The 288,358-nt window shown below is 42.5% G+C and overlaps 4 protein-coding genes and 1 long non-coding RNA gene across 36 annotated transcripts in view; 2 read left to right on the top strand and 3 right to left on the bottom strand.

Moving 5' to 3' along the window:
* Window positions 1-14,214: 14,214 nt before the first annotated feature.
* LOC135195907 (uncharacterized) lies at window positions 14,215-16,630 on the top strand. Its single transcript, XM_064222414.1, has 3 exons — window positions 14,215-14,467; window positions 14,557-15,693; window positions 16,263-16,630. Exons 1-3 carry the CDS (start codon window positions 14,215-14,217, stop codon window positions 16,628-16,630), a joined length of 1,758 nt encoding a protein of 585 aa, XP_064078484.1.
* Window positions 16,631-18,350: 1,720 nt separating this feature from the next.
* Window positions 18,351-19,522, bottom strand: LOC135196030 (uncharacterized). Its single transcript, XR_010310288.1, has 3 exons — window positions 19,385-19,522; window positions 18,814-19,174; window positions 18,351-18,630 (listed from the first exon to the last, which is right to left on the bottom strand). It is a non-coding gene; the product is annotated as an uncharacterized LOC135196030 (long non-coding RNA).
* Window positions 19,523-20,217: 695 nt separating this feature from the next.
* On the top strand, window positions 20,218-172,871 carry LOC135196233 (uncharacterized). 32 transcript variants are annotated; one of them, XM_064222907.1, is made up of 5 exons: window positions 21,841-21,925; window positions 75,995-76,102; window positions 76,730-76,789; window positions 166,628-166,731; window positions 166,885-172,871. In XM_064222907.1, exon 5 carries the CDS (start codon window positions 166,995-166,997, stop codon window positions 168,918-168,920), a length of 1,926 nt encoding a protein of 641 aa, XP_064078977.1. In that variant the 5' UTR covers window positions 21,841-21,925; window positions 75,995-76,102; window positions 76,730-76,789; window positions 166,628-166,731; window positions 166,885-166,994; the 3' UTR covers window positions 168,921-172,871. The 32 variants fall into 32 exon arrangements, with proteins under 32 accessions (XP_064078981.1, XP_064078961.1, XP_064078970.1 ...); XM_064222911.1 differs by lacking the exons at window positions 21,841-21,925; window positions 75,995-76,102 and adding an exon at window positions 20,218-20,485; XM_064222909.1 differs by lacking the exons at window positions 21,841-21,925; window positions 75,995-76,102 and adding an exon at window positions 20,532-20,693 and having other exon boundaries at window positions 76,730-76,829.
* A 47,838-nt stretch (window positions 172,872-220,709) lies between these two features.
* On the bottom strand, window positions 220,710-221,201 carry LOC135195908 (general transcription factor II-I repeat domain-containing protein 2A-like). Its single transcript, XM_064222415.1, has one exon. The coding sequence runs from the start codon at window positions 221,199-221,201 to the stop codon at window positions 220,710-220,712; it is 492 nt and encodes a 163-aa protein (XP_064078485.1).
* Window positions 221,202-249,881: 28,680 nt separating this feature from the next.
* The window catches only part of LOC135195909 (G kinase-anchoring protein 1-like), a 230,113-nt gene continuing 191,636 nt past the window's right edge, over window positions 249,882-288,358 (bottom strand). The window contains exons 6-8 of the mRNA XM_064222416.1: window positions 269,216-269,356; window positions 268,914-269,081; window positions 249,882-250,005 (exon numbers count right to left, since the gene is read on the bottom strand). Of these exons, the coding sequence (XP_064078486.1) occupies window positions 249,964-250,005; window positions 268,914-269,081; window positions 269,216-269,356 (351 nt within the window). The 3' untranslated portion in view covers window positions 249,882-249,963. The remainder of the gene's footprint in view (window positions 250,006-268,913; window positions 269,082-269,215; window positions 269,357-288,358) is intronic.

Consider the following 288,358-nt stretch of genomic DNA (forward strand, 5'->3'; position numbering starts at 1 on the left):
TCTTCGCACTCCAAAGGGTCTAGGGGCAAGTCCTCTAAAGAGAAGGTCCGCGCTTCCGCCGAGCCAGTACCGTCTATGTCCACCGGAGCTCGTCCGAAGACCCCTGCTGTGACCAGTACCTCTGGCCCCTTCGATCCCGACTCCTTTATAGCAGGGGTCATGCAACAGGTGGGGAACATGGTGGGGGCAATAGTGAACGATAGGCTTGACCAGCTGCTTGCCCAGATCACCTCGTTCGCGCAGTCCGGTCAGTCGATCCAGAACATCTCGGATCAGCTGACGAACCAGGAGAACTTGTTGGGGGGTCTTAGCCAGATTCCCCCAGCAGTTCTTCCTCTGGCAGGCACCGGAGTGACTCCAATGCCCGATTACGACTCTCTCCCCGCATTCACCATGAGTAATCCTTGGAGGGTAGCAGCCTTCGCACCCTCCAAGGATGGAATGATCTCAATCCCGGACTGTGGAACTCGTCGTATTGAGGACTTCGAGTTCCACCCCGCCAATCTTCAACCACCTTTCATGGGGTATGCTAGATTGACGGAGGCAGCCCTAAATAGAGAAGATAAGATCCCGAAAGAAACTGTAATTTACAGTCGGGAACAAGCTCAGAGGGAATGGGTGAGGTGTCTGGAAGATTGGGACTGCACCAATACTAGGCTTCGGGCATTCAAGAGCCCATTCACAATCTTTGTGACGGAGGAGGAGGCACCACTCCCCTTCACCACAAAAATTGTGGAAGTTACCATCCAGGCCGCCATGAAAGAGGAGCCTCTCCCTCAACTGAGAGAGTCGGACCCGACGTCCCCACTCTTCCCAGCTTCTGAGGACCTCTGGGCTGACCTTCCGGCGTCTTTTACAGTTGGGAAACTCAAACCGGACTGTGCTATCGAACAGTTCGGGGAGAGACTCCTGAGACTGCCGGACAACTTGATCCAAGCGGAATTCGACGCAAGGACCAGGTTAGGAAGGACACTTAACACCTTAGTGATGACAGAGGTTGCCGCCATGACATATGGTACGGAGCCTCTGTTTAAGCTCCTGGCTAAGGCACAGACGCAAACTGTACAGTTGGATCTGTACGACTTTGTAGTGGCAAGACGAAACTGCAGGAAACATGTCCTGCAGGAAGCGACTATAAGGCATGAACCGAATAAGTTGCTGTTGTCTTCGATCTGGGGAGCTGACCTCTTCCCTGCAGCTGCTGTAAATGAAGTTCATCATGAAGTGACCAGGCTCAACCAGAGCCTTAGGGTCCGCTGGGGTCTTTCTAGCAAAAGGAAGTCAGAAAGCACCCTCTCTGGTTCTAAGAAATGGAAGAAGCCCAGGAAGTTCCCGACCTTCCAGGCACAGCAGCAGCAACAATTCGTTCAGGCAGTCCCGGTTTCACAACCCGTGGAACCGTCGACTTCCAAGACCCAGAACCAGCCCATCCTCCTGTTGACACCTCAAAACCAGCCCTCGACCTCCTACACTGTTTCCCCAGCTTTCAATCCGGTATTCGAAAACCAGGCGTTCCAAGCCATCAATAGGTTTGGAAGGGGAAGCAGAGCTAGGGGTGCATTTCGACAGAGGGGGAGACACTTCCGTGGAGGGCACGGAGCACGTCTTGCACAGTCCCAGTGAGAACCCTCAGGTAGGAGGGAGGCTGTTCCTCTTCCGACACAGGTGGGGATTCAGCAATTGGGCACAAAGTATTGTGTCCAAAGGGCTGGGATGGAGTTGGATCAAAGGTCCTCCTCCATCCAAAACATTCCTTCAAATACCAACGAAGGAATTGACAGAGTATGCGCAAGAGCTCCTTCAGAGAGGGGTAGTATCAAGAGTCAAACATTTAAAGTTTCAAGGATGCTTGTTCAGCGTGCCAAAGAAAGGCTCAACAAAACGAAGAATAATCTTAGACTTTTCCCATCTAAACTTATTCATTCGTTGCGACAAGTTCAAAATGCTGACTGTCTCACAGGTGCGGACCTTACTTCCCCGTGGGGCCATCACCACCTCTATTGATCTTACAGACGCATACTATCATATCTCAGTCGCGAGACACTTCCGCCCATACCTAGGCTTCAAGCTAAGAGACCAGGCATTCTCCTTCAAAGTGATGCCCTTCGGGCTGAATGTAGCCCCCAGGGTGTTCACGAAAATAGCGGAATCAGTGGTCCATCAACTGAGGTCGCAAGGGATAATGGTAGTAGCGTACCTCGACGATTGGCTCATTTGGGCAACAACCATCGAGGAATGCCTCAAAGCCACAGACAAAGTAATTCAATTTCTGGAACATCTGGGGTTCCAAATAAGACCAAATCCAGGCTAACGCCGGAGTCTCATTTCCAGTGGCTCGGCATTCAATGGGACCTGAACTCCCACACTCTGTCAATTCCGTTGGCCAAAAGGAAAGAAATATCCAAGTTAATAAGACAATTCCTCAAATGCAAACAGACGTCAAGGAGAAACCAGGAAAGGATCCTAGGTTCCCTTCAGTTTGCATCAGTCACAGACGTTCTGTTGAAAGCAAAATTGAAGGATATAAATCGAGTTTGGCGCTCAAGGGCAAATGTCAAATCTCGAGACAAGTTGTCAGTAATTCCACCGGTTCTTCGCAAACGTCTCCGCCCCTGGGCGGAGTCCAAGAATCTGTCCAAATCAGTTCCTCTCCAGTTCCCTCCTCCGGCGTTGGTTATCCATACGGACGCCTCTCTAAGCGGGTGGGGAAGATACTCCCAATTCAAGAAAGTTCAAGGGACTTGGTCGCCTCAGTTCCGCCACCTTCACATAAATGTATTGGAAGCCATGGCAGTATTCCTCACTCTGAAGAGGCTTCTACCAGCCAAGAATTCCCATATAAAGCTGGTTTTGGACAGCGCAGTAGTGGTACACTGCATCAACAGGGGAGGATCAAAGTCAAAACATGTGAACCATGTCATGATAGCCATTTTCTCTCTAGCAACCAAGTACAAATGGCATCTATCCTCCACCCATCTGGCGGGAGTAAGGAACGTGATAGCAGACGCCCTGTCTCGTTCAGTTCCTCTAGAATCAGAGTGGTCCCTGGACAAGCGCTCATTCCAGTGGATATGCCAAAGGGTCCCAGGTCTCCAGGTGGATCTTTTCGCATCTCAAGTGAACCACAAGCTCCCTTGCTATGTGGCCCCCAACCTGGACCCTCTGGCTTATGCCATAGACGCCAAGTCCATAGATTGGAATCAGTGGAGGAAGATTTACATCTTTCCTCCAGTGAATCTTCTATTGAAAGTCCTGAGAAAACTCAGGATGTTCAAGGGACAAGTAGCTCTAGTAGCCCCGGATTGGCCCAAGAGCAACTGGTATCCTCTTCTCCTGGAATTGGGTCTCCGACCTCGACGGATTCCCAATCCCAGGCTATCTCAGTCAGTACAAATGAGGACTGTGTTCGCTTCCTCAGGAATTCTCAAAACCCTAACTTTATGGACTTCATGAAGTTTGCGGCTAAGAAAGATGCAAATATCGATCCCCAGAATATCCTTTTCTTAGAATCGGATAAGAGGGAATCAACTTTACGTCAGTACGATGCTGCTGTAAAGAAATTGGCAAATTTCCTGAAGAAAACAAACACCCGAACCATGACAGTTAATTTAGCTATATCCTTTTTCAGATCCCTGTTTGAAAAAGGTCTAGGGGCTAGTACTATTACCACTAATAAGTCAGCTTTAAAGAAAATCTTCCAGTTTGGCTTTAAGATAGACTTATCAGACTCCTATTTTACGTCTATTCCTAAAGCCTGTGCTAGGCTCAGACCTTCAGAAAGGCCTAGTTCAGTTTCATGGTTCTTGAATGACGTTCTCAAACTGGCTTCAGATACTGACAACGTTTCAAGTAACTATTTAATGTTATTAAGAAAAACATTATTCTTACTAAGTTTGGCCCCAGGAGCCAGAATATCAGAACTGTCGGCCCTTTCCAGAGATGCTGGACATGTAGAATTCCTCCCCTCAGGAGAAGTCTTACTATCTCCAGATCGTAGCTTTCTGGCAAAGAATGAGGACCCCTTAATGAGATGGGCCCCTTGGAAGGTCCTCCCTCTTCCACAAGACCCTTCTCTTTGTCCGGTGACGACCTTACGAGCCTATCTGTCCAGGACATCTTCTAGATCCTCAGGCCCCCTCTTTATGAGGAAAAAAGGTGGCACTATTTCAATAAAAGGGATTAGACAACAAATCCTCTATTTTATCAAACAAGCTAACCCTGACTCATTCCCTAAAGCCCATGACATCAGGGCAGTAGCCACCTCTATCAATTATTTCCAATATGAATTTCGATGAATTGAAGAAGTATACAGGCTGGAAATTGCCGATAGTTTTTAAACGGCACTACTTAAAATCCTTGGAATCTCTTAAATTTCCGGCAGTGGCAGCAGGAAACATAGTTTCTCCTGACACTGTTCAGTAGTTGTAGTCGAAGATCCAGATCTCCTTTCTACCTGCCTCACTAACAATTCACCTAACCTTACCGTCATGTTCAATTGGGTCCTTCAGCCTTAGCTGCCTAAAAAGGCTACTTATGGTGATGTGCCCCTTATTTTTTTGCTGGGGGGACTCACAATTGTAAATATTGATTACTGACTGTAACCATTTAGTGTCATTTTCCCTTATTTTTTTGCTAGGGAAACACACTTATATGTATGTTAAGATATTTAATCATATTGTTTCATAAAATCTAGTTTTAAGTTATCATAAGTTAGTTTAAGTTTAATTTTAAGTCCAATTATATGTCTTAAGCTGGCATTTATTATATTAGGTTAAGTTAACCTTAGTTATGATAACTTGTAAAATTTTTCAACTAGATTATATTCATTTATTTTATTTCTTTCGTTTTATTGAGACCTTATTTTATTTTCCAACCTTGTGCTAATTCTCTGGTACTATTTCACAAAGCGACATGAACTGAACCCAGAAAAGGGATTTTGACGAAGGAAAAATCTTTTTCTGGGCAAGGGTTTGTGTCGCCCAGTGAAATCCCACCATGTTCTCCCACCCTTGCGCCCAAGATTGGCATCTAACTTTAAGGATGGCCATGAGAGGCGCTGTGGGAGGATGTGTAGTAGTAGTTGCTGGCGCTGGCCGTGTGTCAGCTCTCTCAGGGAGGGGGATTTTGATGAAGGAGAATTCTAAATGACAAGAGGTTCGTGGTAGTGGTCTCACTCGCCCCAGCACCATACCGACACCCTCTTTTTATTTAGGGTGAGCGAGTCAGTTACTCTGACATCCCCGTATTTTTATTTTTTCCCTGGTAATGTTAGTGTCATTTACCTAGAAATAATGAACTTAAGGGATTATTTCATTGGGCGACACGAACCCTTGCCCAGAAATAGATTTTTCCTTCGTCAAAATCCCTTTATTATTATTATTTTTTTTTTTTTTACAAAATCAAGAGAATGGTAATTATTTTTAAAGGATTATTGATAATCTATACTTAATTTCTCATATTCATGTATATATTCAAAATTTTGTGCATATATAATTATTATGAAATCTATAGGGGGTGCTGCTGTGGCGAAAAGGGATGGACTTATAGTGGACTGTATTATATACTTAACGTTGTTACTTGGTCAAAAACCGCTAAAAGCCTTACGTAACAACACAAAACTCCCTTTGCGGTTTCTAAATTACGGGGAGATATCTCTCAACCCAATTCATTATTAACGAGGATAACACACCAATATCATTAATGAATAGTACCATAATTAAGTACTTTCACTTACTGAGCAGTCCTTGTAGACATGAACTCAGATCATAAATCGCTATACGAGAGGTACGCGCCTCTCTCTCTCTCAAAATGTTGCAAGTACTCACAGGTTGATTTTCAGACCTTAGAGGACCGCTGTGTTATCTCGTTTCTAAAAGTTATTTGCATAACCTTAAAGTACGAACACAATAAAGGTTTATCAGATCAATTTATATTCACCATCCACAAAACTGAAACATAGGAAAAATTAAATAAAATCGAGGGACATTGAAACACATTTGATAAATGTAAAGTTAAAATTAATTTAATAACTAAAAGTTAAACATATCAAAGACTAATAACATATAAGTGACAAATGAAATTAATCACTCGAGGGGAATTGTAAATCAATGGCACTCAAATGAAACAAATTACGACAAAATTCAAAGAATCAGGGCAATTGCCCTTTCTTAATCCACACACACAACACTAGATAACAGGTCACCTCAAAAGTTGAGCCAAGAAGCTGTTCGTTCCGTCCTGCATTCGGGTTTTGTTGAGGAAAAAGAGACAAGTTATACAATTACCACGAATGTAGAACTGACGTACAAGGTTTTCATGAAAATAAAAAACTCTACAATAATTATCAAGTTCGTTGTCAAACATAAATTCCAAATATAATAGTGTGCGACTTCAACATATTTATTAAATGTAGTGAATTAATTGGTGGTGTGTGTCAATACAATACATATCTTTACAAAATATATGGGCATGTGAATATATTTGGTTTTCACATGAATATAAATACAGTAACATAGTTCCTGTCTGTCGATTACCTGACAGACAGCAATACACAGTGAAAATCAATCAATAACTTCTTATGAGACAGACAATAATAACTATAATAAGAGAAAAATAGCATGGAAACAAGTGAATACACAAAAATATTAGAAAATAAAATCGTTGTGAGAGGAATTCCTCACAGCTGCAGTTCATACAGTGCTTGCTGACGAGCCGCCACTGCTAGTATGTATTTACATATGTAACATATATGACTTTGTTTTATAATATTGTTTCAATGTTTGTAATCCATAATCAATCCAAAGTCTGTTATGAAAATATATTGGGTTAGCAATGGAAATCCACTCCTCTCACGTTTCTAGGACCATTTATTTCGTACAGTTACATATTGCTCTAATTTTTAGAATAATTCATGTAAAAATAAAGCCCAAATTAACCCAGATTCACCCGAAATAGCTCCTTGGTTTACACTGGAGCATAGTATATATGTGCACATTTCTTCAGTAGCTGACCAGTTATTTTCCTTCCATTATAGTCCTCCCACAGTTTCATGACACGCCCTTGTAGTTCCTTGACCTGCTTTCTCTGATGTCTCTTTAATTTGCCCTCTTTGACAAGCTTAATTCACCCGATACGGTATTTCCTTTGCCTCTAAATATATTAAAGATATAAGTGAATAAGATGCGAGGTTACTTTCGTGGCTTTTTTGTTCAGCTTATGATGCCACCCGTCCACTTCGTTGTTTGTCCTAATACTGCACCCAAACACTCACCAGTTCTCCCTTTTCCACACCTGACTCTGTAACCACGTTTGGTCAACATAATCCATAAACTCTAACTGACCCAATGACACCCACCTTGCCTGAAAGTTTATCAAAGGCTTCCCTAATATTACTGCTATATAAAATTATTTGTATGGGTCCGAATCACCCAAAACAAAGGTCCGAAACAGCCGAGCAAATGGTTCGAAATAGCTTAAACAATTGTCCGAATCTGCCTAGTAAATGGTCCGAATCAGCCAAGACTTAGGTCCGAATCTGATCCAAATCAGCCATGGTCCGAATAAGCCTGCATCCATTTTCACGTAGGTCTGTTTTACTTTTTTCATAGTTTTTCAGTTTTTCATGTTCAGTTCCTCAAGCTCATTGATTTTGCCTTTTCTCATCATGATGACTGAAAGATCAGAAGGGGACGTCCTTTTCTAAACTATGACAGATTCTTTCAATGATTTCTTAAAAGTAGTTAACAAACTTATCAGCCAGGTTCTTGTGGTAATTATTGCATCTGGTAGAACTTACTTTTTTGTATCCTAATATTCCCACTAAATGGTCAAGGATTTATTTTTTAGGAATTTTCTCTTTGCTATAACATTTTATTGTATTATATTTTATTGGTTTTCATAATCAAGTCGTTGCATTGATTTCTGGCTGTTTTATACGGTGACCAATTTTCATTACTTCTTGATCCTTTTGATCTTCCATTTTTTCTTTTTCTCAGCTTCACGCATCCCTGGTTGCCTGCCAAGCTACTATTTCTCAAATTAGGTACACTTGCACTCCTGACTAGTTTCTCTCATTTTCTTTAAGCTCTTAACAATATACTTATCAGCTATAGAGTTGGTTTTGCTTCTGTAACCAGTTTTTTATTGCATAGCCTTTCCATATATTTATACTAAATGTAACTAATTTGTGTATAGGGGATATCACCAACGCCATCTTGAAGTGAGTCCTAAGAGAACTTTATGAAAACTTATGAGAAATGTGAAGATTTAGAACTCATTACTCAAGAGTAATAAGGTAAACCAAATTATGTTGGAAGCTAATATGCCTTTGGGAGAATGGGCTAGCAACTTGAGTTCATTTAATGATAAACATAGCCCAGATACTGTCAACTTGAATGCAGTAAAACTACTCGGTCTCCTGTGGGGTACCTGTAATGCCTTCTCAGATTGTTACATATTTGAATAATCCAGGAAATGTTTCTTTGTTCCGATACGTAATACAAACCCTCGGTCCTTTAACAATAGGAAGGTAACTAGCGGCAGCTGGGACGGTTGTAAGCTTCGAACAAGGGGAGAACGGTAGTTAACTGCTTGTCCGATCGTGCGCGCGCCTGAGAGGTGAAGAATCACTTTTGCTTTCGGCCGCGGGTGTGAAGGACGTGTTCGTCATCGCTCTCTGCCCGCTTCATCGTCGTATGCTTTGTTTATATTATGTTTTCTACTAACGGTTTGTTTGAGTTGAAAATGAAACTGTAAGTACTCTGTTTTCATTTCATTACTTAATTATGAGCCAAAATGGAGCTATCGCCGTAGAGACGGCGGTTTCCGCTCTTTTCATGAATTGATACCCTTGAATTATGTCTCGGTGCCGAGGGCGGGCGCGCTCGCGCCGAGTCATTTATTTTGGGCGAAAGTGTGTAATTGAAAAAATGTAAGTACTCTTTTCATTATATTTATGCCCTGTGTGTTCGTTGCCGAGAGCGTGAATGCGCTCGTCACGAGCCTCTTATTTTGTATGAATAGAATGCAATGAAAGTGGATTCGCAATTGCAGTATTCTTTTTCATTTTCATTTATTTAATTGCATCAATTTTAATTTTAGGTCAATTTCCGCTCTTACCTGGGAATTGATCCTTACGATTTTATTTTCTGTGAAAGTGAAATCGCAAGTGCAGTATTCTGTTTCATTTTCATATATATTTTATGATAGCATCATATTATTATGGATCAAGTTTCCGCTCTTACCCGGGAATTGATCCTTCCCCCCTTATGTTCTATGAAGTGAATCGCAAGTGCAGTATTCTGTTTCATTTTCATATTACTTTTCACTGCTGTGAGGGGTAGCGGAAGCGAAGGTCTGCCAAGAAGTCGTCGGAAAGCTCTCCCGCGACTCCCTTGGTATCCGATTCTTCGTCTTCTTTCCTGCCCCCCCGCTCAGCTTCCTCGTTGTATTTGTATTTGGGGTCTTCCTTGCGTTCGGGGTGGGGCATGTCTCCACCCCGTGCGTGAGGGAACCCCTCTTACTAATCTGTCTGTGCTACCGCAGGTGCTACATCCGTGGGAGACGACCTTGGTCAGGTATGGACCACTGCGGCTGCAGGGCGTGCCTAGCATCCATGGGCTGCTGCAGCGTCTAGCGAGGTCTGGGGCTGTGAACCATGAAGCGGTCTCCACTACAACCTCCACGGCCGCTTATGCTGCTCCCCCCTGCCTGGTCTACACTCCCCATGCTGTGTCGGTGACGCCGTCTGCCGCTACTAGGGCTGGTCGCCGCCGTACCGAGGGGGGGTATGCCGCCGCCGCCTGTGTTCTTCGTGTTGCCTGCCCCAGACTTCTGCTGTTCCAGGAGCTCGCCCCTGGCCCGGCCGCCAGTACCCAGGTTCCCGCTGGCTGCCGATGATTCTAAGAGGCGATGGCTGGGCCTGCCTTACCTGCCGCTGATGTGGTTCCCTCTGCTGGCTTGGCTGTCCCTTCTGTGTCTACCGCTGCCGCTGTTCCTGCCGCTCCTGAGCTGGTTGCTGTACCTGTCGCTCCTGGATCCTGTGCCTGTCCATGCTGGTCCTGCCCACGATGTGTCTTCCCCAGTCCCAGGTCCTTCTGGACAGGTGCAGTCGGGCTGTGTTGCTTCGGCAATAGCCCCGGCTCCGGCCTGGATGGAGGACCTGACGACTGTCCTGCGTGAGCTGACGAGGAAGAGGAGAGAAGAGGAAGGTGTCATCTTCGTCTTCATCGTCTGCTGCTGCCTCTTCCCCTTCGACTTCTAAGGCCCATAAGCCGAAGAAGAAGAAGGATGCCTCCCCCCCTAAGAAGTCTCCTTCGGGAACTCTTAAGGGCCTGTCCCACCCCGATGGGACGGGGGTGGTCCTCTGCTCCGTCTTGGGAGCGGGGCCCATCTCCCCTTCCGCAAGGAAGAGATAGACAGGGACCAGAGGAGTACCGGTTAGCACTGGTACTTCCTCGCCTGGTGCTAGCGGCGATGCCGCTACGCCAGGTTCCGGCTCGGTCTCGGGAGATCCCGAGTGTACGCTCTCCCTCGGGAGACCGTGCAGCCAAAGTTTAGGCGCCAGAGTTCGCTCGGTGCCAAGACCGTGGCACGGAGCAGAAAGCTGGTGAGAGCCGCTCAGGTGACTCTCGCCAGGCCAGCGGCCGCTCTCGCAGCGACCAGCTGGTAACCCAGGTTTTCCCCCCTAAGAAGGCTCCTTCAGGAACTTCTAAGGGCTCGTTCCACTCCCGTGGGATGGGGGGGTTCTTCTGCCGGTCCTCCTGCTCTTTCGGGAACAGGGTCCGTCTACCCTTCCGCAAGGAAGAAGAAGAAGGGGACCAGAGGCGTACCAACTACCATCGGTACTTCCTCGCCTGGTGCTTGCTGCGCTGCCGCTACGCCAGGTTCCGGCTCGGTCTCTCGTTGGCGAGAAGTTCCGAGTATACGATCTCCCGCGGGAGAGCGTATAGCCAAATTTTTGGCGCCAGAGTTCGCTCAGCGCCAGGACCGCGGCACGGAGCAGAAGCTGGTGAGAGCCGCTCATGTGACTCTCGCCAGGCCAGCGGCTGCTCTCGCAGCAACCAGCTGGTAACCCTGGTAGACGTGACGGTCTCTGACCAGCCACGGGCTGAGGCTGGGAAGAGGTCCCCCCGACCGTCGGTACCAGCCTTGGCTGGTACCAGCGGTTTGACGCGCCGTGAGGACGCTCACCGGTCTCACTGCGAAAGCGAGCTCTGCAAGTCACCTGACTGCCACTCCCACAGGGACCGGGCGGAGAGAGCGACTAGCAGCAGTTTGTCTGACGCACAGGACCGGGGTCAACGTGCTCAGTCGAGCCGCTTGCCACAGGTGAGCGGCACGGCCAGGCATGCAGATCGATCCCCACCACGGGTTGGTGATCGGCTGCAGACCCCCATGCACGCTGGTCCTGCCAGCGAGCGGGGGGTTAGCGTCAGGTCTGTCTCTCCAATACCTTCAACTTCCTCGGGATACGCCGGGAAGAGCGAGGTATCTAGGAGCGATTGTGAGAGGTGTGCCGTTCACGATCCCGTCACGACGCCGCACGTGCCAGGTATGGTATTAGGACCAGCCAGGACGTACGCGCAAGTGATTGGAGGCGACCGTCAGGGGTCTGTTGCTGGTCCTCCTTCTGAAGGAGGAAGGTCTCGGAAGCTGCTCTTGTTCTTGTTGGAGGGACTGGACGGTCCTACTCCTCAAGACGCTGTAACTCCCGAGATCCAGAGGAACTTTGCCCAGGTTATTGTGCTGATTCGTCAGCACAACGACCTGGGGGAAGGATCGCCGTTCCCACCAGAAGAGCCACGTCACGGCTCAAGTCGCTCTGGAGCCCGAAGTAGGGAACCAGACTGACGGTGGGCTTGCCGCGATAAGAGCTTCTCGACTCTGTTCTGAACCAGGAGAGCCTCTCGTCTCCGGACGAGAAGGCTCGCTCAGGTCTAGCCGGTCGAGCAAGCTACTTCCTCCTCCTCTGCCGCGACAGCGGCGTTTTTTCGGAGTATTGCAGCTCTTCTTCCCCCTCCTTCGGTCCTCCTGAGAGGTTTCGATCTCGACGAGGACTGCTGCATCGCACTGCGATAATGCGAATGATTTTTGCGGAATCTGAGTTTGTCCTCAAAATATCTCTTATTCGGAGGTGTGCAATTGTTCATTGTTCACCGCGGTTTAGCAGATGTATTGAAGACATCGTCTCCTCCCAGACCTGCCAGCTCTACTTCCAAACGTTCAGCCCATGAGAAGCAGTTCTTCAGGAAGTGCTTTCATTACTGAGAATGCCCCGCTTTCATTGCAACTACGACTCCTCACTGGACAGCAATGAAATAGGGGTTAGAGTTCTCAGTCATTTGTAAGCACAGCTTCAGAATCTTGAGATTCCTTCTCTCGATTCAGCATGAAGACGTAGGTTGTATTCAATGTCTACCTTCGTCTTCAACAGCACATAGTGTTGTTTCTCCTTAGCTGAGATTCAACGTCTATGAGAGTGTCTTGCCGTCAGGGACCTCGGTCTTTAGAAGGCAATTGACTTTCGCCTTTTGAGCACATGCATTAAGAGAATCATCACCGCGCCGTCCGGCATCGGTGACAAACAAATACATTATTTGTTTGGTCTCTCGGCATAACCCTTTAAAGGGCGAAGGTCACGTGAGTTACCCGGATGCTTGGACAACTTGCCTCACTACTGATTCCGAATCAGTCTGTCGGCAGCGGTCAGAGCGCCTGAGTCAGTTACGAACTACGCTGTGGACTTAGTTCGGTTGTTCCAGAGCAATCATTACTTCGTCTTAATAGCTTGTCAGTATGGGTACTGGACATCACCAAAGTCGAGAAGAGGGATAGGTCATACGACTACTCCCTTCTTTTCGTCTGAGGTAACTGCATGACTTTTCCTGCGAAGTCAAGCATACAGGGGATGGGGATTTGTGACGCTCGATTTCGTACCGATCTTCGTAGCGAAGACTCAGAACCCTTCGGTCCCTGACGATTGGTTCGAGTCCTTCACAATACCCTCCCTAATGGACTTCACCACCTCCGATACGAAGGCTATGCTGCTTTGTCCTGTGAAGGCGCGACGGAGCTGTCTGAAGAAACTCGACACCCAGGATGAGTGTGGACGCCTCTTCGTCATTCTCTCGCGTTCCGCAAGAACTTCTCCGTGGCGCAGGTAGTGAAGGCAGGGGCCTGGTCCAACTGGACCACATGCACCTCCTTCTACCTTTGGGATATTGCCCACAGGTCCTTGGATCTTTTTCCTTGGGACCCGTGGTGGTTGCTCAACACGTTGTGTAGTTAACCCAGACCCTCGCAGGCTGAACAGCATCGAGTCCTGGTGTGACTGTAAGAATGGATGAGTGAATGAGAGTGTGACTGGCTCCTCTTCCCATCTTTTTCTCCCCTCTACCTCTGGGTAGAGGGATACGGTCGTCACCCTGCTGGGTAAGGACGAGATGCAGGTGAGCTACTCAATAGAGCACCATCCTATCCCTTTCAGTAGGGATAGGAGTAAATATCCACCACTTCCTCCAACAAGGGGGAGGAAGTGGATGCCAACTTGAGACAAACCCATAATTTTATGATTGTCTCTTGCAAACAGGAACAAGTTCTTGCTTGCTGGTATGAAGAGATACGCTTGCCTCTCTCTTAGTACTTGGCCCAGAGGTCTGACCATTGATCCTGCAGTGCACACCCCGATCAATCTGACAGAGGCTTGGATCCCTCCCTCGCTCTTACGACAAGGGAGGCATTCCAGGGTTGGACGAACACCAGTCTGTTCACCAAAAAGACTCAGATTCCTCCCACCAATAAGTGAGTCTTCCTATTGTTAAAGGACCGAGGGTTTGTATTACGTATCGGAACAAATGACAATTTGTTGAAAATTGCATTTTTCCTAACTATACAAACCTGAGGTCATTTACATATAGTCCCACCTCATGCCACCCCTCACTCTGCAACTTTTTGCATGGGCCTAAAGCAAAAGTGATTCTTCACCTCTCAGGCGCGCGCACGATCGGACAAGCAGTTAACTACCGTTCTCCCCTTGTTCGAATCTTACGACCGTCCCAGCTGCCGCTAGTTACCTTCCTATTGTTAAAGGACCTCAGGTTTGTATAGTTAGGAAAAATGCAATTTTCGACAAATTGTCATATTTTGACCAAGAGAAAGGTTGTGTCTCTCCTTTCAACCATCTTTGATCCTATGGGAATATTAACGCCTGTAACAATGAAGGGAAAACTATTTGTGAAGAAATTGTGGGGACTGAAAACTGACTGGGATGACGAACTGATGATGGATTTAAAGAAAGAGTTCGATGAATTGTTAAACCAACTGAATTCTATTGAGGAGATCAAAGTCCCTAGATTTTGTTTTAATGAAGGAACTTGTAGCTTACATGTATTTGTTGATGCCTCTCATGTGGCTTATGGAGCCTGTGCGTATGTTGTTAGTAGTAAGCACACAAGTCACTTGCTATTTAGTAAGTCTCGTGTAGCCCCGATCCCCTCACTCACTATTCCCCGTCAAGAATTACTTGCTTTGACTATAGGCATGCGCCTAAATTTTCAGATTGTACTGTTTGGAGTGACTCCCAAGTAGCTTTGAGTTGGGTATTTTATGAAAGATCTAAAGAAGTGTTTGTAATCAACAGAGTAAAGGAAATCAAGGACTTGAAGTCCAGTCATAACATCAGGTTGTTATATGTTAAGAGCGAGGATAATCCTGCTGATTTAGTTACGCGAGGTATTTCAATGTCTCTTTTGAGTAAGTCAGGTTTGTGGTTTCATGGCCCGACCTGGATTATTGACAAAAATAAGTTTCCAGAACAAGAGGATGTAGTTTACATAGAGCCTGTTAATGTAAATGAAATTATTGTAGAACCAGTTTTGAGAAACCCTGATGATGATGTACTTGTATTCAAATGTTCTGAGTTCTCCTTATTGAAACACGCATTAAGGATTGTAGGTAGATTGATCTTGTTTGGGAGAAGAATATTTCCTGATAAATTCAGGGAAAGTAATAATTTACTTGTTTTAATCAGAATCATGCAGCGTCAAGCTTTTCCAACGCTATATGTTGACTACGGGTTACAAACGAGTTCTAGTGTTCCCTCTGAGTTAAGGAATCTTATCAGACAATTAGGACTTTATGTTGATAAAAGTGGTGTCATTCGGTGCCAAGGAAGACTTCATAATGCAGAATTGCCAGAATTCGCTAAGCATCCAGTATTCGTCGCCAGCCGACACCCCTTATGGCAACTTATAGTGTCTCATTATCACATACTCAACTTGCACTGCAACACGAATACACTTGTGGTTATATTGAGACAACAGCTTTGGGTTGGAAAAATGAGACAGTCCGTTAAGAAGATCCTGAAAGAGTGCTTATCGTGTAAGAACGCACAAAATCAACCTCTAAGTCTGCCTGGATTTCCCCCATTACCACCCGAACGAGTTAAGCATCAAGTCCCTTTTTCCTGTGTTGGCGTCGACTATACGGGAAACATTCATGTGTCTGAAAATGAAGCTGAGAACGAGAAGGCGTATGTCTTGTTGTTTACATGCGCTACGTCAAGAGCAGTTGCCCTGTATGTGTGCAAATCCATGAATGCACAAGAATTCCACTTTGTTTTTAGACAATTCGCGGCAAGACACGGACTTCTGAAAGTTTTAATAAGTGATAATGCGCCAAACTTCATTGCAGGCAGTAAGTTTCTAAGAGATATCAGCGAAGAACCCGAAGTAAGAAATTATCTGATGGATCATAATTTAGAATGGAAGTTCATAACACCCCGATCACCATGGAAGGGCGGCTTTTACGAGAGACTGGTCGGAGTGGTGAAATCGTGCTTACAAAGGGCCCTGTACAGAAAAAGTTTCGTTTATAGAACTCAATACCATCGTCGCCGAAGCCGAGAACATCATCAATAACAGGCCACTAAGTACTAACATATGTCAACGAAGATAACGCCGACTTCGCGCTCACCCCGGCCAGACTTATATGGCAGAACTATTACAATGGCTCCTCTTGAACAAATTCGTCGAACGTACCTTTCAATGAGAACGTCGAATTGAGGGAGAACTATGCAAGACTGTGTGAGACAATAAGAAAGTTTGAGAAATTGTGGCTACTTGACTATTTGTCTTCTCTTAGAGAGAGGCACAGAAACATCGAGTCTTTAACCATCTGTCCATTAAGCATAGGAGATTTGGTCCTTATAGTAAAAGATAATTGACACAAGTACCCTTTGAGAATCATCGAGAAACTCCACGCAGGTCCTGATAATGTTATAAGGACAGTCGAGATAAAAACAGCAAGTGGAAATTTTACGAGACCATTGAATCAAGTCATTCCACTCGAATGTAATGTCAGAGAGGAATCAACAACAGAAAGCGGACAGAATGAAGTAGGCGAGACCAGCGAAGCCTTAAACGAGGCTAGCCATATAAACAAAACAACAAAGACGATTGAGAGGGCCAAAACCAAGGACGTCGGAGACGGCCTAGAGAGTGTTCCGGAGGATGACCCTACGACCTCAACAGGTTCCCCACCACCAGTGATGTCCAATCGTCGGCCCATGAGAAGTACAGCTGCTAAGGCCGACGAACAAAGAAAACAGTTGATTCGAGAAGGAGCTTTATAAGGACACTATACATATACATGTGTTGTATGAATTTTTGGTGGGGGAGGGTGTGAGGAATTCCTCTCACAACGATTTTATTTTCTAATGTTTTTGTGTATTCATTTGTTTCCATGCTATCGCATGCCCATATATTTTATAAAGATATGCATGACATAATAAGGGTGAAAGAACCACATCTATTCGAGAGTGACACTCTTAACATTATATTATCTGATTTGCTATGTTCTAGTACGTAGTATCTGTGGTGCGGTTAGCACTGAAAAGATGGTTTTACACAAAGAAGAAGTCTTTTGGCATAAACGTCAGTAGACGTTTTAGTAACGAAGTATAATTACTGTTTTAGGTATGATAATTCATTTGTCCTTATATATATGAAATTGCTCTTGGTGAATGTATTGTGCATATATTACGTATGGTAAGAGTTGGTGTCATTGGGTCTTGTTTGTGCCTCTCGCCAGAGAGGCCATTAGGAGAGGTCAAAAGATCATGAGGGGAAGGGAAGGGTAGTAGTTCGTCCCTCTGATCGCTCCTTTGCATGCCCCTCTAGGGGTGTGTATGCGTATGTGCGTAGTGCACTGTATGGGCATGATACCGCCCAAAATTGTATTGACACACACCACCAATTAATAAATATGTTGAAGTTGCACACTATTATATTTGGAATTTATTTTTGACAACGAACTTGATATTTATTGTAAAGTTTTTTATGTTCATGAAAACCTTGTACGTCAGTTCTACATTCGTGGTAATTGAATAACTTTTCTCTTTTCCCCAACAAAACCCGAATGCAGGACGGAACGAACAACTTCTTGGGTCAACTTTTGAGGTGACGGTGACCTGTTATCTAGTGTTGTGTAGTAGTGATGTGTGTGTGTGGAATGTGGATTTAGAAAGGGCGATTGCCCTGATTCTTTGAATTTTGTCGTAATTTGTTTCATTTGAGTGCCATTGATTTGCAATTCCCCTTGAGTGATTAATTTCATTTGTCACTTATATATTACTCTTTGATATGTTTAACTTTTAGTTATTACATTAATTTTAACTGTAAATTTATCAAATGCGTTTCAATATCCCTCGATTTTATTTCATTTTTCCTATGTTTCAGTTTTGTGGATGGTGAATATAAATTGATCTGATAAACCTTTATTGTGTTCATACTTTAAGGTTATGCAAATAACTTTTAGAAACGAAATAACACAGTGGTCCTCTAAGGTCTGAAAATCAACCCGTGAGTACTCTCAACATTTAGAGAGAGAGAGAGAGGCGCGTACCTCGTATAGCGATTTATGATCTGAGTTCATGTCTACAAGGACTGCTCAGTAAGTGAAAGTACTTAATTGTGGTACTATTCATTAACGATATTGGTGTGTTATCCTCGTTAATAATGAATTGGGTTGAGAGATATATCCCCGTAATTTAGAAACCGCAAAGGGAGTTTTGTAGAGTTGTTACGTAAGGCTTTTAGCGGTTTTTGACCAAGTAACAACGTTAAGCATATAAGTCCATCTTTTTCGCCACATCATCTAATGGCTTCTCTGGCGAGAGGCACACACAAGACCCAATATGACACCTTCAACTCTTACCATACATACGTGATATGCACAATACATTCACCAAGAGCAATTATATATATATCCCTAGATAGGAAATCGTACCTGCGCGTAACGCTATAGGAAATCCTGTATCCATATGGAATCATTGTAGGAAAAAATTAAAAAAAAAAATGCAAACATGCTTTATTTTACCAAAACTATACAAAAGTAAAAAAATAATATTCATGAACAAATATCACCCTCAATTATGACAATTAAACTAAACAGAATATATTTTTGATTTATTAGAAAAAAACTTTGATATAAAAAAGATCTTATCAATTGAGGTACTGTAATGATATAAAGACACGTCATTCAGCAAAAAAGATTTTCGAATATATGAACTAGGAACTATAAAGAATCCCCTAGGCATCTTGTTCATCCTGGGAACCACTGAAAACATCGGTCCTGGAATAAATAAAAATGGACATATTATTATTTACACTCCAGCAGCAAACACTTGAGTTTTCAGCTATGATGATATGTTCTGGTGAATTTTATGCTTGTATATGCAATAAAAAAATTTTTTTCTAATAACTTTGTTTCTAGTATATTTTCAATGTGTGAATGCAATATGAAACAAATAGTTACCTGCTACTTGATGTCCTCATCATCATCTCCACATTTGTTGCAAATGATCAGTATTACACTCAATAATTGTCAATTTCATCACTGTCAGTCTGTAGAGGGTCTTTGTGAGGTGTTATCACTGCTTGCATGGAACCTGAAGTACCAATCTCACACTCAATTGTGAGGGCAAGGCACAGGAGGTGGACGGGCCAGCCCTAGGGGAGGGATGGGGAGACTCAGTAATCCCATAATGAGAAATGTCACTGTCCATTCCTTCATCATGGGTAGTGTACAATACCCTATCAAAAGCTGAGGTATTCACCAAGGCATCTAAGTCGACCCTGGACAGTGTTCTCTTACGTTTCCTGGGCATTTTATCATACTAAAAAAAAAAAAAAAAAATCAATAATACTATAATGGAATAATGTAAGTCATGTTTCACTATGTACAAGATCTAATAAGGATATTACACTCTCAAAACATAGTCATTATGTTATTTACATGCGGTAATGGCCTTTTCTGAAAAATATATTTTTCACCATATACTATCATATTAGGAAATGCTGTGCCATTTGGATACATGAGTACTCACCAAGAGTGAATGAAGAGGAGCAGCAAGTTACACACCTTACAGTATGAAGAACTTGTGTTGAAATGCCCGCCAAAGCACCAACTGAGCCAAGGAAGTATGAATTGTGGGAAAAATTTGGCGGGAAATACAAAAGTACAGGGGGAGCTGTGCCATTTGGCACGGGATTTCCTATCTAGGGATATATATATATATATATATATATATATATATATATATATATATTATATATATATATTATATATTATATATATATAAAAGACAAATGAATTATCGTAACTAAAACAGTAATTATACTTCATGTTTACCTAAAACGTCAACTGACAGTTTATTATTGTCCAAAAGACTTCGTCTTTGTGTAAAACTATCTTTTCGGTGCTAACCGCACCACAGATACTACGTACTAGAACATAGCAAAATCAGATGAAATAATGTTAAGAGTGTCATTCTCGAGTAGATGTGTTTTTTTTTTCACCTTATTATGTCATGCAATATAGACGTACATATCTTTACAAAATATATGGGCATGTGAATATATTTGGTTTTCAGAAGAATACAAATACAGTAACAGTTCCTGTCTGTCGGTTACCTGACAGACGGTAATACGCAGTGAAAATCAATCAATAATCTCTTATGAGACTGACACTAATAACTATAATAAAAGACAAATAGCATGGAAACAAGTGAATACACAAAAACATTAGAAGATAAAATCGTTGTGAGAGGAATTCCTCACGGTCAGTAGTTCAACCATAGATATAAAGTTCAACTACCGAACTACCTTGCTATAAAAGTCTAGCGGCCTGATGGTAAATCCTAATGTAAAGGAGGACCTCAGGTTTGTATAGTTAGGAAAAATGCAATTTACCTTAAAAAAAAAAGTGCTATTTGAACCTAGAACAAATTGGACAAACCTGCAGGGCCTTTACACATTAGGCCCACTGCATGCCGCCCCTCTTTCTGTTATTCCTGGGCCAAAAGCAAAGTGATTTGCGTAAACCCGGACAGTAGTTCAACCATATATATAAAGTAACAAAGTTCAACTACCGAACTGCCTTGGTATAAAAGTCTAGCGGCCGTTTCCAGCTTCGCTGAATCCTGAAGGTAACTCCTAATGTAAAGGACCTCAGTTTTGTATAGTTAGGAAAAATACAATTTACTTTTTAAAAAATGTGATTTGTTATCTTTCCTTAATGAATATTCTTGTTCCTTTTGTAGTTGTAATGAAATGTAAAATGCATGGAAAGGCAATAAGCAGGGTCGGTAGCGTCTACTAGCGTGGCACAGAACCAGAAATAACTGTAAAGTGCAGGTAAGCATTACTGAACCCAGGATTTATCCTGACATCAGCAGAGTGCATTCCCAGGAAGCTGAAAAAAAAAAAAAAAGACAGGCAACGCTTGTAACTTGTAAGACCACAACAGGTTGCAAGATCTGGGATGGGACTAGGGTTCCCAGATGTACGATAATTATCGTACAAGTACGATAATTTGACCCTCTGTACGATAAACGATAACGAGCGTACGATATACGATAATTCGCGATATATGTAAGATAATTACTGGAAATGTACGATAATTTGAACCTTTTCGTCAACTTATAGTAATTTAGAAGATTCAAGGCTATAAGGCACCCAAAGGTCATTCGCCGCCTGAAAATAAGTAAAGCTTAAAAGGAGCAGAAGGCAAAAAAGAAGATATGGAAAGGTAACAGACAAATATGTACCTCTCTCTCTCCTTTGATGGTGATGATAAGGATGATGAATAAGGAAGTCAGTGAAGTCATTTTTTCCTGTATACATATTTTTCGTTTTTATTGTTATTACAGTGTGATGATAAAGAACAATTAGCGAGTCCTTCATAAACAGTATAGTACTGATCTTTTAGCTTCGTTTTCATTGATGATAATACTGATGATTATTAACAGTGATCTTTTTGTCGTATTTTTCCATTTCATTTTCATTGATGTAATACTGATGATTAGTAATGGCTATCAGTGAAGAATTGAAAGTAAACAATTATATGATTTTGCTGCATGTTTTATTTTATTTTATTTTTTATTTTATTTTTTTTTTGTAATGGGATTGTAATGTGATGTTTAAGAACAATTGACAATTTTCTTAAAGCAATACTCATGTTAGTTGTGATTTTTTTCTTTTTTAAAGTTTACATTGGTGATATAGAATGACAATAACAATCACTGAAGTACTAAATAGGCTACTTTGTACAGCCTACAGAAAAGTTATCTTTTTGTTCTATTTTTTTTTGTCATTATTAGCAATAAATAGAAATGACATCACAATTTTTCTATTTAGCCTTACATTAATAGATATAAAGATATATTGCTGTAGATGAAATACAGCTATATTATAATATGAAAATGTACGATAATTCTAATCAAAATACGATAATTTGAAGAGGTTTGGTACGATAATTTGGTCTGATACACCTGGGAACCCTGGATGGGACTTATCGTAACTGGCGGTGTAAACATGGTACGAGTCAAACAAACACTGGGATAAACTAGAAAAGTTTTTCAAATGCAGTAAGCAAACCAAATTTGTTTTGTGATACCAAACCAGCAACAGCAAGAAGAAACCCCTTCTCTATTTTATTCCCTTGCACTTTCCCTATTCTTACTTTTTATAAATGAACGTTCTTGTTTGTTTTGTTATTATGATTTAGCCTAGCTAACGAGCTGCAGTCTTGGTGCTGCAAAGGAGACAAAGTTGGCAAGAAGCGACCCAGAACGAGAGGTAGCTATTACTACCTACCTATAACTCTTAAGTTTTGAAGAATGAAAATAGAAAAGCGTCGGTACGTAGGTGGAAGTACTAATACTACCTACAAACTTGACCGTTAGTCTTAGATTATTTGAAGGCCGTAGACTGCCTGCTTTTTGGTAAATGGAAGAGGTAAGCAACTTCAAACCAGGAATCCAGTATGAATAGAATTACTAGGCTAGCTAGGTACTACTACTACCCTACCTAATGGTTAATCTAAGTATAGTAATCGAAGCATGGCTGATATTTCCAGTTTCATAAAGCAAATACTACTTAGCTAAGCTTGGTCTAGTGTAGCCTACTAGGTAGGCCTATGTATAGGCTAGTTAATTTCCGTAGGGGCCTCTAGTGTCGTCAGTACACCTCATGCAATGCAATGTAGGTAGGCATTACCTACTAAACGTTCTTTGGAGCGTCCCTTCGGGCGCAAGCTGCAACCCCTTCCATTCCTCTTATTAGGCTATAGGTACCTAGTACTGTACTGCCATTCATATTACTACCTACTAGGTACTACCTAGGTATCCTATCTTTCTTTCATCTTGCTACCTAGCTATTCACCCAATTAACAAATGTGGTACTAGCCTAGCTAGCTATTTCATAGCCAGTGCAGCTGGGCGGTTTCCCTCTTGTTAGCTAGTACTACCTAGCCTAGTACTTACACTTTTCAAACCTAGGTATCCGCTAGGTATCAATTTTCTGTCCAGCACTGAATGACCTCATAGTATAGTAGGTAGTTTGGTAAATAGCTTAATAACTCCGTGTCGGGTATTTCTTTGTAAATTACAGTTTCCTACAGTATTCGGGTTGCTTATTAACAATTTACCGTTATTTTTGGGTGGTCGACTGTAATTAACCCCCAGGGGCCAGTACTAAACACAGCGAAATACATTGGACGCCCCAATCCCTAGTGGACGTCGTATTCGCAGTTACGATCAGTGCAGTCCGTACGGAGTTATTCTTTAGAATTACCGGTAGTTCTCAGTGCGTGGCCTTTGGGCTATTCCATTCCATTCCTATAGGTATACCTACTAGCTTACCTAGATAATTGTATGTTAAAGTAGGGCCAGGTTAAGCTATGGTTGTCTTTTGATCAAATTATGAACCCAATTTATTAGCATAGGTAGTGTTCTAGGCTATTCTTGCCAGTAGCTATTATTTACTAACTTTTAACAGTTAGCTTATTGGATTTTGCATTTAGTAGCTGAGTATACTAGGGTGAATGTCATTCTTGTATTTTATTGACATACCTACTAGGTATAGTATAAAAAAAGATGGGTTAATTAGCAAATGAGGCTCTTGGGTTGATTAGCCTGATGGATCCTAACATTTTGGGGTCCACGGTGGGAAAGTGGAGATTTTGGGTGGGGGACAAGACAAAAAGTTACTTACAAGAATGTTAATGCCAGTGATAGACTAGTAATTCCCAATCAAGTTAAGGTAAGTTTATGGAATGTTTTCAACTACCTGATAGGTATCATGCAGTTGGTAGGGTAGGACCTGGTGCCTAGGTTACGATGGGTTATACTATTTGGATTGTTATGGGTCATTTGCTAGGGAAGTAAATATCAGAAACTTTCATTGCGCACATTAAAACATAAGAAAATTATACTACTCCAAAATGTGACGTTAAATGTCTTGGGAGTAGACCCTCTTTCAAACAAGTCTTGTTAAAAAGGATTGCTGCATCAGCTCCATTAATTTTGCATAGTCTTTTCTCTATTTTCCTTATCAATGATTTCTCAATGTTGCTAAAACTGGCAAGCAATGTGCCAAAGGGGATCGTCAAATCCATTATAGTCATATTGAATTATATATTTTGTTCATGAAGGCTTACCTGTCAGATATATATATATAGCTGTATTCTCCGAAGTCCGACAGAATTTCAAAACTTACGACACACATAGTGGGAGTCAGGTGGTTAGTACCCATTCCCGCCGCTGGGAGGCGGGTATCAGGAACCATTCCCATTTTCTATTCAGATTTTCTCTGTCGCCGGTACTGTAAACATCTGTTTTCAGTACCTCCGTCTTAGGATTTTGGAAACTTCTCGGCTACTTAAGTATCCTGATTGACTTTTGGTTTTTGAATTTGGATCTGTGGCTAGGCACGTTATTTGTGGACTGTTTTGGATATTGCCCTACCTCCGTCAAGACTTAGCGGCAAGGCAGGTATTTGGTACGAGACAGGAGAGGACGTCGGACTGAGAGTTCCCTCTTCTGCTCAGGGGGACTTCGCCAGCCTGGTGGATGCACCGAGGAGGTCGCTTTTCTCATCCACGAAAGTGACATGGACACCTTCGGAATTAGACCACCATCTGAAGGGCCTCTTTTGTACTTTAGAGGTGTTTAATTTCTTGGACTGGTGCTTGGGGGTACTGGATACCCAGTCGCGTAGTCCGGACTCTATTAGCCTGGGGGAACTGTCCAGCGTCATGGCGTGTATGGACAAGGCTGTCAGGGATGGTTCGGAGGCGCTGGCTTCGCACTTTTGCACAGGGCTTTTGAAAAAGAGAGCGCTGTTTTGTGACTATGGCGAAGTCTGTTTCTCCCTCGCAGAGGGCGGAATTGTTGTTTGCCCCTCTTTCGAGCCATCTCTTTCCCAGGCTATGGTCAAAGATCTTGCCGTCAGCTTGCAAGAGAAGGCGACACAGGACCTGCTTGCTTAATCTTCTCGACGTCCTGCAGTCCCTTTGACGTCTTCGGGAGTACAAGCTTCAAAGAAGCAGAAGCCCTTTCGAGGCGGAGCCCCCTCGAGACTGTCTCCTCGAGGAAGAGGCCTTCCCAGAGGCAGAGCCCCTTCGAAGCTCAGGGGCAAGAAATGAGAACGTAGTCCTTCAGTCACCGGTAGGAGCCAGGCTTCGTTTATTCGCGGAAGCCTGGAGAGAGAGAGATGCGGACAGCTGGTTGCTCAACGTCATCGAGAAAGGTTACAAGATCCCTTTCCTGAAACCGCCCCCGCTGTGCATGACACCTAGGGATCTGCCGCCCTCTTACCATCGGGAGAAGCAACAGATTCTTTACGATCTGCTCGAGCAGATGCTCGTAAAGAGAGCGGTAGAACAGGTCTTGGACCTAGAATCCCCGGGCTTTTACAACAGGTTGTTCCTGGTGCCGAAACAGTCGGGAGGTTGGCGACCGGTGTCAAGACGTAAGCAGTCTGAACCTCTCTGTGGAGAAACAGAGGTTCAAGATGGAGACACCTCAGTCAGTTCTTGGGGCCTTAAGACCGGATGATTGGATGGTGTCATTAGATCTTCAGGACGCCTATTTTCACTTCCCGATCCATCCCCAGTCGATGAAGTACCTGCGGTTTGTCCTGAAAGGGAAGGTATTCCAATTCAGGGCTCTTTGCTTCGGGTTGAGCACGGCCCCGATGGTCTTCACCATTTTAATGAAGAACGTGGCGAGGTGGCTTCATCTGACAAACGTCAGGATCTCTCTTTACCTAGACGACTGGCTCATTCGAGCCTCTTCGGAAGCCTGGTGTCTGGAGGACCTGCACACTACTTTAACGTTAGCGAAGTCCCTGGGACTTTTGGTGAATTTCGAAAAGTCACATCTGACCCCAATGCAGTCCATTGTGTATCTGGGGATTCAGTGGCTTTTCGAGCTTTTCCGTCCCAGGGACGTCAGCAGCAAGGCTTAAGCAAAGTGTCAGCTTTTCTAGGGAAAGAATCATGCTCGGTGAGGGAATGGATGAGTCTGCTGGGGACCATTTCCTCGCTGGAGAAGTTTGTTTCCCTGGGGAGACTGCACCTCAGACCTCTTCAGTTTTTCCTGACAGACAACTGAAAAGACAAGGACAATCTAGAGATGATTTTGAAGATCTTGGAAGAGGTAAAAAGTCACCTAAGGTGGTGGCTCGATCCTGTGAAGCTGTCGGAGGGATTTTCCCTCAAGCTTCAGAGCCCCGACCTAGTGTTGTTCTACGACGAGTCTACCACGGGGTGGGGAGCAACACTAGGGGGGGAAGAAGTGTCAGGCACCTGGAGAGGGGAACAGGTGTCTTGGCACATAAACCTCAAAGAGCTGGCAGCCATCCATTTAGCGCTCCAGTTCTTCCAAGACAAAGTCTCTCGTCGGATAGTACAAATCAACTCGGACAACACCACAGCTCTGGCCTACATCAAGAATCAGGGAGGAACACACTCTCGGTCCCTGTTCACTCTAGTGAAGGAGATCTTGTTGTGGGCGAAAGCACGGGACGTCACGATCCTTACGAGGTTCGTCGCAGGCGTCGAGAACGTCCGTGCAGACCTCCTCAGTCGGCAAGGTCAACTGCTGCTGACCGAATGGACCCTTCACCAAGATGTATGCCAGGAGCTGTGGAGTTTATGGGGACGTCCTCTCGTAGACATCTTCGCGACGTCGAGGACGAAGAGACTTCCACTTTTCTGCTCCCCGGTTCTGGATCCAGGAGCAGTGGTGATAGATGCCCTTCTCTGGGACTGGATGGGGCTGGATCTTTATGCCTTTCCCCCGTTCAAGATCCTAGGGGAAGTTCTAAGAAAGTTTGCAGCTTCGGAAGGGATGAGGATGACGCTGGTTGCCCCATTCTGGCCTGCGACAGACTGGTTCACAGAGGTCTTGTCCTTCGTAGTAGACGTCCCGAGGACGCTTCCGTCAAGGATAGATCTACTCAGACAGCCCCACTTCGAGAGGTACCACAAAAACCTCCCCGCTCTGAGTCTGACTGCGTTCAGACTATCCAAAAGCTGGCCAGAGCGAGAGGCTTTTCAAGACCTGTGGCAAGAGCTATTGCCAATGTAAGGAGAGCTTCCTCTCGTACAGTGTACCAATCGAAGTGGGCCGTTTTCAGGAGTTGGTGCAAGAAGAAGGGCATTTACTCCACCACGACCTCGGTGAACCAAATCGCTGACTTCCTACTTCACCTGAAGCTGGCAATCCCGACGATCAAAGGCTACAGAAGTGTGCTGTCTGTAGTCTTTCGACACAGAGGCCTGGACTTGGCAAACGACAAAGACCTTCACGATTTCGTAAGATCATTCGAGACCACGAAGGTGCCTCAACCTAAGTTGCCGTCATGGAACTTGGATGTGGTTCTAAAGTTCCTCATGTCCAGTCGTTTTGAACCGCTTCACGTTGCATCACTGAGAGACGTGACTAGAAAGACTGTTTTCCTAACTGCTCCGGCGACGGCGAAGAGAGTTAGCGAGATTCAAGCTATGAGCAAGCACGTTGGTTTTAATGGGTATAATGCCATTTGCTCTTTGAGCCCGACGTTTCTGGCAAAGAACGAGAATCTGTCCAACCCTTGGCCCAAGACTTTTGAAATTAAGGGTTTGGCTGAAATCATTGGTCGGGAGCCAGAGAGAGTCCTGTGCCCTGTCTGGGCTCTCAAATTCTACTTGCGGAGAACAAAGGAATGTAGAGGTCCTTCCAGTAACTTGTGGTGTTCGGTCAAGAGACCACACCTGCCAATGTCTAAGAATGCTCTGGCATTCTTCTTGAGGGACACCATCAAGGAAGCGCATTGATCTTGTAGTGACAGTGACATGAAGCTGTTGAAAGTGAACGCTCAAGAAGTGAGGGCTATCTCTACCTCGGTAGCCTTCCAAAAGAACATGGCACTCAGTGACATTTTGAGTGCCACCTTTTGGCGTAGCAACTGGTGTTCGCTTCACACTACCTGCGGGAGGTGAAGACCACATACGAGAACTGCTATTCGCTAGGGCCATACGTCACCGCAGACACTATTTTGGGGGCAGGAAGTAGCACTCATCCTTTCCTGTAGAGAATGGTTAGGTGAACTTTTAATTATTGTATTGTTTATGGTTGTAGGGTCGACCGCCTAAGGCGGACTTCCCTTCCTTTAGCCTAGATATGTTGGATTTAACTTTTGATAGGCTAGGTCAGGTGGTGGTTTTTTGCTTCGTTGTCCTCATAGTACTATGGTCAAATGGTCTAGTCGCATTGTGGTCACGCCCCCGTTGACAGATCATCTAGAACGCACCAGCTACATAGGTCACTACCTTGCTGGAGACTCTAGTAAAGGAGAAGCAGACGGGTGACAGTAATCACGAAGTCAACTATGCTAACAGGTAAGGAACCAAGATGTCAATCATCTGCATGTATATGTTTCCTAAAATCCTATTCTGTCTCTCCCCACCCCCAAAAGTGGGATTCAGCTATACCTATATATATCTGACAGGTAAGCTTCATGAACAAAATGATATTGTTATGATACAATGAAGTTTGTTCATACTTACCTGGCAGATATATATAATCAAAGTGCCCACCCACCTTCCTTCAGGAGACATTGGGAATAGAAAATCTGAATAGAAAATGGGAATGGTTCCTGATACCCGCCTCCTAGCGGCAGGAATGGGTGCTAACCACCTGACTCCCACTACGTGTGTCGTAAGTTTTTAAATTCTGTCAGACTTCGGAGAATACAGCTATATATATATATCTGCCAGGTAAGTATGAACAAACTTTATTGTATTATAACAATATATTTTTTCATACAATCAACTTACCTGTCAGATATATACATAGCTAAGACTCCGTTGTCCCCGACAGAAATTAAAATTTCGCGCCACTCGCTACAGGTAGGTCAGGTGATCTACCGGCCTGCCCTGGGCGGCAGGACTAGGAACCATTCCTGTTTTCTATCATATTTTCTCTGTTGCCGGTGGTATCAACATTGTTGTTATTACCTCCTGACTTAGATTCTTATTTCAACCTTTGATCATCGTTTCTCGGCTTTTTGGTGATGTATCTGGATCGTGGTTTTTGGCATTCGCTACTGTGGACTGATTTTGGACTTGCTTTTTGATTTTTCTCAGTATGTCTGACTCAAATGTGAGTGTGAGAATGTGTGTGAATGTAGGCTGCAGGGTGAGGATACTGAAGGCTTCGGTTGATCCTCACACTGTATGTCGTAAATGTAGGGGGTTTCAGTGTTCTTCTACTAATACCTGTCATGAATGTGAGGGATTGAATGCAGAAGAATGGAAGACTTTAACTTCTTATTTGAAGAAGTTAGAGAGGGATAGGGTTAGACGTTTGAAAGGTGTGAGTACAAGGCCTATTGAGCCTTTGATTGACCCTATATCTAATCCTGATGAGTTGGATTCTCCCTATATGTCGACTTCACAAGCTTTACTTTCAGAATCGTCCTCTGATATCGCCGATCTGAAAGCTACTATTCATAAGATGAAGTCCAAAATGGCGGACTTACAAGGTAAGGGTAGTGAAAGTGAAATGTTCAGTGAAGTGAGTTCTCCCAGTGTTGTGGAGGGGGCGTTTGATCGTCCCTGCGACGCTCCCAGGCCTAGACCTCTTCCAAGCTCCCATGCCCAGAGGAGAAGGAAAGTCGAAAGCCTTAAGGAGGTTGTGGGGAATCCCCAACGGTCAGACGTCCCTTCAGCAGGCTCTGTTTCGATTCAGGCTGCTCAGGGCCGCTATAGAAAAAGCGTCCTGCGAGAGTGTTTCTCCTCCTCTCCCTCACCTAAACGAGGGTGGAAGGATTTGGACCTTTCTAGGCCTCTGAAACAGCATTTGAGGGAACCTGAATTGGATTCAAGCCCGGAGCGCTTCTCAGATGAAGCTCCCTCGTCTATTAAAAAGGCAAAGGTGGCGTCAGCGTCACCTTACATGGACGTAGCAGAATGCTTGCCTTCTACTTCTCCCCCGATTGAAGATGATGTGGGAGAAGCTTCAAGGAAAATTCTCCTGGCTGTACAAGAACAGCTAGCCTCTTTGGTGGGAGTGTTAGCGAGAGATCCTCCTCGTAAGAAGGACGCTTCGCTTCCAATCAAAAAGACTCGTCCTCTCTCTCCTGCAAAACGAGAGGCGTCTTGCAGACGTGAAGCTTCGTCTTCCAAACATACTGCAGAAGTTTCGGTTTCTAGATCGAGATCTAGGGAACCTTATGGCAGAGACGTGACGCCAGATAGACGTGAGGCGTCTTACAGGCGCGAGACGTCATACAGAGCGTCATATAAGCGCGAGGCGCCAGCCAAGGTTTTGGTGCCAGTCAGGACGCCAGTTGAGAGCGAGACGTCTTCCAGGCGCGAGGCGTCATCCAGACGTCAGCAGTCAGACAAACGCGAGGCGTCAGCCAGGACGCTTGGCGGACGAGAAGCGTCATCCAAGCGTGAGGCGTCATCCGTTTATGGAGAGAAGCCTAGGCTTTTGGCGCCTACCAAGAAGGAAGCTTCTCTTAAAGCTCAGACTTTGAAGAGGAAGGAATATCATTCCCTCAGTCCCTCTCCTATCAGGAGTTTGTCTCCCCCAGAGGAAAGACGTCCTGATTTATCTTCAGAGACTCCTCTAGACCCCGAGTTGGAGGAAAACTCGGAAGACGAGTATCAGGGAAGAGAAGGACTTTCTAACTATAAAGTTTTAACAGCCCTGCTTCTGGAAGAGTATGGAGACGATTTGACCCCTGCCGCTCCTCCTTCTCCGCGCTCTCTGTTCTCGAGCGCAAAGGCGAAGAAGTCTTCGTCTTTTCTTCGAATGAAGCCCGCCATTTCGATGAGGAGGGCTCTTCATTCCTTAAATTCTTGGATGGAGTCAAAGAAGGAGTTGGTCAGAACGGTCTTCTGCATGCCCCCAGCGAGACTCGCTGGTAAATGGGGCATTTGGTATCAGACGGGAGAGAATATGGGCATTTCTCTTCTGTCCTTCGGCAGAAGCGTACTTTTCAAACCTTAGTCGATGCATCTCGAAAGGCAAGGTTTGAACTCTGCCCGTGTGACTTGGGGCATTTCAGAGCTGGATCATCTCCTCAAGGGACTCTTCCATGTATTAGAAGTTTTCAACTTCTTAGATTGGCCCCTCCCTTGGGGTGATGTCCAAGAAGGCCCATGATTCGGAAGGACTCGACCCAGAAGTCCTTCTATGTATTCTGTCTTGTATTGACAAAGCGGTACAGGATGGTTCGTTTCAGATCTCCTTTTTATTTGGAGCAGGTCTTCTTAAGAAGAGGACAGTCTTTAGTGCCTTTTTGACGAAAGCTGTCTCCCACTCTCAAAGGGCAGCACTACTGTACTCTCCATTATCGGACTTTTTGGTTCCTTCTCAGTTAGTGAAGGACATTTCTCGTTCATTAACTGAGAAGGCGACTCAAGACCTTCTTACCCAGTCAGCTAGGAAGAAGAAACCTGCTACTGCGGCGGAAAAGAAAGGACTGAGTACATCGGTTCAGCCCTTTCGAGGTGGCCCGACCTCCAGAGCTCCCTCAAGAAGGAAGGCTCCTGAGAAGAGAGGTAGGTCTGCCTTTTGTCCCTTTAAAAAGGGAAAGTGATGCTTCTCTCCTCCAAGCACCAGTAGGTGCCAGGCTCCTGGGATTTGTGGAGTCCTGGGCACGTATCAACACAGACGCTTCATCAATGTCTGTAATAAGGAAAGGATATCTTATCCCTTTCTAGACAGTCCTCCCTGACTTCAACACCGCGGGAACTGTCAGCCAAGTACAAGGATCCTGTGCTGAGGGATACTCTTCGATTGATGGTGGATCAGATGTGGGACAAGAGAGCGACAGAACTAGTACTGGATCAAAACTCCCCGGGGTTTTACAATCGCCTTTTTCTGGTTGCGAAGGCCTCGGGAGGCTGGAGACCAGTACTAGACGTCAGCTCTCTGAACAAATTTGTTCAGAAGGAGAAGTTCTCGATGGGGACTTCTGCCTCAGTCCTTGCGGCCATGCGACAAGGAGATTGGATGGTGTCTCTGGATCTCCAGGACGCCTATTTTCACGTCCCGATCCACCCTTCATCGAAGAAGTACCTCCGTTTCATGACGGGGGGAAGGATCTTTCAGTTCAGAGCCTTGTGTTTCGGCCTTTCCACAGCTCCTCAGGTCTTCACAAGCCTGATGAAGAATGTGGCGAGGTTTCTTCACCTCAAAGGTGTAAATATCTCTCTGTATCTGGATGACTGGCTCATCAGGGCCAGATCAGAGAGACAGTGCTTGGAGGACCTTACGTTGACATTAAACCTGATCAGATCGTTGGGATTACTCGTAAACCTCGAGAAGTCACAGCTGACCCCCAGACAGAACTTAGTTTATCTGGGGATTCAGATGGATTCTCGGGGTTTTCGAGTATTTCCTTCGCAAGAGAGAATCGCAAAAGGTTTGCAGAAAGTCTCTCTCTTCTTAGGGAAGGAACAGACGTCGGCGAGGGAATGGCTGAGCCTTCTAGGGACCCTTTCCTCGCTCGAACAGTTCTTCCCACTAGGAAGACTTCATTTACGTCCGCTTCAATTCTTCCTCAAGAGGTCTTGGAGTTGGAAGACCGGACATCTTTCAGACGCCTTTCCCATTCCAGTGGAGATGAGACCGCACTTGGAATGGTGGTTGCCCCCTCTGAAGGAGAACTAAGGAATCTCTCTGAAAATCCAGAACCCAGACTTAGTGTTGTACTCCGACGCGTCGGAGAAAGGTTGGGGAGCAACATTAGGCTCGAAGGAAGTGTCAGGCACCTGGGAAGCAGCACAGGTGTCTTGGCACATAAACTGCAAAGAGCTCTTCGCCGTACACCTGGCTCTGAAGAGTCTAGAACCTCTTGTTTCGGTCTAACAAAATTAGTTCAAGTAAATGTGGACACACCACAGCACTTGCCTACATTCGGAAACAAGGAGGGACTCACTCCTTGTTGTTCCTTTACGAACTTGCAAAAGATCTTCTACTTTGGACGTCTCAGAGGAACATCTCCCTGCTTACAAGGTTCGTTCAGGGAGAAAGGAATGTGAGGGCGGACAGGCTCAGCAGGAGGAACCAGGTCCTTCACACAGAGTGGACCCTACACGAAGATGTGTGTCAAGATCTCTGGTCTCTTTGGGGGACTCCTCATGTGGATCTCTTCGCCACGTTCATCTCCAAAAGGCTGGCAGTATTTTGCTCGGTCGTGGAAGACCCCAGAGCTCTGATAGTAGACGCCTTCCTGCTAGACTGGTCTCACGTAGACGTCTACGCTTTTCCTCCGTTCAAAATCCTGGGACTAGTGCTGAAAAAGTTTGTGGCTTCAAAGACTGGTTCACGGAGGTGGTGGAGTGGATGGTAGATTTTCCCAGATCCCTCCCAAGAAGGATGGATCTTCTCAAACAGCCACACTTCCAGAGGTCATCATCAAACCTCCCCGCTCTCGCTCTGACTGCCTTTCGACTATCGAAAGACTCGTCAGAGCGAGAGGGTTTTCTCGTAAAGTTGCAAGCGCGATCGTGAGAGCCCGCAGAACCTCCACTAGACAAGTATATCAGTCCAAGTGGGAGGTTTTTAGAAGGTGGTGCAGAACTAAGAAGTTGTCCTCCTCCACTACCTCTGTAGCGGAAATTGCGGATTTTCTTCTATTCCTGAGAGAAGAATCTCATCTAGCTCTATCCACAATAAAGGGATACAGAAGTATGCTTTCGGCAGTCTTCAGGAATAGAGGATTAGATCTGGCAGATAACAAGGATCTCCACGATCTCATAAGGTCCTTTGAGACTACGAAGTCTAAGGAACCGGTCCCTCCTAACTGGAACCTAGACGTGGTACTCAAGTTCCTGTCATCCGAAAGGTTCGAACCTCCTCATCTGGCGTCGTTTCGAGACATCACTAGGAAATGCCTATTCCTATTATCTTTAGCTACGGCAAAGAGAATTAGTGAATTACATGCTCTGGAGGATAAAGTAGGATTCAAGGGAGACTCAGCTATTTGCTCGTTTAAAACCCTGTTTTTAGCTAAAAACGAGAATTCCACGAATCCCTGGCCTAAGTCATTCGAGGTTAAAGGCTTATCGAGTCTCGTAGACAGAGAAGCAGAGAGGTCTCTATGTCCTGTAAGAGCTTTAAAATTCTACCTTCAGAGAAAACACCAGATGGGAGGCTCTAGACAAGGTCTTTGGTGCGTGGTAAAAGACCCCACAAGACTGATGTCCAAAAATGCTCTTGCATTCTTTGTGAGAAACGTCATTACAGACGCGCATAAGATCTGTCCTGACGAAGAGTTCCGACTGTTGAGAGTGAAAGCTCATGAAGTGAGAGCAGTAGCGACGTCTCTCTCGTTTCAAAAGAATATGTCACTTAAAAACATCATAGATACGACATTTTGGAGATGCAACTCGTATTTGCATCTCATTACTTGAGAGACGTTCGTGTGACCTATGAGAAATGTTTTTCTCTGGGTCCTTTCGTATCGGCGGATACGATCCTGGGTATGGGAGCCAACACCAATCCTTAAGTATATACTTACCTTCTTTTTAGATATGTTCTAGAATCTCTTCTAACAAAAAGGACTTGGTGCTGCATGGGCGGCCGTCTCTGTTGTTCAGTAGGAAACTCTTGTGATATCTAATTAGATGAGTATAAAATTTTTTTTTTTTAAATTTATGTATGTGTGCGTATTGTGCTTTTTGAGTTATGGTTGTTGTGAAGAGTTCGGGGGATAACTCGGAACAATCTTTATTTCTAACATGTGGTTAGGATCAGGTGGTCGGGACTGGTTGTATGCTCCTTCATAAGGTGTATTGTCATATAAGTGGATCAGCACCCATTGACAAAGTCCTTTCAGGCTCTGCTGAGTAAGCGGATAAGACCCCATTGGCAGACCCACAAGAACTCTTGGCCATAGATCATATATCTCGCTAAAGTTTCTTGAGGTGATGCAGACTACTGGGCAAACACCCACGAAGTCTACCACCTATCAGGTAGGAACCAAGGTTTTATTTATACCTACAACATGATGTTGTTTACCTGTCTATTCCATAAGTAGCTGTCTCTTACCCTCCACCAAAGGGTGCCAATCAGCTATGTATATATCTGACAGGTAAGTTGATAGTATGAAAATGATATTGTTATGATACAATAAAGTTTCATACATATTTACCTGGCAGATATATACGATTAATGGCCCACCCAGCCTCCCCGCAGGAGACAGGTGGAAGAGAGAAAATATGATAGAAAACGGGAATGGTTCCTAGTCCTGCCGCCCAGGGCAGGCTGGTAGATCACCTGACCTACCTGTAGCGAGTGGCGCGAAATTTGAATTTCTGTCGGGGACGACGGAGTCTTAGCTATGTATATATCTGCCAGGTAAGTATGTATGAAACTTTATTGTATCATAACTACTGCTACTACAATATGTTTCTCTCTCTCTCTCTCTCTCTCTCTCTCTCTCTCTCTCTCTCTCTCTCTCTCTCTCTCTCTCTCTCTCTCTCTCTCCACAACGTTTCGCCCAGATCTGCCAGGGCATTATCACAGCGATGGTTGGTGGAGGACTGAATCTTGGTGGCGAGTCCTTCTCTAGGTGCATTGACCATCTCAGGTGTGTGATGTAACCTGGAGCTGGGTTTTCATTGGCTGCGACCGTGGTGACGCCACTCCTGGTATTACTGCCATCTTCTTCAATATCGGTCCCGTCCTGGGCGTTGTTGTTATCCTCTGGAGCGGGTGGCTGGGCCTTCCTTACACAGGTGGGCATCAGGAAGGGTTCCTGTGTCGTATTTAGGAGGGGTTTTTGATCTAGGATTGAATTCAGCAGTGAAGATCGGCTCCCGTTCCTTGACGTCCTAATTACAAAGACTAACCTGAAGGTGACCACTACCATCTACACCAAATCTACCAACTTGGGAATTTGCCTTAACGTAGAGAGTGAGTGTCCTGCGAGGTTCAAGACCAACACTATCAGGGCTTTCATGAGGAGGTCCTTAACTTAACTTAAGCATTGTTCAGTGTGGCAGGACACCCATGCAGAACTGGATCGAGCTTCACAAATGATGGTTAACAATGGTTTACTCCAGCAAGCTGATCAACAGAGAGAGAAAGACAGCTTTGAACAAGTGGTACATGGAGGACGAAGAGATGGAAGAGAATCCCCCTCCGAGGATGTACGCAATTTTTACAAGTCCTTCATGCACCATGGATACAAAGAAGAGGAAAGATGTATCAAGAAGATTGTGCAAGAGAACGTCACCCCCATAGAGGAAGGGAAGAGGTTCCCTCTTATAATCTATTTTAAGAACCGAAGGACAAGAGACCAGGTTATGAGGAATAACCCCACCCTGCATGCAGGACACCCCTTGAAACAGAATAACGTTGTCTACTGGTACACATGCCATATCCAAGGATGTCCCGGAGTCTATATTGGATTGACGACGTTATGACTGTCCAAGAGGATCTCATGTCATGCCCAGAACAGCGCCATCAAACACCACGCCCTCACCACCCACCAACAGCACATCGCTCTAGAGGACATCGTAAAAAACAGAGATAATCATAAGAGCCCCCAATCAGCGTTGCCCATGCCTCCTTGAGGCGTTATTCATCCTAGATTAAAAACCTCTCCTAAATACGACAGAGGAACCCTTCCTGCCGCCCACCAGTGTAAGAAAGGCCCAGCCATCAGAGGATAACACCAGCGCCCAGGACGGGACCAATATTGGAGATGGCAGTAATACCAGGAGTGACGTCACCACAGTCGCAGCCAATGAAAACCCGGCTGCAGGTGACACCACACACCTGAGAAGGTCAACGGGCCTAGAGCGTTTCGGATGCCTGGCTGCCAGCCAATGAAAAGTTGAATATCCCCGGGTCCTGCAGGAGGAAGCATCCGTGAGCGCCCGCACGACCCTGATGTAAAGATGAATCACCACCAAGATTCAGTCCTCCAGCAACCATCGCTTTGATAATGCCCTGGCAGATCTGGGCGAAACGTTGCATCGAGAGAGAGAGAACAAATTGTAGTAGCAGTGATAAAAAAAAATATATAATTCAATATGACTATACTGGATTTGATGATCCCCTTTGGCACGTTGCTTGCCAGTTTTAGCAACATTGAGAAATCCTCGACAAGGAAAATGGATAGGACTATACAAAATTAATGGAGCTGATGTAGCAATCCTTTTTAACCAAAGGTAAATGATAATTTGTTCATGAAACTTACCTGTCAGATATATATATAGCTGTATTTTTCCGAATCCGACAGAAATTTAAACACTTACGACACACGCAGTGGGAGTCAGGTGGTTAGTACCCATTCCTGCCGCTGGGAGGTGGGTATCAGGAACCATTCCCATTTTCTATTCATAATTTTTTTGTCACCGGTGCTGTAAACAACGTTTGCAGCACCTCCGTCCAGATTTTGGAAACTTACTGGCTACTTGAGTATCCCTTTAGGTTTTTTACTTTGGTATCTGAATTGGATCGGTGGCTTGGCACACGTTGGACTTTGGGGATTGAATTTGATTTGATTTTTGGTAGTTGATTTTCTTTGATCAAGATGTCAGGGTCTAGTTCAGCTAGTGCTAGATTTTGTTCTATGTCTGAATGTAGAGGTAGGCTACTGAAAGCTTCAGTAGACCCACATTCTGTTTGTAAGGTTTGCAGGGGGAATGAATGTACATTTGAAAGTCATTGTAAGGAGTGTGAAAGATTAACAGAGTCTGAGTGGAAGGCGTATGAAACCTATCTTAAGAAACTTGAGCGAGATAGGTTAAGGAGGTCTTCCTCCAGGAGTGTTTCAGGTAGGCAAGATTTTAATGATTCTCCTGCTAACCCTCCTTCTGTAGTTTATGCTCCTACCCCTGTAGTGTTGCCTCCGGCCCCTGAAGCAGTGTCGGTAGAAGGTAATACTTTATCGCTAATTCTTGAATCGATTCGTAACTTAGAATCAAAAGTGTTAGCTCTGGAGAGCAAAAGTGAAGAAAAGTGCAGTGAAAGTGCCCCTTGTGTAGTGGAGGGTGCGTCAGATCGGCCTCATTCCGCCTCTAGACCTAGACCTCTGCTTGACTCCCAGGTTACGGGGAGAGAGCATGTCGAAAGTCGAGTTACGAGGAACCCCCACCGATCTGGCGTGCCTTCGGCAGCTTCTGACGAACCTACCCAGACTGCCAAGGAGCGTGCGCGTGCACGTCTTCTCAAGGAGTGCTTTTCCTCTTCGGAAGCTTCCTCCCCGCGCAAGGGGTGGAGCTCTCTTGCCGCATCATGTCCGCTGAAAAGGACGGCTCGTGTTCGGGACGCTTCACGTCCAAGTTGTTCTCCGGAACTTTGCTCTTCGCCTGATAGTGCGTTTGCTGCTTTTCCTCCTCAGAAGAAGCGTAAGGATTCTTCGGAGGCGGAGTCTTTCCTAGATGATTCTTTCGAGCGCCGCAGTCGCTCTAAGGTGCGTGAAGTGGCGGTTCCTGGGAGTAGGAAGAAGGGGTCCCCTTGCCACTCACCTGCTCACAGGATCAGCCCCTCCCCAGAAAAGGAGGCTTCACCTACAAGCAAGATTCTCCAGTCGCTTCAGCAACAACTTCGAGATGTTATTTCTTCGAGAGAGACTGTTCCACGTCGCCATAGAAAGGATGACAATCTTCCTGTGAAGAGGTCGAGGCGTTCTCCCTCTCCCTCTCCTCGCTCGTCTCTCTCTCCGTTTGAGTCTCCCTCTAGAGTTCGTTCCGCTCCCCAGCAACACTCTAGAGGAGGTGAGAAATTCGTTTCTCGCTCTTGAGAAGCGGTTTTTTCCGCTACTACGAAACCTGTTGATAGGAAGTGCGTTTCTTTAGATGCCGAGCGCGCTTCTGTGAAAGTCAAGCGCAATTCAGTGGACGCCGAGCGTGATTCGGTGCAAGTTAGGCGCGTGCCAGTGGACGCTAAGCGCGCGCCAGTGGACGCCAGGTGTGCACCTGTAGCTCTCGAGCGCGCTTCAGTCGGCGCCAGAAGATTGGCATCGGACGCCAAGCGCGCGCCTACGGACGTCAGTTTTCCACCACCGCAAGCGCAAGTGGAAGCGGGAACTCTTCCTGTTCGCCGCTCTTTCTCTTTTGAGAAAGCTCGTGACTCTTCCTTACTTCCTCCGACTTCTCCAGTGTCTGAAGAGGAAATTAGTGACGCTTTTGTCTAAGTGGACGAAGAACAGCAGTTGGCTCCAGTCTCGACGGACTACAAGGTTTTAACTCGTCTGCTACAGTCAGTCTTTGCAGACACTTTTCAACCTGAAGCTCCACGTACTCCTCCCTCTCAGTTTTCGTCATCCAAAGCTACTAAGATCTCGGGCTTTGTGAAAATGAAGAAGTCGCTTTCCACGAAGCAAGCTTTTCACAAGGTCCACGATTGGATGGAAAAGAGGAAAGCTTCAGGCAAGACTTCTTTCGCTTTACCACCTTCAAGACTGTGGCAAAGCTGGTATGTGGTACGAGACGGGAGAAAACGTCGGAGTTAAGCTTCCAGCCTCGGCTCAAGGAGACTTCGGTAGTATTGTGGATGCCGCCAGAAGATCTTTTCTGTCTTCATCCAAAGTCTCTTGGACACATAGTGAGCTAGATTTTCACCTTAAAGGCCTCTTCAGGACTCTAGAGGTCTTTAATTTTCTTGACTGGTGCCTAGGAGTTTTGGATGCCAGGTCCAGGAGTTCTGATTCCATCAGTCTGGGGGAGCTGTCCAGTGTATTGTCTTGCATGGACAAGGCCGTCAGGGATGGTTCTGAGGAATTGGCTGCTCATTTCAGCACGGGACTGCTTAAGAAGAGAGCACTCTTTTGCAATTTTACTGCAAAGTCGGCCTCGCCAGCGCAAAAGGCGGATCTTCTTTTCGCTCCTTTCTCAGAACATCTCTTCCCCCAGTCTGTGGTAAAGGACATTGCTGCCAGTCTCCAGGAGAAAGCAACCCAAGACCTTCTGGCGCAGTCTTCTACAACTATTTCGTCTTCTGGGTCCTCTGCTTTGAAGAAATCGAAGCCCTTTCGATCTGCTTCTTCCTCGAAGCCAGCCCCTCGAGGAAGAGGCTCTTTCAGAGACAAGACCCCCGCTCCTTCTAAGAGCAAGAAGTGAGAGGGAAGTCCTTCAGCCACCGGTAGGAGCCAGACTTCTACATTTCGCGAGAGCCTGGGAAGAGAGAGGTGCCGACGCTTGGTCTCTGGACATCGTCAAGAAGGGGTACAGAATTCCTTTCCTGAAGTTGCCCCCGCTGTCTTCGACACCAAGGGATTTGTCTCCTTCGTATCAAGGAGAAAAACGGAAAGTGCTTCATGATCTACTAGATCAAATGATCGAGAAGCAGGCGGTGGAGCAGGTCTTCGACCGCAGTTCTCCACGGTTTTACAACCGTCTGTTCCTAGTGCCGAAGCAGTCAGGGGGGTGGCGTCCCGTTCTGGATGTCAGCAGTCTAAATCGCTTCGTTACCAAGCAGAAGTTCAAGATGGAGACACCTCAATCCGTGCTAGCAGCCTTAAGACCGGGGGATTGGATGGTCTCATCCATCCCCGATCAAGAAAATACCTGCGGTTTGTCCTGAAAGGGAAGGTATTCCAGTTCAGGGCACTCTGCTTCGGTCTCAGCACGGTGCCGATGGTGTTCACCATTCTTATGAAGAACGTTGCGAGGTGGCTCCATCTTGCGGAAATAAGGATCTCTCTCTACCTAGACGACTGGCTTATTCGAGCCCCATCGCAAGTCCGGTGTCTGAAGGACCTTCACACGACTTTGTCGTTAGCGAGGTCCCTGGGACTTCTGGTGAACCTCGAAAAGTCGCATCTGACTCCTTCTCAATCCTTAGTCTATCTGGGGATTCAGATGGACTCAGGGCTTTTTCGGCTTTTTCCGTCCCAGGGGCGACAACTTCAATGCCTAGACAAAGTGTCAGCCTTTCTAGGGAAGGAAACATGCTCGGTGAGGGAATGGATGAGTCTGCTGGGGACCATTTCCTCACTGGAGATGTTTGTTTCTCTGGGAAGGTTGCACCTTCGACCACTTCAGTTCTTCCTCTCAAGCAATTGGTCACGCAAACAGGATCTAGAAGAGGTCTTGTTTTTGACGGAAGAAGTGAAAAAGCACCTCAAATGGTGGTCGGATCCAAAGAAGCTTGCGGAAGGACTTTCGCTCAAGCTTCGGAACCCCGACCTAGTGTTGTTCTCCGACGCGTCCTCCACGGGTTGGGGAGCAACACTAGGAGGGAGAGAAGTGTCAGGCACCTGGAGAGGGGAACAGGTGTCCTGGCACATCAATCTAAAAGAACTTTCAGCGATTTACCTTGCTCTAAGGTTCTTCCAAGAGGAAGTCTCCAACAAAGTGGTTCAGATAAACTCGGACAACACCACAGCCCTGGCATACCTCAGGAAACAGGGGGGAACTCACTCTCCTTCTCTGTTCGCCATCGCGAGAATATCCTGATATGGGCGAAGTCGCAAAACTTCACGATCCTGACAAGATTCGTGTCAGGCGTGGAAAATGTGCGAGCGGACCTTCTCAGTCGGCAAGGACAGCTTCTGCCGACGGAATGGACCCATCATCAGGAGGTATGCCAGGCGTTATGGAAGCTGTGGGGAACATAGGTCCTCAATGTGGACGTTTTCGCAACTTCCCGAACGAAGAGACTTCCGCTTTATTGCTCCCCAGTTCTGGACCCGGGAGCAGTGGCAGTAGATGCCCTACTGTGGAATTGGTCGGGACTAGACATTTACGCTTTTCCCCCATTCAAGATCCTCGGGGAAGTAATGAGGAAGTTCACTGCATCAGAGGGAGCGAGGATGACCCTCATCGCCCCCTTCTGGCCAGCAGTCGACTGATTCACGGAGGTGGTGTCCTTCCTGGTAGACTTTCCAAGGACTCTGCCCCTAAGGAAAGATCTACTCAGACAGCCCCACTTCGAGAGGTACCACAAAAACCTCCCCGCTCTGAGTCTGACTGCGTTCAGACTATCAAGAAGTTGGCTAGAGTGAGGGGTTTTTCAAGACCTGTGGCTACGGCGATTGCCACTGCAAGGAGGCCCTCCTCAATCGCAGTTTACCAATCGAAGTGGGCCGTCTTTAGAAGTTGATGCAGAAAGAAAGGCATTTCCTCCACCTCAACCTCTGTGAGCCAGATAGCAGATTTCCTTCTTCACCTTAGGAAAGAAGTGAAACTAGCCGTTCCCATGATTAAAGGCTACAGAAGCGTGCTTTCTGTAGTCTTCAGGCATAGAGGACTCGACTTAGCGAATGACAGAGACATTCATGATCTCATTAGATCCTTTGAGACTGTGAAAGCTCCAACCGAAAGTACCATCATGGAACTTAGACGTGGTACTTAAGTTTCTCATGTCGAGTCAATTTGAACCGCTCCATTTAGCTTCGCTTAGGAATCTTACTAAGAAGACCATTTTCCTAACCGCTCTGGCGACGGCGAAGAGGGTTAGCGAAATACAGGTCATAAGCAAGCACATTGGGTTCAAGGATCATAGTACAGTTTGTTCCTTAAGCCCTACGTTCTTAGCAAAGAACGAGAACCCTTCCAACCCTTGGCCGAGGAAGTTTGAGATCAAAGGGTTGTCGGAACTAGTGGGACCTGAACCTGAGAGAGTCCTGTGTCCTGTCAGGGCTCTCAAGTTTTATTTGCAGAAAACCAGAGCATGCAGAGGCTCTTCGGAGAACTTGTGGTGCTCTGTGAAAAAAAACAGATCTTCCGATGTCGAAGAACACACTGGCGTTCTCCTTAAGAAGTACGGTTAAGGAAGCCCATGAAAATTGTAGTGAAAGTGATATGGAGCTTCTAAAAGTGAAAGCCCATGAGTTGAGGGCTATTGCTAATTCGGTGGCTTTTCACAAGAATATGGCAATCAAAGACATTTTGGGCGCCACTTATTGGCGAAGCAATTCGGTGTTTGCTTCACACTACCTGCGGGAGGTGAAAGCAACATACAAGAATTGTTACTCGCTCGGACCATACGTCGCTGCAGACACTGTTTTGGGGGCAGGAGGTAGCGCTCATCCTATCCTTTAATGGTTAGGGGAGTTTTTAACTTGTGTTATGGTTGTGGGGTTGACCGCCTGCGGCGGATCTCCCTTCCATTAGTTTAGTCTAAGTGGGATACCTTTGGTAGGCTAAGCCAGGTGGTTTTGTTTTACTTCATTGCCCTCATTGTATGGTCAATGGTCTAGTCACGTTGTGGTCTCGCCCCTGTTGACAGATCATCTGGAGTGCACCAGCTTTATAGGTCTCTACCTCGCTGGCAACTCTAGTAGCACAAGCAGACTTACGCGGCAGTAACCACGAAGTCAGCTATGCTAACAGGTAAGGAACCAAGATATCAATTATCTGCATATATATGTTTCCTAAAATCTATTCTGTCTACTCCCACCACCAAAGGTGGGATTCAGCTATATATATATCTGACAGGTAAGTTTCATGAACAAAATGATATTGTAATGATAAAATTAAGTTTGTTCATACTTACCTGGCAGATATATATAATCAAGTATCCACCCACCTCCCCTCAGGAGACAGTGGAAATAAAAATTATGAATAGAAAATGGGAATGGTTCCTGATACCCGCCTCCCAGCGGCGGGAATGGGTACTAACCACCTGATTCCCACTGCGTGTGTCGTAAGTGTTTAAATTTCTGTCGGATTCGGAAAAATACAGCTATATATATATCTGCCAGGTAAGTATGAACAAACTTAATTGTATCATTACAATATCATTTTTATTCTCTTTCCTTTTCAATGTGATGGCGTTAGGAGAAATAACTGAATGGTAATGGGCTAGTAAGTTGTGTTAATATCAGTTTCTTGCTAAAGCCGTGAACCACAGCTTATACAACTTTGTTCCTACATATTATAAAAACCCTCGGTCTTTTCCATTAGGAGTTACTTTCAGCCAAGTTGGAAAACGGCTACTAGACTTTTAAACAAGGTGGCTAGTTAGTTTAATTACCGTTCAGTTGGCGGGAGTCCCTCCCAACTAAATGTAAACATTCCAAATTGCTTTTGGTCATTGTCTGATGCAGATGTGTACTCTCCATTCTCTGCCCGAATGTCGCTAGCAATTTTTTCCCTTTATGATTTTTTTGGTTTTGTGTGCTATACAGTGGTTCACATGTATTTGCAGTGGCAATGTTCCAGACCCCCCCCAGCAAATAATGAGAACTTGCAAATATTTAGAGCCCCCTTCTAAAAATTCTTATAACTGCCCATCTTGAATGTGTAAACACCACAGTATCCCTAAAAATTCCATCCTACATTAAATATACATTAAAATATCATCCCATTACAATACATTTTATACATTCAACTTACCTTACTTAATTATTTGACTCCGTCGTCTGACAGAATTTCGAATTTCGCGCACACGCTACCGATAGGTCAGGTGATCTTACCGCTCTGCCGCTGGGTGGCAGGAAGAGGAACCATTCCCGTTTTCTATCAGATTTTCTCTGTCGGCGCTACTAGCAACATCGTTGTTGGTTTCTCCGGCTGGATTTCGTTTTTTGCATTACAATTGATCTTCGTTTTGGACCTTTGGTGACGTATTTGGATTGTTGTACTGGCATACGCTTTTGTGGACCATTGTTTGGAATTGGATTGGATTTTTCTTCATGATGTCTGATTCTGGAAGTGTTGTGAGAATGTGTGTGAATGAGGGTTGCAAGGTGAGAATGCCGAAAGCTTCGGTTGATCCTCACACTGTATGTAAAGTGTGTAGGAAGTATGAATGTTCTTTCGATAATACATGTCACGAATGCGAGAGTCGAGTGCTGAAGGGTGGAAGTCTCTAACTTCTTACTTGAAGAAGTTAGAAAGAGACCGGTTGAGGAAGTCTTCTTCCAAAACCAGGCCTAGCTCTCTTTCTAGTGATGTGGTAAGTAATTTTGTACCCTCTTCTTCTATGATGAATGCTCCTTCTAATTTTTCATTACCTTGACCGAAGGCAGATCCTACGGATTCTGCTTTAGAAATTGCAAATCTGAAAGCCGCCCTTAAGAAAATGGAGCTTAAAATGGTGGCTATAGAAGGTAAGAATAGTGAGTGTAATAGTGCTGTGGATAGTGATTTGAGTGTCCCCAGTGCAGTGGAGGGGGCGTCTGATCAGCTCCACAACGCTCCCAGGCCTAGACCTCTTTCAAGCTCCCAAGCCCAGAGGAGAAGGAATGTCAAAAGCCGTACGGAGGTTGTGGAGAATCCCTACCAGTCAGACATCTCCTCGGCAGATTCTGTTACATCTCAGACTGCCAGAGATCGCTACAGGAAAAGCGTTCTCCGTGAATGTTTCTCGTCATCGGAAAATTCATCTCCCAAGAGAGGATGGAGATCTGCGGACCTTTCCCGTCCCCTGAAGAGGAGCTGGAAAGAAACTCGATTAAACTCTAGTCCTGAGCAGTTTCCTGAGGATTTGCCATCAGAAAGTAAGAAAGCAAGAAGTCGATTGCATTCTCCTGCGGGGTCGTGGGAACATGAGAAAGATCGTTCTCCTTCCCCTCCTTTAGACCCAAATACAGACACTACGAGAATCTTAAAAAACATGCAGGAATCGATTGCTTCTCTCGTCGGAGTCCTATCGAGAGATCCTCCCAGAAGAAAGGATTCTCGTCTTCCAGTGAAGAAATCTAGAACTCCGTTGTACGAGATTCCCAGGAAAGAAGTTTCGTCATCAGATGATGGTTCATCAGTCTCGTCAGTCTTACATAGACCTGCGATGAGTCGGACTCAAGAGCGCCAACCAAGCGCGAAGCGCCAGCCAGGCGCCAGACAGGCGCAAAACGCCAACCAGACATGAGGCTCCAGCTGGACGACTTACTTCAGACGAAAATGAGGATTCTGTCAGCCGTAAAAAGGTTACCAAAGCACTAACTAAGCGCGAGACATTCAGGCGAGAAGCGCCAGCCAGGAGTGAGGAGTCCTTCAGACATGAGGTGCTAGATGTGCGAGAAGAACCATCGAAGCAAAAAGAGCCGGCCAGGCGCCAGGCGTCCGAGAAACGCTCAGAAATAGGATTAGAAGAAGCTACATCTAGGCGTGTGGCGCCATCCAGGCGCCAGGCGCCTGTCAGACACAATATGTCAACCAATAGTGATTCTTCTTGTGGGAGTAGATCTCCTTCCAAGGCTAACACTAGTCGAACTCCTGAGAAAGTGATTGGATCTTCAAAAGTGACGGTTTCTACTTCCACTTCTCGAAAGAATTCAGTAGAAGGACAAGAAAAGGCTTCTAGGTCTATTAGTCTATCTCCTTCCAGGAGTATTTCGCCCCGGGAAACAAGCTCCCCGGATAGAGATTCTTCTAAAAGAACTTGTTCCCCTACGAATGTGGAATTGGAAGACGTGTCGGAAGAAGAAATTTCAACCAATGAAGGCCTTTCTAATTATAAGGTGCTAGCTTCACTTCTCCTGCAAGAGTTTGGAGATTCTTTAAGCCCTGCAGCTCCTCCTTCTCTGAGATCACTATTTTTGAGTACCAAAACACCGAAGTCCTCTACATTTTTAAAGATGAAGCCAGCGATATCAATGAAGAAGGCTCTTCAGTCTATGAATACATGGATGAACTCTAAGAAAGAGGCTTTGAAGACAGTTTATTGCTCTCCCCCCTGCAAATTGGGGGGTAGGAGAGGGATCTGGTACAGAACGGAGGAAGCTATGGGGCTTATGCTCCCTTCGTCTGCAAAAGCTGATTTCTGTAACGCATGTGAGCGTCTGACTCCGTCCGAAGTTACGCTATCCGAAGAGGACTGATGATCTTCCCGGAAAAACTGGTCCGGTGCGAAACTCCAGTAAGGTTGTGGACTCCAATGCTTCTTGGTTTTATACATTCAACTTACCTGCCAGATATATACTTAGCTTTAGACTCCGTTGTCCCGACAGAAATTCAAATTTCGCGGCACACGCTACAGGTAGGTCAGGTGATCTACCGTCCCGCCGCTGGGTGGCAGGAATAGGAACCATTCCCGTTTTCTATCAGAATTTTTCTGTCGCCCGTATTGTAAACAACGTTTGCGGTACCTCCTGACTTGATTTTCGTTTCTCATCGCCATCGATCTTCTGGGCTGTCTTTTGCAGGGAAGTACTGGGTCTTTGGTTTGGCATACGCTTTTAGTAACTTTTTAATGTTTTTAGCTTCGAGTTTTCGAAGAAAAAATTTACGTGAAACTACCGAATTTGTTGGTAGACACTCACATATTTTGCAATAAAGGGAAACTTTAATATCTTTTCACTAATATGTGTAAGAAGTGTTAAAAAAGCTTGATTGAGGAATTTAAACACTCTAACTTCCTATTCAAGGAAGTCAGAAAGCATATTCCTAAAAACGCTTCCTTTAGAAGCGTTAATATGTCTCGTATTAACGAGCAATTAGAGTATTAACAATGCTAGTAGTTGTTGCATCCTCATCACCTTCTTACCTCACAGAAACTACAATTTGTTCATGAGACTTACTTGGCAGATATATATATAGCTGTATTCTCCGAAGTCCAACAGAATTTCAAAACTCGCGGCACACGGGCGCATGGGCGGCCAGGGGTTGGTAGTACCCATTCCGCCGCTGGGAGGCGGATATCAGGAACCATTCCCATTTTCTATTCATATTTTTTTCTGTCGCCGGCGTCGGGTAAACACCTGTTTACAGACCTCCGCCAGGATTTTTGGATTTAACTCGTTATAAGTATCTGGATTGTCTTTTGGTTTTGACTCTGGATTGTTGGATTGGCATACGCGATAGTGGACTGTTTTTGGATTTTTGGATTGGCTTTTATATGAACGTGATGTCGGGATCAAGTTCAGTGAGCTTCAGAGTGTGTGTGAGGAGTGATTGCAAGGTGAGGCTACCGAAAGCATCGGTAGACCCCCACACAGTATGTATGGGGTGTAGGGGCATGTCTGTTTGCTGGTTGATCGTTGCATTGAATGCAAAAGTTTGACTGAGGATGAATGGAAGGTGTATGAATCCTATCGGTAAGTTGGAGCGCGATAGATCAGGAGGTCTTCCTCTAAAAGCGGTTCTACGAAAGGTAAGGGAAGTAACATTTCTCCTATATTAACACCAGTAGAATTTGCTTCACCTAATCCTGTGTTGTTGCCTGAGGGCCCTAGTTCTGTGTCTGGAGAAGGTAATGCCCTTTCTCTGATTCTAGAGTCATTGCGCACTCTAGAGTCCAAAGTGTTGGCCCTTGAAAACGGCTCGATTAAAGTTGTGTGATCGTGCCCCTAGTGTTGTGGAGGGGGCGTCAGATCGGCCCCATAATGCCTCTAGGTCTAGACCTCTGTCGGACTCCCAGACCTCACGGGAGTGGGCATTGTCGAAAGCCGCAAGAGGGTTACGGGGGCCTCCCCACCGGATCTTGGCGTTCCCTTCGGCAGGACCTGTTGCTACTTCCCAGGCTGGCCAAGGAGCGTGCTCAGGTTCGCATCCTAAAGGACTGTTTTTCGGTCCTCCGAGGCGCCCTCCCCGCGCAAGGGGTGGAGCTCTCGGAGTGACTCGCGTCCGTTGAAAAGGACTTTTCCTAGGGAGGACGCTTTGCGTCCCCTCTCTCCGCTCTCGTTGCGGTCTTCGCCTGCGTCGTATGACGCGTTTCCTCCACAGAAGAGAGGTAGGACGTCGTCCGAGGACGACGCTGAGAAGCGCTTCTCTCGCGCCTCGGAGAGGCAGGTTGCTGTTCCTGTGAGAAGGAAGGAGGCGTCCCCCGCCCCTCGTCTTCTCGCAAGCGCAGCCCTTCACCTCCTCTCGGTTCTTCACCTACGAAGAGTATTCTTGCATCGCTTCAAGACCAATTGTCGACCTTAATGGCTCGGAAGACTCGCCCAGCAGCAGTTGAGCCTAAGCGAATAAGGAAGGACGCTAGACTGCCTGTCAAGAGGGACGAGGCAGTCTCCTTCTCTGTCTCCTCGTTCGTCGCTGTCTCCGCCAGCACGTCGGGACGCTTTTGAGGACGCTCGACAGGACGCCTTGGAGGACGCGTTTGAGGACGCTCGGCAGGACGCTTTTGAAGACGCTCGTCGGGTTGCTTTGTTTGACGCTTTGCCTGTGGAGAAGGCTTTTGAGAGCGCTCAGAAGGACGCTTTGAAAGCGAAAGCTGGACGCTTGAGCGCCAAACGTAAGGACGCTCCTCGAGAGAGACTTGGAGTTTCCTCTCTTGACGCGCAGCGAGGTCAGGACGCTCTTCGTGGTTCGAGCTCTAAAGATCGACGGAAGGTCGGTCGCCTTGAAGAGGCGGATGTTAGATCTTCCTCGAAAGCCTTTGTTGAAGGCTAGACCCGTGGGGCGCACGCCCTCTCCAGAGGTTCGATCTCCTTTGCCTCTTCGGGAGGAAGGAGAACATAGTAGTCCGGCTGACTCAGTGGACGAAGATCAGCCGTCAGTTTCGTCGGTTTCCGACTACAAGGTGCTGGTACGACTTTTACGTTCCTTGTTTGGGGAGAAGTTCCAGCCTGCAGCTCCTAAGTCTCCGCCCTCTCAGTTTTCGTCTTCGAAGTCGGGCAAGGTTTCGGAAGTAGTGGAGATGAAGACTTCCTTGTCCACTAAGAGAGCATTCAAGAAATTGCAGGACTGGATGGAACGTCGGAAGGATCAGGGCAAGTCGACTTTTCGCCCTGCCTCCCTCTAGACTTAGTGGGAGAGGCGGCATTTGGTATGAGACCAAATCGGAAGTAGGAATTAAGATCCCGTCTTCTTCCCAAGGGGACTTTGCTAGTCTGGTAGACGCCCAGAAAAGATCCCTTTTGTCGTCCGCGAAGATTTCTTGGACACCAACGGAGATCGACCATCACATGAAAGGTCTGTTAAAGACTCTGGAAGTCTTTAACTTCCTAGACTGGTGCCTAGGAGTCCTGGATCTTCAATCTAGGAGTCCTGATTCTTTGAGTCTGGGGGAGCTGTCCAATGTGTTGTCATGCATGGACAAGGCCGTCAGGGATGGTTCGGAAGAGTTAGTGTTCTCATTTCGGCACTGCTTTCCTCAAGAAGAGAGCGCTCTTATGCAATTTCACAGCGAAGTCTGTTTCTGCATCGCAGAAAGCAGAGCTTCTCTTTGAATCACCTCTTTCGAGCCATCTCTTCCCCCAGGCTATGGTAAGGGACCTGGCAAGTGAGCCTACAAGAGAAGGCTACCAGGATCTCTTGGCCCAGTCTTCTAGACGTCCTGCAGTCCCGATCACGTCGTCGTCTGGACGACCTCCTAGGAAGGTTAAACCCTTTCGTAGCGCTCCTCCCTGAGAGCTGCTCCTCGAGGGAGAGGACTTGCAAGAGGAAGAGGTTCCTTCAAACCTAAATCCTCTAAATGAGACGAAAGTCCTTCAGATGCCTGTCGGAGCCAGGCTAAAGTTCTTTGCGGGGGCGTGGAGAGAGAGAGTACAGATGCGTGGTCCCTCAAGATAGTAGAACAGGGGTACAAGATCCCCTTTGTAGACCCTCCTCCTCTTTTCAACGACTCCCAGAGATCTTTCCCCGTCGTATCAAGGGGAGAAACAGCAGGTCTTTTAGATCTTTTGGAACAAATGATCACGAAAAGAGCGGTGGAGCAGGTCTTAGACCTGGGGTCACCAGGATACTACAACAGACTTTTCCTGGTACCAAAACAGTCGTCGGGGTGGGGTAGCGTCCAGTCTTGGACGTAAGCAGCCTGAATCTTTTCGTAGAAAAGAAAAAATTCAAGATGGAAACACCTCAGTCGGTTTCTAGGAGCCCTAAGATTTCGGGCGACTGGATGGTGTCCTTGGACCTACAGGACGCATACTTTCACGTGCCTATCCACCCTCTTTCAAGAAGTTTCTGAGGTTTATGCTAAGGGACAAAGTTTGGCAATTCCGAGCCCTTTGTTTCGGTTTAAGCACGGCTCCGATGGTATTTACCATGCTCATGAAGAACGTAGCGAGATGGTTACATTCTGCAGGAATAAGATTGTCCCTGTATCTCGACGATTGGCTTATCAGAGCATCGTCAGAAGAAAGGTGTCTGAAGGACCTTCACTTCACGTTGGCCTTGGCGAAGTCCCTGGGACTTCTAGTCAACCTCGAAAAGTCGCATCTGACCCCAACACAGTCCATCGTGTATCTGGGGATTCAGATGGATTCAGTGGCTTTTCGAGCGTTTCCGTCCCAGGAACGACAGCTGCAAGGCTTAGAGAAAGTCTCGGCATTCCTGGGGAAGGAAGCTTGCTCGGCGAGGGAATGGATGAGTCTGCTGGGAACCATTTCCTCGCTGGAAAAGTTTGTTTTTCCCTGGGAAGACACAACCTCAGACCTCTCCAGTTTTTCTTAGCAGACGAATGGAGAGTCAGAGAGGATCTGGATGCGACCCTTTTTCATCACCAAATCGGTGAAGAACCATCTAAGATGGTGGTTAGATCCTCGGAAGTTTCGAGAGGGGTTGTCCCTAAAGCTTCTGAGCCCAGACCTAGTGTTGTTTTCCGACGCTTCGGTGTCGGGATGGGTGGAGCAACACTAGGAGGGGAGGAAGTGTCAGGCACCTGGAGGGGGGAACAGGAGTGTCCTGGCACATCAATGTAAAGGAACTAGCGGCGGTTTTTCTGGCGCTACAGTTCTTCCAACAAAAGGTTGCAGAGAAAGTAGTCCAAGTCAACTCGGACAACACCACAGCCCTGGCGTACCTAAAGAAGCAGGGAGGTACACACTCACGTCCTCTGTTTTATTTAGCGAGGGAGATTCTGCTGTGGGCAGATGCGAGACGGATAAGGATCCTGACGAGGTTTATCGCAGGAGTCCAGAACGTCAGAGCAGACCTTCTCAGCCGACAAGATCAGATCCTGCCGACGGAATGGACGTTGCACCAGGACGTCTGTCGAGAGCTCTGGAGACTGTGGGGGTGTCCGTCAGTCGACCTATTTGCGACTTCGAGAACAAAGAGGTTGCCTCTTTATTGCTCTCCTGTGCTGGATCCGGGAGCAGTCGCGATAGACGCTCTGCTCTGGGACTGGACGAACCTGGACTTATATGCCTTCCTGCCATTCAAGATCATGGGGGAAGTAGTAAGGAAGTTCGCGGCATCGGAGGGGACGAGGTTGACCCTGATCGCCCCGATGTGGCCCGCGAAAGAATGGTTCACAGAGGTAATGTCATTCATCATAGACTTTCCGAGGACATTGCCCTGGAGGAAAGATCTACTCAGACAGCCCCACTTCGCAAGATATCACCGAAACCTCTCCGCTCTGGGTCCTGACTGCGTTCAGACTATCGAAAAAACTGGCCAGAGCGAGAGGTTTTTCTAAAGCAGCTGCAAAGGCGATCGCCAACGCTAGGAGAACGTCCTCGAGAGCTGTTTACCAGTCGAAGTGGGCTTCCTTCAGGGCATGGTGTAGAAAGGAGGGAATTCCTCTTCCTCTACCTCTGTGAGCCAGATAGCCGATTTCCTGCTATTTTTAAGAAATGTGCAGAAGCTGGCGGTCCCGACCATCAAGGGATATAAGAGCATGCTGTCGGCAGTCTTCCGACACAGAGGACTAGACCTGTCTGATAACAGGGATCTTCACGATCTCCTGAGATCCTTTGAGACATCCAAGATACCTCAGGCGAGGCCTCCTTCTTGGAACTGGATTTAGTCCTTAGACTGTTAATGTCGAGTCCTTTCGAACCGCTACATGAAGCGTCTCTTAGGAACTTGACTAAGAAGGCTCTTTTCCTAACTGCTCTGGCGACGGCGAAGAGAGTTAGCGAAATTCAAGCCATTTGTAAGAGAGTGGGCTTCAAAGGGGACAATGCTGTCTGCTCTTTGAGTCCCACTTTCTTAGCAAAGAATGAAAACCCTTCGAACCCTTGGCCAAGGAGCTTCGAAATCAAGGGTATGACAAGTCTTGTGGGCCAAGAACCTGAGAGAGTCCTGTGCCCTGTCAGGGCTCTAAAGTTTTATGTCCACAAGACTAAAGAAGTACGAGGTCCCTCAGATAATCTCTGGTGTTCGGTTAAACGACCCGATATACCGTTATCCAAGAACGCTTTGGCGTTCTTTCTGAGGGACGCGTCATTAAAGAGGCTCATTCGTCTTACACACAGATTCGATTTGAGCCTCTTGCGAGTGAAAGCTCACGAGGTCAGAGCTGTTGCAACCTCGCTTGCCTTCCAAAGGAACATGTTCGATCAAGGACATCCTTGACGCCACTTTTTGGAGGAGCAATTCAGTATTCGCCTCACACTACTTGAGAGATGTGAGAACGATATACGAGGACTGTTGTTCTCTTGGGCCATACGTTTCTGCAGACACAGTCTTGGGGGCTGAAGGTAGCTCTCTCCCTATCCCTTAGTTAGGTTTAGGTTAGTTTTAGTGATGTGTTTTTTGGTTGTGAGGCTTTGGTGAAGACCTCCCATCTTTTAGCTTAGTGTTCAGGGGGTCTTTGTTAGTTGGTCAGGTGGTGGTCAGTTGCTTCGTTGCCCTCATTTGTATGGCTCTATGCTCTTGTCACATTGAGGTCACGTCCCCGTTGACAGAGCATTCAGAGCGCACCAGCACTACAGGTCTCCACCTGGCTGGCAACTCTGATTAAGCACAAGCAGGCTGTAGTGACAGTAATCACAGAAGTCTACTTTGCTAACAGGTGAGGAACCAAGGTGTATATCATCTACTTAAGTTAAGTTTCCTACAAATCCTATTCTGTCTCCCTTCCCACCATCCGAAGGTGGGATTCAGCTATATATATATCTGCCAAGTAAGTCTCATGAACAAAATGTTATTGTTATAATACAATTAAGTTTGTTCATACTTACCTGGCAGATATATATAATTAAGTGCCCACCCACCTCCCCTCAGGAGACAGTGGCACTGATAAAATATGAATAGAAAATGGGAATGGTTCCTGATATCCGCCTCCCAGCGGCGGGAATGGGTACTCCACCACCTGGCCCGCCACTGCGTGTGCCGGGAATTTTGAAATTCTGTCGGACTTCGGAGAATACAGCTATATATATATCTGCCAGGTAAGTATGAACAAACTTAATTGTATTATAACAATATCATATTCATCTTGTGAAAATTTGAAGAATAAATCTAGAGAGCTCATAATGCGAGCTCTTAAAAAAGGTAAGAAGTGAATATAGTGTTTCCAGTGCAGTGGAGGGTGCGTTCTGTTCGGCTCCATCTCGCTCCCAGGCTTAGTCCTCTTCCAAGCTCCCAAGCCCAGAGGAGAAGGAATGTCGAAAGCCTTACGTAGGTTACGGAGAATCCCCACCGATCAGGCTTCCCCTCGGCAGGATCTGGAGCATCCCAGACTGCCAAGGAGGGCCATTGCAAAGGCATCCTTAAAAAATGTGCGTCTATTCATTCGATTCTTCATCTTACATCCGAAAAGACAAAGAATGGACATGTTTGGAGTTCGGACGATCTAGCGTGTTCTCGGAAAGTTAAGAGAACACTAAGTGCCATCTGGGCTAGAAGCGGGAGCCGCGTTCCAGCAGTCTAGCGCGAGCCACGTTCCAGCAGCCAGCAGCGAGCCGCATTCCAACAGTCCAAGCGAGAGCCGCGTTCCTCCCTCCAAGCGAGAACCAGAGTCTGATCTCCTGTTTCGCTTTCTTCCATGAAGCGTGGAGTTGTGTCCGAGCTTCCTGAGAATGTTCCGCCTTCTCCCAAGCAACTAGCTCCTATAGATGAGTGATTTTCTTCAGCCCTAGAAGAACCATCTTGGCGAGGAGCGCCAGGCAGGACAGAAGCCCTTTCCAGGCAGGAGGAACTTTCCGGGATAGGAGATTAACAGAGAGGAGCTTTCTAGGCGCAAGGCGCCTTCAAACCGAAAACAAATGTCCAAGAGCGAAGAGCCTTAGAATCAAGTGGACAAACAGAAGGATCTCTCCATGGATTGTTCCGAGCAAGAGGCACCTTCCAAGAGTGAAGAGCCTATTAGGCGCTCGGAACTATCCAGACGCACGGAACCTTCCACAATAATGGAACGTTCCAAGCGCGAGTTTCCTTCCAGGCGCTCGGAACATTCCAAACGTTCCAGACAAGCGGAAGAATTTTCCAATCAGGAATCTTTTTACAGACGCACGGAACCTTCCACAAGAATGGAACGTTCCAGGCGCGAGTTTCCTTCCAAGAGAACGGAACCTTCCAGACGCGCGGAAGCTTCCAGATACGAATCGCCTTCCAGGCGCTCGGAATTTTCCAAGCAGGAATTTTCTTCCAAACGCGCAGAACATTCCACACAAGCGGAATTTTGCAAGCGCTCGGAACCTTCCGCACAAGCGGAAACTTCCAGACGCAACATTCCAAACGCGGAACTTTCCAGGCGCGCGGAACCTTCCGCACAAGAGAAACTTTCCAAGCGCGAAGAACTTTCCACCAAAGCGGAACGTTCCAGACATGCGGAATCCTCCAGGCTGGGGTCGCCTTCCAACAGTTCTTCTCCTCGGAAACGATCCTCCTCTTCGGGACTTCAGAAATCGGAAAGATCTGTTGTATCGTGCAAGAGAATAGAAAAGACTTCTAGTTCTCTTCCAAAGGAACAGAGAGAGTCTTTTTCTGCCAGTCTTTCACCGAATTGGGGCTCTTCTACTTCAGTATGTGAGTGACCTACAAAGGCGCAAGATGTCGCACAGGCGACCGTCGCTTTTGTCAGAATGATTCTTATACTGAGAGAAGCCCTTCTCCAATATTCAGAAGACTGCTGTAACAGGCAGTTCCTCTCAATGTGGTCTCTCTCCTTCATTCATACTCATCGGCGTTAGGGAATGACTGCGGAAAGGGAACATCAATTTTTCCTTTCGTAAACCCTAGATCTGAACTGGAATCCTGTCCCTTCCGCGATTTCTTTTGAAATCATGAAGACTTAACGAGTGCCTGGATTAAATTCCCTATACTCTTTGTATCTTAATGGGTTAGTTCTCATTCACAAAGATCTCAATACTTAGCATATAGCTCTCTTGGACAAGATTCGGAGGAGCTCTCATTCATTGATTAGAGGCTCTTCCAAGTAGTAGATGCGTAGAATATGTCCATTTAGTCTTATGTCCAAGAGAATAGAAAGCTTAAGAGATTCTCTTCGATACTCGGTTCTCACTTGAGATCTCCTTTGGATAATACTAGTTCATTCTATTAACCCTTAAACGCCGACTGGACGTATTTTACGTCGACATTTTTTGTCTCTCGGGTGCCGACTGGACGTATTTTACGTCGACATACAAAAGTTTTTTTAAAAATTCGCGGAAAAATACTTTTAGGCCTACCAGCCAAAAACTCTTGAATCACGCTCCTTGGGGGATGCTGGGAGTTCACAGATCAAGGTGTTGTTTTGTTTACAATCGTTACGCAGGCGCGCAAGCGCGAATTTCTTTCTTGCCGCACTAAAAAGTATCTGTGACACATCTCGGAAATTATTTCGTCACTTTGACATAATTTTTGTACCATTTTAAATTAGCCGTTACATGGAGTATTATATATGAAAATGTGCGCATTTTTATGAAGAATACAACAAAAAAATACTCATGATTGTAGCTTTTATCAGTTTTGAGATATTTTCATATAAATAATGATAAGTGCCAAAATTTCAACCTTCGGTCAACTTTGACTCTATCGAAATGGTCGAAAAACGCAATTGTAAGCTAAAACTCTAATATTTTTATGCATTCAACTTACCTGTCAGATATATACTTAGCTATAGACTCCGTTGTCCCCGATAGAAATTCGAATTTCGCGGCACACTCTACAGGTAGGTCAGGTGATCTACCGCCCCGCCGCTGGTGGCGGGAATAGGAATCATTCCCGTTTTCTAAGTCAGATTTTCTCTATCGGCCGTGACAGCAACATTGCTGTTGTTACTCCTGATTTGATTTTCGTGTTTTTTCATCGCTATTGATCTTCTAAGCCGGTTATTTTGGTGACGTATTGGATCTTTGGTTTGGCATACTCTTTCGTGGACTGTTTTTTGGACTTGGTTTTGGATATTTCTCATGATGTCGGATTCTAGCTTTACGGTTAGAAGACAGTGTGTAAATGAGGGATGCATGGTGAGGCTACCGAAAGCTTCGGTAGACCCTCACACAGTTTGTAAGGGGTGTAGAAGGAATGAATGTTCAATTTCTAACACCTGTGATGAATGTGTAAATATGAATGAGGAAGAATGGAAGAATTTAAATTCATATTTAAGGAAATTAGATATGGATAGGGCTAGGAAGGCTTCCTCCAGAAGCGTAAGTAGGTCTCGCTCTAACGAGCCTATTAAATTAACACCTAACCCTAAACCTCTATCTTCTTCCTCTAGTACTAAGACTGCAAATCCGGCAACGGAAATTGCAGATCTTAAAGCTGCGCTACAAAGGATGGAACGTCAAATGCTGACGTTGAAAGGTAAGCACAGTGATAGTGAATTAAGTGTCCCTAGTGCAGTGGAGGGTGCGTCTGATCGGCTCTGTCTCGCTCCCAGGCCTAGACCTCTTCCAAGCTCACAGGCCCAGAGGAGAAGGAATGTCGAAAGCCTTACGGAGGTTACGGAGAATCCCCACCGATCAGGCGTCCCCTCGGCAGATTCTGTGACGACCCGAACTGCCAAGGATCGCTATCGAAAAAGCATCCTAAAGAAGTGTTTTTCTTCGTCAGATTCTTCACCGAATGTAAGGGGATGGAGTTCTGATGAACTGTCACGCCCCTTAAAGAGAAGTTGGAAGGCTCCAACTTTGGATTCAAGCCCTGAGCTTTTCTCCGATCTATCACCTTGTGAAAGAGAAAAGGAGATTGGTTCCTAAACGGAAATCGGAGTTTCCTTCCGCTTCTAGACATCCCTCACCTGAATCAGGGAAGGAAAAAGAGAATCCGGCTGCGAAAATTATCCTAAATGTGCAGGAGCAACTTTCGGCCTTAGTAGGAGTTTTTACTAAGGAAACTTCCAGGAGAAAGGACTCTTTCCTTCCTATAAAGAAGACGAAGGGAAGGAAAGAAGAAACGGAAGTTTCGGCTTATACTCAGAGGAGTATGAAGAATGCGCCAAAAACGCCAACCTGGCGCAATGCGCCAGATGCGTTTGAGACTCCATACGAGTCAGAAGAGCCAGAAGCGCCAGATGCGCCATATGCGCCAGAAGCGCCAGCCTGGCGAAATGCGCCAGAAGCGCCAGAGGCGCCAGAAGCGCCACCCTGCCGAAATGCGCCAGAAGCGCCACCCTGCCGAAATGCGCCAGAAGCGCCAGCTTGGCGCAAGGAATCACGAGCGCCAACCCGGCGCAATGAGCCACAAGTGACAAATAAGAGACGGACTTCTTCCAAAAGACAATTAAGCCAAGAGGATTTGTTTAGCTTTCGGAAGGATAAACCTTTACCTGACAAGGACTTTAGTTGTTGCACAAGCGGCCGTATTCCTTGTCAGGACATAGGTGGTTCCGGAGAAAGCGATAGGAGAGGACATCCTTCGTCTGACAGGAGAGAAAGGTGTCGCACAAGCGGCCATCGCTCTTGCCAGGAGAAGGATAAGGTCGTTTTGCAGGATCAACCTATCTCTTGTAGGGACGCAAGTTATCGCACAGGCGGTCGTCGTTCTTGCGAGAGTGGGGTGGATGTTGCAAGAGGCCAGTCTCCTGCTGGAAATAAACAATCCTCTTCGGAATTGGATTTGGAAGAGATTTCGGACTCTGAAGATCACTCGGCTCCGGGTTTGTCAGATTACAAGACGCTGGCAGCCCTCTTACTTCAAGAGTTTGGGGACTTTAAGCCCGACTGCTCCTCCTTCTCCAAGGTCCTTATTTACAAGCACGAAGGTCCCGAAACAATCATCTTTTATTAAAATGAACCCAACCATTTCCATGAACAAGGCTCTCCGATTCGTAGGAAATTGGTTGGAATCCAAGGAGAAGGCGGGGAAGACAGTCTTTACCTGCCCTCCTTCCAGACTATCAGGAAAGAAGGGAATTTGGTACGAGACGGGCAAACCACGGGGTCTAGCTCTCCCGTCTACTGCCGAAGCAGATTTTTCGAATCTGGTAGATTCGTCTAGGAGACAAGCCTTGTCATCAGCAAAGATCACATGGGGGACTTCTGAGATGGACCATCTCCTCAAGGGATTGTTTAATGTCTTAGAAGTTTTTAACTTCTTAGACTGGTCCCTTGGGGTGTTGGCCAAAAAGCACAAGAGAAGAATCTCTTAGTCCAGAAGTCCTTCATAGTGTTCTTTCCTGTATGGACAAGGCGGTTCAGGATGGATCAGGAGAGGTGGCCTCTCTGTTTGGAACTGGTATTCTGAAGAAGAGAGTCTTATTTAGCTTTTTTCTGACGAAAGCAGTTACTCCTACTCAGAGGTCATCTCTTCTGTATGCTCCTCTGTCGGACGAATTGTTTCCTTCAAATCTAGTAAAAGATATTTCTCATTCTTTGACAGAAAAGGCCACACAAGATCTCTTGGCCCAATCTGAAACAAAGAAATCGGGAGGCTTCGGGTCCTATTAAGAGAGAGACTCGGGCTCCTCAACAGCCCTTTCGAGGGGTAGTACCTCGGCCAGACCCTCTTTTAAGAAGAGAGGAGTGCAGAAGAGAGGTAGGTCTTCCTTCAGACCTATCAAGAGAGCGAAATGAGACAACAGTCCTTCAAGCACCGGTAGGAGCCAGACTTCGGAAATTTTCCGAAGAATGGCTCGAGACAGGCAGAAATTTGGTCCCTTTCTGTGGTAATAAAGGGATATATGATCCCCTTTCGAGACAGACCTCCCTTGACTACGAACCCGAGGGAACTGTCAGCTCAATACAGGGACCCTGCCAAGAAAGAAGCATTATTGCAACTGGTAGAACAGATGTTGCAAAAGGAGGCCATCGAAGTGGTTTGGGATCCGCATTCCCGAGGATTCTACAACCGTCTTTTTCTGGTTCCGAAATCCTCGGGAGGGTGGAGACCGGTCCTGGATGTGAGCGCATTGAACCGATTTGTGGAGAACACAAAGTTCTCTATGGAAACATCAAAATCGGTTCTTGCGGCTCTTCGTCCAGGAGATTGGATGGTCTCCTTAGATCTACAAGATGCATACTTTCATGTCCCCCTGCATCCATCATCGAAGAAATATCTCCGATTCATGATGCAGGGGAAAGTATACCAATTCAGAGCCCTATGCTTCAGCCTTTCAACGGCCCCCTCAAGTGTTCACGAGGCTAATGATGAATGTTGCGAGATGGCTACATCTAGAGGGGATAAATATATCCCTTTATCTGGACGATTGGCTAATAAGAGCAAAATCGGAAATTCAGTGATTGAAGGACTTGGAGAAGACTTTGAACTTGACAAAATCTCTGGGACTGCTCGTGAACCTCGAGAAATCACAATTGATCCCCAGACAGAACATAGTCTATCTGGGATACAGATGGATTCTCGGGGTTTTCGGGCGTTTCCATCTCAAGACAGAATTACTCGAGGCTTAGAAAAGATCTCGAACTTCTTAGGGAAAGAACGGACCTCGGCGAGGGAATGGCTCAGTCTGCTGGGCACCCTTTCCTCGTTAGAGCAGTTCATTTCCCTGGGAAGATTAAATCTCAGACCTCTGCAATTTTATCTAAAGAGGATGTGGAGTCAAAAGACAGGAGACTTGTCAGACGTTTTTCCCATCCAACAGGGGATAAAATCCGACCTAAAGTGGTGGTTAACCCCATTAACAAGGAACGAAGGGGTGTCCCTCTTGATTCGGAACCCTCACCGAGTGTTGTTTTCCGATGCTCGGAAACAGGTTGGGGAGCAACACCTGGGTCCAAAAAGAAGTAGCAGGTATTTGGACCAGACAACAAAACTACTCTGCACATCAATGCGAAGGAACTCCTGGCAATTCATCTAGCCCTGGAATACTTCGAAGCGGAAGTCAGAGGGGTGGTAGTTCAAGTTAATTCCGACAACACCACAGCTCTGGCTTACATCCGGAATCAAGGGGGCACTCACTCTTTCTCTCTGAACGAAATAGCGAGAGCTCTATTAACCTGGACAGAGGAACGGGGCATTATTCTGCGTACAAGGTTTGTCCAAGGAGTAAAAACCATAAGGGCAGCAGGTTGAGCAGAAAGAACCAGGTTCTCCCGACAGAGTGGATGCTCCACTCAGGAGTCTGCAGACAAATATGGTCACTCTGGGGGAGACCCCAGATCGACCTGTTTGCCACGTTCCTCTCCAGGAAAATAGACAACTTCTGCTCGCTAGAAGAAGATCCCAGAGCCACAGCGATCGATGCCTTCCTCATGGACTGGTCAGGCATAGATGCATACGCCTTTCCCCCATTCAAATTGCTGGGGGAAGTAGTAAGGAAATTTGTGGCATCGGAAGGAATGAGAATGACTCTAATTGCTCCCTTTTGGCTTCCCGAATCTGGTTCACAGAGGTACTGGAATGGACGGTGGACTTCCCCAGATCCTCTACCAAGACAGGACAGATCTGCTCAGACAACCCCACTTCGAGAGGTTCCACAAAAACATCCAAAGTCTCTCCCTGACTGCCTTTCGGGACTATCGAAAGACTGGTCAGAGCGAGAGGCTTTTCAAAGAAAGTGGCAACTTCAATTGCTAGAGCCCGCAGAGCCTCTACCCTGCGGGTCTACCAATCGAAGTGGGAAGTTTTCCGTAGATGGTGTAGGTCGAAGAAGCTGTCCTCTTCCAATACCTCTGTAACCGAAATCGCGGATTTTCTCCTCTTCTTAAGAGAAGAATCCAAATTGGCCGTATCAATTATCAAGGGATATAGGAGCATGCTCTCAGCTGTTTTTAGAAACAGAGGGCTGAATCTCGAGAATAATAAGGATCTTCATGATCTCATCAGGTCTTTTCGAGACTAAGAAATTGAGATCGTCGATTCCCCCGAGTTGGAACCTGGACGTTGTCCTAAAGTTCTTGATGTCGGACAGGTTCGAACCTATAGATAAAATCGCATTCAGAGATCTTACTAGCAAATGCATATTCCTGTTGGCTCTAGCAACTGCTAAGAGGATCAGTGAATTGCATGCTTTGGACTCTCGGGTGGGATTTAGAAAAGACTCGGCTGTCATTTCTTTCCAGGATCTTTTCCTAGCAAAGAATGAGAACCCTTCTAAACCTTGGCCTAGAAGTTTCGAAGTCAAGGGACTCTCTTCTCTGGTAGGAAGAGAGTTGGATCGGTCCCTTTGCCCAGTCAGGACCTTAAAATTTTATTTAGAAAAGAAGACACAGCTTCAGGGATGTCGACAAGGTCTTTGGTGTTCGGTAAGAAACCCCAAGAGACCTATGTCAAAGAACGCACTGGCATTCTTTGTCAGAAATGTAATTACTGAAGCTCATAGGAATTGCCAAGAGAACTCTTTAAAGCTGCTGAGAGTGAAAGCTCACGAAGTCCGGGCTGTGGCAACTTCCCTTTCTTTTACGAAGAATATGTCCATGAGAAACATTTTAGCAGCAACTTATTGGAGGTGCAATTCAGTATTTGCATCCCACTATTTAAAGGATGTTAGAATAACATACGATAAATGTTTCGCTCTTGGACCTTATGTATCAGCGGATACTATGCTGGGAAATGGAGCAGACGCTGATCCTTAAATTTGTTTTTAATATTTTAATAATTAGTTTTAATATTGTTGTTGAGTTGTGGGTTGCTTGAAAGGATGCTCGGGGATGACTCCTTTCAATCGTAGTACTACCCCAATGAGGATCAGGTGATCGGGATTAGTGTCGTGCTCTATGATCATGCCAATAGGCAAGGTGTTTTGTCATGTAAGTGGATAGGACCCCATTGACAAAGATCCTAAGGTTCTGAAGCGTAAGTGGGTAAGACCCCTGTAACAGACCATCAAGAACTCTTAGCATGAGGTCACTACCTCGCTGAGGCTCTTGAAGCGATACGGGCTCCTAGGCAGTAGCCATGAAGTCTTTTGCTAACACAGGTAGGAATCAAGGTTTTTAATTTTATTACCTACAACATATGTTGTTTCCTGTCTATTTCAGTAGATTAGCTGTCTCTTACCCTCCGCCAAAGGTGCCAATCAGCTAAGTATATATCTGACAGGTAAGTTGAATGCATAAAAATGTTATTGTCATGATACAATAAAGTTTTATGCATACTTACCTGGCAGATATATACGGTGTATGGCCCACCCGACCTCCCCTCAGGAGACAGGTGGAAGAGAAAATCTGTCTTAGAAAACGGGAATGATTCCTATTCCCGCCACCAGCGGCGGGGCGGTAGATCACCTGACCTACCTGTAGAGTGTGCCGCGAAATTCGAATTTCTATCGGGGACGACGGAGTCTATAGCTAAGTATATATCTGCCAGGTAAGTATGCATAAAACTTTATTGTATCATGACAATAACATTTTAGTAATATTCAATCATTTAACTTAATTTTGCAACTAATTGGAAGTCTCTAGCACAATATTTCGATTTATGGTGAATTTATGAAAAAACTTTTTCCTTACGTCCGCGCGGTATCTCTTCCGAAAAAATCATACATGCGATTGTGGTAATGTTTGCACCATTTTAAATTAGCCGTTACATAAAGTTTTATATATGAAAATGTGCGCAATTTCATGCACAATACAACTAAAAACAACCCATGGTTGTAGCTTTTATCAGTTTTGAAATATTTTCATATTAAAAATGATAAGTGACAAATTTTCAACCTTCGGTTCAACTTTTGACCTCTACGAAATGGTCGAAAAAACGCAATTGTAAGCTAAACCGCTTATATTCTAGTAATATTCAAGCATTTACCTTCAGTTTGCATCAAATTGGAAGTCTCTAGCACAATATTTCGATTTATGGTGAATTTATGAAAAAAATAACATTTTCTTTACGTCCGCGCGGTAACTCTTCCGAAAAAATCATACGTGCAATTGTGGTAATGTTTGCACCATTTTAAATTAGCCGTTACATAAAGTTTTATATATGAAAATGTGCGCAATTTCATGTAGAATACAACAAAAAATAATTGAAGGTTGTAGCTTTTCTCATTTTTGAAATATTTGCATATAAATCACAATAAATAGAAAAAAAACCACGTTCGGTCAACTTTGACTCTACCGAAATGGTCGAAAAACGCAATTGTAAGCTAAAACTCTTACAGTCTAGTAATATTCAGTCATTTATCTTCATCTTGAAACAAATTCGAAGTCTCTAGCACAATATTTAGATTTATGGCGAATTTTAAAAAAATCTTTCCTTCCCTCCGTGCGCGGATTCTCCGCCACAAATCTCCGAAATGCGTACGTTCCATTCTCGGAATATTTGCTCCGTTTCATATTAGGCATTTCATAGAGTTTTATATATGAAAATGTGCGCAATTTCATGTAGAATAAAACGAAAAATATTTGAAGGTTGTAGCTTTTCTTATTTCCGAAATAATTGCATATAAAAAATATATATATAAAAAATTCGACATTCGGTCAACTTTACCTAGTCAGATATGGTCGAAAACTGCATTTGTAAGCTAATATTCTTACTGTATAGTAATATTCAATCATTTGTCTTCATTTTGAAAGAAATTGGAAGTCTCTAGGACAATATTTAGATTTATGGTGAATTTTTGAAAAAAATATTTGTTTACTTCTGTGCGTATCGAATTCATGCATTATTTTGTGATAATATTTTCTCTGTGTTGCTTTTATTGTTTTACAATGTGTTATATACCAAAATGATTGCAATTTAGTGTACATTACAACGAAAAAAGAAGTAACTCGTTACCTTTAACCGTTTTGCGCACAGCGCGATTTGAATACAATTATATATGAAATTTCGTTTTTGCGCTATCATATATCGCATTATTTATATATGATAATGATAATTTTTTTTTCATTTCTGATGGTTGCATACTAAACTTCAGCCAATGACAAAAAAAGGAGCCAAAAATGAACTTTTAATCTTGAAAACTAAGCGCGCAGTGATTTTTTGAAAAAAATATTTTTTCCGCTTCCGTGCTCACTCTGAAACACTTCCGGCACACGGGAGACATTTTTTTTTACCGCTTCGGCGTTTAAGGGTTAACAAAAAGAACGAAGATAGTAAAATTTTCCATTCTCCCCTTGCCTCGGCAAGGAAAGAATGGAGTAGAGAATTTTCTGTATAGGAATACTGTATGGTCGAGTCATATGCGCATACCGTAATTACTCTATGGTTGCCAACTGAATTCCGTGTGTCCTTCCAGGGATTTCCTAGGTAAGGATTACACTTAAAGGGTTTCTTATGACAACACCGACTCAGCTTCTGTATTTAAAGAAGGATGTTTTGCTTAAATATGCATTATTGGATACTTCCTTAAGCTCGAGAATAATTTTACCATATTCCTTCATTGAATGGAATAACTGGCAACTCAGGAAGAATGTACTGAGACAGCGAGAGAAGACTGCTGTCTCTGTAAGCCAATACAGTAACATCTGGTGCTCGGTAATGGGTGGTTGGTTACATCTCTCTCTCTCCTTCGGCATTGACTGACTGTACGTTTCTCTCCCTTATAATCACGGACTTAGCCTCGAATTGAGGGGATTTGTAGGCAAGCATGAATAACATTGTCTGAGTTTTTGCTAAGAAGCTTTCAATAGAAAGATCTCTTACAACCTTTCAATGCTGTTTACCGCAATGTAACAGAATTATAGATTATTCTACTGAGGTAGAGCACTATATTATATAATGCTTTCATGCCTACGAAAGCGTAGCCTTATTAGAGAACGGAGCATGCTCAGTGAGGAGATGGATGAGTCTAATGGGAACCGTTTTCTTCGTGGCAGAAGTTTGTTTCCCTGAATGGACTATTTTACGACTATAGAGTTTTTTCCTACCAAGAAACGGAAATAACACATAAGATGGCGCCGGGTACCATGACAGAGGTACAGATGTTCTGGCACATTGTCTAAAAGAATTGCAAGCATTTTAGTGGACTTGATATTTTCTCGATATAGCGAGTTGTTAACCAAAGGGTTCAGTAGCCTCTCTGACAGCAGGCTAAGTAAAGTCACGATTCGTTCCCGATTTCGTTCCCCGTCTAATTGAAAGGGGGTTCGATCCCAGGGAAGGACGAAAGGATTTTTTTTTTTTTTTTAAATCAATTAGGCCAATTCCACAGCTCTCATATCTCAAGGAGAATCGGGAATCTCTCTTTCGCCACTGTTCGCATTAACAAGAGAGAACCTGTTGTGAAAACTTGCGATACGTCTTCCTCATACATCTCTTCGCAATGTTGAAGACGAAGAAGCTTCCTCTAGAATGCTTCCTTATTCTCAAACCAAGAAAGGTAGCAATATACGCCATCCAGTTTGAAAGGGGAATAAACATTAGTCTTTTTTCCCCTATATGTATATATATGTGTATGTATGTACCGTTTATATATATATATATTATATATATATATTACATATATATATTACATATATATTATACATATATATATATATATATATATATATATATATATATATATATATATATATATATATATATATATATATATATATAAATATATAATATATAATAAACTTATAATATATATATATATAATATATTAATTATATATATATATATATAGATATATATATATATATATATATATATATATACATATATTATAATATATATATATATATATATATGATATATATATATATATATATATATATATATATATCATATATATATACATATATATATATATATATATATATATATATCTATATATATATATATATTATATATATATATATAATATATATATATATATATATAATATGACTGGTAAAAGTGTTCTGTAACAACAGAATTCCATCTAATAAAAGGAGCCCATAAAAACACCAAAATGTAGAGAGAAAAGTACTATATTTCAGAGACTGCTGTCTCTCTCTTCAGGTATATGAATGAGAAAAGTTTACAGAAAAGGTGGTATTTATACCAAGAGATTCGTCCACAAGTAAGCCAATTTAGGTCACCCCCGCTGATAATCTTCCTTTAATCTTCTTAAGCGTTGGTTGAATGAACACTGCGTCGACAATGTCGGATGTGCCAATTCCCTTTTGAGATGTTCATTACCTGCTTCTGTTTTATTAAGGCCGATTCCATCATTTGGCTTACTTGTGGACGAATCTCTTGGTATAAATAACACATGTTTTCTGTAAACTTTTCTCATTCATATACCTGAAGAGAGAGACAGCAGTCTCTGAAATATAGTACTTTTCTCTCTACATTTTGGTGTTTTTATGGGCTCCTTTTATTAGATATATAATATATATTTATATATACTATATATATATATATATATATATATATATATAGATACTATGTCAATATATACCATTATATGGAACCCTAACAGATATTTTAAGATAATTAATGGAGTCAGAGGAAGAGAGGATGATGCTTTTCGCCCCATGTTGGCCTTCGAGAGGTTGGATTCACGGAGGTCACGTTCTTCTCACAGCATGTTTCGGAAGGCTTTTCCAAGAGTCTGGATATTCTATCAGTATCTATTATAAATGGACCTTAACAACCTCTCCACTCTGAGTCTGTCTACGTGCAGACTGACCGGAAGTGGACATGAATGAGAGGATTTTTTCAAGGTAAATGACATGAGTCATAGCCAAGAAATAGAATTGCTGCAGATCGTGCTAGATGGAATGAGGAAGCTGGCCTCTTCCGATACCTCTGTGAACCTCATAGCGGTTTTTCTTCCCTTTCAGAGGGAGGAATCTCCTCTATATATCTGCTATCAAAGAACGCAGTAAAAGGCTATACTCTGTCTCTACAAGGGGAATTAGAGATAGCAGAGGATTAAGATCTTTGGGATCTTATACGATACCTCAATACGACAAGAGTAGGATATCATGTACTTCGAATGGGATTTTTTCGTGGCCACAGATTCCATTTTCCGACAAGATGGAACTGCTCCTCATCAAACTTCTTTAAGAAATTTTATGAAGGAATTCTTTGTTTCTCTGGGCCCTAAACTACCAAGAAGACAAGTGAATTTTTTGTGCATTGGAATCTCGCATCAGATTCAATGGAGACTCGGCAATGGGTTCTTGCCAGCATAGTATGTCTGGCAAAAGAACTAAAACCCTCTATTCCTGACTCAACGCTTTCAGATAGTTTTCTCGTTGTCCAGACAGGGTACTTACATTTTCATCTACAGAAGAAGAGATGGTTTAAACGTTTGCCTACAGAGTCTTTGGGGTGCGATGAGGGCTCGAAATGCTTCCCAGAAGGTATTTAGAGGGATATAATAAAAGCTAAGAAATCAGGGGTCCGCCCAATTTCAGCTCGGAGTCTCCTTCGACTTCCAGGCTCCTTCCCTTCCTTCGGGCAAGGAGAGGGAAGATTCTGCAACGAGAAACTTCATCAACATGTAAGAAGAGATCTTGTTAGCAACGGAAGTACTCATGAAGGATCCTCCTCAGAGGAAGACTCTTCTCTCTCGTACTGTTAGATATCCTATCGTCTACTGGATGTAGCTGACTACAATCACCTCCCCTGGCTAGAGGCCAAAAGCTCAAAGTGGAAGAATTTCTTCCACCCTTCTCCAGTCTCCTAATAAACTATTGTGGTTGTTCAGGACTTTCGGATAGAGTAGCGCCAGCCAGGCGCCAAATGCCAAAACAGGCGAAAAAACGCCAGAGGCAGACAGTTCAAAGGGACACTGTCATTGTCTGATGCGGAGAAGGAGAGGGCCTCCAACCTGGCGCAAATGCGCCAGAGGCGAGCAATTCAGACAGATAAGATTTTCCGAGATGGACATCGCCAAACAGCCTCGAGACTCTACCAAGCTCGAAGCTCCAGCAAGTGGGGAGGAGCCAGCCAGGCACCAGGCACCAAAAAAGCGCCAGCCTAGTACAGTGCGCCAGAAGCGCCAGCCTGGCGCAATGCGCCAAAAGCTCCATAAGAACTAGCCTGGCGCAATGCACCAGAAGCGCCAGCCTGGCTTAATGCGAAGGAAGAGCTAGAAGCGCCAGACAGGCTTCAGGCTTCATCCAGAAGAGATCCATGTCAAAGAACACCCTGGTCTTCTTTGAGACAAGTGCGATCTCTAAAGCACTTCATAAGTGACTTGATGATTCCTTCAAACAGCTGAGAATTAAAGCGCATGAAGTGCGAGCTTTTGCGAATTCTTGTTCTTTCCATAACAATATGTCATGAAGGACATATTAGCTGTCACATACGGGAGATGCAACTCTGTGTTGACTTCCCATTACACGAAGGATGTCAAGTTAACCTAAGAGAGATCCTTCTCTCTTGGTTTATACGTGTCTGCGGATACGTTGCTGGGAGAGGGAGCCGACACTGATCCTTAACTAGTGAGTTAATTTTATTTAACGTAATGTTTTTTCTTGGGGTTGTTTGAAAGGAGTTTGGGGATAACTCTTTTCAAATTAAGCACTAACCCTCGTGTTAGGATCAGGTGATTGGGATCGGTGTTGTGCTCCTTAATTATGCCACTAGGCATAGGTGTATTGTCATATAAGTGGACCCCATTGACAAAGGCCATTAGGTTCTGTTGAGTAAGTGGATAAGACCCCATTGACAGACCTACAAGAACTCTTAGCCATAGGTCACATCCTCGCTGAGGCTCTTGAGACGGAGTAGACTCCTAAGCAATAGCTAGGTAGTCAACCCTCCGTCTAAACAGATAGGAACCAAGGTTTTATTTATTTATTACCTACAACGTATGTTGTTTACCTGTCTACTCAGTATTTAGCTGTCTCTTACCCACCACCGAGGGTGCCAATCAGCTAAGTATATATCTGGCAGGTAAGTTGAATGTATAAAAATGATATTGTTATGATACAATAAAGTTTTATACATACTTACCTGCAGATATATACGATTAATGGCCCACCCAGCCTCTCCGCAGGAGACAGGTGGTAGAGAAAAAATTCTGATAGAAAACGGGAATGGTTCCTATTCCTGCCACCCAGCGGCGGGACGGTAGATCACCTGACCTACCTGTAGTGTGTGCCGCGAAATTTGAATTTCTGTCGGGACGACGGAGTCTAAAGCTAAGTATATATCTGCAGGTAAGTATGTACGTATAAAACTTTATTGTATCATAACAATATCATATTTCTTAACAGGTGGCGACATCCCTCTCGTACGCTGGGCATGTCTCTTCAACGGACGCGACACTAAATCACTCCACACAATCGACTGCACTTCCGAGTCAGACGACAACTGCGCGTCACTGATAACTACGCCTCTCCAGCAACGTTTTCTGGACACTCGCGAGTTGACTACGTCGACGGAGTCGGCGACTGACCGTGGGCAAACTCCCCCAGTCTCCCTTCGACCTCCGGTATGTCTTCTCCCTGGAGCTGGGGAGTATGACAGTGACCTTCGTCTAGGAGAATGGGGGAACGGACAGCCACCTCCTCGGACACAACACTGACACTGACACTTGGCCTAACACTGGCCTTTTCACTTGACTTCTCTACGAACGCACGAAACGACATACCCAAATCCATAACGGATTTTGCCAAGAGCTCAAATTTCTTGTCCATATCGGTATTGAAGTTGGAGGACTATCAATAGGAGAAATATTCAATAAAAGTGGAGAAGATAGTGACGGTTTGTTTGCCTCTGAAGGCACGGGAGTTGTCTCTACTCTAGTTTTACTACCCGCTCTAAGAGCTGCTTTCCTTTTCCTATCTTTGTCCATCTTATCCAAACGAGCTTGAAAAGTCTTCCAACCTTGTTCATCTAAACTACAGCACTGACCCCTACAACCACTGCTGCAAAACCTAACTGAAGAAGAACTAGCATCAGACATCTTCGTAATAAATCATTAATAACTAGGTAGCTAACTGATGAAGCAAAAAAAGCCAACCAAGAAATTGTACATCACCAAAAAGAAAAAATCCACAATGGCGACGAAAGTCGACTGCACAACAAACCACCGGTGTTACCCTGTGGCTGGCAGAAAACGAATTGAAGTCTTAAGCTCAGCAGTACCAGGTATTCCCGAAAGTGGGCGGGATCTGTATCACCTACACGAACAATGGCAGCGCTGCCAGGTAAGAAAGCGTACAGCTTACAGCTAATGTAATTGTTTGGTAAGTCACTTATGTGAAAATATTCTTTACATCACCCAAATTGGACCATTTGGTAAAGAATATCTTCAAGATTCTGGAGATTATGAGCTTCTTGGACTGGACAATCTGAGCCCTCGCTACAAAAATAGAGGACTGCCCTACTCTCCAGGAGGACCTGGCATTGGACTGGCTTGGGGTTTTGTCATGTGCTGACAAATCAGTTCGGGATGGTTGCGATGAGCTGGCCTCTCTCTTTGCATTTGGGACTCTCAAGAAAAGGCAGCTCTGGTGTTCTTTGTTTCGAGAGGAGTCGCTTCACCTCCGAACTCCGCCCTTTTGTTTTCTCGACAAGAATCATCTGTTCCCTGAAGAAACAGTGGCCAAGACACTTTCCGCACTGGAAAAGAAGTCTACTAATGACTTACTTGCTTAGTCTTCTAAGCCAGTTAAACCCTCGACTCTGACGCCTACCATCTCGGAATCGCCCTTGCAGAAGAAACCCTTTCGAGGGGGCAGGTCTAGACCGTTCGTCAGGCCTCGGTCGAATTTACGACACCCGACCAAATTCTCTACCAAACCCGTCACTAAATCTAGTGATCCTTCAATCCTTCATGCTCCGGTAGGGGGCAGACAAAGCCTCTTCTGGGAGGAATGGAGTCGCAGAGGGGCAGAGCCCTGGATGTCCCAAGTTCTCTGGTTCGGTTACTCCATTCCTTTCAAAGACACTCCGCCTCTATCCAATGTTCCCATCGCATTGCCCACCTACTCTCCAGGCTCGGAGAAGTTTGTAGCCTTAACTCGAGAAATAGAGACTCTTGTGCAGAAGGCGGTCATAGAGGAGATAAGCGACAGACCATCCCCGGGGTTTTACAACTGTATGTTCGTAGTCCCCAAGTCATCGGGGCTGGAGGCCCAAACTGGATGTAAGCGCACTGAACTTGTTCATTCAGAAGACCAAATTCAATATGGAAACGACTCGTTTGGTGTTGGAATCTCTTCGCCAAGGGGACTGGATTGTATCCCTTGAAATGCAGGACGCATACTTCCACATCTTAATTTACCAGGACTTCAGGAAATACCTTTGGTTTGTGTTCATGGGCAAGACCTACCAGTTTCAAGCTCTTTACTTCGGCCTCTCAACAGCACCGCAAGTATTTACGTGGGTGCTGACTCCGCTGGGAAAGTGGTTACACCTCCTGAGCATCAGTGTCGCTCTACTTAGATAACTGGCTACTCTGCTCCTCTACGGAAAGTCAGTGTATGAAGGATTTCAAGAGGACTCTTTCATTAATTCACTCATTAGGTCTTCTTATAAACGAGGAGAAATCTCAGCTAATTCCGACTCAGAGCACTCTCTATTTGGGGATGACTCTGAACTCTCGAGTTTTTCGGGTTTTTCTTTTACCAAAGAGAGTCCAGTCGTGTCTGGAAGTAGTACAGGACCTCCTGGACTGCAAGTCCTCTTCCGCCAACCATTGGACCAGTCTGTTAGGAACACTAGCTTCGGTGGAACAGTTTGTCAAACTCGGAAGACTGCACATGAGGCCCCTACAATTCTTCCTGAAGGCATCATGGTGCAGGAAGACTCAACCGGACTCGACAGTATTCTCGATTTCAGATGAAATCAAGGAGGACTTAGCGTGGTGGCTTTCAAAACCAAGACTGGTAGAGGGTCTTTCGCTTCGTCCGCTCCACCCAACCCTTCAGTTCTTTTCAGACGCCTCCGACACAGGTTGGGGAGCCCTGTTGGGGAAGAACGAAGCGTCAGGGGAATGGTCGGAAACTCAACACTCTCTTCATATCAACGAGAGTGAGCTATTAGCTGTGTACCTGGGACTTTAGGCATTCTCTCATCTTGTGACGGGACAGGTGGTAGCAGTTCACGGAGACAACTCCACAGCACTTTCCTACATCAGGAAACAAGGGGGAATGCGCTCCTTCACCCTCTACAACCTTGCAAAAGATCTGCTTCTGTGGGCAGAAAAATTTCAAGTTTCGCTGATCCCTCAATTTGTTCAAGGGAAAATGAACGTGTTGGCGGACGAACTAAGTTGCTGTCACCAAGTACTGCCGTTGGAATGGACTCTCGATGCGAAGGTCTGCCTAGACCTATGGAAAATCTGGGGAAAGCTGATGATAGACTTATTTGCAACTTCGAGGAACAACCGCCTGCTGCTGTTTTGCTCTCCAGTCCCGGACCCTCTTGCATGGTCAGTCGACGCAATGTTACTAGACTGGTCGGGCCTGGAACTATGCGCCTTTCCCCCGTTCGGCCTAATAAGACAGGTGCTGAACAAAGTGTCATTTCACGAAAAAGTTTCCCTGACACTAGTCGCTCCATTCTGGCCAAGGAAAGAATGGTTCCCGGATCTCCTCAACTTGCTCGTAGATTTCCCCAGACTTCTTTGTTAAAGAGATGTCTACTCAGACAACCGCACTTTGCAAGATCCACCAAGGATTATCCGCTCTGGCACTGACAGGATTCAGACTGTCAGGAGTCTCGTCAGAGTGAAAGGTTTTTCGAGACGAGCTGCAGAAGCTATCGCGAACTGCAGAAGAGATTCTTATAACAGACTATACCAGTCTAAATGGGGGTGTTTCAAAAATGGTGTAGACAAACTAAAGTCTCTTCTTCTGAAACATCTGTGAACAAAATAGCTGATTTCCTTCTATTCTTAAGGGATGTTAAGCGTTTAGTGCCTTCGACTATTAGGGGATACAGAGCGATGCTGGCTTCAGTTTTCAAACAGAGGACTAGACCTATCCACGAATAGTGATCTTTCCGATCTAATTAAATCGTTCGAGACTTCCAAATCGCCAAAGGGCTCGATAGCATGTAATCTCGATATAGTTCTTAAACGGCTTTCGGGTCCTCCCTTGGAACCGCTACTTTCTTCGTCTATGAGGAATCTCACCCATAAGACATTATTTTTAGTTGCTTTGGCATCAGCTAGACGAGTTAGCGAGTTACATGCGATGGACAAAGAGGGGGGATTTTCTCAAGGCGACGCAGTTTGCTCCGTGGAGCTCAATTTTCTCGCGAAAAATGAGAACCCTTCTAATCCTTGGCCACGTAACTTCGTTCTCAAGAACCTGACAGACTTGATAGGCTAGGAAGAAGAAGAACGGCTCTTATGTCCCGTGCGGGCATTAAGATATTACCTCCGCAGAACGGAGAAAATTAGAGGTCAATCAAATCGTTTGTGGTGTTCTCTCTCATAAAACGCTATCTCCTTTTTTCTGAGAGAATTAATTGTCGAAGCACACACTCAAGCTAACGACGCAGTGTTTCCTTTACTGAGAGTGAAAGCGCACGAAGTTCGAGCAGTAGCGACTTCCCTCGCTTTTCGACACAACTTGTCGCTATCCGCTATCCTCCATCCTCCTCCAAAGTACCTTTTGGAGGTCTAAATCTGTGTTCGCTACGCATTATTTGAAAGAAATCGAGACAGTGTTCGAAGATTGTAAGTCTCTCGGTCCACTTTCGGTAGCTGGCTTGGTGTTGGGAGAAACGACATAGGGGTTGCTCCCTCTGTTACCCTATGTTTCGCCTTGTATTAAGGTTGACGAGTTAAAGGGAAGTCCGGGGGTACAGTGTACCTGGAGTACCCACCAGTCATTTTCATTTTGGTTTTGGTGGGTAAAGGTTTTTATTTTGGTGTAGGTGACAGTTGTTTTCATGTTGGTTATTTCTGGTCTTAGCCCAGGGCAAGGGCAATATTTTGTTGTATCTTCATTGAGTCAGCGGTGAACACCATGACTACGAGGATCTTCCACTCCATGTAGAGGCACCCATTGGTCATATCCTCCACTGGTTATGGAAACTACATTTTCTAAATTCCCTCCTTGTTGTAGACCTCCTTTAAATATTTGCCAAGTTAGAGACAAGAAAAAAATCAGCTCAAGTGTTCAGCTTAAAAGTAGCTTCTTGGCCCATGTTTCTGAGCTTAGGAACTCGATTGCTGTATATACAGATGGGTCAAAATCAGCAAATGGAGTTGGATGTTTTGTCATCGTCGGTGAGAGAACAATTAAAAAAAGCCTCCCTATTAAGTTCTCAATTTTTAATGCTGAGATCTATGCTATTTTTAGCGTTTTGAAATGTATTTTTAGTACAGGTAGCACTGGGGACTCATATATTATTTATTGTGATTCCCAGAGTTCCCTAGCTGCACTCCAGAAGTTGATGCCATCTAATCAACTTGTTCAAGAGGTGCAGGATTAGCTGGTCCTCCTGCATTCTCGAAAACACATCAGTGTGAAGTTTTGTTGGGTTCCCTCGCATGTGGGAATTCGTGGTAACGATCTGGCTGATACAGCCGCTAAGCAGGCAACTTCCTCCTGGGCTTCCCACTCTGTGAGGGTTCCCTGTGAAGATTTTAAAATTTTTATTAAATCATTTTGTAGGACTAAGTGGCAGAATCACTGGTCCAACTTAAATAGTAATTTAAAGCTGAAATCGATCAGACCTTCTGTTCATCCCTGGTCACCTTCTGTTGGGATGGATAGAAGATCTAGTATAGTTTTAACACGCCTGCGTATAGGGCATACGTTTTTAACACACAGGTATCTTTTAACTAGTGGAGCAGAGAAGCAGGTTCCTCAATGCTCCAATTGTAATGTTGGCATTACAGTGAGGCATATGTGTTGACTGTCCCCTTTTTATTTTAATCATAGACGTCGGTTTGGTTTCACCAACAAACCTTTGTCAGATATTTTAGGAGAGGGTGCTCCCACAGAGGAGATTTTTAAATTTCTTAAGGAAATCCATTTGTTTTATGATATTTAATTGAGTATTTTAATATGAATTTGATTTTAATAATTTGATTTAATTATATAAGTGTATCTTGTATTAGTAAATATATCCCGTCGATATATATGTGCTGAATGGCCTTTGGCTCCGGCGCATGGCAAATGGCCACAAATATTATAAATTCATTCATTCATTCCCATTGGTCATACTCCAAACCTTCTACTACGTAAGATGAACACCGACCAGAGGCAGTATTCTCCTGCAGCAGCTCTCTTACAAGGTAAGGTACAACAGGCACTAACAGTGCTTTTGGCTATTTTTTCAAGAATTATGTTATTTTTTAATTAAAACTTACATCCACAGCCCCCCATCCTTGCAATGGATAATCAGCTGTATAATTGTTTGGTAAGACTGCAATAAAATGGAATTTTCATTATAAAATAAAATTTTATTGCATACTTACCAAACTATTATTAATCAAAGCCCTCCCTCCTCCCCACAGGTGGATGGCTGGGCAGAACAAATTGATGTTACCTGGGCAGTTGTACCTGTAGCTCCCTTGAGTGGAGGGAGACGACGTCACCTACATCAGCGATGGTGGCGGCACCACGTAAGTTTTGAATCTATTGTCTGCCATTTGTAGGGAACCTACAGCTGTATAATTGTTTGGTAAGTATGCAATAAAATTTTATTTTATAATGAAAATTCCATTTTTCATCTTAATCTCACTTCAACCATTCTCTCTCTCTCTCTCTCTCTCTCTCTCTCTCTCTCTCTCTCTCTCTCTCTCTCTCTCTCTCTCTCTCTCTCTCTCTCTCTCTCTCTCATTTCCTTGTTAGCAAATTTTGACAGCCAATTCCAGCTTGCTCTGAGGAATACTTCTGCATACCAAGCTCTACTTTTTATACTAAGAAAAATACAAATGGTTTGGAAAAAGTTATGAAGAAAAATACAAATTGCTTGGAAAAAGTTGTGATTTCAAAAACTAAGTCTATTGAGTTATTCAGGTCTCTTTCATTTGAACCCTTATATATTTGTAAATATCTCTGGTTAGTAGGAAAACATGTTGAAAGGTTTGGCAATTAAGGGCTTCCCATAGAAATACTGCTTTGCACATTTCAGTCGTGAATTGGCATTGGATTGTTAGCATAACGTCCTTTTACAAGCATCTTGCATTAAAGAAGTAAGAACATTTGAATATTATTTTATAATTATATATATTTTTTTCTTATTTCAGAGAATCGAGTTTTCCATGTGAAAGACAGTGAAACGAGACCTGAAAAGAAAGGCATGCAAGGTGAGGCAAAATCAGATAAGGCAGCAAGGTCTAACCCAAAGTAGGTAACAAGCCTTTCTGTTGAGTGAGGGTTACAAGGCAAGGATTTGATTCTAAAACCTTAATTTGGAGTACACTATATTGTTCAGTATGTGGTTGCTTATCCCATTTTAGAATTTACACCTTATTTACCAAAATATTTATATTCTTTCCAGGAATTGAGAGACATAACAACCAGCATTGTCTTCCCAAATGAAGATACTTTAAATGTATAACTAAGATTTGCTCAGTGAAACATCATTACCATTTTAGTGCATTCAGTATAATGACTGACAAAGGAACTGTTGTGTTAGATAGTGATGATGATATAAATATTGGACTGGTCATATCAGATGTCAAATCATTGGCAGATGAGGTACATTTAGATGATCAAAGTAGTAGTTTTAAATCAAATTTATCCTTGGTACAAGTGAATCTAGAAAATGAAAGTAATATACCTTTTATGCAGAATTCTGAGTTGGTTTCATCCCATAACAAATCTCCATCCTCTTTGTTTCATCTTCCAAAGGGGAATGGGAACAGCACAGAAGTTAGTATTGATGTTATCCCAGACATCCAGGAGTGTCTTTCAAGCTGGAAAACTGTTTTTCCTTGGGTACAATATAAGAAATCAAACAAGCTTATATGTGAACTTTGCCAGTGGGGTTTTAATTTCCAAGAGTATCATGAAGTACTTCAGTTCCACAATGTAAATGATAAATTCAGTGTTGCTGCTAAACTGAGGTTACACGCTAAAAAAAAGTTCCATATTATAGCAAAGGAAGAACAAGCATTGACATTAAAAGTTTGTGAAGAATTTTACTGCCTTATAAAAAATGAAATATTCAAGATTAAAAGTATAGAGGATTTTTTCCACTGGGTATCTGTTTTTTCCAGTGATCAAATACCTCAAAATACATCATTAATCCCTCTTTTTGTGCAGAACCTTGCTGTGGTAATAGAAGAAGAGAATCTGGAGTCTTTATTTGCAAGTCCATATTTTTCTGTAATTGCATTTGGTAAAATGAACTTCATGATACTGAGGTGGTTAACCCCACAAAATGAAGTAGTTGAACATTATTTCAGTAATTTTATACAAAAAACTGAAGAGAAATTGCCCATTTTGGCATATTTGCAGTATAGAGGCCTTGATATGTCACGTATGGTTTCCTTCTCAGATGTAATAGATCCACCCAAGGAATTCATAAAAAAAGCAATTCTTGCAGTCAATGTTGCAAACCGTTTATGTTCAGTGGATACCCTCCTCATGTGGTTGAGTAAAACAGAATGCTTGCAGGATATATTTCTGCATCTAGAAGCTGTTTTAACACTTTGTCACTTGACAGCATTTCCACCCAGAATGAAACAACTCCATTTAATGGAAAGCTTTGGTGTTTCTGAAGTATACAAGGCTTTGAGAGTGGAAGGTCTGTTGTATAACATATTAACTAATGTAGTTTATCTTGATAGAATGTTACACCAGTTTTCTAGTATTCATGGTTTTCAAGGATTAGACTTCCAAAGATTAAGCATGAGGAAGGACAGCCCATTGATTGAAACACTTTTTTTTCTCCCAAAGTTGAGTGAAATTGTTGAAGATGTTGACTCTCCATATTGTCTTGAAGATCTTAGAAAACTTCGAACTACTATAGTTACTAACAAAAGAGTTAAAAAGAAAGGGGCCAAAGGAATACATGATGAGAAAGAGAATTTAGTTGTAACTGTTATAGATATGTTTATTTGCCAAGCAATTTTAACAAAACAGTCACAGACATTGACAAAATTTCCATACATTGACATCTTGTCAAAAGAGATGAGAGACATTTCTGTCAAAGAATTTGAGTCAGTTTTTTCAGCATTTATGCCTAGCCTTGGAAATGGCAAGGGCTTAGAACAGTTGCAGCAGTTACAGAATTTATTTCATGAAAATGAAAATGATTCTCCACTTAAAATTCTATCCATGCTGCAAAGCTGTCCAGCATATCATCAAAAGTATGGCGAGTTACTGAGGTTAGGACAGATGATTATGGTTATTCCAGCTTTGAATGCACATGTGGAACGGTATGCTTTTGAAATCACTGCCACAGAGTTTTTTTTGTCACAAAAATTTCCAAAAGAACTGGAACCTTTGATAACGTATTTGAACATAGAGGGACAGCATGAGTTCAGTGGTTTAAACAGAGGGAAAATATTCAAAGTGTTCTCTGGAGAATAAGTTTGACTTGGATGTATGTTGAATTATTATGAATATTTTTAATTGTGTATTGCTGCTGGGATTCCAGTTTCTTATTATTTTTTTCGAAGCATGTGAAGTAAAAGTCAAACCTCACCTTTAATTTTTTTTATAATAAAAGACAATTATAAATTGTAAATAAAAGAGAATTTTGTTACTCAGATATTCAGTGAATCTAAAGCCAATAAATGTTGAATGAAAATAGTTTTTTTTTATATAGATATGTTTCCATGTGAATTAAAAAAAAAAAAATTTTTGCTCATACCCAATGCCTGGTTAAAGGCTGTGTAAGCTGAGTGGAAAATACTCTATATACAGTAGTTGATTCAAATGCTTCCATTCCATTAATGATTTTGCCATGGAAGATGAATGTGCACATAAACAATTTGTTCATGTGCGGAACAAACCCTTGGTCTTAACAATAAGATAAATCTTCTTGTGCCAGCTGGAAACTGGTTTAAACAATCAAAGATTGTACAGCAAGGAATCTGTGAGATCTGGCAACTCATGTATACGAAGTGGAAGCTGGTCGTCGACTAAGCACAGAAGCTTGTGATGCGTTAGTCTTTCTCTGACTGCCTTGGAGAGTAGACACTTTTGCTTTCCTTCCAAGCCTGTTGCATTGTTTTCCTGAGATTCTTTGCATTGTCAGTTGTGTCTGTATGTGTGTTTGTGCTTTGTCATGGAGTTTTCAGAGTCTTCACAGCCTTGTCAACATGTGCCCTGGTGTTCATGGTTTTCCATGCTCCAGGATTTTGGCTGCTACAATTACAGATCCCCATATGACATGCAGTAGGTGCTGATCTAATTTTTGTACTGTTACTAATCCCTGCCCAGAATGTTGTGCCTGGCCTAAGTTTTGGTGGAAGATGTTTTACAAGAAGAGGGAGCATTGCAGAATTTCTACTCTTTCGTCTACTCTTCCTTCTTTGGAGGGCTTGTCTTATCTGGTTAAGACGATTCGGCTTTCCCTTCTTACAGTAGTGCTCCCCATGCTGGAATTGTACCTCTGTCTCCTTCCCTTTCTTCCATTGATTTGTTGTTGGAAGTATCAGGAGTTGCACAGGATGATATTATGTTTAATGTAGCCCCCTCTCCCACAGGATCTAATGTCCTGTTTCTTTAATTTTGGAATGAAGCAAGATGGTGGTTGTTTGGGAGTCGCTAGGCCTACGGGGTCCCCTCCCTCCTTGGATGGCCTGCTGCCTCATTTCTTGAAGGCACACACCACTCCCCCTCACAACCCCAATGGCAATCCTGCCTCCTCTAGGACTACATTATTTTGGATCTCGTGTGGTGCCTCCTAGCGGGATGCCAGTGTCAACGTCGATGCTTACTGGGTCGCCTATTATCGCTCCACCAGTAAGGCCATCGACCAACACTGCCTTTAGAGATGTCATGACGTCACCCCCCCAGCATCCTCTCAGCCTATGACGTCAGCTGTGGTGGCATCTCTTCCTCCTGTTGTTGTGACGTCATCCCATTCTACTATGACGTCATTGCTTTCTGTCGCTGAGCCATCGGAGGCGTTATTTCAAGCTGTATTTGAGAGGTTGGACTCTGTTTTTCGGGAGAGGTATTCTGCTCTTTCGGGAAGAAGTGTGTAAACGGAGTGATTCTTCCCCTCCACTCCTCCACCTGTTTCTTCACCTCCTTCTCCCCTCGCCTTTGAGTCAGACGTTGGAGAGTTAAAAACTTTGTGGTGTCATCTTCTGCGAGCGAGAGGCTTCTCAACACGGCTGTGTTTCTTCCTTACACGTAGTATTCGTTTGTGAGGTTGGAAGTGAGGTACGAGGAAGGATGGCATCGCCAACTTTCCTTACATGTACATGGGTGTGGTAACAGTAGTGCTAGCCTATTATCCCCTGTTCCTGTTACAGTCCGTCGGAAGGATGATAAGGTGAGGATTAAGAAGTCGAAGGTATCTGCTGCGAAGGTGTCTCATGCACCTTCCAAGGATAAGGATTCTTCTCTCTGCAAGGTTGCAGTTGATGGTCAAGAACGTGAAGCGTCCTTAGTCCACGGACGTGTTTCTCGCTCCTACTAGAGACCGGAACTTTAGAGTCGGTCTCCGTCGGCAGTTCGTTTTGGCTTTTAACTGTCTTCAGGCTAGTAGTATTGTGTACTTTTGTGTTCAGCATTATGAGGTTAAATCAGTTGCCATACTGTGTATGTCTACAGTTGTCTTAAGTGATCCCCAAGTTCAATAGTCTTTTGTATAGCACATCATCATCTGGACCTTCAGTTATCCTTCCTTTTTTGTAAACCTTTGTTGTTAACAGCAGTTTCCCAGTTCACTCGGTATAGTCGACCCCCGCCTATGCAATCGTCAGGATCCGCGGCTTCACCTATTCATGGATTTTTTTGTGGAACTTATCTCCAAATTAATCTAGAAAAATTTGGTAATTTTTCAGTTTTTTTTTGTCAAGAAATAGTCACTAATTACTGTATTTTCATGTTATTTTTGTAACTACATTATTGTTTATAAAAAAATTATTAATTTTCAAATGTTAGTATGTGTTAATGTACGTAAACACAGCAGACTATCAATAAATTTTTTTTTCCAATGCATGTTGAATATTAAGGTACAGTACATAGTAGTTAACTTCCCAGTGTTTCCCCAAGTAGGTAAAAAGAAAATGGGACTGTATCAATACTGTATGAGAGAAAATGGATATACTACTTGAAAGTAGGGGAACGTGAATATTTTTCGCACTTAATTCTAAGCCATATATTTGTAAGGGTAATGTTATAATATGACTTTTGAACGATAATGAACTATTTTGGTTAATAATTTAGGGTATATTCTAAGTAGGATGATAGTTTAAGGTATACATTTGGTGTCTGAACAATCAAAATATGCAGTTATAAACATTTGTAGAGGGGTTCTTTGTTATTTGAACTATTTAAATAGCCGGTTATAAGCATTTTAGAGCCGTATGCCAAGTTTTCACAGGTTTTAGCTGTTCGCCGGTGGCTGTAGTCGTTATCCCCCTGTGAATACCAGGGGTTCTATTTATATATCCTCATTATCCTCATCTAGTCAACTTTTATTCCGGCCCTTTCTCACTTTCATGCTCTTTGTAAGTGATGGGCAAGTAAGTACGACATTTACTTAGTGTTGATCAATTGTCATCATAATCTGACATTGCTAGCTATAAGTTTTGGCTAACTTTAGGTAATTATGGACATTTGAAGAATTTAACTGTTTTGCAGTGCTTGCTTTATTTCAGTCCAGCATTTCATAATTTTTACTGTTTTTGGTGAAGGTATTCCAAGTTTGGAGTACATACTAGAATTCTAATGTAATGTGTCTTTTCAGGTTGTTTCATATTTTTTTTATCTTTCTAGTATCATATGATGGTACCTTAGTACTCAGACGTAATCCATTCCAGAAGGCTGTTTGAATGCTGACTCATCCAAGTAGTGAAACAAATTTTCCTATAAAGAACAATCAATGTACAGTAAATTGGATTGATTTGAGACCCATGAAGAATGAAAACTATATTTTCATGTATGGACACTTACCTGGCAGGTATATATATAGCTATATTCTCTGTTCGCACTGGCAGAATTTTCAAAACTCGCGGCAACCGCTAGATCACTGGTAGTTCAGGTGATCGCCACCCCGCTCCCGTGGCGCTGGTGCTCGGAATCATTCCCATTTTCGTCAGATTTTTTTCTGCCACTGAACCGGCAACATCGTTGTTGGTTCCCTGCTAGAATTCGAAACTCGTTAGCTGACTTTCGCTGTACTTGGATGGTTTATTGGGTATCGTATTGGAAAGTTGGATTGGCAATCGCGATTGGAAGTTATTATAATGTCTGATTCTGGTATAGTATTTCGAGTGTGTATGAAAGAAGGGTGTAAGGTGAGACTACCGAAAGCTTCGGTAGACCCTCACACAGTATGTAAGAAGTGTAGAGAGGTTTTGTGTACTTGGGACAATAGATGTAATGAGTGTGAAAGTTTAAATGAGAAAGAATGGAAGACTTTCACCAAATATGTTGAGAGACTTGAAAAGGATAGAGTAAGAAGATCGGTGTCTCGGAGTGAGAGGTCAGGTTCTTCTAGTAAGGCCTTGAATAATTCTGTTATTTCTCCCCTTCTTCCCAAGTAGAAGTTGTTAATCTTTCCTCAGGTCTCTCCTGCGCCCGCTGCTGTTTCTGAGGATACTAATATTGTGAAAGTGTTTGCCGCCCTTGCGTCAATGGGCGATCAGATTCAGCGTCTTACAGACAAAGTGGGTACGATTGAAAGTGTCAGTGTAGTGGAGGGGGCGGCTGATCGTCTCACTCGTGCTCCTAGACCTAGACCTCTGCCAAGCTCCCAGACCCAAGGGAGAAGGCATGTCGACAGTTGAAGGGAGGCGAGAGGGGTTCCCTTACGATCAGTCGTCCCTTCAGGCAGTCCTGTTGCGTCCCAGGCTGCAGCAGTGCGCCATAGAAAAGGCGACACTGGGAAGTGTCTTTCCTCGACAGATAGTGCTGCGTCAGGCAGGTATGGACGTTATGCGGAAGTTTCGCGTCCTCTGAAGAGGACGCATAGACCTACGTCTTCTCAAGATGAGCGTTACCCGCAAGAACGGTGGAGTAGTCCCGAGATTTTCTCTTCTAGTGATGAGGAAGAGGTGGTTCCGATTAAAAGGAGGAGATCCTTTAAGTCAAGACAAGACGCAAGACCTCATGTGTACGACGGTTCTCGGGATAGGAGCTCTCCTTCTGAATACGGAGCAGTCTCTCCGATATCTTCCCCTTATCGTAGAACTCAAGATCGAGTTTCTCGTGTTGATGATCCGTCTCGTCTTTGTTCTCCGCTTGCTCAGACTTCACGCCAGGAAGCAGAGACTAGGAACTTCCTTGAAGAGATGCAAGGAAGGTTAGCCGATTTGGTTATATCGTGGGGAACATCGGAACTTCCTCCTACAAGGCGTAAGGACGCATCTCTCCCAGTCAAGTCGTCTAAGAGGACGCATGATGGTTGGCCTCCTTCTCGTCAGGCTTCGGAGTCTCGGGTAGGACGCAAGTTACGGGAGCAGGGCGCAGGACGCAAGTTACGAGAACAGGAAGCAGGACGCAAGTTTTCGGAGCAGGACGCAGGACGCAAGCTTCCGGAACAGGACGCAGGACGCAACCTCGGAGCTCAGAAGGACGCAGGCGGCAGGAGCAGGTTTCTTCACGCGAGGTTGGAGAAGATTTTCTGCAGCAAGACCTGGGTTTACAGGATGTGTCTTCGGCAGAAGAGGAAATAGAAGACTTAGAATCTGAGGAAGAAAAAGAAGGTGAAGCACCTTCTTCAGATTATAAGAAATTGACGAATTGCCTTCTTTCACTTTTTGGAGGGGATTTTCAGCCTGCAGCTCCGACATCACCCCTTTCTCAATTCTCCAAGAATAAAACTCCGAAGAAGTCCTCGTTTTTGAAGATGAAGTTTTCGATTACGGCTAAGAAGGCTCTTCAAAGAATTGATACGTGGTTGAAGGAAAAGAGGGAAGCGGGCAAGACTGTGTTCTCTTTCCCTCCTGCCAAATTGGCATCGAAGTCCGGAATTTGGTATGCGACAGGGGAAAATCTCGGCCTGGGAGTGCCTGCCTCCTCCCAGGGGGATTTTTCCAACATTGTGGACAGTTCCCGCAGACATGCCTTGAATTCGGCCAAAGTGTGGTGGTCTCCATCAGAATTAGATCATCTCTTGAAAGGGATTTTCCGGACCTTCGTGGTTTTTAATTTTCTGGATTGGTCCTTGGGAGCTCTGGGACGAACAGTGGAAGATAATGAAGCAACGGCTTCTCAACTCCCAAGCAGTATTATGTCCTGCATGGACAAAGCCTTAAGGGATGGAGCGAATGAATTGGCATCTCTTTTCACCGCAGGAGTTTTAAAGAAAAGGTCACTCCTATGCTCTTTTGCTGCTAAGGGCGTTTTCTAACGCCCAGAAATCCGAATTGCTTTTTTCCCCACTTTCGGAGCAATTGTTTCCTGCGGATATTATCAAGGATATTTCGCTTTCCCTAACTCAGAAGGCGACGCAGGATCTGTTAACTTCCTCGGTAAGGAAATTTTTACCCAACAAGGTAGTTAAGAAGACCCCTAAGGAATCAAGGCAAGCTAGTCAGCCCTTTCGAGGCAAGTCCTTTTCTCGTCCGGCCTTCAGAGCAAGAAGAGCTCCGTCCAAGAGGGGTTCGAAACCCAGTACTAAACAATGAACAGCAAGTCCTTCAGACATCAGTAGGTGCCAGACTCCAGAAGTTTTGGGAGATTTGGCAAGAAAAGGGAGCAGATCCTTGGGTAGTCAAGGTGGCCAAAGAAGGTTACAAGATCCCTTTTCTAAAGAGACCGCCTCTTGCGACATCGTGTGTGGTTCAGGTGGTCTAACTTATCCTAGCATGAATGCCCGTGGTAAGAGAGGGCTAGGGTTTCCTGTCAACAAATTGGTCCCGTCCAGTTGTCAGACCCTTGTATTTAGCTTCATCAACTAATAGGTCACGTCCTAGTTGGAAGCTACTAAGGCTTAGCAGGCTAAGAGGCAGGAATGCTGAAGTCAGCTACCTTAGCAGGTAAGGGGAATCTAAGAGTATTTTAAATTTTTTTTAAAACTCTTACAATGTTGCTGTCTTTGACCCACCTCCAAATGTGTCAATCAGCTATATATATACCTGCCAGGTAAGTGTCATACATGAAAATGATGTTATTATGATATAACAAAGTTTCATGTATACTTACCTGGCAGGTATATATAATTAAATTCCCACCCACCTCCCCTCAGGAGACAGGGTTCAGAGAGAAAAATCTGACGAAAATGGGAATGATTCCGAGCACCAGCGCCACGGGAGCGGGGTGGCGATCACCTGAACTACCAGTGATCTAGCGGTTGCCGCGAGTTTTGAAATTCTGCCAGTGCGAACAGAGAATATAGCTATATATATACCTGCCAGGTAAGTATACATGAAACTTTGTTATATCATAATAACATCATTTTTAATTTAGAAAACCTAACAAGCAAAACTCAATAATATATATGTGTATATATATATATATATATATATATAGATATATATATATATATATATATATAACTATTAATATATATATATATACTAATAAAAGGAGCCCATAAAAACACCAAAATATAGAGAGAAAAGTACTATATTTCAGAGACTGCTGTCTCTCTCTTCAGGTATATAAATGAGAAAGGTTTACAGAAAAGGTGGTATTTATACTAAGAGAGCCTTCCACAGGTAAGCCAATTCATGTCACCCCCGCTGATAATCTTCCTTTAATCTTCTTCAGCGTTGGTTGAATGGAAACTTCGTCGATCACATCTGAAATCCATGCTCCTTTTGAGATGTTCATTACCTGCCTCTCTTTTATTAAGGAAGGCCGATTCCATCATTTGAGAGGCAGGTAATGAACATCTCAAAAGGAGCGTGGATTTCAGATGTGATCGACGAAGTTTTCATTCAACCAACGCTGAAGAAGATTAAAGGAAGATTATCAGCGGGGGTGACATAAATTGGCTTACCTGTGGAAGGATCTTTTGGTATAAATACCACCTTTTCTGTAAACCTTTCTCATTTATATCCTGAAGAGAGAGACAGCAGTCTCTTGAGATATAGTACTTTTCTCTCTATATTTTGGTGTTTTTATGGGCTCCTTTTATTAGATGGAATTCTGTTGTAACAGAACATTTTTTACCAGTCATATATATATATATATATATATATATATATATATATATATATATATATATATATATATATATATATATATACACACACATATATATATATATATATATATATATATATATTCATAGACATATAGTACATAAACATATATATATATATATATATATATATATATATATATATATATATATATATATATTATATATATTGTATATATATATATATATATATATATATATATATATATATATATATATATATATATATATATATATATATATATATATATATATATATATATTATATATATATATATATTGTATATATGTATATATATATTGTATATATGTATATATATATATATATATATATATATATATATATATATATATATATATATATATATATATATATATATATATATATATATATATATATATATATATATATATATATATATATATATTATATATCACATTACCTGTACTTAAAAGTTGATGGCATATTGTGGAAGGTAGTGAGGAAGATGAAAAGGAAAGATGCTATTTGGATAGTGAGCCCATTGACCAGAAAGATGATTCCAGGTGTGATGAACTCCAATCAGGTCAGAGACTCTCTCAGATTCCTCCCGCCAACGATTGAATCTGCCTAATGTAAAGGACCGATGGTTTATATTTTGTGTAGGAACAAATCACAGATTTTTAAAGTAATTTGTATTTATCCTAAATATTCAAACCTGAGATCCTTTACATTACATTTCATGCCCACCTCATGCCTCCCCTCAATTGGTACCTGGGCCGAAAGGCATATTGGAATTGTTTACGTCCTGGGTGGACAGGATTCCCACCAACCATATGGTAGTTAACTTCCTAACCACCGAGTTTGAAAGTTTAGTAGCTGTTTCCAGCTTTGCTGTAAGTATTTCAGAATGTAAAGGACCTCGGGTTTGTATAGTTAGGATGAATACAAATTACTACTTTAAAGATTTGTGATTTTGTAAGAAAAGGTTCAGGGGATAAGTATCACTGTAACCAATCTACCATCATCTGTTGGTAGTAGTGGAACTGAAGACGAACTTGACCCAAAGATAGATGATGCCAGCTTGGTCCACCACAGATGAGACTTAATTCCTTCAAGTTTCCTCATCAAGGAATTATTGTAATTTCTCTCAACTGTATGATAAATTCTATTCGCAGCACGAAACTGGACAAAAACTCTCATTTTTGTGTTGAATTTGGTTTGTTTGTCATGGTAAGCTCATCTACATGTATACTATCATCAAATTATGGCTGGTCATTTGTCCTGAATGTGATGACCTTTTTAGGGACATTAAAAATAGCCATCAGCATTTCATTTAACCTCTTCGTAGGATCAGGATCTAATACGGCTTTTGAAATATTAAGTGCTTGACAAGCTTTAATAATACCCAACTTGTTCTAGATTTCAGTCAGACTGCTTTTCCAATGGTGGCATTAGGAATATACTGATTGGCAGTTATTGCCATTTCATTTGTGCAATAATCAGATGTGCCTATATGTTTGCAGACCTTAGACTTGACAATAGCTGGAAAATCTTTGAATGTGAGGTCTAACCTATTACAAGAAATATGTATGGGTCCCTAAATTAGGTGAACAAAATCAGATGATACACAGAACTTTAGCAGACCGGCCATGCTTATCTGTGGAATTTGAATTTAGCCACACACTGCTTTGCATTCCGTTCTCCACAAATAATGAAAAAAGCTTTTGGATCCTGTGAATGAGCCATACTAATCATTTCCAAGAGCTGGTTATATATAGAATCATCAATGTTTAGGCTGCAGTAAACAGCAAATTTGTAAACATTGTAGTAAGAACTTACTAAAAAGTTTTTGAAAATGAACTTCAAGGCCACTACATTCCTCTGATGATTATTTTTTAGTTGCTAAAAGAAACAAATGTATTAATGGAATTATCATCTTTAATTTTCTACATAGTAGTAAAATTGGTATGCAAAGGTAAACTAACGTACTTTATGATATAACACTAAAACTCAAGGTCTTCATGATGCATTTGAATGAGTACATCCAGACGTAATAAAGGGATTTTGACAAAGGAAAAATCTGTTTCTGGGTGAAGACCTGTGTCGCCCAGTGAAATGTACCTATAGCACTCATTTCTAGGTATAAATAGATGCTAAATATACCAGAGAAAAAAGCCATATGGAATGCCAGAGTTACTACCTCTGGATCGATCACCCTCATAGGGTGTCGGTATAGCATCAGTGGCGAGTGGAAGCCACTATCACAGATACTTTGCCAATTAGGGGTCTCCTCTCTCAAAATCCCCTGCTAGAGAGGTGTCGTTACAACGGCTACCTTCCCCTCGTCACCACTACCTTTGCCAAGAACCCTCATTCCTGAAATACGCACCCAAGCTTGGGCCAGCTAAAGGGTGGGGAAAGGAAAAGAGAGGGATGGGTTCACTGGGCAACACAGGTCTTCACCCAGAAATAGATTTTTCCTTTGTCAAAATCCCTTTTCTGGGATCGATCTGCGTCCCCCAGTGAAATAGTAACAATATGACCAAATTCATACCATCACCAGGAAAAATAAGGACAGGTAATGAATATAATAACACATGAAATAATGAACTATGTACAAGTACAGGAGTGGGTTGATAAGCAATCCAATCCGTAACAAAAAGGCAAAAAGGCAGGGAATACAAGCGAGGCAGGTAGGTGAGAGGGAGTACCAAAAGGTAATTAGCCCTCTTACGCCAAAGGGGTATAATAAAAATTGTCTCCCGTATGCCGGTGAGTGAGCACGGAATTAGAAAAAATATTTTTTTCAAAAAATCACACTGCGCTTAGTTTTCAAGATTAAGAGTTCATTTTTGGCTCCTTTTTTTGTCATTGCCAGAAGTTTAGTATGCAACCATCAGAAATGAAAAAAAATATCATCATATATAAATAATGCGATATATGATAGCGCAAAAACAAAATTTCATATATGTAGAATTGTATTCAAATCGCTCTGTGAGCAAAACGGTTAAAGCTAACGAGTTAATTTAAAAATTCACCGTAAATCTAAATATTGTTCTAGAGACTTCCAATTTGTTTCAAAATGAAGATAAATGATTGAATATTACTATACTGTAAGAGTTTTAGCTTACAATTGTAGTTTTCGACCATTTCGGATGAGTTAAAGTTGATCGAATGTCAAATTTTTATATATATATTTATTTATATGCAAATATTTCAAAAATGAGAAAAGCTACAACCTTCAATTAATTTTGTTGTATTCTACATAAAATTGCGCACATTTTCATATATAAAACTCTATGAAACACCTAATATGAAACTGAGCAAATATTCCGAGAATGGAACGTACGCATTTTGGAGATTTGCGGCAGAGAATCCGTGCGCGAAGGGAAGGATTTTTTTTTTTTTTTTAATTTACCATAAATCTAAATATTGTGCTAGAGACTTCGAATTTGTTTCAAAATGAAGATAAATGACTGAATATTACTAGACTGTAAGAGTTTTAGCTTACAATTGCGTTTTTCGACTATTTCGGTAGGGTCAAAGTTGACCGAACGTGGTTTTTTCTATTTATCATGATTTATATGCAAATATTTCGAAAATGAGAAAAGCTACAACCTTCAATAATTTTTTTTTGTATTCTACATGAAAGTGTACACATTTTCATATATAAAACTTTATGTAACGGCTAATTTAAAATGGTGCAAACGTTACGACAATCGCACAAAAATTTTTTTTATTTTTTCGGAAGAGTTACTGCGCTGGCGTAAGGAAATTTTTTTTTTTTTTCATAAATTCACCATAAATCGAAATATTTTCTATGTCGACGTACGATACGTCCAATCGGCACCCGACAGACAATTTATCTCAACGTATAATACGTCCAATTGGCGTAAGAGGGCTAATAGCAAAATCAATGATTAATAATATACAAAATTACAAAATACATAATTAGGCTGTATCAGGGGAGACAATGTTCCCTGCAGCCACTGCAGAATATTTAAGGGCCTCTAGAGACTTTAAATAGTGGCGTTTAAATACTTACTGTCGGGGATTTCCAACCCGTATACTTTTTAAGATCATCGAAGTTCATATGATGAAAATAATTAACTGAGGTAGCCACTGCTTGGATATCATGGACCTGAGGAACTGGATCCAGATGAGCTTGTTTAATAAAATAAAAAATTTGTTGTCTGATGGCCTTCAAGGAAATGGTTCCACCATTCTCTCTAATAAAAAGAGGACCTGAAGACCTATGAGAAGTTCTGTCAAGATAAGACTTTAATGTAATAGCTGGACATAATGATGGGTCCTTTGGAAGAGGGACAATCTTCCACAGAGACCATCTGTTCTATGGGTCATCATTCTTTGCCAGGAATTTCAGATCCGGAGAAAGCAGAACTTCTCCTGACGGGAGGAAATCAACATGATTTGGTTCTCTAGAGAGAGCTGACAGTTCAGATATTTTGGCATCTGAGGCCAGGCTCATTAAAAATAATGTTTTCCTGAGAAGTGTTATATATGAGCATGATTCATTATCAGTATCTGAAGCTAACTTGAGTACGTCATTTAAAAACCAGGAGACCGTATGAGGCCGGATTACTGGCCTCAGACGTAAATCTAAATATTGTTCTAGACTTTCAATTTGTTTCAAAATGAAGATAAATGATTGAATATTACTATACTGTAAGAGTTTTAGCTTACAATTGTAGTTTTCGAATGTCCAATTTTTATATATATATTTATTTATATGCAAATATTTCAAAAATGAGAAAAGCTACAACCTTCAATTAATTTTGTTGTATTCTACATAAAATTGCACACATTTTCATATATAAAACTCTATGAAACGCCTAATATGAAACTGAGCAAATATTCCGAGAATGGGACGTACGCATTTCAGAGATTTGCGGCGGAGAATCCGTGCGCGAAGGGAAGGATTTTTTTTTTTTTAAATTCACCATAAATCTAAATATTGTGCTAGAGACTTCGAATTTGTTTCAAAATGAAGATAAATGACTGAATATTACTAGACTGTAAGAGTTTTAGCTTACAATTGCGTTTTTCGACTATTTCGGTAGAGTCAAAGTTGACCGAACGTGGTTTTTTTCTATTTATCATGATTTATATGCAAATATTTCGAAAATAAGAAAAGCTACAACCTTCAATAATTTTTTTGTATTCTACATGAAAGTGTACACATTTTCATATATAAAACTTTGTTACGGCTAATTTAAAATGGTGCAAACATTACGACAATCGCACGAAAATTTTTTTATTTTTTTGGAAGAGTTACTGCGCTGGCGTAAGGAAAATGTTTTTTTTTTTCATAAATTCACCATAAATAGAAATATTTTCTATGTCGACGTACGATACGTCCAATCGGCACCCGACAGACAATTTATCTCAATGTATAATACGTCCAATTGGCGTAAGAGGGCTAATAGCAAAATCAATGATAATTAATAATATACAAAATTACAAAATACATAATTAGGCTGTATCAGGTGAGACAATGTTCCCTGCAGCCACTGCAGAATATTTAAGGGCCTCTAGAGACTTTAAATAGTGGCGTTTAAATACTTACTGTCGGGGATTCCAACCCGTATACTTTTTAAGATCATCGAAGTTCATATGATGAAAATAATTAACTGAGGTAGCCACTGCTTGGATATCATGGACCTGAGGAACTGGATCCGGATGAACTTGTTTAATAAAATAAAAAATTTGTTGTCTGATGGCCTTCAAGGAAATGGTTCCACCATTCTCTCTAATAAAAAGAGGACCTGAAGACCTATGAGAAGTTCTGTCAAGATAAGACTTTAATGTAATAACAGGACATAATGATGGGTCCTGTGGAAGAGGGACAATCTTCCACGGAGACCATCTGTTCTGTGGGTCATCATTCTTTGCCAAGAATTTCATCCGGAGAAAGCAGAACTTCTCCTGACGGGAGGAAATCAACATGATTTGGTTCTCTAGAGAGAGCTGACAGTTCAGATATTTTGGCATCTGAGGCCAGGCTCATTAAAAATAATGTTTTCCTGAGAAGTGTTATATATGAGCATGATTCATTATCAGTATCTGAAGCTAACTTGAGTACGTCATTTAAAAACCAGGAGACCGTATGAGGCCGGATTACTGGTCTCAGAAGTAAATCTAAATATTGTTCTAGAGACTTCCAATTTGTTTCAAAATGAAGATGAATGATTGAATATTACTATACTGTAAGAGTTTTAGCTTACAATTGTAGTTTTCGACCATTCCGGATGAGTTAAAGTTGATCGAATGTCAAATTTTTATATATATATTTATATGCTAATATTTCAAAAATGAGAAAAGCTACAATCTTCAATTAATTTTGTTGTATTCTACATAAAATTGCGCACATTTTCATATATAAAACTCTATGAAATGCCTAATATGAAACTGAGCAAATATTCCGAGAATGGGACGTACGCATTTCAGAGATTTGCGGCGGAGAATCCGTGCGCGAAGGGAAGGATTTTTTTTTTTTTAAATTTACCATAAATCTAAATATTGTGCTAGAGACTTCGAATTTGTTTCAAAATGAAGATAAATGACTGAATATTACTAGACTGTAAGAGTTTTAGCTTACAATTGCGTTTTTCAACTATTTCGGTAGAGTCAAAGTTGACCGAACGTGGTTTTTTTCTATTTATCATGATTTATATGCAAATATTTCGAAAATGAGAAAAGCTACAACCTTCAATAATTTTTTTTTGTATTCTACATGAAAGTGTACATATTTTCATATATAAAACTTTGTTACGGCTAATTTAAAATGGTGCAAACATTACGACAATCGCACGAAAAAATTTTGATTTTTTTGGAAGAGTTACTGCGCTGACGTAAGGAAAATGTTTTTTTTTTTATATAAATTCACCATAAATCGAAATATTTTCTATGTCGACGTATGATACGTCCAATCGGCACCCGACAGACAATATATCTCAACGTATAATACGTCCAATTGGCGTAAGAGGGCTAATAGCAAAATCAATGATAATTAATAATATACAAAATTACAAAATACATAATTAGGCTGTATCAGGGGAGACAATGTTCCCTGCAGCCACTGCAGAATATTTAAGGGCCTCTAGAGACTTTAAATAGTGGCGTTTAAATACTTACTGTCGGGGATTTCCAACCCGTATACTTTTTAAGATCATCGAAGTTCATATGATGAAAATAATTAACTGAGGTAGCCACTGCTTGGATATCATGGACCTGAGGAACTGAATCCGGATGAGCTTGTTTAATAAAATAAAAAATTTGTTGTCTGATGGCCTTCAAGGAAATGGTTCCACCATTCTCTCTAATAAAAAGAGGACCTGAAGACCTATGAGAAGTTCTGTCAAGATAAGACTTTAATGTAATAACTGGACATAATGATGGGTCCTGTGGAAGAGGGACAATCTTCCACGGAGACCATCTGTTCTGTGGGTCATCATTCTTTGCCAAGAATTTCAGATCCGGAGAAAGCAGAACTTCTCCTGACGGGAGGAAATCAACATGATTTGGTTCTCTAGAGAGAGCTGACAGTTCAGATATTTTGGCATCTGAGGCCAGGCTCATTAAAAATAATGTTTTCCTGAGAAGTGTTATATATGAGCATGATTCATTATCAGTATCTGAAGCTAACTTGAGTACGTCATTTAAAAACCAGGAGACCGTATGAGGCCGGATTACTGGTCTGAGACGAGCACATGCTCCAGGGATAGACAAGAAGTACGAATCTATTAAATCAATATTAAAGCCAAACTGAAATATCTTTCTCAAGGCGGATTTAGTTGTAGTAATGGTACTAGCAGCTAGGCCTTTTTCGAACAGTTCTAAAAAATGAAATTGCCAGATTTGTTGTCATTGTCTGAACATCTGATTCTTTTAGAAAAATGGCTAACTTCCTCACTGCCGAATCATACTGCCTGAGTGTCGATTCTCTTTTGTCTGATTCCACGAACAATGTGTTTAGCGGATCAATATTAGTCCATAAAGTTAGGGCATTCAGAATTCTTGAGGAAGCTGACACAGTCAGTCTGAGTTTGTACCACCTGAGTCAACTTTGGGTTGGTAATCCGTCTGGGATGGAGTTTCAACTCTAGTAGAAGAGGAAACCAATTGCTCTTCGGCTAGTTGGGTGCTATCTGTCCTCTGAAAGATCTGAGTTTGTGTAGAACTTTCATCAAAAGGTTTATTGGCGGAAATAGGTAAATCTTCTGCCAATTGTTCCAGTCTATGGACATCGCATCCGTGGCGTGAGCCAGAGGATCCAAATTGGGAGCCACATAACATGGAAGTTTGTGATTGGACTCCGTGACGAACAGGTCTATCTGAAGGCCTGGTATTTGTAGGCAAATCCAATTGAATGATTTTGCGTCCAAGGACCACTACGATTCAAGCGGAGTTGTCCTGGACAGTGAATCCGCAATGACATTCCGTCCTCCTGCCAGGTGAGTAGCTGACAACTGCCAATGATGTTTCATTGCCAACGAGAAGATTGCTATTATCACCTGATTTATGTAGCTCGACTCGGAGCCTCCTCTGTTTAGGCAATGAACTATCACTGCACTGTCCAAGACTAGTCTGATATGAATATTCCTGGCCGGAGTTAGTCGTTTCAGGGTCAGGAAAATGGCCATTGCTTCTAAGGTGTTGATATGGAACTGGCGGAATACTGTCGACCATGTTCCTTGAACCTTGTACTGAGAATAGCTCCCCCATCCGCTCAGAGAGGCGTCCGTGTGGACTACTAGAGACGGCCGGGGAAATTGGAGTGGCACTGACTTGGAAAGACTCTTGACTGTTGTCCATGGATGAAGTCTTTTCCTTAGTATCAGCGGAATCAAGGAGATTTTGTCTCTGAGTCTGCTGTTGGCTCTTCTCCGCCATACCCGATTGATGTCCTTCAGTCTGGCTTTCAACAAAATATCTGTTATTAAAGCAAACTGAAGTGAACCTAAGACTCTTTCTTGGGTACGACAAGAAGCCTGTCTGTTCTTGAGAAATTTTCTCGTAGCTTTCGCTATCTCTTTGCACTTGATTGGCGGAAGAGATAGTTAGTGCACGGTTAGATCCCATTGAATTCCTAACCATTGAAAGCGAGACACTGGAATGAGACAGGACTTTTTCTTGTTTATCTGGAATCCCAGATACTCTAGAAATTTGATTACTTTGGCTGTTGCCCTGCGACATTCCTTGTCGTTGGGTGCCCAAATGAGCCAGTTGTCTAGGTAAGCTACTAGCGTAACCCCCTGAGCTCTTAGTTCCTGAACTACTGTCTCTCCTAGTTTGGTGAATATTCTGGGCGCTATATTGAGCCCGAATGGCATGACTCTGAACGAGTAAGCCTTTCTTCCTAGTTTGAAGCCTAGGTAGGGAGAAAAGTTTTTTGCTATCGGGACATGATAGTAAGATCGATAGAGGTGGTGACGACCCCACGGGGAAGTAAAGTCTGCACCTGCGAGACGGTTAGCATGCAGAACTTGTCGCATTCAATGTATGAGTTGTGACGGGACAAGTCCAGAATCACTCTTCGTTTGTCCGTGTCCTTCTTTGGCATGCTGAACAAACGTCCTTGAAATTTCAGGTGTCTGACTTTCTTTATTGCCTTCTTTTGAAGAAGGTCTTTGGCATAGTCTAGAAGGTCTGTCGTTGGAATTTGGTGGAATCTGACTGGTGGAGGAGGCCCTTTTATCCATCTCCACCCTAGACCTTTTGATACGATACAGTGTTCCCCCTGTATTCGCGTTCTCCGGATTCGTGGACTCACACATTCGCGGATTTTTCTTTGGAACCTATCTAGAAATTATTTGCGGACGGACTTGCCCATTCGCGGAATTTTCCGACGAAAATAATCACTAATTAGTGTATTTTGATGTTTATTTTCATGACTAAATACATTTTTATTATACAAAAATGATTTACTAATTTTCAAATATTAATTTTGATTAATACTGTATTAGTAAGTTTAATAAGTTTTAATGATATCACATAATAAAAATAATAATTCTCTCTCTCTCTCTCTCTCTCTCTCTCTCTCTACTACAAAGATGTATGTTTTTTTGTATGATAAATAAATGATTTACTATTTTCAAATATTAATATTAATTTATACAGCAATAATATCAATTCATTAAAGAAAATACCATAGTGAATTAGTAAGATTTTAGCTTATAAATTTAAAAAATTATGGAAGAATGAAGGAAATCCCAGTCAGATTCTTTCTCCAACTCCAGGTACTAAAACTCAGATATAGTATCAAGTTAAGTGACCGGAGGGGGGGAAGGAGCTGTTTTGTTGCTGCCATCAAGTGCTCATGAAATTTCCACCCTCTCTCTCTCTCTCTCTCTCTCTCTCTCTCTCTCTCTCTCTCTCTCTCTCTCTCTCTCTCTCTCTCATTTACTGAGACTAGAGATTTTTTTATAGTACTTTTACTATTTGTTTTTAATACTTTCAAATGATGATGATAATAATAATAATAATAATAACTATACTTTATTAAAAGTAATGGCTACTTCAGCAGCGTTACACTTGTAGAGATTCTTCTCTATTTTGCGAATAGCGGCTTTTTCGGTGCTACTTAAACAGGCTAGTAGCGCGCCTATAGAGGTCATGGTAAAATACAGGGTCAAAATAGGTGTATATATTTGAATTTTACAGATAAACTATGATACCATAGTCATCAAAGTCATTAATGATTTTCTCTCTCTCTCTCTCTCTCTCTCTCTTTCTTAAAGCGAGCTTTCGTCTGGAGCTGCCAGACATCCTCGGGCTGGGAAGCTGAGGGTGGACTGATCTTGGTGCGGTTTCCATCATCCTTATATCTGTGGTTGACAGCAGGGGGTCTGCCCCATGCTTGTCTCCTATTGGCTGGTGGCGGAGACAAGCATGGGGCAGACCCCCTGCTGTCAACCACAGATATAAGGAGGACGGACACCGCACCAAGATCAGTCCACCCTCAGCTTCCCAGCCCGAGGATGTCTGGCAGCTCCAGACGAAAGCTCGCTTTAAGAAAGAGAGAGAGAAAATCGTTAATGACTTTGATGACTATGGTATCATAGTTTATCTGTAAAATTCAAATATATACACCTATTTTGACCCTGTATTTTACCATGACCTCTATAGGCGCTCTACTAGCCTGTTTAAGTAGCACCGAAAAAGCCGCTATTCGCAAAATAGAGAAGAATCTCTACAAGTGTAACGCTGCTGAAGTAGCCATTACTTTTAATAAAGTATGCTTGAGAGAGGGTCTGCTTCCTAAGTACAATAATAACTGTAATTACAAAATTCATATTATGTGATAGTATTTTAAAGAAATACAATAGTAATCTATCCATGTCACTTTTAATTAAGGTTAACTCTCTCTCTCTCTCTCTCTCTCTCTCTTTTGCCACACAAGATAATGTGTCATAGTGGTAACTCCCTCCCTCTCTTTCACTGGAAGCGTTATAAGTATTTTTTGAGAGAACAGAGAGAGATAAACTCTCTCTCTCTCTCTCTCTCTCTCTCTCTCTCTCTCTTTTACCGAGATGAAAGAATTTTTGTATGTAAAATGTTTATTGATAATTTCAGTTATTTAATAATAATAATTATGAATTTTGTAATAATAATTACAAAATTCATAATGGTAGTATTTTAAAGATGAAAATGACCTTTCCATTTCACTTGTAAGGATAACCCCTCTTTCTTACTGAGATGAGAGAATTTTTTTTGGTAGATGCACATGTTTATTTTATTTTCAAATAATAATAATAATAATAATAGAAGTAGTAATAATACGATAACTAATTTCAAATGAAAATTCTTCCCTTCGTCTTTTTCTGTATCAATTTCCCTACCTCAACTCCAGTGACGCTCGAAGCTGGGATAGTAACAATGCCATACAATGGTCAACGAATTTAATGTTTTTATGTAATTCTCTCTCTCTCTCTCTCTCTCTCTCTCTCTCTCTCTCTCTCTCTCTCTCTCTGCTATTGGCTGTTTATATATTTCTAATGGTAAAATGTTTAAAATTACTTTAAAATGATATTAATAATACCAATTCAATGGTATATTTGATGTAGGATAATACTTTAAGTAGACATTTGGTATTTGTGATTTCACTTCCCTTGTAAAAAGAAAATGGATGTCTCAAATAGTAACAGTATGAAAGAAAACGTGCATGACTGAATACTTATGGGGGGACTGAATTATTTTCACATTCGTAACTAAGTCATTCAGTACGTACATAGTATGTATTTATGTATAAACATAAAATGTAATATTTACTTTAAAACAGTATTAATAATATTTCAAAGATTAATATGAACCATAATAGGATATTTTATGTATATTTGATGAAGGATGGTATTTTTAGGGATACTTTGGTGTTTGCATGCTTAGGATAGGAGTTTATGAGCATTTTTAGAGGGGGGTTCCAAACATTCGCGGATTCTAACTATTCGCGGGTCTGGTACGCATCCCCTGCGAATACGGGGGGACCACTGTATTGTGGGCCCACGGACTGAAGGTCCAATGGTCCCGGAAGAGGTACAGTCTCCTGCCTACCTGGAGAGGCTCATAGACTGGATGAGGTCTTACTTCCTCTGCCTCCTCTGGAACCTCTGCCTCTGGAGAGAGCTCTGGAACCAGCTTTGTGTTGGTAAGCACCTCTTGCTCTGCTACCCCTTGCATGTCAGTTATAGCCTCGAAACGCCCCTTGCGCCTCAAACAAAACGTTGAAGGCCAGGGACGTCACGAAAGTAGCCGAACTCGAGGACTGTTGAGTTGGCTGACTCTGCAGCAATACCAATTGTTGTTGTGGTCGTGCCTTAGAGGTCGAAGGTTGACCAATCTGGAAGACGGGAACTGCCTGAATCACCGTCTGTGTCTGAGGGGCCTGGAAGGTCTGATACTTCCTGACCCTCTTCCTACCTTTGGGCTGTGGTCCGGAGGTCTCATAGAACTTCCTTTTGGAGGGAAGACCCCAGCAGACACGAAGGTTCTGATTAGCCCTAGCAGCCTCACTGATGACGCTGTTAACTACGTCTTCAGGAAAGAGGTTAGGTCCCCAGATTGCTGCTTTAATGAGCTTATTAGGCTCGTGTCTAATGGAAGCATCGGCAAAGACATGCTTCCTGCAGTTCCGCCTAGCAACCACAAAGTCATAAAGGTCACACTGGAAAGTCTGCAAAAGTGACTTTGTTAGAACCCGGAATAGAGGTTCCTCAGAGTAGACAGAAGCCGTCAACTCCGATGTAGTAACAGAATTGATCGACCTACTCAGTCTACACCTGGACTGAAACTCTGCCTTTACCATGGCATCCTGGATTCTGGGTAGTCGTTCACTAAACTGAGTGGAAGCACACTCCGGATCGAGTTTGCCCACTGTGAACGTTTCTGGAGCGCCCACCCAGCACTCCAGATCTCCGGGAAAGAGCAGAGAGGTAGGCTCTGTCTCTCAAAGCTGAGGCATCGGCTTCTCCTCCATTCCGGCCTGAAGAGTTAACTCCGCGATCTTAGACGTGCAAGGGGTCAGGATGTTATCCCCCACCACGAACATGGTGTAGCAACCCTTGTTTGGTGTTAGTTTGGTGTTGACGCACTCCCATTCCAAAAGGCTGCGGACCCATGCCGACTGTGCCTGGTCCCTAGGATAAATTACAGTCTCCTTTGGGACCCTGTCTACCCTGACGAATGCTTCCTCAGCTAACCGAGTGAAGCCTGGGAAGGGAAACTGGAGGTCCGCCGGGAAGAATTCGTAATCTTCCATGGGACGGGTTCCACAGCCTTCAATCGTCAGCATGCCATCCAAGAAGGGAGCATGCAGAGCCAATCGCCATGGGTTGCTGTCCTCGAATGGCGGAAGTTTAAAAGCGTTAGGCACAATGAAGGACTGCTGTGTGCCTCCGGACTGCATAAGTCCGGCCAGCAAACTCTCCTGGACTTGTAGTCTCTGAGCCAGAGACAGGATGGACTGACCCGATGTCTCCAAGCCCGAGGCGAGCTGAGAAGACATCGACTAAAACCTCAAGTCCACGATATTGCCCATCTTCTCCATGAGAAGATTAGCGAAGGCATCAAGGTCGAAGCCGGACTCTGTAGGTCTGGCTTTAGATACCTTAATTCTCGACCCCTGAGGCGGGGGAGTAGCTTTAGCTGAGGAAGCCATAGGCGTGGGAACCAATGACGACCTAGTGGAACTCGCCGGAGTAGGTTTAGTTGGTCTGGTAGTCCTAGGCAGAGTCTTCTTTTTCAGAGCTTTCACCTTGGGGATCACGGAACCAGACCTGTCCCCAAGGTTTATGGACTTTGAGAAGCCCTGAAAAGAAGAGGAAGAAGACTGAGTTGGGCTGAAAGAAAGTGATTTCTTTTTAGAAGATCTAGATCTAAAACTACCTGCCTCACTTACTTTCCTACTTTCTTCCTGCGTGTCGACGGTCATGGGTTCATGATGGATACTGATGGCCGCCACCTCTTCCGCCACCTCCTCGCTCAAGGCCTCTTGGTCTTCCGGAGGGGGCCTGGGTCTCCATCTGTATTTTGGCAATAATAGGGGCCGCCACTTCCTTAGCTACTGCCGAAGAAGTCCGCGCGTTCGGGTACAGTAACGAATAAAGCTCCTCCGACAGTACGTAGGGGCATCCGGCAGCGACGTTCCTACCAAAACCTCCAACCCAGACCCTTGGGGTCGCCAACGAGGAGGCTTTAAGCGCCTGAGGAGTCTGTAAGAGAGGACGAAATCAGATCCTCCAGTGGCGGAAAGGGCCTTATTTTCAAATATATATATAAGGATATATAAAAATAGAGAACATTACCAAGGTGAGGATGGTACCTACCGACTCATCAATCACATTCTCAAACAAGGAGTAGCAAACTTCACAGCCGTCCGGGTGCCATACAAATAGGTCATCGATCTGCACAGCACAACTGGCATGAGACCGACAGACCTCATGACCACTCGGTTGTTGGAGGACGGCTGTGCAACCTAACTCCTGACAGCGTACCATCTGTAAGTTAAAATTGATACATGAGTATCGTCAAATAGTTCCGCCGGAGTTAATTCCGGCGGTATGTGTACACTTAGACTAGTTCTACTAAAACCCGCTAAAGGTAAACATCAACTATTAAAATTTTACTTAACGTAAAAGCTCTGATTGTCTCCGCCTACTCCGGAATCCATAATCTCTGTATCGCAATAGCTATGACCGGCGGAGTTGGCCTGATACCAACAGAACAGGGAAACAAGGTATAACGTAAGCCTGAGTCGGATCACACTGGAGTAGGATAGCAATTCCAAGTCAATTGGAAACGCATTGCCTAAGCCTAGTTCCGCCCCCACCGAAGTGGGGAAAGCAGCGATAACAACAGAGAATACGGAAAACAGAGCAGCGGGAACAGCGGTACGTAGAACTCTGGCGTATAACATTCTGGCGTATAACATTCTGGCGCATGTGATGATAGACCACACCTCACCGGAATAAACACAGGGCCGGAGACATACCAACAGAGAATACATAATCTTTCTAACCTTAACCACCTCTGACTAATCCACCGGAACAGTGCTTGATGCTCCAGCTGCTGTTCACCAGTAGGGTTATTCGGTCAGCGAGCTAACAAAACACCTCCGGAACGAGTCTGGAACAGAAGGGAGAGCCCGGAGGAGAAAGGTAAACTAGTAATAGCCTGGCAACGGCAGCCGGTCAGGTCATTAACCCTCTTACGCCGAAGCCCTAAAAATCAAAACCTCTCCTGTATGCCGGCGCCGGTTTGGAGTGAGCGTGGAAGCGGAAAAAATAATTTTTTCAAAAAATCACAGCGCGCTTAGTTTTAAAGATTAAGAGTTCATTTTTGGCTCATTTTTTTGTCATTGCCTGTAGATTAGTATGCAATCATCAGAAATGAAAAATTATATCATTATCATATGTAAATAATGCGATATATGGTAGCGAAAAAAAAAATTCATAGATAATTGTATTCAAATCACGCTGTGCAAAAAACGGTCAAAGCTAACGAGTTACTTTTTTTTCGTTGTATTGTACACTAAATTGCAATCCTTTTGATATATAATACATAGTAAAACAATAAAAGCAACACGGGAAAAATATTATCACAAAATGATGTACGAATTCGTAACGCGCGAACGTAAAAAAATTTTATTTTCAAAAATTCACCGTAATTCCAAATATTGTTCTAGAGACTTCCAATTTGTTTCAAAATTAAGACAAATGATTGAATATTACGATACTGTAAGAGTTTTAGATTAGAATTGCAGATTTCGACCATTTCAGACGAGTTAAATTTGACCGAATGTCGAAATTTTTATATATATATTTTTTTATATGCACATATTTCGGAGATGGAAAAAGCTACAACCTTCAATTATTTTTATTGTATTTTTCATGAATTTGCGCACATTTTGATATATGAAACTCTATAAAAAGGCTTATATGAAAAGGAGCAAATATTAGGATAATGCAATGTACGTATTTCGGAGACTTGCGGCCGCGATCGGCGCGCGGAGTGAAGGTAAATATATTTTTCAAAAATTCACCATAAATCACAATATTGTTCTAGAGACTTCAAATTTGTTTCAAAATGAAGAAAAATGACGGAATATTACTAGGCCGTAAGAGTTTTAGCTTACAATTGCGTTTTTCAACTATTTCGGTAGAGTCAAATTTGACTGAACGTGGTTTTTTTTCTATTTATCGTGATTTATATGCAAATATTTCGAAAAAAGAGAAAAGCTACAACCTTCAATCATTTTTAGTTGTATTCTACATGAAATTGCGCACATTTTCATATATAAAACTTTATGTAACAGCTAATTTTAAATGGTGCAAACATTTCGACAATCGCACAAAAAAATTCTGATTTTTTCGGAAGATTTACCGCGCGAACGTAAGGAATTTTTTTTTTTTTTTTTTCATAAATTCACCATAAATCGACATATTGTGCTAGAGACTTCCAAGTCGTTGCAAAATGAAGGTAAATGATTGAATATTACTAGAATATAAGAGTTTTAGCTTACAATTGCGTTTTTCTACCATTTCGGTAGAGTCAAAGTTGACCGAAAGTTTAAATTTTTGCACTTACCGTTACTTATATGAAAATATTTCGAAACTGATAAAAGCTACAACCATGGGTTATTTTTAGTTGTATTGTGCATGAAATTGCGCACATTTCCATATATAAAACTTTATGTAACGGCAAATTTAAAAGGGTGCAAATATTAGGACAATCGCACGAAAAAATTTATCGGAAGAGTTATCGCACGAACGTAAGGAAAAAGTTTTTTCATAAATTCACCATAAATCGAAATATTGTGCTAGAGACGCCCAATTTGTTGCAAAATGAAGGCAAATGATTGAATATTACTATAATATAAGAACTTTAGCTTTCAATTGCGTTTCTCGACCATTTCTGTAGAGTCAAAGTTGACCGAAGGTTGAAATTTTTGCACTTATCGTTATTTATATGAAAATATTTCAAAACTGATAAAAGCTACAATCATGAGTGTTTTTTTGTTGTATTTTACATGAAATTGCGCACATTTTAATATATAATACTTCATGTAAAGGATAATTTAAAATGGTGCAAAAATTATGTCAAAGTGACGAAATAATTTCCGAGATGTGTCACCAATACTTTTTAGTGCGATAAGAAAGAAATTCGCGCTTGCGCGCCTGCGTAGCAATTGTAATCAAAACAATGCCTTGATCCGTGAACTCCCAGCATCCCCCAAGGCGCGTGATACAAAAGTTTTTGGCTGGTAGGCCTATAAGTATTTTTCCGCGAATTTTTAAAAAAACTTTTTTGAGCCGACAAATGATACGTCCAATCGGCATACGGGAGACATTTTGACTCGACGTTTAATACGTCCAATCGGCGTAAGAGGGTTAAACACCCTCCGAGAAGACGTAATATAGCCTACTACTAAAGGGGCAGATGACGGCAGGCCAACTGACACCCTAAAGGAGGTAACGAGCCAAGGCTATACTTTACAAAATATCTTGATAAGGAAGAAGAGGAAGTACAGACGAATAAAGGCGAGCAAATTCATTGTGCCTAGCCTAACCCTCCAAAATCGGATACACCTTTCTGGTCAGGTAGGCTAGGATTAGCGCCTACTAGTACGTCACAAAAGAGGACACTCTAGAACCTAACCTAACCCTCCAAAATCGAACATATCGACCTGGTCAGGTAAGACAGGCCTAGCACCTACATTTACGTAACAAGAGAGGAAAACTCTAGTGATGGATCCACCCTCCAAAACCAATATGTCGGTCTGGTCAGGTAAGCCAGGACTAGTACCAACTATGGGAAGCGAGAAGCACACTCAAACGCCTAGCTTATTTCGCATATAGAAGCCGTTTATGCTATTCAGTCAAACCTGTGGTTTGCGGTATTGCAATTTGCTGCTTCATCGATTTGCAGATTTTACTGTGAAACTTATCCCAAAATTATTCACGAAAAATTTGGCTATTCACAGATTTTTGTTGATGTTTTCATAACTAAATCCATTTTTTATGATAAAAACAAGTTTTACTAATTTTTTCGGATATTAAATAAACAGCATACTTACATGATAATTATATATATATATATAGATATATATATATATAATATAAATTCCAACATATTTAATTACATACTGAACTTGTGAATTCTATTGTTTTTCTAGTGTTTCCCCTGTTCTGTAAAAAGAAAATGGGACAGCCTCGGTACTCAAGAGAAAATGGCTCTGATTGATTAGTTTTTTTTTTTTTCATGACTACCTAAATACATTTTTTCTATACAAACGTAATATACTAATTTTCAATTATTAGAATAAACACAGCATACTAATATCATAATTTTTTTCAATTTAAGTGCACATTCTTGGCTTGTGAATGCCTATTGTTTTCCTATTCTGTAAAAAGAAAATGAGATCACCTCAACCTCAATGAGAGAAAATGGCTCTGATTGAATGTAAGGGGGGACTTTAGTTTAGCTTTTACTTAGTTGCAAGGCATATATTTTTAAGGGTAACGTAATATGACTTTGAAATTATATTGAAGTATTTTAGGATGATAGTTTAAGTTATAGTTGGTCTAGGATGAGAGCTTAAGGTATACATTTGGTGTGTCAAATGAAATAGGTAGTTATAAATGGTTTTACAGGTAGTCTTTGGTGGATGCCAACCAAATGTTTGCGGATTTTAGCTATTCAGGGTCGGGGTGGGGGGTTGTGGTACCTATTCCCTGTGAATACCGGGGGTTTACTGTGTTATGATATTGATCTATTATCATCGTAATATGTATAAAAAAAATATTGTCCTGACATTTGTAATGTTTGCATTCTCAGAATCGGCTGATTGAGTCTCCTCCAAAAAGAATTAGGAAAATAATTTTTAGGTGCTAAAAGAAACTAATGTATTATTGGGATTATTGTTTTTATTTTGTACATAAAAGTAAAATGGGTATACAAAGGTAAACTAACATACTTTGTGTTAAAGTAAAATCCCTCCAAATCACAAAACAGCTGTTTCCTGATTTGTTTTACCAATGTAAACATACCTCTCTCTCTCTCTCTCTCTCTCTCTCTGTACATATTCTGTAATGAAATATGAATTACTGCATCATAAACAGAAATATACGAAACTAAATCTCGATGAAGTTCATGACACATACGAATGAGTGCGTGCATTCGTGTGTATTATGTTACAATTTTATTTGCTTTGCTTGATTTACTCTACTCTCTTTTACAAGTGCAGTTGATCATAAGTATATTTAACCCTTAAACGCCGAATGGACGTATTAAACGTAGAGTCAAAATGTCTCCCCTATGCCGAATGGATGTACCATACGTCGACTCAAATTTTTTTTTTTTTAAATTCGCGGAAAAATACTTATAGGCCTACCAGCCGAAAACTTTTGAATCACGCGCCTTGGGGGATGCTGGGAGTTCACGGATCGAGGTGTTGTTTTGTTTACAATCGTTACGCAGGCGCGCAAGCGCGAATTTCCTTCTTGCCGCACTAAAAAGTATCTGTGACACATCTCGGAAATTATTTCGTCACTTTGACATAATTTTTGTACCATTTTGAATTAGCCGTTACATGGAGTATTATATATGAAAATGTACGCATTTTTATGTAAAATACAACAAAAAAATACTCATGATTGTAGCTTTTATCAGTTTTGAGATATTTTTATATAAATAACGATAAGTGCCAAAATTTCAACCTTTGGTCAACTTTGACTCTACCGAAATGGTCAAAAAACGCAATTGTAAGCTAAAACTCTTATATATTAGTAATATTCAATCATTTACCTTAATTTTGCAACTAATTGAAAGTCTCTAGCACAATATTTCGATTTATGGTGAATTTATGAAAAAACTTTTTCCTTACGTCCGCGCGGTAACTCTTCCGAAAAAAATCATACATGCGATTGTGGTAATGTTTGGACCATTTTAAAATTAGCCGTTTCATAAAGTTTTATATATGGAAATGTGCGAATTTCATGCACAATACAACTAAAAATAACTCATGGTTGTAGCTTTTATCAATTTTGAAATATTTTCATATAAATAATGATAAGTGACAAATTTTCAACATTCGGTCAACTTTGACTCTACCGAAATGGTCGAAAAACGCAATTGTAAGCTAAAACGCTAATATTATAGTAATATTCAAGCATTTACCTTCATTTTGCAACAAATTGGAAGTCTCTAGCACAATATTTCGATTTATGGTGAATTTATGAAAAAAATAACATTTTCTTTAGCCGTTACATAAAGTTTTATATATGAAAATATGTGCAATTTTATGTAGAATACAAAAAAAAAAAATAATTGAAGGATGTAACTTTTCTCATTTTTGAAATATTTGCATATAAATCACGATAAATAGAAAAAAACCACGTTCGGTCAACTTTGACTCTACCGAAATGGTCGAAAAACGCAATTGTAAGCTAAAAACTCTTACAGTCTAGTAATATTCAGTCATTTATCTTCATCTTGAAACAAATTCGAAGTCTCTAGCACAATATTTAGATTTATGGTGAATTTAAAAAAAAAAAAAACTTTCCTTCCCTCGGCGCACGGATTCTCCGCCACAAATCTCCGAAATGCGTGTGTCCCATTCTCGGAATATTTGCTCCATTTCATATTAGGCATTTCATAGAGTTTTATATATGAAAATGTGCGCAATTTTATGTAGAATAAAACGAAAAATATTTGAAGGTTGTAGCTTTTCTTATTTCCGAAATAATTGCATATAAAAAATATATATATATAAAAAAAATCGACATTCGGTCAACTTTAACTCGTCAGATATGGTCGAAAACTGCATTTGTAAGCTAATACTCTTACAGTATAGTAATATTCAATAATTTTCCTTCATTTTGAAAGAAATTGGAAGTCTCTAGGACAATATTTAGATTTATGGTAAATTTTTGAAAAAATATTTGTTTACGTCCGCGCGTTACGAATTCATGCATTATTTTGTGATAATATTTTCTCTGTGTTGCTTTTATCGTTTTACAATGTGTTATATACCAAAATGATCGCAATTTAGTGTACATTACAACGAAAAAAAAGTAACTTGTTACCTTTAACCGTTTTGCGCACAAAGTGATTTCAATACAATTATATATGAAATTTCGTTTTTGCGCTATCATATATCGCATTATTTATATATGATAATGATAATGTTTTTCATTTTTGATGGTTGCATACTAAACTTCAGCCAATGAAAAAAAAGGAGCCAAAAATGAACTCTTAATCTTGAAAACTAAGCGCGCTCTGATTTTTTGAAAAACACCTCCGGCACACGGGAGACATTTTTTATTTGACCGCTTCGGCGTTTAAGGGTTAATAAACACAGTAATACACAAGAGAACATTTTATCACTGTAGATTGCTTTTATAATTTGGTATATTTTTATAGTGCACTCGCTGTCTCGTCCTCAAGGAGTTACCTTTTCCGTGGTGTATCCAGAGCTCCATGGAGACCAGACTAATGTCAAAGAATTCTCTTTTAGCTGGTCTTGTGGCCAGTATTGTGTCATAATGATGAACATTATAGCACATGATAGACTCAGCGAATGCTGAACCCAATTTACCTACATCAAAAAACTCTTTAAGAAGTGGCTATATGCCATCATATTGTTTAAATACAACAAAAATATACCAAGAAGCCATTACTTCTTTTGCACAACTATGTAAAGTGTTCTGAAACCAGTGCTCTGTGATTAAAGATCTTCGTCGCCATGATTTCATTACTACTGAGGATTGTGGAAACATCCAAGTTGAAAGCTAAGTGCATAATTGTTCCTACACAATATACAAACCCTCAGTCCTTTATAATAGGAATATGCTTATGGTGAAGCTGGAATACGGCCGTTAAAACTCTTGAACAAAACAAGGTGGTTACTTTTTGTGATAGCCTTGCAAGTCGCCTTACCCCTTCATATCTTAGGGGTCGGCAGCAAGGGCATTTATACAATCCCTTATCACCTTCTCTCAACCTTTGATATTAAGGGCTTGACTGTATATTTGTTATTGATTTTGACCTTCATGCTTACGCTTTGGAAGAATTTTCCTGGGAAAACTTCAGAGGCTCACCATCTGTTTTTCCTCTCCCGGTATTCTTCCTTCTGCTTCACGCAGGAAGGGGCCAGTTGTGTGGTGTTCATGTTTTTGGATCTCCTCTTGTTTCAGGGAGCAATGCCTTTGTTCTTTTTATAGATAATTCTCCTTATTATATTAATCATGATTTTTTTTCTTCAGGGTAACAGTTAGCTATAGTAGATCATAGCAGTAGATGGTTAGGTATCTCTTCATGTGGTTATGCTAACCCTCGGGATTGTATCTAACATGATAGCATTGTGTGGCATTGACCCTCAAGTGTGTGTATGGTTCCCCTTCTGTGAATCATATGAGAGTGCTGTTGTTATCGGAGTTTTATCACTGAACAGTGTCTACTCCAGCTGACCTGTTGTTATTCACTCTACTTCTGATGATGTCTGATCTTCATCTTGTAGAAGTACTGCAGAAGAACATTATCCTCCACTGCCCTTCCCCTCCTTTTCTGAAGCTCGAGGAGGCTCCAGAATCCAGACCGGCCTCCTGTGGCCAAGAAGAGGAATGCTGCTTCTTCCCTAAGAAGTCCTCGAGGAGGCAATGAGATCTCTCGTTAGCTCCTCCCAACCTTCGGGTTCAGGAACCAAATTGCTTGCCCCTGGACTTGCGTTTCACTTGCCCCTGGGCCTGTGTTTTGGGAGCAATGGGAGTGCAGGCTTCGGCCTGCATTCCTGTCACCAGTCTAGAGGTTCGCCTCTAGACAGGTTCTGTGTTGGGCACCACTCATTCACAAGCTGTTCAGAGTGCTTGTGTCTCTTTGATTCATGAGCATCCAGAACTGTTGGTGGAGAGACATCTCACCATCCCAGTTCAGGTACAGGGCGGGAGAATGGGCAAAGCATTTACGTCTCGCCCTTTCCAGCCAGAACATCTGCTAGCACTCATTGAGTGCTGGTCAGTGCTTGGTAGGTTCCCATCTGGTGTTCGACTCAGGATTCATACACCTGGTGAAGCAGAGAAGCCTGTGGAGGAAGTGGGTTCTCTTGTCGGGTCTTCCTGACCTTTGGGTTCTGGAACTGTTTCGTTTGCCCCTGGGCTTATGTTCAGGAGCCTTGAGAGTGAAGGCTAAGGCTTGCATTCCTGTCACCAGTCTAGAAGCTTGCCTCTAGTCAGGTGCTGTGTTGGGCACTTGTTCACAGGTCATCCCGAGTGCTTGTCTTTGGAACCTTCTCTGGCACATCAGTCCGAGCTCATATGCCAGGCGGTGCTTCAGAGGCTGGACTCTGTTTTAGATGTGAAGTTGGCTGCCTTATCGGTTGGGAGGACTGGTAGGAAATGCGTTGCTTCGTCCACGCCTTCTGAGAAGAGTGCGCATAAGAAGCTGGTGCTGTCTCCCTCTCCCTCTTCCCCATCTACGCCTCGTGGGCGTATTAGGCATTGGAAGGCTAAAAACCTTGCCCTTCCTTCGCCGCTGAGGGAGGAACAGCACGGACGTGTTCCCGAGAGTGCTGTGGTTTCGGGCAGTGTTAGTGATGTGTGTTCTGCAGGGGTTGCTTCGCCGCCGAACCTCGTACGTGCAACCACCCCACCCCGTCCTTGTACATCGCAAGCGTGTTGCAACCTCCCCCGTCCGTGCACATGATGGTAGTGCTCCTTCTTCTCCCAGGCCTATTCGTCGCCGTAAAGACCTGAAGGCGCCTGTCAAGAGGTCGAAGGTAGTGAGCACGGAGGTGGTGCAGCCGGAGTGTTTGCTTGCTTCCAAGTCTTCCACTATAAGGGATTCTCCGTCAATCTCAAGTGCCCATCTCACGTACGTACGGCCACCACGCCCGTGTCTCTTCATGGTCGTCTGGAGTCACCTGTTGAGGTAAGTGATGTGCCTAATGTTTCAGTGGGTCCGTCTCGGAGGCTGACGCTTGGATCCAGCCCAGATAGGCTAGTAGAGATTTCAGACTGTTTGCCTACTAACCCTTCTGTGAATTTTGAAGAAAACGCGTTAGAGGAGCCTACACATCCTTCTCGTCGTCGGTTGCCGGTGCCAGAGCAGGAAGAAGGGGACACGCAGGAGTTTCTGTCTTCCTTTTTGGAGGTTGTTGATCTCATTAGTGGGTTCAACAACTTGGAAAATAGGACTCAGGATCGGTCGTCTCACACTTGCTTGGAAGCCTTGGTGGGAGCTGCTCAGGACCCCAAATCATCTCTCCAGCTGCCATTGTCAGGGCACGTTCAGTCGGTCTTGCAGAAGGTTAACGCCACTGTTTCTGACCGGGACGGTTCACTTCGCTCTAGAGGCTTTAGCAAACTCCTACCCCCACCTCCCCTCGAGTAGGTTCCTTCACGTGGTGAGGGGGTAAGGGATTCTGCCTTCAAGTTTGCCAAGGCTGGATCCTGAGGGAATGCCTACAAAACTTTTGGCATTAACTTGCGAGGACATTTCCACTTTCAAAAAATTTTACTGCTTGGGTGAGTCTGGGAGGGGTTCGTGGTTTGGAGGGGGTTTGGATTCGAAGCTAATTGTGGGAGTTGTGGTGGTGAGTCGCCACCCAATACGGTTTGGACTCAAGAGATGGTGATGGGATTTTCCCATTGCTATCTTGGGGGCGGAACCATCTCCAGGGATCAGCCCTTCGGAATCCAGGGGGGGCTGGTTTTTGGGATGGGACTCCTGGCTTTTGTCCGGAAGCCCATCGATAGTTTTGGAGTGGGGAGTCTGTCCCCATTAGTGGGGGCAGAACTCCCAGCAGGCAGATTGGCTTATACCTGGGCCACTGCAAGCATATTGGTGCTATCTTGAAAGGGTAGGGTATGGGGCAGACCGTGGGGAAGCAACTTCTACGTGTGCCGTTAGTGGAGAATGTCGAACCCTGTCTAGTCCACAATACCTTGTTGGTCTTCCCAAGCAGTTGTTATGTGTGTATGTTTCCCCCCCTTTTTTTCTTCAAACTCCCCGACTCTTTGGCACCATTGACAACCTTAGGCTTGGATAAGGACCTCCCTATGCCATCCCCAACCTCCTCCAATGAAAACAACAAAGGTTCTTTGATTGTTACTACGAGCCCTTATGTAGTTCAGAACAGAGGAAAGAATAGTAGACTTAATAATAGAAATAGGAATGCTAATCATGATATTGGAATGTTGCTTGGATCTCAAGAACCTGAGACGTATAACAAATACCTTTCTCTTGACCTTGACAAAAACATAAAAGAACTAAATATATTTGATGTCCATAGAGATATTGTGAAATACATTGGCAGAGAACCAAAGATAGCTTCTCAAGGTGAAGGAAGCTTACTTGAAGTTTCAACACCAGATGAAAGTAGAAAGTTACTATCTATTAGTGCTGTAGAGGGAAGTGCAGCAAAATGCACTCCTCACAAAACAATGAATCGGTCGAAAGGAGTAGTGTATAGTACTGAACTCTTACATTATTCTGAGGACACTCTCCGAAAAGAATTTGCTGATCAGAAGGTGGTTGATGTGAGACTGATAAAAAAAAAAAATATTGGGCCTATTACATCCAACACCTACTTTGATACTCACCTTTGATTGTTTGAGACTCCCTAAATTTCTGAAAGCTGCATGGCTTCACTTGCCAGTCAGACAGTATATTCCCGCTCCCAGAAGATGTTTCCATTGCCAAATGTTTGGCCATCAAATTACAACATGCAGGAAAAAAGAAAGAAATGAACCAGCTATATGCTTCAACTGTGGAAGAAAAGAACATGGGAATTGTGAGCTTACTCCATGCTGCCCTAGTTGTGGGGGAGACCATAATGCAGGACATAAATCACGTATCAAGTATATCATTGAAAAAGAAACACTTTGTATCAAGACTCAAGAGCGCATTACCTTTAAAGAGGCAAGACAAAAGACTGCAGAAATTCAACACCCAGAAGTCATTTGTAGATGTAGTAATAGAAAATGGGGAAAGACAAAAGAAATTGAATCTGAAAAATTCCAATGAAGATAAAGAAGAAAAAATGGATGCTGGGACAATTGTCAACAAGAGGACCTTAGTGAAGAGTCTGTAACAATGCCTGAATCAAAAGTCAAGCACCTTTAGAAAGGGGATACAACCCCAGAAAAAGTTAATGAGTAAAAAAAAATAAGTAAACCTTCATCATCTTATGGTTGGGCCTATGCTCAGGGGATCCGTTTGCTGAGGTACCTCGACGATTGGTTGGTCTTGGCAGTTTCCAGGGAAAAGCTGCTGCAAGACAGGGATCATCTTCTTCGGTTCTGTCTGGACCTGGGCATATTAGTCAACCAGGAAAAGTCGAATCTCGGTGCCACTCAAAGGATTCTCTACCTGGGCATGGTCATCGATACGACAGTGGCGAGAGTTTTCCCGTCGGATCAGAGATTGGAGAAGTTGCGGGCTGTGGAGCGCAACTTCCTCTCAAAGTCGCATCAGTCAGCTCATCAGTGGCAGGTTCTTCTGGGAGTGCTATCTTCCCTGGAGAAGCTGGTCCCTCATGGGTGTCTTCATCTTCGGTCTCTGCAATGGAGACTGGGGGAATTCTGGTCTCCGGTGGGGGACTCTCCCGTTTATGGTCCCACTGTCTTTGAAAGTGAGAGAAGACCTTCGTTGGTGGCTGGACGACCAGAATCTATTGAAGGGCATCCCTCTGTGTTCTCTCCCTCCAGCTTCCTTCTGTTCTCGGACACCTCCCTTGCAGGTTGGGGTGTGCACATAGGCAGCCTCATTGCTTCAGGCGTTTGGGGTTTAGAGGACAAGCAACAGCATATCAATGTCTTGGAGTTGAAGGCGGCTTTCCTGGGTCTGAAGGAGTTTCGGGGGGATGGTAGAGGGTCACTCTGTCATTCTCATGTCGGACAACACCACGGTGGTAGCCTACGTGAACAAACAGGGAGGCCTAGTTTCTCAGCAGGTTCATGCCCTGACTGTCGAGCTTCACCAGTGGGCAATCAGCAATTCGGTAGAACTTTCAGCCAGGTATATCTCAGGGAAACGGAATGTGGTCGCAGACAAACTCAGTCGCCGGGATGAGATCTTAGGCACAGAGTGGTCCTTTCATCAAGTGGTGGCGGACAGGCTTTTCCAGATTTGGGGGAGACCCATGCTGGACCTTTTCGCAACACGTTACAACAGGAAGCTGGAAGTGTTCTGTTCAGTGGTCCCAGATCCCTTGGCATTGGCAGAAGATGCATTCCAACATCCCTGGGACAACCTGGAGGTGTATGCCTTCCCTCTGTTTTGTTTGATCCGTCAGGTTCTGAACAGGCTGTTGGGTTCACAGGGTCTCAGAATGACTCTGGTGGCCCCTCTGTGGCCTCAGGCAGAATGGTTTCCAGATCTGCTATCATTGTTGGAGATTCCAAGGGAGATTCCGCCTTGGCGGCATCTGCTGTGACAGCCCCATGCAGAAAGGTTCCACCAGTCAGTAGAATCCCTGTCTCTTCACGGTTGGAGGCTATCAACTATCTCCTCCGAGAGAGAGGCTTTTCTCAGAAGTCAGCTGGGCACATGTTGAGCAGTCTTAGGAAGTCAACCTCCGCAGTTTACCAAGGCAAATGGGCGATCTACTGTGATTGGTGTCGTAAACGGGGCTTTTCTCCACTCGCGACCTCTATTCAGCAAATAGCAGACTTTTTAACCTTCCTCAGACGAGAAACGTTTGTCTGTGTCTGCTATTAGAGGCTACTGGGCGGCTCTGAGTTTGGTGTTACGCCTGAAGGGTATAGACGTCTCCTCCTCCTGGGAACTTTCCCTGCTAGTTAAGAGGTTTGAGCAGTCGTCTTCTCCTAGAGAGCTCAAGCCCCGAACGTGGGATGTTTCCTTGGTGCTTAAGAGCTAGACTAAGAGCCCATGCGCCGCTCATCTGATAGGAACCTGACTCTTAAGACAGTTTTCCTTTTGGCTTTGGCATCTTCCAAAAGGGTAGGAGAGCTCCACGGTCAGTTATGAGGTGAAGCACACCAGGGGATGGAAGTCAGTGTCCTTCAAATTTGTTCCGGAGTTCGTGGCCAAGACCCAAAATCCCTCGGTGCAAGATGACAGGTTCGCTTCATTCTCCATTCCCTCACTGACTGACTTTGTGGGTGGTGATGCTCAAGAGCTTTTGTTGTGCCCTGTCTGGACCCTGTGTTACTATCTTAAAAGGACTCGGCACCTTAGACCAGGCTGCCGCAGGCTTTTTGTCAGTACAGGCCGTACGAAGAAAGTGGTGTCTAAGAATACTATCTCTTTTTGGATACGGGAAGTCATCAGACAGGCAAACTTGACTCTTGATGATTTCATCGCCACGTCTGTGCAGGCTGGAGCACATAACGTTAGAGGTATTGGTTCCTCTCTGGCTTTCAAAAAGAACTTGACTGCACATAGAGTGCTGAGCACTGGTACTTGGTTACGCCAGTCCACATCCACATTCACCTCTTTCTATCTTAACCCTCTTACGCCGAAACCCTAAAAATCAAAACCTCTCCCGTATGCCGGCGCTGGTTTTGAGTGAGAGCGGAAGCGGAAAAAATAATTTTTCAAAAAATCACAGCGCGCTTAGTTTTCAAGATTAAGAGTTCATTTTTGGCTCCTTTTTTTGTTCATTGCCTGAAGTTTAGTATGCAACCATCAGAAATGAAAAAATATCATTATCATATATAAATAATGCGATATATGGTAGCGAAAAAAAAAATCATACATAATTGTATTCAAATCGTGCTGTGCGAAAAAGGGTTAACCTCTTCATTACCGAAAGTTTGTTTGGAGGTAGGTGGGTACCACCATTCAAGTCTACTACATCGCACCGGGTGCATAAAGGTGGTACGCATAGTACCACCAAAACTCCTCTTTTCAGATAGGGACTTCCAATCATTCTGTAATTTTGGTTTGAAGAGTTTGGAGCAAAATAAACAGTATGACACGATGCCAGACGTATGATGAACCCAAAAAAATATTATTACTGCTTATAGTAGTGTGTAGGTGACAGATGAACTGCGTCTCAACAAAAAAATCACAAAACCAGACAAGCGTAAACATGTAATAACTTCTACCCAAGTATAAAACTAGTTGTATCATCATTTACTGTATTTATTTATTTATTCACTTATTACATTTTACAAATAAAAGATATGAACACCAGATAAATGAAGGTAAAAATAAAGCCTTATAGTAACTTTATATATAAAAAACCAAACCAGAGAAAAAGCAAAAAAGCTATTTTTTCTGAGGACAAGAAACTTGAAAAATTAGTTTAGATACCCCTGATACCCCTAAAGTTGTTTTCTGTGATGAAACTAATCTTAGAAAACGTAGAAAATGACATCGACCAATTTTTGAAAGATATACTATAAAATTTGCGATTTCCATATATATTGGCGGGGCTTTCGCTTTAGTTTTTGCTCTTTTTTTTGTTATTACGTGCTTATTTACTGTTCTATTTTGTATACTATTTATGTGCATGTTCCAGGTGCGATATACCAACATTCTGTAAGACCGAATTTCTATTCAAGACTAGTTTTCTCACCGACCACCAGTGTCCCTTGTACAAGGGACACTGAGTTTCACATTTTTTTTCATAAAATCATTTATTTTCCCTGTAGGATGATAAAACTAACAGAGAATATGTGTTATTATAGTGGTAATAATACCTGATAATTTCATTAGCCTGTCTTGATTAGTGTATTTTTGGCAAATATTTTTACGATCGGCACCCCTTCAAACTGGAGTCACTACCGAGAGATTCAGTTCGGCAGCGAACGCAATGTTTACATTCTGCTCACCCACCCGGTAAAGAAGGGGTTAAAGCTAACGAGTTACCTTTTTTTCGTTGTATTGTACACTAAATTGTGATCATTTTGATATATAACACATTGTAAAACGATAAAAGCAACACAGAAAAAATATTATCACAAAATGATGCATGAATTCGTAACGTGCGGAAGTAAAAAAATGTTTTTTTCAAAAATTGACCGTAAATCTAAATATTGTTTTAGAGACTTCCAATTTGTTTCAAAATGAAGAAAAATGATTGAATATTACAATACTGTAAGAGTTTTAGATTAGAATTGCAGATTTTGACCATTTCGGACGAGTTAAAGTTGACAGAATGTCAAAATTTTTATATATATATTTTTTTATATGCAAATATTTCGAAAATGAGAAAAGCTACAACCTTCAAATATTTTTGTTGTATTCTTCATAATTTTGCACACATTTTCATATATGAAACTCTATAAAATGCCTAATATGAAAAAGAGCAAATATTAGGATAATGCGACGTACGCATTTCGGAGACTTGCGGCCGCGAATCGGAGCGCGCAGGGAAGGAAAAAGTTTTTTTCAAAAATTCACCATAAATCGAAATATTGTTCTAGAGACTTCGAATTTGATTCAAAATGAAGAGAAAGGACTGAATATTACTAGACCATAAGAGTTTTAGCTTACAATTACGTTTTTCGACCATTTCGGTTGAGTCAAAGTTGACCATACGTAGTTTTTTTCCTAATTATCGTATTTTGTATGCAAATATTTCGATAATGAGAAAAGCTACAACCTTCAATTATTTTATTTTGTATTGTTCACGAATTTGCGCACATTTTCATATATGAAACTCTATAAAAAGCCTAATATGAAAAGGAGCAAATATTAGGATAATGTGACGTACGCATTTCGGAGATTTGCGGCCGCGAATCGGTGCGCGGAGGGAAGGAAAAAGATTTTTTCAAAAATTCACCATAAATCGAAATATTGTTCTAGAGACTTCGAATTTGTTTCAAAATGAAGAGAAATGACTGAATATTACTAGAGCGTAAGAGTTTTAGCTTACAATTACGTTTTTTTACCATTTCGGTCGAGTCAAATTTGACCGTATGTAGTTTTTTTCCTAATTATCGTGATTTGTATGCAAATATTTCGAAAATGAGTAAAGCTACAACCTTCAATTATTTGTTGTTGTATTGTTCATGAATTTGCGCACATTTCCATATATGAAACTCTATAAAAAGCCTAATATGAAAAGGAGCAAATATTAGGATAATGCGATGTATGCATTTCGGAGATTTGCGGCCGCGAATCGGTGCGCAGAGGGAAGAAAGAAGTATTTTTTTTCAAAAATTCACTATAAATCGAAATATTGTTCTAGGGACTTCGAATTTGTTTCAAAATGAAGAGAAGTGACTGAATATTACTAGACCGTAAGAGTTTTAGCTTACAATTACGTTTCCCGACCATTTCGGTTGAGTCAAATTTGACCGTACGTAGTTTTTTCCTAATTATCGTATTTTGTATGCAAATATTTCGAAAATGAGAAAAGCTAAAGCTACAACCTTCAATTATTTTTTTTTTTGTATTCTTCACGAATTTGCACACATTTTCATATATGAAACTATATAAAAGACCTGATATGAAAAGGAGCAAATATTAGGATAATGCGACATACGCATTTTGGAGATTTGCGGCTGCGAATCGGCGCGTGGAGGGAAGGAAAAAGTTTTTTTCAAAAATTCACCATAAATCGAAATATTGTTCTAGAGACTTCGAATTTGTTTCAAAATGAAGAAAAATGACTAAATATTACTAGACCGTAAGAGTTTTAGCTTACAATTACGTTTTTGACCATTTCGGTTGAGTCAAAGTTGACCGTACATAGTTTTTTTCCTAATTATCGTGATTTGTATGCAAATATTTCGAAAATGAGAAAAGCTACAACCTTCAATTATTTTTTGTTGTATTGTTCATGAATTTGCGCACATTTTCATATATGAAACTATAAAAAGCCTAATATGAAAATGAGCAAATATTAGGATAATGCAACGTACGCATTTCAGAGATTTACGGCCGCGAATCGGCGCGCGGAGGGAAGGAAAAATTTTTTTTTTTAATTCACCATAAATCGAGATATTGTTCTAGAGACTTCGAATTTGTTTCAAAATGAAGATAAATGACTGAAGATTACTAGACTGTTATGTATTTTGCTTACCCAAAAATACCAACATAAAAAAAAGAAATTATATATATATATATAATATATATAGATATATATATATATCTATATATATATATATATATATATATTTATGTACTATTATATAGTATATATTGTATGTGTACATTTATTTATTACATTTTCCGATTCTGGTACAAATACATAAATAAAAGGAATGCAGGTGACACTTTTCTTTTTGCATACAATGAAATATCATATTCATGCATAGATACTGAGATATAAAAACTTGAAATAATAAATAAAAAAATAAATATAAAACAAATGCAGAATACTCACTCGTAATCCTGACTCTTCATTCTATTCTTATTTTCTCCCTCCTCCATTGAAGAGTCTTGCATTTTTTTCCTCTCGACATGACGAGGTACAGGTGGAGAAGGGAGACGCGCGCCCTTACGGCCGATGGGCTAGGGCGCGGTCCCGTGCGCCCTCCCCTGTCCATCGCAGACTCGCACTCCAATAAAAGACCGCACTGTGGTATTTGCGGTCACACTCCCCGAACCTGCATAGAGCTATTCTGCAGGTGCGACAGAAGAACCGGGTGTCTCTCCTTCTGCCATTCATATGGCACACCCGTCACCGTTTGTGCCTATGCCCTTCTAGGAGCTCCAGTTTGTGATCCCCTGGCAGCAGCCGACACGCAGGGTCCACTACCCGACGAGAAGGGGTGCGGGCGGGGCTGTCAGTAGGGGCGGCGGCAGCAGGGTCGGCGGCGGCAGCAGGGGCATCGGCAGCAGGGGCAGCGGCAGCAGGATGACCGAAGTTAGCCCCCTTAAGGTCTACCCTTTCCTCTACAGGCAGATCTACAGCTCGGGGCAGGGGGGCAGACAAGGAAGGTCACTCATCGGGATCAAAGTTGATGAGGGCATCCTAGGCTGCCTCGAGGAACTGTAAGTGGGTCATCCTCCGGAGATCGGGACCGTAGTACCCACAGTAGAGTATGTAGGTATTTTGGAGGGCCAACTGCAGAATGTATTTGAGGAGCTTCTGGGTCCACCTCCTGGTTCTCCTGGCGAAGGGATAATACTGGATGAGTTGATCAAAGAGATCAACTCTCCCATGTGCCTATTATAGTGCCCAATTTCGGTAGGGCGCTGTACATGAATCTGCATATACACAACTCAGCCCTGTCGACATGTCTTCTTCTGTACGATCTCCTCTTGGACGGGTTCATGGCTCGTTGTAATCATGGGGACGAGTCAGACACCCTTCCAACAGATGACGAAGACAGCTCCCTTCCGCCGCCACTCTGTCTCTCCTCTTGCCAGATGTTGCGGATGGCTAGCGAACCTCTTGAGGACATTCGGGGCCCCACGCACCAACTGAAGGGTACCACTGACGTGAACACCTGCTTCATACAGTTCCTGGGCCAGGCATACAGTTATAATAATTATCCATAAACAGGTGGTATTCCTGGTTACGGAAACGATCCACAAGCCTGAAAACAGTTTCATGCATCGTGGAGAAGACCCTGGAATACACTAAGAAGTCCACGACATATCCAGTGTTGGCCTCGGTAATAAAAAATAAAATTTCACTCCATATTTTTTCGGCTTCTTGGGGTTATACACTTTAATGCTTAGACGTCCTTTGTAAGGCATCATCCCCTCATCTAAAGAAAGGTTCTTTCCGGGAACCACGAGAGTTTTACAACGTTCACGAATGTAATCCAACACTGGGCGCACTAAAATGAGGCGATCGGAGTTATTCCGGGGTATGGCCCTTCGGTTGAAGGCGTTGAAATACCTGTCGAACGCCAGGAAAGTATCACGGGGCATAACGCCGGGCACTTTAGGCATACCTAAGAAAAAATGTTGCCTCCAATATTGCCTGACGTCGGCAGCAGGCATCAATCCAAAAAAAATGTGGAGCCCCACAAACTGAGCCATGTCAGTGAGGTTGCAGTCTCGCCAGCAATATGATAATGTTATGCGCAGTTCATCACGGCAGTACCTGGCGTAGTCCGCCGTCTCTGCTACCAGGTACTCCAGCAATTCCCGCGTAAGGAACAGCTGAGCGAACCCCAGAGGAGTCAGGGGAACAGGTACGGTGAGCCCAGGATTTGCCATGAATGGGTGCATGTTAGGTGGTGTGGGATCCTCCATCCACCCATCGTCGCTCTCGGATGACCGACCTCCACCTTGGCTGGTGCGACTATCCGACCTTCTACGTGCCCGCGCGGGCACAATTTTGCACACAAACACCCCCCCCCCCCCCCACTGGCCCATCTCCCTCACTTAAGCCTTCACTTTCTGTATCCTCATCCGCGACAAAACTAGACCCCCCCATATCCTCATCCTCCCCCTCCTCAGATTCCCCCTCATACTCACTAAAACCACTGAATTCTAGTTCACTTTCGGGATGTGAGCCTCGAACGGACATTGGGGGCAAATATTCGTCATCACTATCATCGGGAGTTATGTCCTCATCACTAGATGACCAACCGCCATCAAAATGAGGACTTGCGACATACTCTCGATCGAGCTCCGATAAATATTCATCTATGTCCCTTGGTTGGAGCCCTCCCAAATTCCTACGAATGCCCCTAAGGATGGCCCGATGCTTCCTAGGGGTTACTAAAGGCACATGAGACACTCTAAAAGCACTTTCATCCACATGTGGCTCACAGAACGGCGTTGAGGAGCCAGGTCATGTTGGGTGCTTGGTCCTTCCCCAGCATCCAAGTCCAAAACTCGCCTTACACGATCCCTTCCGACGGGTAAAACGCGCCTTTCACGTTCCATACGACGTTGAGACATCTCTATGAATGTCCTGTAGCAACACAAATGTTGAAAGTCTTGCACAAGTTCAGTCAAACACGATTGCGCCAAAAGATCGCTGTTGGATGATGTGTTGCTGATGCAGGCTGAAGCGAGAAGGATTGATTTTGCGCTTGCGCGCCTGCGTAAATTGTAAACAAAACAACACCTCGATCCGTGAACTCCCAGCATCCCCTGAGCCACTTGATTCAAAAGTTTTCGGCTGGTAGGCCTATAAGTATTTTTCCGTGAATTTAAAAAAAAACTTTTCTGAGTCGACGTATAATACGTCCAATCGGCATACGGGAGACATTTTGACTCGACGTTTAATACGTCCAATCGGCGTAAGAGGGCTAAGGATGTTGCCCACAGATCTATGGACACATTTTCCCTGGGTCCTGTGGTGGCTGCCCAACAGGTTGTGTAACTCAGTTGCCCTTAACGGGGCACCTTTGTATCTTACCTAAGATGATTGTGTGGATGACAGAATGAGTGAGTTGGCTGGCCTCCTTCTTTCTCTTGTACCTTTCCTTCTTCCTTGGCAGTTTAAGGAATTGATACGTCATTTGCTGGACTGGTCTGATACAGGTGAGTGAGGTAGTCATACTGGTAGTGTGGTCATGCAGTATTCAATATCTTACCCACTATTTAGTAGCATAGGCTCCGCTCCTGGACAAGGAGGAGCCGGGAGTACTACAAACCCTAGTGCCCTGGTGTGTTTTTTGGACAGTCACAGTTTTTCTTTGGTTCCCTATACAATGGTTATCCCATATATCATTGTATGTCACTCAGGTTCTGAGTGGTTAGATTTTAGTGTATCTAGCTTCTCAACGGGCTTCAGTCCCTCTCTAAGAACTATTTCTTTTGAGAGCTGGACTGGCGGGTAGGCCCCCAGTCGGTCTAGGATATCTTATACCTCCCTCCAAGTATGAGTCTATCCTATTGTTAAGACCGAGGGTTTGTTCGTGAATGAACAAATGACAAATTTTCTAAGACAATTTGTATTTTTCATAGCTACAAACCTGTGGTCTTAACGTTATACTGTCCACCTCTAGCCGCCCCTCTTTTTGTTAAGTCATCCTGAGTTGGGAAAGACTGGCGTAGACGTTCGGCGTTTGACCACTCTTCACCCGATCTACGCATGCGTTGCCAGATAACACAAGATTCCTTGCTTTCATCTACTTTTTTACCGGATCCAGCTAGGCGCTAGAAATGATCCTATTGTTAAGACCTCAGGTTTGTAGCTATGAAAAATACAAATTGTCTTAGAAAATTTGTCATTCCCTCTGTTTCCGAGCTCTCGAGTGAGACAAGACCCTCCCAATGATTGTTGTTCTTACAAGACTTGGGAGTCTCAACAAGTGCCTGGATTCCTTGGAGTTACTGGTGCTCAGCCGCCAGGCGCTTGCAGAGTGCTTGGTTTCTTGTGATATCCGAACACTCAGGTGGGACAAGTTTTCCTGATGATTGTCCTTGCGAGAATCAGGAGTCTCGCCTCGCATGTGAATTCATCAGGAATTCTGGTGCTCACTGTCACAAGTGCTTGGTTGGCGAGACTCGCCTTAGAGGCTTGGTTTTGTCAGGAATTCTGGCACTCGCTATCATAAGAGCTTGGATAACAAGATGGGCCTCTACCAGTACAGGAGGGTTTGCCTTTAAGTCTGGTTTTGGGCTTATGTAGCATACGGAACTGCATGCTAACATCTTGGTGCATGTCTTGGGCCTTAGGGTCCGAAGAATAGTGAAGTTGGGAGAAAGTGATAGTTCTTAGTTGACAATTACCACTCATAATTATGAGGTTGTGAGCTGGTCAGCTCACTCAACTCTGCTCTGCCTGTCCGAGCGAAAACTCTGCTCTTGATCAGGTTGGTTCTGTGCCATGGCATAGCACCCTCCTTTCCCATGTTGTGGTCTTCATGAAGTCCAGATGTCATCTCGTCAGATACTTGAGTTTCACAGGAAGGTGTCGTCTTCATCCTAGTCATCATCATCATCTGGCACCTCCTCCCATTCTTCTCCTACACTTAGTTGGCCCAAGAAGAAGAAGGTAGCCTCTCCGCCCCTAAGAAGTGCCGCCAGTGGGACTCCGAAGGGTCTGCCTCCTTTCACAGAGGTAGCAATTGGATTTCCTGTAGGGTATCCTAATCCTACAGGGCTAGGACCAGTTACACTTACCCCTGGATATAGTGTTTCAGGGAGCCATAGGAGCACAGACTTCGGTTTATGCTCCTACCACTAGGTCTAGAGGTTCTCTCTCCAGAACTAGTGGTGCGTGGAGAGCTTGTTCGCGATGCACTCCAAATGTACAAGCCTCTATGGGGGATTGTGCATTCAACTTTGGTGCCAGAGACACCTCACTGTCCCGATTCTGGCACAAAATAGAATGGGGCGAGTCATTCAGTGATTCACCCCTGCTTGTCATCACTAGCATTAGTGTGCTATAAGTTCTTTAGATGTCTGTCTTTCAAGACATAACATCATGAGAGTTGGAGAGGAGGTTCTCTATGCAGTTCTCTTAGCGTGAGGTTTCGACCTCGGAGAAGACAGATATGTGGCAAGACCTTGTAAGTTCCCACCAACTATTGGTGCACCCAAAGCCGCCACTCAACTCTAGCTTGCGTTTGCACGAACAAACCAGTTGGTGGAAGAGAATGCTCCACTTGATAAGTGAGAGCCTCTGCTCTCCCTTCAGGAAGCATTTTTTGTTGAGATAAATACATTTTCCTAAGTCTGCATTGCCATCATCACTGCAAGTTGATGACTCCACGATTATCGGCCTTCCTGCTGGTTCCACCAGAAGGACAGGTGAGAACATTCAGTCCTCCTCTCCTTTTCCCTCTACTTCCTGGGTTACACTGGGATGGGCAAGGGAATAAGAGGAACTCTTCGGTGTCCTGTTCTTGCCATAGAAGCCTCCCTACGGGACAGCTTCACCTTCGCTCTCTTCAGTAGAGTATGAAGGAGGTCCGCTTCCAGTCCTTATTCTTTTTGTTTTTCGAAGGTGAGGAAAGAATTAGGCTGGCGCTGGATCAACAGAAGCCTATGAATTTACTTGTATACTCTCCTCGCAACATGCATCTGTTATCAGTTGCACTATCAAGTAATGGGCGCATACAGTAATACCCTGAACTTACGAGAGGTTAGGTTCCAGACTCCCCTCAAGTAAGGGGAAGTTTCGTGATAGTTCGGCATGGTCTCTAAAAATGCCAATAAATGCTTACTTCTAGAGTTTGAACACTAAATATGACCCTAATCATGGTCCCTAAGTATTAAGCTAACTTTGAAATTACATTAAAGTTACTGTCATTTGAATTAAAAGTTAGTTTAATACATTACCCTTAAAAAAGAAATAACTAGTTGGCATAAAAATAGTTACAGTAACTACTACGTACATACATATCCATTTTCGTACATATGTATTGTGGCTTTGACCAGCTTTCTACGATATACAGGAAAGCAGTCCGCCAGAGGTACTTAGGATTCACAGTCATAAATAGCGGTTGGTATTCGAGGCGCATAATTAGTCTCTCTCTCTCTCTCTCTCTCTCTCTCTCTCTGATAGCCATGACTAGTAGGGGACTTGGGTTGGCTTCTTACTTCCATTCATAGTTATGTTCTTCAAGGTTTTGTTTAAAACACATTGAAGTATAAAAGATACATGTATTGTCTTAACTATTTACAAGTCGAGACTCATCTTAGAGATAGGAGCTCTTTTTGGAGGATTCTTGAGTACATTAGAGATAGGAAGAGAATGTGACAAAGTTCTCAATATGATCTTAGGAAAAAGTGATATACGTGCGTACAAACTAACATACACACATGAGTTTTGGGGTCATGAGAAAGAATAACGATTCAAGGCTTGATCTAGTTTCTCAAGGGAGTTTAGTCGGTCATGTAGACCCACGGAAGTGATGAGACACTTGTTTATAAGAAACATGATGAATCAGTATTTGCACACATCCTTAGTGGACACAGTAATTTTGAGGGTTTTTTCCTCCTTGACCTATTATACAGAGCATAACGATATTTTCATAATGGAAATAAGGTGCATATCCATTCTTGTATGTAATTCTATTGCATATTGCTCGGCCACTATGCAATGAAAATACATACGAGGTCCACTCATTAATACGATTGCAAATAATATTCTTAAACATAAATGTGGTCACATGGTTAACCTAAGAATATAAATATGAATTTGTTCTGATACATAATACAAACCTTTCGGTCCTGTAACAATAGGAATGTAATCAGCGGCAGCTGGAACCGGTCGTAAGCTTGAAACAAGGAGGTTCAATAGTTAACTGCTTGTCCGGTAGTCGGCTGTCCCGGCTGACTGAGAGGTGAAGCTTCACTTTGCTTTCGGCCGCCCATGGTGCTAGACGTGTTGTTCGCCACTCTGCCCACCTGTGTCGTATGCTGAGGATTTCTTCATACTTCGTGAAGTTGTTTCCTTACTTTTTCTTTTACTGAGTGCTTTTTTGGATAAACGTGAGTACTTGGTTTTATTATTATTGTGATTAATTGCTCGTGGATTGATGATGGATTCCCACGAGCCAGAGAGACCCCCCCGCACCCCCGTCACTTGCAGACTATGCCCTGGCGTGGAGGGCTGTAAGTGTGGGACCTTTAGGTCTCTTTATGAGGTTGATCCGCATGATTTTTGTACTCGGTGTCGAGGGCGTGAATACCGAGACATGGTATTTGTATTAATTGGCCCGAGAATCAGTGGGAGCGTTATGAGGGGAGGAAGAGGGCGCCCAAACCGGCCAAGGAGTTGTCGGAGGGCTCTCCAGCGATGCCTTTGGTCACGGACACGTCTTCCTCTTTCCTCCCTCCATCGCAGCTCCCACATATGGCTCCTTCCCCTTCGGGGGGCATCTCGTTCCTTCTTCTCCCTCGATCAGTTGAGCATGGAGGAGGGAGCGAGGCGCCCCGGCATACAATTGTACTCGGGGTCTTCCGTTCGCTCGGGGTGGGATCTTTACCCCCCCCGGGCGAGAGGTAACCCCCCACTAACCCAACTGTTCCTTCCTCAGGAAAGCTTGCTGTGGGGGACGATCTCGGCCAGGTCTGGCACTCGGTGGGGCTCCAGGGACAGGGACCCAGGCCGGTGACCCATGGACCTGTCACCCTGACCACGACGACGTTGTCGACGCCAGGTTATGCTTCCCCTCCTCACCTTGTTTACACCCAGCATGTGTCTATGGTGACCCAAACAGCTGCAGTGCAGGCTCCGCTGTTGGGTCTGCAGATGAGGGATGTCGCCCCGCTGCCTGGTTTCGCCGTTCTTGCTCCACCCCCTGATTTCTGGTGTCCCAAGAGCTCCCCACTCGACCTGCTGCCAGTGCCCAGGATGTCGCTGGCGCCTCTACTGCCTCCTGTCCCTGTGCCAGTCCCTGCCGCCGTCATTACAGCCCGTGGTGTTGCTGCCCCACCGCAGGTCCCTCCGGACAGGTGCAGCCGGGCCCTGTTGCTTCGGCAACTGCTCCGGCTCCGTCCTGGATGGAGGACCTGACGGTGGTCCTGAGGAAGCTGACGAAGAAGAAGAGGAAGGTGTCTTCGTCATCGTCTGCTGCCGCTTCTTCCCCTTTGACTTCTAAGGCCCCACAGCCGACAAAGAAGAAGGTAGCCTCCTCCCCGCCCCAAAGAAGTCTCGCTCTGAGACCTCTAAGGGTCTGTCCCACTCTGGTGGGACGTTTGGGACTTCCGCTGGACCTCCTGTTCCTTCGGGAATGGGGCCCGTCTCTCCTTCCGCAAGGAAGAAGAAGATGGGGACTGGAGGGGTACCGGCTAACACCGGTACCTCCTTGCCTGGTGCCAGAGGTTCTGCCTTGGCGCCAGGTACCGTCTCGGCCTCTTGTTCGCGAGAGGCACCGAGGTGCAGCCAGGGTCCAGGCAGCCAAGCACCTGCTCGCCGCCAGGACCCAGGTATTGAGCGGAAGACTGGTGGGGGTCACCTAGGTGACTCCCGCCAGGTCAATGATCGCTCTCGTGGCGTTCCGCTTGTACCCGGGCCGTACGCGGGCTGAGGCGAGGAAGAGGTCCCCCCGGTCGCCAGGACCAGCCTCGGCTGGTCCAGGCACCGTGACGTGCCATGAGGATGGGCCTCGCTCCCACCTCGACAGTGGACTCTACCAGTCTCCTGACCGCCGCTCCCACCGGGACCGGGCAGATAGGGGGACCGGCAGCAGCTCTCCTGACACTCGGGATCGTCGCCGCGGTTCTCGGTCCAGCTGTTCTCCCCAGGGGAGCAGCACAACTAGGCCTGCAGCTTGATCGTCACCGTGGATTGGCGATGCCCTGCAGCCCCCCCAGCACGCCGGTTCTGCCGGTGGACAAGGGGCGAGCGTCGGGTCTTCCTCTCCGATCCCTTCAACTTACTTGGGCTACACCGGGAGGAGTGCGCTTCTCGCGGTCCCTCCACGAGGGCCTACGAGCCTGGTAAGTCTTAGGACTTACCAGATCGTACGCCCAAGTGCTGGAAGAGACCATGAGGGGTCTGTTATGGTTCCTCCTGTGGAAGGAGGAGGGTCTTGGGAGGCGTTCTCTTTGGATGGGCTTGACGGTCCATCCCCTCAGGACGTCGTCAGTCCCGAGATCCAGAGGTCTTGTGCTGAGGTGATTGCGCTGATTCGTCAGCACAGTGACCTTGAGGAAGGATCGGTGCTTCCGCCCTCTGAGCCTACATCTAGGCTCGAGTCGTTCTGGGGTCCTAAGAAGGAGCCCAGGACGACGGTGGGGTTGCCTCGATCAGCCTTGGCCGATAGTGTGCTGGGCTAGGTGGACTCTCTTGTCTCCGGACAGGAGGGATCGCTTTGGTCTGGCAGGTTGTACAAGCTCCTTCCTCCTCCTCTACCATGACAGAGGCGATTCTACGTCCTGTCAGAGGACCCGCTGCCACCCAAACAGGTTAACCCGGAGCTGGCTAGGCTAACTCCGGGGGTGTCTCTTCAACACCTGCTGGCAGAGAACCTCTGGTTCTCGCAGCAAGAGGCACTGGCTCTGGAATCAACTGCCATGGCAGCATTCCAAGCAGTCTCCTGGTTAGACCTGTGGTCCCTCCCAGTGTCTAAGGTCGCGGCCTCCTCGGGAAATATCACTCCCGAAGGAGACCCGGCTTTCGGGAGACTGTGTCAGTCTGGAGGTAGGGCGATTTCCTACCTGGCCCACCAGACAGCCAACCTGGTCTTGAGATGTAGGGACGCAGTCCTCTCTCGCGTGACCAGGTCGGCAGGGCGTGAGGCAGCATTGGGTCTTCGGAATGGACCGGTGCTGGGTTCCTCCTCTCTCTTCTCTAGAGAGATGGTGGACGCTGCGGTGGAACAACGGAGCACTGAGGACAGTGACCGTCTAGTTCTCCAGGCAGTTTTGAAGGCTACTGGGCAGCCTGGAGCCACTGCAGCTAAGCTCAAGAGCTTGGCTAGCGCTTCCTCTGCGGCTAAGACGACGGCCTCGTCGAAGCCCAGGGCAAAGACCCAGCCTTCGACTTCTTCTGTAAGAAGTGATCGTCAACCCTCCTCCCAGTCCTCCTTCTCCCGAGGAGGATCCGGGAAGAAGAAGTCGAAGAAGGGGAAACGCTAGGGACAGCGTTCCCCCTCACCTGCTGCCGGAAGTGGGGGTGTTGCCTGGCGAGCCATTGGGCAACTTGGTAGTGCTATGGAGCCGAGACCTGGATAGTGGATTTCCTTCGGGAGGGGTATCTACTACCCTTCGAATCGCAGCCACCCTTCACCTCCAACCCAGTCCATCTTCGTACGTACGTCCCCGGTTCTGCCAGGGACGTAGCGCTTCGGCAGGAAGTGAAAGCCATACTGAGCAAACGATCTGTGGAGATCGTATGGGATCAGTCGGCGGGCTTCTACAGTCGACTTTACCTGGTGGAAAAGTCCTCGGGGGGGCTGGCGCCCGGTGATAGATCTCTCTCCCTTGAACCGATTCGTTCGCCAGACTCGGTTCAAGATGGAAACGACACGTTCAGTGGCTCGAGTCCATCAGGGAGAATGACTTCATGCTTTCGGTGGACTTGAAGGACGCGTATTTCCAGATACCCATCCATCAGTCCTCCAGGAAGTACCTCAGCTTCATCCTCGACGGAACGGTGTACCAATTCAGGGCACTTTGTTTCGGTCTTTCTACCACACCACAGGTGTTTACGCGAGTGTTCACACTGGTGTCAGCTTGGGCCCATTCGGTAGGGATACGTCTTTTGAGGTATCTCGACGATTGGCTGGTCCTGGCAAGCTCCCGCTCGCAGTTGCTACAGGACAGGGATCGACTCCTCGAGCTCTGCCACGATCTTGTAATCGTGGTGAACTTAGAGAAGTCAGATCTCGAGCCCAAGCAGAGGATGAAGTACCTGGGCATGCTGATCGACATGGTAGCAGGGCGAGTCTTCCCCGCAGACTCGCGGATCAGCAGGTTCAGGGAGGCAGCCGGATGGTTCCTGACCCTACAGGAGCAGCCAGCTCAGTAGTGGCAGGTCGTGATTGGTCACCTGTCGTCTCTCGAGAAGCTAGTCCCTCACGGGCGTCTTCACCTGCGGTCTTTTCAGTGGAGGCTAAAGGAGTGTTGGTCACAGGCAAGAGACCAGCTGTACTTCCCAGTGTCCCTCACGGAGGAGGTGAGGCGGGACCAAGCCTGGTGGCTGGACGACGGGAACCTTGTAAGAGGAGTGCCTCTTCGCACTTCCCCCCTGGAGATGTTGCTGTCTTCAGACGCGTCGACCAAGGGATGGGGCGCACACCTGGAGGAGTTGCTGGCTGCAGGTGTGTGGGATCATCACGACAAGCACCTTCACATTAACGTCCTGGAGCTCAAGGCAGCGTTTCTCACTCTCCAAGAGTTCTGGGAACGTCTGATGGGACACTCTGTGGTGTTGATGAGTGACAACACCACGGTAGTGGTGCACGTCAACAAACAGGAGGGCCTAGTGTCCCTCCCATTACACCAGTTGACGTTGCAGGTGCACAAGTGGGCAGTGGCTCACTCCGTAGAGCTGTCAGCCCGCTACATTCCAGGCAAGAGGAATGTAGTGGCAGACAAGCTCAGCCGTCAGAATCAGGTGATAGGGACCGAATGGTCCCTTCACCCGACGTGGCGGAAAGGCTCTTCAACCTGTGGGGATGTCCAGTCGTGGATCTGTTCGCCACCCGGCACAACAGGAAACTCGAGGTTTTCTACTCAGTTGTGCCGGACCCATGGGCAGCTGCAGAGGACGCTCTTCAACATCCGTGGGACAACCTCTACATCTACGCCTTTCCCCCATTCTGTCTGATTCGCAAGGTGATCAGCAGGGTGCTGGTCACCGCGAATCTTTGGATGATTCTGGTGGCACCCAAATGGCCACAGACCATTTGGTATACGGACCTGCTGGCTCTGCTTGCCGAAGCACCGAGAGAGATTCCCCCTTGGCACAACCTCCTGTGCCAGCCACACGTGGAATGGTACCACCGATCGGTTCAATCCTTGTCTCTTCACGTCAGGCAGTCCTCTGCAGCTGTGTACCAGGGGAAGTGGTCCGTCTTCTCTGGTTGGTGTCATGGACAGGGTCTCTCTCCTCTCCGAGCCACTCTTCAGCAGGTAGCGGATTTCCTCGTCTTCCTTCGCCGAGAGAAGCTCCTCTCTGTCTCCGCAGTTAAAGGCTACAGAGCCGCCCTGGCCCTAGTCCTTAAACTGCGGGGAGTGGATATCTCCACCTCGATGGAGATCTCCCTCCTGATGAAGAGCTTCGAAAGGTCTTGCCCACGCAGGGAACTCAGGCCCCCAGGGTGGGACGTGACTCTCGTCCTTAGGAGTTTGACTCGAAGACCCTTCGAACTACTCTGAGAGTCGCCAGACAGGGATCTGACCCTCAAGACCGTCTTCTTGCTGGACCTGGCATCAGCGAAGAGAGTAGGGGAACTTCATGGTCTTTCTTTTGATGTTAAACACACGAGGGGATGGGGATCTGTGACGCTCAATTTCGTCCCGAGGACTCAGAATCCTTCGGTCCCTGATGACCGGTTTGAGTCATTCACGATCCCCTCCCTGAAGGACTTCACCAATGATGATGCAGATGAGATGCTGCTTTGTCCTGTGAGGGCGCTACGGCGCTATCTGAAGAGAACTCGGCACTTCAGGCCTGAGTGTCGACACCTCTTCGTTAGCACCGGGGTTACCAAGAAGGAGGTGTCCAAGAACACTTTCTTTCTGGCTTTGTGAGGTGATCAGGAAGGCGTATGCTGCGGATAGGAGTGACGACACCCGTACCATACCCTTCGTCCAAGAGCCCAAGAAATCAGAGGTATTGGTCCAACCCTTGCACTCCGTGGCACAGGTGCTGAAGGCAGGAGTTTGGGCCAACCAGACCACCTTCACATCATTTGGGATATCGCCCACAGGTCCTTGGACACATTCTCCTTGGGACCCGTGGTGGCTGCTCAACAAGTTGTGTAGCTTTCCCAGCTCCCAAGCGGACAGAACAGCATTGCATCCTTGTGTGACTGCATGAATGGACGAGTGAAAGAGAGTGTGACTGGCTTCACTTCCTCCTCTTTTCTCCCCTCTACCTGTGGGCAGAGGGCTGCAGTCGTTACTACGCTGAACAGGAGGCAGATGCAGGTAAGCTACGTGACTGAGCTCCGTCCTATCCCTTTCAGTAGGGATAGGAGCGGTTATCCACCACTCTCATAACAAGGGGGGGGGAGTGGATGCCAACAAGAGACAAATCCATTACCTTATATTTGGCTCTTGAAGTAGGAACTAGTTCTTGGTTGCTGTTCATAAGAGGCATGCTTGCCTCCCTCTTATGAATTGATCCAGAGGTCTGACCACTGATCTTGTGGTGCACACCCTGATCAGATGGACCTCTAGAGGCTAGGATCCCTCCCTCCGCTCTTACAACCAGGGAGGGAACCAAGGTCGGACGAACACCAGTCTGTTCATAAGACTCAGATTCCACCCACCAATAAGTGAGTCTTCCTTTTGTTAAAGGACCGAAAGGTTTGTATTACGTATCGGAACAAATCACAATTTGTCGAAAATTATATTTTTCCTAACTATACAAACCTGAGGTCCTTTACACATAGTCCCACCTCATGCCATCCCTCACTCTGTTTTCATGAGCCTAGAGCAAAGTGAAGCTTCACCTCTCAGTCGGCCGGGACAGCCAACTACCGGACAAGCAGTTAACTATCGAACCTCCTTGTTTCAAGCTTACGACCGGTTCCAGCTGCTGCTGATTACATTCCTATTGTTAAAGGACCTCAGGTTTGTATAGTTAGGAAAAATACAATTTTCGACAAATTGTTATATTGGGAGATAATACACATGCTGAAATGTATAGTACTAAAAGATAATACATGTGCTGAAATGTATGCAAAAGATAATGCATGTTATGAAATGTATACTAAAAATAATACTTGTGCTGCAGCAATAAAAGAAGTTACACATTTTTCAAATTGTACTGATGCACAGCTAGAGTTTGTTTGGATTCACAGAAATTATTTTTAAATGCAATGATATGTGGGATACATATAAATTAGCGCAAAGTACATTACATGCCAGCCAAATACTAACACACTTTTCATCCATTCTCGAGTACAAAACAAGTTGACAGACCATGTAAAGTGATCAGTTTTACGTGACCCTTATGTCCCAGAGTTTCAAAGCCCAAGGCAACCAGTCTTGGTCTTTACAGACATTCCTTGGTTGGTCCTTTCTAATTTTCTTGGTCCGGCGCCAAACTAATACATTCGTGACGATTATTATCACTAACATGCACATACACAAGGCTAAGGCTAGAAGTGAATAGTAGAATGTGGCTTCTTCAAACGTGAAAACAGGATGGATGGGATCCATAGTATCCAAATCTTTGATAGTTTTAGCGACGGAAGGGTTGTATGTGAGGGGAAGTGCTGCTATGTGGGTGGTCCCCCATATATAGTTTGCGAAATACGTTTTCCATGGACAATGGTGTTTATTCCATGGACGGTATAGTCAGTCGTCGTCCCCACGCATCCATCAGCCACGATAAAAAGATGGGATGCCGCTGCTGAACTGTCCATGCAAACAACGTCAAATTTCTCTGAAGAAAATCTTAGCCAGGTTCCGTTGTTCAGCCTGTGAGCAAACTTAAACTTGTCATAGGTGTACAAATAATTCAAGAACTTAAACTTGTCATAGGTGTACAAATAATTCAAGCAGTGTTTTAGCATTGATTGCTAGGTCTAACTTGCATGAACTCTCGGAAATATTCCGGAATTCAAAGGAATCGGCCGTGCAAACCTTTTTATCCATGGCTGTATAACAATAAACAAACAATTCCAAGTCTGATGACCGTAAAAGTTTCCTTGTTAGGGAAAATTAATACGTAGGCAGACAGATTGGATATAACTGGTAATGAGCTGTTCGACATGTACGTAGGAAAAGGAAAACTTTTATAGGATTCCCATACGTTTGTTTGTTTGTTTGTTTGTATGGTGCTTTTACGTTGCATGGAATTTCCTATACGTCAAAAGGATCAAAAGGGATATCGATCATGATTTTACTTTGCTCTACACTCACTAAGATTAAACTATAATAAAATTCAAGCATATGTGATTCGATCAACGTAGTGTAACCGACTCTTATCACAAGCGTTATCTACAATCCTTGTTAAATCTTTGATGGGCAATAAGTGTGTGACAGAACACCTTTAGTAGCGAGTGTGATAGCTTCAATGTAAATCTTAGGATTTTTCAATGAAATGAGAAACTTTATTGTATATATAACTAATCTTCGTAATATAGTATGATAATGTTGCAAGCAAAGATTGAACGTCCTGAAAGCGATTTAAGTTACTTGAATGTTCGTTTACTACTGTAATGAGGTGGTTAATTGATTTAATTTGTTTATTGAGTTCAGAAAGGATTATTTCTTGTTCATGCTGTAATCCTTCTATTTTGTTATTCTGGTCGTTAATTTTAAGACTTAGAGATACCCAACCTAACCCTGCAACAGAACCAAACAAATTAAGTGTGACAAAGATGATCAGGTTACGTCTTTCAACAGTGTTATGTGGCACTGACCACATGAGGTCACAAACTAAACATTCTGTGTCAAGTTTTATTCTGCAATTCAAAGGACATTAACTCGGCAATATCCAAGGTGTGAGAGAGTGACTGCTCGTTGCTTGGAACGAAGTGGGTTCTGTGCAATTGAATTAAGGATTCAGCAAAAAGAGTCAGTTCAGATTTCAAATTGATTACATCATTCTCTTATAAGAAAATAACTTTCATGTCTATTTCGAATATGATGTTGCTGTATGTAACGAAAAGGTCTTCATTTCTCTCAATGATTGAGCCATGATTCTTTAAAGCGTAATAAGGAACTCTTAGGATTAATTCCACATGAGAAAAATACTTGAACAAGCTTCATATTGGAGCCTGCAATAGCAAAAATACATGTAATTACACGTTTTAAAGCTAGCCAACACTTGAAATAAAATATGATACAAAGAAAAAATATTTTTTATAACAGAAAGGCGATTTTTTCATACAAAACCATAACGGGTTAAGCCCTTATGTGCGCCATGTCGGTAGGTTTGGTTAGGTTCTGAACTTTCTTCCTATTTGCTACCAAAATTTCAAGGATCACTAAAGGTCCTTCAAATTTCGGAGTTAGTTTGTAGCTCAGTCCTTTCCATATGTAAACTTTTATATATATTATATCACCTATTGCATAGGTTTTTGTTTGTTTGTTTTGCTTTTTGTGTGTATTCTTCATTATGATTTTAGCTTCTTCAAGATTCCTATGAAGTATATTGAACCTGTTTACACTGGTATCCACTATATCCTTGAGAGGATCTGACAAATTGGTTGTAGTTGTGAGGATATGAAAAGGTGTCCTAGCGGGCACACCGTAGATTGCTTCATGAGGCGACATTTTGATAGAATGGTGATAACTGTGATTGAGCGTGCTTGATACAGCAGGGATGGCTATATCCCAATTTGGATCCATACCACCTAGGGTAACCCGTAGGATGTCTAATACCTTTCGATTCATGTGTCCTACCAAACCATTGGATTCAGGATGATAAATCATAGTATATTGATTTTCTTTATGCCTAAGAATACACACAAGGAATTAAGAAAGAGATTGTTGAATTCTCCCCCGAAGTCGGAGACAATTACAGACTGGTGCACCAGGCCGTGTCTAAGTCCGAGTCTCGTCCTCTGAGACGTCCGGCTCCTCCTCCTCCCCCTGTCCAGCAGCAGTCAAGAAGATCGTGGCCTGGTAGGCCATCGAGGAGTTAGATTTCGGCAGGGCCCTCCCGGTCAACTCAGCCTAGGTCAGAGGACCAACATCCCTTTCCCTCTCGTTCCTTTAAGCTAAGAAGGAGACCTTACCTTACCTTACAGACCTTACAGTTCGTTCGGGTTGCCCCAGGTCCCTCAGTGTGAGGCGCCTCTAATGTCTACCAGAGAGTTGCTAGTACATCTTCCGGTATATTTTGCATCTTCCAATCTTGGATGGTCTGGGATGCAGTTTAGATATTTGTCGAGCTTATTCTTAAACACATCTACGCTCACTCCTGATATATTCCTCAGATGAGCTGGCAACGCATTGAATAGACGCTGCATTATCGATGCTGGTGCGTAGTGGATTAATGTCCTGTGTGCTTTCCTTATTTTTCCTGGTATAGTTTTGGGCACTATTAATCTACCTCTGCTTGCTCTTTCTGATATTTTTAGTTCCATGATATTTTCTGTTATTCCTTCTATCTGTGTTTCCATGCCTGAATTATCATGTAGCGTTCTCTTCTCCTTTCTAGACTATATAATTTTAAGGATTGTAGTCTTTCCCAGTAGTCTAGGTCCTTAACTTCTTCTATTCTAGCTGTAAAGGACCTTTGTACACTCTCTATTTGTGCAATATCCTTTTGATAGTGTGGGTACCATATCATATTGCAATATTCAAGTGGACTACGAACATATGTTTTATAAAGCATAATCATGTGTTCAGCTTTTCTTGTTTTGAAGTGCCGTAACAACATTCCCATTTTTGCTTTACATTTTGCCAACAGAATTGCTATTTGATCATTGCATAACATGTTCCTATTCATCATCACACCAAGGTCTTTAACTGCTTCCTTATTTGTGATTGTCTCATTATTAGGTCCCCTATATGCATATAGCTTTCCTTCTCTGTCTCCATAATTTATTGATTCAAATTTATCAGAGTTAAATACCATCCTATTTACCTCTGCCCAATCATATACTTTGTTAAGGTCTCTTTGTAGAGCGTTCCTATCTTCATCACAAGTAATTTCTCTACTTATTCTTGTGTCATCAGCGAAACTACTCACTACCAAATCCTTAACATTACTGTCTATGTCTTCAATCATAATAACAAACAATATTGCAGCTAGCACCGTACCTTGTGGCACACCGGATATTACCTTGGTTTCATCCGATTTCTCATCGTTTGCAATAACTATCTGTTTTCTGTTGTGTAAAAATTCTTTTAACCATCTTCCTACTTTATCTACGATATTGTGTTTTCTAATTTTCTTTGCTAATATATTATGGTCTACTTTGTCAAAAGCTTTTGCAAAGTCTAGATAAACCACATCTGTTTCATTTCCGCTTTTCATATTTTTGAATATGTTCTCACGGTGGACTAACAGTTGGGTTTGTGTACTTTTTCCGGGTACGAAACCGTGTTGTCCTATATTAAACAAATTATTTTTTATTAAATGTTTCATAATATTTTTCTTCATTACCCTTTCATACACTTTCATAATATGTGATGTTAGACTCACAGGCCTATAATTAATTACTTGCCTCTAGTCTTGATCCACTTTTGAAAGTAGGGGTGATATATGCTAATTTGTGCTCATCATAAATCTTGCCTGTATCTACACTTTGTCTTAATAATATTGCAAGTGGCTTTGCGATAGAATGAACTACTTTCTTTAACAAAATAGCAGGGACTCCATCCGGCCCTGCAGCAGCTCCATTTTTAATTTCATTAATTGCCTGCACAATATCAGCTTCAATTAATTTCTATGTCAGCTAAATATTCACTATTTTCTTCCCTTACTTCTATATCATTATCTTCATTATCTATTCTAGGGGTGAATTCTCTCTTATATCGTTCTGCCAGTATGTTGCAAATTTCCTTTTTTTCATTCGTTAATCTCCTTCAATTCTCAGAGGGCCTATTTCTATTCTTCTTTTATTCATCTTCTTCGCATATGAGTATAATAGTTTGGGGTTTTGCTTGATATATTTAATAGGGTTTTTTCTTCCAAGTCCCGTTTTTCATTTTCTTTTGATTGTATAATCTTTTGTTCTGCATTTTCTATCTTACGATGTTTACTTTTCTTCTTCGGTATATATTTTTCCACTATTTTCTCCAATATTTTATATAATATCTCCGTATTTACCCTTATGTCATCACTTACGAAAATGTTATCCCAATCTTTGTTTAATTCTTCATTAATTTCTGACCATTTTATATTTTTACTGTAGAAGTTGTATTTTCCATATCCTTCCCACTTTTTCATTTCTTGCTTATCTCTATTTTCACTTGCTTTGGAATGAACTGTTAATTCTATGACATTATGGTCTGAAATACTCGCATTATAAACTATTATTTCTTTAACATAATTCATCTCGTTCACAAATACTAGGTCTAAAGTATTTTCCTTTCTTGTTGGCAGGTGATTTATTTGTTGAATGTTGTATTCTAGTAGCATATCTAATAGCTTTTCAAATTGCCTCTTATCTTCTGCACTACTATTACTCTCTTTTTATATGTATAAGTACAACCACAATCTCCTATTCGTTCTTTCCATTCTACGAAAGGAAAGTTGAAGTCACCAGATAGGAGAATAGTCCAGTCCTTGTGATTTCTACATATATCATCCAATTTTTCAATTATTAAGTCAAACTCTTTAGTATTAGGAGGTCTATATATTACTATGTTCATCAATTTTTCAGATTCAAATTCTACCGCTATTAGTTCACATTCTGAGTTACTATATTTCTCATATATTTTTCCTTGTTTTTTGTCTTTCCCATATATTGCGGTTCCCCCTTGATTCCTATTTTTTTCTATCTGATCTATAAGTTTGGAACCCTTTTATTTGATCATCATTCCCAGTCTCTTGGGAATACCAGTTTCACTTATATTCATTATCTATTTTCTTTTCATTTTGGGTTAGTTCTTCTAAGTACTCTATTTTTCTTTTTGAGTTACTCGTAACTAAACCCTGCGCATTCATCACTATGATGGTTTGCGTGTTTTCTCCTTCATTTAATACTGGTAGTAATAAGGATTTTCCCATGTCTCTTTCCTGTTCTGGTATGTTGTTCTTTTTTTCATTTCCAGAAATTCTGACATTAAAAAATCCAACTTTTCCATAATATTTGATCTTCCTTCATCATAATTATTCATTTTGTGTCTGAATCTGCAATTTTCTCCGTTTCTGCAATATCCTCTTGCATAATAAATACAGTTATTATCTCTTGAGTATAATTTCGGAGCTGATGCTTTGAAATTTTTTTGCTGACACCTCTGCATATCTCATTGGTGGTTTGCTTTTCTCTTTTACCTGATATTCTTGATTTCTCTCTTTATTTGTTTCTTTCTTATTTTGGATTTTATTACTTGGTTGGTTATTTATTTGATTATGATTCATGGCTACAGGGTGCATATATTTGCATTTTTTGTCGAACTTACATCCTTTTCCTTCTTTTAGGTTTTTTTACATATTTTTGGATGCAGATCTCTGCAATCATCCCATATCCATCTAAGTATGCACATTTACCATATATTTCATAGTTTTGACATATCTTAGGATGTTTGTAGTAACATCTTTCTCCAAATCTGCAATTCCCTCTTTTCAAAAGGTTGCAGATTTTGTCTTTCTTGTCTATTTTTTCCTCTTTCCCGTCATTGTGCAGATCTGGGTAGAGCCTCTTCGGGATTTGCTTTTCTGTTGTCATATCGTAATTTATTTCTTCGTAGGTATGCTGCTTTATTGCCTCATATGTAGTATCAATGAGTATCTCTGCATCCATACTTTTATCTTGTTCTTTGTTTTCCTTATTTTTTTCTGTCATTTCATTTTTGTTTACTTCTCTTCCGTTTTCCTCTTCTTCTTTTTCTTCTTCTTCTTCCTCCCTTCCTCCTCTTCTTCATCCTCAACTATTTGTACATTCAATCTTGATTTAATAACATTGTCTATCCATGATAGACATGTTGAACAAAAATTCTTGTATCTTTTCTCAAATCTTGTATTACCTCAGCACACTGTGGATGGGTCGGAATGTTGCATGCAGCACATTTTCTGATTAGGTTTTGTGGATTGACTATGCTATACCAAACCTTACACAGTTTGCATGCTTTTGGCATTCTTTTTCCTAATGCATCAATTAGGATATTCACAAGATTCACCTTATTCATTTTCTTTGTCGGAATATGTTGGTTTATGTATATTTTCTTTATGAGTCTCTTGAGCAGAGGTAAAGGGGGCCGTCGGTAGGTTAGGCACCTCTCCCTCTCCTTCACCACTGGTAGGAGGGTGCCTGGCGGGCCATTTGGCCAAGTGTCAGAGTTATGGGGCGGAAAAGTCGGGGGTAGATGTCCTTTGGGTGGGGTACCTACTGCCATTCAACTTCTCTCATCTGTCAGACAAGCTGCAGCTCAGGAAGGCATATCCTCCAGATTCTCTGAAGTTCTTGGCTCTTTGGCAGGAAGTGCAGAAAATGCTGGACAAGGATGCAATAGAGGAAGTGGTGCATCCGTCTCCGGGGTTTTCAGTCACATCTTCTTGGTGCCCAAGGCGTCGGGAGTTTGGAGACTTGTGATCGACTTATCCACCTTGAATCACTTCATAAGGAAGACACGGTTCAAGATGGAACCCCGCGTTCTGTGTTGGCAGCCGTGAGGGAAGGCAACTTCATGCTGTCGGTAGACTTAAGGGATGCATACTTCCAAATCCCTATTCATCCGACTTCCAGGAAGTTCCTTTACTTCTCTTTCGGGGACAAGGTCTTTGAGTTCTAAGTCTTGTGCTTCGGGCTGACAACAGTCCCTCAAGTGTTCACAAGGATCTTCTCTGCCGTGTCAAGTTAGGCCCATGCTCAGGGGATCCGTTTGCTGAGGTACCTCGACGATTGGTTGATCTTGGCAGTTTCTAGGGAAAAGCTGCTGCAGGACAGGGATCGTCTACTTCGGTTCTGTCTGGAACTAGGCATCGTAGTCAACCAGGAAAAGTCGAACCTCATACCCAGTCAAAGTGTTCTCTACCTGGGCATGGTCGTTGATACGACAATTGCAAAAGTTTTTCTGTGGAATCAGAGTTGGAGAAGTTACGAGTGGTGGCGTGCGACTTCCTGTCGGAACCACATCAGTCAGCTCATCAGTGGCAGGTTCTTCATGAGCATCTTCATCTTCGGTCTCTGCAATGGAGACTGGGAGAATTCTGGTCTCCGGCGGGGGACTCACCCCTGTTCAAGGTTCCTCTGTCTCCTTCGTTGGTTTTTGGGCGACCGGAATCTTTCAAAATGTGTTCCTCTGTGTTCTCTTCCACTGGACTTCCTTATGTTCTAAGACGCCTCCCTCGCAGGTTTAGGGGCTCATTTAGATGGCCTCATTGCTTCAGGCGTTTGGAGTTTGGAGGACAAAGAGCAACATATCAACATCTTGGAGTGGAAGGCAGCCTTCCTGGGTCTGAAGGAGTTTCGGGAGAAGTAGAAGGTCATTCTGTCATTCTCATGTCGGACAATACCACAGTGGTAGCCTATGTGAACAAGCAGGGACGCCTGGTTTCTCGTCAACTTCACGCCTTGACCGTTGAGGTTCACCAGTGGGCGGTCAGCAGTTCGGTAGAGCTCTCAGCCAGGTATATCCCAGGCAAAGTTATAAGGGCTGTTGGATTTTTTGATGACTCCTTCGGCTAACATTTTATCTACTTCTTCATTGATTTCGTTCTGAAATTTCACAGGAAGTTGGTACGAGGTTACATAGATAACTTTATTTTCATCCCTTAACCTGATGTGATGTTCAATTACATATGTTTTTCCTAGAGCTCCCTCGCTCGTGGAAAAGACATCATGACATTTGGACAGAAACTCGAAAAATTTCTGTTTGATCCTTTTATCCTGGATATCTGCATTTATTTTATTTCTGATTGATTGTAAAGGAGACTCGTCTACAGTGGGTTGCACTGGGTTGATTTGAGCAACAGGTAGAATTTGATACTTATATATACTTCAATGTCTATGACGTGTTGGTTCTCTTTGATTACTAAATTGGTATTCAGGTGGTTACAGACTTCAACATTGACCTGGTGATGGGAGTCAACAATGTACAAAGCTTGTGTTACGGAAAGTCCATTAATTTTCAGAGAGTCCGGAAGGATTAAAATTTCCGACCCTGGCAAAATTTTCCCAACACATATCGAGAGATACGATAGTGTATTAGGTTCGAGTGACTGTGTGTAGGTTGCCAGAGCGGGTTTCTCAGAATTGTGTTAGGTGGCTTGAATGATACCTTTTTTTATGGGATGCCATTTTCTTTTTCCCTCAGAATAAAAGAAGCTTTCTTTGCATCATTAAGTAAACTTCATGAGTCTGTTATAACAAAGGTACGCAACTAATTCATTAGGATGCCATTTTCTTTTTTCCTCAGAATAAAAGAAGTTTTCTTTGTGTCACTAGGTAAACTTCCTAAGTCTGTTATAACGAAGGTACACAATTCAATGAAATACAGAAAACATGGATGTAAATACATAATGTTGCAGAGGGAGGGTGAAAGTAAAATTCAATCAATTTAAAATCATGCCCTAGTGTGAGGGCTAACAGCTAACTATGAGAGAGAGAGAGAGAGAGAGAGAGAGAAATACATACGTCATGAGATGAAACTCTGGAGGGGTAGCATCTTTATAAAAGTCTGAATAGGATTACATCTTCTGAAAGTACATTAACGGTATGTGCTGTAATTACGTAACATAGTAAATACAGATTGCACCAGCACTTTTCTCCAAGGTTAAGATAGTAATTTTCACAGAATGTCAGCTCTGTTGTCTCCTACTAGGTGATCATGAAGGCCTTCTATAGTGACAAACACTGTGAATTATGTACTGCCTTTGCATATATTTTCAAAAATATAAATAGCATACACAGAATCTCCATACTGATTTTACACTTGAAAGCATGAAAACTTATACTAGTTGTAGTATAGTACATACTTCAGAAATTAAAGTTTCTCAAGGGATATTGTCTTTGAAAAGTGCAGTAACTTTGTGAATGGGTATTGCATCTTGTAAAAGTATGTATCTGCACTAATTGTAGGTGCTGTAATTACCCTTGTATCATATATATGCATGTACAAAAATAAAAAATAATACATTTTTAATGAAGATTTTATACAGAAAAGCTTTAAAACTTGAAAATGTACATAAATTAAACATAAACACTTTTGCAGGGTTTTGCAGTGTTTCTGGAGGATTCGCTAATGTTCGCACTATTGTGAAGAACTCCTGTATGATAATTAGTTAGGTTTCAATGAAAAGTTCGCGCTATTGTGAATTCGTGCAACTCAAATCGCGTAAGTTCGGAGTATTACTGTACCTGTAAGTTAGTTCTTCTGGTGTGTGAGATGGTAAGTGCCTTCTTTTCATTATCTTGAAACTCAGAACAGCCTTCCGGGCCTTCCAACCAGTGGTATTGTTTAGCAACAACACCTTAGGAGTGGCATTATCATTGAACACGAGAGTTTTATTCCCTCCTATTTCTGTTAACATGCAGTTGCTTGAGTGTATCTGGAGTGCACTTGATAGCTGTATAAGCAAGTGCATTCCAAGTGGGAATGTACTACCAAGCAACTTAGCCTACAGTCGAGTGAAGGGCAGAGTATTGGCTATTGGCGGTGGTTCTCGGCAGGGTGCTGATAAGTGAAAACCGCCATTAACTGAAACTGATATTTATGGCGCCAAGTTTCGGTTAATGGCGCCTCTGTTAGGTATGTTATGGCACCATAAATATTATCAGCACTATATGGCACCAATAACCAAAACTCTACCCGTTATGGCGCAATCAATCACCGATTTTATGGGGCTGGACAAGCGTCATAAAACCGGATCACCATTGACTGAGTCTGCCGATAACCGGGGACTGCCTGTACTGCCTTCTCACAGAGACATTGTTCGTCTCAGTATTGTCTCTCCTCTGTGGAGGGTTTACTACTATTTTGAACCTCTGTCCAGCCATCACAAACCTAAAGTCTCTGGGTGGGTTTTGATTGTTGCTTATGGTTCCTGCTCGTGCTCAGTATACACCATTGTGAGAATCATCAGACAGAGATAATGTCTCGGTAGACTCATTACAGGCAGTCTTCGGTTAATGGCAATCTGGTTTTATGGCGGTTGTCTAGACACGGCAAGTTTCGGTTATTGCACCATAACATACATAACAAGAGTCACCATTAATCGGTTATCAGCGCCATAAATCACAGAGTTTCAGTTAATGACGGTTTTCGCTTATCAGCACCCTGCTGGGAATGGAACCCCTTCGATAACCGGGGACTGCCTGTATAATCTTATTGTTTGCCTCACGGTTCAACAGAAGTCCGTAAGTCTTCTGCTCCATTGCAACTGCCCCATGTGATGATTCAGAATTATTTTTCAAACAAATACAGCATTTTGTCTTCAATATTATATATTTTTCTAATTTGTAAAATATTCAACTAAAAGTTGTTCATCCTGAATTAGAATGATTGTCAGAAGACTTCGTCTGTTGCCTGCCCTGAGGGCTCTGCTTTCAGGGTGAAGAGAAGAGTTCCTCCCTGAACCAACCTTTGCAGTAACTAGAAGCTGTCTGTCAGGCAGTACAATCCCAGTGTTTACACAGCCTAAAGACTTCCAACATTCACTGCATTACTTTGTCCTATTGGCGTGTTGCTGTACCTGACAGAGACTCAGCACCCTTGACTGGTTGCCAATAGTATATTTCTTTGTGACTGACTCGACAAGGGAGAAATGTCTTGCAAAATTGCGAGAAACTTCTCTGCAGATGGCAACAACATCTGTGGAGAGCACACTGTTCCAGTTGCTTGTTCCTTTCATCACATAAAGAATTATTGGATTGAAAGATCGGTTTTAGTGGGGAGGCTTAGCTCAAATATTCAAAGGAATTGTGCATTTTTTATACAAGCACCAATTTTGGCACAAGTGTACATTATGTTGCGAAAATTTTCAGATATTGGGCCACTTGAAATTCTCTATGTCCACCATATTGGATTTCAAAATGGCCGCCAGTTGAAATCTACGTTTGCTATTGTCTTTGGACATAATGAAGCTATTGACTTGATTCTGGTATCTAAATATATGTTTTGGGGGGTAAGGAATTCAATGGTACCAATTGCCACTTGGTATTGTCTATCACAGTCTGTTATATAATTGTATTTGGAAATTATCTAGGCAAATATTGGATTCAACACAATACTTTGGGAAGAATGATTTTATTGAATACTGACATGCTACATGGTCTAGTATGAGGCTAGGATTACACTGACATTCTACAATGGTCTGCTATCTGAGGCTAGGTATATACCAGTACTGAAGATACGTGTACATAATGTCACATTAACGAGTTCAGCATTGGCACAAGTACATGTATGTTGTGAAATCACCGTCATGTGCAGTGCCCTTCACAATTACAGAGGGCTGTGCACTGAAGGGCAGCCTTTTTACACTTGCAGTTCCTCACACACCCTTTCTTGCACTTGCAAGAAACCAGCTCAATGCAGCTGTGAGCTGCTTCAGGTAGCCTGGTCCAGTGAGGTGTGTATTGTCCTTCTCTAGTCCTTGACCAACCCCAGTTGGTTGGTGGAGGGAGCTCTGGTGCTGGCAGCAGTATCTGGCCCCACACATGTCCACCTTGATACACTGCCCTCTTGACATGTTTCTCCAGAGCTGCCTTCGTTGGAGGGATGAGCTGCACATTGTTCTTCCTTGCGAAGAGTTTCCTCCTGGCCTTGTCAATGTCTGTGCATTTGCTGGTTCAGTCATACAACAGGATCACAAACCTCTCGATGATGCATCGTCTGGTATATCGCGTGGTGCAGAGGACAGCAGCAGCAGCGCCTCAGTGAGTTCTGGCAGTACCTTCCAGGTTTCCCACGCAGTTTTCTTGCCACATATAGCAAAACTAGACACAGTGTCGCATCCAGTTAGAGCGTGGACCATTGGCAGTGCACGAGCCTTCTCTCGTCCCAACCCAGCTGCTATTTTGTGTGCTGCTAGGTATCGGAAACTCTGGCCTGTTCTGAAAGCCAGCCACAGTTTGACTTCTGATTTCAACTCTTGTGCTAGGGAGATTGCCAGCACCACAACATCGATGTCAACAGTCTGGATGAGTATTGCATGGTATCCATGCTGGGCTGCGTGAGATGCATGCAGCAACAACCGAGTGTCAGCTTCTTCATGGTTACATGGGGTGAGTGAGGTCAGATCTGGCAGTACTGGCTTGCTGAGCACTGCCTCTCCATCAGTAATGACGAGTTGCTTGTCCTGGTCAGACCATTCCATTAAAGCTGCTGAGAGGAACCAGAACAGCTCGGTCTTGTTGCTGTCCACTCGTAGGAAGTCCAGCCAGTTTCCTGGTATGGCTGTGGCAGCCACTACACATCTCCGCACACCTCGTCCCCGCTTTGCATGTGTACTACCTTTCAGTGAATCAGCAAGGTAAGTATCCCAGACCAGATCCAGGCATGACACTGTTTGCAGCTTCATGGACATATATGGGATGAAGATGTGTTGTGCATACTCTTCAAAGGTCTTTGATGCAGCCGGCTTCAGCATCTGGACGATGGCTGCTCCATCAAGCACAATACAGGTCGTTACAGGAGTCTCTGTCTCTGCATCGGAGACTTCTTCTAAGCATGTGAAGAGATCATTCTTATTACCAGTGCAGAGATTTCCACCATCAGAGTGCGGGAGGACATGCCTGATTCTCGTGACGAAAGAACTCCTCAAGGTCTCCATCCCTCGTCTGGCAGCCAATGTACAGGCGTGAAAGAGTTCACAGTCATTCTTGATGGAGGTGAGCTGTTGGTGATCTTTGCTCTGGCTTCTTGGAGTGGAAGTGCTGAACACCTTCAGCTTGTTACAATGAATGGGGTCGTCCACTGCCTTTGTTCTGTCCAACAGATACTCTCTGGTGAAAGCCTCAAACTGCTCTTGGCCAATCCTCTTGACATTCATCACAGTCTTCACGGCAGCAGGACCTGTAATCTCCTTTGTGTCCAGTCTGAGTACATCCTGACTCTCCTCCTTGAATGGGTTGCCCATCTCCTCTATGACACCGACGAGAGAGCGAACATCTTTCACAAATGAGGCCCGTACATTTGGCGTCTGATCATGATGACGTGTGTCTGCTGTTTGCCATCTCCAGTGTTGGTTCCAATCCGGGAATTCTTCGATCACCCTGGCAACTTCTGGTCCCGCAACCATCCAGCAACGTAGGGCACTAGGGTTGTCAGTGAGTCCAACTGCTCCACTGTCTCCTTTGATGCAGGCATTATTCTGTTCATGTGCCTGGTCAATTGGCATTGAAGAGAACACCATGTGTTTTCTGAACGGTGAAATGGCCTTCCCTGAATTTCCTGGCTACATCTGGGTGTTTGATGATGAGTTCAGCCATGTCCTTCAGGTGCACTGGTATCCACCTAGCATAGTGGGTGTGATCCAGTGCGTGGAACCAGGTGACCGGCTCTGGCAGAGCATTGAGGTATATCATGAATGCTCCTCTCTGGCAACACCAGTCTTCAAACAGAGGAAGTTCCTTTATATCACTGGTTTTTCCCCCAGACAGTAGTGGTTGTAGGCATGATGTTGCAGGATGTACAGTGCTGCTGCAGTCACTTGATGTGCTCTTTTTGTGCGCAAGACATGGGGATGCTCACAGGAATGAATCTGCAGTACCTGTTGTCACAATCTTGGCTTCCACAAGTGTTTGCACCCAACCACTCCCCTGCAGCCAGTCCCCCAGTGTTTTCAGTGCCGCCATCTCTATGTGGAAACCACCAAACATCACCACTATCTGGTCTTCACCATAGCTCTCTGGCCACTTCCACTGTATCTGCTTGGCCAAAGCAAACAGTGGCTTATCAAAGGTGACCACTGTGTCTGTCCAGGATTCAGGTGTTCCACAGCATTCTTCACGGCGTCCATTGAGTGCCAGATCATGGCCACTGTAAGGTCACTCTCTAGGAAGAGTGGAAGCAGCGATGTTCGGCCAATGACTCGAGCATCTGGTGGCTGCCGGCTGGCATGAAATGCAGACCAAGATGTGTTGTCATTGTCCACTGTATCAGTGTTGTTTTTCAGGACTCGCTTTGCATTGCCTAGCCATTGGTATTCTTCATCACAGTGCTGTCTGAAGTCTCTTCTGGTCAATGATGCCACTGTAGCAGCTGAGACTGGTGACTTCTTGATGCTGCTAGTGACAGTCTGTACATCAGTGTAGTAGTGCGGCAAGGGGGAGACTGTCTCTGACCGTGCATCCCCGGATCCTCCAACAATGACGATGCTCTGATCTACTCCTTCACCAGTGTAAGAAGGATGTTGTATCAGGGAGATACAGTACCATGGAAGGATTCCTTTAATGTTGTTGCACTGGGGTTATGATTTATGTTGTCCACAGCGGCAGTTGTTAAGACTTTGCCACTCATTTTCGGAGGGCAGACCATTCATTCTCTGTGAAACTGTTGGCAGGACACTGTTACCCATCTGTGCTGAGAGCTGGAGCACTCTATCATAGGAGATGCTCAGGCCAAGGTGTGACACTGTTGACCAATTCCTTCTTGTGCGTATGAGTATGCAGCATCATCCTTATGTATATTGGAAGTGGGGTCTTCTGTGCAACACTGTGTCTGACACTGGTGGATGATTTGGTGCCACGTGTTAGCTTGTGTTTGATGCTGTTGAACTTAAGTATCTGGGCTGCGGAAATTGCTGCAGGGTTAGTGCCTGCCATCTGTTCCTTGATGTTGAGTCCCTCTAGGATCATACTGACTAGGGCAAGCAGCAATGGTGGCACAGATTCTTCTTGACATCCTACAGGGAATCCTGTGAAGGGCTTGGCTTCTCCAAACATGTGATGGCGAACAATCTGTGCAGCATGGGCAAAATGGACTGCATCACTATCACTGTTCAGCTCGCAGACTTTGGCAAAAGGAGCACCGACATCTTGTTCAAATGCCATCAGGATGTCTCCCCCTTGGTGTATGCCCACATGTCAGGAAACTGAGCCAGCAGTCTCTGTTTCAGTTGTGTGGAGTGGACTCTCATGTCCACCTGGACTCCTAGCAGTTCCATTCTGGACTGATAGAGCTGGACAAGGTCAGCCAATCTGAATACTGATGCCGTCTCCTCCTCGTCTCGTTTCTTCAATGTAGAGGACGAGTTCAGCGAAGACAACTGACGACATTTCTTGCTCTTGGTGTGTGTCCTGTGATCCTGTTGACTGGGCCTTTCTTGTGCAATTGTAAAGTCCTATCAGGCAACATGGGTGATACTGGGCTTCCATCGCTATCATGTTCCCACCACTGAGATGGCCCAGGAGTTCTGTATCACCAAGAAGGTTTGCACAGACACGCACCCGTCTGTCCAGTTGGAATGTTGCAGATGTGCGAAGACTGTCAGCCCCAGCAAGTTGTTCACAGAAGAAACAAGTTTCTGGGACCTTCTTCTCTGTACTCGGTGAGTGTGAATGTAACCTGATGCATTTGCATGCAGCTTGTTCCTCACTGCTCTCACCTTTCTTGAGTGCTCTCTTTTGTGTTCTCTGCAGTTTGGTGTTGTACTGGAGCCTGCATGTCTGATGATATTTTTGCACCGTATGCAACCATCATAGCTTCAATGCCATGACCATCATCGAGTCTTTCCAGGTGAAATGATTGTGGAAGCTCTCCAAGTTCACTAAATTTGAACAAGTTCTCTGTGAGTGGACTATACCCGCTCCCAATGTCTTTTCTCTTTGATTGGTCAGGTTTGGTCAGTTTCTCCGTCTTCTCCTCTTGACATATGAGCCATAACTTCCAGTCAGTTGTGGTGATGTTGATGGTGAAGTTAGCTTACCAGCAGTAGCAGCTTGTCTGAAGCTCTTGGATATGGTGGAACTGTCTCCCGAACCTGCAATGAAATTGACAATGTTAACGTTTCTGTTGTCACCACTACTATCAACAATATTACACTACTATACCACTATAACCACCACCACAACTACCACCACCAACACCACCACGTAAACATTCATTTAGACACCAGAATTCAAGTCAATAGCTGCATTAGACCCAGAGATAATTGCAAATGTAATTTTTAAGTGGCCATTTTGAAAGTCAATATGGCGGCCAATACTTGACAATACTAAGTGGCAATTAGTACCATTAGGTTCCTTGCCCCCAAAAACATACATTTCGATACCAGAATCAAGTCAATAGCTTCATTATGTCCAAAGATAATAGCAAACGTAGATTTCAAGTGGTGGCTGATTTGAAATCCAATATGGTGTAAATTTGTGCCAAATTTGGTGCATCACAAAATGCACAAAAGGTTTGGTATGCTGCCCCACTATTTTTGCCCACAAGCCCTTGGAACCCAGTTTTTTCTCGGACCTCTGGTGGATGTCCAACAAACTGTTTTCTTACCTGGCTCCCTCAAGAGGACAAATTGCATCTCGCTTAAGGTGTATGGTTCTAGAGGTACGAAGGATGCAAGAGTGACTTTCCTCTCCTCCTTCTCCCTCATTGTCTTCCTTTGGGTTGAAAATAGGACTCGAACCTTCACTTGCTGGTCTAGTACTTGATGCAGTAAGCCTACACATTGAGCTTCATTTCTATTTTTCTTGTTATAATCATAGAAGGAATCCTGCTCCTTCCTCTAGCAAGGGAAGGAAGGAGACTCGGGCAATAAGGCAAAACCTTCTTAGTGCTTTGCCTTACTGCCTCCAACTCTGAATATTCTTACCAGCCTATTTTGTATGAGTTACGATTTCTCACTCATTTTGAAAAGGCCCTGAAGTCTGACTCTTGATCTCGCAGTTCTTATACTCTGATCAGTTTGTCACAGGCAGGGCACTCCACCTCACTCTTTCGACCAAGTGAAATAGCCCAGGTGAGCTGAACTCCAGTCAGTTCTAGAAACTCAGTCAGATTTCTCCCTCCAATAAGTGAGTCTTCCTGTTGTAAAGAACCAAGGGTTTGTATAGTATTGTGTAGGAACAAATCACTATTTTTTAAGGTAAATTATATTTTTCCTAAGTATACAAACCTGAGGGCTTTTACACATTAGGTTCACCTCATGCCACCCCTCAATCTGAAACCTGGGCTGAAAGGCAAAGTGGAATGTTTACATCCGGCCAACGGTAGTTACTACCTAACCACTGTTCAAGAGTTTTAACAGCAGTGCTCCAGCTTTGCCATAAGCATATTCCTATTGTAAACGATCTCAAGCTTATGTAGTTAGGAATAATACAGTCTAAATTAAAGAATTGTGATGTTTAAGTTCCAGTTAAAAGTTTTTAGTTTAAACTGTGGAACAATGATTTAATTATGTGAAAAGTCATAAACTGGCTTTTTTCACGAGCACATTTCGGCACTTCTCACGATTTATGATTATTTGTAAAAGTGCAAATTATTTTGAAGAATTTATCATTCAGTTTAGAAGTTTTATTTAAAGAAATTGTCCATAATTACTATAAATAATCCTTTCAGATAATGATGTCTGCAATAGCTTACTGGCAGTAGCCTACAATCTACATCGATTCAGCGAGAATAAGTTAACTTGAGTGTAGTAGATGTGTGTAGCCTATAAATTAGGATTATATATCCTTGAAGGTGAACAAAAATAACCTGGATTAGGTTATCCTAAGAAATTCGTGAAGATCTCGAGTCCTAAAACTGGCAAAATGATGACAACGACAACAAAGACTCAAGTCTCCATTCTTAAGTCTAGAGACTTGGCTTATCTAAACACCTCTCTGTTATCTGTAATTCCCTTAACATTCAGAAAACTATTAACATTCTCAATAAAATAAAATTCTGCACTGGTTGGGGCATTACACCGTCCACAATCCGTTAGAACGGACAATCTTCCGCCTAAAACCGAGTAATCGCACTTTGCTTTTTAACTTTCCTCTAAACGTTCCCGAAAGTTGAACAAAATTAAAAAATCATGCATAACAATGAATATAAACAAGCAAATAATAATACACACTCTCGACACATCCCAATCACTGATCACATTATACTGAGACTGGGTGTCTGTCTGGACGATCATGAACACGAAGCCGAATTGCTGATCTCATAAAAAAAACATCCCTCCCCCAGGAATACTAACAGGTCATTGTTTCTCCTACAACTAAACACACAATGATTAACCTACAGTCTGCCTAAAACCTGTCTACTTTAGAAGCAACCAATTGTATATACATTATTAGTTGTCTGACCACCAGTGCTGTAATTAGGTTTAATTAGCTGTCACCACTGTAATCCAGGTAACCTGAGTCTGAAGCTAGAAATCTTATACATGCACAAAGACAACTCTGAATTAATTTAAGCAGATGATTCAAACTCCCAACTACAAAAAAGAAGTACAGAAAAACAAATAAGATGCCATCTATCAGGGAAAATTGAATTAATCAAATCAAAGGCAAACCACAATGAAATTCGGGCAAACCTCATATACAGAAAACTGATTGGCCTGCAGCAATACGTGGAAATATGTAGTACTGAACCAATCTCTCTCTCTCTCTCTCTCTCTCTCTCCTTCTCTCCTCTCTCTCTCTCTCTCTCTCTCCATCTCTTTTCTCAAAAAGAAAGTATATATCCTCATTTGAATATAGGTATTATTCATTTCAACTGTAACCAGGAAGAAAAAAATATTGTCACTTAGTAAAAATAGTCTCTTCACAAAGTTACTTCAGTATATAGACTTAATCATGGGGCTTATCAAAATCAACAGACAATACAGTAACAGAGTGCTTGTCAAAAAGGAAAATATGGTCCCTATTTAAAAATACATCACAAATGAAATATCAGTAATTCTCATAAACGAATCATTGTAGATGGAATATCAAAATATAAGGTTAATGTATAATAAAGTAAAAGGTTCATTGCAGCTGTATGTCACACAGAGAATATCATAAATAGTTCAAAATACTGGAAAGAAAAGGTATTAGTAAGAATACTGAACAACCCTTACCTCTATGGTCATTTTGCACAGTCAACGTACTATCCACAAGGGAACCCCGTTGCTAAATAAACTTTGGTTCCATGCAATGTAAAAGCACCATAGTACAAACAAACAAACAAAACACAAGGGAACCAGTCTTAAGAAGCAGTGAACAAAAATTCTACAGAAATCCCTCAAGAAGGTAAAGGCTATAGACAAACATAAGAACTCTCCGATAAGACACACCCCTTTAGTATGATGTCACTGACACACAACGAGTTTGTTAGTGGGAAGATTCCATGACGTCACTCATCATCTGTCCTTCAAGCAATTGGCTTGTAACGGCACATTCACGGGTTGGTCACATGCCCTGTAACTTCCGGTCACACAGAAACCATTCTCCGTGCATGAAAGATGATTCAACATCCTACCTGAAAAATGAAATGTCAAATGTAAATTCCCCAACTCAGTCATTTTTCTGCCCTCCTCATCCAAGAGTCTGCGATCATTTTCACAGGGAGGCAAAACTGGTCTATTTTATATGGGGTCGCCATTGCGAATGAGTCGTCTCCATCGATTTCTGTCCTGTGCCTCGTTCTCATTTATACCTTTCAATTCCATATCTTCCCCTACACAATCACGCCATCTCTTTCTTGGTCTTCCCTTCTTCCTTCTACCCTGCACTTCCATTTCCATCGTTTGTCTTCCAACATGAAGTTCCTCCCTTCGTAACAGGTGTCCATACCATCGAAGCCTTCCTTCCTGTATTTTCTTCGATATTTCAGCTACCTTTATCGATCCTCTTATATACTCATTTCTAATCCTATCTTCCCTTGTTACTCCCGACATCCATCTCAACATTCTCATTTCTGCTACATCCTTCTTCTTCTCCTCTGTTTTCCTAATACTTGTTTTCCTCATACTTGCTGTTTCGGTTCCATATAACATTGCTGGTCTGACCACCATCCTATGGAACTTTCCTTTCAATTTCAGAGGGACCTTCTTGTCACAGAGGACCCCTGATGCAGACCTCCAGTTATTCCATCCTGCCTGAATTCGGTGTCTCACCTCTTGGTCCATGCTTCCACTATCCTCTAATACGGACCCTAAGTACTTGAACTTCTATACTTTCTTTATTTCTTCCCCACCCAATCTTATGCTACTTCCACCGTCCTCAGTAATACTGGAACACATATATTCGGTTTTTGATCTGCTTATTCTCATTCCTCTCTCCTCAAGTGCTGCTCTCCACCTCTCCAACCTCCCCTCCAACTCCTCCCCTCCCCTCTGAACACAACACTATGTCATCCGCGTATAATATGCACCATGGCACTGCTTCTCTAACATCCCTGGTCATTACATCCATCACGATGTTGAAGATGAATGGGCTAAGTGCTGACCCCTGGTGTAATCCAACTCCTATCTCAAATCCATCCATCTCTCCAACACTACTCCTCACTCTAGTATACACATTCCTGTACATCTGAATAATTCTGACATACTTTTCCGGCACCATCTTCTCCCTCAAACATCTTCATATTTCTTGCCTTGGCACTCTGTCATAGGCCTTTTCAAGGTCTATGAATACCATATGCAGGTCTCGTTGTTTTTCTCTGAATTTCTCCGTTAGCTGCCTTATGCAAAATATTCCATCTGTTGTGCTGCTTCCCTTCATAAATCCTAACTGTTCCTTCCATATTCTAACTTCCTCTCTCAGCCTGCTATCTATTATTCTTTCCAAAATCTTCAACGTGTGAGACATTAGTTTTATACCTCTATAATTACTGCATTCCTGGACATCACCTTTACCTTTAAATATAGGTATCAATATGCTTTCCCACCATTCTTCTGGTATCTTTTCCTGTTCGAATATTTTTACCATCAGATCATACAAGATGTCTACCTCTTCCTCTCCTAAGGCTTTCCAAACTTCGAGGCAAAACTGGTCTATGCACCTGCATAATTGCTGAATTATAAAATATCTGTTGTAACAAATTTAACATGTCTTTTAAAATATTTCTTTGCAAAATTACAATTACAACTGACATGCTATTGTAAAAGAAGAACTAAAACTAGCAGCAACCCCTAGGTATATTTATGAGTAAATGACTGGTAAAAATGTTCTGTTATAACAATTCCATCTAATAAAGACAACAAAATTCCTTTCCTTGATGTTCAATAATCAGAGACATGACAGAATACAAATTTGAAGTTGAATGGGAAACATACAACAAAATTCCTTTTCTTGATGTTTTAATAATCAGAGACACGACAGAATACAAATTTACCATACACAGAAAACCAACGTTCTCACTTTCATACATTCACTACTTCAGCTATCATGACATTCCTATCAAGATAGGCGTACCCAGCAACCTATTATTAAGAGCCTTATGAATTTGTTCCCCAGATTTCCTGGAAAAAGAATTCGAACTAATTCATAAGCAGCTTTCGTCTTTAAGGTATCCTGACCATACAATAGAGAAAGTAATTCACAAAGCAAACGCAATTTTCTTCCGACCCCTTCGAGACAAGACCAGAGACACACCCAACAATAAATAAAAATTCCACACCTGGACAGGATTAAGACAGTGACCCAGACCCTTGGAAAATCTAACCCTTTTGCATTTACTTACCCAAACACCTTAGCCAAATCCCTGATTAACGTCCAACAAATGGCATCCCCAGGGACACAGGCGTTTATGAAATCCCATGCCTGGACTGTGACCAATCTTACATTGGATTTACAGGAAAATCACTTCCCCAGAGATTAATACAGCACAAATGGTCAGTTAGGTATGGACAACAGAACTTGGCTATTTTCAACCATATCAATGAACATAACCATAGAATAAACTGGAATTTGTCACGTATAATTTATAGCAGCAAATGCTGGTACAAGAGTCAAATGATGGAATCGGCCTTGATTAAAGAGAAGCAGGTAATGAATATCTCAAAGGGAGCATGGGATTTGGATATCATCGACAAGGTTTTCATTCAACCAACACTTAAGCAGATTAAAGGAAGATTATCAGTGGGTGTGACCTAAATTGGCTTACCTGTGGATGGACCTCTTGGTATAAATATCACCTTTTCTGTAACTTTCCTCATTCATCTACCTGAAGAGGGAGACAGCAGTCTCTGAAATATAGTATTTCTCTCTCTATATTTTGGTGTTTTTATGGCCTTTTATTATGAGTAAATATATAATAAGACATCTTGTGAGAGAGATAGGGAGTATGTGCTTGCTCCCTTGAAGTCAAGATCACAACTAACTTATGAGCTCCCTAATCATTGTTCTGAGCCTGTCTAAAAGGTGCCATTAGTGTATATATGGGCAATAGAAGTACAGGCAGTCCCAGTTATTGGTTGGGGTTTCGTTCTTGGCAGGGTCCTGATAAGCGAAAACTGCCATAAACCGAAACTCAGTGATTTGTGGTGTCAAGTTTTGGTTAATGGTGCCGATAACCAGTTAATGCTGTGAGTGTTAGTTATATTATGGCACCATAACTCTGTTATCAGCACTTTATGGTGCAGATAACCAAAACTCGGCCTGTTATGGTGCCATATATCTCCAATTTTATGGCGCTAGACAAGTGCACCCCTCAGTGGCATGGTAGTTTGATCTTTGCCCATCACCTCCGTGGCTGCAAATTCCTTTCTCAGGCATTCCATTGAGGGGTCAGAGATGTATATTTCTGGTGATAAAAGTTCACTCTCAACATAGTTCAGAAGTCATGTAAAGTCGTTGGTCCCATTGCTGAATAACTACTAGTTCTATGCAATGTAAAAATATCATATAAGCAAGCAAACTAGACACGCCCCATAAAACAGGATTGTGAAATGTTCAAATTTATCATGAGGTGTAAAGACCTTAGTCCTATCATTGTGGCAGGGACGCTTCCTCCTGAAATTCCACTATTAAATTTTGGGAGTATAAAGATACACATTGGGAGCATGAAAGTACACATATATGAAGGTGTTAGTTACCTTTAGTTTTGGACTGTCAGTTAAGGGCACAGTTGTTGTTGTTATTCTATGAGTTACAGTTCTTACAGCCCTTTTATCCTTGTAAGGATCCTCTGACAAGTCTTGCTAAGAGGGTCTTACACCCTGTTGTGGTTCCAACGTCTGCTGACAGTACGTACAGGCAAGTAAGGATCCCACAACAAGCAGGAATGTTGAGAAGCTTTTTTTTTTCCTCAATAAAAACCTTTTAGTTTGCTTAGCTGAACATTGTTTCTCAGGGTTCACTAACCCACCATGCTCATTCAATGTGGTAGTCAGCTAACTTTAACAGTAGGTAAGATTCACTCCAAATAATTAAAACTTTCATAATAAAATTATGTATTTGGATACTTACCTACTGTTAATGTAGAAACCCACACAGCCTCCACACATCTTAGCGAGTGGTCATTAAGAATTCTGACAAGAATGTAAAAATTCCAACGCCATCTAGTGGAAAACAGGTGCAAAGATGTAAGCTAGCTTTAAGAGTAGTGGGTAATTATCCAAATAATTAATTAATGAAAATTTTGATTGTTCATACGCGAACAAACCCTCGGTCTTAACAGTAGGATAATTTCTAGCGCCTAGCTGGATCCGGTAAAAAAGTAGATGAAAGCAAGGAATCTTGTGGTATCTGGCAACGCATGCGTAGATCGGGTGAAGAGTGGTCAAACGCCAAACATCTACTCCAGTCTTTCTTTACCGCCTTGGGACGAGAGTTGGGTTTTTCCTCTCTTGGCCTTTTCCCGGTTTTTTGCCCGTTTTGTTTCTTAAGTGTGTTTGTGTGTGTTTTTACCTAATATTATGGCTTCTTCTGCTCCTTCTTGACATCTGCGTTGGTGCCCTGGAATTCCTGGATTTCCGTGTTCTCGTTTCTTGGCTTCGTCGGTGACGGACCCTCACATCACTTGCAGTATGTGCCGTTCCAGTTTTGGTACGATTACGAATCCTTGTAAGGAATGCCGGGCATGGCCTTTGGAGCAGTGGAGGAAGTTTTATGGTAAGAGGGAACGTTGGAGAGTCTCCACTCTTCCTTCTTGGGAGGGCTTTACTCCTATTCCCGATGTTTCGTCTTCCGCAGTAGTCAACCCCCATAGTAGCGTTGCCCCTGCTTCTCCTTCTTTTTCTTCCATTGATTCGTCGATGGAAGTATCGGGAGGTCGCCAAGGTATTATTTGTAATGTAGCCCCCTCTTCATCGGGAGTTTTTTCAATTCCCGAGAAGGGTGAGGTTTTTTCATCATTCTCTTCTCTTCCAGAGTCGGAGGCGTCCAAAATGGCGGCAATTTGGAAGACGCTTGGGCTAGGGGGTACCCCATCCTTGGGGGGTTGCTAGCGCATTTTGAGGAGGCTCGCACCCCCTCCCCAGTCCAGCCAGGCATCTCCCCCCCCTCCGGGCCTCGTCTCCACGGGAGGGAGCAGTCGGCCATCTTGTATTGCTCCACTGGTGTCTGCCGCCGCCTTGTCTCGGAGTGATGCTGTGGCGTCGGCCCCGTTGTTGTCGTCACAGGGCCCATCTTTGTGTATTCCTCCGCCAGTGGCGTCTCTTTCCCCCTTGCTCAGAGGGGAGGTCGTGACGTCACCGCCGCTTGTGACGTCACTCTCATCAATGACGTATCTTCCAGTCGCCTCCCTTAGACATGACATAATCTCTTCCGCCCAGTTCGAAACATCTCCCTTCCTTGTCTTTGGAGCCTTCTCTGGCGTATCAGTCCGAGCTCATATGCCAGGCGGTGCTTCAGAGGCTGGACTCTGTTTTAGATGTGAAGTTGGCTGCCTTATCGGTTGGGAGGACTGGTAGGAAACGCGTTGCTTCGTCCCCGCCTTCCGAGAAGAGTGCGCATAAGAAGCTGGTGCTGTCTCCCTCTTCCCCCCTCTACGCCTCGTGGGCGTGTTAGGCATTGGAAGGCTAAGGACCTTGCCCTTCCTTTGCCGCCGAGGGAGGAACAGCACGGACGTGTTCCCGAGAGTGCTGTGGTTTTGGGCAGTGTTAGTGATGTGTGTTCTGCAGGGGTTGCTTCGCCATCGAACCTCGTACGTGCAACCACCCCACCCCGTCCTTGCACATTGCGAGCGTGTGGCAACCTCCCCCGTCTGTGCACGTAATGGTAGTGCCCCTTCTTCTCCCAGGCCTATTCGTCGCCGTAAAGACCTGAAGGCGCCTGTCAAGAGGTCGAAGGTAGCGAGCACGGAGGTGGTGCAGCCGGAGTGTTTGCTTGCTTCCAAGTCTTCCACTATAAGGGATTCTCCGTCAATCTCGAGTGCTCGAGTTTCCCCCCCATCTCACGTACGTATGGCCGCCACGTCCGTGTCTGTTCATGGCCATCTGGAGTCCCTGTTGAGGTAAGTGATGTGCCTAATGTTTCAGTGGGTCCGTCTTGGAGGCTGACTCTTGGACCTAGCCCAGATAGGCTAGTAGAGATTTCAGACTGTTTGCCTACTAACCCTTCTGTGAATTTTGGTGAAGAAAACGCGTTAGAGGAGGCTAACATCCTTTTTGTCGTCAGTCGCCGGTGCCAGAGCAGGAAGAAGGGGACACACAGGAGTTTCTGTCTTCCTTTTCGGAGGTTGTTGATCTCATTTGTGGGTTCAACAATTTAGAAAGCAGGACTCAGGATCGGTCGTCCTACACTCCTTGCTTGGAAACCTTGGTGGGAGCTGCTCAGGGCCCCAAATCATCTCTCCAGCTGCCGTTGTCAGGGCACGTTCAGTTGGTCTTGCAGAAGTTTAACGCCTCTGTTTCTGACCGGGACGGTTCACTTCGCTCTAGGGGCTCTACCAAACTCCTACCCCCACCTCTCACAAGACATAGGAAGTACTATGCTACGTCCTTATCTCCGCAAGACGCCTTAGCCTTGGAATCTACGGCGGCCTCCATGTTGCAGACGGTTTCTTGGCTGGACCTCTGATCTGTGGTGATTACCAAGATAGTTTCTGACAGGTCCCCTGATGGGTTAGTGAGTGCCGCCTTTCTTGCCAGTCTTTTGCAATCCGGGGGCAAGGCATTTTCTTATTTGGCTCACCTCAGTGCCAATTTATGGGCTAATCTTCTTCTGGTTAGGAGGGACATGGCTTTGTCTAGGATGGAGAGGTCGCTCGACACTGAGTCTTTGCTGGCCTTGAGGAACGGTGACCTGTTAGAATCGCAATTTTTGTTTCCACGGACCGAACTCGACAATGCGATAGACCGACGTCGGGCTGACACCAAGGACCATCTGGTACACCAGGCTGTGTCTAAATCAGAGCCCCGCCCTCGGAGACGTTTGGCCCCTCCTCCCCCGGTCCAGCAGCAATCGAGGAGATCCTCCCCTGGTAGGCCATCGAGGACCTCGAGTTTGGCAGGGCCTTCCCGTTCGTCACAGCCCAAGTCTCAGGATCAACGCCCCTTTCGCTCTTGTTCCTTTAAACCAAGAAGAGGCCCTAGGAGCAGAGGTGCCTGGCTGGCCATTGGGCCAAGTGGCAGTGTTACCGGGTGGAGAAGTGGGTGGTAGATGTCCTTCAGGTGGGATACCTGTTGCCATTCGACTTCTCTCCTCCTCTGTCGGACAAGCTGCAGCTTAGGAAGACATATCCTCCAGAATCTCTAAAGTTCTTGGCTCTTCAGGAGGAGGTGCAGAAGATGCTGGACAAGGATGCGATAGCGGAAATAGTGCGTCCGTCCCCGGGTTTTACAGTCGCATCTTCTTGGTGCCCAAGGCATCCAGAGGATGGAGGCCTGTGATCGACTTATCCACCTTGGATCGCTTCATCAGAAAGACACGGTTCAAGATGGAGACCCGCGCTCAGTGTTGGCAGCCGTGAGGGAAAGCGTCTTCATGCTATCGATAGACTTGAAGGACGCATACTTCCAAATCCCTGTTCATCCCATGTCCAGGAAGTTTCTTCGCTTCTCTCTGGCGGGCAAGATCTTCGAGTTCAAAGTCCAGTGCTTTGGGTTGACCACAGCCCCTCAAGTGTTCACAAGGGTCTTCTCTCTCGTGTTAAGTTGGGCCCATGCTGAGGGGATCCGTTTGCTGAGGTACCTCGACGATTGGTTGGTCTTGGCAGTTTCCAGGGAAAAGCTGCTGCAAGGCAGGGATCGTCTTCTTCGGTTCTGTCTGGACCTGGGCATTTTAGTCAACCAGGAAAAGTCGAACCTCGTACCCACTCAAAGGATTCTCTACCTGGGCATGGTCATCGATACGACAGTGGCGAGAGTTCTCCCGTCGGATCAGAGATTGGAGAAGTTGCGGGCTGTGGAGCACAACTTCCTCTCAAAGTCGCATCAGTCAGCTCATCAGTGGCAGGTTCTTCTGGGAGTACTACCTTCCCTGGAGAAGCTGGTCCCTCATGGGTGTCTTCATCTTCTGTCTCTGCAATGGAGACTGGGGGAATTCTGGTCTCTGGCGGGGGACTCTCCCCTGTTTATGGTCCCACTGTCTTTGAAAGTGAGAGAAGACCTTTGTTGGTGGCTGGACGACCAGAATCTATTGAAGGGCGTCCCTCTGCGCTCTCTCCCTCCGGACTTCCTTCTGTTCTCGGACGCCTCCCTCACAGGTTGGGGCGCACACTTAGGCGGCCTCATCGCTTCAGGCGTTTGGGGTTTAGAGGACAAGCAGCAGCATATCAATGTCTTGGGGTTGAAGGCGGCTTTCCTGGGTCTGAAGGAGTTTCGGGAGATGGTAGAGGGTCACTCTGTCATTCTCATGTCGGACAACACCACGGTGGTAGCCTACGTGAATAAATAGGGAGGCCTAGTTTCTCAGCAGCTTCATGCATTGACCGTCGAGCTTCACCAGTGGGCAATCAGCAATTCGGTAGAGCTTTCAGCCAGGTATATCCCAGGGAAACGGAATGTGGTCGCAGACAAACTCAGTCGCCGGGATCAGATCTTAAGCACAGAGTGGTCCTTTCATCAAGTGGTGGCGGACAGGCTTTTCCAGATTTGGGGGAGACACATGCTGGACCTTTTCACGACACGTTACAACAGAAAGCTGGAAGTGTTCTGTTCAGTGGTCCCAGATCCCTTGGCATTGGCAGAAGATGCATTCCAACATCCCTGGGACAACCTGGAGGTGTATGCCTTCCCTCCGTTTTGTTTGATCCGTCAGGTTCTGAACAGGCTGTTGGGTTTACAGGGTCTCAGAATGACTCTGGTGGCCCCTCTGTGGCCTCAGGCGGAATGGTTTCCAGATCTGCTATTGTTGTTGTGGGAGATTCCGAGGGAGATTCCACCTTGGCAGCATCTCCTGTGTCAGCCCCATGCAGAAAGGTTCCACCAGTCAGTAGAATCCCTCTCTCTTCACGGTTGGAGGCTATCAACTATCTCCTCCGAGAGAGAGGCTTTTCTCAGAAGTCAGCTGGGCACATGTCGAGCAGTCTTAGGAAGTCAACCTCCGCAGTTTACCAAGGCAAATGGGCGATCTACTGTGATTGGTGTTGTAAACGGGGTTTTTCTCCACTCGCGACCTCTATTCAGCGAATAGCAGACTTTTTAACCTTCCTCAGAGACGAGAAACGTTTGTCTGTGTCTGCTATTAGAGGCTACAGGGCAGCTCTGAGTTTGGTGTTACGCCTGAAGGGTTTCGACGTCTCCTCTTCCTGGGAACTTTCCCTGCTAGTTAAGGGGTTTGAGCAGTCGTCTTTTCCTAGGGAGCTCAAGCCCCCAACGTGGGATGTTTCCTTGGTGCTTAAGAGCTTGACTAAGAGCCCATATGAGCCCATGCGCCGCTCATCTGATAGGAACCTGACGCTTAAGACAGTTTTCTTTTTGGCTTTGGCATCTTCCAAAAGGGTAGAAGAGCTCCACGGTCTGAGTTATGAGGTGAAGCACACCAGGGGTTGGAAGTCAGTGTCCTTCGAATTTGTTCCGGAGTTCGTGGCCAAGACCCAAAATCCCTCGGTGCATATGACAGGTTTGCTTCGTTCGCCATTCCCTCTCTGACTGACTTTGTGGGTGGTGATGCTAAAGAGCTTTTGTTGTGCCCTGTCTGGGCTCTGCGTTACTATCTTAAAAGGACTCGGCACCTTAGACCAGGCTGCCGCAGGCTTTTTGTCAGTACAGGCCGTACGAAGAAAGAGGTGTCTAAGAATACTATCTCTTTTTGGATACGGGAAGTCATCAGACGGGCATACTTGACTCTTGATGATTCCATCGCCACGTCTGTGCAGGCTAGAGCACATGACGTTAGAGGTATTGGTCCCTCTCTGGCTTTCAAAAAGAACTTGGCTGTACATAGTGTGCTGAGCGCTGGTACTTGGTTATGCCAGTCCACGTTCACCTCTTTCTGTCTTAAGGATGTTGCCCACAGATCTATGGACACATTTTCCCTGGGTCCTGTGGTGGTCTGCCCAACAGGTTGTGTAACTCATAGTTGCCCTTAATGGGGGACCTTTGTATCTTACCTAAGATGATTGTGTGGATGAGAGAATGAGTGAGTTGGCTGCTCTCCTTCTTTCTCTTGTACCTTTCCTTCTTCCTTCAGCCGGTTTAAGGAATTGACACGTCATTTGCTGGACTGGTCTGATACAGGTGAGTGAGGTAGCCATACTGGTAGTGTGGTCGTGCAGTATTCAATATCTTGCCCACTATTTAGTAGCATAGGCTCCGCTCCTGGGCAAGGAGGAGTCAGGAGTACTACAAACCCTAGTGCCCTGGTTTGTTTTATGGGTAGTCAGTTTTTCTTTTGTTCTCTATACAATGGTTATCCCATATATCATTGTATGTATCTCAGGTTCTGAGTGGTTAGATTTTAGTGTATCTAACTTCTCAACGGGCTTCAGTCCCTCTCTAAGAACTATTTCTTTTGAGAGCTGGACTGGCGGGTAGGCCACCAGCCGGTCTAGGATGTCTTATACCTCCCTCCAAGTATGAGTCTATCCTATTGTTAAGACCGAGGGTTTGTTCGCGTATGAACAAATGACAAATTTTCTAAGACAATTTGTATTTTTCATAGCTACAAACCCGAGGTCTTAACGTTATACTGCCCGCCTCTAGCTGCCCCTCTTTTTGTTAAGTCATCCTGAGTTGGGAAAGACTGGCGTAGATGTTTGGCGTTTGACCACTCTTAACCCGATCTACGCATGCGTTGCCAGATACCACAAGATTCCTTGCTTTCATCTACTTTTTTACCGGATCCAGCTAGGCGCTAGAAATTATCCTATTGTTAAGACCTTGGGTTTGTAGCTATGAGCAATAGAAATTGTCTTAGAAAATTTGTCATTTTTGTGTTAACATAGATGCAAATACAAATTACATACTTAAAACATTTGTTATACTGCCAAGTTTCAGTGATCAGAGCCCTTTCACTGGAGGTTATCCATATAAAATATGAATGTTTGTAGTCACATAGGAAAATATTTTTTAGTGTTGCAAAGATAAAAATTTTTTTGTGTACATTTTTGTGGAAGTGTTCCTTTGTAAAACTTTATAATGATTAACTTAACTGGAATTGGTGTGTGAGTGGAGGGAATGCTCTATTCACCTGCCATTGTTAAGCACTTTTTCTTAGCCTTGGTTGAGTTTTGCACTGACTGACCATTAAGTTGAAACTTCTTAACACTTTTTTGGTATGTATGGTAGTATTTGTTTGTATGTGTATTTTTGTTTAACATGGCTTTGAGCAAGATAAGTAAAGAATAAAAGGTATAATGGCAAAGGCAGGTCTTGACCTTTTTTGCATCCTTCCAGTGTAGGTAACTAATTTTGGTGTTAGGAGTGTGATAGTTGGTCACCTTACAGTATAGTGGTTCAGCAACAGCAGAGGAAGGGCAAAAGATGTTTTGCTGATTGCCATGAACACTCTCTCTCTCTCTCTCTTTTCCCCCATCTGCTCCCATGAGGGGTTACTGATGCAGCATTGTCATCAAGCTCTTCCTCTTTGGTCTCTTCTTTCTTCTGTGAGGAAAAGGAATAGAAGAGGTCTCTTAAGCCTTCTCACTAAAGGTTCAACAGAATTCAAGTGAGTCCCTTCCTTCCTTGGTGGTCAGAGATGGAATTTGTTTACTTGAGGGTGGGACATGAGATGCATGTAGGGCAATGTAAAATTCTCTGAGTCACTCATGAACCAGTATCTCTGTTTATCTCTGAAATATAAAGGCTGTGTGAGACTTCCTGTTTGTACTTCTGCCAAGGTACGCAGAGAAGAGTTGCCTACACCTTCTCACTTGATGTGTGAATGATCCCTGTTTAATATGCTACAGGTTGCAACTGTAAAATACTACCACAAGGTAATGTGTTAGTCTTGTGGTGGCTGAATAATTGACATACTCAATAAATGAATTGCAATATCTCCAATATTATTAGCGTTATAAAGTTAATACTTACCTCATATGGTAGTATATTTTTCCTATTATTTTATGATGAAATTGAGACTTGAATTTCAACTGCAATATCTCCTATAGAATTTGAGACAAGTTAAAAGTTAATTATATGGTGAATTTTAGTATTCTTCATCTTTTTTTCTTCTCTGAACTTCATTCCTAAGAATGACCGTTTTGCAGTTAAATAAATAACACTACCTTTTTCTTTTTTAATTAATCTTTTTTTTTGCGCTGAACAAAAAATGTTAATTGCAATATTTCCTATGTAATTTGAGGTATGAAGTTAAAGGTCACATCACGTGATGCATTTGGGTATTCTTCATCTTTTTTCTCTATGAACTTCTTAACTAGGAAGGACTGTTTATTTGTTACATAAAGAATGCTACTTTCCTTGTTTTTTGCAATTACAACAAATTTTAATTGCAATATCTCATGTATAATTTGAGGAATGAAATTAAAGGTCACATCACATTATGTATTTTGATATTCTGCCTTTCTTTTTCTTGTACGCATTTTTTTTACAAATAACTGACCGTTTTGTAGTTACATAATACTACATTTTCCTTGTTTTTTTGTGATGAATTTGGGATACAACAAATTTCAAATGCAATGTCTCCTATATAATTTGAGGTATGAAGTTAAAAGTCACATCACACGAAGTATTTTGATATCGGCATATTTTTTCTTCTATGAACATCTTTCCTATGAATGACAGTTTTGCAGATAAAAGAGAAAAAAAATATTAAATCTGGCATCAATCAACAAATTAGCAAATTTCAATAACCAATTCCTTCATACAACGCTCTGGTTTTTATGCTTAAGAAAAATACAAATTGCTTGAAAAAGTTGTGATTTCAAAAACAAGTCTCTTCTTTTTTAACCATGTTTTTTTGGTAAACATCTCTGATTAGTAGGAAAACATATTGAAAAATGGCAATTAAGGGCTTTCCTTAGAAATACTGCGTTGCACATTTTAATCATGAATTTGCATGGATTGTTTGCATAATGAGCTTTTATAATAAATTTGCATTAAAGAATCAATAACATTTGAAAACCATTAATTTTTTTCAGAGAATCGAGTTTTCCTTGTGAAGGACAGTGGGACGAGTCTTTAAAAGAAGGGCGTGTAAGGTGAAGCAAAATCAGATTATAAGGCAGCAAGGTCTAATCCAAAAGTAGGTAGTAGGCCTTTTTGTTGAATGAGGGTTGCAGACAAGGATTTAATTCTAAAACCTAAATTTGGAGTACATCATATTGTTCTGAGTGTGGTTGCATATCCAATTTTAAAATTTACATCTTATTTACCAATATATCTATACTCTTTCCAGGAGTTGAGAGACATAACAACCAGCATTGTCTTCCCAAATGAAGATACTGTAAATGTATAACCAAGATTTGCTCAGTGAAACATCGTTACCTTTTTAGGGCATTTTGTATAATGACTGACAAAGGAACTGTAGTGTTAGACAGTGATGATGATATAAATATTGGACTGGTCATATCAGATGTCAAATCATTGGCAGATGAGGTACATTTAGATGATCAAAGTAGTAGTTCTAAATCAAATTTACCCTTATTGCAACTGAATCTAGAAAATGATAGTAGTACAACATTTATGCAAAAATCTAAGTTGGTTTCATCCCATGACAAATCTCCATCCTCTTTGCTTCATCCTCCAAAGGGGAATGGGGACAGCACAGAAGTTAGTATTGATGTTATCCCAGACATCCAGGAGTGTCTTTCAAGCTGGAAAACTGTTTTTCCTTGGGTACAATATAAGAAATCAAACAAGCTTATATGTGAACTTTGCCAGTGGGGTTTTAATTTCCCAAAATATCATGAAGTACTTCAGTTCCATAGTGTAAGTGATAAATTCAGCGTTGCTGCAAAACTGAGGGTACACACTAAAAAAAAATTTCATATTATAGCAAAGGAAGAACAAGCATTGACATTAAAACTTTGTGAAGAATTTTACTGCCTTATAAAAAATGAAATATTCAAGATTAAAAGTATAGAGGATTTTTTCCACTGGGTATCTGTTTTTTCCAGTGATCAAATACCTCAAAATACATCATTATTCCCTCTTGTTGTGCAGAACCTTGCTGTGATAATAGAAGAAGAAAATCTGGAGTCTTTATTTGCAAGTCCATATTTTTCTGTAATTGCATTTGGTAAAATGAACTTCATGATACTGAGGTGGTTAACCCCACAAAATGAAGTAGTTGAACATTATTTCAGTAGTTTTATACAAAAAACTGAAGAGAAATTGCCCATTTTGGCTTACTTGCAGTATAGAGGCCTTGATATGTCACGTATGGTTTCCTTCTCAGATGTAATAGAGCCACCCAAGGAATTCATAAGAAAAGCAACTCTTGCAGTCAATGTTGCAAACCGTTTATGTTCAGTGGATGCCCTCCTCATGTGGTTGAGTAAAACAGAATGCTTGCAGGATATATTTCTGCATCTGGAAGCTGTTTTTAAACTTTGTCACTTAACAAAATTTCCACCCAGAATGAAACAACTCCAAGTATTGGAAAACTTTGGTATTTCGGAAGTATACAAGGCTTTGAAAGTGGAATGTCTTTTGTATAAAATATTCATTAATTATATTTATCTTGATGAACTAATACACCAGTTTTCCAGCAGTTACAGTTTTCAAGGATTAGACTTCCGAAGATTAAGCTTAAGGAAGGACAGTTCATTGATTGAAATACTTTTTTTTCTTCCAAAGTTGAATGAAATTGTTGAAGATGTTGACTCTCCAGATTGTCTTGAAGATCTTCAAAAACTTCGAAACATAATTACTTCCAAAATAGTTGAAAAGAAAGGGGTCAAAGGAATACATGATGAGAAAGAGAATTTAGTTATAACTGTAATAGATACGTTTATTTGCCAAGCGATTTCAACGAAACAGTCACAGACATTGACAAAATTTCCATACATTGACATCTTGTCAAAAGAGATGAGAAACATTACGGTCGTAGAATTTGAATCTGTTTTTTCATTATTCATGCCTAGCCTTGGAAATGGCAAGGGCTTCCAACAGTTGAAACAGTTACAGGATGTATTTTATGAAAATAAAAATGATTCTCCGCTTAAAATTCTATCCATGCTGCAAAGCTGTCCAGCATATCATCAGAAGTATGCTGAGTTACTGAGGTTAGGACAGATGATTATGGTTATTCCAGCTTTGAATGCACATGTGGAACGGTATGCTTTTGAAATTGGTGTCACAGAGTTTGTTTTGTCAAAAAAATTTCCAAAAGACCTGGAACCATTGATAACATATTTAAACATTGAGGGACCACTTGCATTCAGTAGTTTAAATAAAGAGAAAATATTAAAACTGTTCTCTGGAGAGTAAGTTTGAATCACGTGTATGTTGTATTATGAATATTTTTAACCTGAAAAATGTGTCGATATCATTTTACAACAGTCCAGTGTTGTGGCTATCTTGACAAAAATGCTCCTCTTCAGAATCTAATGTATAACATTACCAATGCCTTTCTAATTAATTCATGCATGTACAGTAGAACCCAGGTCGTCGACCATATTAGAGCTCAACATAATCGTATTTGTTCCTACATGGTATACAAACCGTCGGTCCTTTATTATAGGAATTACTTAAGACGAAGCCTGGATGTGGCCACTGAATTTTCAAACAAGGCGGTACGGTAGTAACTACCATCTGGTCGTTGGTTATGCCAAGACCGGGGTTGAACATTCAATTTGCTTTCGGCCGCCATCGAGTGAGCTCACTTCGCTTAGCTCTCTGCCCAACTGACTTGCTGGATTTTCTCTGCTTCTTTCCTGGTGTGATTTTTCTTTTCTTTTTTTGTGTATGTTTTTTGTGTGGTTTTGTTTGAGTCATTATCATGAACCCTCAACAAACCCTAGATCTCCAGCCCTTGTTGCCGTCTACTTCCTACAGGCATTGCTTGGGAGTACACAGCAAGAAATGTAATCAAATTAGAGCCTCTGTGGAAGTAGATCCACATACATTGTGTGCTTGCCGAGGCATTGATTGTGATGGCAACGTAACTTGTACTGAGTGTTGCTCATGGTCCGCTGCCCAGTGGGAGAAGTTTGATGGGAGGAGGAAGTATGTCAGGAGACCAAAATCCTTGGTGGGGAGTGTTTCGCCCCCTTCCACTCCTGTAATTGACTTTTCTTCCTCATTCTTGTCCCCTAGCAGTCATCCTACATTTGCTGCTATCCCTCCGGGGGAGGCTTCTCTCTCCTTTTACCTTTCTGATGAGATGGGGGTGGAGCTTTGGCGGTGGACTGAGCATTGCGTCTTCTGGGATCTATCCTTGGCCCAAAGGTCCTCCTTCGGATCAAAGGATGGACCCCTCCTCCTAACCCAACTTTTCATTCTGCAGATGAGATGCTGGGGTTAGATCAGGCATTGGCTTCCCTGGGCTTCGTGGGTTCCCGTCAGTGACAGCGCTGCTGGCTCACCTAAACCGTACTCCCAGCAGCGCTGCTACTCACCCAGTAGCTACCCCTACCACTTACACCACCTCCCAGCCCGGCTACTTTTCTCCCCCTGCACTTGGTTTGGTCGCACTAGCTGATAAGTGTGTCTGCTTCCATGGGTGGCGGCCATCAGCTGCCTTCCTTTGCCTTTCTGATGCTGCCCCCGGGTTCCTGCCTCCCCTGATGTTGCCAGAAGTGACAGCGATGCCAGCCATGCCGAGGGTTGGCCTTGCCACATCAGAGCACACTGCAGATCGCTGCGCTGTCCCTCCTGTGACTATTGGATCTGCTGTAGTTCCCGTTCCTGCACCCATTCCTGGACCAGCCACCGTTCCCGTTCCTGCACCCCTCTTCGGACCAGCCACCGTTCCCGTTCCTGCACCCGTTCCCAGACCTGCCTTTGACTCTGCTACTGCCCCTGTATCTGAGCCTTCTCACTCTGATGCTCCCTGGATGGCTCTCACTTCAATCCTACAGAAGCTGTTGGAGAGGAAGTCGAAGAGGAACAGATCAAGGAAGGTGTTGTCCTCGTCTTCAACTGCCTCCTCCTCTCCCCCCTTTGAAGGTTTCTTAACCTAAGAAGGGGAAGGTCTCCTCTCCCCCTTCGAAGGTTTCTCAACCTAAGAAAGGGAAGGTCGCTTCTCCGCCCCTTAAGAAGTCTCGTGTCGAAACTTCGAAGGGTGTGCATTCCTCCTTTGGGAGGAAGGCAGTTGGCCCTCTCCTTCGGGAGTGGGAACTGAGGCTTCGCCTTCAGAGGCGAGGGCCTCAGGAGCTGCTGGTGAATGAAACTTTGTGTCGGGATCTCATTCGTGAGTTTCCTCGAATGTGCAACCTTGCAAGGGAGGTAGCACATCCACTGACAAGAACGTGGGATCAGCTCCCCGTCAGACCCACCTGCGAAGACCAAGTTTATTCTTCGTCAGGAGCCAAGAACGTTGCACCTCTCCCTATGGAAAGAGCAATTGGAGAGATGAAGAGGAGGTCCCTTGTTCAGCCCTCTTCACCAAGGGCTTTGGCCATGAAGAACACTGGGGCGTGTCATGAGGAGGATGTGCGTTCTCGCCAGGCAGGGGGCCGCGACTCCCACCAGCGCTGCTACCAGTACTACTACAGCAGGGCGAGACCAGTCGCATTCTCCTTGCTAGTCCGCATCGTCAGTTCAGTATGATAGCATTCTCCTCGGGAGTCTGCATCGTCAGTATGATAGCATTCTCCTCGGGAGTCCGCATCGTCAATATGATAGCATTCTCGTAGACACACGCACTTGTCACCACCGCGGGGTGGTACAAGTGCGTGGCTCACCCCACCTGGCACCAGCACTGCTAGGAGTGAAGGAGTCCGATCCATCTCTCCTATTCCGTCTACCTCCTCAGGATGCACCGGGAGGGGCAAGGAGAATAGTAGGAACCCCACAGAGTGCTCTCCACGGGATTCAGCAATAGCGGCCTACGTTCCTGGAGTCTTAGGACCCCATCGATCGTACGCTAAAGTCGTAGAGTATGTATCAAAGGGGTCTGGCTTGTTTCCTCCATACAGAGAAGTAGATCGGGAAAACCGATCCCTGGAAGGACTTGTGTCTTTACCAAGGGACTCGGACACCCCCGCGATACAGAGGATTTTTGCAGACATTGTCGCGCTGATTCATCAGCACAACAATCTCGGGGAAGCAGCCTCGATGTATCCAAGGTTGCCACTTCCTCTGGGCCATCACCCCAGGGGAAGACAAGCGGTGGGACGAGGATAAGGACCGGCCTTTTCACCAAGCAGTAGTGAAAGCATCTGCGCCTTCGCGTTCAACTGTGGCCAGACCTTCGAGTCAGACTAGCACTTCCTCGGCCCCGAAGTCTTCTGCTTCGAAGGGAGCCAGAGGAACGACCCAGCCTTCCTCTTCCTCTTCCAAAGACGAGTCTTATCCCTGCTTTCAGACCGATTTCCAGTCAGGACTAAGAAGGAAAGGGAAGAAGAAGAACAAGGGGAAATGCTAGGACCAGCATTCCCCCCAGCTGCTGCCATTGGTTGGGGAGTGCCTATCGAGCCATTGGGCAACTTGGCAGCGATATGGAGCAGAAACCTGGGTAGTAGATGTCCTTCAGGAGGGTTATCTGCTCCCCTTCGAGTCCCCACCACACCTCACCAACCGCCCAGTCCGGCTACTATTCTACATGGTGGGATCTGCGAAACACTAGGCATTGCTGCAAGAATTGCAACCAATGCTTAAACAAGAGTGCTATCAGAGTCATATCAAGAGGGGTCTCAGGGATTTTACAACCGAGTCTTTCTCATAGAGAAGGCTTCAGGGGGTTGGAGACCAATTGTAGACCTTTCTCCCCTGAACCGGTTCGTTTGCCAGAATCGGTTCAAGATGGAAACGGCACGATTGGTGTTGGCATCCATCAGGGAGAACAACTTCATGCTTACGGTAGACCTAAAGGATGCATATTTTCAAATACCCATCCACCAGTCATCCCGCAAGTACCTCTGCTTTGTCCTCGGGGAAACAATCTACAATTTCAAGGCACTATGCTTCGGACTGTCGACTGCCCCCCAGGTGATCACGAAGGTGTTCAACCTGGTCTTAGCTTGGGCACGTTCAAACAGGATACGTCTCATGAGGTATCTCGACGATCGACTGGACCTGGCAAGCTCCCGCTCACAGTTGCTACAGGACAGGGATCGACTTCTCGAGTTTTGTCAGAATCTAGGGATCCTGGTAAACCTGAAGAAGACTGATCTCGTACCTGGACAAGCTTATAGATACGCTTGCAGCAAGAGTCTTCCCAACGGACTCTTGTATCAGCAAGTTCAAAGAGGTAGTGTGGCTTGACAGGAACAACCTGCTCGGAGAAGCTAGTCCCTCACTGACGTCTTCACCTGTGGTCTCTTCAATGGAGACTCGGGAACTTTTGGTCCCAGTCACGAGGTCCTCAGTCTCTCCTTGTTCCTCTCTGGCAGAAGGTAAGGGAGGACCTGGATTGGTGGCTGGATGAAAGGAACCTCACGGTAGGAATGGATCTGACCACTCCCCCTACGGACATCCTCCTGTTCTCGGATGCATCAAATGAGGGGTGGGGCAAACACCTGGAAGAGTTGCTGACTGCAGGAGTGTGGAACAATCACGACAAGCACTTTCACATCAACATTCTTGAGCTCAAGGCAGCCTTCCTAGCTCTACAGGAGTGCCAGGAATGAGTGATGGGACACTCCGTTGTGTTGATGAGTGACAACACCACGGTAGTGGCATATATCAACAAGCAAGAGGGACTTGTCTCCCTCGAGCTCCACAGGTTGACAGTGCAGGTGCACAAATGGGCAGTGACTCATTCAGTGGAGCTGTCAGCCAGGTATATCCAAGGCAAGAGGAATGTAGTGGCCGACAAGCTCAGCTCCCAGAATCAGGTGGTAGGAACCGAGTGGTCCCTGCACCTGGACGTAGCAGAAAGGCTCTTCAGCCTACGGGGGGCGTCCAGTCATAGACTTGTTCGCCACCCAGTACAACAGGAAGGTGGAAATTTTCTGCTCAGTTGTGCCGGACCTGTGGGCAGCAGCAGAGGATGTGTTTCAACACCCATGGGACAACCTGGAAGCTTACGCCTTTCTCCCATTCTGCCTGATTCGAGCTGTGCTCAACAGGGTGCGGATCACGCAGAATTATCTGTGAATCCTGACCTCCTGGCTCTTCTCTCCGAGGCACTGAGAGAGATTTCCCCTGTGACAGAACCTGCTATCTCAACAGCATGTAGTACAGTACCATCAAGCAGTAGAGTCCCTGTGTCTTCATGCTTGGAGGTTATCCACCGTCTCTTACAAGCTAGAGGCTTTTCGCGTCGAGCAGCAACAGAGATGGCTGGATACCTCGGGAAATCCTCTGCAGCAGTTTACCAGGAAAAGTGGGCCGTCTTTTGTGGTTGGTGTCGCAGACGGGGTATCTCTCCGGTCAGAGCCACTATTCAGCAGGTTGCAGACTTCCTAGTCTACCTTTGCCAAGAGAAGCTCCTCTCCGTTTCAGCGGTAAAGGGCTATAGGGCAGCCTTAGCCTTAGTCCTCAAGCTGAAGGGAAAGATATCTTTTCTTCCTTTGAGATTTCTCTCCTCATGAGGAGCTTCGAGAGGGCTTGCTTTTCCAAGGATCTCAGGCCTCCTGCGTGATATGTGACTCTCGTACGGCAGAGCCTAACTCGTGCCCTATGTAAGCCACTTCAAGAGTCATCAGACAGGGATCTAACCCTCAAGCCCGTCTTTCTGCTGGCCCTGGCATCGGTGAAGAGAGTAAGCGAACTCCATGGACTATCCTTCGACGTTAAACACACAAGAGGCTGGGGATCGGTTACGCTAGAATTTGTCCTGGAATTCATAACGAAGACTCATAATCCTTCAGTCCCTGATGCTAGATTCGAGTCTTTCTCCATCCCCTCCCTCAGTGACTTTGTTGGTGATGACCCACATGAGATGCTACTCTGTCCAGTTAGAGCACTATGGCGCTACCTGAAGAGGACTTGACATTTTCTGCCTGAGTGTCGACAACTCTTCATTAGCACTGGAGGTTCCAAGAAAGAGGTGTCCAAGAACATTGTCTCTTTCTGGCTTCATGAAACGATCAGGAAGACATACTCTGCTGCAGGCGACAACACCGGTACCCTTAGTCCGAGCTCACAAGGTTAGGGGCATTGCCCCGTCCCTCGTGTTCCAAAAGAACCTGTCAGTTCAACAGGTCTTGAAGGCTGGGGTCTGGGCATGCCAGACTACCTTCACTTAGCATTACCTTCGATATTACCCACAGGTCCTTGAACACTTTTCTTTGGGACTAGTGGTGGCTTCTCAACAAGTTGTGTAATTTACCCAGCTCCTCTAACAGAACAGGTTAACATCTGGTCTCGTACGGTATGATTGAGTATGAATACAGAGTGACTGGCTCTTCTTCATCCCTTTCATCCTACTCTTTCCCTTCAGAAGACTGCCTCTGATCCTGCAGTTCTATAACTCCGATCAGAGGTCAGTGGCATGTCATTCTCCCTTGCTCTAAAGACTGGGAGAAGAGCCCAGGTAGGCTGAACACCAGTCAGTTCACAGGAGCTCTCTCAGATTCCTCCCACCAATCAGTGAGTTTTTCTTTTGTAAAGGACCAACGGTTTGTATACCTTGTAGGAACAAATCACAATTTTAAAAAGTAAATTGTATTTTTCCTAACTATACAAACCTAGGTCCTTTACACATACTCGCCACCTCAAGCCACCCCTCAATCTGTTACCTGGGCTGAAAGCAAATTGAACGCTCAACCCCGGTCTTGGCATAACCAACAACCGGATGGTAGTTAACTACTGTACCGCATTGTTTGAAAATTCAGTGGCCGCATCCAGGCTTCGCCTTAATTAATTCGTATTGTAAAGGACCTAGGTTTGTATAGTTAGGAAAAATACAATTTACTTTCAAAAATTGTGATTTCAACACAAAATTTCTAGTAAATTTTGCATCAGAGCTAGAACAAAAAACCAGAATCTGACCCAATGATCCATACAATAAATATATATATATGTATATATATATAATATCTATATATATATATATATATATATATATATATATATATATATATATATATATATGGAAGATAAGACTATCTGTTCTTTTAACAAACCAATTTATCCACTTATGTAGGTTTGTTATCATTCCTCTCCCCCTTGCTAAAATGTAGGTTTGTTATCATTCCTCTCCCCCTTGCTAAAGAGAGGAATGTCTTGCTACTGATAGGTATCTTACACTGATACTAATAACCCTAACAGTATGGCTACTTCACTCACCTGTATCTTGTCCATTCCAGCTTATGATGGTACTCTCTTCTTACTGCCTGAAGTAAAGAAGGAGGGTGCTGGATGAGTTACACAATTTGTTGAGCAGCCACCAAAGGACCCAAGAAAATTATGTCCAAGGACCTCTGGGTAACCTCCTTAATGTACAGGAAATTGAAAGTGGTTTGTCATAACAATGAACCAACTCTCAAATTTCAATGAACAAACAGACACCTTCTTAAAATTGCTCAATATGAGTTTATTCTTCTAAATGTCATGGGTTCTTGCCTTCCCTCCGTCATTAGACTCTTGTTTCTGTTATATAAGGCCCTTCTGGCACTTCTTTCCTCACTCGACCTCTCAATGAAAAGTCTTCGTCAAACATGTCGAAGAAGTACAAGGTTCTAACAGAACCTTTCCATTAAACATCCAATGAACTTTGGGTAGCATTCTTTATGTAGAACATGAAAAATGGTTCGATACAGTCATCAACCCATTGTTAGGCTAAGTTGACATGTATGATGTGTATGCTGGAACCAGCTAACCCAGGAGATAGTCTAAGCTAACTAAGAACTGTACCACTCAGACTAAGCTAAGATAGTAAATGCAAGTTCGAAAGGCAAGACCGCAACCATTAGCTAGGCTAAGTTGGTACATGTATGCCCAAACCAGTTAGTTCGGACAGTCTAAGCTAAGAACTACTCAGATTAAATTAAGATAGTATCGGTAGATTCAGACTAGCTGGGGTAGGCTACAAATTTAACCACTTGTTAAGCTAAAAGGTATGACTCAATTAGCTGGGCTATAGCATCTTAGGTTATGAGTGCACTACTTAGGCTTATCTACCTAAAGTGGCGAAGAAAGTAGTTCCACCTCCTCCTTTCAACTCGAAGTTTTCTTCATGGCCTATACTCCACTTGAAACTCACTCAATGAGTAGTCCTGAATCTTAGTTTATGGGATACCTATCACCACCAATTATACTCCCAACAAAACAAAAACCACCTTGTGCGATCAGAAACTGAAACGTGTTTCATGAGCTTTCGTTAAGAATGGTTTTACAGTACTTTACTGCAAAGGAACCAAGCTATCAACTAACTGTAACTACTTGTCTAAGATTCGAAGCATTTGGTCAATATTCTTATAGGAACAAACCAGATTATACCAAAAAGTATATAAAACAAGGGAATTCTTACCTGTAAAGGTTTGAAGTTTTTTTTGGGTCAACCTAAAGTCTGTTAATTCCAACCATGCAGACTGTATTCGATTACTAAGAGGAATCCATAGACTGGTTGTGATGGGTGCCCAGGTTGGTAGACAGCAGGTGAATGTGGCTGGTGCACCTTCACTTCTCTTAGCATGTAAATGAGAGGGTGACACATCTCAGTAACTACTATGTGAACCTTACAACCGTCCAGATTGCGTGCATTGTAAAACTACGCTGTTCACGTTCTCATGATTAAACCAGCAATTGCCAATTGGTTTGTGTTTACCTTCCAAACTTAGGATAAACTTACACAAAACTGCGGAAATAAGTGAATTTTGCGTATCTATATGCAATCTATATACAAATATAAGAGTAATTTTATCATTATTGCATTACTATGACATCTAGAATTCATGGAAACAGTTGTAAAGGCATTGGCGTATGTATGAAGTTCATCTAAATTGGCAACACTGATTAACCAGTCCCCAAGTTCTTATGAACAATTCCTACGCCCGTCACTGTTTACACAGTTGCCTCCTACGACTATCATGGTCCTTCCGGCCGTCACATTCCTTACAACTGTCATATTCCTTACGACCGTCATATTCCTACGACCATTATATTTCTCATGGTCTTCATAGTCCTCATGGCCATGATAACTCTCATGGGTGTCATGGTTCTTACGCCCGTCATAGCTCTACAGCCGATGTGGTTATAACAACTTAGGCTATCACTGGACTGTTGACAACCTAAACGGCAATTGTCTAGAGTTGACTGAACTAAACTACTGCTTAAACTTTCTTATTCAAAATTTAACTGGATCACACACCGGCATTGCCGCTTATCCTACGAGAAGGTTCACATTTCTCCATGAGTGTGTGCTCCCAAAATGAAAGTGTAATTATAATGATGCCACCGAAGACGAGAGGTTGGCAACAGTAGGCTGTGACGTCATGACTACCACCATTTTGATAGCGGTTTTGACTATGATGATATCATGCTTGAAAGCGTGAGGCTGTTGATGGTACTCTTGCTGCCAAGACCAAGAGACCCAAAAAGCTATGGCATTGCTACTTTTTGCAAGGATGTGACATTCCTGGCTCAGAGATGAAGAAGAAATTATTATTCTTCTCTTGGCACAAGGATCAGTTATGAAGTCCCTGATTCTAGCATTCTCCAACTCTTCACAGCCACACTAGACCAAGCTTCCATCAGTCACTTGTTTGACAATTACAACTACTTCTTGTGCTTTCTTATAATAGGGATGTGACAGTCCTGGCTCGAAGATGGAGAAGAAACTTCTCCTCTTGGCTCGAGGATCAGGCACGAAGTCCCTATTCTTCAAGGATTGGCAGGAGAACGCACTGGCGTCAAAGTCACTTAAGCTTGTTGACGCCTAAGCAGAAGGAGACAGAGGAAAGACTTGTGTCTTTTCCACTGTGTGTTTGTTATATCTCCTAACACTTGCAATTTCTCTCTCAAAAAAAATCTGCATGTCTCCAAATCCGAAAGCGTAGTTGTAAAATACTCTTGTACCTTGAAGAAGCGAAAATGGAAACATGTCTCCATGTAGGCCGCAGCTGTGATGTGACTTCATGGCGGGCGCCATGTTTATGACGTCACTGAGCATCTTGAATGTGAAGCCAGCAATCGACAAGAAGTGCAAGGCTGTTGTTGTTATTCTTGTAGGCATAGCAACCTAACTCAAAAGGCTGCAGTGTTGCACTATCTGCTTCTCTACAGATGTAGATGCATTCGACTGCCATTCAGTGCATATCAGGATAGAAGGGACATCCATAGCGTGGGACCCTGGATGGCAGCTCGACGTCATATAGCAAACCAACTGTCCTTCTTGGGTTGGTACTCCTGATAGGCCTAACGCCGATCACACACCTCCATCAACTCTGCTCACGTATCTGGAACAAAAACAAGATGGCGATGCACACTTCTCCCCATGGAAAGGAGCACAATTAGTAAACATTACTTCCCAAAGCACATCCTGATACATCCAAGCTTTGGATTCACAGGCAAGCCATATGATATATGTGAAAATCCAAAGTACAGGCAGTGAATTAACTGTATCTGAAGAGTTTCTGCACCTACGACCTACTACATGATGAGTACCCTGACGTCAAAAGCATCGGAAGATAATATCTGGGTGTTTATTTGCTTCTTGTGATATCCAGGAAATCTCGAAGCAAGAGAAGGCTCCATGTTCACAATATTGCCCGGAAATTCCAAACGCAACAGATTCAAAACAACAGGGGGCAAACTAAACCAGCTTTAAAAGGACGGAAGCAAAGAACATCCTCTCTTAAAGGCGGTAAGAAAATAACTAACAGGGTCACACGAGCAGGGTTCCCAGATGACAGCACTGCCAACCAGCTAAAGTCTACCATAAAACCAGCCAAAATCCCGCCAAATGGAAATCCAAACCAGCTCAAATAACCGCCAAATATATGTGCGTTATATTTACCTTTATAAATGCATATTTTTTTTATCATATATATGCTTGAATAGCAGCATCATAGTTTTAGTTACATAATATAAACTAATATAAGATACATGAAAAATAATTTTTGTTTTTGCTTTTGTATTGACAAATGAAGGGAGGTGACAGACAATCCTCTTAATCCCGTGACCCGTGGTCACTTCCATTAATCATCCATCCACAACGAAATGGCAGGCCGCTCAACAACAAAAAATAAATAAATAAATAAATAAACATGCCAAATCTACCACCTTATTACTCTTTTTTCCTCAATAGTTTGAATGGGTTTAAGAAAATATGGTATCTGCGCTAATCCCCTTTAATGGTCTCGACCTTTTGTACTTGTTGCGGTCGTCTGGTGGGTGTGATTTTTTTTTTCATTCTATCTACATATTTTGCTTAAATGTTACCAAGTTTTCACTGAAAACCTATTCAAATTCCCCAGATTTTCCTGAAAACCTTTAAAAATTCCCAATCTGGGGACAAATTCCCCAAAAGTGGGATCAGTGTTTAGCTCAAATAGCAAGTTTCTGAAAACCAGCCAAAAAACCACTAACCAGCCAAAGTGAATTTTTACCCACCAAATTAGAAAAAAACCAGCCAAATTTGGTGGGAAACCGCCAAATCTGGGAACCCTGCACACGAGTTACAGAGGGGTATGTGGGTGACTCCACATGAATCGTGACCAAGCACAGATGCCAATACATAGTCCTTTACGTACACAATTATTTTAAACTTTACCAGTTTCCAGCTGGCGCTAAGTATTTATGTTAATGTTAAGACCGAAGGTTTGTTTCGTATATGAACAAAATTTATTCAGATTTCAACTGAATCCCATCTTGACGCTTTTTCTGGAACGGATTAGCGCAGAGGCCTGAGGTTCTACTGTATCATCAAAATATTTTTTCCTCTTTCTCTGTTAGTATTTTGTTATAAACCGTCAAGTGAATCTTATTGTGACAGAAAATTAGAAAGGCAGCACTTTACTGGTTTTCAGGTATATTTATTTTGTCATACGATGCGCAAATGTCTAAAGTCACCCATAGTTGCAAGTATACATACTTCTGATTACTGAAGTTTCATATAAATAAACCTAGTACATAATTAACATGAAAAACTTTACATATAAACTCACGACTTATGGGTTATTTGAGAGCAGTCAGACTAATTACAATAGGTTTTTATTTTATTTGTATTTCTGCTTTTGGTATTTTTGTAAGCATCGTTATAACACAAAACCAAAACCACAACCACCACGAACTATTGCAAGAATATACAATAGATAGAAAATTCTTATCATGGAAATAGGTAATGAATATAGACATAACATAAAATATTTCATAAAAAGGCTCTCTCTCTCTCTCTCTCTCTCTCTCTCTCTGCTTTCTCTCTCATCTCTACTCCTACTCTCCTCTACTCTCTCTCTCTCTCTCTCTCTCTCTCTCTCTCTCTCTCTCTCTCTCTCTCTCTCTCTCTCTCTCTCTCTCTCTCTCTCTCTCAATACATACTGGTTCTTTTGAGTACGCCATGCAAAAAAGCAGTCAGTTGGACACAAGGACACATCACATTCATCACAGATAGTTGTAACCCTTGTTCATTTCATTTGTTTAGTAGATTTTTATCGTTTTGAGCCTTGTTGAATGTTGTGTGTTGGAGATGATAGCTTACATAAGCTGTTCCATGCAAGCGATCAGGTACCTGATCTCTTCACAAGACAAATGTTGTATGAATTAAGCATAATGATGTCAATAAGATGAAGAGTGTTTTTGTGATACCACTTGAAGGATTTCCTCTTGCACTGTCCCATTTAACTGGTATAAACTTTTATACATGGACTTCATATTTTCGTTGTAATCAACATCTGGCTTGCAGATTTTTTTTTAAAGTCCTGTAGTGGACATTAGTTGTGTGCACCATGTCACCTTTATGTACAGTTGATAATAGGGTCATGGGCTTTCTGTCTATCCACTTTACAGCCAATATCTTGTTAGCTGCCTTTGGTTTTCTCCTTTTTTTAGATTTATGGCTTGTTCTTGTAGTTTCATCCTCATTGGGGGTATTGCTCTCACTAGGATTATCATAAGAGGTAGAGGGACATCCAGTTTTGGCATATAATTCCTGCTTTCTCTCACAGTGCCTCATGTACTTGTGGCATTATCGTGAAGGAATTTTGTCAATGTAGGGCTACTATACCAATTGTCTGTGTACAATATATGTCTGTGACCCATATACGGTGGCATCATTTTCTTGACTACTGCTCTGGAGAAGCCCAAACCAATACCTTGATCCTCTTTTGATATATCAACATCTGTGCCAGTATGTACTATAAATATCAAGCGCTATGCGTTTCGCAATCGTATAAAACAAACAGTTTAACCCCAAAATTATGATGCTTGCTTTGGATATACTGTTTGACAACAAGACAGCCCTTGAAAAGTATAAGGGACTCATTAATTACAATTTTCTGGAAAGGATGAAAGACCATTTTGAAGTTTCCTACAACTAAACTAAGGAATGGTCGTATTTTCAAAATTCAACCAGTAGAGTTCGGATTTTCTTTGTCAGCAAAGTGCCTGAAAGGAGTCAACAGCATGAATGTATCGCAGGTCATGAATTTGGGGAAAAGTGGGGGTAGGAATCAAAGGGTCTCATTTCCAGTATTCTTTTAAGACATGTTTTTCCATTAGAGACATCAGTAGTAATAATGCAAAGTAAACAAACTTCATGGGCATCCGTGTCCACCCATTTGAATTTTGTGTGAAAGAGAGAAATTTTCTATTACCCACCAGTAATACTTGTTAGTTTCACAGACAGTAAGGTAAACTAATTCTTTACTGAAAAGTGCAAGTAGATTTTCACTTTCTCTTGCAGTGTCATCACATTGCCACTCCCTTGTTACACCAGCACAATTACCATCAAAGGGATGAATGTCAGGGATAAAGTTATTGACATCTGACCAAATATGAGACTGAGTATTTCCTTCTTGTATTACATATACATTACCTATTTCATTTTTGCTATCCTTGTCTTCACATTCTTCAGTGTGCCCTCCATCTGAATGAAATAATCTTGCTTCAAAATCATCTTCACTCGTCGAAGGTCACTATCACTACCTCCACAATTGATGTCATTATCTATGTTTTCGTCTGTTTCATTTTCGGTAAATAACATGGAAGAATTTGCTAGGTGTCAGATTCCACAAATGATGGTTTTGGGCAATGAATGGGGGAGGAGTTGATGCACTTGATATTGTATCACATGTGTGCCTTAATGGTGTCAGTATGATGAAGGAAGCAGTACTCAGTACTTTGACATTGCTTCTTTTCCTGAGTTACATATTTTCAGCTAACATGTCTCTTTACACCCCTCCTATCTTGCAACTTTGGTATTGCTTCTTTTCCTGAGGTACGTACTTATTTTCCACTAACACTTCTCTTCACACCCCCTCTCTTCCAATTTTACTCTCCTTTTTCTGAGGGTTGTTAGAATGTCCAGTCATGGCGACAAAAGGTGACAAACAAACAACACCACAGAAAACAATACATAGGTCACTTTCTTTGTTATCAAAAGAGAGCTTCAGACATGACCAATATATAATAAACACTTACAGTCGACCCCCAATAGTCACGTTCTCCAGATTCAGCACTCACCTATTCAAGGATTTTGCTGTGGAACTTATCTACAAATTATTCACGGAAGACTTGCCTATACGCAGGTTTTTCTGTAGAATGTATCAATAAAAATACTAGCGGATGCGAATTTTTTCGTAAAGAAATATCCTGTACTTTTATATTTCTTATTGTATAATAATAACATTAAATATAAAAATAATAGTATTAAATCATAAGGGTACTCACTGGTGATGAATGTTGATTATAGATGATGATAAGTTACTTATGCAGTCGGATGAATGACGATGAAGATAGACTGCACAGCTAATCACTGAAGTTACATCTCTTCTGAGGTGCCTCTTCACCTTTCTCAGGATGCGCTTCGTCAGGGGTTTCAGGAGGCTGCATCATAATGAGGTACAGTGGTACCTTGACATACGAAATTAATCTGTTCCAAGGCGGCCTTTGTAACACGAGCTTTTCGTATCTTGAACCGTATTTTACATGTATAATGCCTAATCTGTTCCAAGCCCTACAAAAACGCCCCCTGTAAATTTTATAATAAAGCTAAATTGACCAACAAACAATGAAATACTACAAATATTTGGACCATTCAATACCTAACTTAATACGTGCTACTAATATGTACGTACCTGTAAATAAAGTGTATTAGTGTACATGGTATACAAGAAATACTGTACGTACATATGTATGTATGTAGTAAAATGTGGAACCTTACCTTTCGAGTGAGGCTATCTCCGAAAGTGGCGACAGAGGAGGACAAATGGCAGAAAATTTGTGACATAGTATGTACACTTAACGAAACACATTAAAAATGTCAGGAAACATAAACTAAACTTTACAAAACACTTTAACAAAACGGTAACACTTAGCTTTAAAAAAAACTTAAAATTAAATTTTCTTTCTTTTTTATTTTTACATTTTTTTTTTACTTTTTTATACTTTACATTTTTTTTTTTTTTTTTTTTTTACAAAATGTCAATTTCCTCACCACTTTTAACTTTGTTTTTTCGTAGTATCACTTGGTTCTTCCTTTTTGCTTACTCCTACTAAAGGCCTCTTTAAAAAATAACTATCCAAGGAAGATTGCTTCTGCCTACTTTTCACAATGTTCCTGAAACGACTCGGGCAAACGTCATCAAACAGTGCAAGCATACGACCTGTGTAAGCCTTTTCGGGGTGTCTCTTTTCTACAAATGATTGCACTTTACGAAAAGCAGCTAGAGCATCCTTAATTTCTGCCATTGTCATAGGGTCGTCCTCCTCCTCCTCGCCACTGCTAGAGAACTCTTCTTGAACGATGTTAAGGCCTGTCCACACGACCGGGCCTGATCGGCGTGCTCCAGTGTTGACGGGCAAATTCTGGCGGACTTATGCGTGAATGTTGTCCACACGGGTGAGGCGATGGAGAGGTGGGAGTGCCCGACGATGCCAGTAGTGTGTTCAGTGCGGTATGATAAACATGGTGCCTACCGCAAAGGAGAAGATAGTGTAGCATGATAATTGCTTTGTGTGATGAAAAAGAAGAGAATATAGTGCAAAGAATGGCTCAGTAAAAGAAATGTATATGGTTCACGTACGTCTGCCAGGGTCGAAGCTCAAGCCATCGGGCACCACCATGGTGATTTTGCTACAAGACCCATCGGGCAATTTGACGGTTTGCCCGTCAAGTGTGCCCGTTAGAGGGGAAGTCCGCCGATCAGGCCCGATCGTGTGGACAGGCCTTTATGTTGCTTGGCCTCCAACTCCTTCAGGTCATCCGTCGTAAGCTCCTCTTGGTGCTCCTCGAGAAGGTCATTGATGTCGTCCTTGTCGACGACCAGCCCCATGGACTTGCCGAGTGCAACAATCTCGTCAAGATCTGGTTGTGAAACAGTTTCAGGATCGTCAACTGTTCCTGAATCTGCAGCACCAGCTTCGCCCACGTCGAATCCCTCGAAGCCATTAGCCCTCCACATCACTGGAAGCTTCTCCTTTAGCACTTTGTGGGCCTTGAAGGCTTGAGGAGTCTCCGAATGATAGACAAGTAAGGGCTTCACCTTGCAATCCCCACTGGCATTGGAACAAAGTGCGAGCGCAAGGCTGTCTTTCATAGGCTTATGCCCGGGTAGCTTCTTCTCTTCCTGCGTGATGTACGTCCGACGAGGCATTTTTTTCCAAAAAAGGCCAGTCTCATCACAGTTGAAGACTTGCTGAGAACTATAGCCTTCATTGATCGTCATCTCGTCAAACGTCTTAATAAAGGCTTTGGCTGCTTTCGTGTCCGAGCTGGCCGCCTCCCCATGCCGCACCACTGAATGGATGCCAGTCCGTTTACGGAATTTTTCGAGCCACCCATGAGAAGCCTTGAAGTCTGGGGTTGGCGTCAATGTCCCTTCTCCGTCGTCTTTGGCCTGGGAAATCAAATTGCCGAAAATAGCGCTGGCCTTGTGGCAGATTGCCGTCTCGGTTTCTTTGTCTTTTATCCAGACAAGAAGCAGCCTTTCCATCTCGTCGTGCACATGGCTCCTCTTGCTAGACAAAATAGTCACCCCCTTGGAAGGTGTAGCTGCTTTGATGGCTTCCTTCTGCTTACGGATGGTGCCTATTGTCGACGGATTTCGGCCATATTCCTTGGCGATCACACTCAATCGCATGCCAGCTTCATACTTCTTGATAATCTCCATTTTTGTCTCTAAAGAAAGCATCCTCTTCTTTCCGTGAACTTCAACTTTCTTGGGACCCATGACTACATATATACTGTACGTAATTAAGTTATGTAGTATACGTATGTAGTAGTAAAGTTCTCACACAACACGATAAAGTAGTACTACAACGAAATCACTAACGAATTTACGTTAATAAACGAAATCGTATAGAATGAACGAATTCTGCGTGCTTACAATAACGATGCTGCTGCCGAGTGGCCGAAAAAGCACGCTACTACGTAGATGCATGATGGGGTCATGGGAGAGATGCTGACCAATAGGAGAGCAGGATCTTATGGCGGTGACTAGCATCAGGAACCAATGGGAGAGCGAAAGGATGGTGGCAAGTCTACTCAGTTGGCGGCATGAGTTTTAAAATTGTTATCGGTGGTCCGGGCGAATTTCGGGACTTTACAGCAACAACCTTTCGTATCCTGAACTATTTTCGTATGTAGAGCCAAAAAAATCTTTGTATTTGCTTTCGTAACTCGAATTTTTTGTAAGTTGAGCCTTTCGTATGTCAAGGTACCACTGTACTTGTACATATTCACGAAGGTGTTATGATAGGGTTTTGTGATATCATTAACAGTACTGATAAAATTTGTGGCCCTTCCTTCTTATCCCATGCCTTTACCATTGCCTGTATCTGCCTGACTTTCTTGATCAGTTTGTACAGACCTCCCCGAGTATTTTCCCCCAGTTCATACTCGTTCTCAATGCAGGCGACTGTACTTTCAGTCACGCCGTAATGGGCTGCTACTTCTCCGTGACTTTTGCCCTCTCTTGACATAACAACCACATCTACTTTCTCCTCACTTGTCATTAACTGTAAGGGCCTCTGATGCTTAAACTCTTTGTCAGAAACTTTAGGAGGAATGTTTAGAGGACATATTAGTTGGCGATTTCAAAGAATATTCTTATTATGTAGTAGTATATACCGTACACACAAAACATGCACAAACAAGAGAACATTGAACTGTATTAGGTCAATTGGCTATAAATTGTGCATTGATATTCTGCTCATACTGTACATTTTATGAAATATTTTGTTTTCAGATAATTTTAAAATATACATACATAAAGTGTTTTTGGAGGATAGTACTATAAGTACGCAGAGCATATCTAAAATATGTAAGACAATGGGAATAGCAGGGTATGTATATTTCTGTCTGCGGTATTTTCATGCATATATACTTACTAAGTATATTTTCATGACTATGTAAATACTTTTTTTATGATGAAAAAAGATTTACTAACTTCCAAATATTACATTTCTGTAATACGTTAATGTAAACACAGCAAAATTTCAATAACATATAGTATTTGGTTTTCTTAAAAAGTGTTCTACCCAAGCTAGCTTCCCGCAGATAAATAACTTATGAAGTAGTGACGCTCTTTTAGAGCAGTACCTAGATGAAATAATACTCGACACACTATTGGCAGTCATCTGCAGAGCAGCCAATCCAGGAGCAGTATTCATTTTCCTTGGTGCTCATTGGCTGTACACTTGGTGTTGATTGTTTGAAACCTGAGTCCCATCTCACGAGCATGGAATTGTGGTTACCGTGCACCTCCTAGCTTGATGCCATGAGCACACAACATCACTGCGTAGAGTCAGCATCCACTGATGTACATAAATCATGAAACTGATTTTTATGTATTGTCAAATATCTGTGTGAATCATGCCAAAAATGGCTCCTAAAAAGTGCCTTGCTTCTCTAACCCTTCTGGCAAAAAACCTTAAAGATAGAAGGTGGTCATGAAGCTCGACAAGAAGGTGAAGGTTTTTGATATGTTAACCCTTAGGAGCTGGGGTAATATATCGATATGCAGCACCCCATGCCTGCAAAACTGAGGTCAGCAAATTTTCGAAAAACACATTAACAAAAAGAGGAAGATATGCAAATGCACATGGTGAAAGAAAAAAATTCTAAAAAATTTTCTCTACTTTCCACGAGAAATTGAAAATGACTATTTACAACCCCTTGTGGGTCCTCTATTACAAGACAATTGTAAATTTGACCAACTTATATATGTTATTTCTTTGCAAAATTACATTTACAACTGGCATACTATCGAAAAAGACAAGAACAAAACCCAACAGCAACCCCTTGGTATATTTATGAACAAATTTACAAAAAGATGTCATGTGAGACAGATGCAGTACATTCTCCCTTCTAGTCAGAAGCAGAACTGAATTCCTGAGATGGCAGACTTGTGATATTAGCCAGTGTAAAAGTTGCCATTGGTGAAGTTATGGGCTATAAAAGTATTGGCACCTATTTCCCGTCTGATTCTCGAAATCGATGGCACTTAATATTGTTTATCTACAGGATCAATCCGTCCATTAAGGGTTAAAGAAGGGCAAAAGTTTTGCTGCGGTTGGGTGCCATTTCAATGTGAACAAGAGCATGGTGAGATACATAAAAGAAAAAAGAAAGTGAAATAAGAAAGAGTGTAAGCATGACCTACTTTGGTACAGCTAAAACACTGCTGAAGCTAAAACAGTTTCAACAGTGCGAGATAAAACAATATTGAGAATGGAATCTGCGCTGGCGTACTAGATAAAGGACTGTTGGGAAAAGAACTTGCCTTTTGACTTCAACATCATTTGTAAGAAAACACGACAACTCTCTCAGCAGATATCAATAAAGGAAGGCGACGACGTAGAGGAACAGGAAGGTGGCGATCTAGAGGCACAGGAAGGCGATGAAGAAGGGGACTTAGAATTCTTTTTGACTTTGATTAACCAGCTCCTGTAGAGGAAGAAGATGGAGAGGAGGAAGAGCCACAATCGGGACCATCTTCAGCTCCTGAAGTTCAGGGTGGCAAAGGATGGTTTCACCACCTGCAGAAACAGTTCCACCTATTGTCTGTTTCCCTACATGGGGAAGCAGCACTGGCGCACAAAGGCAGCCACAAAATATCCTGAGACCTTCAAGAAGATTCTTCAGGAGAAAGGATACCGTCCAGAACAGGTGTTCAATATGGACAAAACTGGCCTCTGGAAAAAGATGCCTTCATGGGCATACTTAATGAAAGATGAAGCTAAAGCCTCCGGATTTGAGGCACAAAAGGACAGGGTTACCCTATTATGTGTGGGAATTTGGCTGGCTTTATGCTGAAATCAGGCTTCATTTGCAAGACTGCAAATCTTAGGCACTCAAAAATAAGAACAAGGCATTGCTGCCTGTGTTTTGGATGCACAATCCCAAGGCCTAGATCACCAAAGTCCTTATGGAGTACTGGTTTTATTAAAGCTTCATTCCTCAATTTAGGCAATACTTGGGCATGGAGTTCAAAGTCTTGCTAATCATGGACAATACTGGTGGCCACCCTCTTGATCTTTATTACAAGGGAGTCCAGCTTGAGTTCCTCCCTCCCAACACCACCTCTGTCCTCCAGCCTATGGACCAAGGCATGATCCATGCCTTCAAGGCACTACACCGGGAACTCCCTCCAGCACCTTGATGATGCAATGGACCGTGACAGTGAATTTATGCTGAAGTAATATTGGGGTAAATACATGATTGTCACGTGTCTGTTTGTCATTGACTGGTCGCTGAAGGACATGAAGAAGCAAACCCTGAACTCATGCTGGAGTAAGTTGTGGCTGCATTGCATGCATAATTATCAGGACTTCTCCCTGGAAGAAATATAACATTCGGACATCAATAAGGCGGTCCAGTTGACGAGGATCCTTGGTGGTTAAGTTTTGAAGAACATTGAGGATGAAGTCAGCACCCTTATTCATACCCACGCAGAATCCTGACGGACCAGGTTTTAGAAGAGCTGATAAAGTCTGCCAGCAAAGAAGATGATACACCAGGTTCAGGAGGGGGCAGCCTGACTTTGGAACGCCTGTCCCAAATTAGGAGGATGGTAAATGATGTACAGGAGTTTGCTTCAACATGGGAACACTCCTTGAAGTTTTCAAATATCCTTTATACGGCATTGGAACCCTATAATCAAGCCCTGAAGAAGCAACGACAGCAGCTGCTAATCACGATGTTCATCACTTATATGAAGGACCCTCCGAAGCCTCCCAAGTCGCCAGAAGTAGTGCCTCATGAATCGTCCGAGTTAGTGCCTCCCGAAGCGCCTCCTGAAGAGGGTGAAGAGGCACCCTCAGAGGAGATGTAACTCCTCTACTCTGCTGTGCAGTCATATCTTCATCGTCATTCATTGGACTGCACAGCAAATTCATCATCATCATCATCGTCGTCTTTGATCAACATTCATCACTGGGGAGTACCGTATTTACGTATGTTTTTACTAGGTTGTACTAATACTATGTATAATTTTTTTTTTTAATGTTCATATGTTTGTTTCTCTCTCTCTGATTTATGCATATACAAATGTTTCCCTTGTAAAAAGAAAACTGGATGGCTTGAATAGAAACTGAAAAAAAGTGCATGGCTGAATAAAAATGGGTGGGGAGACTGGATTATTTTCACATGTATACTATAACTAAGTCATACAACATTTACCAGGCCCGTACACAGAGTTTTTAATGGGGGGGGGGGGGGGGGGTTTGTCGTTTTTTCCAAAACTGGACCTTTTCTTCTTTAAATGTCATTGCTTATACAGGCAGTCCCCGGGTTACGACAGGTTCGGCTTACGATGTTCCGAGGTTAAGGCGCTTTTCAATTATTTTCATCAGAAATTATTTCCAGGGTTACGACGCATGTTCCAGGGTTACATTGCCTGCAACGCTGGTCTGCCAGAAGAAATATGACACCAAAAATGCAAAATAATCAATATTTGAAGGTTTTTGGGTTGAAAAATGCAATAAGAATGCAATTTACATAGTTTTTAATGCACCCAAAGCATTAAAAGTAAGGTGTTCTTAGTATTTTTGACGATGTTCCGGCTTATGACGATTTTCGGCTTACGACACGTCTCAAGAACGGAACCCCCGTCGTAACCTGGAGACTACCTTAATAGGTATACCACAGGAAAATGATAGGCAAAAATCCAAACACTTTCGTCTTTACTAAGACATTGTCAAGGAATGAAGTTTTTCATTAGTTAAATAAAAATTTTTTATAGCTCTTTTCCATGCCATCTATAATAGTCCTTGTATTTAAGTTTCAAGGCAATACCATAAATAGTTTTAATCTCGGTGTCAGTAAACTGCAGGATACGGACACGTAAAGCCCTTGAGAACATCCCAGAAAAGACAGAGAATTTAACATTTTGATGGTGATTGGAGTAATAATGAACAAAAGAGGCAATGTTAGTTGATTTTCGAAAGACTGAAAAGGTGAAATTTCAATCATTTCTATGGACAGTTACATCAAGAAAATTCAAACTGTACAATTTCTTTCTTCCTCTACAGTATAGAAGGATTAAATTATTGTGAACTGGCCAAATAATACAGAAAATATCATCCACATACCTAAACCTTATAACTTTTTCTTGATAAGTGTTTTGTCTAAAAAAATTCCATGTAGTAAATATATTGCTAAGGAGAGGAGATGAGGGATTTACCCATAGCCATGGCAAACTTTAGTACAAAAAATTCCCCATTAAAACAAAATTTACTAATTTTGACCATAACCTTATGAGACTAATGAGGTTTGTTACAGTTAAAGGAATATAATGACGTTCTAGTTTACCCTCCAAAGATTCAAATAAATCATCTACAATAAGAAACAACGTCAAAACTAACCATATTAAAATCAAAATTCAATTTTAAACTATTAATTTTTTTTTTATAAAATCAACATTGTTTTTTACATTCATGTTAGAAATACCAAAGCGGAAGTAGATGATGGTTAGTTATGATGTTGTCTATTTATAAAAGTGCTTGTAGATGATTTACTTGGATTTTTAGAGGATGAATTAGAACGTCATGATATTCCTTTAACTGTAGCAAAACTAATTAGTCTCATAAGGTTATGTGTCAAAGAAAGTAAATTTTGTTTTAATGGGGAATTTTTTGTACAAAATTTTGGCGTGGCAACGGGTAACTCTTTATCTCATGTCCTCAGCAATATTTACATGGAATTTTTTATGTCAAAACTCTTACCAAGAATTTTGCCCCAAAAAGTTATATGGTATAGGTATGTGGATGATATTTTCTGTATTTGGCCAGTTCACAAAACTCTCCAGGAATTCCTTATAAATCTCAATAATTTAATCCCTTCTATAAAATTTACTGTTGAGGAAGAAAGAAATTGTACTACATAGTTTGAATTTTCTTGATGTAACTGTCCATAGAAATGATTGAAATTTCACTCTTTCAAAAATCAACTAAGATTGCCTCTTTTGTTCATTATTACTCCAATCACCATCAAAATGTTAAATTCTTTGTTTTTTTTTTCTGGGATGTTTTTAAGCGCTGTACGTGTCTGTATCCCACAGTTTACTGGCACTGAGATTAATAATATTTATGATATTGCCTTGAAACTTAAATACCCAAGGACTTTTGTAGATGTGGCATGAAAAAGAGCTAGAAAAACATTTTATTTAACTAATGACAAACTTAAATTTAGTAAGCATAACATTCTAAAATTACCCTATGATGAAAGGTTTTTAGAAATAACTACAATTTTAAAGCTTTTTAACAAAATTGTTATTTTCAGTAATATTAATGTCAAGAGTTTAGTAATAAGAAATTCTAAAGATCTTCCTGGCTGCATATATAAAATTTCTTGTAAAAAGTGTGATAAAGTATATTACGGACAAACCGGAAAATCTTTCACAACGACTCAAACAGTACCAATATTCTGTGAGAACTGGACAAATATCGATTGTATTATTTGTACATATGAGAGATTTAGATCATCCTGTTAACTGGAGTCAAGCAAGAGCTTTAATCCCATGCAATGACACAGTTAAAAGGAATATCATTGGATCTTTTTTTATTGAAACTAGATGCTTTCATAATGAAAAAAGTTGCAGATAAATATAAGCAACAAAATTAATATATTTACTTTTTACATGTTTTGGACTGTATATGGATACTTTGTAGTTTCTGTTAGGGGTAAATCTATGTTTAAGTTTGTGACAATGTGATATCAAATAAACCTGGATTATCTCTGATTTTTACCCTTTTGACAATTAACCATCTGGTATTCTTGATCCTTTTGTTTAACTGATAACTTTCTTTCCAAGTGTATTTCATTTTTTCCTTGACAATGTCTTAGTAAAGATGAAAGTGCCTGGATTTCTGCCTATCATTTTCCTGTGGTATTTGCTTATTTGATGAAGTCATGTGCATCTACTGGGATTTTTTAACCATAATGGAAACCAAATATAACTTCTACGCCTTTTCTGTGAATGTTCCGAGCCGTGTTCTATTTGTGACATCTTTCTGAAATGCTCTAATCATAGCTCACAAACTAAAACTTTGACTCAACTTTCTATGGAAGTGTATGAACGAGCAAGTGATGCCCAAGTCAATTTTACCAACGAGAATTCTTCGTCTAGCAGAGCGACCTTTTGATGAGTTTGGAAGAATTGGAAGCTGGATTATTGCTACGAGAAATTGAGGAAGTGTTGCAACCATCTTGAAAGGAAGCTTCAATTCAAGCTGAAGAACCTTATTGCTGAAAGCAACTGGATTTAGCATGCTGTGGACTTCATGGTTAATTTATCAGACAAACCAGTGAATAGTGCTATGACAGCGGCTTTGGGATGTTGATTAAGCTTTGGTGTTTCTAACGGTAACCTGGACTATGTCAACATTTCAAAATCATTTTGTTATTTGGAAAAATTTATTCATACTCTATGCCCTGAGGATATCAATATTTGTAAAGGTATTGTGTATGGTGCTATGGCCAAGCCTTCTCCCCCTAATGTACCCTTAAGATTTCTCCAGAGAGACCATGAGACGTATCACTGTTGTGCACAATGACATTTTGAGACGCCTCACAAACACTCCCCGCTGCAACTCTGCCACACAGATGTTCATAGAAAACCACCTGGACAATTTAAAAATCATTGTAAGGCGAACAATGTCCAGTCTGGTAACCCGATTGAGAAACGGCAGCAACTCGCTCATCAAAGCATCCTAAGGAGTGAAGGAAGAAGATCTAGATTGTGAGGAAGATGGGAAAATGAGGACTTTGTCCCCTAAAGGACTTAATCTCTGTATTGGCAAGATGTCATCTGCAGATTCTGTTATTATTGTTATATTTATTTCTGATATTTTACTTTTTCATTATTACTGTGAATACTATCAAGTTTAAAGTTTTTTTTACATTCAGTTTTCGTATTTAACCCTCTGGACCTGACTACTGTCACCATCTAAGGTCTCTAGTTGAAATTTAAGTTATATAATCTGTGCACTAACTGTTATAAATCTCAATGCATTTTTTTTCTCACCAATATTATTACTATTATTACCAGTCTTATGATTACTATCTTTTATGCTACCTCAGCTATTTTGTGGATAAGTGCCGATTATTCATTTTTTTATCATGTTGTGTCATGCATCTAGATTGTGTATGTTACTGTCTGTATTTTGTATATTCCATGTATATAGCCCTGAGCTCAAATAAAGGATATTATTATTATTATTATTATCATTTAGGAAGGAGACCCTCTCTTAGACAGGTTTTGTTAGAAATGGTTGCTGCTTCAGCACTATTAATTTTGTAGAGTCTTCTCTATTTTTCTGATTACAGCTTTCTCATTGTTGCTTAGACTGAGGAGCAACGCACCAAAGGGCATGGTAAAATTCGGTTGAGTCCATTTGGCTTATTATTGCTTATACAATTCTCTCTCTCTCTCCTCTCCTCCTCTCTGGTTCTCTCTCTCTCTCTCTCTCGCTCTCGCCTCGGTCTCTGCTCTCTTCTTCTTCTCTCCCTCCGGCCGCTCTCAAATCTCTCTCTCTCTCTCTCTCTCAATGCGACGTTTCGTCCTGATCCATGGGACATTATCCAGTGATGACTGCTAAGGGACTGAATTTCAGTGGCGGGTCCATCTCCTTATATGATGATGTTGCAGGCTCTCGAGTATGGTCTGGAGAACCTCTCTGGCAGGTCGAGTTTTCATTGGTTCCTGGGAAGGTGACTCATATGGCGAGCGTTTTTGAGTCTTGTGGACCTTCTCAGGCGGGAAATATCACTGGGAGCCTCTTGATTAGCTTCTACCTGAGTGACGTCACCCCTGGTATTATTATCATACTGTGCTTCATGTCCGGTGTTGTTTGTTTCATGCGCTGGTACTTTCTTTGGGGGGAGGGGTGTGGTCCTCCTGACACACGTCAGTATCAGGAACGCTTCTTGAGTGGTATTAAGGGGAGGCTTTTGCTCAAGAATAAGCAGCGCTTATTCTTAAGCCTCCTAGAAGCACTGTTTATTCTTGAGCAAAAGCCTCGAGAGCCCCGCAACATCATAATATAAGGAGAAGGACTCACCACTGAAATTCAGTCGCTCAGCAGTCATCGCTGGATAATGTCCTGTGGATCAGGACGAAATGTTACATTGGAGAGAGAGAGAGAATTGTATAAGCAATAATAAACCAAAAGGACTCAACCGAATTTTACCATGCCCTTTGGTGCGTTGCTCGCCAGTCTAAGCAACAACGAGAAAGCCGTCATCAGAAAAATAGAGAAGACTCTACAAAATTAATCGTGCTGAAGCAGCAACCATTTTTAACAAAACCTATTATTATTATTATTATAAGAAAATTAAAAAAGACGAAACAGTGCAAGTAACAAAGGCAGATAGTCTAAAGCGGTGGTAATAATGAATAAACGTGACTATATAAATAAAATAATGGCATTATTAAATGATACTGATACTTACATGAAACTGAGGTCTGATCCTACTGAGACAGTGAACTCCCATTTTAATAATCAAATTAAATCCATTCTAAAGGGTGTGGACCATTTAATTTAACAGTTTGCACCACAATGTGCCTTCCTACCTTATATGTATGGTTTAGTCAAGACACACAAAATCAATAACCCTATCAGAACAATCATTAGTTCAGTCGGCTCAATTACCTATAATTTATCTAAATGGCTTGTAAAAATTCTTGCACCTTTGGTAGGAAACATTTCTAACACGAATGTAAAAAACATTTTCTATTTTATTAACAAATTGAATAGTTTAAGTTTTGATTTTAATATGGTTAGTTATGGTGTTCTCTTTATTTACAAAAGTGCCTGTAGATGATTTGCTTGAATTTATGGAGGGTGAATTAGGACGTCATGATATTCCTTTAACTGTAGCAAACCTCATTAGTCTCATAAGGTTATGTATCAAAGTTAGTCAATTTTGTTTTAATAGGGAATTTTTTGTACAAATGTTTGACATGGCTATGGGTAATCCCTTATCCCATGTCCTTAGCAATATACATGGAATTTTTTTAGACAAAACTTTTACCAAGAATTTTGCCCCAAAAAGCTATATGGTTTAGGTATGTGGATATTTTCTGTATTTGGCCAGTTCACAAAACTCTCCTGGAATTCTTTATTAATCTCAATAATTTAGTCCCTTCTATAAAATTTACTGTAGAGGAAGAGAGAAATTGTACATAGTTTGAATTTTCTTGATGTAACTGTCCATAGAAATGACTGAAATTTCACCTTTTCAGTCTTTTGAAATCAACTAATATTGCCTCTTTTGTTCATTATTACTCCAATCACCATCAAAATGTTAAATTCTCTGCTTTTTCTGGGATGTTCTTAAGGGCTTTACGTGTCTGTATCCTGCAGTTTATTGACGCCGAAATTAAAACTATTTATGATATTGCCTTGAAACTTAAATACCCAAGGACCTTTATAGATGGCATGGAAAAGAGCCAGAAAAACATTTTATTCAACTAATGAAAAACTTGAATTTAGTAAGCTTAACATTCTAAAATTACCCTATGATGAAAGGTTTTTAGAAATTCCTAGAATTTTAAAGCTTTTTAACATAATTGTTGTTTTAATATTAATATTTTGTAATATTAACGTCAAGAGTTTAGTAATATAAAATTCTAAAGATCTTCCCAGCTGCATATATGAAATTTTTTGTAAAAAGTGAGATAAAGTATGTTACGGACAAACCGGAAATTTCTTTCACAACAAATCATACAGTAACAATATTCCGTGAGAACTGGACAATATCGAATGCATTATTTGTACATATGAGAGATTTAGATCATCCTATTGACTGGAGTCATGCAAGAGCTTTAATCCCATGCAATGACACAGTTAAAAGTAATATCATTGAGTATTGTTTAATAAAGTCAAATAATAGAAGTGTTCTAAATTTAAGTCTTTGTTTATCTAAACTCGATGCCTTCACAATGAAAAAAGTTGTAGATAAATATAAGCAACAAAATATATTCAGTCTTTGCATGTTTTGAACTTTATATGGATATGTTGTAGTTTCTGTTTGGGTTAAATCTATGTTTAAGTTTGTGACTGTGTAATATCCGATAATCCTAGATTACCTCTGATTTTTTCCCTTTTGACAATAAACCATCTGGTATTCTTGATCATTTTGTTTACCTGATAACTTTCTTTCCAACTGTATTTCATTTGTTGCTTGGATTTCTGCCTATCATTTTCCTGTGGTATTTGCTTATTTAATGAAGTCGTATCTACAGTGATTTTTAAAGCATATAGTATAGGTACATACGAGATGAAATCCTTGAAAATGTTATTGTAGTTATATTAAGAAGAAATTTGTTTGTGGTATTAGGTGTTATTCAAAACTTTGGTTAACAGAAAATATGGACTCAAACCCCCCCCCCCCCCCCCACCCCCCCCCCCCCCCCAAAGTACAGGCCTGCGTACGTATGTTGTTCATACGCGAAGAAACCTTCGGTCTTAACAATAGGATAATTTCTAGCACCTAGCTGGATCCAGTTAAAAAACAGATGAAAGCAGGGAATCTTGTGATATCTGGCAACGCATGCGTAGATCGGGTGAAGAGTGGTCAAGGGTCACTCACCTACGCCACCACGTCAGCCTTTTCTTTAATTGCCTGGGCGAGAGTTGTGGTTAACCTCTCTTAGCCTTTACCCGGTTCTTTGCCCGTTTCACTTGTGTTTAGTGTGTGTGTTTGGCTGATATTATGGCTTCTTCTGCTCCTTCTCGGCCTCGTCAATGTGTGTGCCCCGGAATTCCAGGTTTTCCGTGTTCTCGTTTTTTGGCTTCAGTGGCGACTGATCCCAACATCATGTGTAGCAGGTGCCGTTCTAATTTTTGTACTATAACGAATCTTTGCACGGAATGCAAGCATGGCCTAGAGAGCAGTGGAAGTCGTTTTATAGCAAGAGAGAGCATCTGAGGGTTTCAACCCTTCCTTCTTGGGAAGGTTTTTCGCCTCTTCCCGATGCTTCGTCTCCTGCAGTATTCACCCCCCATAAGGCGTTGTTCCTGTGTCTCCTTCCTTTTCTTCCATTGATTTGTCGCTGGAAGTATTGGGAGGCCACCAGGCTGATGTTTGTAATGTTGCCCCTTCTTCTTCGGGAGTTAATTTGATTCCCGGGAAGGGGGAGGCTTTTTCATCATTCTCATTTCTTCCAGAGTCGGAGGCATCCAAGATGGTGGTGATTTGGAAGACGCTCAGACCAGTGACTTGCCACTTCTTCGAGTTGGAGGGAAGCCATGGCGTCAGCTCCATTATGACGTCACGGGATCCGTCATTGTGTATTCCTCGACCAGTGGGGTCTGATTCCCCTTCACACCAAGGGGAAGCTGTGACATCATCACCACTTGTGATGTCACTCCCAGTCGTCTCCTCTGCACTGCCTCTCTCAGCCGTGACGTCATCTCTGCCATCCAGTTCGCTATATCTCCCTTCCATGTCATCGGAGCCTTTTCTTGCAGATCAGTCTGAGGTTATATGCCAGGCAGTGCTTAAGAGATTGGACTCTGTTTTGGATGATAAGATGGACTGAAGATGAACCCAGGGAAGGGTTCGAAAGCTTTCTGTAAAGTCTTCAAAATCATACACGGACTTTTTACACTGTATTATTGTGGACCCTTTAGAAAATCATCCTATTGTTAAGACCTCTGGTTTGTGGTTATGAAAAATACAAATTGTCTTAGAAAATTTGTCATTTTTTAACAAAAAAAGTGGCTATGATTTACTTTGAAATATTTTTTCAAAGAATAATACACTAATAGGATAATAGTTTAATGTATACTTGATGTAGGATGGTAGTTTTAGGGATACTTTGGTGTTTGAACTTTCAAGATAGGCAGATATAAGCATTTTTAGAGGGGATTTCTAATGATTCGCGGGTTCAAGCTATTCGTGGGGGGTCTGGTACACATCACCTGCAAATACAGGGGTCCACTGTATTATCATGGCAATTCGTACTGCTTGTTATGTTTATTACTCATTATTTTAAACAACCATTCATCAGATACTCAAAAGAAAATAAAATTTGGGATTGTTGCTATATTTTAAAACTAGGTACTGCATGTTGACATAGGTTGTGGGAGTTGCTGCATCTTTTATTTCAATTATTGAATAGTATATTAAGTGATATTGTGTTCACTATTTTCCTTTGCAAAAAAGTTAAATATGTAGGCAGTCTGCAGTTATCAGTGGGGTTCCATTCCGAAAGCTTGATGATAAGCTAAAATCGCCGATAACTGAAAAAAAGCGATTTTCAGCGCTTAACGACCCCGATAACCGGATTTTGGCACCAATAACCAGTTAATGGCACCTCTGTTACGTATGTATTGGCGCCAATACTTTATTATCGGCGCATTTCAGCGCTAGACAAGCACCATAAAACCAGATTGCCAATACCAAGGACAGCCTGTATAGGTTAAATAAAGTTCTAAACTGTAGAACTTCTACCAGATAGCTTTATCATGAAAAAATAATACAAGTTAAGTAATGTCATGAGGGAATTTGTGAGAGAAGATAGAAAATGGCATTCTGAAGAGGCTTATAGCAGTCCCCTTTACAGCCACTCAAGAGGCTTGTGGCAGTTCTTGGGTTAATAGTGTATTGGTGCAAGGATTCCAGTTAGTATTTACTCATTATTTTTTTTATATATGTGAATGAATAGTAAGTCATACCTTACTTTTATTTGTTCTTACACAATATATACAGACCATCTGTTTTTAGAATAGGAATGTGTATAATTTTGTGCAGCTGGGGACCAGCCGTTTAAATTTAAACAAGGTAGTTAAGTATGTAGTTAACTACCGACTATGAGTGGGAGTCCCGCCCACCCTTTTGGTATGCATTCACTTTGCTTTTGGCCACCAAGAGAGAAAGATGTACCACTCTTCCCACTGTGAGTTTTCATTTATTTTAGTGTGTTGCTGTTTTTGTTTATAGTATCTGGACATAACATGCTATAATGTTATAATGCAAATCCAACCCATTCTTTACCTTGAGAGTGGTGAAACTATTTTGTTGTTTTTGTTTATATTTGGACATAATGTGTTATTTTTTTGTATGGTGTTTTTACGTTGCATGGAACCAATGGTTACTCAGCAACGGGACCAACGGCTTTACGTGACTTCTGAACCACATCGAGAGTGAACTTCTATCACCAGAAATACACATCTCTCACTCCTCAATGGAATGGCCGAGAATCGAACCTGCGACCACCAAGGTGGGACGTAAACACCAAACCAACCACGCCACTCAGGCGCTACATACCGTGTTAATATGATAGGTCCTCAACTTATGCCAAGGGATCCATTCCAGGGCCGCACTATAAGTTGATGTCTGCTGAAAGTCAGTGTGTCACTGTTATCGGTGCTTAAGGCACCATAACTTGATGTTGCATCAAGTTACGGTGCTGTAAGTGGTGTTAAATTTGATGCCTATTCTCGCCATTCATACTGTCAGTGGCACTGTAACTTGAGGTAACATCAAGTTTACGGCACTGTAAAACACCATGAATGGCACTTAAAAAGCGCCATAAGATAGGATCCCCTGTAATGTCAGTGTTCCCAAAGTCAGTCATGCACTCTATACATTGGACCCCCACTTATTTGCTGTTCAGCAACTGTGGATTCAGTTATTCACAAATTTTTTGGCGATGGCTTTTTTCAATAATATCGTGGAAAATTTGGTGATTTGCGGACTTTGTCGAAAAAATTCACTGATTAGTGTATTTTCATGTTATTTTTTCGATTAAATACATTTTGTTCATATGTGGAAGAAACCTTCAGTCTTAACAATAGTATACGTATATTTCCAAACGCAGCTGGTAAACCGGGTAATACAATCAGAGATTCTAAGCAAGGAATCTGTGAGATCTGGCAACGCCTGCGTATACGAGGTGAGATCTGGTCTTTTCCTAACCGCCTTGGAGAGTAGACGCTTATGCTTGGCGCTCCTTCCAAGCTGGTTGTGTTTTGCCCGTGTTCGTGATTGAGTGTTTGTGTTTAGGATTATGGTTTCCTCTGAAACTAATCATCATCACCAACGTATGTGTCCAATTAGTTTTTATTATAAAAAATGTATTTAGTCACATAAATAACAAAAAATAGGCAGTTTTAAGCATTTTTAGAGGGTTATATGGTATTCCAGCAATTAAAATACACAGTTATAAGCATTTTTAGAGAGGTTCAAATATATCTTGGATTTTTGGTATTCGCAGGTGGTTGTGGTACCTAACCCTTGCAAATAAGGGGGGTCCACTTAATGCAAATCCATCCCCTTATTTTACCATTTTACTGTCGTCTACAGGCAGTCCCTTGGTTATCTGCAGACTCGTTTAATGGCAGTCCGGTTTTATGGCGCGTTTAAAATCTGCATTTTAAACGCGCAGATAAAATGGTGCCATTTTATCTGCCATAAAATGGCAGATAAAAAAAATGGTGCCAAAAAATGGTGCCATAAAATGGCCCGTTATGGTGCCATTTTATGGCACCATAACGGGCCGAGTTTCAGTTATTGGCCCCATGAGGTGCTAATCATAGATTTATGGTGCCATAGCATACCTAACAGAGGCGACATTAACCGAAACTCGCCACCATGAGCACCATAATTGGAGACTACCTGTATTCAGTTAATCCGATATAATTGTTCATTCTGACATAATGCAACCTTACAAGTTTTTTTTAGCCTTATTTTAAAGGTTTTTACATTGCCAAGGCAATGAGATTAAACTGGTTTTCTCACCTCGTTTATGATTCTATGACACTTTGTCTTTCTCAGAGAGTTTTATTCCTTCAGTGCAAAGGAAGGGTTGTACTATTCTGAAAATTGTTACTTGACATTTGTAATGTTGGAGGATTATTCAATGTAGAATTGAGGGACTTGGGAATTATGGGTCCACTAGCAGTACCTGCAGTATTGTACATTATGCCTCAGACTTCGAATTTAATCCATTCCAGAATGCTGTTCGAAATACAATTTGCTCAAAATTTGAAACAAATTTCCCTATAAGAAATGAAGGGAATCAGGCTAATTTGTTCCAGCCAACCCAAAAAGTCCCCCTTTTCACATTTTTTCCCAATTAATAATGTGTTCAAAGTTAAATTAAGAGTGTAATTTTTTTTTCCTGTGCACGATTCACAACTGTTTGGTGAAAATGGCACACAGCTGGCTGAGGGATGGAGGGAGGAGAGACGGGAACCCTTTGAGGAAACGGAAAGGTTGCAGTAGGCAAAGGTTGATAACAAAATCAATTTTATTCACATTTTATAAGGATAATCATGTGTACCCAATTGTGTCTGCAAGAGAGATAGAGAGTAATCAGCATGTATGATTGTGGACATGTTTACACTTGGATTTAAGTGCATGAAAGAGATTAATTATGCCACAATACATCAACTTACTGTTGGCAAATGGCAGAATTTAAAATAAACATGAGGATTTTGCAAACAAATAAGTAAAGAAAGCAAGAAAAGTGACAGAGGTTAAATAACTGTTCACAAGGAAGTGTTTAAACAAGCAATCGAAGGCACGCAGAAGCTGAACACGGTCCCAGTGTTTATTATGGGGCTGAATTACTTTTACAGTGGTAAAAAATCGTAAAAAGCAAATTGTCACTAGATAAGTATTTTACTGTAACAAAAAGAAGTGATTTGGGCAAACAAGTGTAGGTGAAAGAAACAGGCGAATAATCATCCCAGCATAGCTGGTAAGTCACTAGGAAGCAAACTGTTGTCTTCTGTCTCCTCTCCTCTCTATCGTCTCAGTCAGCGCACTGAACACTGGATCAAGTAAGACCTTTATGTATATACTGTGTTGCATTTCATTGTTTTCTTGTTTTATCATTATGTTAAAATTATTGTGAAAAAACATTTTTTTTTAATGTGAATTGGTACTGCTTTTACGTACATTTTATAGGAAAGATTTTACTCTCTTCTCTCCTCAACAATATCATGACGCATTTTAACTCAAAACCACTCATTCATTATTCCTCAAAAATATAAATGCTCCTTCCCTCTACCTTAAATTAGCTGTGCATCACTAATAACGAGTGAATTTGTTAATCATTTATGCTAAATTTTGTGAAAAAAATTGGTTCTTTAATTTACTATATTGCTAAACATTGTTCAACTAGACAGTCTCACTCAGCACACAAAACACTGACTCAATTAAGGGATTTTGACAAAGGAAAAATCTATTTCTGGGCAGTGACCTGTGTTGCCCAGTGAAATGTTCCTATAGCACTCATTTCTGAGGTATAAATATTGTTAAATATACAAGAGAAAAAGCTATATGGATATGCCAGGGTTCCTGGCTTGCTCACCCTTATTTAAGGGTGTCGGTATGAAAACTGGGGCGTGTGAAACCAATACCAGAGGTCCCCTGCTAATTAGTTCCTTCCTTTCTCAATTTCCCCAGGTTCTACAGAGGAGCCGTCCCAAGGCCATCTACCGCCCACTGCTACAACTAGCGTCCCGTCCGCCATTCCTGAAAATAGCACCCAAGCTTGGGCCAGTCAGGGAGAGGAAGATAGAGGGGTGGGTTCACTGGGCGACACAGGTCACTGCCCAGAAATAGATTTTTCCTTTGTCAAAATCCCTTTTCTGGGCCTAACCTGTGTCGTCCTGTGAAATAGTAACAGAGAACTGGCCCAAAAGCTTGAATATCTAGTGTAAATAAACTTAGTGTAAGGAAAAAATCAAAGACTTTAATTAATTCTACAGTACTTTAATAAAGATTCTTAATTCTACCATAATTTTAATAATTTTCCTTAATTCTACAGTCCTTACCCTAAGAAAATATATACAGTAGTATAAAATACAATTTCTGGTAAGGCCAGGTGATCCCAACACCAAATAATACAGGGTATTTATATATACAGCAGAATATTGTTTTTAAAATGTACAATATAGGAGTGGGTCAAAAGTGCAATCCAGGTGAAAAACCAAGGCAAAGGGTAGGGATACAAGCGAGGCAGGTAGGAGAGAAAGAACTAAAGTGAGTTATAATCTATTAAGACTAGGTATATTATCATGGCTAGGCTGTGTCAGGGGAACCACGTTCCCTGCTGCCACCGCCGGATATTTAAGGGCCTCTAAAGATTTTAGGTAGTGGCGTTTAAATATTGTCGGTAATTTCCAGCCCGTATATTTTTTAAGATCATCAAAGTTCATGTGATGAAAGTAATTAACTGAGGTAGCCACTGCTTGGATATCATGCACATGAGGAATTGATTCCGGGTTGGCTTGTTTGATAAAATACAAAATTTGTTGCCAAATTGCTTTCAGGGAGATAGTTCCACCATTCTCTCTAATAAATAAAGGACCTGAAGACTTTTTGGACGTTCTATTTAGATAGGATCTCAGCGTGTTTACTGGGCATAGAGATAGATCCTGTGGAAGTGGGACAAGCTTCCACGGGGACCACCTATTCTGTGGATCCTCGTTCTTAGCCAAGAAATTTCGATCTGGGGATATTAGAACTTCTCCGGATGGAAGGAAATCAATATGATTTGGTTCTCTGGAAAGAGCCGACAGTTCAGATATTCTGGCTCCTGAGGCCGGTTGTTAAGGGCATGATTTATTGTCAATGTTTGAAGCTAATTTAAGTACATCATTTAGAAACCAGAAGACCGTCTGAGGTCTGTCCGTTGGCCTTAGTCTAGCACAGGCTCTGGGGATGGACGAGAAATACGAATCTGTCAGATCAATATTAAAACCAAATTGGAATATTTTCCTTAAGGCAGATTTAGTTGTAGTAATAGTACTGGCTGCTAGGCCTTTCTCAAACAAGGTCCTAAAGAATGTAACTGTCAGATTCGTAGTCATTGTCTGTACCTTAGAGTCCTTTATAAAGGAGGCTAGCTTCTTTACTGCTGAATCATACTGCCAGAGCATAGATTCCCGTTTGTCCGATTCTAGGAACAGGGTGTTTAGAGGATCAACATTAGCATCTTTCTGTGCCGCAAACTTCATGAAGTCCATAAAGTTAGGGCATTCTGAATTCCCGAGGAAGCGGACACAGTCCGCATCTGTACTAGCTGTGTCAGTCTTGGGTTGGGGATCCGCTGGGGCCGGAGTCCCAATTCCACCAGCAGCGGGAACCAATTGCTCTTGGGCCAGTTAGGAGCTATCAGCGCAATCCGTCCTTTGAAAGATCTGAGTTTGTTCAGGACTTTCATTAGTAGGTTTATTGGTGGAAATAGGTAAATCCTCTGCCAAGTGTTCCAGTCTATGGACATAGCGTCTGTGGCATGAGCCAGCGGGTCCAGATTGGGGGCCACATAACACTGTAGCTTGTGGTTGGATTCTGTGGCAAAGAGGTCTACTTGAAGCCCTGGAACCTGTTGGCAGATCCAATTGAATGATTTTTCGTCTAAGGACCATTCCGGTTCCAGCGGAGTTGTCCTTGACAGTGCGTCTGCCACCACATTCCTTACTCCTGCCAGGTGAGTGGCTGACAGGTGCCACTGGTTCTTTTCTGCTAAAGCAAAGATTGCTATCATCACAAGATTTATGTGGCTCGATTTGGAGACTCCTCTGTTTATGCAGTGGACTACCACCGTGCTGTCTAATACTAGTCTGATATGGATTTTCTTTGCCGGAGAGAGTTTCTTTAGGTTCAGGAATACCGCCATGGCTTCTAGTACATTGATATGAAGCTGGCGGAATGTTACCGACCAAGACCCTTGAACCTTTTCGTGTTGGGAGTATCCTCCCCAACCGCTTAGTGAGGCGTCCGTGTGGACCACCAAGGCCGGCAGAGGAAACTGTAACGGTATTGATTTCGACAGGTTCTTGACTTTTGTCCAAGGACGGAGTCTCTTCCGTAATATCGGCGGGATTCGGGAATTCTAGTCTCAATATTTTCTGTTTGCTCTGGTCCGCCAAACCCGGTTTATATCCTTCAGTTTGGCTTCTAATAGAACATCTGTTATTGAAGCGAATTGGAGTGAACCTAAGATTCTTTCTTGGTTCCGCCAGGACGTCAGTTTGTTCTTGAGAAACCGCCTCGTTGCCTTTGCTATCTCTCTGCGTTTCTCCGGCGGGATCGACAATTTGTGCGAGTTCAGATCCCACTGTATTCCCAACCACTGAAAGCGAGGTGCCGGAGTAAGCCGGGATTTCTTGCTGTTTTATTTGGAATCCTAGGTATTCCAGACATTTTATCACTTTGTGCGTTGCCCTGCGACATTCCTTGCCGTCTGTGGCCCAAATGAGCCAGTCGTCTAGGTAGGCTACTAACATTATCCCTTGAGACCTTAATTCTTGTACCACTGTCTCCGCTAGCTTCATGAATATTCTGGGCACTATGTTAAGCCCGAATGGCATGACTTTGAAGGCGTAAGCCTGCTTGCCTAGTCTGAAGCCTAGGAAGGGACGGAAGTGCCTTGCTACCGGAACATGAAAGTAAGCACCTGTAAGATCTATAGAGGTGGTGACGGCCCCACGGGGAAGTAAGGTCCGCACCTGCGAGACGGTTAACATGTGGAACTTGTCGCATTGAATGTATGAGTTCAGATGGGACAAGTCCAGAATTATTCTTGGCTTGTTTGAGTCTTTCTTTGGAACGCTGAACAAGCGTCCTTGAAATTTCAAGTGTTTGATTTCTTTTATTACCTTCTTTTGAAGAAGGTCTTGGGTGTACTCTATTAGGTCTGCCGTTGGGTTTTGATAAAAACTGGTTGATGGAGGAGGCCCTTCTTTCCAACTCCATCCCAGTCCTTTTGATACAATGCTGTGAGCCCAAGTGCTGAATCTCCAATGGTTCCGGAACAGGTACAGCCTCCCTCCTACCTGGGGAGTCTCACTGGCTAGCAGAGGGTCGACTTCCCCGGCAGCCTCTGCCTCTAGCGGAGGCTCTTCCGCCGGCTCTGTACCGGAAAGCTCCTCTAGCTCAGCTACCTCTAGCAAATCTATTATACCCCTTAAACACCCCTTGGGTTTCGAAAGAGGCGTTGAAGGCCGGAAAGGAGGTGAAAGTGGCTGAACTTTGGGGCTGCTGAGAGGGTTGGCTCTGCAGTAGCACATATTGCTGTTGTGGTTGGGTTTTTGAGGTGGAGGGTTGACCCAACTGAGTTACGGGGACAGCCTGTACCACTGTTTGGGGTTGAGTGGTCTGGAAGGGCTGGAACCTCTTTGATCTCTTCCTGCCCCTGGGATGTGCTCCGGAGGGTTCAAATTTCCATTTGGAAATTAGCCCCCAGCGCACTCTCAAACTCTGGTTTACTCTGGCTGCTTCCCCAAGGACCCCATTTACAATGGTCTCGGGGAACAGTTTTTCTCCCCAGATTGAAGATTTGATGAGTCTATTAGGTTCATGTCTAATAGAAGCATCAGCCAAGACATGCTTTCTGCAGTTTCTCCTGGCCACTGCGAAGTCATATACATCGCACTGTAAGGTGTGGAGTAATGACTTCGTCAAGATCTTAAAAAGTGGCTCGTCTGTGTAAACCATGGATGTCATTTCAGCCAAAGTGGCTGAATTGATTGATCTGCTTAACTGACATCTGGCCTCATGTTCCACCTTCACCATGGCCTCCGGAAGCCTAGGTAGGCGTTCACTAAACTGGGTCGTCGCGCAGTCCGAACTGAGTTTGCCAACTGAAAAGGTTGCCAGAGCATCCACCAAGCACTCCATACCTCCCAGGAGCAGCAGGGAAGGCAAGTCTGTCTCCCTGAGTTGAGGCATCGGTTTTTCCTCCGTGGCTGCTTGTAGTGTCAGCTCAACCACTTTGGAGACGCAAGGAGTAGGGGTATCATCCCCTACCACAAACATGGTGAATGGGCTTCTATGGGGTGTCACCTTTGTATTGACACATTCCCATTCTGTCAAGGTCCGGACACAGGCTGATTGGGCCTGGTCTCTGGGGAAGATAACGGTCTCCTTGGGGACCTTATCTTCCCTTATCAATGCCTCCTCCGTTAGACGGACGTAGCCCGGAAAGGGAAATTGGAGACCCGGCGGGTAGAATTCAAAAGTCTTCTACTGGCTGGGTTTCACATCCTTCTATTGTCAGCATGCCCTCTGAAAAAGGGGCATGTGCTGCTAGCCGCCATGGATTATTGTTCTTAAAGGGCGGTAATTCTGAGGCGTCCGGCACCACTAAGGGTTGCTGGGTGTGTCCAGACTGGAGGAGCCCCACCATCAAGTTCTCCTGGTTCTGTAGCCTTTCTGTCTGGGACTGAATAGATTGTCCCGACGTCTCCAGGCTAGAGACCAGTTGTGACGAGATCTCCTGGAAGTTGGTTTGCACCAAGTCCCTCATCTCCTGCATAAGCATGCTGGAGAACACCGCCGGGTCAAAGCCAGGTTCTTGAGGTCTGGCCTTGGGCCCTTTAGCTCTCAAACCCTGTTGTGGGGTAGCCGCTTTTGCCGAGTCCGCCACCGGCTTGGGAGCTAATGACACGCTGGCGCGGCTCGTCTTAGGAGGCTTTGGCGGTTTTGGTAGGGACTTCTTAATAGACTAATAGACTTGGAAGTTTCCTTAGAAGGTTTTACTTTAGGGATTACTGAGCCCGACTTGTCCCTAGAAGTCGTGGGCCTCCCAGCAAACCCCTGGAAAGAAGAAGAAGAGGATTGAGACGGGCTAAAGGACAGGACTTTAGCCCGTGTACCACCTGCCTCACTTACCTCCCTACCTTCACCCATGGGCTCGCAATCCAAGTTGATAGCCGCCACCTCTCCGAGGACCTCTTCACCAAAACCCTCCAGGTCTTCAGGCAGGGCCTGGGTCTCTTCCCGGATCTTGGCTATGATCGGAGCCGCCAAGTCCGCCGCTACAGCTGCCGACATCTTCATGTTCGGGTAGATCAAAGAGCACATCTCCTCCGACAGCATGTAGAGTTGCTTGGACTTGACGTTCTGGCCAAATCCTTCAACCCAGACCTTGAGGGTTGTAAGAGCCGAATCCTTGACGGCTTGGGGGGTCTGTAAGAGATAGCTACATTAAAGCCGATCCTAGAATAATGAACTACTGTCTCTAATATGCATCAATATAATTCTCATTGTATCATTTAATGGGATGGTACCTACCGACTCAGTAGTGAGGTCTGTTACCAGAGCGTCACAAACTTCGCACCCGTCCGGGTGCCATACCAGCAAGTCATCCACCTGGACTGCACACCCGGCATGAGATCTGCAGACCTCATGCCCGCACAGCTGCTGTAAGATCGCCGAGCATGCTGTCTCCTGACAGCGTACCATCTGTAAGTTAAATGATACATGAGTATCACTATATGGACCTGCCGGAGATGTATCCGGCGGGGCATGCATCGTAAATCTAAAGCCGCTGGGATTGATCCCGGAGGATTGTGTTTACGGAATGCTTGTCTACTACTAAATTTTACAAATTTTTACTTCCCAAAAGCTCCTGGCCTTAGTTATCATTCTCATTATGAATATCTTATAATAAGATAGGCTTGGAACAAGCGGAACAGGGGGAGGATGAACCTGGCCTGACTCCACTGGCCCCAGAGAAGTGTTACCTAGTAGCCTAGAATCGCCTCTCTTAGCCCACTGTCTGCCCCCACCGGAGTGAGGAACGGAGGTAATAAACGAGAATGTTGAACCCAGGGAGCACAGCTAGGGATTTTGGGAACACTGTGCTTTGGTTCTAAAATACCCGGCGGGGTGGAAATGCCCGTCGTAGTAAATGGACCGGAAGCATGTATAAAGATAAGCTTAATCTAAAATAAAATTACTCTACATGAGCTCTGACTGTTATCGTCCATTCCGTACCCCGTCCCTACCCGATTGCTATCTTTATATTTCCGGGTCTGGCTCCGTGGGATCGGAACAGGGAAAATAGGTAAAACCTAGGCCTGAATCCAATCTTATGAGTGATTGTAGCTATTATATTTAACAGGAACGAACTCTTAGCCAGGCCCCCGGTCCCGCTGGGGCGGGAGGATAGACCAGGGATAGGAGACCGTGGATAGGGTTGCGAGAACGCGGTAGGACGCGATGCATACCATCCCGACGAGCCAGGTGGCCAACCAGGACTCACCAGCGTTGACACCCCTGTATCATACCCACTGAGCATGACGAGGTGTACCACTCCCCCGGCTGTACCCCCTACCCTCCCCCTTGATGGGTATGGGTCTAAGGCTCAGCTTAACTGCCCGAGGGTAGCATATGGTGAGCTGCATTTATTGCTTTTACATACATATAGTAATATTTTAACTCTCTTTTCCTTCTCTCCTCAATGCTCCCTTGTTCACTCTCAATTCAGCTGTGCATGATTTTGTACATCTTTTATGCTAAATTTTATATTGAAATGCTTCATTCTTTTATTCATTTTGTCGAATATGGTTATCATTAAACTATACTGTATATTGTAAATGAAAAACTTCATACAGTTTTTCTTGTAGGACGCAGTAGGCTGTCGAATACAAGTAAAAACAAGATATTCAGTGAGTTTGAAGTACGAGCATTTGTTTGACAAATAATACAAAACCTTTTTCAAAATTCATTCAAAAACAGAATGTTTGACATAAGAAATGTTTGATAAACGAGGTACCACTACTGTATGTTGCTGATTGCTAATTTTGATTTGTCTACAGGCATGTAAGCAGCTGTTGCTTGGGTTCCTAAGGAACAAGGGCTGGATTTGGAGAGTTCAGAGTGTGTGTGCTTTTTCCCACCTTCCCATTCCCGCACAGGAATGGTGTAAGGGCCCCAGGACAGCAATAGACTTGAGGAAGACGTCAAAGAAGAGTATCAGATTTTCATCATTGTCTTCGCCTTCATTTACTTGTGTACCTCTTCAGGGTGCTCTCCCACGTCTTTGGATTCAGGAATTGTGAAGTGGGTTTCCTCAGATATGACAGTCGAAGAGATAACCACGATTACTGGGAACCAACCGTACTAGTATTGTAGGGTCACCTCCACGAATTGGTAATAGCATACCTCTGCTCGAGTTTCCCCCAGATATAGGCAGTCCCTGGCTATCTGCAGGGGTTCCATTCCCGGCAGGGTGTTGATAAGCAAAAACCGCCCTCAACCGAAACTCTGCAATTTATGGTGCTTATGGCACCAATAAAAGGTTAATGGTACCTCTCTTAGGTAAGTTAAGGTGCCATAAATCTATTATCGGTACCTTATGGCAACGATAACCGAAACTCAGCCCGTTATGACGCCATAAATCACTGATTTTATAGGGCTAGTCAAGAGCCATAAAAACCGGATCGCCATTAACCAAGACCGCCAATAACCAGGGTCTGCCTGTACAAGGGTATAGAAAGCAACAGATTACCGATATACTGGTTGCTTATGAGATCCACATCACCACAGATACTTGGGTTTCTTCTAAATCTCAAGTTACCTTTTACCAGTACCATGGAATCACTCCACGGTCTGGTACAGAGCCTACCTCAGCTAGAGATTCCTTAATTTCTCAAGTAGTGGAAGCAACTGATATACAATACTTTTGTGACCTGGTAACAGTCTGCTTACCTGAAGAAGCTTTGAACAAGATCTCCATACTGTCCTCTTCATATGCAGAAGACTGGGGCACATGGAGAGGACAGCCGGAATCTACACAAAGAGTGCACAATCGCTCTCTCGGGGTCAGCCATTGCCTGCATTCGCGTGAACTAGCCTGCTTACCTGGGGATAGCTTCCATGCACAATTGCGCGAACCCGTTCACTCTTCTCGGGACAGACTCTGCCTATGTTAGCATAAGCGGGTTCGCTCTCTTAGACCATGCAGTCATCGTCGCTATAGGTTGATAATCTTATACAGCCTTTCTCTCCTGTTGGGGCTTCAGCTCTGGCAGGTCAGAGAAAGGTGCTTGGCCCCTCTCACCTGTTCCCTCAACCTCCTGGGGTTACACCAAGAGCCACAAGTTGGGCAAAGGGGTTCATAATTGGGATACTATGTCCCAATGCAGCCCTCCAATGAAGCTTGCACTCTGGGTTTGGCTCTAGGATTGGGCCAGTTGTATGCTTAAGTGTTTGAGAGTAAGTCTGGGGGTCTGTCAAGCTTCTCTCTTGTCAAGAATAGTCCAGGGGTTTCATGACCAGAAAAGCTCTTGGATGTTTACCTTAGGACAAACCCCCAATCTTCAGAAAACTTGCTGATGTGTCAGGATCTTTGGAAGAGACCATGGCTGCTTCCTTGGATCATAAGTCTGCCCTTGAAGGTTTTGGGGACCAAGGAGGAACCCAAAACTTTATTTAGTTTGATCATCTTTGCTTGCAGAAGCCACAGCTTATGTTCATACCTGTGTATGCATTATCGCTTTCCCCAGGAAAGCCCTCGTTTACGTTCCTGAGAACAGGCCTGCTCGCCCGGAGATAACTCCATGCACGTTTGCGTGATTGTGTTCACTCTTCCAGACCTGTGTGGCTGTCCCCATGGCCTTACACACCTGAAGGGTCCTTGGCTTTCAGCAGCAGGTATCAAAAGATTGCTAGGCTCTCTCACCTGTTCTCTTACCTCCTCAAAGTCCTCAGAGGTGCTGGGCATCAGACAGTTTTTGGGTTTGAGACTGGAAACTTTCATGCTTTCATCCTTTCCCAACCACAGTAACATGGATTCAGTCTGCAGACCAAACCAGTCATGTACTCTAGTGGTAGAGAGATCACAGGGCACCTCTGGAAGTTTTTCCTAGGGAATTCAGCAGTTTATGATCTCGGGGAAGAGACTTAGCTCCCAGATGGACTGTTCGTCAGCCGTCAAAGTTTTTTGGGATTCCATTTAGGAAACCAAAGTCAATGGACTAGTCATGGTCGCAACTTGCCGAGAGGGTATTTAGCCAGGTGAATTTTCTCTGGCATGACAAGGACAATTCACTTGGGTTTCTCCTATCCTGCAGGACACTTTCTCAGCCTTTATTTCACCAAGAAAATTCCTCAATACCTCTGAAGGAAGTCACATTCAGGAGACCTATGTTGTATGGAAGCCACCAGACAGGTAACCTGTGTGCGAATCTGGCACCAAGAGAATAGACACTACTTTGACTTGGGTTACCATGCTCATCGGTTACGAGTCCCCACTGATTTGCAGGAATAAACCAACACTGGGTTCCACTCCCTCTGAATAGTGATAGAAGTAGATGCCTCAAGTGACAGGGGTAGGATCAGGGATTGATCTCTGTGTTCACTAGGCAGTGGCTAAGACCTTCACATCTTTGCATAATTTTACAGCTCTGCCTTCAGGCCAGACAGTTTCTTCCTCTTCAGTTCTGAGGAATCCTAAGGCTTCTAAGGGCCCTTGAAGATACACCCAGTCTTCTACCCTATCAGGAAGGGGCGTGGCAATGCTCCTTGGGAAGAGGTGAAATTGTTGCTATTCGCGGGTTTTCCTATGGACTATATATACCCATTATTCATGGAAAATTTGCCTACTCGCAGTATTTTTCACAGAAATATTCACAAATTACTGTATTTTCATATAATTTTTATGACTAAATCAACTTTTTGTGATAAAACTATTAAAAAACCCAGGTATAAACATTTTTTGGGGGGTTTTAAGTATTCATGGATTTTAGCTATTCGCGGGGGTCTAGTACCTATCCCCCGCAAATACGGGGGTCTACTCTACATTTAGTTCTCATTAGGATGCACATTTTTTAATATCTTTATCTGGGGACAAGAGATAACTTTTCTAATTTGTCGGGACTTGGCAGTCTTGTTCAAGTTTGAGAAACCAGATCTCACACTTGAGCAGTGTGCACTTAGTAACTGGACATGCTGGTGTTATGGCTTCAGTCTCATTTTAGCAAATGCAGTTTTTCTTGTCTCGACAGGAACAACCAGCTCGACAGTGGTGAGTTGTTCTTGTTCTCCTTTTGTCCTTGGGGAAGCCAGCCCCTCATGAGAATACAGGAGTTCTAGTCTCCAATAAGGGACTCCTTATTCCTTTCCACTCCTCCATTGAAGGGACTCAGAAATTAGCATCGTGGCTAGGCAACAGGAACCTCGTTAGAGTGTCTCTTTACACACCCCTTCCCATCATACTCCTGTTCTCAGGTGCATTGACCAAAGGGTGAGGCGCACACCTGAAAGTGCTGCTTTCAGGTGAGTGGAACCGGAACAACAAATATTTCCATATCATTATCTTACAACTCAAGACAGCTTCTTTAGCTCTTTGAATGTCGGAACCCCCTTCAATGGTTGGGGGGGGGGGGGGGGGGAGACTGCTTTCCCTTCAACTCTACATTTTGGAAGTGCAGTTGTATGAGTGGGCAAAGTTCCACGCTCGGTAGAGCTGTTAGCCAGGTACATTCTGGGGAACTGGAATGTAATGGCAAATAAGCTACATCACTGGTGTCAGGTGACAGGGATTTGGCCCTTACACCCAGACATACGCAGGATTTTTCAATCTTTGGAAATTTCCAATATTAGACCAATGCAACAGAAGCAGTTAGTGCGATGTTCTAGTCACATTCCATGGTTGTTAGTAGAAACATATCCCAACTCCCATGGAACAATCTTTTTGGTCTGGAAGAGGAAAAGGGTTATCCCAGTTGCTTTCCCCTGTCTATGGACATGGGAACCATTGTCCAGGCTCTTCAGACCTCTGTACCATAGAAGCAACAGAGGCATGGGTCTCCGTGGACACCCATGCCTTTCTGGCTAGTGAAGAACCTTCCATAACTGCATGGGTTCTTCGGACCCATGTATTGATAGAAACTCCTGCATGGGGCCCATGCCATGGGTTTTTACAGGTGCAAGTTCCATGGACACATGAGGACCTCTCCCATGGGTCCTGTGCCATTTTTTTACAGGTGCAAGTTCCACAGACACATGTATCACCAGAGGTGCATGGTTCTTCACAGACACCTGTGTCACCAGAGGTGTGTGGGGCTCCAGGACTCTTGTGATACTGGAAAGGTTCACTAGTCTACGGGCCCGACCTTATGAGAGAGAGTAAAGACCCAAAGCACAGGTGCGGCCTCACCCCCTTGCACATTCTTGCATGGGAATGGTGCCAGGGTCCCAGAATGGTGATGCAAACCTGCAGATAAGCTCACATGGAGAAGGAGAGTTCTCCTGCTTAGTCTTCTTTTTCTGTAGAGGCCTTGGCCCAGAGGAAGACTACGGCACTTAAGGAGTGAGGTTCTGTCACACTCAAATTTATCCTGGAACTCGTAGTGAAGACTTTCAAGTTACGTTCAGTCCAATCTAGTAACTGTTCGAGTTACGTTCAGTCCAATCTAGTAACTGGTTGGTAGTGATCATAACAGGATGTTACTATGTCCAGTTAGTGCTACAGTGCTAACATCAGAGGACTTGAAATCTGAGGCCTGAGTATAGATGACTCTTCGTTAGTACTGACACGGCTAAGAAAGAAGTGTTCAAGAACACAATTTCTTTCTAGCCTCACAAGGTTATCAATGAGCCAACATGTAGGCAGTTCATTCCAAGTACCTCATGAGGATATGAACATTAGGCTGTCCCTCATGCTTTGGAAGAACCTGTTGGTTCTACAGGTGTTAGGAATGAAGTGGTCTAGGCTTTACACCCATGTCTTTCTATCTTCGGGACGTTGCCCACAGACCCTGGGACACTTTCTCCTTGGGTCCTGTGGTGGCTGCTCAAGTTGTGTAGCTTGCCCAGTTCCCATAGTGGACAGCTTGCATCCAATCTAAGGTGCTTGGTGGCAAAGAGTGAATATGATTGGGAGACTTGACCCACCCTTCCCTCTTTTATCTTTCCACTCTTGCAGAGGAAGACGAGTAGCCATCCATCACTTCTGTTCGGGCAGGCGATGCAGGTGAGCCTACATAGCCAAGCACCCGTTCTATAATCTTGCATAAAGTAATAGTTGCAAGTCCTACCCTCTCTCTAACAAGGGGAGGGAGGGGCTGATGATAAGACAACCCACACACACACACTCATTAATTTGAAAGGTCCCATATCTCTAGTTTTTCACACACACATTAATTCGAAAGGCCTCAAAGTCTAACAGTTGAGCATACAGTTGTTCACACTTTAGTTCAACAAGTCAGAGGCATGGTCTCCTTTGCTTTTATATGACCAGAAAGGAGGCCCAGTTCAGAAGCTTTCTCAGAATCATCCTTCCAAGGAAGTCAGTTCCTGGTGTAAAGACCAATGGTTTGTATATTATGTAAACAAATGACAAATTTTAAAAGTAATTTGTATTTTTCCCAACTATACAAACCTGAAGTCTTTCCAAGTTAAATGCCCACCACAAGCCACCCCTCCTGCTCCCAGGGCCGAAAAGGCAAGATGAATGTGTCCTGACTGGGTGGGCAGGACTCCTACCCGTAATCTGTAGTTAACTGCATAGTTAAGCGTTAAACGCCGAAGCGGTATTTCAGAAATCTTCTCCCGTATGCCGGCGGGGTTCGGGAGTGAGTGCCGAAGCGGAAAAAAGTTTTTTTTTTTTTAAATCACAGCACGCTTAGTTTTCAAGATTAAGAGTTCATTTTTGGCTCCTTTTTTTGTCATTGCCTGAAGTTTAGTATGCAACCATCAGAAATTAAAAAAATATTATCATATATAAATATTGGAATATATGACAGGGCAAAAAAAAAATTTCATACATAATTGTATACAAATCACGCCGTGAGCAAAACAGTTAAAGCTAACGAGTTAATTTTTTTTTCTTTGTATTGTACACTAAATTGCAATCATTTTGGTATATGACACATTGTAAAACGATCAAAGCAACACAGAAAATATTATCACAAAATGATGCATGAATTCGTAACGCACAGACGTAAACAAATGTTTTCTTCAAAAATTCACCATAAATCGAAATATTGTGCTAGAGACTTCCAATTTGTTTCAAAATGAAGATAAATGATTGAATATTACTAGACTATAAGAGTCTTAGCTTACAATTGCATTTTTCGACCATTTCGGTCGAGTTAAAATTGACCAAATGTAGAATTTTTTTATTTATCGTAATTTATATGCAAATATTTCGAAAATGAGAAAAGCTACGACCTTGAATTATTTTTAGTTGTATTCTACTTAAAACTGTGCTCATTTTCATATATAACACTCTATGTAACGGCTAATATGAAACGGAGCAAATATTACGAGAATGTGACGTGAGCATTTAGGAGATTTGCGGCGGAGAATCCGCGGGCGGAGGGAAGGAAAGTTTTTTTTCAAAAATTCACCATAAATCGAAATATAGTGCTAGAGACTCCCAATTTGTTTCAAAATGAAGATAAATGATTGGATATTACTAGACTGTAAGAGTTTTAGCTTACAATTGCGTTTTTCGACAATTTCGGTCGAGTCAAATTTGACCGAACATCGAATTTTTTCTATTTATCGTGATTTATATGCAAACATTTCGAAAATGATAAAAGCTACGACCATGAATTATTTTTTGTTGTATTCTACATGAAATTGCACACATTTTCATATATATACAACTCCATACAATGGCTAATATGAAACGGAGCAAATATTACGAGAATGTGACGTAAGCATTTCGGAGATTTGCGGCGGAGAATCCGTGTGCGGAGGGAAGGAAAATTTCTTTTTCAAAAATTCACCATAAATCGAAATATAGTGCTAGAGACTTCCAATTTGTTTCAAAATGAAGATAAATGATTGAATATTACTAGACTGTAAGAGTTTTAGCTTACAATTGCGTTTTTCGACCATTTCGGTCGAGTCAAATTTGACCGAACATCGAATTTTTTTTATTTATCGTGATTTATATGCAAACATTTCGAAAACGATAAAAGCTACGACCATGAATTATTTTTTGTTGTATTCTACAAGAAATTTCGCACATTTTTATATTTACAACTCTATATAACGGCTAAATGAAACGGAGCAAATATTACGAGAATGTGACGTAAGCATTTCGGAGATTTGCGGCGGAGAATCCGCGCGCGGAGGGAAGGAAAAAGTTTTTTCAAAAATTCACCATAAATCGAAATATTGTGCTAGAGACTTCCAATTTGTTTCAAAATGAAGATAAATTATTGAATATTACTAGACTGTAAGAGTTTTAGCTTACAATTGCGTTTTTCGACCATTTCGGTCGAGTCAAATTTGACCGAACGTCGAATTTTTTCTATTTATCGTGATTTATATGCAAACATTTTGAAAATGATAAAAGCTACGACCATGAATTATTTTTTTGTTGTATTCTACATGAAATTTTACACATTTTCATATATACAACCAATATATAATATATATATATATCTATAATATATAATTAAATATAATAAATAATATATATAAATGGCTATATATATATAGTATATATATATAATATATATATTATATATTATAATATATATATAATATATATATATATATATATATATATATAGATATATATATAAATGATATAGATATAGAACAGTATATATATATATATATATATTATATATATATATATATATATATATAAATAAATACACACAGTAGTACCTCGAGATACGAAAGGCTCAACTTACGAAAAAAACAAGTTACGAAAGCCAATGCGAAAAATTTTACTGCTCTACATACGAAAAGTTTTCAAGATACAATAGGTTTCTGAAAGTCCGAGATTCGCCCGATAACAATTTTGAAACTCGCGCCGCACGCCGCCATCTTAGTGCTAGTAGACTCGCCACCATCCTCCTGCTCTCCCATTGGTTCCTGATGCTAGCCAAGCCATGAGATCCTTCTCTCTGATTGGACAGCATCCCTCCCATCATGCATCTTCTATACGTACGGGCTGGCGTCCCTTAGCTCGGCCACTCCGCACCCGAAACTTTACCGTACGCAATCGGCATTCGTTTGCTCCAACAATTTCGTTTAGTAACGTAAATTCGTTAGTGATTTCGTTGCAGTACATATTATCGTGTTGTGCGAAGACTGTATTATTACGTATTTGTGTAACTTTACGTAAATTAACGTAGTCATGGGTCCCAAGAAAGTTGAAATTCACGGAAAGAAGCGCATGCTGTCTCTGGAGACAAAGATGGAGATCATAAAGAAGTACGAAGCTGGTATGCGATTGAGTGTGATCGCAAAGGAATACGGCCGTAATCCGTCGACAATAGGCACCATCCTTAAACAGAAGGATGACATCAAAGCAACTACACCATCGAAGGGCATCACTATTTTGTCCAGCAAGAGGAGCCATGTGCACGACGAGATGGAACGGCTGCTCCTCATCTGGATAAAAGGCAAAGAAATCGCTGGCGATACAGTAACGGAGACAGCAATCGCTCACAAGGCCAGTGCTATTTTCGGCGATTTGATTGTGCAGGCGGAAGACGAGGGAGGGGAAGGGACTTCAACGCCAACCCCAGAGTTCAAGGCTTCGCATGGCTGGTTCGATAAATTTCGTAAACGGACTGGCATCCATTCGGTGGTGCGTCATGGGGAGGCTGCCAGCTCGGACACGAAAGCGGCCGAAGCCTTTAAAAAGACGTTCGACGAGATGATGACCAAGGAAGGCTACAGTTCTCAGCAAGTCTTCAACTGTGATGAGACTGGCCTTTTTTGGAAAAAAATGCCTCGTCGGACATACATCACGGAGGAAGAGAAGAAGCTACCCGGGCATAAGCCTATGAAAGACAGGCTTACGCTCGCACTTTGTTCGAACGCCAGTGGGGATTGCAAGGTGAAGCCCCTACTGGTGTATCACTCCGAGACTCCTCGAGCCTTCAAGGCCCACAAAGTGTTGAAGGAGAAGCTTCCAGTGATGTGGAGGGCTAATGCAAAAGCCTGGGTAACGAGGCTTTTGTTCACGGAGTGGGTAAATCTGTGTTTCGGCCCGACTGTGAAGAGTTTTTTGGAAGAGAAGCGCCTCCCCCTGAAATGTCTGCTGGTGTTGGACAATGCCCCTCCCCACCCTCCTGGCCTCGAGGAAGATATCCTAGCGGAGTATTCCTTCGTTAAGATTCTTTTTCTTCCGCCCAACACCACCCCTCTCCTCCAGCCCATGGACCAGCAAGTGATAGCGAACTTTAAGAAGTTGTACACGAAACATCTTTTCAAGAGATGTTTCGACATCACCGATACCACAAACCTCACCTTGCGTCAATTTTGGAAGGAGCATTTCGACATCGTCATTTGCATCCGACTCATTGACCTAGCTTGGCAGGAGGTTTCGAGGCGAACCTTGAATTCCTCGTGGAGGAAACTCTGGCCTGATGCCGTATCCGCCAGAGACTTCGAGGGATTCGACATGGGTGAAGCTGGTACTGCAGAGTCAGAAACAGTTGATGATCCCGAAACTGTTTTGGAACCAGATCTTGATGAGATCGTTGCACTCGGCAAGTCCATGGGGCTGGTCGTCGACAAGGACGACATCAACGACCTTCTCAAGGAGCACCAAGAGGAGCTTACAACGGATGACCTGAAGGAGTTGGAGGCCATGCAACTTAATGTCGTTCAAGAGGAGTTCTCTAGCAGCGGCGAGGAAGAGGAGGAGGAGCCTATGACAACGGCAGAAATTAAGGATATTCTAGGCCAGGGGTGCACAACCTTTTGAGCTACTCGGGCCACATCATCAAACATATATCTAGTCGAGGGCCACTAGACTAGATTTTACATGAAATGCTAAATAGTTTGTAGAATGTTTAAAGATAAAAAAAACACAGTTGCTCACCTGTTTTGTTTTAATGAGATTTTTGACACTGAGATTCATGTACAAGTTTTTTTTTTATGTTAGGATGGAAATTTGTGGTTGCCAGTCTTAAAACAGAGTGCAGATTTTGATCACTTAGCCTGCTACAAATATTTGACTTGGTCTGGTTGAGCAGACTAAATGTTTGTTCACATATGTAGGTAGAGCCAAATAAGCTTGCATAAATAGCAGCTTTGTTTCTCAAATAAGGAAACTGATCTTTGGCCAAGCAATTATAAAAGTTGAGCAAGTCCCCTTCATTATACTTGGTACGAAGGCTGTCATTATTCTGAAGATCAATCAGTTCGATTTGTGCTTCGAATTCTACTTCATCAGGAGATACAGAAAAGGGGTTGCTGAACAACTTCAAATCATTGACTTCTTTCTTTAGGTCCTCAAATCGGCTCTCAAAGGCCTCCAAAAGTTTTCCTAATTTTGCTGCATAATATTCATGTCTATTGCATACTTTGTGTTTCTCACACATAAGTTTGTAATTTGAATTTAAACTATTCAATTTGTTTATAAAATCAACATTGTTTTTAGTCCCATGTAATGACACAGTTAAAAGGAATATCATTGAATCTTGTTTTATCAAGTCAAATAATAGAAATGTTCTAAATTTAAGTCTTGGTTTATTTAAACTTGATGCTTTCATAATTAAAAAAGTTGTAGATAAATATAAGCAACAAAATTAATATATATAGTTTTTACATGTTTTGGACTGTAAAGATACTTTGTAATTTCGGTTAGGGTCAGAATCTGTTTAAGTTTGTGACCGTGTGATATCCGATAATCCTGGATTATCCCTTTTAATTTTTACCCTTTTGATAATTAACCATCTGGTATTCCTGATCTTGTTTGTACCTGAGGCCTTCCTCTCCAATTGTACTTTAGTAGCTCCTTGACGATGTCTGAATAAAGACGAAAGCGCTTGGATTTCTGACTATCATTTTCCGTGGTATTCCTATATATATATATATATATATATATATATATATATATATATATATATATATCTATATATCTATATATATATATATATGTATATATATGTATATATATGTATATATATATATATATATATAAATATATATATATATATAATATATGTATATATATATATGTGTATGTATATATATATATATATATATATATTATATATATATAATATATATATTATAGGATATATATATATATATATATATATATATATATATATATATATATATATATATATATATATATATATATATATATATATATATATACTATATATACTATATATATATATATATATATATATATATATATATATATATATATATATATAGTACCTATATATATATATATAGATATATATATATATATATATATACATATATATATGTATAATAGGATATATATGTATTAGAGATATATATAGAGTATTATATAGAGATAATATATATAGATATAATGGAGAGTATATATATATGTATGTAGAGAGAGTATATATAGTATATAATATATATATATATATATATATATATAGATATATATATATATATATGTATAATAGATATATACTATAGATATATTATATAGTAGATATATTCATATGTATATATAATATATGTAAGTATATATAATATGAATTATATATCAGATATATATATATATATATATATATATATAGAGATATATAGAAGATATATCTATATATATATATATATATATAGTATATATATATATATATATATATATTATATATATATATATATATCATATACGTATATAGATATAATATTAATATTACATTTTTTTATTCTGGTACAAATATATAACTAAAAGGGATGCAGGTGAAACTTTCCTTTTTGCATAAAATGAAATAACATACAAAATACATCAATAAATAGATATATAAAAACTTGTAATATATATTAAACTAAATATAAAATCAATGCAGAATACTCACTCGTAATCCTGACTCTAAGTTCTATTCTTGTTGTCTCCCTCCTCCATTGAAGAGTTGCATTTTTTCCTCTCGACATGACGAGGTACAGGTGGATGAGGGAGACGTGCGCCCTTACGCCGCCCTCTGCGCACTCCGTTGTCCCTAGTGCAGGTGCACTCCAATATACAACTGCAGTGTGGTACTTGCGGTCACACTCACTGAACCTGCAAAGAGCTATATTGCAGGTGTGACAGAAGAACCGGATGTCTCTCCCTCTGCCATTCATATGGCACACCCGGCACCGTTTCTGCCTGCACCCTTGTAGGAGCTCCAGTGTGTGATCCCCTGGCTGCAGCCAACACACAGGGTCCACTATCTGACGAAAAGTCGTAATCTGAGCGGGGGCGGGATCATCAAGGGTGGCGGCAGCAGCGGCAGGAGCAGGACGACCAAAGTTGGCCCTCCTAACATCTGCCCTTTCCTCTAGGGGCAGATCTGCAGCTCGGGGCAGGGTGGCAGTGATGGAAGGCCACTCATCGGGATTAAAGTTTATGAGGGCATTCCTGGCTACCTCGAGAAACTGGATGTGGGACAACCTCCGGAGGTCTGGATTATAGTACCCACAGTAGAGGATGTAGGCATTCTGGAGGGCCAACTGAAGAATGTATTTGAGGAGCTTCTGTGTCCACCTCCTGGTTCTCCTGGAGAAGGGATAATACTGGATGAGTTGATCAAAGAGATCAACTCCTCCCATGTGCCTATTGTAGTGCCCAATGACGGTAGGCCGCTTGACACGAAACTCCTCATACATAACTCGGCCCTGCCAACGTGTCTTCTTCTGCTGGACGATCTCTTCTTGGATGGGTTCATGACTCGTCGTAATGGGGACGAGTCGGACACCCTTCCAACAGATGACGAAGACAGCTCCCTTCCGTCGCCACTCTGTCTCTCCTCTTGCCAGATGTTGCGGATGGCTAGCGAACCTCTTGAGGACATTCGGGGCCCCACGCACCAACCGAAGGGTACCACTGATGTGCACACCTGCTTCATACAGTTCCTGGGCCAGGGATAGTTATAATAATTATCCATAAACAGGTGGTATCCCTGGTTACGGAACGATCCACAAGACTGAACACAGTGTCACGCAGCGTGAAAAAGACCCCGGAATACACAGAGAACTCCACAACCTATCCAGTGTTGGACTCCATAATTAAGAACAATTTCACACCATATTTCTTCGGCTTCTTGGGGTTGTACACTTTTATGCTCAGATGTCCTTTGTAAGGCATCATCCCCTCATCCAAAGAAAGGTTCTTGCCAGGAACCACGAGAATTTGGCACCGTTCACGAATGTACTCCAACACTGGGCGGACCAAGATTAGGCGATCGGGGTTATTCCGGGGTATGGCCCTTCGGTTGAAGGCGTTGAAATACCTGTCCAACGCCAGGAAACTATCACGGGGCATAATGCCTGGCACATTAGGCGTACTTAAAAAAAATTCCGCCTCCAATATTGCTATATTCCAAAAAAAATGTGGAGCCCCAAAAAAATGCACCATGTCGGTGAGGTTGCAGCCCCGCCAGCGATACGACATGTCGTCCGTAGTTCGTCACGGCATTACCGAGCGTAGTCCACCGTCTCTGCTACCAGGTATTCCAGCAATTCCCACGTAAGGAACAGCTGAATGAACCTCAGAGCAGTGAGAGGAACAGGTACGTTGAGCCCAGGTACTGCCGTGTATGGGTGCAAGTTAGGTGGGGCGGGGTCCTCCGACCACCCCTCGTCACTTTCGGACGACCGGCCTTCACCTTGGCTGGCGTGATGCTCCGACCTTCTAAGTGCTGCCCGCGCATGTGCTCGGGCACGGTTTCGCACTCGAAACCCCCCCACTGGCCCATCTCCCTCACTTAGGCCCTTGCTTTCTGTGTCGTTATCGGCGACAAAACTAGACGACAACTCCTCCTCCTCCTCCTCAGATTCCCCCTCATAAGCACTAAAACCACTAAATTCGAGCTCACTTTCGGCAAGTGACTCTCGTACGGACATTGGGGGCAAATATTCATCATCACTAACATTGGGAGTGATGTCCTCGTCACTAGATGACCAACCACCATCAAAATGAGGGTTTGCGACATGCTGCCGATCAAGCTCTAACAAGTAGTCATCTATGTCCTCTGATTCGAGGCCTCCCAAATGCCTACGAATGCCCCTCAGGACACCTCGATGCTTCCTAGGGGTTATAAAAGGCACACAAGACACACGGAATGGCGTTGAGGAGCGAGGTCATCTTGGGTGCTTGGTCCCTCGCCAGCATCCAAGTCCAAAATACGTCTCACACGATCCCTCCCGAGGGGTAAAATGCGCCTTTCGCACTCCACCACAAATACTCAAACTCTTGCAAAAGTTTGGCAAAACACGATTGCGGCAAAAGATCGCTCTTGGACGGCGCGTCGCTGACGCTGGCTGGTGCGAGAAGAAGGCATTTCGCGCATGCGCACCTGAGTCACGCTTGTAAACAAAACAACAGCTTGATCCGTGAGCTCCCAGCATCCCCCAGTGCACGTGATTCAAAAGTTTTCGCCTAGTAGGCCTATAACTATTTTTCCGCGAATTTTTAAAAAAACTTTTTTTCGTCGACGTACCATAAGTCGGTTCGGCATATGACAGACAATTTTTGTCGACGTTTAATATGTCCAATCGGAGTTAAAGGGTTAATCACCTTGTTTAAAGTTGAACATCTGGTCGCCAGCTGCGCTTAAGTATATTCCTATTGTAAAGGCTCAGGTTTGTATAGTTAGGAAAAATAGAAGTTAGTACAGGCAGCCCCCATTAACAGTGTTATCGGTTAACGGCTATCCAGTTTTGCAGAGCTGTTAAGCAGGTTTTGTGCTGTTATCACAGATTTTCGGTTAGCAGCATCGGCCGTAACCGAACCCCTGCTGTTAACTGGGGGATGCCTGTACTTTTAAAATATGTCATTTTTATAGAAGTGAATTATATATAGCATTAGCCATAGTACTTTACATTTGATGACTGTAAAAGAATTTAGCTAATGACTGTAAATAAAAGAATTTTGCCTCTTGAAATTTTGTAACTTACTCAGTGAATCTAAGTCAATAAATGTGTAATGAAAGTACTGATTTTGTTTTTCCATGTGAAATACAGAAAACATTCTTACTCATAGCCAATGCCTGGTTGAAAGTGAGTGGCAAATGCAGTGGTACTACGTACAGTACAGTACTAGTTGCTTCAAGTGCTTCCATTCCATTACTAATTTTGCCATGGAAGATGGATGCACATATAAACGCCCTTTTATTTTTCCCTCCTTCCCACATTTGGCTGTCTTCAAGCTAGTAGTACGTACTTTTGTGCTCAGCATTGTGGTGTTCAATCAGTTGCCATGAAAATGAATATATTTCATCACAACCCCTTGAGTCATGAGTATGTCTACAATTGTCTTAAGTATTCCTCAGGTTCAATACTAGTCTTGTTTAGCACAGCCTCATCTGGACCCTCAGTTATAATTACTTTTTTGCAAACCTTTGTTTTTAACAGCGGTTTCACAGTTCACTGAATATATATAGCAGCATATAGTTATCCAGCACCTATTACCAAGTCTCTTCAAGTGAAATTAAAAATATTTATTATTTACATAAGTTACATAATGTCTGCCATCTTTAAAATAGCTGACATAAATGTTTACTCCTTTGGTAATACTTTTGTAACATTATATTCTATTACTGCAAATTTTCAAATCAAACCTTATGACTATACTTCAGCATACCTGCAAAATGAATCAATAAATAGTGGGAGTATTAATGTACACAAATTTTAGTATAAGAATGCATATCAGAATAAAGATATTATGATTCTCCTTTGCTTTCACCATAATAAGTTAGAAGTTAGCAATTCACAAACAGTGTCCTTGTTCTCTCTCTCTTGCGCATCCCACATTTCTCTTGTCCTTTTGTGCTGCCGCCTGTTTATACTTTCCAGAACTACTCAGATGAGTCATCGGGATGAAATAAAACCCACAGGCAAACAGAATTCGTCCTCACTTTCTCCCACACCCCAGTTCAAGTCAGGTGACTCAGGTCACACCTTGATAGACTCCCTCCCCAGTCATGCGAGCATCAGCCAGGACCCACATTTGAACTCAAGTGGCTGTGGGCTGCCACGGGAAAGCCTTGCATTTTATCATTGCTTGAAGAAGTCGACTTCCTTCATCTGCATTTTACAGATATATATCAGGAGAAAGGTGCAATTTCCCTGCTGTGAAAGTGGATCCCCCTTGTCCTATTGCTCTGGGCCTGTAAGAAACCCTGCGAATCATCACGTGTCTCTGAACGTGCGTATTTTCAACTGTTCCAGTCCGTGGCCTTATGCTAGGGTCTCGTGCGTCACTGTCGACACCTTGATTTCAGTAACGTAGTATCTAAGGTGTAAATACATTCCCTTGTTAATTTAATCCTTGGAGTTCCTTACGATTTTTTCTCCTTAAATTGTATTTGGGCCTTCAGCTGACATCTTGTTTTCTTTGTACCTGATTAAGCTGATTGTCTCCTACTTAATTGTAGTCAGAGAGAAAGTTATCCATTCCAGGAACATCAGTCTTAATTCAGGAATATATTAATTCATTTTTCTGAAACATCTGACATATCTCTTTAATGCAACATAAGAACAATACTTAAACTCACTTTGCTACTTGCAGTATATGCCTTATACTATAACCAGTCAGATACTTATTACAAAGGAACAACTTGAAAGTGGACTATTTTAGTCTATGGTTAAGAATATATCCTACAACATCCATCATGAGCTTCCAATTTACAAAAATTCAAAATGTGTATGCATAATCATTACAAATGCAATTAGTTCCTAGTTGGAGGAGTTGGTTACATGCTCGACTACCTATCTTAGGGTCCGGGTTTGATTCCCCACTCTGCCAACATGATATGAGAGAAATTTATTTCTGGTGATAGAAATTCATTTCTCAATGTGGTTCAGATCCCACAGTAAGCTGTAGGTCACATTGCCAAGTAACCAACTGGTTCCTAGCCATATAAAAACTTCTAATCCTTTGGGCCAGCCCTAGGAGAGCTGTTAATCTACTCAGTGGTCTGATTAAACTAAGATATACTTAACAAATGCAATTGAGACAAAATGAGTCACTTCTGAAAGCCATTGTCCTTCACAAATACAAAGAGCTGTGCACTTCAAGCCATTTTTGAAGCATTTGCAGGGCACATGCTTTCTTGAGCTTGAGGAAGGGTTGTCCACTTTGGTACCCAGGATAATCCATCTTGCTTCTCCCTTCCCCAATCTGCAGGATCTGGTAATTCAGGATCCTTTTGAAGTACCTGTCCCCACACAGTCTCCTTGATACACTACTCGCAATGTGTTGCACAAGGGCTGCTTGTGTTGGGAGGATGTGCTCCAAAGCCCTGGACTTCCTTGCAAACAGATGGTGTCTGACTTCATTGACTTTGGATAGCCTTGCCATTCTGCTGTATCAGAGTGCCACAAAATGTTCCAGGAGGCTCATTATGTTGTCTGCAATCTCTCCTGGAGCTTCTGCTACCATCAGAAATGCATTTCTTACCTGATCAAATAAATTCCATGTGTCTCAAGCACTTGATTGCTCTTATCAGCAAACAATGAGGTAATGTCACAGCCATAAAGGCATGGAAGAATGCCAATTATAGTTTGCTTTTGAGGGACCCAAAGCACCAAGTATTTCATGTGCTGCAATGTAGCTGTGATGCTTTCCAATCCCAAAAGATACCCTTACTTCTGACAAAGGGTAAGGTATTTTTTGCAAATTGATGATGACAACAACATTGGTGCCAGCAGTTCTGACAGTTATTCTTTGATACCCTATGCTAACTGCATCAAACACATGCAGCTCTAACTGCAAGTCTGCCTCTTCATGGGAGCAGAGTTCAATCAGGCTCTTGTCAGTAGCTGTTGCAGTCAGTACCTTCTTGTCATACGTGTTGTTGATCTCCATATCTTCTACTGGTAAGGAAGTGACTTGTTCTGCGAGCAGATGGAATGGCTTAATTTTGTTCTCATCAACTCTAAGGAAGCTTTGCCAGTTGCTGGGCACAGGAGAGCTCAGAATGATCTATCTATGTACACCTTTGCCTCTTCTTTCTCTGGTGGCAGACTTCAAGCTGTCATGCGTAGGTGTCCCACACTATAACCAGTCTGTTCACATGTTCCAGATGGTTTAGTAAATGTGGCACAAACACAATGTCAGTGTAGTCTTGGAAGGTTTTGAAGGTTTTTAGAGACAGCATCTGAACTGTAACAGCTCCATCAATCACCAATGCACTCATGTCTGGGACTGATGCTGGGGGTTTCACTTGTGCCTGAAGTACAGATAAAAGATCAGCCTTGTTCCCCGGTCTCATTTCACCTTGTTGACAAAATGAAAGGGGATAAGGCCTATTCTTATGCTTAAAAAAGTCCTCATGCTTGCCTACTCGGGAATGACAAACTACATATAATCTCAAGAGTAGGGCGCAGTCATCTTCCAGTGTTGCCACCAGTGACTTTTGCTTTGACTTTTGTTTCTTTGTGGAGAATAGTGGTAGCTTATTCTTATGAATAGGCTTGGTTATGGGTTTGTATCTCTCAACTAATCTCTCCTTGACAAAGGGATCATATTTGATCTTTGATGAACACTACTGATTGTCTCAACATCATGGTCCATCCTTATGTCTAAGGTAAGAAGATCCCTGCTGTCCTCCTTTAATGGATTTCCCACTTATTAATCCTGATAGTAAATATAATGGTATGAACGACAGGGCATTTTTACTTATTTTGCTCAGTCAGGGAGGTACCCAATAAAGTCACATCTATCCATTGTCCAGTTGCCCCACACAGTAATCATTTCAGGACTAGCTGTTTTATTCAACTATCATCACATTCATGTTTTATATTGCCATGCAATGTTTGAAAGTTGCAACAATAGATATGTCAGTTTATATGGTCTCTGTATGAAAGCTATTTGCCCTGTTTGGCAGGTGGTTGACATATTATACTTGCCCCTGAAGACCTTTTGCCTGCCTTGGGCAGTCTGGCAGGGATTGATGTCTAACCCTGATGTTTATGAGTGCAACCAAACTCGGATAAATTAATTTATCCACCAAAGGCAAAGCTACAGCAAAATATTTACAATTTGGCAACCAAGACCAAAGTTGCCATTAAATGTCAGGAAATTTTGGCAAAGATTTGAATTACAAGATGTCTGACTCACCACAGACAAACTATTTTTGGTTCCGAAACATTTTGGTTCCAAAAACATGTGTAGACACTAAGACCAATGCTCTATCATTTTTAGAATGCCTCCTAGATGAAGTTGATCTTCTGGCGGCCATTTCGAAATTGTCTACCCAGAGATATTGTGGCAGGATCACAAGCTTAAAAGCAAGCGTGCAAATCTTCCCGCCCCATCCCCCCCACAAACTTAATCAATCCAGCTGCCAAACTCACCCTCAGTCACACTTTCATCTACACTACAGAATACACGCAGGACAATTGACCTACACCTACACACAGAACAAAAAAACACAAACACATGTATATACTTACCCAACTCCAGATACTCCGGGCTATGCTGTGCTGTCCGCCGGTCGAGGTTGCGGATACCAACAACAACCAAGAACCACAACCCAACAACACAACACCCAAGGACCACAACCCCACAACTCAACAACACAACACCAGATCAGGAATACAACCACAACTCAACACCACAGTAAACAAACAACACCCAAGGACCACAACCCCACAACTTAACAACACAACAAACAAGGAACACAACCACAACAAAAGACCACTGCACAAACAATCACTAACAACACACAAAAATCAACAACACAAGCCAACACACACACACCCACTAACAACACCAAGAAATCACAACAGCTCACCAACAACAACCCTCAACCATGACAACCACAACAACTCACATATAACTCAACAAAACTCATAAGCACAACAAAGCTAACAACACAGGCACAACAGCTCTAAATCAACCAACATCAAACTTAATAACAACCAACAACAAATCAACAACACACAACTTAAATGAATTTCAATGCCTTCAACACACTTCAGAGACCGCTGCCGACACTACTAACTATCACAGCTTCTGACCAAAGGCTGCCTCCAAAACACAGAACTCTAACACCTATCTTATACTCCTGCCAAACTCCCGTAGAGACTCATTCATACTGCCAACCACATCCTTACCACCTGATTCCCTTCTCGGTGAAATTTCACTAAACCCTGACAATTCAAACCCACACACTATATGTATCATTCCTCCCCTCAAAGTCATCCGTATCACACACCATATCCATCATTTTTACCCTAACATTAACCCCTCTATTATGCAGTTCATATTTCTTCCTTTCATTCCCTTTCCTTACCTTCTTCCACTTTCTTCCATACTCAACCAACACCAACTGCCAATCTTCCAGACCCATATGCTCACTGACACTCAGCTCACATTCATTCACTCTCAACCACTCACCCATCGCATTCTCCCGAACATACTGTTGCATACTAGAGGACCCACCCAACTGAATCCCCTTAACATCTAGTTTCCTGAATTCCCATTCTGACTCATCCTCTTTCGCCAACCCTCTTTTGCCTACACACACTCGCCACGTGACCTTCCATTCCACATTCAACACATTTTGCACGCTGTTCTATACACATCCTAGCATTATGCCCATTCTTCCCGCAGTTGCCACAAACCATGTTCATACGGATACCCCAACATCCACTAGCAATGTGTCCTACCTGTCCACACCTGTAACATTTAATATCCCTATCTTTCTGAAACTCGCTCACTAAATGCCCCGTTTGCCCACACCCGAAGCACGCTCCTAATGCCCACCGACATTCATTCTTCCTGTGTCCTGGCTTACACATCTATAACACTGCTGCTCTCGCTCACAACTAGCTGACCCTATTCTTCCAACACTCGCACTTTTATCTCTTTTAGGGCTAACTACACTCACGTTACTTGCCCTAACACTCCTATCAACCACTCGCTCTGTCATTTGCCTCGGCACCCTTCTAAAACTGCCTCCCTGTAGCTCTTAAACTCTGGTACCTCCTCAGCTACTTCAGTCCTAACACTAACACTTCTACTCTCTTTCATACACCTATCTATCTCGTAATCCTCTACTATTTCTAAAATATCGTTTCACGTTAAACTTTCATTCGTCCATCGCATTTTCTCCTGATGTTTCAGATTTATAAACTCATATACACTCTCAGGCAGTCGCTAACAACTCACACTAACTTCTTACACTCATTTATCCCTTCGTCCCCAAACTTTTTCCTGGCTAATGTTTCTAACCTACAGACATACATTGACAATGACTCATCAACATTCATTCTTGCCTCTTCAAAATCATGCTTTCTCCTATATCTAACGCTACTCCTTATCCTCTTTGCCTGTTCTACAATCCTGGCTTTAACACTCTCATACGGCACACCCTACACTCATCATTACCCCATACATACTCAACAAAAATCCTGTCAAAAAGCTACCTACCTCTCTTGTTATCCCCATACTTAGCCTCACAATACTTTTCATATTCCTTAAAAATGCCCTCTAGGTCTTTACCACCATATTCCTCGTATTGTGCACATTGGGGTACCTCTCTTATACACAGCCTTTCGTACTTCCTGCTCATTCTCACTCTCACTTTCGCTACTTCCATTCTGACCCTTCTTTCCCTCTTCTGAATACAGTGAATCCACTTCCATACTCTTGACTACGCTCTTCTTACCCTTCTTTCTACCGCCTGTTTCCACTCACCGCTATCTAAATCACTCTCAGCCCTCTCCCCAATGTATTCAGTCCTAGTCTCATCCTGTCTGTCACCCTTACTAGCCTTCTTTCCCTTAGTCGTCTTCTTTTCCTCAGCTCCCTTCTTATTCTTGTCCTCTGGTTTATCCTTATCCTGTCTTCCCCTTCTTTCCCTTACTTATCACAACCAAATCACCTTCGTCACTCATACTATCATCCACTCGCTCTTCCACTTTCTTTACCACTCCTGGCCCATCACAAGACCCAGTAGGCCTACCTCCTACAGCTCCCTCTCCCATGAACCCTTTCATCATCTCCTGCACTGCATTCATCATTACTAAGAATTTTTTGTCCATTTTCTCAACCATTCTCTCTTCTGCTCCTTTCATTTCCACTTTCGCACTCCTTAGCATTACTCTCATTTCTTCTAACTCGCTCTTCAGCTCCTCACACTCTACCCTCAACCTCTCATTCTCCACTTCCAACTTTTCCTTAGCTTCCCTCGCCAACCTCAGCTCCTCCTTCAGCCTCTCTAGTATCTCCTTCAACCCTTCCCATCCTCACTTTCTCCACCAATCACACAACTCACTACCCCAATCATCCTGCAGCTGCTGCACCAACAGTCCCTGTTTGGGCGCCGAAAAATAATGTGGCGGGATCACAAGCTTAAAACACCAACACCAAGAAATCACTACAGCTCACAAACAACAACCCTCACCCATAACAACCACAACTCACATATAACTCAACAAAACTCACAAGCACAACAAATCTAACAACAGGTACAACAGCTCTAAATCAACTAACATCAAACTTAATAACAACCACAACAAATCAACGACACACAACTTAAATGAATTTTAATGCCTTCAACACTCTTCAGAGACTGCTGCCTACAATACTGACTATCACAGCTTCTGACCAAAGACTGCCTCCAAAACACAGAACTCTAACAGCTAACTCCAGCTGCACCAGCAGACAACCCGGAACTCACCAACAGCCAATTCAATTCTTAACCATCCAACCACCAATTACCGCCCCCCCTCTCTCTCTCTCTCTCTCTCTCTCTCTCTCTCTCTCTCTCTCTCTCACGTTGTCAAATGGAACTCCATAACTCCTCTATAATATAATCTTAAATTTTTTTATTTGGACCTATTTCTGATCACTTGAGAGAATACAAAAACCCCTACCTGACAGGTCAGAATGTATTTGTGTACCAAAAGGCAGTCCAAAAGTGTAGTTCACATGAAAATATGGGTAAACGAGTGATAAAAGATGACATCCTGTAGTTACCATCAGGAGGCACTGCTAATTGGAGTCCATATCCAGAAATGTTCATTGGTGGGGTAAAAATAAACACAGGTAAAGTATTATGCTTTTACCCCAAAGTACAAAATTTTATGGTAATCCGTCCCACTACAAGTCTTTTTTACCTTTCAGTTCTATCAGTATTGATCTTTGGATGATGACTTCTGTAATAGGAAGTTCTTCCAGGCCTATCACTACTTGTGACTTACAAGTCCATCCTCTGTATGTTTCAAATGTCAAACCCTGTCTTATTGCATACTATGCAAAATAACTTTTCACTTGACCGGGACAAACAGGCAATAATAATGGGTACGAGTATAGATAACTCCCCATCAAATAACTGAAATGTCCGCAATTCTCTATAGTCCACTCCTGCCTATTCACAGTTCTGGATTTGTGGACTCACTTATTTGCACATTTTTCTTACCCATTATTTGTGGAAAATTTGCCTATTCATGGTATTTTTCATAGAATTACTGTATTTTTATATTTTCATGACTAAATGTATTGTGATAAAACTTAAAATTCTCAAATATGTTTAGGCATTTTTTATTTTTTTATTTTTTTCGGTGTTTGAACTATCAAAATAGGCAGTTATAAATGTTTTTAGATGGATTTCAAGTATTTGCGGATTTTAGCTATTCGTTGGGGGTGGTGGTTGTGGTATGCATCCCCAGCAAATAATGGGGATTGACTGTACTATGCCAATACATCTATATAAAAAACTATGAGAGAAATATCCCTCAATTCTTGAAAACAAGTTACTAAGATTGTTTTTTTATCTGAAATGTGTTTCAGATAAAAAAAACAAATTAAAGATTTATGGTAACCACTAAAGCTTAGTCATCTATTTTTAAAAATATCTAAGGATTACCAAGTCAGAGGAACAGTCACTAACTTTGAATAGGAAGAATAATAACCAAAGAAAAAGTACATCACTAGAAAAATGATAGTCATGATACAATAAAGTTTTATACATACTTACCTGGCAGATATATACTTAGCTATAGATTCCGTCGTCCCCGACAGAAATTCGAATTTCGCGGCACACGCTACAGGTAGGTCAGGTGATCTACCGCGCTGCTGCTGGGTGGCAGGAATAGGAACCATTCCCATTTTCTATCAGATTTTCTCTTCCACCTGTCTCCTGAGGGGAGGCTGGGTGGGCCATTTAATTGTATATATCTGCCAGGTAAGTATGTATAAAACTTTATTGTATCATGACAATATCATTTTTATACATTCAACTTCCCTGGCAGATATATACTTAGCTGATTGGCACCTTTGGCGGAGGGTAAGAGACAGCTAATTACTGAATAGACAGGAAAACAACATACGTTGTAGGTAACAAAAATATAAGAAATCTTGGTTCCTACCTGTGTCGGCGAAAGACTTCATGGCTACTGCCTAGGAGCTTACATCGCCTCAAGAGCCTCAGCGAGGTAGTGACCTCATGCTAAGAGTTCTTGATGGTCTGTCAATGGGGTCTTATCCACTTACTCGACAGAACCTAAGGATCTTTGTCAATGGGGTCCTATCCACTTACATGACAAAACACCTTGCCATATGGCATCATCAAGGAGCATAACACTGATCCCGATCACCTGATTCTAATACCGGGGTTAGTACTACGATTGAAAGGAGTTATCCCCCCAACATCCTTTCAAACGACCATAAAAAACTCAAAACCAAACAATTTTTTAGTTATAAACAATATTATTTAAGGATCAGTACCAGCTCCCTGTCCGAGCACGGTATCCGCTGATACATAAGGTCCAAGAGAAAAGCACTTTTCATAAGTCACTCTGACGTCTTTTAAGTAGTGGGAGGCAAATACCGAGTTGCATCTCCAATATGTTGCTGCTAATATGTCTTTCATTGACATATTTCTATTAAAGGCTAGGGAAGTTGCAATTGCATGGACTTCGTGTGCTCTAACCCTAAGCAGCTTAAATGCTTTCTCCTGGCATTTCATGTGAGCCTCCGTTATCACATTTCTCACGAAGAACGCTAATGCATTCTTCGACATTTGCCTCTTCAGGTTCCTCACCGTGCACCATAGGCTCTGACTGCAACCCTGAAGTTGACTCTTTCTTTTCAGATAGAACTTCAGTGCTCTGACTGGACAGAGAGACCTTTCTGCTTCTCCACCTACAAGAGGAGAGTCCCTTGACCTCAAAACTTCTGGGCCAAGGTTTAGAAGGGTTCTCATTCTTTGCCAGAAACAAAGGTTGGAAAGAGACAACAGCAGAATCTCCTTTAAAACCTACCCGAGAATCCAATGCATGTATCTCACTGACCCTCTTGGCAGTTACGATGGCCAAGAGAAAAATGCACTTCCTCGAGAGATCTCTAAAAGATGCTTTATTCGGCGGTTCGAACGTATCCAAAGAGAGAAACTGGAGGACCACATCGAGATTCCAACTTGGTGTGAGAGAGGACTTAGTCTTTGTGGTTCCAAAGGATTGTATCAGATCATGGAGATCCTTGTTGTCCTCTATGCTCAGGCCCCTGTTTCTAAATACAGCCGAGAGCATGCTCCTATATCCTTTTATGGTTGAAACAGCTAAGCGTGATTCCTCTCTGAGGAAGAGAAGGAAATCAGCAATCTCGGTCACAGAGGTATTGGAAGAGGACAGCTTCTTCGACCTACACCATCTACGGAAGACTTCCCACTTCGATTGATAAACCCGCAGAGTAGAGGATCTGCGGGCTCTGGCGATTGCGCTAGCAGCTTTTCGAGAAAAGCCTCTCGCTCTGACAAGTCTTTCAATAGTCGAAAGGCAGTCAGGGAGAGAGCGTGGATCTTTCCGTGATACCTCTTGAAGTGGGGTTGCTTGAGCAGATCTGTCCTCATGGGAAGAGATCTGGGGAAGTCCACCGTCCATTCCAGTACCTCTGTGAACCATTCTCGAGCGGGCCAAAATGGGGCGATGAGTGTCAGTTTCGTCGGCTCCGAGGAACGGAACTTCCTTAACACTTCCCCCAGAATCTTGAATGGGGGAAAAGCGTAGGTATCTATGCCCGACCAGTCCATGAGAAGGGCATCTATTGCCATTGCTCTGGGATCTTCGACTATGGAGCAAAAGTTTTCCATCCTTCTGGAGAGGAACGTGGCGAACAGGTCTATCTGAGGCTTCCCCCAGAGGGACCAGAGCTTTCGGCAGACTTCGGAGTGGAGGGTCCACTCTGTTGGAAGGACCTGGTTCTTCCTGCTGAGTCTGTCTGCTCTGACATTTTTGGTTCCTTGTACAAACCTTGTCAACAGTACAATGCCTCATTCCTCTGCCCATATCAAGAGGTCTCTCGCTATCTTGTATAGTGTGAGCGAGTGAGTCCCCCCGTTTTCGGATGTAAGCCAGAGCCGTGGTATTGTCCGAATTTACCTGGACTACCACGCCTCTGACCTCCGACTCGAAGTTCTTCAAGGCTAGATGAACTGCCATCAGTTCCTTTACATTTATATGCCAGGACACCTGTTCTCCTGCCCAGGTTCCTGACACTTCCTTCTTTCCTAGTGTTGCTCCCCATCCCGTTTCCGAGGCGTCGGAAAACAACACTAGGAGAGGGTTCTGAATCGCAAGGGATATACCTTTGTTCTTTTGAAGCGGGGTTAACCACCACCTCAGGTGTGATTTTATTTCTTGTAGAATGGGAAACTGATCCGAAAGTTCCCCTTTCTTTCGGTCCCACATTCTTTGCAGGTAAAACTGGAGAGGTCTCAGATTGAGCCTCCCTAGGGAAATGAACTGCTCCAGCGATGAAAGGGTGCCCAGAAGACTTAACCATTCCCTCGCTGAGCTTCATTCTCTCCCTAGGAAGGTTGAGACTTTCTCCAAGTCTCGAGCAATTCTGTCTTGCGATGGAAATGCTCGAAAACCCCGAGAATCTATCTGAATCCCCAGTTAGACAATGTCCTGGCTGGGGATCATCAACGACTTCTTGAGGTTCACGAGCATTCCGAGTGAGCGAACGAGATTCAAAGTCGTTTCCAAGTCCTCCAAACATTGTTGTTTTGATTTGGCCCTTATTAGCCAGTCATCCAGATAGAGGGATATGTTCACCCCCTCCAGATGAAGCCATCGTGCTACATTCCTCATCAGGCTGGTGAACACTTGAGGAGCCATAGACAGGCCGGAGCACATAGCCCTGAATTGAAAGACCCTTCCCTGCATCATGAAACGTAGATATTTCCTCGATGACGGATGCAGAGGGACGTGAAAATATGCGTCTTGTAGATCCAAGGAGGCCATCCAATCTCCTGGACGCAGAGCCGCAAGAACCGAGTTGGAGGTTTCCATAGAGACCTTCTGTTTCTCTACGAATTGGTTCAGTGCGCTCACATCCAGGACAGGTCTCCACCCTCCTGAGGCTTTTGGTACGAGGAACAGTCGATTGTAAAAGCCCTGAGAGTGTGGATCCTGTACTAATTCTATGGCCTCCTTGTCCAACATTTGTTCTACTAGTTGAAGAAGGGTCTTCCTCTTGACAGGGTCCGTGTACTTCGCCGACAGTTCCCTTGGAGTAGGCGTCAAGGGAGGCCTGTCTCTGAAGGGGATGAGATATCCTCTCCTCACTATTGAGAGGGACCAGTTGTCCGCCCCTCTCGACGCCCATTCTTCTGCAAAGTTCAGAAGTCTGATGCCTACTAGTGTTTGGAGGACTTAAAGTTCACTTGTTTTTCTTGGTAGGTCTAAAGGCAGAAGACCTACCTCTCCTTTCTGCTCCTCTCTTCCTAAAGGAGGGCCGAGAAGATGAACTCCCTCGAAAGGGCGGCTTTGGGTTCCGTGTCTCCTTCTTCGTGGCAGGAACAGCTGTCCTCGGCCTTTTGGTTGACTGTACCAGCAGATCTTGTGTCGCCTTCTCAGTAAGTGAGTGAGAAATGTCTCTCACTAACTGAGAAGGGAAAAGCTGGTTAGACAGAGGAGCGTACAGAAGGGACGACCTCTGTACCGGAGAGACAGCTTTTGTAAGAAAAGAACTGAATACAGTTCTCTTCTTAAGTATTCCCGCCCTGAAAAGGGAGGCCACTTCCCCCGATCTGTCTTGCACTGCCTTGTCCATACAAGCCAAAATAATATTAAGGACATTGGGGCTCAGGCGTTCATTGTCTTGTGTCCTCTTGGCCAACACCCCAAGGGACCAGTCCAGAAAGTTGAAAACTTCCAAGACATGGAACAATCCCTTGAGGAGATGGTCCATTTCAGACATTCCCCAAGTTGTCTTGACTGAAGATAGAGACTGTCTCCTCGACCCATCCACCAGCGTTGAAAAATCTGCCTCTGCAGAAGCAGGGAGGGCGAGTCCCATTGCTTCGCCTGTCTCATACCAGATACCCCTCCTCCCAGAAAGTCTGGAGGGAGGGCAGGTAAAGACTCTTTCCCGCCTCCTTCCTGGAGTTAAGCCAATTTCCAAAAGACTGCAAAGCCTTCTTCATGGAAATTGTCGGCCGCATCTTCAAGAAGGAGGACGACTTTGAGGTCTTCGTGCTCGTGAACAGCGACCGAGGAGACGGAGGAGCGGCAGGACTCAAAGAATCTCCAAATTCTTGGAGCAAAAGCGCCGCCAACGCTTTGTAGTCCGATAGTCCAGCCCCTTTTTGATCTTCGGTGTCAGAAACATCTTCCAATACAAGTTCCACCGGAGAATCATTATCAGCCGAGGGAGAATGTCTCTTCTCGCAAGGTGAAGGGCTCTTCGCAGGATCAGCTCCTTCCCGACAAGGGCGACGGCCGCCTGTGCGACATCTTGCGTCCCTGTCCGGCAAATGCTGATCCTGAGAAAAAACCCAATCATCATCTAAGTACTTCTGACAAGAATGACGGCCGCCTGTGCGACGTCTTGCATTCTTATCAGAAGACAGCTGTGCTTGCGACAAGTTTCCACCAGAAACGGACATATCGTGAACAGGACGACGGCCGCCTGTGCGACATCTTTCGTCTCTGTCCAGAGAAATCCGTTCCTGGTCCAAATCATAAAGAGACGCTTCCTGGTTGATTTCTCCGTATGGTTCTCTTGAAGAAAATCTTGGCGCTTGGTGCTTATCAGTTGCCAAAAGTCTGGTTAGTTCCATGCGCTTGGACGTATCTGTCCGTCTCGGACAGTGTCGTCTGTCCGAGCTGTCCACATATGGAACTTGGTGCCTGGCTGGTGTCGTTCCAGTATGACACTTCTGCCTGTCCTTCTTGTCAGCTTCTGGCGCCCGGACGGAGTTGCCTGCGCACAACGTTTTGTCCTGTCCAGGCTGTCCGCCTTGTCCAGGTTGTCCGTAAAAGGCACACGGCGCTTGGTCATAGTTGTCCGCATAGGACAAATCTGCCTGTCCGGGCTGTCCGCGTCTGGCGGATGGTGTCTGGTTGGCGCCATCCGCGTAGGACACTTTTTCCTGTCCGAGTCGTCCAATTCTGGCGCCGAGCGCCTGGATGGTTCTGTCCGACTCGGACACTCTTCTTCATTATCCGTATCTGGCGTCCCAAGCCTATGAGTTTCCGTCCGTCTTTCCTTAATCATCTCTGTTCTCGGACGAGGAGTAGAGGAGAGGAGTCTGGAGTCCGGAACGCCCGTCGGACGAGATCTCTTATCAGGAAGAAAATCGTCCTTTCTCCTCGGAAGGTCTTTTCTCAATACTCCTACTAATGAGGATATCTGTTCCTGCATCTCAAGTAGGATGTCCGTCGCGGTTTCTTCCTTTTCTTTCTCTGGAATAGGAGAATGCGCCTTGGAAGGCGTAGGAGATCGTGACATTGTCCTCTTGGCTCTTTTCCTCTCGTAAGGAGAATCGTCCGGGAAACGTTCCGGGCTCGAGTCCAGCGTAGGAGCTTTCCAACTCCTCTTGATCGGACGCGACAGTTCGTCGGAAGTTCATCCACTTCTGCGAGGAGACGAATCGGATGACGAAAAGCACTCTTTTAGGATGCCTTTCCAATGGCGATCCTTGGCAGTCTGGGACGCTACAGATTCTGCCGAGGGGATGCCTGACCGGTGGGGATTCTCCGTAACCTCCGTACGACCGTCGACATTCCTTCTCCTCTGGGCCTGGGAGCTTGGAAGCGGTCTAGGTCTGGGAGCGAGACAGAGCCGATCAGACGCACCCTCCACTACACTGGGGACACTTATGTCACTTTCCACAGTCTTACCTTTAAAAGCTTGCATTTCAAGCTCCATCCTCCTTAATGCGGTCTTCAGATTTGCAATCTCTGCAGCAGAACTTGCAACATCTGCTACGGGAGAGGGTGATACTGCATGAGAGGAAGCAATTAATTGGGGGTTAGTTATACTAACTGGCTCGTTAGAGCGAGATCTACTCAAGCTTCTAGAGACAGCCTTTCTAACCCTATCTCTCTCTAGTTTCCTTAAATAAGAATCTAGAGTCTTCCATCCTTCCTTATCCATATTCACACATTCATTACAAGTGTTATTTCTAATGCATTCATACCCCCTACACCTCTTGCATACCTTGTGAGGATCTAATGACACTTTCGGTAGCCTCACCAAACAACCCTCATTCACACATCTTCTAACTTCGCAGCTAGAATCAGACATTTTTTAAAGCAAAAGCAAAATCCAAAAAACGTTCCACAAAAGCGTATGCCAAACCACAGATTCAAATACGTCACCAAAAAGACAGTCCAGAAGATCAACGGCGATGAAATACGAAAATCAAGTCAGGAGGTACCAACGATGTTGTGATCACCGGCGACAGAAAAAATCTGATAGAAAATGGGAATGGTTCCTATTCCTGCCACCCAGCGGCAGCGCGGTAGATCACCTGACCTACCTGTAGCGTGTGCCGCGAAATTCGAATTTCTGTCGGGGACGACGGAGTCTATAGCGAAGTATATATCTGCCAGGGAAGTTGAATGTATAAAAATTAAAATTAGGATATGATAACATCTGTAATCTAGAAATGAATCACATCCCTGGTTAAAAAAAAAAACCAATACAGCAGGAATTTGTGAACAAAACCCCCATAAATAATCTTCATCAACACGGAGAAGTGTGGTTTTCATGCCAAAGCACTGTTTAAACCACTACAGTGCAAGTTATAATCCAAATTTGAACATAAAAACGCCTAAAGAAATGTAAAAATAAAGAGGTATGTATATATTTTTTGTTCACTTTTATTTTGTTTGCTTTTATGTACAGCCTTCCACAGGGATGATTCCATCTCTGGCAGTCCCTTGTACATTTTTTAAGTAAGTTGCTTCTTATATTTCATAATAATTGTCTTATAGTGTTTTCTTGTCAGTATCATAGCTCCTGCAGAATAAGTTTTTTTTTTTTTTTTTTAATTTGCTTTCTTGTATGATCATCACTTTAGGCATAATTTGTTGTATAGTTCAAATGCTCTCTCACCCGACTGCAATATTCATTTCAGGTCTAAAGCAACTTGAGCAGTTTTCAGATATGGTGGTTCACCATTACCATATTTTAGTACTTTAAAGACTGTAATGAGTAATTTGTATTCTATTCTTGCTTTTACTGGGAGCCAATGTAGCTCAATTAGTGCTGAGGTTATGTATTATGTTACAGGAATGTAGTCCTTTTATTAATCTGGCAGCTCTTTTTTTGTACTTGCAATTTTCTTAGTAGTTAGGGAGACCATAGTATATAACATAGTAGTCAAGCCTCAAAAGTATTTGGTTATGAATTACTGTTTTCAGAGTATCTTCATTTAAATATTTGCTAATAAATGTGATGTTTCTAATATGATAGTTGCAGGTTTTTACAATATACAGTGTATATGGTTTTTCATTGACAATTTGTCATCAACAAATATATTCCTAGGTTCCAAACTGCTAATAAAATATTTATTGATGACAAAGCAACAGTTATTCTTTTGAAGTGCTCGACGTAGTGCACTGTCAGATCCAAATATCATACTCTCAGTTTTGTCTACATCGTTTTAATTTCTTTGCCGACATCCCTGTTTTTACGTCTATCATTATTGCATCAGCTTTACTTATGGTGTCTTCTACCATTTCAACAGGAAAATAGACCTGAGTAATGTCACCATACATTTTATACCTAACCTTATCCTTGTTTAGAATTCTAGATAATTCTATTGTGTAAGTGACAAATAGCACTGGACCAAAGATGCTGGCTTTGGGCACTCCTCTTGTTAGGTCTTTCTTTTCTAATTTCACATTTGATATAACCCCTGTAACCTTCCTGTTTTCTAAGTAGCTTTTGTACCATTTGAGCATATCATCTTCGATGCCAACTGCTCTCAGGTCTTAAAAGCAGATCATGGTCAGCTGTGTCAAATGCTGCACTCAAGTCGAGCATAACCAGGTTGCCACATTTTCCATAATTTTTACCATATTTATAATTGCGCACAATGTAGTCTCTGTTGAGTGGTTTTTTTCTGTAAGCCAACTGATTATCAGATATAATGTTGAGTTGTTTCAGGTGTTTCCACATTTGTTCATGTACTGCTACTTATGCAAGTTTCTTTATCACTTTTTCCTTTGTAGGCCAGCTTTTCACTATTTGGGAATCATGCCTGTGCTAAGCTCATACGGACAACATTAAAATATAGCTCCCGCAACCGATCAAAAGTTTTTGCCTCTGAATCACTCCTGGAAAACTGGTTATTTTCAGTGTAGGTGTTTTTTACTTTTCTCATCATTTTTTCAGTCATCCATGTTCAATTCTTCAAACTTACTGAATTTGCTATTTCTCATTGTGATCCCTGTTTTTTGTGGTCACTAGTTACATTAGGTAGAACATTTCTTAAGCCCTAATATTCCAGCTAAACTGTTGTGGATTTTTTTAGATTTTTCTCTTCACTAAGCATTTTATTGTAATATATTTTCTTGGTTTCTATAATCAAGTCATTGTACTGGTTTCTGACTTTTATACAGAGGCCAATTTTCATTACTTCTTGATTCTTTCTATCTTTTCCATAGATCTTTCATTTTTCTTTTAATTTTCTTAGCAACATGTAATTCACTGTCAAACCATTTGGCATTTTCTGTAACTATTGTTTGCCTTATTACTTCTGGACATTTATCATTGTAGCTTGATACCAATATACTTCTGTTATAGACTGTAAAACAGCTTACACATACCTGGTCGCCTGTCACAGTATTCCGCTTTAAATCTGGTTTTGTTTTTGTAAGTGATAGTTTTGTCGGTGCATAGCCTTTCCATATATTTATACCAAATGTAACTTGTTTCTGTATTGAGATACCACGCATTCAGGCTCAACTTGTTTGTCACTCACAATCTTGTTATTTTTGTTTCGTATCACTAGGTCAGTGGTATGGTTCAATAATGATGTTGGTTTTCTCACAACATTTACAAGGTCGAGGCTTTCAAGTAACTGTAAATTCTTTGACATTATTGTTACTGTTACCATCTAAATGTAGGTTGAAGCCACCACAAATCAGTGTATTTTTGGTGTCGGCTAACAAATTGAGGGAATTCATCTAGGAACGATCTCTTATTTGTGCTTGGTGGTTTGTAAACCGTTATGATTGGTGTGTAATTTTGGTGTTGATGTATTCAAATGTACTTATACAAAGACAACTCTTTTTGTCTCTCATTCATAGTTAGTGGTAGATAATTTTTAATTGATCCATTTTTACCTGTACCATCTAGAACTGCAAATGGGCTGCTCTAATACATAGACACATAACTAAGTGTTGTATTAGTCTAATTAAAAAGCAATGTTTCTTCATGTAAAGGAATATCAGAACAAAGAGAGAGACAGAATAAAGAATTTCTTAAAATTGGTTGAGAAGACTTCTAAAAATAAATTGGTTGGTCGGAAAGGGGGAAAGAAGAGATAAATACATTGTATGTAATCTTCACACACACACACACACACCTATACTTTTACCAACTGTTTATTTCTTTTTTTAACAGTAATGTGTTCAGCTAACTTTTAAATGAAATTACAGTAACTTTAATTTAAGTTAGCTTAATACATAAGGAGCATGATTAATGTCATATTTAGTGTTCAAACTCTAGAAGTAAGCATTTATTAGCATTTTTCTAAACCGTGCCAAAGTTATGTGAAAATTCTCCTTGCGCGAGGGTGTCTGGAACCTAACTTCGCATAAGTTTGGGGTATTACTGTATTTGATAGCTCTGGCTTAAAGAGCTTCTCTTGCAGTTAAGAACAAAAGATGAGGCAAAGGAATGAAAGGATATTTTCATATGTAGATATTTAGTAATTACAGTTGTATTATTATTATAATTGTTAACATTTGAAAATATTAACCCTTAAATGCCGAAGCGGTATTTAAAAATCGTCTCCCGTATGCCAGCGGTGTTCGTGAGTGAGCGCTGAAGCAGAAAAAATCTTTGGCTCCTTTTTTTGTCATTGCTTGAAGTTTATTTAGTATGCAACCATCAGAAATGAAAAAAAAAATCATTATCATATATAAATATTGGGATATATGACGGCGCGAAAAAATTTTTTCATATATAATTGTATACAAATCGCGCTGTGAGCTAAACGGTTAAAGCTAACGAGTTAATTTTTTTCGTTGTATTGTACACTAAATTGCTATCATTTTGCTATATAACACATTGTGAAACAATCAAGGAAACACAGAGAAAATATGATCACAAAATGATGGATGAATTCGTAACGCGCGGACGTAAAAAAAAGCCGTTTTCAAAAATTCACCATAAATCAAAATATTATGCTAGACTTCCCTTTTGTTGCAAAATGAAGGTAATTGATTGAATATTACTAGACTGTAAATGTTGTAGCTTACAATTGCAGTTTTCAACCATTTCGGTCAAGTTAAAGTTGACCGAAGGACGAATTTTTCTATTTATCGTTATTTATATGAAAATATTTCAAAACTGATAAAAGCTACAACCATGGGTTGTTTTTAGTTGTAATCTACATGAAATTGCACACATTTTCATATAAAAACTTTATGTAACGGCTAATTTAAAATGGTGCATACATTACGACAATTGGACGAAAAAATTTCTGATTTTTTTTGTTAAGAGTTACCGCGCGGGCGTAAGGAAAAATTATTTTTTTTTCATAAATTCACCATAAATCGAAATATAGTGCTAGAGACTTCCAATTTGTTGCAAAATAAAGGTAAATGATTGAATATTGTTAGACTGTAATAGTTTTAGCTTACAATTGCATTTTTTAACCATTTCAGTCGAGTCAAAATTGACCAAAGGTTGAAATTTTGGCACTTATCGTTATTTATATGAAAATATTTCAAAACTGATAAAAGCTACAACCATGGGTTGTTTTTAGTTGTATTCTACATGAACTTGCACACATTTTCATATATAAAACTTTATGTAACGGCTAATTTAAAATGGTGCAAACATTACGACAATCGGACGAAAAAATTTCTGATTTTTTTCGTTAGAGTTACCGCGCGGACGTAAGGAAAAATTTATTTTTTTCATAAATTCACCATAAATCAAAATATTGTGCTTGAGACTTCCAATTTGTTGCAAAATAAAGGTAAATGATTGAATATTACTAGAATGTAAGAGTTTTAGTTTACAATTTCATTTTTCGACCATTTCTGTCGAGTCAAAGTTGACCAAAGGTTGATATTCTGGCACTTATCGTTATTTATATGAAAATATTTCAAAACTGAAAAAAGCTACAACCATGGGTTGTTTTTTGTTGTATTCTACATGAAATTTTGCAGATTTCCATTTATAAAACTTTATGTAATGGCTAATGTAAAATGGTGCAAACATTATGACAATCTGACAAAAAAATTTATTATTTTTTTGGAAGTTACTGTGCGGATGTAAGGAAAAAATTTTTTTTTTCATGAATTCACCATAAATCGAAATATTGTGCTATAGACTTCCAATTTGTTGCAAAATGAAGGTAAATGATTGAATATTACTAAAATATAAGAGTTTTAGCTTACAATTGCGTTTTTCGACCATTTTGGTAGTCAAAGTTGACCGAAGGTTGAAATTTTGGCACTTATCGTTATTTATAAGAAAATATTTCAAAACTGATAAAAGCTACAACCATGAGTTGTTTTTAGTTGTATTTTAAATGAAATTGCACACATTTTCATATATAATACTCCATTAACGGCTAATATAAAATGGTGCAAAAATTATGTCAAAGTGACAAAATAATTTCCGAGATGTGTCGCTGATGTTTTTTACTGCAAGAAGAAAGAAATTCGCGCTTGCGCGCCTGGGTAACGATTGTAAACAAAACAACGCCTTGATCCGTGAGCTCCCAGCATCCTCCAAAACGCGTGATTCAAAAGTTTTCGCCTAGTAGGCCTATACTATTTTTCCGCGAAGTTTTAAAAAACTTTTTTTCGTCGACGTACCATACGTCCAATCAGCACCCGACAGACAATTTTCCTCGACATTTAATACGTCCAATCGGGGTTAAAGGGTTAATAAACATACAGACAGTCTCCTGTTATCAGCAGAGGTTCCTTTCTCGGCAGGTTGCTGATAAGCGAAAACTGCCATTAACCAAAACCCGGTGATTTATGGCACTTATGGCACCGATATCCTGTTAATATCACCGATAACCAGTATTGGCACCTCTGTTAGGTATGTTATGGCAACATAACTCTATTATTGGTGACTAATGGTGCCCATAACTGGAATTCGTTGTGTTATGGGCGAAAACTGGATCACCATTAACAGAGTCCACCAATGACCAGGGGACTGCCTGTACTACATGTACCATAAAAATTCTCTCATCTCAAAGAGAGAGAGAGAGAGAGAGAAAGAGAATTGTCCTTACTTGAAGTAATTACAGTTATACACTGTATTATTATTATATTATTTGAAAATATTAGTAAACATAGAAAACATGTACCAAAAAAAAAAAAAAAGTCTCCTCTAGTACAAGAGAGAGAATTTTTCAATACATCCATTGACTGTCAAGTTGGCAGCACTAATTAAAGACCCACTAAGATGGCAACACTCCCCCACCCTTGCTGTCAGGTTTTTGACATTTGTGACAGGCTCACCCTCCTTCCTCTTTCGATGTCTCTGATAAAAAGGTGAGGGATGATATGTATGTATTCCTTTAAAATTTTACATAATTTATTAATTTAACAGTAAAATCTTACTAATTCACAGGAGTATTTTCTTTAATGAATTGATATTGCTGCTGTTTACATCAATGTAAATATTTGAAAATTGATATTATTGCTGTTCACATCAATATTAATATTTGAAAATTAGTAAACCATTTATTTATCATACAAAAAGCATACATCTCGGTGAGAGAGAGAGAGAGAGAGAGAGAGAGAGAGAGAGAGAGAGAGAGAGAGAGAGAGAGAGAGAGAGAGAGAGAGAGAGAGAGAGATTACTATTTTGATTATTTAAAATTATATTTTTAATCTTATTAAACTTAATTAATACAGTATTAATCAATATCTGAAAATTAGTAAATAATTTTTGTATCATAAAAATTTATTTATCATGGAAATAACAGTAAAATACACTAATTAGTGAATATTTACCATTGGAAAAACCAGCAAAGTTTTAGATAGGTGCCACAGAAAAATCTGCAAATAGGCGAGTCCACGAATCTCGAGAATGCGAATATAGGGAGTTGACTGTAAACTCTACAGTCATTATTGTTTAAATGGCTGCATTGTTCGGAGAAGTTATTTACTGCCAAAATTATATTGAATTTCAAATTAAAAATTAATATGTTAAGTGTTACTACTATAGTAACTACACTACTATTGAAATTCTGCAAGGTTACTGAATAATAAAGGTCACTGTGAATGGAACTGCATTACTTGTTTACATTTTGTTCACTCGCCACTCAAAAGTTGATTTTATTGATATGGAATTATTCCTTGATTAGGCTATTATTATGAAGATATGCCAATACTATACATGGTGGAAATGGTTTTATTACCTTTATTATCAGTTTATATCATAATGTGAATCTTTTCATGTATGTCGGTGGTTATCGCACCCAGGCTGAAGCTTAGCCTACCGATAATCATCACTGAGGTCACAAAAAAAAACCATGCTTCACTTTAATGGACAATCAGCTTACCGGACGACCTTTCCCCCAATAGTCCATTAAAATGGGGTTTCATTGTAGTTAGGCAATTACTTGGCAAGATACTTATTATAAAAATGAAAGGTTAATCAGTACAAAATTCAAGACAGGAGTGGATACTCTCTTCCAATAGTTCGTTTTAATCAGACACTTGTTTTGATAAGCTTATTTTTCAACTGGTTTGATTTGTCATATCATACTAACTGGAATTCTCCAACCACATCAGTCAGCCAACTTTGATACCCCTGCAACAGTAGAACATTTTAGTTAGCATGCAGTTGCCTCAGGAGTTGTCTTTCATTACCATTTCTGGAGCAGACTTTTCTCCTTAGGTTGAGATTTCAACTGGGAAGATCAAGGTGGCAAGAGAGAGAATTCTGCAATACTTTGAGTTCTACTACACTTGTTTGTTTCAACTTCCAGAGGTTTTGGAATGTCTGGGAGCTGCACTGGTTTTTCAGAGACTATTCAAGTTCCTTTTATTCTCCAGCCTTCCTCTAAATTCAAGACAAATCTTTTGCAAACATCTCACAGTTTAGAACTTAAACTGCAGTCTTGCAAAGTCTTTAATTTTATCCCATCAAACAATAAAACCTATTACTGTACTAGAATGAAAAGCTTACAAATACTGCTCCATAATTTAGCAGCGGAGATTGGATTAATATTTTAGGATTTGCAATATAACTAATTAAATTCTTGATGTTTATTAATCAATATATTTTCTGTCAAATTATAATTTTCTTTCAGTACAATGACAAATAAAATAGTTAATGCTATTTCATTAATAATATATATTTGTACTTTTTGGCTACATTATACACTGCATGAATCAAGAAAAAATGCCTTAAATACAATCCTCTTACTCCATAGGAAATGGTTAACTAAATGGATTACATTCACTCACCTTCAAAAAATTGGTGCAAATGAGTGTCACTGCAAATTTCATACTGTGATAAAAGAACTGCCATTTGACAAATGTAGTCAATTTTGTTATGTATGCTTTTGAAAAGTGACCCAAATTGTAATACTTCAAATTCCTTGAACCAAGTCCTTTGTATCAAATAAAAGTTCTATTTATGACTCTATAATATATTTATAAACAGTAAAAAAGAATTGGAAAAACCTGCTTCAACAGATATAAACATATCAATTAGTCTTTGCTACTAGCTTCTCCAGTTTGCTTTTTCTTGCCCTGAAATAAAAAATAAAAATATTAAATATAAATTAGTCTGAGAATCTTGGGGATATAAAACTTACCTTATAGTAAAACAACAGTTCTGGCTTAACAATTACGAGCTTAGATATATTACTTATCATTTGCACCTAATTGTAAATTTATTTGCATGATACAATCAATCTTATTTTGAAACTGAATTATTGAAACACAGTATGCTTAAAAATTAAAAACAAGAAAAGTGTATATTCAGAATCATGTGTGGTGAACAGAACTTTTTTAAATACATTTACAAAAAATATAATTCTTTAGGTGTCACAAAAAAAGATGAATTTACTTTCTAATCACATATACTATTGTTATAACAATGAATGATGCTGCACGTAAATAATGAAAAAGGCGCAAGTAAAAGCAGGCCAACATTTATACTTGAATTCTATGTAGAATGGGTTTAATGATAATTCTTTCTGAACAGTCCCTACTTTCAAGGGTGACAATTAATCCATCCACCAATGCCCTCCAGAAGTCACCTCAATGCTACCTGACATCAAAAGTCCATGGTTAAATTTTTCATTGTTTAGTGATAATTTAACCAGAATACTGGATGAAATTTGAATGACATTTAACATAACTGGACTCGCAAAATAATAAAATTTATGAGACAACTAATTCTAACATATTTATGGTGGCTTAAACTTCCTTCACAATTAAACACATGTAATAAAATTATGGCACACAGAGATTACTTGAACATAGCTATAGTATTAGTCTTATTACTAAATTCCTTTTAGCAAAGATGTTCTGCTAGAAAATTAATTAAACCAAAATTTTGCTAAGCTCCATCATTCACTAGAATAATCATAAAAAAAAGTTTTTTGTTGGTATCTCCAAATGAAATTCTTAATAAAATTAATATAAAAGTAATACAATTCAACAAGCATAACATAAAAACTCTATAACATTTTCTTTGATCAGGCACTAATAAATGTGCAGGTTTTATTTCTTAGAGCTTATGTTTTCTTAATGTTTTAGCCTTAATGCTGTACAGTAGTACCTCGACATACGAAAGTCTCAACTTACGAAAAATTCAAGTTACAATAGCAAATACGAAGATTTTTTTGGCTCTACATACAAAAATAGTTCAGGTTACGAAAGGTTGTTGCTGTAAAGTCCTGAGATTTGCCCGGGCCACCGATAACAATTTTAAAACTTGTGCGCCATCAACTGAGTAGACTCGCCACCATCCTCCCGCTCTCCCATTGGTTCCTGATGCTAGTCATCGCCATAAGAACCTGCTCTCCTATTATAGTCAGCATCTCTCCCATCGTGCATCTACGTAGAGGCGTTCTTCGGTCATTCCGAAGCAGCATCGTTTGTGATTTCGTTGTAGTACTATTTTATCGTGTTGTGTGATAACTTTAGTACATATGTATACTACATAACTTAATCACGTACAGTATATATGTAGTCTTGGGTACCAAGAAAGTTGCTGAAGTTCACAGAAACAGGAGGATGCTTTCTATGCAGACGAAGATGGAGAGCATTAAAAAATATGAAGCTGGCATGCGGTTGAGTGCGATCGCTAAGGAATACGGCTGAAATCCGTCGATGATAGGCACCATCCTTAAGCAGAAGGAAGCCATCAAAGCAGCTACAACCTCCAAGGGCGTGTCTATCTTGTCTAGCAAGAGGAGCCACATGCACGACGAGATGGAGAGGCTGCTTCTTGTCTGGATAAAAGACAAAGAAATCGCTGGTGATACGATAACCGAGACGGCAATCTGCCACAAGGCCGGTGCTATTTTCGGCGATTTGATTGCCTAGGCCAAAGACGATGGAGGAAAAGGGACATCGACGCCAAACCCAGACTTCAAGGCTTCTCATAGGTGGTTTGAAAAATTCCGGAAACAGACTGGCACCCATTCGGTAGTGCGGCATGGGGAGGCGGCCAGCTAAGACACGAAACCGGCCGAAGCCTTTATTAAGACGTTCGACGAGATGACGATCAACGAAGGCTACTGTTCTCAGCAAGTCTTCAACTGTGATGAGACTGACCTTTTTTGGATAAAAATGCCTTGTCGGACGTAAATCATGGAGGAAGAGAAGAAGCTACTCGGGCATAAGCCTATGAAAGACAGGGTTACGCTCGCACTATGTTTGAACGCCAGTGGGGATTGCAAGGTGAAGCCCCTACTTGTGTATCATAGACTCCTTGAGCCTTCAAGGCCCACAAAGTGCTAAAGGAGAAGCTTCCAGTGATGTGGAGGGCTAATGCGAAAGCCTGGGTAGTGAGACTTTTGTTCACCGAGTGGGTAAATCTGTGTTTCGGCCCAACAGTTAAGAAATTTTTGGAAAAGAAGCGCCTCCCTCTGAAATGTCTGCTGTTGTTGTTGGACAATGCCCCTGCTCACCCTCCTGGCCTCGAGAAAGATATCCTAGTGGAGTATTATTTTATCAGTATTATTACTTGTTAAGTATAAATATATCGTTTTTATGAAAGTAACTTACCAAGTAATTACTTAGCTGAATCCCACATTGCAAGGGGTGTGTGATAAATGGACTGAACTAACTCAATGCATTAAAAGAATATTATATTGAACTAAAGGAATGGCTAACACTGACTCGGTATTTGTCACTGGCTACCTGGTAAGAGAGCTACAGCAGGAGATGTAGTGGGGGATCTGCCTGACCGCTGACAAGACTTAAGATAAAATATTCATGCCTTTGGGTCCAAGACCAGAGAAACAACCTGTAACCTTACATTATTACACACACAAAACAATAAAGACACTAAACAACCAAATGGCTGGTGGGTCTTCCAGGTACTAGGTAAACCCCCCGACTCTCCATTACTCAATGTCCTTGACACAAGGAAAAGAGATAGGAAAGAAATCGTGTCTCTCCTATGCTCCCTCACCCAATACCATGCTAACCACCACCAACAAGCCAAGGGTACTGCAATTTTCAAACAACGTTGATTGATTGAAATATTGTTGAGAGAGGCAAGTTATGTTTAAAGGAGAGAGAGGTGGCCACAGCTCTGACCTCATGCGCTCTCACTTTTAGCAAGGGAAGCGATTCCATCTATATCCAGGAATGAGCTTCAGATATTAGATCTCTGGTATGGAATGAGAGGCCGTTCTTGGAAAGCGGACGGGAAGGATTCTTGACCGAACACTAGAGGTTACCTAAGGATCCTCTGATCTTTTCCATTCTCTCCAGGTAATACCTTAGTGCTCTGACAAGGCAGAGCTCTTTCTTCTTCGTCCGAGCCCAGGATACCTGCTAAGTTCCTTATACGAAAAGAGCGAGGCCATGGCTTATTAGGATCCTTGTTCTTGGCTAGGAAGCCCAAGGTGAAGGAGCAGACCGCATCGCCTTGTGAGAATCTGACTTTCCTATCAATCTCATGTAGCTAGCTTACTCGTTTAGTCATAGCTAATGCTACTAAAAACAGTGTTTAAACGTAAAACATCCTTGAGAGAGGTGGACTTGAGAGGGTCGAAAGGAGGGCCCATACGCTACTTCAATACTATGTCCAGGTTCCAGGAAACCACTGTTGACTACTGCTGCTTTTAATAAGTATAAAAAAATTTCATTAGAGGAAAGAAGGCCACTGTAATGTTTAATCGTAGAGCATGACAGGTTCTTAGAGGTTCTTACATACATGAGAAAATCAGCGATCTGGGTTACAAATGTCTCAGAAGACGAAATGTGATGTCTGAAGCACCTTCTACGGAAGACTGCCCACTTTGACTGGTAGACGTTATTAGTAAACTGGCATTTGCACCTTGAAACAGCTTCCGCAGCTACTCTTGAAAATCCCTTTGCTCCGACGAGTTTCCTGACAGTTGAAGCCTGTCAGAGTGAGCATGGACAACCCTTGGTGGTACCTTCTTGAGTCCAGTTGTCTGAGTAGCCATGGTCTTTGGGGGAGCAGTCGTGGGAAGTCCACCAGAAGACGTAAAAGGTTCAGGAACCATTCCTTCTTGGGCCAGAACAGAGCTACCAGTCATTGAGACGTTGCTGTGGGAGATTAACTTGTACAGAACTTCCCTGACCAGGCTGAAGGGAGGGAATGCGTAAAGATCCAGCCTCGACCAATCAATCAGCAGTGCATCCGTCGCCCATGCTCGAGGGTCCAGGGCTGGGGAAACAAAGAGAGGAGGGTGGTTGTTTCTTGATGTTGCGAACAAGTCTATTAGGGATCTCACCCACCATCTCCACAAGTCGGAACAAATTCCGTCATCCAGAGTCCATTCGGTGGGAAGCGCTGGCCTGTGCTGGCTCAACTCATCTGCCATGGGATTTAGAATGAAGTGGGTGATGAGTGTTACTTGATGTTGATGAGCCCACAGGAGTAGCTCTCATGCCATCTGACAGAGAGAAAAGGAGTGTGTGCCCCTGTTTTTTTATGTAAGACAAGGCCGTGGTGTTGTCTGCATGTGCAACCACCGTCTTGTTGTACACGAACATGGAGAACTGACATAGGCCCAGGTGAATGGCCTTAAAATCTTTGACGTTGATGTGGAGCTTCATTTCCTCTGGAGACCAGGTCCCAGAGACCTCAAGAGACCCTAGGAGGGCTCCCAGCCCAGATCTGAAGCATCCGAGTTCAGTCCAGGTCAGGTTTTGGGGGCCAGAAGGGATCTTCCCTGTGAATACTTTCTTTCTGGTAGCCACCATTTGAGGTCTGATTTAATCTCCTATGTGATTTAATCTCCTATGTGATAGGAAAAATGATTGAATTAACTGGTTGAGTCTTCCTGTCCCAACTGACCTGAAGAAGAATTGAAAATTTGTTCTGATGGCGTATACTTACCCCGAACTACTTAGGAGAATCCTGGATGTCAATATGGTGCTGACCAGAAAAAAACTGGTTATTCCCTCCAGACCCCCAGCCGCCAGGTATGCCCCAGGGTCGAAGATCACAACCTCTGACCTGCAGTCCTTTCCTGGTCGCTGTAGCGTTAACACGCTCCAGCTCGTCATCCGTTACCAGCCAGTTTCCCTTTGTCTTTCCCCGTGTGGTGTGTGTGCCGTGTACGTGTGGTCTTTCGGTGCTTACGGAAGCTTCATTGCAACGGCGTTGCCCAGGTCTGGAGGGCAGGGTCTGTGGGTCCTTCCTTTTGCCCTTTATGTAACAGTGTCGGAGTCGCCCTTGTTCACGGGAAGCCACATGGTGAGTGTGCCGCGTGGTTGGATCATTAACGGGATCTGGCCTCTACCAAGCACAAGAAGAAATCTTGTTCTCCGGACAAGAAGGCTTCCTCGGAGGCTCCGCGGAGTAGGAGCCGTGGCCCAGGAGGCCCTTCGCCATCACCTGCTCTCTCTCAGGATTCCCCGGCAGAGCATCAGGAGTGTTCCCCCTAGGCGAGTCCTTTGCCCGGTCCCCACAAATGACGGGACCTGAGGAGTGTTGTGGTGAGAGATGTACCGGCGGACAGTTCATCTTTTTTGCAGGAGTGCTGGGCTCCTAGTGGCCTGCGAGGCACGCTGGTTGCAGTGCTACGCACCTCCAAGAGCTTGCTGCCAGCCATGGAATGCGCTGGTCGGTTCCCGGTGATCCCCGTGGGATTCTCCTCTTCCTCCTCCGTGCTCCCAGTCACCTCCCTGGAGGGGAGGGGGGGATCTTCCAGGTAGAGGACGGGAGCCGGCGGATTCTTTGGGTGTCCCCCCCTGGCCCCTGGTCGGGCACTCCCCGTATGCCGGGTAGGTCCCCCTAAAGGAGGAGGTGTTCCTGTTTTGGGCCCCCACGGGGATGGAGTCTCTTGCTAGCAGAGGGAGCTCCCGGGGGGAGACCCTCCCCGTTTGCTTTCGCTCGGATCACCCCGGAACAGGGGCCGCCGCAGAAGAGACAAGAGGAGACGCAGCTCAATGGAAAGAAGATCGTCGTCAGGTAGTTTCTCCTACTGATCTTCAAGGAGACGCTACGGGAGGAGTCGAGGTCGATCTTTCTCCTCCTCCCAAGATCGTAGGTCCAGATCTCACCGTTGTAGCCGGGATGACTTGCGCAGTAGACATCATCACTTGCAGACCTCCCGGTCCCCGAGGTCGGCTCCCGAGTGCACTGCTCCATTGATGGGTCCTCCCCCATCCCAGGGGTGTTTCCCTGCAGCTTTGATGGTTCCCATGTTGGCTCCGGTGGCCCCAACGGCCTCCGCTCCTACCGATCAACTCCTTCCTGTTCAGGACCTCCACTCCCACCTGCCACGCAAAAGGAGCGGAGCGCTCTGCTCCAGTGCATCCCCCAGCGGGGCTCCCCTTCATCCGGGAGGTGGCCCATGACGGCTCCTCCAGTTTGGGCAGGCCCTTCACCCCTGGAGCTGCCACAGTTAGAAGTAGAATGTGCCGGTTCTGTCCAGCAGCCCACTCTTCCCCCGTCCCCGCAACCGGTGGCGGGACTGTCCGTATCAAGAAGACTTGGAGGAGGATGCCTTCGTGCTCAACAGCCTGCAGAACTTCCTGGAGGGCCAAGGGGCCACGGACGAGGGCTCAGCATTCTGTAGGGTGCTCAGGTTGATCTGGGAGCAGAACAGTTTGGTGGAAGCCCGTGCCCCCCCCCCCCCCCCCCCCCCCCCCCCCCCCCCCCCCCCCCCCCCCCCCACCCCCCCCCCCCCCCCCCCCCCCCCCCACCAACTCCAAGGAGGCTCTTGGCAGTAGACCGCCTTTTCGGGGGGGGGGGGAAAGGAGAGTGGAATCTAAATCTTCCCTTTCCCTCCTCCAGGACCTCTACTCAGCCGAGGCCCTGGTACAAGTGGAGGAAGTGGTGGCAAGATCCAAGAACTCCCTGAGAGCCCTGGACTCACTGAAGCTCATCCCAACTGCCAAAGCCAGGCAGAGGAAGCTGTATGCGCCAGAGATCATGTACCTAGCCCTGAAGACGGTTGAAGGCCACCTCACAGCCCTCTTGCCAGGCTGTTCGGGAGATAAATTATTGACGGGGCCTGTTGCGTTCTCCCAACAGGAGGCCATGGCTATGGAGTCCACGACGTGGACCTCCATTCACGTTGCGTCGTGGTTGGACCACTGGACGGGTGCGGTCACCAGCTTTGCAACAGAACACGACCTGCAGGACGAGAACGAGTTGGCTGCCTTCAAGGAGTTGGTATTGTAAGGGGAAAAGTCCCTGGACTTCCTGACCACCCAATTTCTGACCCAATGGACGAACTGGGTCCTGAGATGCAGAGACTCAGTTCTCACTCGCCTCCCGAGGGGCTTCCTGGACAGGGAGGCGAAGGCTCTCCAGAACGCTCCAGTGTCAGGCAAATCTCTTTTCCCGGATCACCTGGTAGAGGAACCCATCAAACGTTGGAGGAAGGCCAACCAGGACTCAGTCGTCTACAGGGCATTGTCCTCGGTCAGGCAACCAGTGCTAAGGCATAGCTTGGATGCACAGAAGCCAAGACAAGGACCCAGACTGGGGGGGAGGGACCCCGTGGGTATGTCAGAACCTTCTGGAGGAGGCTGGGGCCATCAGAGAACTCAGCCCTCCTCCAGGACTGCTAAAGCCCCCTCCTCTGATTTTAGAGCCAGATCGGTGCCCTCTCACAGAGGGAAGGGCAGTCACTTTCCCAGGAGGAAGTAGGAGGCGAGGCCTCCTACCCGACTTGACACCTCGGGTGGGGGGTTGCCTCTCCAATCATTGGCGGGGCTGGGAGGATCTCGGAGCCAATCCCTGGACCGTCCAGGTCCTCAGGGATGGTTACCGAATCCCCTTCCGAGACAGAAAACCTCCCCTGATGGAGGAGCCGGACACTGGGGCTTTCATCCCCCGGATCCCCAGTCACGGGAAGGCTCTTCAGCTGGAGGTCCTGTCTCTAATGGAGAAGGGAGCCCTCCAGCGAGTGATTACCCACTCCCCGGGATTCTTCAGCCGCCTATTCCTGATGGCGAAGGCGTCGGGGGGTGGAGACCGGTAATCGACCTATCCATCCTCAACACGGAACTCAAGATGGAGACCCCTCGCTCTGTTCTGGCGGCCTTTGAGGGAAGGGGACTACATGCTGTCCCTTGACCTCAAGGATGCATACTTCCAGATCCCAGTACTGACACTCCTCCAGCAGGAAGTACCTCCGCGTAAGGTGGGAGGAAGCGATGTATCAGTTCAGGACCCTCTGTTTTGGCCTGTCCATGGAACTGCAGGTTTTCAAAAGGATATTCTCCCTTGTGTCCGCCTGGGCCCACAAGAGGGGCATGCGTCTCTTGAGGTACCTGGACGATTGGCTACCCCTTTCCTCCTCAAAGGATCGCTTAAGGGAGCAGAGGGACAAACTCCTGAACCTCTGCTCTCGTCTGGGTATCATCCTGAACTGGGAGAAGTCACACCTGGAGCCCACCAACACGATGGTGTACTTGGGAATGGACCTAGATACAGTAAGAGCCAGGGCATTCCTGTCTTGAGGAACAATTTCCAACTTCAAGGACGTAGCGACCCCCTTCCTGACAGACACGCCCCAACCAGCTCAAGAGTGGCAGAGGCTGATAGGCCACCCCAGGGAAGGCTGAAGATGAGGCCCGTCCAGTGGAACTTGAAGGACGGATGGGCCTTGGATGGGAAGAATTCATAGGAGATGATAGAGCCCTCTCAGTCGATGGCGGAGGCCCTTCACTGGTGGTTAGGCGACACGAACGTCCGGCAGGGGGTTCAGCTGGCGGACGTCCCTTCGGAGATGCTCCTTTTCACAGACGCATCGAGGGAGGGCTGGGGAGCCCACCTCATGTGCAACAACGCCACCATCGCTGCTTACGTCAAAAAGCTGGGGGGTCTGAGATCGTGACCCCTGTGTGAGCTGGCGGGGACCGTTCTGGAGTGGGCGGAGAATGCCGGGATCTCCCTGTCAGCAAGGTTCATTCTGGGAAAAAGGAACGTGATTGCCGATGGACTCAGCAGACAAGGCCAGGTCCTAGGGGCAGAATAGTTCCTACACCCGGCAGTAGCGGGCGAGTTGATCAGGAGGTGGGGGCTCCCTCTCCATGGACTTGTTCGCAACGAGCCTAAACTGCAAGCTACCGGTGTTCTGCTCCCCAGTCCCGGACCCGGCAGTGGTGTGGGAAGACGCGTTCCAGCACCCCCTGGAATGGACTAGACCTCTACGCCTTTCCCCCTTTCAGAGTCCTCAGGTAGGTCCTAAATCAACTCCAGACATCCAAAGCCACGGTCATAACCCTCATAGGCCCAAGGTGGCCCGACAGGGACTGGTTCCCGGATCTCCTGGAGATGTCCATTCAAGAACCCAAGGAACTTCCCCGAAGGCCGGACCTTCTGAGGCAGCCCCACTTCGAGAGGTTTCATGACGGCCTGGACGCTCTCTGCCTTCACGGGTGGAGGCTATCAAGCTCCTCCTGAACAAGAGGAAGTTCTCACGCAAGGTGGCCTCCCGCATGTCGGGATGCCTTAGGAAGTCCTCCGCAGTGGTTTACCAAGCGAAGTGGAAGCTCTTCAGGACCTGGTGAAAGGGACAGAACTTGGACCCCTACGAACCAAGATTCCCCATGTCACGGAATTCCTAGTCCATCTGAGGGATGACAAAGGGCTCCCCGTTGCAGCTATCAAAGGAGTCAGGGCGGCCTTGAGCCAGGTCTTTTATCAAAGAGGCATAGACCTGGGGAATTCAAAGGACATCTCCCTACTTACTAGGGGATTTGAACAGACATACTCTTCCGGGTCCCTGAGAAAGCCACCCTTCGAGTTGCTCAAGGATATCACAGATCGAGAACTCACACTCAAGACTGTCTTCCTCTTGGCTTTAGCATCCTCCAAGAGTGTGGGGGAGCTTCATGGCCACTCCTACCAGATGTCCCACTCAAGGGGTTGGAGAGAACTAACTTTCAAATTTGTGCCGTCCTTAGTAGCCAAGACCCAGAACCCGTCAGTGATAGACGAGCGGTTCGTGGAGTTCTCTATTCCAGCTCTTCCGAAGTCTGCGGATCCCAAGGACCTGCTCCTCTGCCAAGTCAGGGCGGTGAGGAAATATCTCAACAGAATGGAAGGACTCCGCCCGGTATTCAAAACCTTTTTGTCTCTACCAGGCATGAGAAGAGGGCGGTCACATAAAACAGCATCTCCTTCTGTTTAAGGGAGACCATCAGGAGGGCCTACGAGGGAGCAGGGTTGAATGATTGTGGGTTTTCTGGTGTCACAACTACCAGGGTCACCGACGCCGAATACTAAGTGTGATCTTTTAACTTTATTTAAAATCTTGTTTAATATATTATAAGTTTTATTTTTTTTTTAAAGAGATACATACAGGCGGCCCTCGGTTAGCGGCAGGGGTTCCGTTCCTGGCCACCGACGCCAAGCGATTTTCGACGTTGAGCGATTTTAAAGCCTACGGCCGCCGCACACCTTCTTTCGAAACTCTAGACCAGTCAAAGGCGCCGTAATCCCACAACGGCGCAATAAGTAAAATTATATTTATGCAGAATAGTACTATAGAATTTACTGTACAGTACATGTCGGTATCTAGAGTATGTAAAGATAAAATAAAGTTTATACAGTGTACAGGTAGCTGTAGTGTTCAGGTTATGATCATTAGTCTTACAATAGTCCGATTTTATGAGAGATCAAATTACAATGGCCTAACTTTATCCATCTTCTAGTTACATAAGTTCAATAACAGCAAAAGAGAATGATGAAAGTATGGTTTTAACGTTATACTCGTTGCGTGAACGTGTACAACCATGAACAACCGAACGAGAAAACGACTTTTTTTTTCTAAGTACAACCGAACTGGATAACATCTGTTTGGCTTGTATTTCGATCATCGTACTACAGTGCAACATTGCCGTATTTGTTATAAATGGCGTTATGTATAGAATAGAACTGAGATATCTTAATGTAATAACTTTATTCGCTATAGATCAGAGATCAATATAGATTAAAGATCAACCGGGAAATATACCGTTAAATTTAAACCTAGTTATAACTGAAGCTGAGAAAACTGTTCAAGCTGCTAATGACTATTATCGTACATCGGCAACAAGGATAAAACTGCAGTAAACGTCTGCCATCACACACAACTGTAGATAAAATTGGGATAAAATCATTTTAATCAAAACTACTGTGCTTGAAAGAACACATTTTACTGTTGGTTTCACGCCGATATAAGATAATAACGTAAAGTTCGTATTACGATGATATAAAGGATTATTGCGAACGGAATCACGTAATTTTTTACGCAATAAACATGCCGCCAACATAATCTGTTAACGAAAAAAAATAGTAGTTCACATTCACAACGAGACATATTCAATAAATATTTCCACCTAAAAACACGCTGTATAAGGAAAAATAACTTTGTCTCATATAAGTCAAGTATATAGATATTCGTTTATGCTAACTAGAAGCAAGAGCATTCGCTCAGAATTGCGTTATGGTGAAACAAACTCGTATTCATCAGCTGATTTCAAACCACAACATTGGCCGCTCTGCGGAATACGGGCTTAAGTTTGCCGTAGTATTTTAAAATACAATAATATGAGAATACATACAATATTCTTGGATACAGTGAAATAATGTATAACTTTTTAAAGGATTTATGGAAAAGATGCATAATTAATAAAATAACACAATGCATTTTTCGGAACTGGCGGACAAGAACGAACATGAAAAACCATCCCCTGACAACGTGGAGCGTAGTTACAAAGGCTGCCTTAATTTGTATCTTATTTCTGTACAAAAATGAAAATACCTTTACGTAATATATTTTCATACACATTTTAAACATAAAAGCATAAACATTTGAAAAATCGACACATCGATCGCTAAATTTGCACTCTTTTTTTATCTCGATATTTTCGGAAGAGCGGCAGACGGCGGCATACAAGAACGAACTTGAAAAAAAAACAACGTAGTTAATAACTTGAAGGGGAGTTTCAAAAGCTGCCTGTTTATCATATTTCTGCACAGAAATAAAAATACCCTATTCGTAATACATTTTCATACACATTTTAAACATAAAAGCATAAACATTTATAAAATCGACACATCGATCGCTAATTTGCACTTCTTTTTATTAAATCGATATTTTCGGAAGAGCGGCAGGTGGCGGCTTACAAGAAAGAACATGAAAAAATATCGTATTTGATAACGTGAAGGGCAGTTTCAAAAGCTGCCTTTGTATCATATTTCTGTACAGAAATAAAAATGCCTTTCACGTAATACATTTTCATACACATTTTAAACAAAAGCATGAACATTTATGAATCGACACATCCATAGCTAAATTTGCACTTATGTAACTCGATATTTTCGGAAGAGCGGCAGACGGCGGCATACAAGAACGAACTTGATAAAAAAAACAACGTAGTTGATAACTTGAAGGGGAGTTTCAAAAGCTGCCTGTTTATTATATTTCTGCACAGAAATAAAAATACCCTATTCGTAATACATTTTCATACACATTTTAAACATAAAAGCATAAACATTTATAAAATCGACACATCGATTGCTAATTTGCACTTTTTTTAAATCGATATTTTCGGAAGAGCGGCAGGCGGCGGCTTACAAGAAAGAACATGAAAAAATATCGTGTTTGATAACGTGAAGGGCAGTTTCAAAAGCTGCCTTTGTATCATATTTCTGTACAGAAATAAAAATGCCTTTCACGTAATACATTTTCATACACATTTTAAACAAAAGCATGAACATTTATGAATCGACACATTCATAGCTAAATTTGCACTTATGTAACTCGATATTTTCGGCATAGAACAGCGTCAGAGGCATATATTTTACCCTAATACCTCCCCATAAAATTTGTTAATATAATTTGCATAACCTTTATGGTCTGAACGGCATTTCTACATATGTATGGACTCGTTAGGCAACGGCACTAGCGGCGCTGTTAACTGAAATTTGCGCCGTAAAGATACCTTTAAAATGCCTTATTTTTTTAATGAATATTTTTGACGACCGCCGTAAAACCGATTCGCCGTTGAGTGATTGCGCCGTTAACCGCGGGCCGCCTGTATAAATATATTTTAAGTTTTATTTTTTTTTTTTAAATATATACATATAAATTTGATTTTTAAAAATTTAATAAATTTGATAAAAATAAGAATAAAATTCTGATCAAATAAAATTCTAATAAAAAGAATTGTTAATTAATCTGAATAAATAACAATAAAAAATAAAATAGGGGAAAAAAAAGTATATACTAAGACAGCACAGCTGTCAGATATATTTGAGAGGACCAGCTTCTTTGATAAAAGAGATAACGTTATTAGCACACATGCTTTCTCCCAACAGTTTTGCCATGCTATAATTACCACCTGCTTCACTACTATAAGCTAAAAAAACGATTCATAAGTTCCACTAGACTGGGACACTCACTCAACCAGCAAATGCCTAACAGTCAGCGGAATTACGCAATCGTCACAGTAGGGCTCATTCTCCCCATCCATCACATAGCCGTGAATTAAACGCGTATGGCCAATACGTAATCTACACAATACAACCTCCCACTTCCTTGGTATTAGGTCATATTTCTAAGGGTGTGTCTGTCTAGTAATTTCTTTCATTTTGTTGGGGCCTACTCTATCCCACTGAAGTGCCCATAAATGCTGGACAGATTTCCATATATCAAAGAATGTATCACGATATGGAACAGGGCATTTTCTCGGTACCAAAGTTTGCGCTGCTGATTTGGCTAGCTTATCTGCCTCTTTGTTTCCCGATATGTTCACATGGGCAGGAACCCAACAAAATGAAACAATGCTGCCTCTATTTTGGTGCAAGAAAATCCACTGCAAGATCTTCAACACCAAGGGATGATCAGTATTAAAGACTTCCAGGGACTGTAGGGCACTTTTGGAGTCACAAAATATTGTATAGCTACACACTGGGAGTGTCGTAATATGTTCCAGTGCTACTAGGATGCCATACAATTCAGCTGTAAAGTTTGAGGCAACAAAAGGAAGTGCACCACTTCGGTTCAGAGTTTTATTCCCTCCTGATGATTTGGGAACTATGAACTCTCAATTGTAAAATCCCCAGGGAATGGACCTCTTACTACTTCTTCTATGGCCTTCTTGAGAAGGAAGGAAGATACTTCCTTCGAAAGGGCCAAGTCTTTCAAGTATGCTGTCAATGCGATGGGCGAGGAGACTAAAGGAGGGGTCTCCGAGAAAGGGATGCAGTAACCCTCCTTTAATACTCTGACAATCCATGGCTCTGCTCCTCTGCGAGCCCACTCCCAGAACTCGAGGAGCCTGGCTCCCACTGGGGCACGAAGCACTACTTTGGTTGAGACTTGGCGATGGAGTGCTTCTTGACGGACTTTAAGTGGAAGCACAGGTTGGAGCAGGCTCTAGAATGAGACTGGGGTCTCTTCGCACTAAACAGGTGCTGTTGGAGTGGAGAGACGAACTTCAGACAAAAGGGCACCGACAAAGAAAGCTTGGAATGTGACGATTGAGTCAGAAGGTCCTAAGTCGACTTATACAGTTCTGTAGCAATTTGCTCTACCATGGCCTGCAGGACGAGATGGGAGGGGTCCAGAGGTACGTAAAGCAAAGCCACCTTCTGCGAGGCTATAACTTCCTTACATGCAAAAGAACAGCAGTTCATGAGTAAAGAGTGACGCAAGCTCTGCCACACCATCTTGGACGGCCTTATCCGTGCACAAAAGCACACTTAAAAGGTCTGTAGAAATGGAGTCAACCATCTCTGTGGTGTTCTCTACCTTCTTGGCGAGTGTGCCCACCATCAAGTCGAGGAAGCTGAACACCTCAAATATCTTGAGCAAGCTCTTGATGAGGTGGTCCAGCTCTGCCTAGAAGAAAACTCTGGCTGTGACGAAGGCTGCAAGGCATGGAGAGTCGATGAGACTAAAGTCCCTTTGGGAGGAGATAGCGACTCCCAAGGAGGAGCTTTCTCTGGTGTCGTAAGGCCTATGGTACCTCTTGATAAGGTGCGAGAGAGGATAAGTCAACGTTGCCTTTCCTTGCTCTCTCTCTTCATCGAGAGCCACTCCTTGACCACCTTAAGAGCCTTCCTGGAGGAGGTGGAAATGACCATCTTGGGAAGGAGAGTGAGTTCCCACTGACTCTCAGACATCAGGAACGAAGGGGCAGGAGATGCCAGAGTAAAAGTGATGAACCCCCGATAGCTCTCTAAAAGGAAATGAGTAAAGCCTTGTAAGCAGACAACTGAGCCTAGTCCTGACCCATCATCGTTCCCAAAGAAACCAGTGAAAGGTCGTCGGCTGTCTTAGAGGGAACTCCCGACAGAGGAGCTTTCCTGACAAAACTCAGGATCTCTGCTAGCTGGCTCTTCAGCAGAGCAAGAGAAGGGTCATCTGATTCTACAACAATGGCCTGCTGTTGCTAATGGGATATGTGACCTGAAGCAGACAGGGTCATGAGTTGCAGCTCCAAGGAAGGGGCAGGTGTGGGTTACCAAGTGCAGAAGCGGACATCGTGAGAGTGGGAGCAGTCATCATGGGAGCAGGAGCAAGAGGTGCAGAAGCGAGAGCAGTCAAAATGGGAGCCAGTGGTGGGCACATGGTCGCTGGAGATGGGAGTATGCCCGAGACTGGGTTCTCGGGAGTGGGAGAACGCCTATCCGGACGTTCAGGTGACAAGTGTCTAGCACGGAGCTTCTGATGTTTGGAGTTCTTGGGAGACAGCAGAATTTTTGTGTAAAGTTCCCTTTAATATTGCCACTTATGTACATTTATAAGGTGAAACTGAAGTACTAAAAGCAGCTAGCTTAGCTGACGACTTATCGAATTCACAAGAATAGTAGAGATCTTTCAAAGACTATCCCATTGCCTATATCTCAACAGGTTAGTTGTGCTTATTGTAAAAAAGATGGACACTCCATAGAAAATTGTCCCAGTCCAAAATGTCAGAGGTCAGAAGTAAGCACTGACGGTAAGTCAAAGAAAACTAAAGGTGCAGTAACATAGTCATGCTTTTGTTCCTTCACATGATCTGGAGCTATTTAATGAATTCTTGTGTGAAACAATGATTCATCTGTCACCATTTTGAGAGAGACTGCTTCATCCCAGACAATAATTTCGGCTGCCAGTCAAGACAACTTAAAATGCACGAAAGAGTACATAGCAGTAAGTGACCTAACCACAACTAGCCTTCTACCCGAGGTGGAGGTAGATATTGCTTGTCCTTATTTTACAAGTAAGGCAAAGGTTACTGTCTTACATAAACCATTACCCTCTTATCCTATTCAGATGATTATTGGTAATGATCTAGCAGGATCCTCTGTACTTCAACCTAAATTAATTGTAACAACAACTGAAGTGGTAATCAACGATGAGCTCTCCAATAAGCCAGGTAAAATAGCCCAGGTAATCACTAGAACGTCTAGTAAAACGACCAGCACTAATACTCCTACTAAGGTAAAGAATGACAGAATAACAGAAGCTCTGGTTTAGTTGAAATAAATAAGGACCAGTTTGCTGCACTCCAAAAGAAGGATTCGATATAAATAAAGACCAGTTTGCTGTACTCCAACAGAAGGATTCAAGTTTGAAAACACTCTGGGATCAAGTAGTGGATCCCAATGATAACCCTAAAACTTAACTTTTATGTGGAGAAAAATGTTTTGTTTCGCCATTACAAGCCTCCCAAAGCTCCAACATCTAATTCATGGCATGACTGTTTTCAGGTTGTTTTCCCAGAGTCCTTAAGGAAACCCTTGCTTGACCTTGTTCATTCTACAGAATCTCATCTTGGAGTGAATAAACCCTACAAGAGGTTGTTTGAGGATTTTTATTGGCCAGAAATGAGAAAGGACATAAAGGAGTTCATTGCTTCCTGTCACCACTGTCAGATCACTGGTAAGCCTAATGAGAAAATGCCTCCAGCACCGCTTCAAAGCATTCCAGTACCAAAGTCACCATTTGACAAGGTAATTATTGATTGTGTTGGGCCCTTGCCAAAGACTCGCAAGGGTAATGAATACATTTTGACTGTCCCTTGTCCTACCACTTCCCTTAGCCTTTCCCATTAAAAATATCTGTGTTAAAACCATTGTTGGACAATTGTTGAAAACCTTCACCTTATTAGGTTTCCCAAGAGAACTACAGTGCGATCTAGGTATGTACCAATTTTACTAGCAATCTTTTCAAGCAAACTATGTATGAAGTTAATATCCATAATGTTTACTTATCTTTTTATCACCCATAGACTAATGGTGCCTTGGAAAGGATGCACCAGACTATAAAAAGTTTGTTACACTAGACTATAAAAAGTTTGCTAAGGAAGTATATCAGTGAAACATCACAGCACTGGGATGAGGACCTCGATCTTCTCATGTATGTACTTAAATATACATCTCATGATTCCCACAGGGGTATCTCCATTTGAGCTCATGTTCGGTCAAAAACCAAGAACTATATTAAGTTCAGCAAAAGATAATATTTTGCAGAGGAAGCCAGAAGAAACTACAAATATTTACCAGTATTTAAAAGATTTGAAAAAGAAATTTACTTATAGTTATAAAATTGTAGCTACTAATTTAGTTTCTCCCCAGCAGAAGATGTAACACATATACAATATAAGAAGGCAAAAGTGAGAGAGTTCAAAACCGACGATCAAGTTTTAGTGTATCATCCTATTCCTGGACCTTAGAAGATCCTTTGTAGGACCTCTAAAGTAAACTACATAATCAATACTCCAGACAGAAAATGACCAACTCAATTAGTTCACGTAAACCTACTTAAACCCTGTATCATTCCACTCAAAACGGTGAATCCTTCTGATGGTGATGACACCAATCTCATTTTTTCATTTAAGGATTTTTGTAATTGTGAAATTTTTAAATCTTTAGATGCTTGCTTATCTTTCTCACCTAAATGTACCTCAAAAACAAGCATTGACAAGACTCTTGCTAAAGTTTCCAGACATTAGTACTGACATTCCTAAGTGTAGCTCTACTGTCCACCATGACATATTGCTTGAATACCACTCCAATTTGCCAATCTTCCTATAGCCACAGAGTTAAACTAGAAACTTTGAAAAGGGAAGTTCAGTATTTATTAGACAATAACTTGGTGGGCTTCACCATGTATATTGGTCCCCAAATCTAATGGACAATTCAGACTTTGCACTGATTATAGGAAATTAAATAAGGGGACTGTTAAAGATTCCTATCCACTTTGAATAAGATACAAAAACTCCTTTTGAGGTATACCCTTCTTTGAGTGTTTCATAAATTATCTGTTTATTGTGATTAGCATGTAGGTAATCTTGGCGAATGTAAAGAGCCTCTGTTCTCGGATATCTATTGATGTGCTACAGAATTCCCTCTCTTTGCTTGTCTTCTAGAATATTTTTAGCCTCCCTCCTGTCCTCTCCTCAACAGTGCCTGCAAACTGCCTTTTACTTAGAGTTGTCCTCAATGTTTTTTTCTGAAATGTTGAGGGTATTCAGAAACATGGTTTTAAAAACTGGAATAGCCTGACTATCCTTTGGCAAGTGGTACAAAAAACAAATCGATCTCAGTGATACATGATTTTTCATTGTTCTCTGTTGTACTTCTGCTTGTTGCACAAACTGGTCATTGTATTCTCTCTGCAGCTGAAGACTGCCAGTCCCATAGAAAGCCTGAACTATAGTCTCTCTTTCCTCTTCTGAAAAAGCAAAACATTCTCTATCCATTCTGGTACAGCCAATGCCATTACATCTAGGTCTTGAAAAATCCTACCAGGAACAATGTACACTTGATGAGCAGCAGAAACGAATTGGGCACTTTGGTTGCTTTGTACCTATGCTTCCCCAAAAGTGGGTGGGGCCAGTTACTTACTCTCTAAAAATTGAAGCTGCTGTGAAAATATAAGAACTGCAGCAATGTAAATACTTGGAAAGTTACATATATAAAATTCCATTTCAAAATTTCATGTTTCTGCTTGACCACAATGTAAAATCAAATAATGTGATATGAGAAACGCAAACATTACCTGTGTTTTTTTTAGATCAAGGGTAAGCTGATTAACCTTTGATCGCTCTTGCTCTAACTGGGCAGAAAGATTTGAAACTTCTTGTGTTAACTCATCTCGAACCTTGGACATTTTATCTAGTTCTACAACAAGTTCAGCTTTCGATTTCATTTCAGCTGAACATATAACCTATAAAAAAAAACACTCTTTAACTCAAAAGGTAGGAATTAATTATTACCTTATAGTGCAGAAATGTCAAAAGTATATATGCATCACTATACAAGTATATGAAAACTTGTTGGATAGATGAAAAACACGCTTACCTCACACAACTTTTTGTTCCTACTTTTGACTAATTTTAGGTCATTTTTAAGACTATCCACTTCAAGTCTCAGGGCCTGAATTTCAAATTCTTGTTTTTCCAACTGCTCTTCATACTGGGTCACCAGTGCTTCTTTACTATACTGCAATACAAAAAGATTGTAAGGAAAGAATGTAAAATTTATCACTTAAATCATCTGTCTGGTTTCACATATATTATAGCCTGGAAATTAAATAATAAAACCAAGTAAGGTTAAGATAGACAATTCACACGACTTATATATAACTGCCATTCACATTCATTTATCCATTACTAACACATCCCAGTGCATCTCAAGAAACTATGAAGGGTTCTGGATATCTTTACTATATAAACCTGTGAAACTTCTGATGGCTTTTTCATATACTATATACAAAACTGAATTTTGCTAAAGTAACTAGTGGGGGTGTATATACATAGTACTGAAAGGGTAATTCCTCTATGGAGAACCCAGTAAGCAGGCAGTCCCCAGTTTATGGCAAGGGTTCAGTTCCCAAAAAAAGCCATAAACCAGAAAATCATAATAATAAATGGAATAAACAGCCCTCATGACACCATAAGCAGGGGGTACAGCATCGTAAAATCAGGTTACCAGTACTGTGAGCCAAGCACCATTAAGGTGGAATACTATAACCTACGATGACCATAACCTGCATACTGCTACTCCTTCCACAGGGTTGACTTTAACTTCTGTAAAGAATAACCTGCAGAGCCTGGAAAGTAGGTAATTGATGTAACAATCTGAGATAGAGAGAAAAATGATAAAATTCGAATTAATTTTTATTTTTCATAGCTAAAAAACCTCAGGTCTCAACATTATGATAAATCTTCTGGTGCCAGCTGAAAACTGGTTAAAAATAAACAAATTGTAAATGTAAGGAATCTGTGGCACCTGGCATCCATACGTAGTTGAGGTGGAAGAGAGTCGGAGACCTCCCTTGAACCTAGTGATGCAGTAGTCTTTCTTCAACCGGCTTGGAGAGGGGACATTTGCTTTGCTCTCCTCCTACCCAAGCTGGTTTCTTACCTAAGCCTGCATTGTTTTATCATATAGTATTCTCCTATCCAGCCTAAAAAGTCTTGTGAGCGTCAACATATTTGTCCAGGCCTTTATGATTCCCATGTTCTCACTTCCTGGCTTCCTCTACGACAGATGCACCTTATGGTAGATGTGCTTCCAGGCCTATTCCTACTTTGTCATCAGCTGTCTTATGCATAATTCTGGCCCGTCTCTCTAAGGGAATATTGCCCCTTTGGGGAGAGAAGGGCCAGATCCATCTTGTTCCTTTGTTAGCAAAATGATTCCAGGCCTATTCCTACTTTGTCATCAGCTGTCTTATGCATAATTCTGGCCTGTCTCTCTAAGGGGGAATATTGCCCCTTTGGGGAAAGAAGGGCCAGATCCATCTTGTTCCTTTGTTAGCAAAATGATTTGAAATATTGTTTGGGATATATAAAAACATTTGCTTATGTTAAGACATTTCAATGTTTTATTTCTTCTTCCATGATATATTTACAGACTTGCCACTTAGTAGGCTATAGTGCGGAGTTTTTTCTCCCTTTATATCATTGTTCATATTTCTCTAACACCTTCTAGGTGTGTGTTTAATGATGTATTTTTATTGGTTAGACAATATATTTTGTTTCAACAACACAACTTCTGGGAACATGGTAATGTTTTGGTCTTTCAGATTTTGTGTAGTTCGGTTTACTCGAGACTTTATAGGTTTGTGTTGCATAAAAGGGTTATATGCAAGGATTAGCCTTACCTTACTTTACATGGAAGTTTTCCTCCACTTCCCCAGCACAAATTTTGATGGCAGAAGTTCTCCAACTGTGATGGTCCCAACTACTTGTTCATGACCAGTCAGATTTTAGTCTCATCTCTCCCGTCATCGGGGGTTGAGTTGCATGGTTCACTCCCTTCCCTTACACCTAAATGTTTCTTTTCCGTCTCTCAAAATGGGAGGTTTCTATTCTTCCTGAGGGGGAGGGGGAAGGCATATTATTTGTTTCTTTTCAGGCTCTACAGCCGTCAGCCCTGCTTCTTGCCTTGAAGATAGTCAGCAGCATGTTCGGCTCAGATCTTGGGAGCCCCTCTACATTCTCTTCCCTCTTCCAGAGTTGTCACTTCACTAATTGGTATGCTCGTTGGTGCTACGGTGGGAGTTTGGTACCCAGTCAGTCCTGACAGCAGTGTGTTCCTTTCAAGCCTCAGCGCCCCATCTATGTGGTACTTGCTAAATTTATGTCATCATTCAGAAGTACCAATCTTAAACAGACGACTTTTCTGATGTGGCTTCGTCTGCTTCTGTGGCGTCTTGTCTCCCTCTGATGTTTTGTCTTCTGATGAAGTTCGCATTGGTTCTCCTATTTGTCATATGAAATAAACTTGTCTTTATAATTTTGTTAGAATATAGTATGATTAATCCGCTCTTACAAACAATATTTTCTGCTCTTGTAAGAGTACTATGCTTTGTGATGTCATAGATGGAACTGTGACATCATGGCTAGTTCTTATGACAACTTAGGTTTGACTGATCAACTCTGCATTTCAAGAGAAGTGCAATGCATCTTCTGCTACCTCAGGCGTTGGGAGTTTCTTGGGAAATTCTTAGCTTTTCTTCACCAGCACGTGCTACTGGTGAGGCCCTCCAGTTGCTGTAGAAGTCGAAGAAGTGGACCTTTCGTAATTGACAACTTCGCCTCCTTCTATGTGTTCTCCCTGGTCTGCAAGCTGGGGTTTATTTCGTGTTGAGAGCTTCTCTTCAAGAACCTGAAACTCAGAGCTCAAGGTCCATGACTTCCTTGGATTTGGCAAGTTGGAGAGGTATCCGGTGTCACCGATACCAGTTCCTGAATATTCCCGAATTAGTATCTTCTCCCTTGTTTCTTTGGACACTTGAGTAGAGGGAGAAACAGACTTTTGTCCTGTTCGTGACTTGGTAGCTTGTCTGAGTTCGTCAATTTCTTTAAAATCCAAGACTCTCAAAATGCTTGCAACAAAATGAGTTTTCTTTGGAACTCAGATCCGATGATTCTCTCCAGATTGAAGTAGCAGTAAAGATTCTACAATGCCCCAGCCAGAATAGATGCAGTGTCCTTTGTTGGACATGAGATTTTCTGGATACTCGGGGACATGTTTCCATCATAGACATTATCGCCTTGATGCTCACATGTTCGTGACTTATTCACCTAGTTCCAGATTTACATGGACAAGACCAGATTAGATGATTGCCTTCCCGTGATTCAATGATGTCCAGCAAAGATTGTTGCTCTTTCCTCCGATGTACACAAGCAATCCCCATGGGCGTGTTTCCCAAGAGCTGTGCCATCTCCTTCCTCTCACGGATGTGCCTCCCTTTCATATATGCAGACATGTTCCTGTAGAAGACGATCATTGCCCTTCTACTTCTCAGAAGTCCCTTGTTTGCCTACAAGACGTTCTTCTCATGTCAAGTCTCATTTGCCTGATAGGTCCAGGACTTCGACAGAGGTGATGTTGTTCACATCCACAGACATTTCCAGGACTTCGAAAGAAGTGATGTTGTTCACATCCACAGACATTTCAAGTGATGACTGTGATGTTGTTAATGGACATGTCCCTCAAGGCGCACATACTCCTTTGGCTATTCATGATTGAGAGAGGTCGTCTTTCTCCAGTTTCAAAAAAAAACTAAGGCATTCATATCTCATTCTCCTAGGAGGTCCTACATATGCCTTTTGCCTTCCAGTCAGTGGTTGTGACTTGTCAAGGGGGAGGTACCTTGTTTGTGCTTGCTTCTCTTTCTCCCAGACAGTGTCACATACAGTTTTCATCATTGCTTGTCTGCATATGTGATTCTTCACGGCCAGACATGGACACACATACATGACTTGACGGCTGTAGATGAACACGCATCGTTTCAAGGAGAAGGCTATCTCAAGATGCTGCGTCTGGGTACGGACCGTCGACCTAGCCCTTGGCCATACAGCATGTCTGTACAATACCTTTTTGTCATGCAGGTAACATCTTGATGGACAATGCCTTGGTAGCGTCTGACGGCATTCCATATCTTCTATGTACAAGGTTGAAACAGACCGTTGACCTAGCACACAGCCATTCACTACAGTTGTGCAATGTCTAGGAACGGACCATTGACCTAGCACACAGCCATTAAGCACATCTGTGCAATGTCTTTTTGGCACACTTAACAGCTGACAGATATTACCCTAATGATGTCCGATGAACGTTCCCTTGGTAGTCCAACGGAGCTCCATGTCATCTACGCACAAAATCGACATTCCAACTGTTATGTCATTCATAGCGAGTCAATGAAGAATGAATTCAACCCTTCTCAGGTACGAATAATTCTAGTTTCATTGTTTAGTATTTTCATTTAAGTCCTCCAAGAACACTGACCTAGGACTTTGATTTGTCCTAAAGTAGTTACAATTAGTCAATAGGTTGGTTTGTTTTACAGTGAAGTTCTGTGGAACCATCCTGCCCTATGATTACAAAGCAGGGTTCAATTCTGATCATAAAGACATTTTCCTGTGAATAGTTATTTTATAGCTCCAGACTTTAAACGAAGGATGAGGAACTATTTCCTTTTACCAACTTAGCCAAGCATATGTGGTGGAGTTCTTAGCCTAGCCTAGATAGTTCAAACCTACCTTTACCAACTTAGCCTGCCCTAAGTGGTTGAGTTCTTAGCCTATACTAGCCTAACTTAGCTAGTTTGAAACTATCTCTATCCTTAGCTAGTTCGAACTTGTCTTTACCAACTTAGCGTAAGTGGTTGAGTTCTGAGGATAGCCTACCTAGTTTGAACTTATCTACACTATACCGGTCTAGCCTAAGTGTTGGAGTTCCTAGCCTAGCCTAGCCAGTTCAAACCTATCTATCAGACCTGCTCTTCAATATCCCAGAGCATTTTCTTTTGCTTCATGGCTTCTGCATAAGGATTTAGCGTTATGCTATGTTGCTCAGGAACATCACCACCGTGGTTCCTTAGTCTAAAAAAAGGGTGTATGACAATTTCATTGCAGTAATTACATCGTGGTAATTTCATCTCACGGCAATTACATCTCAAACATTTTCACCCAATGTAATTATGTAGCAATATATCGACATCGTCATTAATTTCATCGTAAGGTTTCTTTCACCACACAATACCAAAAAATATAATTCACTTGTTTTTCTGTAAAACATCCAAGTATTACTGTAATAGTTGGTGATGAGATCAAAGTATCTAACCATTAGCAAATGGCCTGCTTATTGACTTTTCCTATATTAGAAATTGTTCATAAAATTTTTAGGTTTTTGTAATCAACTTGTTTTCTGAGTGGTAAACATTTTTGGTTTTCGTAAATAACTGAAACTAAACCCATGAAGATGCCTCTGCAGTATGTCGTAAGCACAAGGAATAAGCAAAAACTCATTAACAATGGTCATTATTTGTAAAAGAACAAACAAATGGCAAAAAACTATTTGTGACCAGTTTTATAAAACAAATTGCCATGCAAGAGTTCATACAAATGATGATTCCATTACAAAATGATTGGAGAACACAATCATGCAGGAGATACTGCTTGTGTTGAAGCTGCCAAAATGATTAACATCTAAAGAAAATGCAATCACAACTCAAGAATCAACTCATTGCATCGCAACCCAGGAGTAAAAAGGAATATAAGAAATGCTAGAAATACTGCAGCACAAATTCTTGCAAATTCAGGATGTTTACTCCAGTTAAGCATTCCTCTGCAATATGGGATAACACATTCAAATAAGCCATTTCTTCTGTTTGACAGTGATGATGGATTAGAGTGGGTTATTTTATTTTCAACTCAGATGGGTATGCAGATGGGACTTTCAAAACAGTACCCCCTTTATTTAAACAACTATACACAATACATGGTATAATGAATGGTGATGTTTTGCCTCTTGTTTTTGTTTTAATGAATAACAAAACTGAAATTACAGTGGTACCTCGAGATACGAAATTAATCCGTTCCGGGACAGCCTTCGTATCAAGAGTTTTTCGTATCTTGGAACACATTTAACATGTAAAATGGCTAATCCGTTCCAAGCCCTCCAAAAACACCCCAGTAAATTATATTTCCAGGCCTAAAACACATGTTCTTGGGTTACGACGGAAGAAATATGACTCCAAAAAGGCAAAATACTGTACATACTTGAGTATTATTCAACTGCATATAATGTTCAACCCCATTTTTACTGCATATATTAGGACTTTGGCATATGTCCCTTAGCAATAAGCCTAGCCTATGTTAGCGGTTGCTACTGTAGCCTAGTCTATGATTCTGACATCTAAACCTAAGAGCTAAAAGCTTAGAATATGCCAATAAAATGTATAAATAATCAGTATGTACTCATTTCAAATAATTATTAATTAATCATTAACTATAATACACAAACAAACAAAAAACAAACCTTTCAATCGATTGTTTACATTCAGATCTTACCCGTCTTACGAGTATGGAACGAGCGCCAAGCAATCATTTTTCCTAGCACACAGTAAGCCATAAATTGTCATTAGTATCTCTCTTCAACTAATGAAACCACCAAACAGTATAATAACCATTCATTTCTATTCTTTATTCTATCTTTACCTAACGGAGATACCGAGTTACTGACAGTTATAATGAAACATACGTAATACGTATACGAAACGTAATAATAAAACAGAAGAATTCTAAAAAATGCATATTTGTTGGCAGTCTGATTTATTTTATATTTTATGATATCTAATTCACATTTTTTTTATTAAATGTATTGCATGTACTCATTTCAAATAATTATTAAGTAACCATTAACTATAAAAAACAAACAAAAAAAAAAAGCTTCCAAACGTCTGTTTACATCCAGCACTTATGAGTATCGAACGATCGCCAAGCAATCACTTTTACACAGTAAGCCATAAATTTTTATTCTCTCTCTTCAACTACTGAAACTACCAAACAGTATAATAACCACTCATTTCTATTCTTTATTCTATCTTTACCTAATGTTTTTTTTTATTAAATGTATTGCATGAATACTAAGTTTTTCAATTTACAGCAACCTTTTACCAATAGAATACTTAAAGCACAAGGGGTAGATGCTGACCAATAGGAGAGCAGGACCTTATGGGGTGACTAGCATCAGGAACCAATGGGAGAGCGGGAGGATGGTGGCGAGTTTACTCAGTTGGCGGCGCGGGAGTTTTAAAATTGTTCTCGGTGGTCCGGGCGAATCTCGGGACTTTATAGCAACAACCTTTCGTATCTTGAAAACTTTTCGTATGTAGAGCAGTAAAATTTTTCGTATTGGTTTTCGTAACTTGGATTTTTCGTAAGTTGAGCCTTTCGTATCTTGAGGTACTACTGTAGTTATAATAAGCTTTTGTCAGAACTAAAAGTTTTAGAGCCAACCTTATCACCAAGCACAATTATGACTGATTTTGAACATGCAACGATTAATGCTTTTAAAGCAGTTTTTCCTAATTCAGATAAAAAAGGTTGCTTCTTTCACTTCTTGCAATGTTTTATCTTGAGCCATTCAATCAAGTGGTCTGCAACAGTTGAACGAAAGTGATGGCAAATTTGCATTAAAAATGCGAATTTTTGCAGCCATTGCATTTATTCCTGTCTCTGATGTGGTTAGCACTTTTGAATATTTAACCCCTTCAGCACTGGGACGTACACATGTACGTCTTTTAAGGTACAGTAATAACAGACCGCGATGTACGCGTGTACGTCTTTCATCCCTCCTCGAAAAGCAAAGCGTTTTCTTCAGCTTGGATGGTTTCCAGACACAGTATTCTCTATGAGAGGTGCTGAAGCTCCACCCACAATTCATTCTAACCAATGAGCGTCCGTTGGACGTCGTGACGTCATTTTCATATGGGATATTAGGAGGGGTATTGGCCAACACATGCCAGTGCGCGTCAGGCTATTATCTGAGAAGGATGATCACGATTTTGTCCGTAAACCATGTAGATTTGAATTCTAAACCTGTTTCCCTTTTGATTGCAGTTATTTTATATTTTTTTTTTCAGTATCATGTCAGATGATAGTGTTTCAGAGTCAGGGTCTTTGTACCTGCCAAATCTATCAGATGATGATTATAGTGATAATTTCTTAAGAGGTTGACAGTGACAACGAGTGTTTGGAAGACATTGAACCTCTTGTCGATGAAGGTTGGCGGTTCATGACTGATCCATCTTGTGACTTGCGCCCAGACCTAGCCCCCAACCCCCCCCGATTCACGGAGGGTGACAATGGGATTCCTGCTTACACACCAGATTTCATTTGCTTACGTGATGCATTTTTTTCCCTTTTTTGTGGTGATGCAATTGACAAATTGTGTGAATGGATGAATGCTCGGGCAGAGTAGTACTTTCATTCAACAGGAAAGCGTAAGGTGAAAGGACTTCTATGGAGGCCTGTTACTCGTGATGAGATGTATGTTTTTTATAGCTTGCTGATAATAATGGGGGTGAATAAACTGCCCCATCTGTATATACGTATTGGTCACAAGATGCTGTTGCTTTTATTATTATTATTATTACTGTTTTATTATTATTATTATTATTATTATTATTATTTATTTACTGTTTTATTATTATTATTATTATTATTATTATTACCAGTGCCGTAAACATTCATTGATGTATATGCTGTTTCTGTATGAAACCTAGGAATAACTGTTTCAGTAAGAAAACTAGTACTGCTATTACCACTACTACTATTTTACTAATACTTTACTACTTCTTCTGCTACTTTATTTCTACTTTACTACTATTTCCACTACTTTATAACAGTTCCTACTTCTGCAATTTCTTTTCCCACGAAATATTCCTATTTTTTCCGATATTCTTGCTATTTTTTTTTTTTTTTTTTTTGGACAATGGGGTAAAAAATATTCATTAATATCTGTATACACAATGTTTTCACATAAGAATATAAAGGAAAAATATGAATAACATAAAATTTAGTGGGAGCAAGTAATGATTGATACTTGCGGTTGACATTTGCAGCAATGCAGCAGGCCGGTGGCAAAGGGGTTAATTGACAATATTGACTAAACAGATTAATAGAGTTAAAAATAAGACTGGCGTCAAACAACTAATAATCATCGACACTAAAATAAATAAAAAATAAAAAGACATTTAAAACCCCCATTAATAGTAAGAATTGTTTGGCGAGTGTTAGAAAAGTTACAAATGTTCAGAAACTAAATATACTGTAAAACATATCTAATGTTTAAAATGTATTCCAGTTGATTATCCAATTAGATTTTCCAACACTAAATATAGTTTATATTTTTACTTTTTAAAATAAAACATTTTACTTTTTAAAACAAAACAAATCATGCTTAAAAAAGGGAATCATGAACAGCATAAAAACAAGTAAAAATCATTAATCAATGAAAAATCAAGATGATGAAATTACTTAAGTAGGAAAAGTCAACAAATAGGCTACTTGCAAATAGTTAAATACTTTGAACCCCATCAACAACTATAACAGTAATACAAGGAACGTTTTACAGAAAAACAAGTAGTACGTTATATTTTGTTGTTCATTTACTTTTTTGCCTTGTGCGGTTTACTTAGCTTGCGGTGAAAGAAACCTTACGATGAAATCACTGACGATGTGATATATTACTACAATGTAATTACAATAAGGTGAAAATGTACGCGATGTAATTACCATGCAATGAAATTACAGTGAATCAAAAAAGGGGAGGTTGGGTCAGTGTCCTGTCATCATAGGACATCTCTGTTGAGTAGCATACTGAACTTACGTCATCATAGGCCTATATGAACAACTACTCTATTGGAAATGGATGTTCCTTTGGCAGTGCGAGGACCTCTCCCCATCTACAGTGCAAATTCCTTTGACAGTGCACAAGTTGACAGTAGGATATTTAGAACGTAACTGTGTAGAGCATATCATAGGACATCCCCTTGAGCTATCCTGTTATCTCCTCTGTGTACTTGGAGAAGACCCATGCTAGACCTCTTCGCTACAAGGTTTCAACAGGAATCTAGAGGTCTACTACCTCTGATTTGTGTCATCTTCAACCTGTAGTGGTGCAGCAGTAAAACTGAGGGTCACCTCTACGCAGTGGGTGTTTTGCAACTAAGGAGTAGACCGATGGTTGCTAAAATATATAATCAAACAAATAAATACCCTTGCCCTGGGCGCAGTAAAAAAAAAAAATAAATAACCAGATCACTTTGTTACCTACAAACCATTAAAATGTCACTACTCAAAAGTTGAAAATAACGACTGGTAGGCACTCCAGGTACAACATAGCCCCAAGGGTTCCCATAACTCGATCACCTGAAACCTAGGCGAGGAGATAAATATTAACCTGTTAACGCTGAAGGGGTATAATAAAAATCGTTTCCCGTATGCCGGCAGGGCCTGGGAGTGAGCGCTGAAGCGGAAAACATGTTTTTTTCAAAAAATTACAGCACGCTTAGTTTTCAAGATTAAGAGTTCATTTTTGGCTCCTTTTTTTGTCATTGCCTGAAGTTTAGTATGCAACCATCAGAAATGAAAAAAAATGTTATCATATATAAATAATGGGAAATATGATAGCGCGAAAACAAAATTTCATATATAATTGTATTCAAATCGCACTGTGAGCAAAACAGTTAAAGCTAGAGTTAATTTTTTTTTTGTATTGTACACTAAATTGCGATCATTTTGGTATATAACACATTGTAAACCGATCAAAGCAACACAGAAAATATTATCACAAAATGATGCATGAATTCGCAACGCCCAATGTAAAAAAACTATTTTTTCAAAAATTCACCATAAATCTAAATATTGTTCTAGAGACTTCCAATTTGTTTCAAAATGAAGACAAATGATTGAATATTACTATACTTTAAGAGTTTTAGCTTACAATTACAGTTTTCGACCATTTCGGACGAGTTAAAGTTGACCGAATGTCGAATTTTTTAAATATATTTTTTTTATATGCAAATATTTTGAAAATGAGAAAAGCTGCAACCTTCAATTATTATTTGTTGTATTCTACATAAAATTGCACACATTTTCATATATAAAACTCTATGAAATGGAGCAAATATTATGAGATTGCGATGTACGCATTTCGGAGATTTGCGGCGGAGAATCGGCGCGCAGAGGGAAGGAAAGTTTTTTTTTTTAATTCATCATAAATCTAAATATTGTGCTAGAGACTTCAAATTTGTTTCAAAATGAAGATAAATGACTGAATATTACTAGACTGTAAGAGTTTTAGTTTACAATTGCGTTTTTTGACCATTTCGGTAGAGTCAAAGTTGAACGAACGTGGTTTTTTTTTCTATTTATCGTGATTTATATGCAAATATTGTGAAAATGAGAAAAGCTACAACCTTCAATTATTTTTTGTTGTATTCTACATAAAATTGCGCACATTTTCATATATAAAACTCTATGAAACGCCTAAGATGAAACAGAGCAAATATTACGAGAATGCGACGTATGCATTTAGGAGATTTGCGGCGGAGAATCCGCATGCGGAGGGAAGGAAAAAGTTTTTTTCAAAAATTCACCATAAATCTAAATATTGTGCTAGACCTCGAATTTGTTTCAAAATGAAGATAAATGACTGAGTATTACTAGACTATAAGAGTTTTAGCTTACAACTGCATTTTTTTTACCATTTCGGTAGAGTCGGAGTTGACGGAACACGGTTTTTTTTTCTATTTATCGTAATTTATATGCAAATATTTCAAAAATGAGAAAATCTACAACCTTCAATTATTTTTTGTTGTATTCTACATAAAATTGCGCACATTTTCATATATAAAACTCTATGAAACGCGTAATATGAAACGGAGCAAATATTACGAGAATGCGATGTACGCATTTAGGAGATTTGCGGCGGAGAATCCGCGTGCAGAGGGAAGGAAAAAGTTTTTTTCAAAAATTCACCATAAATCTAAATATTGTGCCAGAGACTTTGAATTTGTTTGAAATTGAAGATAAATAACTGATTACTAGACTGTAAGAGTTTTAGCTTACAATTGTGTTTTTTTACCATTTTGGTAGTCGGAGCTGACAGAACATGGTTTTTTTTTCTATTTATCGTGATTTATATGCAAATATTTCAAAAATGAGAAAAGCCACAACCTTCAATTATTTTTTGTTATATTCTACATGAAATTGCACACAATTTCATATATAAAACTCTATGAAACGCCTAATATGAAACTGAGCAAATATTACAAGAATGCGATGTACACATTTCGGAGATTTGCGGCGGAGAATCCGCGCGGAGGGAAGGGAAAAGTTTTTTTTTTCTTTTCAAAAATACACCATAAATCTAAATATTGTGCTAGAGACTTCCAATTTGTTTCAAAATGAAGATAAATGATTGAATATTACAAGTGTTAGATATTTTGCTTACCAAAAAATACCAATATATATATATATAATATATATATAATATAATATATATATATATATATATATATATATATATATATATATATATATATATATATATATATATATATATATATATATATATATATATATATGACTGGTAAAAATGTTAAGTAACAACAGAATTCCATCTAATAAAAGGAGCCCATAAAAACACCAAAATATAGAGAGGAAAGTACTACTTTCCTCTCTATATTTTGGTGTTTTTTATGGGCTCCTTTTATTACACACACACCATCTCTCTCTCTCTCTCTCTCTCTCTCTCGTCTCTCTCTCTCTCTCTCTCTCTCTCTATATATATATATATATATATATTGCTAGTTTATTGATCTCTTCGTCTACCCAGCATTTAAGTAATCATTTTGATTTGTAAAATGGCAGCCATAGTCCTCCAAATATCAGCTGATTTTTAGGCAGGAAACCAAAACACGCCAGCCAGAGATAGGGAGTTCCTGTTGGAAGGGGGAAAATAGACTTGTCAGCTTTAGGGGACGTATCTCAAAGGGAAGGATGTAGGCAGACTGGTACTTCTTAGGCCTATATCTTAAGCTCTTTTTCCTGTGAACCCTCTGCTGGCTGTATGTTCTGTTTCCAGGATTGCCCTGCTCCTGGGGGGGGGGGGGGGGGGGGGGGGGTGGGGGGGGGGGGGGGTGGGGGGGGGGGGTTAAGCTGAACCCCCAACACCCATGAAACACACCTGCGATCTTTCTCAGTCGACTGCAGTTGTGACCTCGGACGGATGTCCAGCCAGCAAGCCTCCCACACTTAGGCCTAACGCCGTTACTGGCGCACCCGAGCCCCAAATCTGAGACCAAGCCGGACGCCGCATTTTCCACAAAGGTCCACTGAACATGGCATCCAGGTACGTCTAGAAAGTGTAAACTCCAAACCAGCACCTTTTACTACCATACGACTCTTGCTAATTTCAGTTTCAAGTCTCACTTTTATCCCTCCTACATCAAAAGCCCTTTGTCCTCATCGGGCCACGTGCTTCCCCTTGTGACTTATTAAAGACTAAGTCTTCAGTGCATACCTCAGTTAAAATTAGAGTTCCTTTTCCCCAGTGTTAGAGAACTGAATAATCGTAACTTGTGCAAGAAGTCCTTTTTTTTTTATCTTGTCTAATCTGGATCTTTTTCCAGATTCCCTGAGTCACGTGTCAAGTCTGTCCGCCCGCAAGTGTTACATTACCGCTAGATATCGAAACCCAGCTTTTATTACGTGTATCACATTTTAGCCAGCTATCCATTTGTGAGAGATATATGGGTCCCAACGTGTGGACACGCTGCATTTACTTTTCTCCAGCCCAGTAAGGGCCTCATGTAAATAAATAGATGCAAAGTAATTAGCTGAGTTTCTGGCGACCTTTTTCTCTAGAGTAAATGTTCACTTTAAATCCTTTTTACGGTAAGTTCAAGTAGTTTACTTTGTTTTCCCTCAACTATTCCTGTTTACGTATTGGAGCCTCTTTCAAGGCCAGGCCCATAAGTAACAAAAAAAAAAAAAAAAAAAAAAAAAAAAAAAAAAACAAAAAAAAAAAAAAAAAAAAAACAAAAAAAAAAAAAAAAAAATATATATATATAATATACTAAATATATATATTATAAGTATCATATATATATATATACACAACATTATCTATATATATATTCTTATGATTACACAATATTAAAATATATACACAAATATATATTACAATATATATATATAGATATATATATATATATATATATATTATACTATATATATCATATATATATATATTAATATATATCTAATAAAAGGAGCCCATAAAAACACAAACCAAAATGTAGAGAGAAAAGTACTATATTTCAGAGACTGCTGTCTCTCTCTTCAGGTATATGAATGAGAAAAGTTTACAGAAAAGGTGGTATTTATACCAAGAGATTCGTCCACAAGTAAGCCAATTTAGGTCACCCCCGCTGATAATCTTCCTTTAATCTTCTTAAGCGTTGGTTGAATGAACACTGCGTCGACGATGTCCGAGGTCCAATTCCCTTTTGAGATGTTCATTACCTGCTTCTCTTTTATTAAGGCCGATTCCATCATTTGACTCTTGTACCGGCAGTTGCTGCTATAAATTACACGTGACATATTCCAGTTTATTCTATGGTTATGTTCATTTATATGATTGAAAATAGCCGAGTTCTGTTGTCCATACCTAACTGACCGTTTGTGTTGTATTAATCTCTGGGGAAGTGATTTACCTGTAAATCCGATGTAAGATTGGTCACAGTCCTGGCATGGGATCTCATATACCCCAGAGTCTTTGGGCGATGTCTTTTGTTGGACGTTAATCAGGGATTTGGCTAAGGTATTTGGGTAGGTAAATGCAAAAGGGTGGATTTCCCAAGGGTGTGAGTTACTCTCTAATCGTCTCCAGGTGGGGAATTTTTATTTTATTGTTGGGTGTCTCTGGTCTTGTCTTTACGGGGTCGGTAGAAAATTACGTTTGCTTTTTGAATTGCTTTCATCAATTATATGGTCAGGATACTTTAAAGATGAAAGTTGCTTGCGAATTACTTCAAATTCTTTCCCAGGAAATCTGGGGAACAAATTCCTGTTGGGAACGTTCTGGAGGGATTTTTCGTCAGTTTTTCGTAAGTATTTGTGTCGCTAAGGAGCTGGTTGATTTTCTCGAGGTAGAAGTCTTTGTCCATTATTACAATTTTGCCGTCTTTGTCGGATCTACTTATTATAACATCTAACTTTTTTAGCGAGTGGATGGCTATCATGAATCTGCGGGGAACAGGATATTTCTTATGAAGGTCAGTTAAAGCATTTAGTAACCCTTATTTTAAACATATCTCTTCACGGCTGTAGTTTTTGTAGTTGAATGGGAAACAGACAACAAAATTCCTTTTCTTGATGTTTTAATAATCAGAGACACGACAGAATACAAATTTACCATATACAGAAAACCAACGTTTCTCACTTTCATATATCACTACTTTAGCTATCATGACAATACTATCAAGATAGGTCTAGCTAGCAACCTATTCTTAAGAGCCTTACGAATTTGTTCCCCAGATTTCCTGGAAAAAGAATTTGAACTAATTCGCAAGCAACTTTCATCTTTAAAGTATCCTGACCATATAAATAATTGAGAAAGCAATTCAAAAAGCAAACGTAATTTTCTACCGACCCCCTAAAGACAAGACCAGAGACACACCCAACAATAAAATAAAAATTCCCCACCTGGAGACGATTAAGAGAGTAACTCACACCCTTGGGAAATCCAACCCTTTTGCATTTACCTACCCAAATACCTTAGCCAAATCCCTGATTAACGTCCAACAAAAGACATCTCCCAAAGACTCTGGGGTATATGAGATCCCATGCCAGGACTGTGACCAATCTTACATCGGATTTACAGGTAAATCACTTCCCAGAGATTAATACAACACAAACGGTCAGTTAGGTATGGACAACAGAACTCGGCTATTTTCAATCATATAAATGAACATAACCATAGAATAAACTGGAATATGTCACGTGTAATTTATAGCAGCAACTGCCGGTACAAGAGTCAAATGATGGAATCGGCCTTAATAAAAGAGAAGCAGGTAATGAACATCTCAAAAGGGAATTGGACCTCGGACATCGTCGACGCAGTGTTCATTCAACCAACGCTTAAGAAGATTAAAGGAAGATTATCAGCGGGGGTGACCTAAATTGGCTTACTTGTGGACGAATCTCTTGGTATAAATACCACCTTTTCTGTAAACTTTTCTCATTCATATACCTGAAGAGAGAGACAGCAGTCTCTGAAATATAGTACTTTTCTCTCTACATTTGGTGTTTTTATGGGCTCCTTTTATTAGATGGAATTCTGTTGTTACAGAACACTTTTACCAGTCATTATAGTATAAATAGTACAAGATTAATATATATACCATATATAGAGATAATGTATATATGTGTATTAGAAGATATTTATAGATAATATTATATATATTGAATATATCTTATATATAATCTATTATTCTAATAATATTAATATTATATATATATAATATATGTATATGTGTGTATATCTATATATACTATATATATAATATATAATATATATATATATATATATATAATATATATAATATATACATATATCATATATATATATCTATATATATTTTTTTTATTAAATTTTTCTATTCTGGTACGAATACATAACTAAAAGGAATGCAGGTGAAACTTTTCTTTTTGCATAAAATGAAATAACATATATCATGCATCAATAGATACGGATATATAAAAACTTCTAATAAATATAAAATAAATGCAGAATACTCACTCGTAATCCTGACTCTTCGTACTATTCTTGTTTTCTCCCTCCTCCATTGAAGAGTCTTGCATTTTTTTCCTCTCGACATGACGAGGTACAGGTGGAGAAGGGAGACGCCCGCCCTTACTGCTGATGGGCCGCTGCCCTTCGGCGGCCCCGTGTGCTCTTAGCTGTCGGTTCCTCAGGCACATTCCAATAAAAGACCGCATTGTGGTATTTACGGTCACACTCCCCGATATTTTGCAGGTGCGACAGAAGAACCGGGTGTCTCTCCTTCTGCCATTCATATGGCACACCCAGCACCGTTTCTGCCTGCGCCCTTGCAAGAGCTCCAGTGTGTGATCCCCTGGCTGCAGCTGACACACAGGGTCTGCTATCCGACGAGAAGTCATGTGGGTGGGGGCGGCAGCAGCGGCAGGAGCAGGACGACTGAAGTTCGCCCTCTTAATAACTGCCCTTTCCTCTAGGGGCAGATCTGCAGCTCGGGGCAGGGGGGCAGTGATGGAAGGCCACTCATCGGGATTAAAGTGGATGAGGGCATTCCCGGCTACCTCGAGGAACTGGATGTGGGACAACCTCTGGAGATCGGGACTGTAGTACCCACAGTACAGGATGTAGGCATTTTGGAGGGCCAACTGAAGAATGTATTTGAGGAGCTTCTGTGTCCACCTCCTGGTTCTCCTGGCGAAGGGATAATACTGGATGAGTTGATCAAAGAGATCAACTCCTCCCATGTGCCTATTGTAGTACCCAATGACGGTAGGCTGCTCTACACGAAACTCCTCATACATAACTCGGCCCTGCCGACGTGTCTTCTTCCGCTGTACGATCTCCTCTTTGATGGGTTCATGACTCGTCGTAATCATGGGGACGAGTCGGACACCCTTCCAACAGATGACGAAGACAGCTCCATTCCGCCGCCACTCTCTCTCTCTCCTCTTGCCAGATGTTGCGGATGGCTAGCGAACCTCTTGAGGACATTCAGGGCCCCAAGCACCAACCGAAGGGTACCACTGACGTGCACACTTGCTTCATACAGTTCCTGGGCCAGGGATACCGAGTTATAATAATTATCCATAAACAGGTGGTATCCCTGGTTACGGAAACAAGCCACAAGACTGAAAACAGTGTCACGCAGCGTGGAGAAGACCCCAGAATACACTAAGAAGTCCACGACGTATCCAGTGTTGGACTCGGTAATAAAAAAAAAATTTCACTCCATATTTCATCGGCTTCTTGGGGTTATACACTTTAATGCCAAGACGTCCCTTCTAAGGCATCATCCCCTCATCCAAAGAAAGGTTCTTTCCAGGAACCACAAGAATTTTGCATTGTTCACGAATGTACTCCAACACTGGGCAGACAAAGATGAGGCGATCGGGGTTATTCCGGGGTATGGCCCTTCGGTTGAAGGCGTTGAAATACCTGTCCAACGCCAGGAAACTATCACGGGGCATAACGCCGGGCACATTGGGCGTACTTAAAAAAAATTCCACCTCCAATATTGCCTGACGTCGGCAGCAGGCATCATACCAAAAAAATGTGGAGCCCGAAAAAATGTGCCATGTCAGTGAGGTTGCAGCCCCGCCAGCGATACCACAATGTCGTGCGTAGTTCGTCATGGCAGTACCGAGCGTAGTCCGCCGTCTCTGCTACCAGGTACTCCAGCAATTCCCGCGTAAGGAACAGCTGAATGAACCCCAGAGCAGTGAGAGGAACAGGTACGGTGAGCCCAGGTGCTGCCGTGAATGGGTGCATGCTAGGTGGGGTGGGGTCCTCCATCCTCCCCTCGTCGCTCTCGGATGACCGACCTTCACCTTGGCTGGCGCGACGCTCCGACATTCTACGTGCCCGTGAACGCTAGACGACCCTATATCCTCCTCCTCCTCCTCCTCAGATTCCCTCTCATAAGCACTAAAACCACTAAATTCGAACTCACTTTCGGGATGTGAGCCTCGAACGGACATTGGGGGCAAATATTCATCATCACTAACGTTGGGACTGATGTCCTCATCACTAGATGACCAACCGCCATCAAAATGAGGACTTGCGACGTGCTCGCAATCAAGCTCCGATAAGTAAGCATCAATGTTCTTTGGTTGGAGGCCTCCCAAATGCCTACAAATGCCCCTAAGGACAGCCCGATGCTTTCTATGGGTTACTAAAGGCACACGAGACACACGTTGTGGTCCTAGAACACTTTCATCCACACAAGGCCGCACAGAACGGCGTTGAGGCGAGAGGTCATCTTGGGTGCTTGGTCCCTCGCCAGCATCCAAGTCCAAAATACGTCTCACACGATCCCTTCCAACAGGTAAAACGCGCCTTTTGCACTCCATACGT

This window comes from Macrobrachium nipponense, chromosome 17, assembly GCF_015104395.2.
Source record: "Macrobrachium nipponense isolate FS-2020 chromosome 17, ASM1510439v2, whole genome shotgun sequence".
NCBI classification, from domain to species: Eukaryota; Metazoa; Arthropoda; class Malacostraca; order Decapoda; family Palaemonidae; genus Macrobrachium; species Macrobrachium nipponense.

What these genes read in the sequence shown, in the direction of transcription:
- LOC135195908 (XM_064222415.1), bottom strand. Translation starts at nt 221,201, where the DNA reads ATGTGTGAGAAACACAAAGTATGCAATAGACATGAATATTATGCAGCA.
- LOC135196233 (XM_064222891.1), top strand. Translation starts at nt 77,094, where the DNA reads ATGACTGACAAAGGAACTGTTGTGTTAGATAGTGATGATGATATAAAT.
- LOC135195907 (XM_064222414.1), top strand. Translation starts at nt 14,215, where the DNA reads ATGAAGGGAAAACTATTTGTGAAGAAATTGTGGGGACTGAAAACTGAC. An exon ending in CACAAGTCACTTGCTATTTA is followed by an intron (nt 14,468 to 14,556) that starts GTAAGTCTCGTG and finishes CTAAATTTTCAG; the next exon opens with ATTGTACTGTTTGGAGTGAC. An exon ending in GCCAAACTTCATTGCAGGCA is followed by an intron (nt 15,694 to 16,262) that starts GTAAGTTTCTAA and finishes AACTCCACGCAG; the next exon opens with GTCCTGATAATGTTATAAGG.